Genomic DNA, 288358 nt, shown 5'->3' with positions numbered 1-288358 from the left:
AGTTACCAGTAGTAAATATTGTAAATGACCTTGTTTCGAGTCGAATTTGAATGTCGGGGCTCACTGACACTTGGATGACACCACAGGAGCAGTATGGAGGCATTTTATGTTATTTTACGCTTGAAGAATCAGTCACTAGTTATTTAAACTATATTGGATTTGGCTGCAATGCTGTTTAGCCCTGAAACTCCAGAAGTGTTTTGTGGACTCAAACACTTCACCCACCGCTCCATCGGCACAGTGGTGAGTCGATAATGAGAGAAATTAAATTTTTCAGTGAACTATCCCTTTAATGCTTCAGCTCGAAAAATACCACGACTTGATTTCTTGAAAAAAAATTAATTGACATCTCGTTTGGATGTGAGACTAAGTAGAAAATAAATAATGTGACTGTGAACATGGAAATTCGGCTGGCTCTGTTTGAAGGCAAGTGGTGTCCTGAGGCTTTGGGTCAGCAGTCAATTAAATTATCACACTAAAGTGAAAGACTTTTAAAATCCCCTTACTGAATAATGGTTGTCAGACACTCTGTATCCTCCATGATGTTCTGTAAAAAAGGTTGCAGCAATGGGATTAGGGCTTGATCCTCAGCGACTGCTGTGCCCAGTCGAAAATGACTATCCTCTTATCTCAAGGCAACAGAGCTACATTATGTTACGTACCGACTTCGTCAAGATAGAATGGATGTCACTGAAATTAATTTAATCTTCCTTAAATTAGCTTCCGACTATGATCTCTCCAAGTCGGAATTTATGTCCTCCAGAATTCAATTTCCTCCGCAGTGTGATATGCTTTTATCAGTTGGTAACTATTCGGTGGCCTCCAATAATGAGAGCTGTCACAGAGACCAGAAGCGGATAGTGTTTGATGGCGACCATCTTGTGACCACTGAAAACTGTCACCCACATACAAGGCATTAAAAAAAGGCTTGAGGCTTCTTATACTTTACACAAGGGGGGGGACGTTAATTTATGGAATCACTTTAATCCAATTATTAGTCATTAGCACACAAGTGTGTATCAGTGTTTGATACTCGGGTGCTGAAATGAGAGAAAGGGCATCTGATGTGGGACATGTTGAATGAAGTGCTGGCAGTGAGATAACAGCCTGGAAAGATACCTTCAAACTCATTTCCACACCAGTTACTAATTATACAATAAATCTAGTGGCTGATAAAGCTATAGTGGATGGTAATGGTTAATGTTGAAGCGACTGAGACCATTATAAAAATTTACTTTGACTATATGTGATTACATTCACGTAGAACCGATAACAATCACCAGTTTACAGATGTGCTGTAATGATACAGGCCCAGTGGTGCTTTGAGCTGAATCCTAACGTCAACATACTGATGTTTATAATGTCGACCATTGTCAACATCTTGGTTTAAGTCGCTGACGGTAAAAAAAGATGGACGACATGTCTGCACTTCCTCCGACAATCCGGAAATGAAACCAAAATATCGTACCGACGCCGCCATCTTGCCCATTTAAAGTCTGTGGAGTATATAACATAGAAACATGAACACGTGAAAATACATCAGTGTGACTAGAACTACCAGAAACGACCGAAGCAATTTTTTAAATATTATTTGATGTGTACTTTGACTATTTAGTTTGGTCCACGTCCCAACCATTAACATAGAGGAGGCCGGATCTATTATGTATTTATTATGACCTATACTACAGCCAGCCACCAGATGGTGATCATGACATTTTGGCTTCACTTTTGGGGAGCTGTCTTGTCGTCCATCTTTACATACAGTCAATGGTTTAGGTCGTTAGCATGCTAACATTTGCTAATTAGCACAGCTGAAAGTGAGGCTGACGGAAATCAGCCACGTTTTTGTAGGTTTTACCACAAAGAAAAGTCAATATAAACTGAATATAGCCAACTAAAAACCTACTGCAATAAAAAAAAATACGGGACTAACTTTCTATCTGACAATTTGACAACAGGGGCACTTATCTATTTTGAAGCCATATCAGCTCTGCCATGAGATCCTTTTACCTGAGATGTTAGGTGCCCGCCCGGCTGTCTGGTCCCCATTATTACTTTCATCTTGTCTCGGCTCCTGATGCTTAATAAGCTTGTACTTGAGGGCCCTGCCTCCATCTCTGAACTCTGATTTGATGTGGCAAGGAGACAGAAAACAGGGAAGAAGGGGGACAGAAATAAAAGAACAAGGGATCAAAATAACTGTGCCTGGCTGCCTGAGTGGAGTGGGGCCCATCAACACCAATAAATGTTAGCCGTGGACACGTGTGTCACAGCGAGACAAGTGTCATATCACTCAGCCCAGTGCTTCATTTGACTGGAACACATCAATCACTCAGGGAAATCCGCACAGACGTGTCGAGATAGGCCTCACCTCTGGCTCCCTCATTACGTTGCGTCAGTGTTAGTGAAACCTCGGCCTGTCAGGAATTCACCGGCCCTCTTTCTCTAAAAGAGCCTCTCTTGTCCAGTTGTTTCTATCAACCGCGGCTGGGTCGAGAACGCCAGGGCGAGCTGCGGCAGTGCATTGGGAATCTTACAGCTATTACATATATGTCAATGTGTTTGGTGTTTTTTAACCGACCTCTGCTACTACCCGAAGAGCAACACATCTGCATGGCTGCACACGTCTGTGCCCATGAGCGGCGGCAAATGCTCAGCGCAAATTACTCATGACAAAGACGTGCTCACCAGTATGACATTAAAAACTCTACGCCCGCAACAAATGAGGTGGTGCCATCGCTGATTTCTAGATCATCGAAATTTGGGGATTTTTTGTAAAACTGTGTGAAATGCACCATCCAAGAATTTTCAGTTAGTCAATTGACTGTTTGATTGACTGAAAAAATCACTTTCCTCAATCACACCTGTTTCCTTACACTTAGAAGTATTGCATATTTACCGGTTTAATGCTTGATTTAATGCTATTTTTGAGCAAATTAAGCTAAAACCAAGTCGTCTAAGTCGTCTTTGCTGCTGTAACACGGTGAATTTCCCAATTGTGGGACTAATAAAGGATTATCTTATCTTATCTTATCTTATCTTGTCTTATCTTAGCTCTTAGATGAAAACCTGTGTCTACAGTAGAGTCTTCTGAACTGGGAGTGAATGCCGATTGAATCCATTCTCATTGCAAACAAAAGCCAGATGTTAGAGGGCGCTAGTGGGTTTTTCACGAGGGGAAACACCCTAAGTAATTAATGAGATTAGCATTTTTAATGTCACATCTATGACACTTTAGTTGTTTCTTAATAAAAGACTTAAAAGGTCAAGATTTTCTACGTATCGAGTAAAAATTCTAAATTATCCCCCAGTGCCTTTAATGAAAGTCTTATTAACAAAGGCCTCCCGTGAAAGCCGGGCTCTCTCCCTGGCCGCCGACTCCATGCTGCACCCAGCTGTGTATACAACTCCGACAGGTAGAATAATAACGGTTATACATCACCGCACCTGAGAGCCCAATCATCTAAATCTTCCCCTGCCACTGCCTCCCAGACTCCATTACTTTATTGACACGCAATCTTAAGAAGGAGAGAAATATTGCACATGTAAGGTCACTTGGTTATGAAGACATATTATCATATTATCTGCATGAGGGTTGTAGGGCTCAGGCCTGACAAAGCTAATTATAATTGGACATGATACAGAGCTCAGAGCGTATTACGTGCTTGGCTGCATGACAAAGTCGCAGCTGAGATATGAGGGGGAGAGAGCGAGCGGGAGAACGTGCGCTGAAAGTCGATGTGAAGAGGGTGACGCTGTACAATAACAGCAGTGAGCGCTTTGATGATAATTTATGGATACATCCACTATAAGCATCGGGCCAAACCTGTTCCCATTTGATCACAAGGCGCAGGATGGAAAGAGCCACTTGTTCAAATACAAATTTCTTATGCACCCTGACTCGAAGCAGCTCTAATACCCAAATGTCACATTTTGTTAGCGACAACAGAAGTGGCCCTGTGGCTTCTTATCTCCCCTCCCAAGGTTATTTCAGTATCGCCAGACACAAACAACTGTTTCTCTTCTCCCTCTTAAATGACTAAACCCTCTTTTGCTGCCTCTTATAAAGCGGCCATTTACCTCCAGACAATGATGCCCTATTCTCGCTCAAACTTGAATCAGTCACTGAAAAATCAAATCAGCTTCGCAATAAAACAGGCAAAAAATAACTGAGTCAAGTGATACTGTACATCTGTCCCTTGATATTTGCCGTCCGGCGCGCTTATAATCTCATCACAGGGGTCGTGATCGGTGCCACATCCAGTGGCTGCGATTTGCACGGCAGACCCGTGGGTCAGATGTTAACTTTGCTTTAATAGAGCCGGTCACAAAGATGGTTTTTCCACACTCATTTGTGGTGATTCATCACTTCAGACGTCTATTAATATAATATGCTTTCACTTAATCCCACGAGTATGAGTCTTTTTACAACTGGTCCCCAGTCGATTACTGCACTATTTAACTTCTCAAATAGCCGTCATCTGCACACTAATGTACTGAGATGGAAAAAATTAGCATCATTTCAAAGAGCTGACTCTAAAGATAGAGCTGGGGAAGAAAATAGTTTTTCTTGATAGAGTCTCGCAGTTTCCAGCCATATAGAAATATTTGCTTTCTTCTGCCACTGTAGTGCTGGTGAGGGGGTTTTGATTTTAACTGTGCAAAAGCTTTTAAATCTTTAAAAAAGTTCCACAGTTATTTTGCAGACGTTGATAGAACACGAAAATAATCCCTCATGAGGACGTGACAGGCAGTTTAGTAGATGATCCAAATTAACTGCAACATTATTTATGACCCTGCAAGAAATGACCTTTATGCAAAATTAATTGGCAACAGCGAATGTATTTTGAGGGTAATACAATGCCAACTGGATTAGGTTTTCAATTAATGTAATGAGGCAATGTTGTTAATTAAACCTAAAGTGGGTAATTTCTGTCTCCCCCTTTTGGTAGTGGGAGTAATTGCACACTGTTGAATAAAGATGCCTATTCACTGTTCGTAGACATATAGACTAGTCCAATTATTTTTAAATATCAATCTGTCCAAGAGAAAAAAGGGAAATCACTCTTCTAACCCTAACCCAAACCTGAGCAAATAAAAACGCAGCTCAACAACATGGCTAAATATCCAAATGTATTCACTTTTATAATCTGGGCGAACTGGGTCCCAAAAGAGAAATATTTTCATTTTTGTATTGTTGTAAAAGAAAAGCTCTATTTCCCGTGACAGAAAGCAACAGGGACTGAAAACTCCCATGAGAGCTGGAAACCAGGCAGCTGTGGAAAAAGTCAACACAAGTTTTAGGATTAAGCTTAATTAGCTCATAGTATCTGAATAACACAATGTGTATTCAGGCCTAATCTACTGCATGTGTTTCTCCTTAAAAAACAAAAAACGTCTACAGCGCTGCTGTGGTCTGACTTTTAAAACACGCTCTCTCTTTCTTTTTCTGCAAAAGATACTGAAAACATCTGGAGGGTCCATCTGACAGTAAATCTCCCTGATAAACGACGGTGCTGCAGAAACCCGAGGAAAATAATGAGTGGTGCAACATCTTGGCACAACTAAAAACATACTTGAAACACAAGACTACATCTCAGATGCTCCGCTGCGAGACCGCAAATCACAAAGGCTCGCTGGACGAGGAATCTATTTCAAAGCACATCATGTCACACACACATTTGCGACTGTATATCTTTCCAGATACTGGCGAGTGATGCTTGAAGTCTGGTAATGCTCATAGGTGGACTAGCTTACATTGCAACAGCACATCTTGGATTTGCATGGTTCTCTGCTAAGTTTATTGTTATTAAATGGAGCGTTTTGTTTCTGGGCAAGTTGTTTTCCCCAATGAGTGAAGGAAATTAAGCTGTAGATCATTCTCCTCGCTTGTGATTGGTCGATAGCGTATATTCCCTGAAATGAATCAAGAATCAGGAGGTAATAGCAATCTGCCTTTAAATTACCGAATGCCCAGACCAATGCTATTTGTGCATTGCTGTTTTGCCTTGAACAATTAAATTCAATTAAGAACTATTAAGCCCGGTTGTTTAAGGCCCGTTTGAACCCAGTCCTCCAGCTTTATCATCTGGTTTTAGAAACTCGCTGTGACAGGCCATTTTTCATGATTTCTCTTACACTGGAAAAACACCAGTATTTTAATTAAGAGGCCTAAATGTCCAGATGCTTACCTTTTTTTTTTTCTAAATGATTACTGATGGAGAAAGCCATGAGCTCAGCAGCCAAACATCGACGAAGGCGAGCGGGCTGCAAAGTGAGAATTCTCTCGTGTGTGAGGAAAATTGACGTTTGAGGCTCTTTGAAGCCGAGGAGGCGCGATTTGTTCCATCACGGGACACGGTTATCTTGATGCTGCTGAAATACTTGAGTCCTTTAAAACCTATGACACAAGACGTTCGTTTTAATGTTGAAAAAGTGGAGACTTAGCACTAAACAAGCATGAAAATAAATGTGTTTAATGGAAATAATGTGGTGACGAGTGGGTCAGACGAGGGTCAGGAAGCAGATGAGTGTCTGTCTGAGTTTGTGCTGCTATGTGAGCACACTCCAACAGGTGGCATGAGACTCCTGCCCTGCTCCTGCACTTCCATTCTTCAACAGCAAAGGAGACACAGCTGCAGGGGACTGAATCCTCCTTTGTTGTGTTGCTATTTCTCATAATTGGCTACTAGACAAGAGCTGAGTCTAATATCCGCATTCTGTTGTTGATAACGCGACGAGAGCCACATTACGTTTGCTTATCCAAGATAAAATGTAAAGTGTCCTTAGTTACCGTGTAAGTAAATTTAACAAATATCTTTCTCCCGTCTTCTTTATGCGTCCACATTAGCACAATGAGTGTTAACGATATTGCCCTCTCAAGAATGCAAACAATTTTCTGGCTACTTATTTCAATATCCTCTTTGCGCAGGGGCTTTTCATTTCCTCGGGTTCGCTGTTAAAAGGCAGCTCCAGCCTGCCCTGACTAATTTCCTCTCAGGCTCACAGATCACAGGCCTTTCCCGCCCAGTGCTCCCTTTGCTCCCACAAAGACCCTCGTAATCCTGCTGCTTGTCCACAATTAATCTTCCTGGTTGCCACATTATTAACACAACCACCCATGGGCTGAGGATGCAAATGTAAAGCCGAGAACAGGCCTCTCTGTGTAACTCCCCCCCACCCCCCTAACACACACACACATACTAACACACGGAGCGGTGGCAGAAGTGTTGATCACTCCGGGGAGTTAAAACCGCTGCCCACTGTCAGGATCAAGGGCTGCCCCCCCCCCATGTCTGCTGATCAAACAACATGACACCCCCCACCCCCTATTAACACCACATAGGAGTTTTTATCCTTGATTTTTTTTAATACATGCATCTACCTCTTCCTGTCTGTCCTTCTGTCCTCTCTCTTTGTGATCTCTCCTCAGTTCCTCCTCAGCATGACATCAGTCTGATTAGGAGAAGGTGAAGTGCTGTTGAAGAAAAACTTTCTTACTCACTGAAACATCTTTAGGAATTGAAAACCGATGATCATAAACAAATAGTTTGATAAGTTTGTTGTTTGGGACTTTGTTCAGCATACGAACACACGGGGGCTAAGGTCAAATAAGTTATCATCATTTTATCTTTAGCTGCATTTTTATATTTTTTGTTTCCTACCTTTATTCAAGAGTGCTGTATTTCACTTTGTGAGCAGGACTTATTGATTTCAAGTTTAGATTTTGTAATGCTCTCATTCAAAACCCTGCGCTCGCACTCAAATAGCCCCTGCTTGTGCTTAGATCTGCTCAGCTTGAGCTCAAACTGTGCGCTTGCACTCAGATATGAGTTGTTGCTTGGACAGATTTCCAACGCTCCGGATTCATTCTTCACCCTTAAGCATCTCAAACTGAAAGACCCCGCTCTTGAATAATGATAGGGGGGAAAAAAACTTATATTCTAACATCTGGCCAGGAAGAGCACATGAAAATGAACTAATTTGGCTATAAACAATTTTATTAATTAGCTTATTGATGAATCATTTAAGTCAATCGTACACAAAACTGCCATTCAAACACTGGATCCAGTTTCTCAAATTTGAGTTTGTCCCATTCTATTGTAAATAGAATGAATTCACTTGTAAACTGTCATTTGTGTATGTTTTGCTACAGTTTATTCTGATCCTTTATGTAAATGTATTAATGGATTAACTGAAATAGTGATTAAGAAATGAATGAAAAATAGTCAGCAGCAATTAGCTCCCTGTGTGCGCAGTGAAATGTAATTATACTTTTCTGTATGGAAAAGATAAGAAATCAGAAGAGTTGGGTTATTTTACAGAAGTGATAAGACCAACATGTTTCAGCTGATGTGTCAAAACAAAGTGCTTTTAAGAGGACATGCTGTGATGTCGTAACTGTAGCTTGTGTGTTATAATAAAGTACAAAGCCTTTAGTTCCTTTGGTCCTGGAGCGGTGTCGTGTAATTATTCAGGAGATAAAAGACAAACAATGTCCCACTTTTGTTTGTCGTGCTGCGTTTAAGACATGTGATTACTGCAGTCATCTACCAGGGTGAGCTCTACCAGTCAAGTCTTAGCCGTTAGCATAAACTCCACAAATCATAGTCCTGATCAAAGCCGCTGCTATGAGAAAAGCTTGGCACCACTTTAAAAGAATATGAAATAACGTCCCAATCCAGCAGTTCTCAAAGAGCAGGGGAGAGAAAGGGAGCGAGCGCTGTAAGAGCTGAATGTGTGGAGGCTTTTTTGAGAAGTTGGTCACTCTATTGCCTTCAGTGTCACTTAACATGAAAGTAATGCCACTTCTATGGAGATCCAAGCTGTTCCCCAGTGGGTGAAATGCTATTGTGTGTCAGACAAAGGGTATGGTTTCATAGCACCCCCTTGTTTGCATGCATGACCAGCACTTTCAAATACGGCCTTTAGATCTAAATCTCAGGCTCCACTCAGCACAGAAGGCAGCGGGCAGCTTTGTTAATGGTGAGAAATTACTGGGGATGTCCAAACTCAAAAAACGAGGCGTTCACATCTCCCAACACGAGTTGTGATTATGCTGAGGTCTACAACGAAGCCCCGCTGTGAAGACAGTCCCGCTGAGCTGCGGCGGGTTGTTTACCAAAGCATCGCGCTGAGCGATACAAGGCTGTCTTCTGCTGCTGTCGTGTGTTTGGAGATTAAGCAGCGAATCGTCGATGATTCAAGAGTTAGTTAAACAAACATTTCTCAGAGCCAGAGGTTCACTCCAAGCTCAGTTAAACCTTTTTAGACTGAAGCGACATCAACTGAAAAAAAAAGAACCCTGAACAAATGTCGGTGATAATTTAAACATATCACCAATGTTGAATATGAAATAGTCAATATTTATATCAACAATGGATCACATGGCTTTGTGTAAGTGACACAAGTTGCTCATAGTCGGAATCATCACAGAGTTCCAATTCCTCTCAGCTACATGGCATTTTAGTTCCTTTCTGCTTATTGCTTTGATTTGTTGGCTCATGATTTACTCATTTTGATTCACTCGTATCTCTCTCGTTGCACCATTTTCAATACAAGCAGATTTTGTTTTGCATTTATACACTCTAAAATCCCTCTGGGCACTACCTGCATTAGACTGCAGACATATGTGGAAAGTATGTGGAAGCAACACAGCCAAATGGTTCCAGAGGATGGAGCACAGAAACAGAGCTGAAAGGAAGTGAATATTGGACTTAAGTGGTCAGGATGTTTAAAAATTAGTTTGGTGACAGGTTTGCAATACGGGGGAAAGAGGATATAGTGATCCACCGTTTATATGGATCAAAAAGCTTGGGACAGCTTTCAGTGTTCATTTTGGGTCATTTCATACTTATCTGGACTCTCAATACATAGCCTACATTCAAATTCTGTTGTTACAGAAGCAACAATTTAAGTTCATTTTTAAAAACAGAAATGCATTCAACGTATATTTGTAAGTATGGGGATAAGCACATTTGCTGGAGAATCACTTGATGTAAACATAAGTGTTGTTTGATCCCAAGAACATTCCACATGGTTCCATGAACTAAGACACAATGAACTGTCACACTTCTCTTCAGTCAGAGCGTTTACTTCACTATTACCCCACAGTTTTGCTTTTATTTTGCTTCCTTCACATCGTAATAGAGAGATGTTTTTCTCACATTTCTCATGCATGGACCACATCCTCACATTTCACTGAAATTTTTGGAGACCGGGCTCTACTCGCTGTCAGCAATCAAAGTTATTATCAGAGAGAATGAAGAAACCGTTTTTTCCACAGCAAGCTAAATTCTCACAGCGATATATCAGAGCCTTGGATGTGGAGGAAGATGGTTTGTCAGTGAAATATGTGATGGTATTATAAACCTGAAGGGGCTCCTGGGAGCAGGAGCAGACAATGTGAATGATAAACTGAATCCGATGGCCTGAACCTCAAACTATAATTCGGAGGTAGGAACATTGCAGATGCACACAAAAAACCCCCACATGTTTTCGTGCAGACATGTGAAGGAGTTGTTAACGCTGATTAATAAGCTGGTAACAGGGGCACTGGCTCAATAACTGCTCTGAGTCAACACATATCTGTCTGGCATGTCTCAGGGCTCCTGTCCAGTTGGCCCCTCTGATTCACTCAGGATTTTCCCCCAAACAGTCCAGAGAAACCAAAGCACAGTTCGAACAACACTGGAAAAAACTGCGGGGGGAAAAAATCATGATTGTTGTTCGGGTGACGATGATAAAACCCCAACATGTATCTTTACGTCACTGGATCATTGTGAAGTTTCGACACAGCTCCCGAATCCCAAGTAAGACTATTTTAATTTCTGTTATTTGGAATTTTCAACAAGCTAAACTTGAGACATTTTATGAGGACACTGGTTTGATTCAATCTGCTTCCTCCAGAGGAAACTCCTGGTGCTTTGCTACATTCACACACACCTCTTTCACAGACATGTCGCTGAGGACAGAGTGGGCCGTCAGACAAAAACACAAAGAACAAGCACTTCGGCAGCTGCCCCGATTCCCAAGCGAGAACGCACGGAGGGGTGAGTCAGAGCCCGCTGGAGACGAGCAGCGTGGAGGTGCGCCAAGGAGACGTCGGGCGTTGCTTTACAAAAAGAGTAACATGCAGTGGCAGACCTTAGTAGCATTGTATTATGGTTCCTGTAAATACATATGTCAGCTTGCAGGTAGGTAGTGAGCAATCTGAAAGCCACTGAAAATACAAAAACCGAGGACACCAGTAAACACACGGCTCTGAGGTGTTGAGCACTGCCATTATTTACTTTACAGGACGACTGTGGAGATTTCAATTGTCAGCACAAAACTCTGCACAGTGCTGAACCAGCAGTGAGTGAAAGGGAATCAAATGTTTTATTGTCCCCGGTTGATTTTGCAGATAAAAATAAACATTTCCTGCTGTAACTCTGTTCAGATGACGAGCAGCAGGCATCAAGTGGGTCTTAAAAGAGTCTGACATCAGGTTTCAGCTGGTGGAATCAAATTAAACTGGTTTGTCAGACCTCGCCCTGTGATCCGCCAATACGTATGTCTCACCTCACCTGAAACATCGTGAGCAACACAATTTAATTACGATGGAAAAAAAAGTGTAAACATCTCCCCCTTTCATCCCTTTATGTATGTGGACAAGAAGACAATGTGTTAAGAGGAAATAAATCTGGCCTGACAGCCACATCAAAGGGTGCAGTGAGGGGCTTACTGCTACTTAAGGAACAGGAATGCTGTTGCTAAGCATCAGTCAGAAACCTATCAACCCTTTAAGGACTTTGCTATTTTTTGAGAGGAGGGAGGGTGAGCAGGTTACTAGAGGCCAGAAACTGCACTGTGACATGAGTCTGAGAATTTATAAATCCTTAAATAATACATTTAGATATACATCAGACATCAAATCAATCATTAAGCTGCTTTCAGACATGTACTGGACTGACAACTTTCCAGAAGGGGCTGTATGTAAGGACGCAAATGTCAGAGCTGATTGGTCCAGACACCTTTTTTGACAGTACCTCAGAAAAATGTCTGGGAAGTGTCTGAGTTTCTACCATGTGACAGATGCAAAACAGAAAGAAAAGCTAAGAATACAAATATCTCAGGATGAAAATTAGACCTGATACAGGTAGAAGAAGCTGACGAAGCTTTTGGAGATAAGGATGGACGCCGGACACACCGCCCCTCACCTGAACGTACCGGACCTTTTCTTGTTGTGAACACGTCTGAAATGTAGAACCTCCTGCTGCGTTGTTCATAATTGTGCGGACATTACCTTTCCATTCATGTCTGAAACCGCAGATGAACAATGGTGAAAATCACAAATATCTCAGGATGAAAAAGAGGTGCTGTACACATGGAAGACGCAGTCGAAGATAAAGACAACGAGATTCGAGAGCTTTTGACGTTAAGGGCCAACGCCAAGGGATTTCTGCAGCAGAATTTATACGTCATGTCCTGCGTGCTCCACCCAAACACCACCCCTCACCTGAATGTTCCTAACATCTACCTGTTGGTGTGAAGGCGTCTTACAAGTAAAAACTCCTGCTTAGTTCTTCGTATGCGAAAGGCAAACTCCAGAAAATGTCCAAACCTAATTCTGGACACTTTACAGAGTTCTCGTCAGAAAACGTAAAAATCCCTCAGTCTTTTTTGTTTCCACATCTCTGAATCTAGACTCATGGATAAGTTACTATTTGCTGTCTCTAAACTTCCTCTGCCCTTTTAGAGAGGACACGCCTGTTGATGAATTAGGATATGCTAATCAGCTGCATAAAGGCTATGAGTCAGTGCTGGCCACCTTCCTGTGAATAAATTCTATTCCGTCATCTTGCCCGGGTGAGGTGCTAAATCACCGGCAGTGTTTGGGAGCAGCGGGGTGTCACTGGATGGCTGGCTAGCCAGCGTGTTATAATTCTGTCCATCAACCTAATTCATTATTTCAGCAGCTGCAGATTTCGACTGAATTAGAGAAGGTGACAAGTCTGAGTTCAGTTCAAAGGAGGAAGGTTTTAACTCCGACTCTGGCAAATGATCTGGAGTAGCATGTCACCTACACCCTGTCATTCAGCACTCGGACGTGCAGTAAAGTCAAGGGCGAGGTACTGAAGCACCACGAGTCGGACTTGTAGGAAATAGAAGCGATAGGTGACCTCTCACTAACTTGTAATCCACCGGGTATTAGTCACAACAACAGTGGATAAATCCCTTTGAGAGGGTTGAGCCTTCTAAGCACGGTGTGGGGCTGCCTGACCAGTAAATCTCCTTTTTGTTTTTTCATCTCATAGTGGAGATGAAAAGAAAAACGGTGCTGCAGATTACAGAGAACAATCCTGCATTATTAGTAATAGAAAAAGAAAAACACACAATCAGCTTCGTGAGAGGCCGCTCATTAGCAATTACCCACTATTTCTGACACCCTGACAAAAATTACCCACCATGGCTTCAGACAGACTCCATCAGTGTTCACAAATAGGTACAACAATGTTCCTGCTCTAGTTAGACTCACAGCCTGCTCACAAAATGAAACAAATTAGAGTAATTTGTCTGAATGACTTTGATGCCGTCAACAACATGGAAACATAGATGTTTTTTTTTAGGGTTGTTGTGTTACGTTTGTTCTTATTTCCTACAGTACTCAAAGCTGAAGTGTTTTCCTAAATCTGCCAAGGCCTATCAGTCCCCTTATGAAACAACATTTAATTTCACTAGATCCGGATTTATATTTGGATCTGCACCACATTGTACATAAATATCCGCCCCCTAAACATTTATTTCCCGGATCAATCCCCCGAACTGGATCCCCATTTGAATATGGGTTCTTCCTTGGGTTATGCCCCAACCCTCAAAAAATTACATAGAAATCAGTAGTTGACTAGTTTTTGTATAATCCTGCTAAACAATAATAATAATAATAATAATAATAATAATAATCATTTGTTTTATATCAAGTAAAAATATTCTACATTTAAGACGGTATGGACAACATGACAGCTTCTCAAAAGTGAAGCCAAAACATGTAGATCGCCCCCTGGTGGCTGGCCCCCCTGCTTCCTCCATGTTAGTGGATGGACCAAACTAAAATGGCAAAACACACGTCAAATACATTTTTCGGAAAGATGTCTTTTCGTTCCTATCACACTGATGTATGTTCAAATTTGACATTTTCTGAATAGTGCTTTATTCAGCCTGCTAACATTTTATAGTTAGTACTTAAAAGGCACAGCTGAGGCCAACGAGGATGTAATTAAGAATAAATTAATTAAAATCTATTGCTATATTTGGTCAAAGACTGAAGCATGAGAGAAATAATCAAAATTCACACAAAAGCACATATAAAACATATAAACAAGATTTAAACCAATAAAAATAATTGTTTGCTGAAAACATAGCGTATATTTATTTGAAGGGTTATTGTATATAAACGTTTCACAAACTACTGCACAGAGTTGCTTGTTTAAATCATTTGAGCATAAACGGATAAAAGCATTTCATTTCATTCTTTGCTTATTTACCGACTTGTAGCATCGAGGCATTCAGCGGGTGGAAGCTTCTTCCTTCATTGTAATCAGCTTTTATTCCAACCCTCTTTTGATCCTTTGCTTTCTTTTGTGCGACACACCTCATCACCTTTATTTTCTGCCATAATTGCATGGGAAAGATCTCCCCTTTGATACTGTCTGCATGCCAAATCACTATCGAGGAAAACGTGTGGAAAAGTGCCATGTGCGCTGTCTGCTGGGGGAGAAAAAAAGAGCTCATACACCTGTGGAAGACAAACAAGGTTTTCAGAGATATGACATATCTATCATCCCGGCACAGGATATGAACTGTTCTGTCATCTTAAGGGTGAAGGGGGCTTTGCATAGTGGAACAGTAGGTGCTGAGAGACATGTGTTGCACATGTTGAACTGTCTGGCAGCTGGCATTCCCAGGTCTGCACCCCCACCCCCCCGCCCGCCCCCTCCAGCCCCATCACCTCACCACCTCACCACTCCGCCCTCAACAACCCCTTCCAGGCCCCTGTCTCATCTCCCGGCTCTAATCTGCAGACACAGTCCTCTCCTGCAGGCTCATCACCGGGCTGCTGAGTGGAGCTGAACACGATCCTCTGCTCGCCCCCCCCCAGGCCTCCTCCTTGTCCCCTTTACCACCACTGCAACGTCAACACCCATCCTCCACCCCATCACCAGTGTCAAGTGAGGTTGTCTGCTGTCTCTTGCGAACACAGTAGTCAGCTTCCACAGTAACATACAAATAAAATAACGTCTAAAATAAGGATGAACTTTTCACAGCATCATATGCAAGACAAGGGGAATTGTTCATAGAGGCTTTTACAGGTTTTTGGCTCTGGAACAAAAAACATTGGCCACACTGGATTGTTCTCAATCAGCAGATTAAAATGTAAGTAAATCAGGTTGAAATGGAATTCTTTATAAGTAGCAGCCTGGCTATGGGATGAGTTTTGAAAGTAAATAACTTTTTCACCTGAAAAACTAATTGCAAGTGATTATTATTGGTCAATGACCTGCAGGCTTATCAGAGCAGTTTTGTGTAAATCGGCGATTTTTGTTAAGTCTCAATATACTGTACACGTTAAGACCTAAATACCTCTGACTTGTTGCTTACCAACAAAAAAAAAATCTTTAAACATTTTTTTAAATATACACTGAGCCAAGTCTCAAAAGCCTGGCAAAAAAGATGCCTGCATTGCATCTCCCCACACATAAAGGCAGCGGCAACCTAACAACATAGCGGCGAGATAAGCGGGGTGGATTCTACTGAGAGAATCTGTTATCAGGGATGGTGCTATGCACTGACATTAAGGATAATCATATCTATCAGCGCACTGCCAAACATCCCCAAGTGAGCCTGGCGGAGAACAAAGCCTGCATCGTCTCTCCGAGCTAAGGTTACAGGCGGATGATGATGTACTTGTCACAGGGGTGCAAATGATCCTCTGCCCAGCTCCGGGTGCAACGAACAGAATCCACACAAAGATACGGATATCAGCTTTATAACAGTTTAGTTATCTGCACGTTTCTCTGCTGGATAGTTTCAGCTGCCTTGTTGCAGTTCTCAACCAGGAAAGCATACGGACACTCCCGCAGCACATAATGAGCTGTCTTAGATAAAATGTTGTAACAGTGGAAGCTGGGTAATGTGGTCCTTCATTGCTTTGGCAGACACACCTGTCTGGGAGAGGTCTCCCCAAAGTCGCTGTTTGTCCTGGGTTATCATTCTCTTATTTCACAATTTGAATATTATCTTTCGTGTGCACTCAGAGCGATGTCTTCGTTTTTCGCACTCACCTTAGAATGAGGGAGGACAAAGCATTTTCTTGCAAGTGGAATCAAAGTCTCAAGAGGGAAATAGAAATAAGTGTCTATTGTGAAACGCCACACAATGCTAAGGAATATCTGTTTTTTGGACCCATTATAACAATAAGACCATGGGGCTAGCTATTGTAGTCGCACTCTGAGTATCTCATTACTGACGAGGCACAAAAACCAAAGCAAAACAAAGGCAGGATGAGCAGTGTGTTGTGGCAGCTTTGTCAGCCGCTGCGAGTGAGTGCATATCCCACGTTTTGTTCAAGGCCATGAGAAAACCAAAACAAAAAGAGTTGGCAGGACAATTTGAATCTGACAAAGTAGTTGAGGATGAGTCAGTGAATGAATCACTCTCAATATCACGCACCAAAGCACAGCGTTAGGAAAGAAATCCACCCTTAGCAGGGAAGTGCTCCGCTGGCAGTGATGAATTGCCTTTCTCTGCAGAGTCGTCAACATGGTTCATATCAATATCCTATTCATTATGATGTACAGGCTGCCATCACAGGTATCACTAATGTATATTTTAGAAGAGTTTCAGCTGAATTACGTAGTTTGGAAAAACAAAATCTCCGGAGAAGTTTATTCTGTGCATTCTGCAAACATTCCTCTGTCTTGAAGGTCATTACCGCTGCATTAGTGATTTTTAAACACCACCAGACAGTAAAACAAACCCACACAGAGATGACATTAATTCATGAAGCTGTTTAAATTAACACGTTCGCGAACTATTTTCCACTTACACATTCAGCAGACACAAGAACAACGTTAACATCACACGTAAGAAGTTTTTCTGTCTGATAAAATCCAATATTCACTCTTCTTTTACCCTCGGTCTGGCCTCCACCAACTCCAGCTAGATGATCAACTTTCTTTATCAGTCATGTATGTATGAATGTGTGTATTAAAGTTAAACCTCGGGTCGGTCCAAATCCGAAAGAAAACTAACCGAGCCTGATTACGGAAATGTGCAGCCAACATTATCGCACCTGACCCAAACCCAAATATCATTTAAAAATTTTTGCCCCAACCCCTCCTGCCCAAATACCCATGGATACCCAACCCTACTAGAACCTTCTGTGTTTATTGGTTATGTTTTAGGTGCTTTATCTAGAATTGGCCTGTTACAAGTAGATCATTTTATACCAGTACTGTTTTCGTCTTTTAAAGAGCTGGCCCCTGACTAATGTCCTCTGTTTGTGTGTAAGTGACCAAAATTGTAATCAAAACCTGGGGATAAATTTCAACACTTTGGGTAATCCACTTATTTGCTGTATTTCGGGAATGAGGTGAAAAGATTGAGATGAATGTGCAAAGTACGGAGCTGGATTATGCACCGATCAATTTACAGGTTGAACAAACAAGATAAATAATTCGCAAAAGTCAGCTTTAGAGTTGTTGTTTGTGATAAACCCAGGCTAGCTATTTCCCCCAACCTCCACTCCACTCTACTCTGATGTCTCCCTAACCAATCAGAAACAGTGTAGAGTGGGTCTTCACCCAGTTTGATTCTACTACCTAACTATCTATCATGATGGTCAGTTATGTGTGTTTGTGCCGTCAGAAAACTGAGCTGCACAGTTGTGTGTTGATTCTCACTTGGTTTAATACGATGAGTAATCCGATTACATTCCAAAGTATTGCTCAAATTTGCATTCCCCCGAGGTGCTGATTTAATGTAGAGCTTGAGATTTAATGAATGAAACAGCTGATATGTCTCTGAATAAAAAGGTCATGTGTTATGTCTTTGTCACCTGCAACTATAGAGACAGACACACACACACAACACACAGACACACGCAGAGTCAAGGTGTGGGCAGACAGAAAGGGTGTGGAGAGCTCAGAGCCAGACGAAGCGGCTCGTCTTGCTCGCAGAGAGAAACAACTATCAGTAGGATCACTCCACTTCACTCCACATGCTGGAGTCTAAACAAGTCTCTGTTTTCATTTCCATAAAGCCGCGCTCTGTCTTTTGTTCTGACAGAGATAAGATGTATAAATTATGAGCAGCTGACAAAGTATACTGGGGCGCCTCAGGCAGCTCATCAGTCATGCTCGGCCTGTCAGCAGGTAACTGATGGGGGCCCTACAGGCATAAAGCCCCCTTTTAAGCAAAGGAGGGGGAGGCAGAGGAATTAAAGCTGTTGTTGGAGTCGCGAGCACAACAGCTGACTCATATTTAAAGGAGCGAGGCAGACGCCAAAAGCTTCATGCTTCAAGCTTCAGAGTGTGTTCAGTGGCTCTCTCCTCAGCAGTGTATGTCTTGCTTGCTGTGCTCTGTCGGCATTACACAATGGCCGCGAGGACGGAGGCAGACACACGGAGAAAGTCGTCCTGAGAGGCCACCCAAGAGGAGCTGGAGAGGGGTCTCTGCTCGGGAAACCTGTGTGACAGCGATAATCTTCAGCTTAATCCAAACTACCAAACACCAAACTCCTTGACACTATTCCCCATCTCCATAATGGATCATTGAGTTTCATAGCAGCACTAAAGCACGACCTGTAAAAGAAGAGGATCTGATTTACTGGTGCTTTATGCACTGTGTGTACTGAGAGATAATTGTAATGAGACAGTGTGCTGGGGGAAAGTTGACAGGTAAGAATTGATGTCTTCTCCCGCAGCCATGTGGGTGGGAATGAGTTGGCTTTATTTCAGCCGGCACTGCGGTTTTTATCTCCCGCGGTCACTGTTGCTTTCTGTCTCGCAGACTCTAATCTAACTAGGGTGGATGTGCCGAACACAACGTGAGAGATAAAGTCAACTTTCCGTCCAGCACTGCCCGAAGTAAAACAACTGAAGAGCTGGTTAGTGCTCACTGTGAGGACCGATTAGAGCTGCTCCTGTGCCATTATTTCGATTGGATTACTGTGTGTAGGTAACAAATGCTAAAACACTAAATATTCACAACAGTAAAGTTGCCATGAGATTTTTTATGTAGTTCAAGAAGAGATAATTCTGAGGAACAGCTGCAGGACACAAAGCTCTTTTGTCAGGAAAAGGGCAGCAAGTTGGACTAGTTTACATCCTCTCATCATATTTCTGGAAACCAATCTCCACGGCTGTCTGGTGTCTAGAAGGACATAAAGTATCGCACCTTCATTTGGGTCAGTCAGGTGCTTTACTGTATCAAATGATTGGGAGCATAAAATTCTCTGAATAGAGTCTTGATACCAGAAAAGAAATCACGCCGCTGCTGCTCGGATGTAAAATAATACAGCTTATCTCTGATGCCCAGAAGGAAGAGACATGACCACCGTTGCCAAATAATGGCGTATTTCCATCTGAGTCAACGTGACTGTAGAGGCTTCAAAACATCTTTGAGCTAAAATTAAAACACTTTAATATTTGAGAAGTCCTTTTGGCAAAAGTGCAAATGCAATAACGAAAATGTATGTAAAAAAATCTACCTTATTACCTGTGTGAGATCCAAAACTTCTTTAAAAGCTTCCACAAAACACAATCACAATAGTTCTTTAAATAAAATAACAGATTTCAACACTTTATAGACCCAAAGTCAAATAAAAGTCGAGCTCCACAAAGAAACTTTCTATCATCACAATCTATCGTCACAATCATATTTCACAATATATTTGTATACTTTTGTCAGCCAGTCATCGGCTCAATCAGACATTATACACAAACTTTGAACTAGGCACTATTATGTTCCTTTCAACTGATTCAAACACAAGCGTTTCAAACAAATAGCTCATCTGGATAATTTCCAGAAAGGTTCAGGGTTGCAGTGCAGAGTGCGGATACCCAACCAGACCCAATCCGGGTGGGCTGGGACTAGTTTGGACAAAACCATTTGCTTGCAGGATCGTACTGAACCATGGAAAGCAGCCAAGGTTTGTTCAAAAAGTTGCTAGATTTGTGCCTTTTTGAAGAAAAAAATAATAATAATAATAATAACAAGTTGCTGGAGGGGTCCAGTGACAGAAAATGTTTGAACTACTTCATTTTGAAAGGCCAACAGCTAATGGGGAAACTCCCAAATCTCATGTGGCACTGGAATTTATTAAATATCAAAACTACCAGTATGTTTTTTTTAACAACCGCCTTGAAAATATGACAGTAATTTTCTGTAAAATGAAAATAATTCATCAAGTCATTGCAGATTTGGTCATTTTGGGCCACAATTAATGAAACAACATGAACACCTAAGTGATATCGATGTCAACTACGTGATTTTTAAATTCACAGATCTTGCACTGACCTTCTGTAGAAACTGACACCTGACTTTTCTAATGACCATTAAATGACCCCGCGAGGAGCCCCATCACTTGCATTTGTGGCCTCTGGACGCACACAATGTGACACATCTCTGAACATGTGGTCATCCAGGTAGACAGATGGAAGAAAGCGAGAGAAAGACAGACGGGCGATGGGAAACCTCCAATAACAAAGAGATCCAATACAATCGGTCAATGCATCGGGTCTGAAAGGGCTAATTATAACTCACAGGATGATGTTGATTGATTGCTCCGGAGCACAATTACCAACCTGTCCACATTAAACTGATGTATGAGTGTTTTAGGTACAACTCCTGAAAGTTTAATACATTTCTCATTAGGACGGTGTTGGTACAGTGTAGGTGACATGACAGTGAGGGAGCACAAGGAGAAGGACACACCCACTGCAGCACATGTCCTTGCTTTGAGCGCTGCAGGGGGAAGACTAAAGGTCATTTGTGTCATTTCATCACAAAAGGTGGAAAAACTGTGGATTTGCTGTCTGACAAGTGCAGTAATTTCTTCTAAGGACTCAACAGCATCATTAAAACAACCTTGAAGATGGACGTGTGACCTTCAGCTCTGTGTTATAATGACTTTTATTAAGGACATTTAACTATATTTGTCCTTCATTTCATACCATATAATTGATGATATTTCCTCTTGCACTCGAATCTCCTTGGCTGTATTGTTTTCGTGATTATTAGACGTTCTGTCAGTCGGTCGGTTGGCTAGTCGGTCGGTTTGTATGAGCCAAAAACATCTTTAATTAAATTCAATTAAATTGTATTTGTATATCACCAGATCACAACATATCATAGCCACTTTACATAGTAAGGTTGAGACCCTACAAAAACCCAACTACATCTTTAGCTATCACTGCAGATGATTCTCACCTGTCCGGCACTAAGACACACTAGCATGACGTTATTATTAAGGTGCATAGAGTCTGCGATCACTTAAAATACTTATATGAGTCTTTCTTGAAAGTGACTGCATTCTGTCATGTGGTTTGGAGCCAGTCTTTTAAAACTATTTAATATTTTTTGTGTTGAATTCACTATATCATTGCATATAATCTAATCATATTTGAGACTTAATACACATTGCCCACCCGTAGAGTGCATACATATCTCTGGTCTGTACAGAGAACTAGAGAGGGGCTGCTTTGGAAGCAGAAAGGGAAAGCAGAGTGTGTGCTTGTGTAAGTTGTACCAAAGCACTCACTCTATTCAGATCCAGCCCAAAAGAGTTGTCTCCAAAACAACAATAGCGGGTAACATGATCTTTCATTACACATTGTGTAAACAGTGTAACCTATCAGTGCTGTCAATCAAGATGATTGATTGTGGCCTGTCACAGGGGAAGAGTGACACGTCAGGAAAAAAAAGAGAAAACTTTTTTCCCCCTAACAAAGCGCGGTGCATTCAGGCTGCCACAGAAAGTGGTGATTAATGTGTTCTCACTGGGTAATCCCACACCCCTGGCTAATGAAGGAGGAATCTATCATCTGCACTGCGGTGGCAGATGTCGCGAGGACAGCAATCCTAGTGCCTGGGAACAATTTACTTTCTTTTCTCTAATTGTTCCTGAAAACTGTGACAGGTTTGGAGGGGAAAAAAAACACTTGAGACGACAGCTCCTCTGGGCGAGCACAGCAACCCACGACGACCACTGCTTCAAAACACAAAACAACCTCCTCTCCAATCCAAGAGTCACATTTACCGTGTACTGGGAACAGAAACACAAGAATAACCGTGAGACCATTTTCTATTTATCACCTCCGCCAGGGAAGTTATGTTTTCGTCTGCGTTTGTCTTTCTGTCGGTTAGTTAGCAGGATTACAAAAAAACTACTTGACGAATTACCATGAAACTTGGTGCAAGGATGTAATATAATTTAAGGAAGAACCCATTTAAATTTGGTGTGGATCCAGATAAGGGGGTGGATCCAGGATTTATTTTTCCTTTTCTTTAACATTAGGAGATAAATCATTAATTCATGGAGAATAATTCATGGATCTTGATAAAAAAAATCTGACATTATTAAGGGACTGGTGTGTATGGGTGTGTACCATTTGGTCTGGATCTAAATAAAAATACAGATCTAGTGAATTTCAATGTGGCTTCATAAGGGGCCTGTTGGCTCTCTGAGTGCCTTTCTACTTATTCGTGCTGTATGCTGACTAAAAATGCTGCTACTAAAATAAACAATGTACATTACTCTGTATAAGCTAACATTGTTCTCCTCCACGCTAACAAGAGAAAGTGCACAGGGTTCATAAACAAGTCATCTGTGATTCATTAAGCTGGCTACACCTTATAATCAAAGCAAGAAATTAAACAGCAATTAGAGGAAAGGGGTTGAAGCTGAGGGATTATCATTCACGTCCCTGAAGAATACCACGTCTTACACAAGAGCCAGTGGTGCAACATCCGCCGGAGGAAAAACAGCTCCGGAGTCACTGTTGTCTGTAAAGCAGCTGTTTCCATTGGTTTATTTTACTTCCATGATTCATTTCAGGCAACAGAAAAAGAGCGGACAAACACTTTTCACAGCTTCTCTTGGCGTGTTCGTTTCAGCACGCTGATTAAAAGCAGTGTTAGGTAGACCAGAGCTCCTTTCATGTCGGGGAACATAAGCTGCTATTTGCACAAAAGGGGGGGAAAGAACAGCAAAGTCCAAATGTGTCGCAGCTGTCTGTCCTCACATCATTTAATTTAATCTGGTTTCATGCCTGTTCACATTACAGGCCTGATAAAACAGCAACACTCTCAAACATCTGCTTGCTCGGGGAGCCTGTTGATTATTCATTCAGCTGGAGGTCAGATGGCACTCGGCTCGCACAGCCTCACACCCGAGCTAATAAATCAATTCTTGGAGCAATTATGAGTAATCGAATGAGCTTCAAAGTTTAACAGTCTGCTTTACGAGGTGCGGTTCTCTATGAAGTACGCGAACAAGTTGAGTCATCGTCCTAAATGCCGTGGTTTTTTGTGAATGATGACCTAAGTTTGACCTCCACGCATACAGTACACCCCTCCCTCAGGCACTGTAGGTTAAAACACGCAGGACCCAAGATTACAGGCCCAAACTTTGGGTGGACCCAACCCTTCACACATCTACTAAAGAGGAGACACTTACGCTACAAGCTGACTTTGTAAAAAGAAAAATTAATAAGCGCGGATGTTCTGTTCTGCATGGGTTTGGGGAGTTTCCTTAATAATGAAAACCCGAGATAGCTTCAAGGACTTTTAACATTTAACAACTGATATGTAGTTGTTTTATTATTGGGACATTTTATATAGGTTCAGATTTTTTGAGTCTCCCTTTGAGCAATACTTGCCCAACATGCAAATTAAAAGTGTTCTTGGTCACAAAAAGTTGTTCCTCCATCAAAGATCACTGCACAGTACAACAACTGTTGCATGTTGATAAATACGACCACACAACTCCATTTGAACTTGTGTAAACTGTTATGTGAGGGAAAATTAGTTTGTCAAAATTGTTGATACAGAGGAAAATAACTGTAAGCAGTTTAATTACGGCCACAACAAAGGGAGGAAAATGCTTCAGGGTCTTTGTGGACAGAGATAAATGCAACAGTAAGTGTCAGACACTGTACTCGCTGCTGAAACAGCGAAGACGGCATAAAGATGATGATGCAGTGAGTCTTTGACTGTGAACATGGCTAACACCCAGCTGTTATCAGAACCAAAACAACTGGACACGCATGTCCTGATGATCTCACTGAGGTCCAGTAAAGATAAACACTGGTGTTTAGATTAAGCATCAAAGAGCTGTCACAAAGACTGAGTACCTGGAACTGGGGGCTTGTTGTTTGAACAGAGGGAGCACAGGGAGGTCAATAACTAACTTCAAATAGCTGAGAAATGTGCCCGCAGAGCTGGCAGGTGCTCACAGTGCCTAAGGTTAGATACACAGAGCCTGAAACTCTGCCAATCAAAGACATGTGTTATCATGCAAGTCTTATTTATACGGCCGTCCAATATTTCTTTTGTCATTTTGAAGGTTTTTTATATCGGACTGCGATCTGTTGAGGATCTTTCACTGCAATTTAGCAGGATCTGCGATGGTGTAGCAAAATGACTCTTCAACAGGATTGCTTACTTAACAATAGTTGAAAATCACATACGTCTCTGTGTGTGAATGTATATTTTTCTCATGGTGTTTAGCCTTTTTGTGCAGGGACTTTCCGGGAGCCTAAAGAGTTCACTCATAGTCAGGGATGTATGTTGATGCTAGAAGTTATTTTTAGCTCCACAAGAGGTTTTTCCTGTAGCGTCACTGTGAAGTTCACATTTGTGTTTGTTCTTTAAACAAACATCGAAGCCACCATCAGGCGGATTTCCATAAAATTTGATTCGGATGTTCGTGGTCCCCCGAGGACATCAGTCGTTCAAAACTAATGAGATTTCCATCTGCATCAACTGTATGCTATGTTTAGTAGCATATAGAAGTGCGCTAGGAAAGGGCCAAGGCTAACACCCGATCTTGTGTTGTTGAATGTGATCAAAGAAATTACTGGTTCCCATTCGTGCTCTATAATTTAATGGTTTCTTGAGTGGGTCATGTCTCACCCCTTCACAAAACTTCAGAGAAATCAGTTCTGTTGTTTTTGTTTAATCCCGTGAACAAACAAACGCCTATGAAAACATAATCTCCTTTGTGGAGGTTAACACACAAAACTAAGATTGTGAGCATGGTCAACATTATATCATTTAAGCATTAGCATTTTAGTGTTTAGCTGAAAGGACGTAGCTTCACAGTGTAACTGGCATAAACTTTTAGTTTTGTTAGTTTGGCTAATGCAGCAAAACATAAAGGCCACAAAGATAAAGATTCTTTATATTTTACAGTACAAGTGGTTACATGCTAACACAGAAAATGGCAAAGTAGCTTACATAAACTACTACAAAGTCGTGAGTCAGCATGAAGCTAAGGACAAACATGATACTCTAGAGCCAAAGCAGGAACTTATGCTAAAGCAGAAGTACAATGATTTATTTGAACTTGTATAGCTACTGTAGCAAATAACATTTTATGTCACAGGAGAAGAAATGTAGTCAGGACAAGGTGAAAGAACTGATTGGAAAATTCAGATTTAGGAAGCAGATTTGACCCTTATCCATATTTCAAGAATTGTTATAGTGATAAAAACTGTAATTTCTCAAAACAGTGGAGGTTTTAAAAAATTACTTTGTACAAAGACAATCCCACAAACTAAGACACAGATCTCAGAACCCCTGGAGGTTCCCTTAAGCATCTAATAATGACCGATGAAAAGGCAAATCAATCAAATCCTAAGTTTCTTTGAGCGCTGAAGCAGAGAAGTGGTCCTCCTCATACAAGGTCAACCGAAGGTAAAACTGTAAGACCTGAACCTAATTAAACAATTACAAGCTCCATGTATGTGCTTTGTCGCTGCAATGTGAAAGCCTGTCAAGTGGAAGAACGCTGCGCAGACTGGACGGACGCTGTCTACTTTGATGTAGGCTTATGCATATGAAATGAGGTCAGATCCTGGTCATTAAAAAGAACTCCTTTACTCGGGATATCACGCTACGAGAGGCAATTTCTTCAAAGGGCTTTTACTTTGGAGATTCTTAAGGGATTATGACAGGAAGGCATGTATAAACAAAGCAATGTGAGAAGAAAAGGAAAATGGGTCAGATAATGCCCTCTGTCACAGTTATTACACATCTCAATTACTCAGGCTGAGGAGAACGCTGGAAGTTATAGGGATCATTTGCCCGAGAAGGAACGAAGGACCAGTCCCACAGCTCGTCTGCTCGCATATCATTTCTTTCAGGGATATTTGAACTCAGTTGATATTGTTTAACGTTGCTCTGTTGTCATTAAAGAAGCAGCCTTTAGTCCCTGGGAGGATTGAAACTATGGGGATGTATAGAGTGCATGGGGAATACAATGAGAGAAACGACCTGGGATCAGGCAAGTTGAGTAAATAAGACGATGCAGATGAACGCAGCTTAAAAACAGAACCAAACCAGGAAGATAAACACAGTAATATCCATTGTAATAATGCACTGTTAATACAAGCGCACGTGACTTTATGTTGTCATCTTTAGTTTCTTTCAGACATTGAACATTTTCCTAAAAGGGGCAATCGCACATGACACGATTAGGACTTCTACTGCTGATACTGCCCACATAATTCTGCACTTGTAGCGGCAACAATGATCTTTTTCAATTAATCTTTTTTAAATTTTTTATTATATAGTTAATAAAACTAATAAACTTAACTGATGAAGTAATGCTTGATGTGGTTTTTCTATATTTATTTAAGTTAAGACTGATTATTTATCATCTGCTTTTATATTTTTCATGTGTTCCAAAAATACCTTAATGACTCTGTTTGCATTGTGCAGCGACTATAGGTTTATATTTGCTTTGGCCTAAGTATCCCTGACCTGCCTCTTACCACCCATTGTCAGCCCCCCCACCTCGCATAACACAGAAACAATAGCCCATTCTTGGCCTAATGCGGTTATGTGACATATAATAAATATTGCATCAGAGGCGGCCGCAACACTGTCATTCAGGAGATAATGCCTTTCGTCAGCATCAAACCAACCACAAACGTCTCCAAAGCAAATGATTCCTACAAGATATTCCTGTATGGTAAATGATTCATGGTGCCTGCATTGTTAAAAACAGCACTTAAGAGGGGGGGGTGCTGGTTAAAGTAAATATAAGTCACGGTGAAAATGCTTGTAGCATTATCCAGGGCTGTCTGAAAGCATATTAATGCCCAGGGTTGTTAATGGATACAAAGGGCTCCTGAGTAGTTATGTTTGAATAGATCTGTCCTGGCATCCTCGGTCAATTAACATGATGCAGTAAGTCATTTTTTAAATTATTCCTGGTTATTGCATTGGCTGATTCTGTTTATAAGGAAAAGAAAAATCTCACTGTCAAGTATAAATTAATCTTGGTAGTTGCTTGAAGGGTAACACGTTTAATGTTATTGTTTTAAATACAATCAATGCCTCTGTGCAACCGTTAATTTAACTTTTACATCACTATTTCAGACAGGAAATCAATACCCCTCCCCAAAGAAACAGGAAACACATGTCAGAGGCACAATATGCCTCGACTGCTGATTTCGCACTTTCACGAAGTCACTGGCATCAGCTTTCATTAATGCTGTAAATGCATCAAACTATATGACATGATGTCAATTTAATATACCTGTCAAGTTGCATGGAGTCACTCATTGGAACAAAAGAGGAATGAGCTGACATCTATCAGAGCAGCCTTTGGTGTGGTGTTACCTATTCAACAGTAACTTCAACAGCACCGTGAACTCCAGACACGTATATTGTTGGACCCATAACCCATTTCCCATTTCCTGCCATTCAGGATCCACAAATCCCCTCAAATGGTGGCCATGGACAAAAAGGAGGGAGGGAACGAGATAGGTTGAAAATTTGGCATGTTGTGAAAGCGGCCGACTGCTTTGTCTGCGTTGCTTTCCTCCGTGGGCCGAGGGTGTAAAGGTCTGAAACATTAGGGGTGTTGACAAAATGATGGATGAAGCATGGTAAAGTGGTTTGCGGTTGTAAAGGCTCCGAAAACTTCTTCCAAGGAACAAACAAATGACCGATTCACGTTGAATCCATCACAGATACGTTGTCCTAATTGGAAAATGAGACCCCGGACATCAACGCACAAAAACAACACAGACACAATGTGTTGGAATACAAATTTCCCTTGGCTACATGCACAATTAACCCTTTAGCCAATTGAAAGGAGGTTGGATAGTGTGTTAATTACTTTGGCTTTGTTTAGCTAGCGTTGTTTAGCTAGCATTGTTTAGCCAGCAGGCGATAAGTAAATCTGTTTGTTTATTTATTTGTTTATTTATTTAGTGAAAGAGCACATTAATGAACATTAATATGAAATACCAAATGTAAATACGTAAAAACAGTTTACGTTATTGTCTGCTGGTGAGCTTGCTTGCAGAGAGGAGGGAGACATGATGACAGTGTTATGAAAAGTAACATATTTGAAATTAAAATGTAACGTATCATTGTGAAATATTAAAAGCATTTTTTTTCAAATACGGTGTTAAAAATATATAGTGTTTACAATGAATTATGTGACCTGTAATTAGACCACAATGGAAATGGCTTGAATTGTTTTTAACAAATCAATATTTCTTTGTTTTTCAATTTGATTATTATATCTATTTTACTCAATTATTCATGTGATTATTGACTCTATTGATTGATGTATTTTTTATTCTTATTTATCTATTTTGAGATCCAAAACCAGACTCAAAAGTAGCCTATACCCACAGTGACACTGCAATTAAGTTATAATTAGTCATTTGTAATGTTGAGAGTTCATGAGGTTCCACACAGGAGCTACATGTGTTGTCTCTTACTGAACAATTCATTACAATAAGGAAAAGGTGCTTAAGACACAGAGTCACTATACATGTTGAGTAATATTACAGTAACAGGACTTTTAGAGCAAGCTAAACATATGAACAGATAATATTTATGCATGGCTGTTTTCAGTTCAGTGGCTCTTAATGTTTATTTTAGCTTATTTAAGAAATGGTTGTGAGAAGTGAAGCAACACTTTACAATGTGCAGAAGTACAACAGATCCCTTGTCAACCTTCATCAGGCATCTTCAATCTCCACTAGAGGTCTCTGTGGCTCACCCTCTTCACTCTATGGCATATCCCCATACAGGCCCATGTTAACACACTCCTCTGCCTCAGTAATGTAAACTCTGAGGATGATGCAGGAAAACTGGGATGTAATTAAACAGAGACAATCTACTTTAAAATAAACTAGATGAGAGGCTCAACAGAGAAACTTTGTCATTTGAAAATATTTCTGAACGTCTGTCCAACTTGGAAAAATCAAATTAGCCCGGTGACCCAGAATCATACCCCAAACAAACACAGTTCAAAACGAGTCAAAGATTTAGGCCTGACAGAAGAATGAAGTACAAGCATCAGCAGAGGTAGGCTGCCTGGCATGGTGGGGCATTCTTCACACACTGGCAGCATGAGCGATGTGGGTCACTTAGCGAGTGGCCAGGATTCAAAACAAAGAAAGGGCCCGAGCAATGGGGTCCACTGGATAAATTTGTCAATGTCTTGTGCCTTAAGGCACCCAGCCTCGCCTGACCCCAACCTCCATTCTCAAGATAAATACCTCTGTCACCATTCACCTTCAGTCCCTGGACACAAATTTAACTTGTCATCCATCATCCTTGTGCCGAGGTATAATTTCACCCCTCCCCCTTCCAAGTAATGAGTTGAGGACCTCCGCACAGGCCAGGGATCGGACCCCACCACTGAACATGACAAAGCATTTTGTAACGCAGATTTTTTTGTGGTTATTATTTGTATAAAATGACTTGATCTCACACTCCCCATCGGAGAGCTTGCCAACCGGATAAATGATTGACTGTGACATTCATTGCGACTGTGGGTCCATACAAAGTTCAAGCCGCGGAAGGTGTAAAGCTCCGGGTATTTGTTTCCCTCAAATGGCCACAGCTGACAACCTTGTATGATAATGTGCCCACTGTACATCAACTTAATTGACACTTAAATCTGTCAGTAGCCTTACAAATGCCGACCTTCTTTGGGGAACAAATCCTTTTTAATGTGCATTCTTCGTGAGCGATTGTGTGTGTGCGTGTCTGTGTTGGGGGGAGTGATGGTTTTCAGGGGGGTAGGGGTGGGGGGGTTGGGGTGAGGATACAAATGAGATAAAGACAGAAAGCTGTCAAGATAAAGTGCACAGACACTAAAAACAAGAACTCTTTATCTCTAGTTTAAGCAAAGCCAGTAGCATCTGCAGCACAATATATAATATCAACCAAAATGTGGTGGATTCTGAAATAAAACATTTTGGGCCATGAAGCTCCACACGAAGGGAGAAACTCAAATTGGCTCCGAGTCCCTTTTCACCTGTCTGATTAGGATATTTTTTTGCCTTGTAATGTTATTAGCAGCCTGGTTAAAATGAAGCCGCTGTGCACTGGGGGTTGGCTTATTAATTGTTGTTTTCGTGTCACCACTGCTGTGTGCACCCATTGATTTAATCAGCTAAATTCACTGCCATGGGAGCTGTGGCCCAAGCCCGGTTTAACACTATAGGTGTAATAATAATATATTGGCAGTGAACCTGTCATTACAATTCATTTGTGGCGATGATTTACATATATGTGAGCCGAATAACACTGATTAGCCAAATGGGGATGAAGTTATTATCTCGCGCCGTGGTCGCGTTAATGCCTCGGTTTCATTAATTCAATTTTCACTTGCTCCTCGAAGCAGCTGAATGTCTGCTCATCGTGAAAGATTGCTTTGACTGGCTGACAGTTTAGGGCACAATCGTCACCCTATTATCTCCTGGACATTGATAAGCATTGAGTTGTGTGAGTGTGCGTGTGTGTTTGTGCGTGTGTGTGTGTGTGTGTGTGCCTTCTGCCTCCTGCTCTAAAGGCAATAATGACCTGAGGGCAGCAGCTTCTATCTCCCTCACAGGTACAATCTTGTTTACCTCAATCCCCCGTAGACTTGCACCTTTCTCTCCCCGGAGACCTGATCTGGCTTCTTTATCCTCACCCCAGTCACCTACCTGGTCCCTCTCTCTAATCACAAAGCATCTCGCTGCTCTAAAGCTCCACGTTATCTGGAGGGGCAAGGCCTCTGGTACTCGCCGCAATTAACCTGGGGCCTTGTTACCGAAACACTCAGCACTCTCTGTACAGCGAGTCGGTCTCCAAGGGCAAATAGTGCAAACAAGGCCCGTCTACCTCAAATTAATGATGTTAACAGCGGTGACAAGAGTACAACTCGCAGCATTTACTTGCGTGCTTCCTACGAGGTGCAAACAAGCAGTGAAGCCGACTGAATTACAAAAAGCATAAATCTGAACAGTGAGATTTTTTGACATGTCACAAAATGACGCCGCCATCATCCTAAATCCCTTTCCCAAGGTGCACGGATTGCAAATTTATACTCCTGCAGCCATCTCTCCTCACGGCCGATCCACCGAATGACAACAGACAAGCTACAGTGATGCAGAGACGGACGGACAGAGATGGATGGATCGATAGACGACTGCATATGCAGACGTGTCTATTGATAAACTCCTGCTGACAACAGGCCAACACTTTGGGCTCATTGGTGGAAATGTCAGTCATGCCGACCATTAATTTGCATGCATTTCAGGTCGGATGTCCTCAACCTGTGACCGTGGGGTACTAGGGCCAGCCCACAAGGCCTGTAACATGCCAAAACACTTTTTTATCACTTGTCAGATTGGATTTCACTTGGTGTCTGTCCAGGCTTCTCCACAACTGCATGTGACAAGGAATGAGGGAGTCTTGATATGTGACAGTGATGAACAGATTATGTAGGTGAGCAAGTGAAATGGGTCTGATGTTGCTGCTCCATGAGCTCACTGTTAAATGAATTAAAGCTGCAGCCAATCGCTTCTTTTAGTATCAATTCTTCTACAGGTTTGGTTTACTAATCATGTAGTCGATAAAATAATAAAAGCAATAAATAAAATGTTAAATCCCATCGCAAGTATTCAGAGGTCAAGGGAGCATTTTCAAATGATTGGTTTTGAGTTCAAGAGTTCAAAACCCCCAATATATTTCATTTACAACACCATAAAATGGAGAGAAAAACAGTAAAGCCTCATATTTCAGAGGAAGAAGCTAACAAATATTTGGCATTTTTGCTTCATAAATGGTGTCTATAGTAAATATGCTGCAATAACAATCAATTAAATGTGAAATATGAGTGCGATCGTTCAAACTGATGAAGCCAGAGAATTGCTCAGGCGAGACAGGCGAAAAGCCAGTGAGCCATAGATTACTTTCATGAGTTGGTAGAGACCAAAACCAGAGCTATAAGACGAGAGAATAGACATTCACCAGTAACAGGAAACCAACAGAGCGCGAACACATCCACTGTTTTGACTTGAAAGGTGTGAAAGGTACATTGTGTTTACAGCTAAAACATGTTATTGTGAGCCTAAATTAATAAATATCCCTTGCCCGTGAACAACGGCAGCATATATTTAAGGTTTCATAGTAAATAGTATTTTGGGTTTTTTTTACACGTCAAGTAAGGCAAGATGCATGTCTCCTCGACAATGTGTTGTACATGACAAATCAGTGCAAACTCCGGGCCAAGCTGTAACCGCTGACAGGTAATGTCTCCTCACTGTTAGAGCTCCCAACTATCTGCGGATTGGAGAAGCCATGTTTGTATTCTAACGAGGCCGTTCTGGTTGGGAATAGCAGTCAAATCTAAATTCTGCTCAGGGAGCAGAGAGAAAAATGCCTGATGAATTTGTCAATACTGCAGGAGTGATGGACCTCATATGTGTGTAATGGACTGGAGGCTTCTCAGTACAGATTGCCTGTCGAGACAGGAAACTATAATGAATAGCATGGAGCAGCACGGTCGTAAAAAAGACAAGGATTTTTTTTACCTTCATTTTAAACACATAACATTGTTGATTAAAGTCCAAATTCTTGTTTTTTACCATATAATTTTGATAGCTCACATCTATTACACACATAAATTGAAAGACTGGTGCTCTCATGATGGAACAACTGGACGGACGCTAACCAATCATTAACAACACTATAAAACATCAAAAGGAACATACTTTATGAACGTGTTACATCAAATGTAGATTTAGTAGTTGTATATTTATACAGACCCGTCAACTGAGCAATCTTAGAGCAATAGAGGTTCCATTGTGTAACTAATTAAGGTGTTTGGGAAAACCTTTTGTTTGCATATGGATCACAGCCTGTATCATAGGGCAAGAACATAGCAGGTCAACTGATCATGTTTACCTCAAACAAGGAGGTCACGGTTTGCCCTTCTCTATTTGTTTGTCCGGTGGTTGGCAGCAGGAATACGCAGAAACTGCTAAACGGATTTTAACAAAACTTGCTGGGAGGATGGGGCATTGGCCGAGAAAGAACCAATACAATTTGGGGGTAAATCCAGGTTTTTTTTATGACGAAATAGGGTATTTTTCACTTATTTCTCAGGTAATAATGTATAGATCTTAATGAAAAATTCTGATATATTTAGCTGACTGATATGAATGTGTGAGATGTAATAGAAGAAGTGAAGACTGATGTAAAAAAACTCTCGATTCAGCTCTTGTCTGGCTCAATGGTGTTTTAATTTTTTCATTTGGGATGACCCTTTTGTTCGAATTTGGAATAACACTGTACCTTTAAAGTCACTGTTACATGTATGAAATAGAGGAATAATAAATAATGAATACCAGAACCAAGCACAGGTGCCCCCAACAGTTTTTGCAGGAGGGTTTAACAGAGAGAGACCGGTGTGTGTGAAAAAAAAAAAAGGGTTTGAGTAAAACCTTGGATGAATAATAGACTGCTTCCCAAGCAGCAGCACTCTTGGTGGTAGGAGGTTAATATTCTCACATGTCATTAGGTCTGCTGGCTCGACTGATGGCTCATTGAATCAGGCAGCAAATGATTTCCTCATGCTGCAGAGGACAGAGCACTTCAAAGGGAAGGGGCTGAGGTCAGGACAGCACTCCGCTTTGATTAATGACCGGGGCTCAGCAGAGGTTGCCTGTAGGTAAGAATGTGACGGTGAATTGGATGTGAAGGGGGCCGACTTTTAAGCTAGACCTGACCCACCTCCAGAGAAACTTGCAGGTGCCGTCACACGGGTCGGGTTGATGGGTTGTGACTGAAAAGCTTGCAGACCCTCTGGCTTATACAATCATAAAAATGAAACTTGCCGGCTGACAGGCTTACCTGCCGCTGTAGCGGTATTTAGCCATTTTATTCTCCCATAATGAACACCGAAACAGCGGGAATCCCCTTTCAATGTACATCTTAGTGTGAGTTTTTGGGGTTTGAGAGCCTTTGGTTCATGGTCAAGAGATTTGAATTTTCTTAAGACGTCTGATTTTTAAGTGGATCTAGGCTTGGGTGGGGATTTAACACACCACCACCTGGGTTGTCACTCTCCCGGGCCCCATTATCACCCTCCTTATTAGTTTTTTGACTCAGCAGAACAAAACGTGACTGCCTCAATCTTTGATCTCTCACGCGCTGACACAAATCCTTTCAAGCCTCCCGACGTTCCTTTGCTAAGGTAATTAGCACTAATTAAAAGGTCTCCAGCTGCCTTGTGTGCATTTTTTTTTTGTTCCTCCACAACACATTGTCCTCACAGGTGCATTTCCTATGTTTACTGTGGGCACGTCACTCACATTCCACATCCCGTTTGTTCACGGAGCATGATCAAGGAGATTAGCGCTTTTGTTTGGTGACGGTAAAGGAGAGAAATGGTGAGATTTATAGGAGCTCAACAAGTGGAAAAGACGGGTTATTCAATGACTCAGCCTCAGACTAACGATCAAGCGAGATATAGGAGAATGATTTAGAATTTTAATTTAACATTTATTTACTTTTCCTGCATTATCTTATTTTAAATGATTTAGTATTTTAGTTTCTCCAGAACCAGGACGTGTGAAGGCTAATTTCCTGCCATTTTAATATCTTTCCTCGGAACTATTACAATCTGCGTTATTTACTTTCTTTTATGGATTTGTGGTTTGCTATAAAAAACAATAAACCGTCCTCAGTGACTAAGACATTTCCTGTTGCGTCATTCAAAAAAGAGCCAACCAGCCACACGACGGCCACCCTTGTCAATTCACTGCTAGTCGAGGAGCCCATAAACATCATTAACCATCATTTCCCAGCCCACTTCGGTTACATATGAAGAGTTCTTTATTGTGTAATGAGCCAAGAATCTGAAAAGATTGCCACTTCAAAGCCTCTCCTGAAAGCCGTCGCCCATGCAGCCCGCTGACGTGTCGAGCTGGGATTAAACGTACCCCCATAATCATGGCTTTGTTTTCAAATGCACCCATTGTTTATCCGCACCTTGGGTGACAGCCATCAGGGGAGCATAGTTCTTCGGAGACGCGAGAAGTGTTGAAATAGATACTTCGTGTGCTCGCAGGAGATTCCACCTCAGCTTTTCTTCTTAGGTCTGTAGATGTTCGTAACTCTTGGGAATCCAGGTCCACATTTGTAAGGCCGCCAGGATTTCAGGCCGAGGAAAAGGAAGTTTAGGAGATTTAGTGGAAGGGAATTTTGACACAATTTTAGCGGTAGTAGTGAATTTTAACCGTAGCACTGAAAACATTTGTATTTCTGAATACATCCCCCACTTTATCCCTCTGTTATTCTCTTTTCTTTCTTTTAAAAGCCATTTAGAGCTTGATTTAGAGCCCAGAAGAGTGAGTGGAAGTCTCATTCAAGTCTTGCCTCAATTGTTATGCGGGGAGATGCTCCCTCCATCTTGCGTTAGAAAAACAGGCCTTTGTCCGAGACCAGCGGTGTGTCATCGGCGCTGGGCAGGGACATTGAGCCCGGGCAGCAGGGGGACACTTCCCAGGGCTTTTAAGAACTACAGTAAATCTTCAAACAATTTATACAAACAAAGGCCACTGTGTAAGGAGGGAGAAGAGACACAGGAAACAGATGAATAAGCAACATCAATTACCAGGCCCTGACCTTGAGGGCCCCGGACCAAGGCACACAATTCACACCAAATGACTGCAGATTGGAGCTGACAAGTCTGGAGTGGGGGGTACGCACCATAGCATTTCTTTGGGGGGCCAGGGCAAGTAGGGGAAGAGGATGTAGAGAGAGGTGGACGTTAGAGGTAAAGGGGGCTATGAATAAAAGATCAACGTAATAGGTGTTGGTTTATTTTAAAGGGAGACAAAATTGCTCAATTTTAGCACTTAGCCTGGCGAAATGGTTACGAGTGAGATACAAGAGAAACATGGGAGTGGACAGCTGAATAAGTATCTTGATAAGTGGGAGCCTGTAAAGACAAATGTCCAAAAGGAAAAAATATATATATATACAGGAAAAAAACACAGATTCAATTTGAATGAGCCTTCGTCTTTGGGAACAGTCGCCATTATTGCTTATGTCCAAATCACGTGATATTGTACAAACAGTAAATAACATTTTGAGATAAGCCTCATTTATGGAAACCCCCCTTGTTGCAATTTGAAGAAACAAATAATTCGTCACTATCCAGATCATTTCTGTTCCTCTTTCAGATCCATGTCACAGAAACATCAGACTCTCTGAAATTGGCCATCATTACTTTCAGGGTTGAAACAACAGCTTGACATTGAATCACCCTGAATGGGAAAAGGCAACTTGACCTCATAACGTTCTCTGGGAAAACCGTACTAATTAATTGCCCCATAGCCCCTGAGTGACGAGACACAGTCATCCTGGACAAAACAAAAGATTCAAGCTTTGTGAAAACCAAACACATCACGCAAGATTAATTCAATCCGACTTCAATAAGCCGGTGAACTCGAGGTGAAGAGTCCAGTCTGATCGACACCTACAGTCAAACTAACAGAGAGAAGTGCAGAGAAACAATGTGTCTGGATTGTACATTGAGGTTTTGGAATATTACCATAACCAAACTACTAGCAATGACACAATATGTCACTTTATCAATTTGTCTTATTTATCAAGAAGAAATGCAAGATGTTTGCAGGTTACAGTTTCTCAGAGGTTTCCATATCGTTTTATTTAATTTAACAGCCTTGACAGATATAATATAATTAATAATTCAAGGTTAGAGATTAGAAAAAAATAATGCTTTAAACCATTTCACATTTTAATGGGTTCTTCCTTGGCCCATACCTCACCCATACACCAAATTTCAATAAAATCCGTTCAGTAGATTTTGTGTAATCCTTGTAAATAACAAACAGCAAATAAAAAATGACCTACTTGAACCTAAACACATTAGAGAATGTTTCCCAAGGTCAGTGATCATATGACTTATGTCTTATGATTTAATGTGAGGATTTGCTGATTTTCTATCATTATGAATTGAATATCGTTGGGTTTAGGACTGTGTGTCAAACAAACAATCACATTGAATACCCAGAACATGCGATGGCCATTTTCTAACATTCAATAAACTTAACACCTGATGGATTAATTGAAAATAAATAAGTGGCAGACTAATACAACCCTACTGACCACTTAGCTGCCTCATGAGCATTTTAATTAAATAATAACAAGAATAATCAATAGATGAACTATCTGTCTCGTGGTATGCATAGCTGACTATATTGATTGTTTTTTAAGCATAGTGGTAAGGCTCAATGAACAAGTGAACTGCTAATAAAGTACCCGAGCACTGCAGCTAAGCCATTAACGGGGTCTTTGCTTTCGAGGAGCGTAACTGGAGCCCTGACTAAATTAGTGCAGCCTTTAATTACGAAGCACCTTATATCAGAGCCTCGAATCTCAGGGAACTTTTTATGCGCCGCGTGCCCTCTCTCGACAATTTGTAGTTTAAAACCGAATTAACAACCTGCCTGTTTCGCCATTGATTGTCACAACATTAACATCGTCCCCAGACTTTTCTGCTGCTGGAGGCGACCAAAGTGTAAGGCATTACTCACAATAATGCATATGTTATAATCACAGAGAACTTACTTAAAATTCAATCCACTTTGGCATCATTATCATGTATCAACATAACGAATGACTCCTTCAGAGTATGGTAATTATAATTTGATAAATCATCAGCAGAAAATTAACTAGATGTCAAAACATTCATTGGGAAGGGTGATGAATCGGGGATGATTGTGGTGATGAATTGTGTTAATCTGCGCAGTATGTATCCAGTGAAATGGCTAAACAGCCCAAGATGGATGGGGCACAGAAGCTGCAAGGTCAGACCGCGAAGATGTAGGAAGGGGGGGGGATTAAAAAGAAAAGCTGCGTCCGTGTGCATGTTTTACTTTGGTCATTTCTTTCCCTGTGTTTGCCTCTTACATGCTGATCCACTGGGGGGTTGCACTGAGGCCGTCGATCGATCCATTGGTGGACTGACAGAAAATTGATCAAACACCGACTTTTCATGATACATTTAAATAATTTACTAAGCAAAAATAAACATTTGCAGCAGTTCCAGTTTCTCAAAACATGAGGATTTGTGGCTTTGAATTTAACATGTTTGAATTTTTCCGACTGCTCACAATTTAAAAAGGCCAGTGGACGCCCTTGGAAATTGCAAAGAGGATTTTATAAACTGTATACACTAACTACCTTGTGTACTTGCTCTTGTTGCACTAATACCTCAAGATATTGAAAAAAAAATACTGCCCCTGCAACCCCCCCCCTCCACACACACACACCTATAATCGAGACTCCCTCTTGGATGTTCCCGATGTGAAAGATGTGTCTGCTAAGTGAAGAGGTCAAACATGAGTCCAGATATTTATTACATGTGCAGGAACCAGATGGAGGTAACACATTCATCACAGCACTGTGTCACCGCGGTAACACCCGTTCCCCATAAAAAGCGGGCCCCTCTTCCCAGCAATGGACACCGGCCCGACTAGTGTTTACAGCGACCAACCCCGGGGTTAGTCCGGCAGCCGGTCGCCCTTAATCATCTCCACCTCGCTCCACCTGGCTCTCGCCGACGATGTGGTTATTTTTAAAAACTTTTGCTTTTTATCAATACTTTCTGCTTTGTAGCCGGGGGGGAGATATTAAAGCCGCAGGAGGGCAAAGAAGGGCGTTTCTGACACTTGCTCCCTCATTTATCAGTCCCCTTCATAGGCCCCGTCAGTGACAATGAAAAGATTTCACAATACCGCCAGGCAGAAACTCATTCCACCAGTCATCCATCATGCTCAGCCCAGCGGCCGTTCCAATGACCTAATCGGTAATGCCTGGCTGCATGCTGGAGACGTCTTAAAGCCCCCCCCCCTCCCCCCTTCATTAGTCCTAGTTAGAATGAGGCGAGTCATAGGGCTAAATCATGTTACTGGGTGGGACCTAAATGCCTTGAAAGCTCTTCCAATTTGGGCTAAATCAGATAGATCATTGTTTTAAAAAGCCCGATGTCCGTGGCTCTCAATCCCAGGACAGACTGAGGTATTTCCATCTGCGCATCGAGACGCTCTTGGAAAGGGAATTTCAGATTTCTCATGGTAAAAAGATTTATCCTTCGTGTCCTTGAAAGAAAGGAAAAATTAAAAAAGAGTACAACAAACGGGCGGAAAATACACACCATTAACTATCCAATACACAAGCGGCACATAAAACCACACTGACTGAAACAACAGCAATAAATATTTCACTGTGCTCCCAACAGAGATAATTTGTGTTTCGTTTCAAAGTTGTATATTCGCTGGGAGTCGGGTGAATCTGTCTAAATCGGCCTCTTGCTGGCTCAGAGGACTTCTACAGCGGTTACCACCCCCACTCCCTCCCACTGACGGGTGGTAGGTAGAGGTTCAGCCGGGTCACGGAGCTGCTGAGAATGTGGATCCCACTCTGTGGCTTTGCCAGCCCCGGGTTCAGGCAGCACTCTGGTGAGCGTTAGTTAACACACAGGAGGACAGCAAGGGGGTCCGGGTGTGCTCTCTGACCCAGCACTGGCTATTATAGAGAGATTATTCCCTAACCCCCACAGCTGAGTTTTCTGGCACTTTTCCCTTATCTGCGCCGCTCCTCCTGCTGCTCCATCCATTACGGCTGTCTAATGTGACCCGTCTCTTTTGTAAGTCACTTATTTCGCCAACATTTGGGTCAAATTAAGTCTCGACAAAGATCTTCATTGTTTTGTGTTTGAGGAGAATGTAAAACACACTTGTCCTCTCAATGTGGTGCCAAAACCATTGGAAAGGGAAATCAAGAAGCACTCGGGGCAAAAGTACAACTTCAGATAAACGCTCAACTCTGACTTTTTCATTCCCAGTTAGTGGGCTGCATGGTTTTAAAGATGTCCAAATTAGCCTGGAGACAGAACATTAAGTGACCCCGCGATGAACTCCCAGACCAGCCAAGTCTCCAAAGAGAAATCAGTGTGCATCCTTTTCGCTGACTGCTGCACTTTAGATGTTACCGTTGGCACTAGTCGCGGATCAACTAAGAAATAATGAGAGAAAAATAACCTCTAACCTGAGCCGCAGGCGGGTGGGGACTACAGCTCCTGGTGAGTTTGAGATGATTCTGTAGTCTGATGTGTCTCGCTCTGTTTGTGGTCACAGGCAGAGTTGTTGTTGTTGGTGGTGGTGGTGCTGGAAGCTGCCTGGCAGAGGTGTTGAGGCTGTGTGAGACCTGCTGATGGGTCAGAGGGTTGCTGCCTGACACAGAGGATGACACGAAGGCAGATATGAGAATGCATGGCACTGTCAATGTTTTTATACAAAGTGGGATTTAACTACTGTTTACAGCCAACACTTTGGTTTGGGTTCCTTTTTCTGTATCTATTTATTCATTCATTTATGTAATGAGGTCGTGTAATAAAGTTGTATTCATGTCATGCAGCAATCGACAATGAATATTCTTGATCCATTAAGAGCCAATTCAAACAGTGGAAGGAAAAAAAACGGCTAACTAGCTAGAAGTGTTTTTTTTCCCTTTGTCATACGTTGTTTTCTTCAAAAAAGTAGATATGATGCAATAAAAAAAAATGAAACGTCCTGTTACCTTGAATAAAACTGGGGATTTCTCATTCTGGATGATGTTAGTACACAAGTCAACGAAATATATGATGTAGGTCTGGTCGTTTTTATACATTTTAATGAAGAATTGTTACGTAATATATCTTTAAACCAACCAAATAATGGAAATACATATAATACAACTGCCAACATGATAAGTAATGGTTCAGCAGTGTAATGTGAAAAAATGCCTAGTTAAAGTGTCAGTTGTTTCACACTGATTAGTTTAAATTGTCTCCTTGTAAACACAGTCAATACTGAAACGATGAGGGGAAAATGTGTCCTCGAGTGTGAGCAACAAATATTCCTGAAAACCCTGCGAGGCTGGTAATGCTCATATCCTATTATTCTGCTAACTATCAGCAATTATCTCCCTGTCGAAGCTGCAGGTGACAAATACTCCCCATATCCCGCCTGGCAGTATCATCAACCGGACATGAGCTTCATGTGATGGAAACTAAATCACTGGCTCTGCTCACAGCTCTGACAGACAAATGGGGTGCCTTGGAAAAGCTAGGCCCATCACTCTGGGCCGGGGAAGGAAAAAAAAAAAAAAGTCCTTTCCCTCCCAGCTGACCTTTTTTTTTTTTTATTCGCTGAGAGAGGAGATTAAATACCACAGATTCTGTATGTATGGTCTGTTTCCAAAATATGAGAATTATTAATGGCTTTTGCAGCGGGCCCGTTTAATCTTCTGCCAAGTTGCAGTCATCGTTTTTACCTTGGGCTGGTTTTTTCTTACAGATGGTCCCAGAAAAACAGGAACTGTGCTTTATCCTTACAGCAAAGGCAAAGGAAGTGTGTGGGCAGCGTCTGGGCGGCAATAATATGACAAAATAATCATCCCTCTCGAGGCGACGTATCACATTATGATGCTAACGGTATTTAAAAAATGTACAACTCCGTGTGAATGGATGTGAACATTCTATATAGCTGGCAAGGATGCCAAGCACACTTCAACAAATGAGCTGCTGCGGGCGCTTAATTGTTTCACACCTCCGCAAAGCTTTTCTCTTTGCCACATGATGGTTTTCACCAGGCGAGCATTAATATCTTGTGTTGTTATTAGCGGTGTGCTAGTTTGGACCAAAGATGCGAGAAAGCGCACCTCCCCTGAAGAGTGCATACCTCCAGCCACATGCCACTTTTCACACAGAGGCAACAAATCAGGTCCCGAAGCCAGAATGACGTCTCCGTCACAGGAATATGACAGAACTGGTAAATTATTCTCTTGTCTTTTTGACCTCATGGCCCATTAAACCTTGGCTGAACAGGTGACCTGCAAAAAATTGCATTTGTAGCGGCATGACAGTATTTGCATATCAATAAAACCGACTGTGTTGGTCGTGTCAGCAACTCCTTTCAGGGCTTTACAGTTTAACCTCCTTTCAATCAACTTCAGCAGCAAGAAACTGAGGACACTACTGTTATGCAACTTGCTGAGCCTAAATGAAAAGAAAGAAAAGTCTAATGATTCAACGATCAGTCGCTTCAACCAAACCACGTCACTTACTTTATCACAGTGACTTTACAAGTGTGTCATAAGGGCCACCTTTCGTAGGTAGGAGGATGTGTCATTCATCGAGGCAGTGACTCACCGTATGTACTTAGCTTATCAAACAAATCTTACATTCAAACTGCCATCGGAATGGTTATAGCTACAGTGTTTGATCTTCTACTAGAATCTGATCAAACATTAACGTAACATTTCCTAATAGGTGAGTGTACATTTAGGACAATGGGAGTATTGTGCGATGTTTGAATAGTTAAGTCATAAATATGAGTTAAATGCCTTCTGGGCAGAGACCTTCTCTCTGGCTGAGGTCACTGGGTTGTTTCTTAACTTATCAGTGACCTGTGCAATGTCGGGTCATTTCTTTGCGATATTGTTGCTTGTTCATACAAACGAGTATAGTTGCGAGCTAGTTCAGGCAGCCAACTCGAGCTGCGCTGCTCCAATCATGTGACATACATCATGTGACACACCTCACTCTCCACAACCATCTATAATACACACAGAGAGAAATTTCCCATCATCCCCTTTGCTCGCACTGCTGCTGCAGTATTGCTACCAGTCGCTTCAGCCCCTCTCCACCACCCCAGCATCCACCTGTAGGCTGCGACGCTGGGTTACAAGTATTTGCTCATCACTCCCATCATTCCTGTGTAATCATATGGGGGAGTGATTAAGTTGGAGCCTAGACGCCAAACATTAAACCTGTTCTACTGCTGCAATAAACGTTTGAACGTGAGTTGTCTGACTGAACTTAATAATTGTGCTTCCTTAGGTTCTGTGCAATACATCTGCTTGAGTGGAGCCGGTGGTATAAGTTAGTTATGGCAAACTTAAACCTTCAACGGCAGCATGACGCTGTCCCGGTACGTTATCCGATTATGTTTGTTACTAATCTCAGGTAGAGAAAACATCTCTCCGCAGACTGCCTGTTAGCGCGCTGCCCTTCCCCCAATGCTGTACGCAGAGCAAGGTGCTGTTTCCCTGTTTATTCAAATTTCTATCAACATTGAAAATGTCGCATGACTGAATCACACCAAACTCGACACTGCACTTCCTTTGGCCCTGAACAATACACATGTCAAGTGTGAAGGCAATAGGATGAAAGGTCCTTGGGATATGCGAGCCACATACAGACAGACAGAGATTTTGGGGGAAGTGTTACACAGAGAGACGACAGATGAGGCAGCTGTGGTGGATGAACTTGCAGCCTGACGTTGTGTTGATTGTATTTGGCATAAAGTTAAGAGAGGACTGCAGTAACATTGTCAGAGTCATGATGGACGAAACGGCCCAAACCAGAGCAGAAGACCCAGAGAGAGTGTTTTTTTTTATCCCACTCATTCTTCTTCCTTGTCAAAAGGCCTTGATGAAGTTGCTCCATTGGGTGGCTGGTAGTACTCCTGTTGGCTGGAGACAAATCCCTCCAGGTTGAGCCCACATCAGCCCTGACCTGTCATGAAACTCGATGCTACTAATGCCACAGCCTTCTTCAGGTTTCCTTTGAAAAGGGAATGAGTTATTGATACAGCACATCCATCCAGCGGCTCCCCTGTGAGGGATCAGAGCCACCAGAAACTGCCTGTTACATAATGGTCTCTTTGCCCTTGGCATTCACTGAGCTCTGGCAAAGAATCCATACTGAGGGACATTCATATCCCACTGGGATCCAAAACTTAATTAATAACTTCTACCTCGCTTTAGAGGCTGCTCCTCCTATCTTTACCAATATATCACCTGGCAGCGTCCACACACAAAGAGAACTTCAGTAGCCTTTTCTCTCTGACCTTGGCATTTCTTCTCAGCCGCTGATTATTGATAATTTTGCTGGCTGTGGTGCCTCTCCTCATTTGTCATGATTATTGCTGAATTTTTAAGCTGTCATCCGTGAGCTCGGATCAATAGTTGTCGACTTCCCCTTTGTCATATTGGCAGCGCAAACAGCCCTTCCTCTCTAAATGAGGCATCTCTTGCTTCTCTATCTATTAGCTGTCTGTCTTACTGGGCACTTGATCCTTTGTTAGGTCAGTCTATACATCATTCCCCCAATCAAAGGCTGACACTTTTATATCATGCATGGGCAGGGACAAAGCAGACAAATGAGTGTTGGACTGTTCCTGTATTTTCTAGAGGCTTTTATATGTATATTCACTCACTGTGCATACATTTAAGCATATAGCAGTAGCGCTTGCCTCCCAAGGTCAGCGCAAGACTCCTTAAAGATAACAGGAGAGGCAGAATTCACTTTGAATTGCATTTATAATAGGATGCAGTTGACAATCCAATTGCTCAAGTGTCAAATATTCCATGTAATAAGACCAGATCTGTCAAACTGATTAATGAATTGTCACAGCAAAAGGAACCAGTCGTAACTGGTCGCAGCCACGAGCAGCTGACGATGCATCTCATTCGACTGCGTGATTTGTACCTGTAGTCACCCAGTGGCCCGCCGGCTTCACACAGCTCTACCACGTCTACACCTATTCCACCATATTCCTTCTTCCTCCCTCGACTGGCTGAACAGGTCTGACAGGCGGATTCCTTTTCTTTTCCATGTATTAAAGGCACTTTCCTGCTCTGACAGCATGCTCTGTTCTGCCACCTTCTAGCTGGGGCTTCACACTACTCTGGGCAGCCCCTGCGTCTTGACAGACCACTGTCACTTCCCATCATCCTCCGTGTAGATCCTGCTCTCCCCCCTCTAAGCATGCAGACCCACTTTCCAACCAGCGCAATTATTTTTTTTGACAAGCCATCCATCAGCTTTAACTTTAAAGCACTTTCCACTGATATCCATTGTTACAGTTCTGTGCCTTTTTAGGCAGGCGGCAGGAGCGAATATGATACGAGGCATTCAGACTACCCGACCATGTAAATCTACTTTGTTCTCTTCTTTATTTCCAATTTTCTCTTCCATTTTTGCCGAATTATGCATATTTGTTGTGCATAATATGCCCTTGTCAAATCCAATTAACATGTCCCCGCTTGCACAGTGAGAAAAGGTTATAATTTGGCAGTTGCTTGAGAAGCGGGGGCCAAAGTCAGACTTAAATGAGAAGCTTAACTGTTACCGTGAGTCATGACACAGTACTGTTAGACTGGATTACACTATAGTCTACGAGCGGTGAGATAAAACACATAACAGTTTCTTCAGCCACATCCTTTGGAAGCGTCACCACCTCTATCGTGAGCTTTTTGTTTTTTCGTGGCGTCAGATGGACACAGCAGAGCGCCTTGTGGCTCGGGGCTGAGTCACCATGATTAGCTGACATCAATACTAACACACGGCCAAGCTGATCCATCTTGCCCTGGCCTATATAATTAGAATGACAGCTTAGAAAATTTGGTCTGATGCAGAATCTGTCTTATGCCGCGAGGAGCCCTAATTACTATCTCAGTGTGAGAGTTAATGATGAGAGGTGGGAGCAGCATCTGGGGGACTCGAGGGGACGCTCCCTCCCTCAGCCTGTGACATTTGCTACGTCCTAACAACTGGGCCACCTATGGCCCTCAGTGGTCCGTCCCGCTGACACGCACAGCGAGCGGAGAGACGCTCGTGTTTGGTGCAGAACGTAATCGTCTTCTTTTCTTTTAAGTTATGCCTTCATTCGATGGAGACAGTGAAGTAATTTAAAAACTGGAGGAAAGGCAGACGTTTTTTATTGACATTTAAATTCAAATGTGACATTTAAAATTCAGCTGAAGGGTCCGTCTTTTAAGATCATTTGTGATCCCAAGAGATTTGGTCACAATCCCATATTACAGTGATAGTCAGAGGGTAGCGACTGATGATTAGTTTCAAACAAAGTAGATCAATGATCTTTAATACAAAAAAAGATTGTTCATGCCATATAATATTAGAGATGTGACTGTTTTGTCCAACCAAAGATCCATAACAAAAAGTATCAAATTAGTCTCAAGAAGGGCTGCATCCCTCATCCCCGAGAAATGAAGGCTCCACGTGTCGGATTATTCTTGACAAACCATTTTTCAAGGCTTCAACTCAACCTAAGAGCTAACTGTACACATATTAAAAAACCAAGGGGCATTAAAACTTTCTCGTCGTGTCCAACTGCAGCTCTGTTGCTAGGTGACAGCAGTAAGGATGGGACAAGCTTTCGTTTTGGCCTTGAATTGGGACACGGCTTTTGATTATGAAAAAAAAAAAAAAAGAAACACAACAAGTTCTCACATTTAATTAAACAAATCAATTCATTTATCATCAAAGTTGTTGTTGATTAATTCTCTGCTGAGCAACTTATTAAAAATCCAAGCTCGGTCATACCAGCAGCTACTTGGATCTAAAAAAGCTGCACAATCATCGAGCTTGTAAGCTCCAGCAAACAAACTGGTTTTATGAACCGGTGCAGGAAAAACAAGGCGTGAACATATGGCTCTGAATGACCCAGATGGTCCGATCACTCCTGAAGACCGCAGCCTTATCTCCTCCATCATGACATTTCTGAGATGTTCAGCGATTAAGCAGGTGTTGATAAGATATAACCAGAAAATCCTCATTCAACTCGGAGTCTATGATTTGCTGTTTATTGGCTATTATAACCATTAAGCACTGTGTGTAATCTCGCCCTACAGACGCCCACATTTTAGGTACGCGCGTCTGCATAATCAGCCGGGGAGCTAATAACACGCAGGTTGTCACAGCTGTTAAAAGACAGAGAGACACGCTGCCCTAAGTGACAATATGTCAGTGATTGTCTCGCAGATGAATCCGCGGATATTAATAAATCAAAGTGACCCCTACCTGAAGCCAAACAGATGCAACACCTGGACATGTAAATTCTTGAGTAATGGATGCCATAAATTTAAATCGGAAGGCCTCCGATTTAATAACCATGCAGACAGCTGCAAGTGGGAGCAACCATTTGGTTTAATGTAAAAGACAGTTTTGGAATACCAATATCATCTGCTCCCATCAATCAAATTTAAAGTGTACAGTGCTGGGCAAGCCAGTGAAATCCTGCACCATCATTTCTGCTCTTTGATTATACACAGTATGTAGTATATCAGAGAGGAAGGTGCGGCCTGGTGTAGTTAGGTATGGAAGGTGAGTCCTGTGTGTTTGTCAGTAACAGTAGCCGGCTGGCAGCAGGGGGTTAACCTTGTGGCTGCTGTCAGTGTATTAATCACCACTGATGTGTGTTGTAAAAGGATTGCTGCAGGAAATAAAGACACCATGGTGTCAGCTGCAGTGCCCTGATGTGACTCCATCAGACAAGAGGATGCTTATTGACAGGGTGAGAAGAGGGGACGGACAGAGAGAAAGAGAGAGCGACAGAGGGAGCAATCAGTCCTCGAGTCAGTCACCTTGGCACTGACGCAATGTCATGAAAGTCCAGCCATTATTCCTTCGACCGCACAGGAGCATTATTTAAACTCAAACAACACCACAGGCTGAATGTCAGCTGAAGGGCGCCCGGCCACACATGTGTGTTTATGTACAGACGCGCTCACATGTACACCCACAGAACAGAAAATATATATATTGAAATATTAGGAATCAATTCATCATTTCTCAGTAATCAAGTAAAAATGTCAAACATCCAGTGAATCCATGCAGCTTCTCTGATGTGAACATTTGCAGCTTTACAAAAGAGCTGCAACAGCAATTAGAGCAAGAATTGATTCGATGATCAACGGAAAATAAATTTGCAACAGTTTTAGCGATTGATTCATTGGCAAATAATTAATTAATCTATGATGAAGATAGCTGTCAGTTTTTTGGTAAACATTAAACATTATTTCAAAGTGATTACAGTTTGGATTTGTATTGTTTTTCAGTCCATCTAGATATTCACCAGCTCACAAACACAAGAATGAAAAGTTAAACCAATCTCCTGCCATATTTGCAAAAGCTTAACAAGTTTTTCTACAAATTTCTTGTTTATATGTTTATATTCTTTTTACATTGGACATATTATTTTATATTTCCTTATCATATTTTATCTCATCTTGCTTTACGACCAAATCTAAACTATTCAAATACCTAAGATGAACCATTTGGCTTGTGATGATGTGGACAATGCTATATGAAGTGGAAGAAAACACCAATGTTTCCTCACAGACTTGAGTCAAGGACCAACAGTTCCAGAGGAGTGTTCTACTCTCAAGCTAATTAACTGGCTGTATAGGCTAGTGGCTATGACCAGAAACTCCCACTGACACTAACACTGAGATTCCTCTTGTGAAATTCTCATTGGAAGTTTTGTAAAGTTTCTTTTTTGAATTTTTGTATTCTTGGTTTTTGCATTGACAATAACAAAACCTGTGAGATCCTGGATGTGATAAATCACCTTCATCTTTCGGAGCTCACAAAGAGCATACCTCATTATTTTCTGACATTTTATAGGTTAAATGGTTTGTCAGAAGAAAAAAATCAATATCGACAGCATACACTATATTTGCCCTACAACACACACACAGACACACACACACACACACACACTTCCTCTGCAGAACTGTCAGTAGATCAAAGTACAGAGGCCCTTCATCACATACTGACCCAGGCACAAAGCCACGCTCTGACATTGCATGACCGCTGGCATTTCAGGCAGCACACACAATTTAACTTAACTACAGATTCCTGCTAAATACTCTGGAAGCTCTACATTTCATGCTAGACGATGCCTGTGCTCAACAAATCCAAATTAAGTTCCTGGGCCAAATTCACAGAGTTTTATAGTTGGTTGTAGTTTAATGAGCAAGAGCTCATGACTGCTTCAGTATTCACATTAATTACATGCTCCTCAGAGGTCTGATCGTTATTACATGCCTCAAAAGCTAAAGCAATTTAATTTAATCCATTTGATTTCATTCAGCCGCCAAAAAAAAAAGCAGTTGCAGGGAAATATTACACAAGAGGGATGAAAATAAAAGATTTGATATAAAGCTGTGTTTGTAAAGCCCACAATAATTGACAAGGAAATATATTACCTAAATATATAATATACATTACCTAAGTTAATACACAATTTACAAAATTCAGAACAGTGGCTTCTGTCCACATCTTCCTGTTCTTAATGATTTCAATGAGTTAAACCGAAACATTGGACACAGAATTATGGGCTAATAAAGCAAACAGAGTTTTAAAATTGATTAATGTTTTGGTCCAAGTGAGTCAATGACCATAATGCTGATTAAAAATAGGGGATTTAACAGGAAAAAGATAGACAACTGTGGAATGAGGTAGTTTTTCAACCTTTTTTGAGATTTTCTCAAGAAAATATGCAGAGAAAAAACAAGAATCTGCATATTTAGGGGATCTATGAGTTTGTGCAGTTCGGTGTAGCTTCATTGAATTTAAAGGGACTATTGGGCCTCGTTAGGGTGTATTCATTGTTTTATATTGTGGAGAGATAGAGAGGGTAGAGAGAGCAAGGGATGATTTTCTATAACGTTATCCTGGGAAAGAAGCGGCTCTGACTTCCTTGACCCTTCTTGGTAGACTACCTTTCCAACCTGCCTCAAAAAGGTGGGTTATTTAAGAAACAATTAGGAGCATACACAAAGCAATTTGCAGGCAGTCGAACTCCTCAGGCTCAGCCACTGAAGGGCCTTTCAGCGCTGATTTATCACGCTGTCGCCTTCACAAGGCAACATAATTAATAGGAGCATGGACTTCTAATTCCACCCGCTTCCATGGCCAGTGGATTCCGTTTGATTTATGATGGCCGGGGACTTTGCATTTTATCAGTTCATTCGCTCGTTATTTATGCTGATGACCAATTTCAATGGGTCGCCATCATCTAACTCACTACTAATCAAAGAGAATTAGGGTTCACTGCATTATTTAGGAGCTGCTAATTTATCTTCGGAACAAGGGGAGCAAACGTTGGCACAGAGGTTCAACCTGCAGGAACCGTAGAGCTCTGCTTTGAGCTGCAGCCTCAATGTAAACGTCTTCAGTTTCTCCAGATGATCTTGTTGAAATAACAAAATTATGACCGATATCTCAGTTTATCCCTAACTTAATGGATTGTGGATTGTTTGACTACATACACACACAAGCTGCTGGTAATATGCTGCGATAATGTCTCCCGTGTAAGATCATATAGCACCGATTACTTAGACTTCCTGTGGTGAAACTGAATATTATCAAATGAAAAGCCAAAAAGCCACCAAGCACAAATCACAGAGGGCGATCAAGCCAAGACATTCCCTTTTTCAAGAGGCTGAATCACATGAGCCCATTTGACTCTCCATAACCTACAGTATAATGGTTCATGGATTCCTGTGCAGAAAGCCCACAGATCCCACACAACAGCTGCACGGAGGAGAGCACAACTGGACAAGAAAGATTTTCCTCGGCAGCGAGGCTGAACAATAAGAGTGAATTATTGTGCTGTTGAAATAATGGCTCACGAATGGCCCACAGATTAATACAATGCATTATAAGAAACATAGATGAATAGGGTCACATTGCAGCTCTGTTTGTTAGAAAAATTACACCTGTTCCAAGTGTTATGAACCTGCAAATGCTATTCTGAAGGTTAAATTGTGTATTACTATAAAACAAATTGAGATGGAGAAAACGGTTGGCAGTGGGACATTATTTAACGTCCTTGCAGGCAGCGCTACAAAAGGGTAGGATTAAGATGCAATAAACCTTACAGAGTCAAAGAAAAATAGCCCTTGTAAACACTGCAGTAAAGAAACGAGTTGTTCCGCGGCACATGCAGTAGGTTTAAGACTTTACATAAGTCATTTTAATGCTACGGCAAACTTTCCAGACAGGGATATTAGATTCAAAAACACCGGTAGATTAAGATTTGACCTTCCTACAGTAGCTGCAGCACAGAGCTGAATAACAGCCTCAGTAGTCGCTCTTATTTCTTGGCCCTGCAGCGTGCTCTGCAGTGGGACGTTACCCCCATCAGTCTTATTATGTTTAATTATTCAGCAGCGTGACTGATAAGGTGTTTTCTGACGGAATGAATCACACCGTTCAGCGGTGACACCCACTACTGTAGGAGGCGCTCAGACATTGCCATCGACTGAGCTACATCCTCCATGTTCACAAGGTGTATCATTTATCCAGGGGGGTAATAAGATGCAGAATTTACACAGGTCTGTCAATAGGCATGTCGATAGAAGGACACTTAGCATCTATCATCCCGGAGAATCAATGCCATTTTTCAGCGATGAATCCCAGGAAATGATAGCTTTCAAATAAATGGTGGAAAGAGAAACACGACACTCCTTGGGGAGAGATAGATGCAGAGCAGCTCGATTTCCCTCTCTTCTGGCTCCGCTCGCAGCTCTCTGCCCAGCTATCTAGTTCAATGCAAAAGGTCAGAGGATATTACAGGGAACGATCTTTGGAACAAGACCTAAAGAATCTCTGGAGGATCTGCAGAACAGGACAGACAGGAGAGACTTACAACTCGATCAAAATCTGAGATTAAAAGCAGTAATTTAAAAGTAAGAGTGAGAAAGTGCCCATGAGATTCATAACAAAACTATGGCGACTAAGAATATTGTGGCAAAAACGTTTACAGTCTTTCTCTGATTTCCCCAATTTTGGGATTAAAATTTCAAACATCATTAACTCTGAGGTAAATTTAGGTCTTTCTTAGTTGTGTTATTTCATAATAAAAGAACAAAAGCAGCAGGAGGTGAGATGATGCTAATTTTAGCTATAGCCAAACTAGCTTTGTTTGAAACGTTGCCGATGTTGGTAAAAGTTTCAGAAATTCGAAGATTATTTTCTGACTGTGAGATTGAAGCAACCGAAAATGAATGAATGAATAAATGAGACAAGAATAAAAAGGTGGAACTGGCCAAAGCTGATGGGGACAACCTGGAGCGATTGCAAAAGAAATAGCAAAACAAAACTCTCCAAAAAGCATGCTAAAGCTAATGCTAATGCTAAACTGCTAATCTACAATGATTAAGGTAATGCGTGTACCAACCAAATACTAAACTGTTTGGATTCCAACACAAACGCTCGAGCAAATGTTAATCAATAATTCCAGTATCAAATTTGCCTTGAGGACTTTGCAGAAATGAGGCAACTGAGAGCGTCGCGGTCCCCGGAGGGTGATTGGCAACTTGCTAAATCAACATCAGAAATCCGGGACATTAATGACATGATGACACAACAGATTTTTATCCTTTTGTATCATCAGTGTAGACATGGTTTGAACCCGTGCTCCTCTTAGTGACAGTTGGGAACGCCGTGGCAGCTCATTAATCACCAGGACAGCCTAGAGGAGCTATACTTAATCCCATGATGGTATCCTCACCATCCTCCACCGCCACTGACGCTCGTAAAAGAGAGGGAGAGAGCAAAAAGACAATGATTTATACAAATCAATCATTCCGTGCTAGCACTCGCTGGCTGCAACACTGGCAGCCTGTCTTTACAGCTCCATTTTAAAGGGCGCCTGCCGACAGCCACACTTGATTAAGGGCTGTGGCTCCCTAACCTTTCATGTTAAGAAAGACTGTCACTGACTGACACGTTTTTTTTTCTTCCTTACCAGGTCGGTTCAAGGCGAGGATATTGACATTCAAATTTGTGGCTGCTACTGTGAACAGATGTCACCTCTGGCGAGTAAGGGTAATGGCACCAGCATGCCCACTCTGACTCCTGGGGCTAGACAACATACCACCACAGGGCTTCAGAGGGGGCAGCAGGCAGGAGGGACAGCCGCAACAAGTGAGCGCTTTACGGGGGCCGCCCTCCACACTCCTTTTCCCCTCTCTGCAATTATCATCAAAGAACATCTGTTTGTTGTTCCTCAGGCGCCCTCCCCCCACAAGTGTCCTAGCCTCACCTTGACCCATACTTTCAATTGTAGTGGATGTTATGACTAAAAATAAACAGTGCGAAGGAGTGAGGCTCCCCTTTGTGTGAGCAGGGCGTTCTCCCTCGCCGCTGCAGAGAGAAAGGATATCCCCCGACGAACACCGCCATGTACTCCTTCTCCTCAGTGCTGCTGACAGGTACATGAACGACAAGCAGCGGTGGATCAGATGTGAAGTGGAGTCGCCAGACTCACTTTGTTTCCCGGCTTTTAAGTTGATCCCACTGTCCTTGCAACGGCTGTCACAGTTTGAATGACCTGTCGAAGGAGAGTTCAATAGCTTCTGGCAAGCAACCTGATACACACCAAGGTTGCAGTTTGTCCTGTTTCTGTTCCTCAGCTGCAATCTATATCATGAGGCCGCAGATGTCACTCGAGTGAAGACTGAACATGCAAACTCACAACCGACTCAATGTTTAAATGCAACGTAACGACAACTGTAGAAAACTCATTTCTGAGTTTGTTGATGTTCTTTCACGAGATTCCAACGACTATGTGAAACAAACGAGGACTTGCTGTAGATGTTATAATTCACCCAGTTCTCGTCAGTCACTCAGGTCAATTAGCAGAGTTGTGTGAAAAATGGCACTTCCTTGCTACAGGGAGCATCCAAAGTGCAGTATGATTGACTGAACCTGATGTTCAGTGTGTGCAGCACACACACAGAGACACAAAAAGAGTCCCTTTTTAAATTCTAGCTGATTAAACATTTGGCTGCTTCTTGTATTAAACATAAAAAAAAGCAAACTTACAAGTATAAACTGTGCTGAAGGGCTTGGACCTGCACTGTAATTGTCACCTGAAATTATTGGATACTCTACAGAATGTCTGCAATGGTTTCTTCTTGCTCCCAGAGGATATTTGTGCTGATTTGTGCAGTCTCTCTGCCAAATAGCTCTACCTAGGCAGTGTGCAGCAGTAAGGAAGCAATAAGGACTTGAATTACAGCTCAAAAAACAAAGTTTCATTATTGCAGAATCACCAAGAACAGCACCTCTTAATTTCTGATTTCAAGTTTTAAAGCATTCCAAGATATGTGTACCGTGCAGCTGATACACCCAAAGGGAAATCAAAACTGTAATTTATAAAGACTCTTTGTAATGACTGATGATAACACACGAATGAGTCCCGAGGGAGGGCGCCAGCTGTGATCCTCAGAAATCATCTACGACCTGTGAGGCAGATGTGATGACTTCCCTTCGAGGAAAAGCCGAGAAATCATCTAACGACGAAGTGCACCTTGGTAATTGTGTTTTCTTCACAGTTTTAATCACCGCGGATCGGAATTACATCCCATCAGAGCCCCCCACTTCGCTGATCACACACGATTTACACGTAAACATATAACTGTCCTCGATTTCTGTCACACGGCTTTTCGCACGCAGGACTTTGTTTAGCATTTCAGCGGCGGGCCACGCAACAAAAGGTGGAGTCCGACTGACAGCATTACAGATGACTGTAATTAAAAACGCGTAAGACTATTGTGCTTTGTGGTGCACTTTTGGAAACTGGACGGACTCCAAACCATCTGTGTTTATCGGACGTCAATGGGTTGCTAATGTGTAAAAACAAATACAGATATCCTGAGCATTAGATGTGCTTGTGCTGTAGCTCTTTGTTCAGGAATCCCTGGGGAAATTTGGTGGTTGTTATAAGATTATTTCAAACACACAACGCCTGGCGGATGTGTGCGACGGGCAGACAACACCGAGTTAGTCATGAGGTGTTTGTCAGCTTCAGTCAACGTGGCACCAACTGAGCGCCAATCGATCATCGGTGGGCGGGATCAGCAGCGGTGCAAAGCAATCAAGGGTAATAACTACGGCCAAAACACAGCACAGAAACTAAATCACGGCTTGAAATATCGAATGTATGAATCCAGTGCTTTCTACAGTTTTGCATTAAACATAAACAATATGGAGGAAGGTTTCTGGGAGGAAGAGGTTCATGTGTAAGATGGTCAGCCTGCTATTGTAGGTGGTCCCTGATGATGTCCCATAAATCTTGCTCTATCTTCACTGTGGCGATGGCAGAATAAGGGATGAGTCGCTCCCCACCCACCAACCCACCCCTTCTCCATCTCATTCACATGTCTGTCTGCCTGTTATCCGTGACCTTGAGCAAAGATTACAGATGCCCCTGTCTTTTATGTATCACACATCATGTGCCACAACATTTCATCAAATGAATTAACTCAGAGAAGTAATAATAAAAAAACAAACTCCAGCTGCTGTCAGTTTTTGTGTGTGTTCGTCCTCGGTGATATTGTGGCCATGAGTGTTAAATGCTCGCCTGGTTCACTGGTGAAGTGTTATCTGGCCTCTGCAGGACTCTGCATTGTGTTATCTGGTGTTTGTATTACCTCACATGTCATTGTAGTTGTGAGTTTGACTCCCGGTTGATGGACATAGCAGATATCGATCTCTACTTTGGAATGCATGGCCAAAGTATTAACCTTCATCTCTTGAAAGTGATGTTTTCTTATATTTTCTCTTTAACTAATACTTATATCAAGTTGTTCATTAGTTCAAAAATATTAAATCAACAGTGTAGCTTTGATTGTTGACCTTTTGTTGTATATGTTTGTATATTTTGTGAACAAACATTTGTGATTGTTTGGACAAAAATAAATAAATAAGAAAAATCTAATCGGAAAAAATTTAAAACAACTATCGATTCATACACTGCCCAAATTTGTTTTACTCTAGCTATGATTAGTTAGCAGTCGACTGTTCCTTCATGAATGTAAAACAAAATGAATATTTCCAGGTTTGACAAAGGGAGTTGAGTAAATTCTTCATCTGGCTACAAACAAGAACTAAGTGGCTGCATCTCCCTTCACACATGAGCTCCATTAACAAGAATTGAGAGTGATGAACCAATGAGATGCTGCCGTGCACCTGGTCAACCAGTCACTTATTATGAGCTGATCTATTTGTCGGCAGAGATTTGCCTTTTAAATGTACCTGTCTGCTGTTCATATAACACAAAGAAGAAGAAAAACCTTCTGGAAGTATACAGAGATACATGAAAAGGAATTATGTAAATTTCTTTAGAAATAAATAGATTTAGATTTCATATTATTATGCACAAATTGTCCTCTTATAATACTTCCAAATAGATTGACATATTCAAAGATTCTTGCTCCACACTTTGATTTTTTCATTTCAAGGTAACCTCTAATAAAAGGTTCAGTCACATCATGTCAGCTTTTAGTTTGAGTTTAGCAACAACTTCAAGGCTTTTCCTTTTCTGTTGTTGTTTCAATAGAGAGTCATGTTTTATATCAGTCAGGATTTAGATTGAATCGGGTGCTAATCTTCCTCATGGTCAGCATTTGACTTTTTGCATGTAAACATCTGTCAACCATCTTAGAAGACAAAAAAACAGACATGTAGTTCATTCTCTGGAGAAATTTAACCCCGAAACAATGCATGCTGGGAAGTTTGCCAAGGAGCGAATGGTGATTCATAAACATGATTTAATAGTGTTAGTGCACAGATAGTTCGGATGGATATTGATAATAAACATTAGTCTGACAAATGTATACTTACATCTTTAGGTCAAACTTTAAAGATCCTAAATGCTTATGGGTGTACTTTTTACATTAAGTTCATGTTAGATCAGATTATTCCATTACATTTAATAAGTTATTTTACAATGGAGTTACTTAAAGTTTAACACAAGTTCAGAAACAGTTGTAAACCCGGGTTAACTTTCACTTAAATCATTGTGTCTGACAACAGCTCAGAGAATGGCATGAGCTACAGAAAGCTTAGAGATAAATAGTGACAGAATGCTGTTGGTTGGAAAAAATACGGGGGAACCTACAGGACATGTGGCGCAGCAGTAAATTGCCTCTTCACCACCACAAATCTTCTCGCAGTCTCTGAAAACAGTTTGTATCCCACTGTGTTATTCTTTTTACAGTCCAGTCACCTGCCTGATACCCTTCAGCCATTTCCCCCCAGAAGCTGTCACACACGCCAGCTATAATATATGGCTGCACCAACGAGAACAGCTGTCGCCAATCTCCATCCTCTCTCTTCTGGAGCCTACTGCCTGTCCAGCATAAAATAATACATCAGGATTAATTGATTCCCTGTCAGTCCCGTGGAAAAGAAAATAAATTCTCATGTAGTCTACTTCCTGCAGCATTATAATTTTGAACATGGCAAGTAATTTAAGTTTTTTAATTATGCATGAGAATGAAAAACCGTGACAAAGTGTGCTGTCGCCTGGCCCAAGGCCACAGCTCTGGCCTTTGTATGTGCTGAGGCAACAATAACAGGGACTTAAGCACACATAAATAATATATTTATGTGTTTAGAGGCAACACATCTCCGTCTGCAAAAAGTGGTGCAAGAGTCCAAGTGTCAAGGTCAAGGGCTGGTCATTTGTCTTAAAGTTGAATTGGAGCATGAATCATGAAATACCCACCCTGACGCCAAAAAGTCAAGAGCAGGAAAGTCAGGAACATTATGATTCCCAGCCTGTGATACGAAAAAACAGATCATGTGTGAAACGAAACTCTGAAACACTGGAAACTGTAATCTGTTCCTTCTTCTACTTCTTTGTTCGTTTATTTTGGCGGGTGCCAACGTCAAGGTGCATTACCGCCATCAAAGTATATCAGCTTTTAACAAAAAATCTGTTTATGACAAAAAGCCCCGGCCTCTTAAAACAAAGGACACAAAAGTAAAAGCTCCACATTAAAGATTTATACGCAACAGTGTTTGAGCCCAGCGCTCTTTCATTGTTCACTAGATTAATGAGTGACGGAGAGACTGAGCAAGCGTTTCCCTAAGTCAAGCTAAACTAGAGCAGGAGATAGAGCAGGGGGGGGAGCGGAGAGCAGGGTCATCAGTGGGCCAGGGTCTTAAATCAGACCAAAGGCCGGCCCTGGTGTCAGCTCCGGACCAGAGGGGGAGGATTCTCTCCACAACAATTAGGAGGGGCTGAAGGGAGGTCTGTTTGCTGAGGATTTTTTGGCAATACCCGCTGGGCCTGAAAAAGCAGCTGGACAGAGAGAGTCTACAGTACGAGACACCCGAGCACATGCCTCCGGGTAATCCGGTAATTCCCTAACTCATCCGAATGGCATGACTTTAACGAGGTGACGCGTTGAAAACGATGACAAGTTTTTTTTATTGAAGAAAGCTTGGAAAGCTGCTTGAGTTATTTACTTGAGGGCTGTTGTTTCACCCCCAGCCCCCAAAAAACTGCCTCACATCTGCAAACTGTCTGACTCCGAAACTTTCCTGTGGCTAAAATTACGACGTGATGAATTGCATCATGAAAGATTTAACGGCCCCGACATTAGACAGCATTCCGGGCATAATGCAGTGGTGTTTTACCACAGACAAATACAGAATATCTCCTGCTTTGTGTGACATCTGAAAGCATTTAAGCACCATTTAGGCCTAACTCTCTCCACTCGCTGCTTTTAGACGCATACATCATCTCCTCTCCATCTTTCTCGCTTGGTTTTATCTGTTTGTTCACAACTACAATCTATGCGCAATGAAAAATACACGGCTGCATCAAGGGTGCACTTTCCTGGAGGATCAAAAGGATATGGTTGGACAAACAATGCGATATCCAAGGTTAAGAACACAAAGATAATAAATCGCCTGAATGTCATGTTCAATTTTCAAGATGCCATCACCCGGCATTATCCATAACAGGATTTAAATTGTTATCAGGACACTGAACAATCCACTTTGCGTCCGACGAGCATCCTGCCTCTGGTGATTCATGGAGAGGAAACAACTATCACATTTTCCAGAGTCCCACTGCAGCAGCAGCAGCAGAACACCGGCGCACTTCATGTACTTGGATGACTGGTTGAATAAATTGCTTCCATCCTGGCCGATGTTGACATTCATGTGGACGAGCGCTATCAGTTTTAATTGTCTTTCTTCCCTCGCCTGGCCCGCGCCTGCAACTCCTTCCTGCCTCTCTGGAACACAAGGCCAAAATAAATTAAGTTCAGTCTGAGATTTGGCCAAACACGCTGCACAACATGACTGCGGACAAGAGCCCTAATGTCCCTGATGTAAATTCATGGCCGGGAGTCCATGGGCTCTGCAGACTGTTCGGAAATTATCAAAGGTGAATAGCTTAATTATTCTGTCCAAATAAATGACTCTAATATAGGTATTATAAGTCTTTGCACATGAATCTCTTCTGCAATAAATAACCCTAATTTTCTGTCTGCGCTCTTCTTTAAAAATAATTTTATATACTAGAGATTTAATTTAGATGAGTAGAGAAGTGTTAGATGAGAAAATCAACAGCACTCTGTCTATATAAAAATACAGCCAGCAGCTGGTTGGCTTAGGCTGAGTCTATACTTATATGTTATATGTAAAATGGTGTTTCAAACTAAAATGTTCTCCATCCACATGAGCCTTTTACCTCCATATCGGCAATAATCCCCAACACACCTGAAAACTTCTATCATTTGACCAGTAACATACACTGGGCATGGGCATGCCAGTGTAAACAGGAAGAGGATTGTCTACTCTGCAGTTGGTTGCTTAGTTACAGAAAATACTTCGAACAAGAAACAACAATGGTAAAAACTAAGATGAGGGATTTCTTTACTTGGACCAATGAAAGTGTTTTTACAGTGGTTTGCCTTCACCTCTGGTTGTTGAGTCGTGATGGATAAGAACCAATCAGGAAGCAAATGCAGGTGACCGTCATCAGTTCCAAATATCTCAGTTTTCTTACTACAACACAGCCCCAGAGTTTTTATACTAAAACAGGGACAGCAGTTTCCAAACTTGAGCTGTAAACGTAGCAACAGTTGTGCATTTTAAAACTAAAACATAGTAGAGTGGATGCAGCCTTAGCGTAGCCCAAACACTGGAAAGTAGTGGTTTTGTGTAGGCTTTACAGTGGAAGTATCTTTGGCCTCTACACCCCCCTTAAACCATAATGTGTCATTTTCACACATCAGTTTTTGTACAAATTAAACAAACAAGAAAAAACATGTGCTCCAGATGATTTGATTAAAGCTTTTTGCCTGTTTCCAGTCTTTTTGCTAAGTTTTACTGAGCTTCATATTTACTGTCCTCAGATGAAATCTTCTAATTGGCACAAAAGTGAATAAGTGTATTTCACAAAATGTCAAACTCTGTATAACTTTTACAATCATTATGTTGATGAAAAACAGGATCTAGGCAGCATTATTTTAAAGATAAAGTATTATTTTGAAAAGGTAAATAATGTTTTGTCATGACACTTTGATTTTATCGACATTTACACACTGAATATGACAAATTACTGCTGCAAACAAACCTTTATCAGGAGATGAAAAGCAGTAATAAATTGAATAGGCTACTGCCTGTGTATTGAAAGACCTGTCAGTCATCATGAGAGTGACAGCAGCCTCTCTTTGTTTACTTCGGATTCACGAATTGTTCCTTTAATACCGACAGAATCTGGCACCACTACAGATGAATGCACTATTAACAAAGCATATCAGAAACATTGATTAAGTGAGAGTGATATACCTGCAGCCTACCTTTATGTTAGACGCCCCTTGGTTTATTGATATACAATCCATCCAGCTTTCTCGCAAAATCTGAAAACAATCAGCGTGCGGCGCAGCACAATGCCGAGGCATTAATCACAAGAGGCAGCACTTTATTCCACACAACCACAGGATTGTTGCAACAGCTGCTAAGCATTCTGCTAAAGCAAATGATTTATGGCCGTGTAGCAATAACGATGAGACAGAGAGATTACCATATCGACAGGCTCCCAGATGGATTATCTGCATTGATTACTTCATGGCCTGTTGATAAGTATTTGTTTGAAACGCAAAGGGAGGGGGGGGAGGAATGTGCTCGATGGTGCTGGTGTGCAGCCAGCGTGCAGAAGCCAAACTACCAGAAGTATTTCCAAGCATCTCCGACCTCTTATACCACAAACCAGTATCGTGTTTGAGGTTATTTTCAGCCTTCCATACTCAGTGACGCCTCATCGAACGGGATGGGAGTTAAATTGTCTCGGTGATGAGCAGCACCGAAGAGAGGGTTTGCATGTGTAAGATTTCAAAGCTAATCACAGGCCACTTTGATTCATGGCGCACCTTCCTCCACTTGCCCGTATATCATATGATGCTCCCCCCCCCCCCCCTCTCGCCACCCAGGCTTCCCATCCTGCTACCTCGCCAAGGTCAGCTGAAGGAAATGATACCGCTACGCCGCAAGATTTATGAGAGATTCACTCCCCGTTTACCTCCATGTTTACAGAGTGCATTGACTCCAGCCAAGGAGCCGCATCCGTCCCCCGGTGGTTCACAAAGCAGGAGCTCATCTATTGGGTGTCACAGGGAGCAAGAGCCCAGCAACTTGTCTCCTGTGACAGGTGCTAATTGAGAACCAAACAGCCTGCATCCAGTTTAAACCTCGAAGCTGCAGTTGGCCCTGTTACCACACTGGCCTGGGTATCCTTGGACAATGACACAAAGACACAAACCATAAGAGGATGTGTCACAATACCAACATGTGAAACAGCTGGGGATATTAACGTTATCTAATAAGAAATGTACATTTTTTGGTTTATATGCCAGATGGAGAAAATAAAGGCCAATTCAGATTTTTTTAACTGCTGTTGTCCTGCATCTGAATCTGAATCTGCAGTTCTGTTGTACTTCCAGTTAGAATGGTGGTAATTTCAGGTAGTTTAGCGTCAGCCAGAGCTAAATGTTAGACATTAGCCATATGCAAGACTTCCGTTTCAGCTATTTAAAGTTATTATTTTTCCATTATGACTGTAAATCTATATAATAAAAGTTCTAAAAGCTGTGATTATAACTTTCTACATTAAAGAGCTCCAATTATTGGCATTTTACTAAAAAACACTTTAAAAGTGAGAAAGTTCCAACTTGAAACCCAGTTCTTTGCACATTTTGAGCTCAAAGAGGAATAAATAAGGTATTTTTCACTGTAACAGTTTAAACTTGAGTTGAATGATGAACCATGCTGACTGTAGTATGAAACTCCGGAATCGAGCAGGTACAAAGTAAAAAAAAAAGTTGTACTCACTCCAATCTGATAATCTGTTTGTGAGTGAAAGGGGATCAGTTGTGGTCAGATTAATTGGGAAGTTAGTATTGAGGGGTGACTGGCCTCCTCGTGTCCTTGGCGGGCGTAATGAAGGGATAGTTAATTGGTGCGAGTGCGTCGCCCCTCGTCGGTGACAGGGTGCTGCCCTGCCCCATGCTCGGAGAAGACCGGGGCTTTAAATTGCTTCCATCTCCGAGACTCTGATTAATGAGAATAGTTCTAATCGGAGTTCCTGAGGCCAACAGCATTAGTCTTAATCTTCCAGGCCCCATCCAGCAGCAACACTGACATTTAATGTGGTGCTAGTGCAATAGTAATGAGAATTCATTTCCCAACAAGGGAGCAAACTCCTCTACCCCCCCACCACAAGTCCTGGATTTGGGAAGGTTATTGGCCCTGAATTTCAGGGGTTATTAGTTCTCTCCAGGCCATGAGGTACCTAAAATTTCTGGTGTTTTACAGTCCACTTTGAGGGAGGACAAATTAAACTGAGGTTGAGCACACAGACGATATAAAGCCCCTACACACAGCCTGGATGCAGTTTGTAATAGTACTGAAATGAATGGGGGACTGATGGAGAGCAAATCGAGAACAACAGCAATAATCAATAAATTCTTTAGTGGATTGAAACACAACACATTTGCTGGTCCTGGTTTGGATTTGGTGGTTTGTTGAATAAAACTATTGAACCTGGAACTTGCAATAGCCGCATATCCCAATCTAAAAAAAAAAGAAAGATTATTCAAGTTGCAGTCGTATAGTCTAGATTTGTGTTTACGTCTGTGTGTGTGTGTGTGTGTGTGTGTGTGTGTGTGTGTGTGTGTGTGTGTGTGTGTGTGTGTGTGTGTGTGTGTGTGTACAAGCAGGTTTATGTGAAAGAGTGCCTACGTGCATTTAATATGTATGAATCGGACTCTTCGTGAAACACAGGCAATCATAAAACAATTGTGTAAATCAGGCAACCTCCATCAACTGAATGAAAGCCATTCCCGGTGTCGGCCGCACTTGTACCGATGCAAACAGTCCTCCTGTGCTCAGTTAGCAGTAAGTAAATTGCTCTGGGATTTGTATTGCCGGAATGCTTTAGCAGGTAATTCCTCTCTGTCTTTCATTTTGTTTGTCTGTGTTAAGTTCCCACTCTGGCCCCATCCATTCTCACATCCAGTTCCCGGCTTTGTCCATCCATCAATGGGCGCACTTTGTCAGTGCTGACTTCATCCTGGCGGCTGCAATCACATCCGAGCAGGGCCCGAGCGCCACCGGGGAGCTTTTTCACCTCCCATCTGCATCTCCCCGATCTGCTGACGGGGCCCCTGACGTGCAGTGTTTTCTGTTGCACAGGCAAGCAGAAAAAAACTCTAATGCCGCACCTCATTTCTCCAGACCACTCCTGGCCTCGCATTGGCAAAAAAAGGAGAGACGAGGGGGGGGGAGGAAGAGGGAATGAGGTGAGATTGAGAGAGGCAGCGAGGTAAAGAGGGCAAACGCTTTCGAGAGGGATTGGGTCTCGGGTCAGGCCACAACTCAATTTGCCTTTTCTTCTCAAATACATCAATAGACATCACGGACAGAAAATGTATCACTAATTAGGACTTGATAAGCAGTAAATCAACTGTACTTTGGAGAGAGAGAGAGAGAAAGGAAGAAGGAGTCAGCTGTTCAGGTGGAGGTTACAGTGGTGTTTCTCAAGCCATGTCAAACAGAGGGTTGGGGTTTAATAATATTTCATGAAATCTGGATTTACTACTGAATCATTTAGAATATCTGCATCCTTTATAAACCCGGTGTTTAGTTTTGATCCTTTATTTGATATAGCATCGAGATGGGACAGAAAAAACACAGACACATGCAAACCATGATGGCGACCCCCTGATTGCATTTTTTACAGTGCTTTATATAGCAGTTTTCTAGTCTTAATGGCTACTCAAAGCGATTTACATTACAGCTCACATTCACCCATTCACTCCCATGTCTATCACTCTCACATCCCGTTCACACACTGACAGCGCGGCCATCCGGGTCAGCTTCACTGTCTTGCCCAAGGACATTTCGATATGGGACTCGAACTACTGACCTTTATGGTGAGTCAACGCTCCCTGCTCCACCTGCAGAGCCACAGCTGGTACATAATGCAGAGGAGCTCCATTGTTAGTTGTGTTTGACTGAACATCAACAACTCCAAAAGTGTGTGACTGCATGAAGAAGAATGGGACCAAGCATGTGGAGTACAGTAGATACAAGTGGTGCATGAAACAATTCGCTCATTCGATACAGAAATGGACGGAGCCTTCAGTGCGTACTCTGCGTTAGATTTGTCAGTATTTGAGAAGGTTTTATGAAGTTTATATGGATGAAATAGACAAAATGGAGCAGTACCAACGGAAACCTTGGGGGGGGCAGTGGAACTGATAGTTTAAGCGAGACGACCGTAGGACAAAGAGAAGAAGGTTCAACGATGGCAGGACTTTTTGAAAAGAGACTTTTTGAGTGGGTAAGAAATTACAGGCGTCTATATAGTGACATAAAACTGTGATAAGCCTGCGGCATTACTCAAGAAGCTCGTACCAGTGAGTGACTTAACAAATGACTGAAATGATTAATGAATCATTTTTGGTGAATGTCACTTTCATCTTGCAACTTTAGGCTTTTTACAATTTTAAACAGCAAACAGTTGTTGCTACTTAACAAAATAATTACCTTCACTTGTTGTTTCTTTGTTAATAGAAGAAGAGATAAGATATTTGACTTTCTCAGCTGGGAACTGGATCATAAATGGAAAATGTTAACAGACCAGAACTCTATTGGAAAGGGTTTAAAAATACGATATATCATTTTAGATAATATTCTAAAGGGCATTTTGGCAATTAAAAATTCTAAATGCTATGTAGGAGGAATTCCTAGAGAAACATATTTTATAAAATAATAAAAACAGGGACATTAAACATTCACTAAAACAGAATAAGGTTGATCTAATGTACAACCTGGATTTTTACAGCTCTTCAAAAGAAACATGGATGACATCAACGATGATCTTTATTGGAAAAATTCACACAACTCCATGATTCAGACTGGTTTACATCAGGGAGTGCTAATTAGACTGCGATGGAGGGTTATTAATCGACTGGACTTTCCAGAATGATCTTGTTATAAATGGGCCCTGTCAAGACTTTCCTCAACCTCCAAATGAGTATTCTCACTTCACTGCCCCCCGTTGCAAAGCATCAGCACCAACGCCAAATAACAAATGATTCCTATTAAGTGTATTGTTAGTAATGATGGCCGAGAACAAACAAAAGTCCATAAATAACAATTTGCTAGAGAAAAATGAGCCTCTAAATAAGACGGATACCGAGCTGAGCTGTGGTAAATGACATTTGAGGGCCCGGAGAGAAGAGGGAAGTGGCTGCTGTTTGAGTGGAAGCAAAGAAAAAGAGGAGTGACTGATACAAAGTCTGACACAGGGAATGGAAGTTTGGCTGCTCTGTCATGCTCAGTGCTTCTTATGCAGGGGTGTAATGTTATTTGCAGATTACAGCACACACACACACACACACACACAAAATCCCCCACCAAACACTCAGCTGAGTGGGCTTAAACAACAAAGCAGCTCCTGCTCAAGTCGTTTGCCCGGACACAAAGGCAATTCCTCATATTAATTAAGCGCCGTCACTGACGCGCTCGCTCCCTCTCGCCAAGCACATGTCCGCAGCTCTGATATGTGGGCTAAGTGTTTTCCCCGATGCCTCGCTCTCAGCCTGCTTTTCACACAAAGCCTCTAGTGGGAGCTGCTGTTTACAGAGTCAGTTCCACTTACGCAAATCCCCCCTGCCATGTAAACAATATTCACGGCGACTAAACAGAACCTAGCGCCGCGTGTTTACGCCATGAAAAATGTTTATCCAATTAAGTGACATTTCAATAACATAATCCTAAAACCATGAAGGCTTTTAACAAGATTACATGACCTACCGAGGGGAAGGAGAGTCACTGGTTCTGTGAGACGCGGCTCAATAACATTAAGAGCAGCAGCAAAATACGGGCATAATTGCATGGAGGACAACATTGCCAGTGGCCAGTGCCCAGTTTAGAAGCATGCTGCATGTCTGCAAATATGAAAAGTGATGACGCCCCTGTGTGTGTGTGTGTGTGTGTGTGTGTGTGTGTGTGTGTGTGTGTGTGTGTGTGTGTGTGTGTGTGTGTGTGTGTGTGTGTGTGTGTGTGTGTGTGTGTGTGTGTGTGTGTGTGTGTGTGTGTGAGTGTGTGTGTGTGCGTGTGTGTGTGTGTGTGTGTGTGTGTGTGTGCGTGCCTGAGAAACATTAATTCAATTGCTCCAAATGTTTACATAAGAGTCTGGCAAGCACCGAAACACGATGAGAAACAGGTTTGATTCTCATAATGTTGAAGTTGATGGAAACGTCAAACCTTTTACCAATAACTCCAAGGTGCACAACCCGAGCTTGTGCGTCAAAATAATGGGACACATAAAAACCGAGACCCCGGGTTATGCGTTGCAGAAAACAAATAGAGAAGAAGGCATCAAAATAATGAAAGATTGTTTATGTATTGTGGCATGAAATGGGAGGCAGTGTGAGAGAGGCAGCGGCGGGGAGAGAGGCGATGGTGACGGATGGACAGAACTGACAGTGCGGTATTCATCCTGCACGCTAGAGCGCACGTCCTGCTAGTGGCGGTCGACAGAGCAATAAATCACGGGCCCTCCATCCTGTATCTACAGCTTATTACATCCACCATGACAAATAAATAATAATCCCTGTCAGCACAGCCCTTTGCTCAAGGATTGAGTCTGAAAGCGTTTGCTCATCACTCCTATTCCTGAGTGAAAACACCAGAGCAGGGGAATTGAAAGCCATGGTTTACTGGCCCTCTGAAACTCTCAAAGACACAGTGTAAAAAAATCACACGGCAGCCAGAGATGTGAAAAAATATGAGCGGGTGCGGCGGTGCATGTCGGAAACACAGAATGTTATGCTGTTTGGTGATCACCATGGTAATAAACATTACAATATCATTACATGGATTTACAACGTCTCCATCATGAGGCACCAGCTGAGGAACATGTAAAAATAGGAAGACCACAATGTGCAAATGCTCCATTGCAAGTTCAAGCAAAGACGTATTGTGCAAAATGGCCCTTTTCAGAACTTTATATCATGATTCATTAACATGTAAGCAGCATTGTATCATATTGTTTAAAGTAACAGGACTGCAGTTTACTATCAAGGACAACAACATTAACTTTGTTTACATGAACAACAACATTGCGACTACTGACCTTATTCTCAATAATTGTTAATGTAATTAATTAAACTGTTATATTAACTAGACAGAAGAATAAGGAATCAGTTGTTTGTATGTATAAATACTACGTATGTATAAAATATTAATTATAAAGTAGCATCAAACACATATTCTTACAACCCTAACAGAGTTAAAATACAGAAATATTGGATGGATGGATGAATACTGAAAATACCTCTAGATGAAAATGTAAATGCAGCTAGTTGATACAACCAATATATAAGGATAATGATAAACGACTGTGTCTTATAAACAGCTCTAAGGGCAGATGTGACTGTCAGGTTTAGCAAAATCAAATATAATTTCTATTGGATTGATCCAGCCGTTATGTAATTGTTTAATCGATGGATGTGCAGAGCTACAGCTGCATTGGTTGGATCGATATAAATTGATTTACATGTGTCTGCAGAGAAACACATCCTCCCCGTCGCTTGTCTCCCCCGGCGCCTCCCCTCACATTATTTAGAGGACATGCAAAGATCATTTCAGGCCTATGTCCCCCATGCCCGCGTGTTTCTGTGAATTGTATAAGACCATTTAATCTTCCTTAGATGAGGAAGCATTTACTTTGCACCGTCCTTCAATAAAAATTAAGAGCTCTCATAAAAACAGGAATGGGAGTGGAACGCCCTCGACTAAATCAAAGAGTGTTGTTCTTTCAAAAGCCGAGCGCGGGCACTTCATGGGCCTGTTTTATTATGACATTTGTAGATCTCCTGAAGTGTTAAAAAGGAAATTAAATGCAGATGAGAGGCCGTCGTCACAAAGGTTAGTGAACTGTAAACGGAGCTCTCCATCTTCGTTGATAATAGGTGTAAAAGTGTAAACATGCTGAAGGATGCGAGAGTGTGTCCCGCAGATCCTTTGGGGATTGTATAAACATTAATCATAGAATCACTCGGCCATGATTAATCACGAGTGCTTGATCACACTGATCTGTGAGAGGGAGAATAAGAAGCTCTTCATGTCTCATAGCACACACACACACACACACACACACACACACACACACACTCACACACACCTACACACGCACCTACACACACACCTACACACACACACACACACACACACACACACACACACTCACACACACCTACACACACACACACACACACACACACACACACACACACACACACAAACACATTTTGATTTTAACAAAGTGACTTTACCAGCAGATCATTAAAAGCCTAAATATTCTCCCTACAATACAGGGCATGGTGACGCACATTTAACTCACTGATATCACCATCCCCAGAACCATATATAGCTAAAGACGCTACAAATATTAGCTGTAGCTGTAGCATCTGAGGGCGTTGGCCGCTTTCCCTCTGTACATCCCACCCCCTCCCAATGGCCGTGTCGTAAAAGCTACACTCCCAAAACACATGAACACACACTTCCTGACAACTGCGAAAAGCCGACTTTTACGTGACTTGCTCTTCATTTCATTCAGTCCGTATGAAATGATGGTCATGAATATTATTAACCTGCGAGGGTCACAACAACACAGATAAAAGTCTTTCAGAAACAACCCTACCTTTAGTTAGAGCAAAACAAGCTATTTGAAAACATTGGGAACCTGTGATGGCATTCACTAAAGATTTTCTTACACCAATCTATCCAAACCTTATCTACGCAATAGTGCAGATCTAAGATAACGTGGCGACGAGGTCTGCCGTTTGGGTTTTGTTTACTGTCAAAATAAACCTGAGGCGATCCCACGTTCCAGACCTGACGACCTCTGACTGCCTGAGTTAAAACAGTACATCACCCAGAAGAAGAAAGGAGCCCAATTAACACGTTTTCGGGAAAACAGTAAATCTCTCCTGAGCAAACAGCGTACCTGAACTCACGAGAAAGGCCCAAATTCCACACAGCCAGAGAGCAACTATTTGGCTCAGTAAACCACGTGTCAAGAGCTTGACAGATACAAGTCAGCTGCAGGGTTTCTCTTATAGGGTTTAGACAAGTTATTTGAAATCTCAGGGATTATGATCTCCTGAAACATCTTGTGTTGGGTTTCCTAAAACGACTTCGCCCTAATACAGAGAATACCAATTATTTCCATGTGAGATCTCATGGGATGGACGGAGCAGACAAGCACCTGGGTGGGAGAAGCTTGATAAGAGCTGGTTTTCCACTGCTCGGCCCTGTTACATTAAGGGGGTCGGGAGTTCATGCCCCACTCCTCAACTCTTCAGGCTGGGTTTTGAACTCCTGACCCACAGGGAGGGAGGGCGGGGGGGAAGGTCGTCCATGCACAGTAGCTGCATTTACAAATGCATGCTGAGTTCATGCCAGCAGAGCGGAAGGAGTCTGATAACATCTCGCCTTAGAAGGGGGCTGCTCTGCCAGCCCTTTGTATTTATGGGCAAGCCTCGTGGTTAACCCCCCCCCCCCCCCCCCCCCCCCGCCCCGACCATAAATCATGTTAATTAGTTTACTGATAAACTGTCTGTCAGGCCCCATTCACATAGCGCTGTGGCACCCCCAGTTACAGTTTAATCTTTGTCCTGCAATAGTTCATCTGTTTAACTGACTGGAGGTGAGGAGGGGAGGAAAGGGAGTTCTCTCATATCACAGCGCTGCACAGTGTAATGCAAATTTCTGTTGACATGAATGATGAATGACACAAGTTTCACAGAAAACAGTCGACAACAGAGGGTAAAAAGAATCAGTAAATCTCCTTTCCAGGTCATCAGATGCAATTGTTTCAATTAAAATCTATTTATTGAAACAAAAGCAACCCTCTAATTGCTATTCATCACGCACGTCTCCTCAGTTTACTGAGTGGCTGCTCCATGATGCTTTTAAAGATGGCAATTCATTCTTCAGGCTGGCGGTGACAAATACAAAAAGAAATGGCCTGGGTTAAGACTTCTCAGCAAACTGTATTGACTTTCTGGCAAGGACACTGAAGCCCACAGGACTAAACTGTCCCTCATCAACAGATAAGACCACACACAGACTCTCATTTACCTGTCAGATTAACATTAGGAGCCACTCTGCTCCAGGCCATATGGCAAGAAACCAGAAAATGCTACCTTGCTGGAGAAGGAACTATTTGTAATGTCAACGCTTGTTAGTTTACAAAAATCAAGGCACGTCAGCGAGCAAGGCGCACGAAGACAAGTATGTTTATCTTCCAGAAAGAGAAGACTTTCTTATTGCAGTAGTTTTTTGTTATACTGTGAAACTTAACTTTTTTATATGCAAGTGGAGAAAAGGAAACTAGCTGTGCTGATGGTCCATAGTTGCACATAATTACACATAAGTAACTTTCCAAGTGGACTATGTTCCTCCATACGAAGCTGAGGCAATGCGACGCAATCTACTCTTATTTGGCTGGCGTTGATCTTTGCATGATTAATGGTTTGGAAGGATCCAGCAAAAAGGTCAAATGCGGAGTTGGGGATGGAACAGCTATGCGCGGTAATTAAGACAAACGTGATTAATAACCCCAAGCTGCCACTGTGTTCTGTAAACAAGATGCAGCCAGATGGGATGCATATTTTGAATACTGCACATTAGTTTTGTGGACCATAAGGGCACACAGCCATTCAGAGCCTTTTTAAATAAGCCTAATATTGATGTTGTTAAAACAGTGTAATAGCTTGTGATGTATGATGAGTGCATTACCGTAACAAACTTTATACCTCATTGACGGTGCACAATCCATCTACATATCTACATCTGCTATCTACAAATAGCACAACATCAATTACTACAGTAATGAAATGGAAAAGTCATTGGACTTAATTGCCCCGCAGCTTTATTGTCTCCAGAATATGAGCCGTAGAAAACACGTGTACACTGTATTAGCTCCATCGCGGGAAACTTTCAAGACAAGCAGTGATTAGCGTCCTGAGTGAAAGGGGGGGAGAAGTCTCCCACTCTTATTCAGTCCATTATCTCACCTCCTCTCGTCTCCCTCTGCCCACCAGTGTGACTGACGGTATAGAGGGATCAGGCCCAGCTTCCAGAGAAAGCGGGGAGACAGGTGTCAAAATGGTCCAGCAAGCAAATCTAACCCTCGCTAATCAGTCCTGTTGTATCTCTACAATCCACGTCTAGTCTGTGGCTCTCATTCCGTATGAAAAACAATTACGCCAGTTTGAAGTTGAGCGCGCACTAACTCACCTGTCTCTTCTGATAAGCGTGAAGATTGAGCAGAGGGAAGGGGGAGGAGGGATGGCGAGGGGAGGCGGCGAGAAAGAAGGGAAGGGATGCTTAGTGCAGAGTGTACACAACTCGGGCGTCCCGCGACAGCAGGGCGGCTTGTGTCAGTAACTGGAAGACACAACTGGACAAAATACTAAACCACGAGGAATTTGGTATTTTGATGAAAGTCTTGGCTTCATCAGGGAGGTTGTGTTTTCAGCGCTTTGTATTTGACTCTTTTAAACACTTAAGATATTGGAGTGAAATGAGGTGCAACGTTGTATCAAGGGCCAAGAATTAAGTAATTTGTTTTTGGTTGCATATCAGGGAAGGATTCATTGCAAGGTCGGGAAATTTGAATGTCAATGCTCATTGAATTGAGACTGTATCACAATGTGTACTTTGATGAATGTACAGATCAAAATGCTGATTAACCTCCTCTATTATCTGACTTTTATAAGAGTGTAGCCTTGAGAGACAAAACGCTCCCGAGAAGACACAAAGAAAAACCTTCATGAACAACAAAAAATTAGGTTACTTAACTAGATATTTATCAACAAAAGCTTCTTCCTCGATTTCAAAGCAGAATCGTTCCAAGTGGGAGCAGGAGGATGCTTGAGCTTCAAAGAAACCGCGATGGACAAGGCACCACACACCCGTGTATTGAAATAATAGCTGACAAAGATCCTCAGCATTTGCGTCAGTGTAATGCTCAGTGGCACCAAAAGCATCACCATTACCGGAGCCTCTGCTTTAATTCGTGGTGATGGGCCTGGGACTCTCTGCGGGCCGAGGAGGCCCACTGATGCGGTCGGCAGTCGGCCCTAATGCACCGGCTTGATGGGAGATGAGCGAGGGGGAGCGATCGCAGCCAATGGGCACTTGCTGAAGTAAGACCACAGTGACAGTCAGCAGCTGTGAGAACTTTCATTCTCGCTCGGTGGGAGTCGATGCCAAGTAAGAATGTTTGAGAGCTTTGACAGAGGGGTGTCGCAGCACCGTGATTAAATGACAAGTATGTGCAGACCTCTGCAAGTGGCTGCGGGTGAACGATGGAGGTCAGGAGAAGGGTGATGTCATTTGGGGGACTCTTTGATCGCCTACTCGTAAGTTTGGTTTGTGTCCAGCAAAGGCCAATACTGCTATTGAACTTTTTGACTGTTGTGTGGCATTAAAACCTCGAAAATCTCACATACTGCTTAAATGTTCCGATAAAGACAGGTTTTCTATATTTTTTTCCTCTTTATTTTGCCTTAATTGAAAAATATTTTCATAATAGAAAAATCAATTATTGGCTTGATTGAACTACAAGAAAACCATTAAACCCATCAAAGAGTCTGAGGTAATGCCTTTGAATTGCTTGTTTTGGATGACAAATTCAAAATGATATAAAACAACTGGAACTAGAAAAACAGGCCTGTATATGATGAAATGGAAAATAGCAAGTTACACATGAAACTTGTACTCACTTTACAACATGTTGGTCGTCATCAGATCATCTGATGGTCAGAATATATCTTGAACAAATTGAACCCATTGAAGGTCTGAGGAGCAACCTGTAAATAAAGTGAGTACAAGTGATCGAATGTGTTATTTTTCCTTTTTTTTTCAGGTGTACAAGAACTTTGTTGCCTTTACTTGCTGGAAAATCACATTCCATTATTAATCTGGTGTTCAAAGCAATGAGCTGTCCTGCAGAATTACATGATGCAAACATGTTCATAAACTGAAAGATTCCTCTGAATCATTCAGTTCTACAACAGAAAACTGTTTAATAACACAATATGATCATACCGTCGCAATGTAATTCCACTACCTACAGGACACCATTATAAAATTGGAACAAATTGCAGTTGACTACACTTCAGTGTGTGGAATCCAACCTCCCAGGGAAAAAAAAGAGCAATAAAAAAGCCACAACTCCCTGCGTGGGACGGCTTCACTTTCAGGGTCAGTAGACTTTCCAAAGTAACAAGCCGAGCATATGCCGCAGAGGTTCCCCTTATGTCCCAAGAAAGACTCCATTAATTCATCAATCTGTACACCTCTGTCACTGCCTAGTGCATTTTAGCCCCTTGCCAGCAGAGCCCTATCCATTACCGGCCAGGTTGTTCTGCTCTCCCTTCGGCAGCCTGCTTGCCAAACAGCCAGCCAGGGTGGCTGTTGGGTAATTACACATTGCCGTGACAACGCACATGATTGTTTTCCTAGCAGTATATTACTTCATTAGTACTTCCCAATATGCCATATTTTTTAAATGTCACTTTCCCCCCCCCCCCTCCCCACTCAGTCCAATCTCGACTCGTCTGTGTATCATAACAATCATTAATAACTGTCAGTCGGCAGCATCAGTTCAGCACTCGGGCCGCCTCATTAGCATGGCCCAGCATTTGTTCTGCAGAGAGGCTGATTATTTTCTACAACAGGCCAGGCCAATTACTTTAGTGAAATGGTATCACATAAATCAAAACTTAACAAGGTGGCAAATTTGAAGTTATCAGATTCCAAGAGACACCGTAACTAATATGTCACTGTCACAGGCGCTCTCTGCAGGTATGCCGGCGCCATGCCGAATATTTCATCCCGCAGGAGGCTCTTTTCGAGGAAATTAGCATATTCACAAAAAGTGAGAGCACAAGCGGTGTGAAAATGTAAAAGGCGGAGTTCAAGCAGGCTGGATTTTTTTTTGGGGCCGAGGAGAGGGTGAAGTGGATAGAAAGAGACTGATCCCGCTGTAATATCTTTTCAGGCCATCCTGGGAAATATAACATGTCGGCTTTCTCTTGCCGCTCAGGCCTCTCCTTTTACTCTTTACATGATGATGTTCATCCATCACATCGTGACAGCTACATCAGACCAACAACAAACATGCAAACCCAGCAATCTAAAATGTGCTGATGCCACACGCAGACACATAAATACAGACCACTTTAGCTCGGCTCTGAGTGGCTTTTTTTCCCCCTCTCTCTGTTTAAACGTGATTTTCCATCTACTGGAAATTCCCACAACCCGGAATGTGTGATAAAGTACACCTCTGTCCGTTAGCCACTGACACAAGAGCGATTGCAGAAGCCGTGTAAATGGGTTTCTGTTTGTTTGCCCTTGTTGCTTTTCCCTCCTCTCACAGAAGCCACAGTGTGTGCCGCACAATGACGGGCTTCTCCTCGCCGTTAGTTAGAGAGGGATTACCTCTCACTAAAACATTCACCTCATCTTGATGTTATTTGCTCCATTTGTTTTCCACTGTCTGCAGCACTGCCTCCGCTCATTCCTCATTTTTAAGTGAGGATTGAGGACAGATGGATGCGAACTCAAAGTTTCTGATCTTTAGCAGAAGTTATGGAGGGTTATCTTTGGCTGTATATCTCTGCTCTGGCAGAGCTCCCCTGGCGATGAAGGATTAACCACCGCAGCTGTCTCTTCCCCAGGATGATGCAGTGCACTGCTCCCCGACACGACAGCATCACTTAATCTTAATGTCCGCTTCTCCAGAGCGGCCGCACAGGACAAAGCCAATCAGCATCACATGCCATGGGGATGGACCTACAGCTTGGCCCTGGAGTTTCTCACCCTCGCAAGCCTATTCATCAACTTCAGCCACACCAATCCCAGAGTTCTCCTCTCGCAAACCACAGCTGAGCTGGCCAGTGATGTATAGGACGATGAAGGAGGTGGTGGGGGTGGCGGTGCACGCAAGAGAACACTTATCAGATTGCACATTATGCACTGCTTTGTGTTCCTGAGGAGAAAAAAAAAAGAGGGACGAGAAGTAATGAATGCACTCGGCCTTCCTTCAGCCCGGACCACCTATTTGCTGTGTTTAAAGAGATATCTGCTCAATAGTGCTCCAGCATTAAGGATGGGGTAGATCTACAATAATGATCACTGTTCATTTAGATAAATTGCACTCAGGGAATCCATTTGTAAAGATCTGAATTCAGCTAGAAGCAAAGGAGGGGATACTTCATTTGTTCAGCTTCCTCCCTGTAACCATGGGTGTACAGGATGTGCATGCATAGCTATAGCTATACAGGGAGGCCATCCCATAATCCCATACAGATTGCAGTATTTATGATATGAAAACACACACAAAGGCCATATGCAACACACATGTTACTCATCGACTTGAAAGCAAGAACGTGCTCCTTTTCTGGTCATATAATGTTAGACGTGTAATGCTGTTAAGAAAGGAATATAAATCAAGACACCGGCGCACAGGGGGGTGCAGGCGAGCGAGCAGATGTAAAACATTGAGAACAGATCTCTCGGCAGACACGTTCATCCAATATCAAAGGGCAGAGAAGTGATACAGCTAATCCTTTAAAGAGAAAAAGTTTGATCGAGAGATAATAATTTCAAAAAAGCCAAATCCGCCGTGACCCGGCCTCATAATGTAGAATTATGCTAAACAATATCACGATGATGGCCTTCCCGTAGAAATGCGAGTACGTCGCCAACACCAGCTATCAACCCCTGTTCTGAACCCGATAATAAAGAGATGACACTTTTATGATACCATAATTAACAGCGCTCTAGGATGAAATTAAATCAATATGCCCATCTAATATCATTTTCTCTAGTTATGCAAATCAAAAATTCAAAGCCCTTGGAAAGTGATATGAATTGCTTTCACATTTCAGTTCACACATATTATCATATCAGACCTCTTGGGTTTGATGACACAAAGGATGGAGGGGGGGTGGGGGGGGGGGGGGTACTTAACGACGTGGAGACTGCGCCGAGGAGAAGAGAGCGACTCTGACTGCTGATTAGCTCCAGCGGAGACAACAGGAAGATAATGTGAGTGCTCGGATTAAAACAATTCGACTTATTTCAAAGATAAAATTGTGAATCGCGTCGGATTGGCGTGGAAGAAAAAAAAAAGAGAAATCTGCAGGATGATAAACCTCTGAATTAAACTCCTCGGCTTTTGAGTAACGAGACGTCTTCTTATGTCGTGATGATAAATTATAACTTTTAGCCCCCCCGGAACACATGCTAGCACCCTTTTTAGCATCCCCGTATCTCTGCAGTGGGAGGCGAGGTGAAAGTATACGGCCTTTCCCTTTATGGATATGAGACAAAAGGGAGGGCTGTGATGGCTGGGCGCAGACAAGGCGAGCAGCGGTGGAGGGCGAGCCTAATGGCCGTGATTAATGACAATGGGCCAGAGGAGAGCTGGGACACCGGCGCTACATATATCATCCCTTCTCATCAGTCTATGCACCTCTGTGGCCTCTTCTCTGCAAACCAGCACACTACAGTAAAAAAAAAAAAAAAACACACACAGCTCATCTGCTCTCAGTCAGCATACCGCCGAGAAGCTTCTCATCTGATTCTTCATGGGCCTCGTGGATGGTAGCTGAGCAGGGAAATGACATGTAGACTAAGATATAATGACTAAAGGGGAGATGAGTGTGTGTGTGTGTGTGTGGGTGGGTGTGGGTGTGTGTGTGTGTGTGTGTGTGTGTGTGTGTGTGTGTGTGTGTGTGTGTGTGTGTGTGTGTGTGTGTGTGTGTGCGATCACTCATGTTTTTCATGAACTGAACACTTCCTGTGCTTAAGTCACATTTCCAAGGTCTAATCTTCCATATGGAGAGAGATGAGTTATTGGCTATTTATGAATAGAAGTGATGATGAATGGTGCTGCATTTATCTGCATAAGTTCTTCCAAGGGCTGGCGCGTGAGGGTGGAGGGGGGCTATAATAAACAGAGTTTGCACTCAGGGGCAGCTCTTTATTTATGAGACTCGGTGTGTAGACATTATGTGGCCATCATCAGCTCCTCTCATTCCCTTGAGGAGAGGACAGGAAATAGCTCCAACGCATGCGGTACTTTTAGAGTTTAAACTACTATAACCAGGCTCACCACCATCACTGTAATCAACTCTGCGCAGGGTTTAGTTATGACCAATTAATGGACCACATTCTTATGGGAATTATAACACTCTCAGGGACTTGCAGTTTTAATTAGGAGACACCTTGTTGGGTCCTTGTTAATGCCTTCAACCCATTGAAAACATGGCGAATTAATCCCCAATTAACACCACGGGCAGATTTAGTCATTATGAAACGGCTTTATGCATAAAAAGGGATGAAAATATCCCATACATAAAAAGTTTAATCTTTGTTCTGTAATAGGAGCGGCCATGTCCCGTGTCACCCCCTCCTCCCTGCAGGGCCAAAACAAGTTCAGCTTCCTCTTGACCTCCTCTGCTCGCACTATATGGCATCGCAAAGCATCTTTATGAGGCGGATTTATGACAACATGACTCATCTTTTACCCAAAAACCTGTATGTCGGCTTTACAACCGGCACACCTGAGCAGTTCTCGTATTAGTTTCACCTGACAAACACGTCGTGTTTCTTTCTTGCATGCAGGAGCGTTTCTAAGGGGGCCTTTAAGGGCCACCATTCAATATTGACTAAAAGCATCACCTGCATCCAGACACTTCAACCTTTTCACATACTATTACAAGGTTATTGGGTAGTGATGTAGGGATTTTCTTATGGATGGGTGTTTATAATTTTATTTGAACAAAATCAACCCTTTTTAATTGATCCGCTGCAGATTTAAACCCAAACTAAAGTCTGCATCTTTGCAGACAAACTAAAGTCTGCATCTTTGCAGACTTTAGTTTTAGTTTTGCAGACAAGCTATTTCCTTACATCCAGCACCAACTGTTCTCTGGGACAGAGCATTGTCTAAGATTACTTACAAAAACATTACAGTGAGTCTCTGCACTGACACACTCACAGGACAAATGAATTATGCATTTATTTATCTACCTTTATTTTTCCTGAGGGCCGATTGTTTAGGAAAAGGCTGCTTTAAAAACTGCTCTCCTCTGGAATCGTTCCTAATTCTGCTATAGAATTCTTGTTTAATTCTGGAAAATGAGCCGACAGGTAATTAGTCATTGCTCCAGCCATCCGTGCTCCAAACGCTTTTGCTACTGGCAATAGTTAAAATTTAGCATTTTCTCCCTCTTTCCTTTCTCTGCTTATTGCTCATTAAATGCTTGATGCACAAACATGGCATCTTGTGAGAGCACAGGGCGTCTTTTGTCTCACCAACTGTTTTCGCTTATTTTCCATGGGTGCTGCGTATAATTAATATCTCAGCAGGGCCGGGGGTTGTCATTTTTCAAATGGTTTCCCTGGAAATGTTCTACACCTCTTAATGGCCCTGCTAATGCTGTAGCTGTCATGTCTTGGACAGCTGCACTTTTACAAGACAAACTCAGCTGTGCCACGGGCCCCTCTGTGGACTTACTCACTCAAAAGCTTAGAGGCTGGTGCTGCCAGCTGGTGATAGTTCACATAACATCTGATTAATCTTTACCTTGTGCCCACGACTCGCGAGTCACCTTCCAGTAGTGTCCCCGGCGTGCCGAATATTTTTACTGTTTTCTGATGGATGACAGATCGGCCAAATGGCCCCAAATACAAATGAAAGCAGATGACCACTTACAGGAAACCTCCTGTGTGTCAAAGCTCCACGTTGAGAAGATTTGAGGGAGGCAGTTAACACATTAAACATAATAGATTGAATGAATTTTGCGGGTTTCACAACCATATGGATTCTAAGTAAATCTAAAGCAGTGGTTCAGGACCCCCCCAGGGATCCCGAAATCAATCTGAGATGGTCACAAGAGCATTTCACACAATTCTGTCTATTTATGTCAGTTTTACCTCTTCGGCCGACAAAAACTGTTCAAATGAAACACTCTTTGGTTGAACTGCTCATAAAAACCATCGACAAATGTAAACTGTTCAATTTTTAGAAAAATTAATTCATATCCTGTGGCTATCTGGAACTTAGAGCATGTACAAATTCAAAGGAGGTGTTTTCAAAAAAACACACATTTGACTCAGCTCAAGGCCTTGAATCCAAATTCAGCCTTTGCTCACTTCACTGAAGGTCCAACTGAACTTACAGGCAGTAGAAGTGGAATTTTTCTTTTTATTCAACATTGATTTATGAGCATAATAATCTTTTTGAACCCATGTGATTTCTAACTGTCTTCTTTGAGTTAGTGTTATGGTATATATTTGGCCTTTTCAAGCACAACCCCGCGAGCTCTGCTAACATTCCTCCACTGAAGCACAGAGAAACAAAAGATCCACTGAAGACAAGATATGCCAGTCGTGATAAGTAAATCATCATGATGTCTGATATAATCACTCGGTGAGCACAAGTGCTGATATTTTCTACATTTCAAACACTATCTCTCTATTCCTTCGCTGAAAGCAGATATTGTTGACTGCGTGATGGTTATCATAATTCATGAGGGTTCAGCGCGAGTTCAGGACAAACACTTCATACGCTTGTTACCTCCTAATAAGATGACACAGCACAGACAAAGCCCCTGTTTGGACATGTGGATCATGCATGCAGTGTGTGTATGAACAGTGGTGGGCTGATGGAAATACTGGATTCACTGTGACGCCCGGGACTCGCTCGAGGTTAGAAAACCACGTCATGGTGTTTATCATAAAGCCAAAAGTGTGGGGTCACAGGACACAAGACGCCGAAACACAAGTTAGCGCAAAGGGCACGAACTGTGAAAAGCCTTGAAAATGTCCCTTTAACTATGAGTTACACGCTGCAAGCCAGAGTCGGTTTACGTCTCTATCTTTGTTTGAAGCACAGCGTGATGGTGGCCCTTCAACCCCCATTTTCCAGAAGCTTAGACCTGGTTGTTTGATGAGGGCTTATCCCTCAGCTGACATATTATCGTTGGACAGGCCTCTGGCTGCGCCAAAAGAACAAGCTACGCAAAGGATTAGCCTGCACACTCGTGCTAATGCAGTCAAACTGTCAGAGAGATCAAAGCTGCTCACTCCAGATTAAGACCAATTAAAGTAGGTGGCCCAACACAAATTAATAGCTGGAGCGCTCACCTGTTAAAAGCAGGAACAACAGTGAGCGGCTTTGTTCTCGCGGCTGAAGTGAGAAAATGTCGAGCTGTCAGCAAACAAAATCGTTTGTTTCGTGAGGTTGTGTAAGGCTGGATGTGTTAATTACGCCGCGGCTACACCCACATGAACTCCAACCGCCAGAAGTGAGCTGTTGTGTCCAAATGCAAACATGACACTTGTGGTTGCTGCCTGTTTTAATGGAGCAATTTGAAATAATTGGCACTTTGCTTTTAAAGGCCACCTTCCCATTATCAGGCGTTGATTTGGCTTTTATAGGACTGCACATTCTGTTATGTACTAGCCCGTAGAGTTTAGAGTGGCTGCCAAGTCCATTTATAATCTAGGTTACAGCGAGGACATCCTTTCTCCTCTTTTAAAGGGTTGGTTCATGAAAGTCACAGGATCATAGCGGATAGCTTTGTTTTATGTGCCAATGCTTTGAGATATCAGCCTCTGAGACTCCTGCCACCACACTTACACAAGAGAAGTGAATGAAAATTTTGTAAAAAAGAAAAATAGTTCAAGATATAATATGGAACAAATGTCTAAAAATGACTAGACCTATATATTTTGTTGACTTGTGTATAACGTTGAAACCCAGAGAGATCCTGAATCATATTCAAGGTGACAGGATGTTTCATTCTGATTGCATCATGTCCACTTTTCGTGTGGCTTTGCATGTCTCTGCTAAACCTTCAGGGGCAAACGACATATGACGAAGGAAAATACCCTGTTAGCCAGTTAGCTGTTTTTGCCTTCCACTATTTGTATTGTTCACTCGTTATGGCTCAGAATCATTAATTACCGTAACATTAATACAACTTTAATGCATTGACTCATCAGTCATGTCAGGGAGATTTCCATCGGCAATGATAGTGAGGACAGCAACTCCCATGATCCCACGCTGTGTCACGACGTCTTCAAACTTGATTGAGAGACCTCTAGCGGTCGAAGTAACACATTGTACATTAATTCTGTTAATGCCCACACACCACATTAAAATGATAAAAAAAAAATTGGGATGACTTTAGAGACACAATGTAGAGACACAATGTTCAAATACTCAACACCTGAAACCAATTGGGTTGATGAATGGCTAAAGAAGAAACTATACTTTGAGTGTGTGTGTGTGTGTGTGTGTGTGTGTGTGTGTGTGTGTGTGTGTGTGTGTGTGTGTGTGTGTGTGTGTGTGTGTGTGATTGTGTGTGTGTGGGTGTGACTTGAGTAAACCGACCCTTTAGGTCATATTTTTAAGACCCAAATAATCACCCATAACAGCATTTCCTGTCGAAACAGGAGTAAAACAGACATGATTTGGTGTTGCGGCTGCTGCAGTGCAGGAGGGGTTAACGGGCTCGGTTATTACTGTAATCCGAACATCTCAGACTGAGGCATCTGAACCACAGCTGGTCAGATACCCAGCGGGGTCATCTGAGGGCCAACGGAGGCTCTGCTGATCAAGGCCTCCGCTCTCGACAGGGGGATGAATGATGACTGCAGTGTAAATGCCAAAACTATAAATTTCATCCCACGCTGACCCAAAGCTCCTCTAAAGTTTATTTACATTTTCACATAGCATCTACCCTCGAACGTCAATGTCAAAGGATCACAAGGCAGGATGAATTAGTGATTGCAGTGCATGCGCTCTAAAACACACATTGCCGGGAAAGTTCATTTCACCCCGACATGTCCGTCGCGAGTGGCGCTGAGAGGCAGACTGAAAGGATCTTTCATTAACTTGTCTTTTCTTGTTACTCGCTCTGAACCTTGGTTTTTAAGCTTGATCCAGAAGAGTAGAACCGGGTGCCGCGTCCAAACCACTATTCAAAACCAGCATTGTCCTGTCAATTATAAACACTAACAAGTAAAAGAAGGGAAGAAATTTGAAGCCAGACACATTTTTATATGGGGAAAATAAATAAATAAGCTCAGCACCCCATGGTTAACTTTCCAATGGGCTTCGCAGAGAGCCCTGTTTGATGTGGATGCCTAGAGTCAACTGTGTTTGGACAGTCATGGGGTGGAGCTGCCAGGCTTTTAGCTGCTCCAGAGAACACAACCCACCACAGAGCACCACATAGGAGTCCCTCTGTCCCGAGGCTGGACAGAATCAACTGAGAGAATGAGAGAGGGAGCCGCACAGTGGGATTTATTCCTGCACAGGCCTGGAGGCTAACGTAGCACAGAGGCTAAAACAGTAAAAGTGCCCCGAAGATGTTTGTGGCGTGACTCTCAAAAAGCATTTCATTAGGTCGGCTCCGTGAGGCTGCGAGAGATGAATATTACATCTTTTATTCAAAAAATGTAATCCCAACACTTGTCAATGGCTGGTGAAGTAATGCGGCCAACAAAAGCAGGCTAGAAAGTGATTTTAACTCTGATCTGTCAAAGCAGGGAAATATATACTAAGATGTATATCCAGAGGAGGTGGAAAGAAGTCATTGCTCCTGTTTTGTGGCGTGGGAGGCACGCAATGCCTAATTTGAGAGAACGAAACAGGCTTAAGTTATTACTGCAGGAAGGCAATCTGTCAAAGGGAGGCTGTTTTGGCATGTTGCATACTGCTGCTGAGATCATAGAGTCAGATTCTGCTTGCAATTACTGCCGAAGGACCTTGGATGCAGGCAGGCGGCCATTAATCCTGCTTCTGGCCCTGGACACTTTGACATGTCAAAATTCCCACTGTCCTCTGTGCCACAGCTCGGAGAAAAAATGCACCACAATGGCCAAACCACACCAGTGGAGTAATTGATGCCATCATTAATGTAATTAGGTTCACGCAAGTCAGCAGTATATTATGGCTTACTTTGTACCGTAATGTATGGGAATATACTGGAGAGAGCAGACCACTGAAATGCACTATTAACAGTTAGTAAGTTACTGGAGCTGAGGATGAAAAATGAGTCGTGACATTAAACAGCAGACCAGCGGTTTATTAGGTATTCAAAGCATTTCCTTAAGTAAAAGTAGCAGGACGACAATGAATAAATGCCCCATTACATGGAACCTACATGTAAGTGTCCGGCATTCAGAACTTTCCTTGAAGCGAATCTATGGAACCTTTGAAAGACGAAATAACACGATCTTCCATTAAGCAGCGAAAGTCACTTTTCCTACACTCATTACTCGGTGGTTTTGCAGCTACAGCCTCACTTTGTCTAGTATGTGGCTAATGGAAGTAGTTCTAATAAACTGACATATGTAAAGTAAGACTTGACTTTGAATCTACCAAATAAATGTCACATTTTAAAGTATAATACAATATTATACAACAAAAAGCTAATTCACCCAGGTGTTTTTCTATCAGTGCCGATCGGAGCTGATATAAACCAGTGCAGAGGCATTTGAATGAATGAATGCCGTTTGTATCCATTCCCAATGCAGAGAAAAGCCAGATGTTAGTGGGTGTTATTCAAGTAAAAGCAGCAGAAGGTCTCCTTATGCAGAATGGCCTACAGGTCAGACTAATGTAATACAATTATTAATTCATTAATATCTTGATCCCTTAAGCATTGCAGGCTTATTTGATCTATTTTCACTTCTAGACATGCACATGCATTTATTACTTTTATTTCTTAATAATAATAATCTGAAAAGTAACGAAAGCTTTAAAATAACTGCATCGGAGTCACGTACAGAACTGTACCTAAGAACAACCTCTTCCGGAGACTAAATAACCCAATATGTAAGTGAATAGGACTGCTCAGTGTCCCTCAGGTTGACATCCCTATGTAGTAACAATAGACTCTCTTAACTACATCTATTCATGCTTTGTTCGCATCACAAAGGCTCTTTGTTTACAATACAGAGAGTGTGGTTTCATCTGAGTGAAAGCAACACCGACACGATGAAAAGAAAAGGGGCTTCAAAGGAAGAGATTCATCATCGTGTGTCGCCCCTCCCACCACCCGTCACACTACACCTACACGCCGCAGTGATCAGGTCATTTAGCTGTTTAATGTGCTATGACAATTTATCCCCACCTTAAGCGTCCTACAGCAGTGTGTTAGACACAGAGTCATTTCACTGTCAGCAAACGCCTTAGAGTTTCTTTAACTCTCCGACAGGTTTAGTCGAGAAACAAAAAAAAGGAAATTGACGCGAAATTGACGATGTTGCCACAACCTACAGGTACAGACGGCTTAAAATTAGAAGCTCTAAAGACGATGAAGTTCATTTCGCAAAAACAGAAGGAGTGTGAGTTCACGTCGACAAATCGGAAGTTAATTTCATGAAAATACAAACAGTGGAAGTCCAGATTTAAAGAAGAAGGCAGCTTTTCCGTGATAAACACAAATCAACGCTGGAATGTGAGAGCCTAGATGACATCCCATGAACTGTGGCACTAAACATTTTGTCACGCATCCAGTTATCTGCATAGAGGCTCATGTTATACCAGAGCATCTGTGTCCGATGTGAATAACTAGCATGACTCCCCGTGCAGATGGTCACAGGATGTGACCACCTCGTATCGCCTGTTCCCATCCATCTACCAGTAAATAGCTCCTTTGACACCCTGTGCCCGCTTTTTTGTCCGAGGCGCCTCACATGATAGCCGCCATTTTGGAAACAACACAAGGAAAAAGAGATGAGCAGAAAAACTTTTTCTTCCCCCGAAACTGCAAAAACATCACACCACATGCACGCAGCATCTCACAGGAACTTTTGACCCGTTTGTGGCAGGCCGTGAGTCACGAGTTCGTCCTCTTGATATCACTCCTTTGAAATCTTAATGTCCGACTGCCCTTCTTCGTGGCCCCTGCTCAACAGCTAAATCAGATTTATAACTACTGTCAAAGGCAGGGATGACAGATGAATTAATCTTCTCTTCACAAGTTTACATCTTGGGCATCTGGACTGCTGATCTTGCCCTAACAAGCACAGAGGTCTCGGCGAGCTGTCTGTAAAAGTTGATGTGTTCATGGCTGGAGATGAATGGCTCTGTCGCAGGAATCTATTTATACAGCAGTTATATGGCAGTGCCACCAGATCCAGGACACTGCACTTCCATGAGACGAGCACCAGCATCTGTTGGAGGGAGTCAGAAAATGACACATCTTTGGATTTGGTGCACTAGGATACATAGCAACAGTGAAGCCTTTTAAAAATTAAGACATAGTATGTAGCTTTAAATATATGTGTGATTATACACTGCAGGAACTTGTAACACTACAGGTCACATCTACAATATATTTGCAGCCAATTAAGATGAATATAAATAAAGGGTTTATATGTGGCCAATCGCTTTTTTTAACGTTTATTGCCAGATTGTGAAAAATCTCAGATTTTTAAAGTCAAATATTCAAAGGGTGATAAATTTAGGGTAACAAAATTACTTATTTTTACACAGAGAATCTCTCTGACTCAGATCTAAACTGATATTGTTTTGTGACATATCGTTGTAAACAAACAGATGAAAGTGTTTCCTCCTTAACAAAGATCATTTTCCAAAACTACATCTAAGAGGTGGTGACATCTATCGAGACGTGTTCCACTGAGATATACATCAGAGAAATGAGCACAGTGTAACGGCTGAACATTTCATTAGGAAGTGGAGTAGAGTTATTAGGAAGTCAACTGAGAGACAGGACCACCAGGACTGCAGAAGTCAAGCTTGTCATTGTCGGGCCCACCCTCCTCAATACCTACCACACCTCCTCACCCCATCACATGAATCACGGCCATCACCCTCCACTGCCTCCGCAACAAAAGATGCTTTGAGGTCATGCTCCTCTTCTTTGTGCCCACCACAGAGCATGAACAGAGAAAGAACAGGAACCACTCGAGACAAGGACGACTTAAGAGGAGCAGATGATGAAAGCGCGTCCATCATAAAAAGAAACCCACTTGGCAACATCGAAGACACATTCCGATTGATTTGTACTGGTGCGGTGTTCTTAAGTTATCTTCCCAGGTCCTTAAAATGAAATGTGATGGTAAATAAAAATCTAATCATTTGACTTTCCTTACAGACTTCATTGATGATAATATGCCTTAGCTTTAAGCTGCGCCCCCTTTTATATTCATCGCCCCGAGAATCCTCCGTGGGGGCTTAAAACTTCAAACAGCACCTCATGAAAAAGTCAGGAGGTGTCAGAAATGTGTTCCCCCTCCTTGCCCCCAACCCCGCTGGCTTGCCAACACCAAAGGCCAGAATTGATTTTGTGTGAAGAAAGACCGGCTCCATCCCCGTCAGGGATCACCTGCCTAACCCCCAGCCTGTGGCTCTGGTACCGTACCGACAATTAGCGAAAGGCGGCGAACTATTGACGAGGTATCTGCGGTTTTCAGAGCAAGTTTCTCTAATTGTGTATCACATGCAATCGTGTACAACAACAGCACACAGCGTTTTGTGCAATGTGATTTCCTGTCAGAACATCTGAGGGAAGTTAAATTGTCACGGTTAAGTTTTTTCCTCTCGCCCTAATTCCACATGGATGAGCCTTGTGTATGAGCTAATAAAATGAGGTTTATGGAAGATTCAGGACAGATTATCTGAGGTAAGAGCGCTGTCCTGCGACGCAGCAGGCTTTAAAGTTAGTCCTGCTGTACATAAAAAAGAGGCAGTACTGAAAGGTCATACAAGAGCCAACGGAGATAAAAGTCTGAGGTGGCTTTCTTGTATAGTGATCCATTTACGATCCCCTTTAAATTAAACATTCCTTCCTGTTTGTCTGCATGTGTTCACTCTGGCAGACGACCGTTAGAAGCGTTTCCGTTTTATTTTGTGCTATTTTGTTTTAAAAACCCTGGGAACTGGAATGGAAATGATTTTTCTGAATTTACAATCATCCAAGTCTTGTCTGGTAATAATTTAAACATAGATCTGATTAGGCCGAATCAATTCAAACATGAAATATCATAACGTTTTGACAAGTTACAGCATTAAAGGCACAGGTGAAACTAATAACAGTGTGTAATTGATAATATTATTAATGGCTCCGTTCCTTTAAGAGTCCCAATACGCCATGTCAGGGGGCCAGCGTGTGTAATAGGCCGGACCCTCTACCCTTCAGGACACCTGAATGGAGCAGAGCCATCATTAATGTAATGGCTTACAACTGTGCTTTTCCAGGCCAGCTATGACATGTCAAAATGTTGGCTGTGGAAAAGACGAATTCTCTACCCCCTTGCAAAATAATATTTTCTTAGAGATAGAACCTGCAAAAGTCAGTTACATGGATAATTTGGTTTATTATGACAGTGGTCTCTTTAAACTGTCATTTTCATCAGGCTGTGAGAACTAATGTAAGTAATGGACAGGATTTGGGGTAAAACGGTCAAAGAGTAAATTATCAAAACTGCTCTGTACAGAGGAAAAGGCAAACGTCAGCCAGCACACACAAGATACTGGTACTAATCCCTCATTTTGGAGCAGAACTGTGCACAAACAGCAACAGAAAGTATCCTAGGTCACATTTAAACAACAAAGTTGGTCTGTGACTGTATGAGATGTTTACAACAGTGGTTTTAGGTCACAATTCACTGTTCACCTTTGTTTTCTCTTTCAAATTAAGTTTGGCTAACCAGGGGGTTTTGTTCAAAATCAGATCATGGGTCATCCCGGGGGATTTGGGGGGTTTAAGACACTCCAATCCTAGCATATACACAGTCCACTGTCTAATAATCCCCACAAAACATATTTCTAAAATGAAATAGGATCTGTGAGATTGTCTGGCTGCTCATGTTTTGCCTTCTTTTTATCCGTGTCCCCATGTTTCAAGAAAACTACAAAACAAAAACTAAAAACAGTAGAATTAACCTTTATAGTAAAAGAAAAACAATGGTGTTTGCCAGATAAACTGATGTCAGCACCAGTAAACCTCATCTACTGTATGTGTGAATGACTCATGTTGCTAAAACACCTATTCCATTAACACCTTACAAAAAAAATCAAGGCTTAAAATAAAAACCTTAATGACAAACTAATATTTAATGATGTGTTTAAGTGCTGGGGCCACAGTTTATGCACCATAATAAAGCACCCATTAAAAAAACACAGTTTCATGCAGCTGATTTCTTACATTAGTGTTAATGGGTTTGACAGACTTATATTTTTTCCGACTACATTCTGTAGACATGTGTCATTTATGTGTCACTCAGCAACACTGTAGTGTTTGTCAAGAGTCAATTGCTTAATAACAAAACTTGTGAAATAGAAGGGGAACATATGAAGGGACAAAAACAGGCTGGAAAACAAGCAGCCGTCACTATGTTTTGGAACAGAGGTTTTAGGGGCCTGGCGTCTCTGTGTAAGACGTGACTTCCTCATTTTTAACAGTGGGCACTTCAGCCACTGGCTTGATGTCAACCTCCCGTTCTAATGGACAGCCACAAAGCCGACAGGCCGTAAATCAGGGCAACTATAGAAAGCCATTAGTCCAGGGATACACAATAAAAAGCGGTAATGGTCTCATAAAGCCTGCAACACCGCAGCAGACATTCTGATTCTGCCTATTAAGGGGCTGCACGGAGCCTCGGATGAGTGAAAGTCGGGAAGCCATTTTTCTTTTGTGCATTGTTGCCTGGGGTCTCGTGGTCGTGATCAATGTGCAGAAAGATGCACTACGCCGAGAGCTATTTATTTACACTGTACTCCAGCTGAGTGAATATTAGAGGAGAACATTGTGATTATGAAGTGTTTCTATTGAGCTCCGTGTTACAGACGCCTCATTGATTTGCTTTGAGCTGGTTATAAATGCCTGATGTGCTCAGAGTGTTGGTAATAGTATCAACAGTTTACATTGGTTACTATAGTGGAGTGCAGTCTGGTCCTCAAATCATGTTTAAATGACAATTGGCCTCATTTACACAAATAGATTTTCTCACACGCTCACAGCTCTGGTGGGATCTAGCCATGCAGTGTATTTGTTCATGTTTTAAGACATCCATGTCCACCCCAGCACAAAGGAGGGGAATTCAACGTGCTACCATGCTCACAACAACAACACCAAGGCTAAGCAGGTTTCATTGCATGCGGTCAAAGCTATCAAGCTAGGTATGTAGGTGGCTGAGCTGCAGTAAGGGCAGGATATGCTGGTGAAGCAAACAGGAAACCCTCCATTAAAGAGATTGTCCCATTTCGACTCAACCTTTGCGAACTATGACTAAACCGATTCCTCCGAAGGATGTGACCCCCTGAAATGGGACACAGGTCATGTTACACCAGCAGTTTAGGGAAATTAGCATGCTAGCATTAGCTTATAGCACTAAACATACAGTATGGCTGAGGATGATTGGAACCACAAATCTGGACCTCATGGTAGTGCAAGAGGAAACATCAGTGGGATTCGTTGTTGAGATATTTCTATCTGGGCCAAAATCATCCACCAACAGACAAATCAATATCAACATCCCTAGAGCCATGTTTCATGTATGAATATAAAATACATCTCTTTCTAGAAACAATGTCATAGTTACCCAGAAAAAATCCACAGGCCCGATTGTGACTACAGTAGTTTTTTCACTTTCTACTGACTGATCGTTAAAACCTTAACATATAGAGTTCATATACAAACTATGTGCATGGCTTTATACCTGATAAAGGTAAATAGCAAATATGAAGTTCTTTGACGTGCCTTTAATTTTGTCCCCTTAACCAAATGCTATGATAGAGAATAAGTCTTCCAGTGTTGAGAAACACTGTCGCAAATTTGGGTTACAGACCTCAAATGTACAGCATGTGAAGACCGGAGGCTCTTGATAGCTTTCTATGCTCCACATAATAAGTCTGATTTAGCCGAAATGATCTCCTTAGAACCACGCCAACCTGTTTTAGCTATTCAAAAAAGAAATGGATACCAACCGTCTAAATAATTTCAGATAAAATTTCACCAAATCAACCCAAACGTCTCCTCTCAAAAGATAAGAAAGTCTTTTGAGTGACGTTTCAACAGGCTGTTCCGAACTTACAGCGAGATTGAACTTGCCTGAAGACAATGACAAGCTCCTCTCTGTCTGATGTCACTTCCCATTTCCAGGCCGACTGCTATCTGCTACTGGCTTCTGCCAATAATAGCTCATCAAAACAACACAACCCTTCTTGGCACCAAAATAAAGGCAGCGGTCCACGTCCGTGCCACTCACATGTCAATTAAGACTCCTCTTCACACTGACACTTGTGACTTAAAAGAAACAGTCGAGAATGTGATGAATGTGAGCCGACAGATGAGAAGGCAGTATGCTGCGTTGCAGTGCCATAATGCACTTGAGATATGGATAACAACTGACACCACTGGCAGGTCTTATGAAGTTTGATTTCATTTGTCAGGCCTCTTCTACTTTGTCTTTTAGCTCACTTGTTCCCTCACTCTTCAATCATCACGGTAATAGCTCGTTCTGATGGCCTGAAGACACCCGTCCATTTAAAATGCAAAGCCACAAATATAGCAGGTGCTGCTATGGGCTACACATCATGTGTCACGTGTTGTAGCTGATTGTACATTTATTTGTATGATGGCATGTAATATATGGGTAGAAACAGATGAACCTGGTTCTGGATGTCCACAGGGTGTTCTGATCTCTGAAATACACACAATTTCACAACTTGGAGATGAATGCATATCACATAAACCACAAACGACAGCGAAATAACCATCAGCCGCCGCATTTGATCACTAAGTAGACAAATGGAGCAGTAAGTGTCCAAGCCTGTCTCGCCGAATACCTTGCATGCTTGTCTCCAGCCGACCACATGACGCTAATTCCTGACTGAAGCGCTCCTCCTGCGTAGCCCTAATCCTGCCTGTGAAATGTGACAAGATCATTCTTTAGGCCTACTTTAGTCTGAATAATCTGCCCATCACAGACATTCATCCCGACCTGCACAGTGCCTCCAGTGTCATAACACGCTACCTGTACATTTTCACCCCGGCTTAGGCTCCATAAATTAAATCTAGATGAGTAAATGTGAGGGCTCAGCATCCGGGGCTGCATGTGTACAGATGTGGAGGATGTTGCATCTACACTGACAAACAAATGCAGAAAACAAGCAAGTGAGAGGGTTAAAATTATTATTTGATCAATCGCTTAGTGGAAGTTAATCAACAGCGACTTTGATAATGGAGAATTTATCAATCAGAAAAATGCACAACTGCATCTGTCAGCTTCTCCAATAAGACGATTTGCTGTTTCATATCATCGTAAAGTAAATATTGTTAAGTTTGAAACAAGAGCCTAAACAACTATTCAATTAATAAACGTAATGATTAACAGATTTATCAATAATGTACATTTTCACGAAATGGAAAAGACTCGAGTCACGTGCGAGATGTCATGATGTTCACACTCGTTACAGCACCGTGGGTCTTACAGGAGCTTCTTGAAGTTTCCACAAAGTTCTCACCCCGTAATATGGCAGCTGTCAGGATGAATTGAGCCACCGGTTCCAACGCGATCCACGAGTGTAGGTGAAGTTAACTCCTCTCTACAGCATGACTACAGCCCCGCCAGGATCCTCACTTACCTGATGGCAAGTGGACGACAGCATATAATCTCCATAGGCTTTGCTTCCTACTCCTGACCAGCTTTAAGTAATTGAGGAGACACAGTGAAAAAGACCCTTCACCGCTGTGATCTTGGCTGCACCTCAACTCTTCTAACTCCCTCTGTCATGCTGCGCTCCTGTCGTCTGACTTCCGGCGAGATAGTGTAAGTTCATGGTGTCAGCTCCGAGTTGAGCTCTTGCAAATGAAGTCAACGCTACAGTATTTGACACAGATGGCGGCTGGGGTGGGGGCGGGGGGTAAAATATCATGGGTGTAGTCGAGAGGAATGGGTATGACTTCTAAGTATCTGAAATGTCCTGTCTTAAACACACAATATCCGTAATACTTCCTGACACGTTCTCCTATAACCTCTTATTCTATGCCAGCTGCTGTGGGGCCTTTTTTCCTTCTCCGGGCGCAGAAGAAAAGCAGTCTATTTTCTTGTCATATTTGCTTGAAAGGCGACTCTCAACTTGGAGTCTAATTTCCTGCACTTTAAAGACAGTCCACATGCGAGGTGCATTACCATGCTATCAAGGTGATGGGAGCAATTTCAAACTGTCAGTCAGTCATGGAAATATCAGAGCGACTTAATGTCTATTGCAGCCTGTCAAAGGCTCCTGTGAAGTGGTGGAGAGCGTAATCTGAGTCTTATTCACTCAACGCCATTTACTTGTCAGTGTAGCTCTGTTTTACTCTGGATGGTAGTTCGTAATGAGAAGGAGATACACTTCAGCCATATAGAGCCATTTAAATGAAGAGGTGAATCTGTGACAGGCTTTTAAAATACACAGCGTGGTCCGAAAAGTCTGAGGCCGTGAAAGGGGAAGTGGTCGGAACCCTCCTATATATAGAGGGAACAAAGAAGAAAATGTACAGCTGCTGTACTTCAACGGAGAGCAGTTATATTCTAAATATCATAGTTTCAGCCTGAGAATGAAACTGCTGTTCTGGCTTCACACACAGCAGTTAGTTAAGGCTGTTCATTTCCCGATAGACGCACCACTCTGTGTGACACACTGGGACTGTGCTTAACCATTATTAATGTGACAGGCCGCAGTGCAAAGCAAATCAATTAAACAGGAGCAATCACCATAGTCTGGATAACGGCCTTTTAAGACTGTTTTCATGTGTCAAGGAGGTCCTCGATCCAGGCCTCTGTGCCCAGACCTGACAGGTCAAGAAAGAGGCATGAAACAATAGCACCTTCCAACCATCATCTCCCCTTTTTACCTGTCAGCTCCAGTCGGCCTGTCTGGCTGCTGACGTGGCGCGCCCCGCGCCGGCTGCCACAAGCTGAATTTTCATGTCATGTCTAGGGAATTTCTTATTCCATTTGCTCGACATTATAATGTCGCATTTATCGACCATATCCTTTCTGAAAGCTATATGTCAAGGGCTCCTGCACCTGAGTTTTTTTTGGGGCTTGTTTTTCAAATGGTTTCAGTTACAGGTTCTTTGTGGTGTTTTTAAATGTACACGTGTGAGTCTAAAGAGAGCAGAAGGATAAGAAGACTTACCCTCATGCTGCTTGGATAAGTCTTCCTGCAACGACCAACGTGCCTGGTGAAGAAAAGCAGATTTCACAATAATATCACTTTTACACTCTCTTATGAGGTCAGGTCAAAGTGTCAAAGATGAAGGGAGCATAAACTATTAAATACAATCATGCTACAATTATACATTATACAATACGCAACATACATGTATGCAGTACAGTTATAAAAGCAGCTGCTGTGACCTTGATTGCCATTGTTTTCAATTTTTAATCAACTCCAAGGATAAACAGTGAAGTTAGCTTATGAGTTGTTTCTGGACAGTGGAGCACCACAGTATAAAAAAGGCACAAGACTCCAAGTTAAACTAAAAACCTGCTGGAGGGAGATAGTCTCACTTGGCTCATTTAGATTTTATATGACCCTGAAAATATTCAGAGAAAAAAAACTTTTAGAAACAAAAATATGGCTTTATAGCTTCAGCTGACCTGTAGGTTTTGTTTATCATTCTGTATTTTCTTTGTCCAAGGACAAGGGGAGAGATAAGGACACTCAGCAGCGAGCTGTACAACTCTGTATAAATAAAATAAAATAAAATACAGTTTTTTAAAGGTCAGTAATAAAAGAGTGTCTAATGAACACATATTTGACGTTTTTATGTATAGAAAATACAATTTCTATAATTTGTATGGGATGAAAAGGTTACGAAAGATTTTGCTTAATTAAAGAAAGAATATATTGTGCAAGAATTTTTCAGTGAACCTTAACTGTGATTATCCTCATTTGTTATTTGCAAAAGTTTGAGTTATGTACCAGCTGAGTGAATGAGCTCTAAGGGACTTTTAAAAGAAAAGAAAAGAAAACATAATTCAAAGCTTTTATGGAAACCATCTTTCTCATCTTTAAATAAAATGCCCACACATGTGCGTGTTTTCTTTATAATCACATATAAAGACCTTGTGCTACCCCTGCCCCTGCTTGTAAATGCTTGTATTCGCAGAAGAGTCCAGGCGATTCATATTACTTGCGGGAAATTTCCAGCTTTCTGTTTAAAAGTAATGAATTACGGCGACGAGAGGGGTTGGGGGAAAAAAATGAAAAAAAGAAATGTGCAGCCATTTAAGGATGAAGCCGAGAATTTGGTGTCTGCCGCGGCGAGCCATCCATCACGTCCACAATAAAGGAGTTTTTGCCTGACGGTCGAAATTTATGGTCGCCCTTCTCTGCCCTAATAACTCAGAGCGCTGTGTCAGAGCCTGACAGCCTTTGCCGAAAACAGCACCTCTGTTATCAATCAAAAAACACTTGCATATGTTTAACTTTCGCCTGATCAGCAAGACATTTATAGGCTATTGAGTAATAAGATAAGTGGGTCTATTTCGATGGGAAGAAACGGGGAAGCTTTAATGATTAATGGCAGCCACAAGAGGGGCTTTAAGCGCACTTGGAATAAAAAATAACTTTTTTTTTTTCTTTGCTTGGATGTGGAGGAAACGTGGAGGAATGTTTTTAATCTGCAAAACAAAACAAGAAAAAGACCCTCGGAGAGGACTTTGAATAGCAGGAGAAAGCCTCTGCTAAACTACTCCTGCTTATTCCCAATTAAAAACAAGTTGCGTGTGTTGAGTTCCACCAGAGCAGGCAGACTATGAAATGGCCTAAATGATGATGGAGTGAGGGGGAGAGACACATCACTTCTTCCCTCCACTTCTCGTTGGATTCACTTTGCAGTGCTTGACCTGAATCTGACTGAGAGAAGGGGGGAAGAATGTGGAGACAGCTGACAGATCAGGACAGGGAACTGACAGATGACAGGGCTGCGTGATTGAGAGGAGGGAGTTGCAGCAAATGGGAAACAAGGCGATGGGTATCGGTGGATGTGTGACCAGAGGATCCCTCAGATGGTTGTTTTTGAGTCGAAATGTATTCACTTGTACGGCGCTATGGCACATTCATCCCAAGGCCGCTGTGGTTTCCATGATTGCAGTCCATTTCACTAAATGAAAATTAGCTCAGAGTCACTTGCTCCAAGTTGGAGCGAGATGCGTAAAATGCTGCAGGGGTGTCAATTTGCAGAATATCTTAAATTAATTTTTTGGAAAGAATTTGTCCTTAATTAAAAATGTATCTGCTGCTCACTTGACATAATGACGTTCTGGTCATCTTCATCCCGTCCCACCTACCTACAAAACCACACAGGACGCACAGGGCGGGCGCATGCGTCACAGTGCCAATTACGCAAGGACGCAGATAAAAAAAAAAAAAAAAAAAATCTAAATTAAAAGCGCTCGGAGCGGGTGAGATCTGAAATAGACACCCGTGTGAGGAGGAAACGTCACATTCCTTCCAAGCATCACCTCGGGATCTGTGTTTTTGATTGGGAGGAGGCAAAAAGGCTGTCATCCGCGGACTGATTCAGACGCTGCTGGCGAGGAGGCGGAGTGATCCCTCCTGTCCACGACCCACGTAAACCGAGTGCGCTCTCGGACCCGCAGCCACACACTGTCAGAGCGACGCCAGGGAAGAAGCACTGCGGCTGCGATACGCACGGATTCTGCTCTCACTCGCTCTTCGTCTTCTTCTTCTTCTTCTTCTGCTTCTGGAGGATTTTAACGTTGGTTCTTTTATTCTCCGGGGAAGTCTTTTTTTTAACCGCGTTGGCTTCTTTTACCCTACACATGCATCTCTCAGCCATTTCCACGAGAATTGGGTCATGATCACATCGCCCACGGTCTCTTTCTTGAGAAATAGCACCAATCCAGCCTGGCACAGCGGCTCCTCGGGGGAGAGGGGCGCAGTGAATATCAGCCGGCCGTTCGTCCACAACTCTGTCTCTCCCGCACACCCTTCTCGCCAAGCCAGTCGTCTTCCCATCAAGGTTTTGAAAATGCTCACGGCTCGGTCAGGACACATTTTACACCCGGAATACCTCCAGCCTTTACCCTCCACCCCGGTCAGTCCCATCGAGGTAAGAACCGCGGTGAAAAGGTTTTGCACACACGGGCATCTGTTCGCTGCGTTTCGCGGCTGGACACCGGATCTGTCGCTGGATGAATTTTATGGATAAATTGTGCTCAGATTATATTCAGATCACGCGATGAATCACTCGATATGGAAAAGAATAACCTGAAATCTCTCTTAATGTAATTTCAGAACAGATTTCGAGTTGGTCTTCTCCAATTGCTGCTGTTTTTATTTTCTCAGCCTCAGAATAATGAGCTGAAATTGGATTCACTTTAAATATCAATAACATCTTTGTGGCAAACGGATGTCCGTGTTTGTTATTTTGTACTTGTGGCCGTTATAATCTTATCTTGTATGCGTGTAAATAAATGCGCTGTGTGTGCACGCTGTTTCCTTTCGTGCCTATTGGGCTGAGTTTTGAGTTTCATGCCGTGATAAGTTCATGCGTAAAAGCGGAACGGCCATGTGTGCGTTTGTACCACAAAACATTATTTCTTAAAGTGTTTTAGGATTTTTATTAAGTGTATTTTTTTCTTATTTCACAGCTGGATGCCAAGAAAAGTCCACTGGCTCTGTTGGCCCAGACGTGCTCTCAGATCGGCAAACCGGACCCGCCGTCCTCCTCCAAACTGTCGAACTCCAATGGATCTAGTGACAAGGAGACCAAATCCGGGCCGCTGAAAATGAGCGACATCGGAGCTGACGACAAATCCAGCTTCAAACCTTACTCCAAATCCTCAGAGAAGAAGGACTCGAGCAGCAGCCACAGTGGAGATAAAAACGGTTTCCGAGTACCTAGCGCCACCTGCCAGCCGTTCACCCCCAGGACAGGCAGCCCCAGCTCCTGCACATCAGTCTCTCCACGGCCGCTCGACGGCAAGGCGGGGGACAAGGAGGAGAAGAAGGAGTCTGATAGCAATAAAAGCAGCACGACTGAGAGTAATGGTAGCCATAGGATAAGTGGAATTACTTCTGATGGCAGCCAACACCAGGAGAGCACATCTGGATCCAAGACTGTTACATCAGACTCACCATCTGTAACCTCATCGTCATCCTCCGTCCTCGGCTCCGGACTGGTGGCCCCTGTTTCCCCCTATAAGCCCGGCCATACAGTTTTCCCCATGCCACCTGCTGGTATTTCTTACCCTGGAAGTTTAGCGGGTGCGTATGCGGGTTACGCGCAGCCGTTCCTCCCTCATGGAATGACCCTTGACCCCACCAAATCCAGCAGCCAGCTGTTGAGCGCACAGTTCGCTGCAGCCTGCAGTAAAGCAGGTTCGAGCCCCTTAGCTGGAGCCTCCCCGCCGTCCCTCATGTCTGCAAGTCTGTGTAGAGACCCCTACTGCCTGAGCTACCACTGCTCAAGCCATTTGTCCAGTGCGGCCAGCGCAAACTGCGCACATGACTCTGCGGCCGCTGCTGCCGCTGCCAACGCGCTCAAGTCCGGATACCAGATCATGTACCCGACGCACCCGTTACACAGCGTGCACGCCTCGGCCCCATCCTTCAACGGACATCCCTTGTATCCTTACGGGTTCATGCTGCCCAATGACCCCCTCCCGCACGTGTGTAACTGGGTGTCTGCTAACGGACCTTGCGACAAGCGCTTCTCCTCCTCCGAGGAGCTGCTCAGCCACTTGCGGACTCACACGGCCTTTGCCGGCACGGAGAAGTTGATATCTGGGTACCCGGGCTCGTCTTCTCTCGCCAACGCCGCGGCCGCCGCTGCCATGGCCGGTCACATGCACATGCATGGCGGCCCGGGCAGCCCCGGCACGCTGGCCCTCAGGGGCCCCCATCACCCCCTCGGACTGACCAGCCGCTATCACCCTTATTCAAAGAGCCCCCTGCCTCCCGGTGCTCCGGTGCCGGTGCCTGCAGCCAACGGGGCGTATTACTCCCCCTACGCCTTGTATGGACAGAGACTGACAACAGCGTCGGCCTTAGGATACCAGTAGAACCACAGAGTTATAGCCTACATTTATAAAGGAGATTTAGGCCCAATGAGTTTTATATTGTACTTCATGCAGGGACTGGATCCATATGGGGATCACTGTATTTATTTGCGATAGCTTCAAGCGTGACTAAAATAAAAAAGTACTATAATTTAACTTTGAAAAGCCTCAATGTGCATTATTTTACACAGGAGAGAATATTTCTGTTTCTGCTGTGCCTCTAAAAGCTCTTTGTCTGCACTACTTTCTTCTTTAAAGCCATTAAGCAATAATGTGGATTTTAATCTCAATACTCGAGCGACTTTGTAAAAAGGTTATTTTAATTCTGCTTGTGGAGGACATGCTGGTGCTGAGTGATTTGACAGAATGATGGATGTGGAAAATCAATCAGAGCAGCTTCTTCAGAGCTGCTCTGATTGATTTATTTCGTGGGGGAGTCAGACGTTACACAAAGTTTCAGACAGTTCGGTGTTTATGTCTCATTTTGTATTTTAGAGAGGAGGGTGTTTTTCTTTTTCAAATCCACATTAGCTTTTTTCATCAGTCAAGAGGAATTTATAACAATTTTTTAAATTAAGGTTTGTTCTTGTTTATTTTGAATAAGGATTTGGGGCAGAGTTTGCAAAGAGAATGAAGGCTTTGAAAGTTTTTTAATAGGCCAAATATATATTATTCATTTAATTTTACTAATCCACATTTTGTTTTGGAGGTGGTGGAAAATCAAAACACAAAAAGTACATATATTCAGCTTTATTTTGGACACACATGGCAAAATTGAACTAACTTCCTTTTATTTCTTAGGCTCAATTGGGTCGTGTTCTATCTTGGTCATGTGTCTGACACTGAGTTTTTACAAAGGGCCTTTAAACTTTTCATGCTTTTAGATTTCTGTAAGCGTGTATATTTCTGTTTTACTTTAACTTTTGCTGACAAGAAACTGACACCATTTACAAGAGTTGGTGCTGTAGCTACAGTATGTTCGGTGTGTGTGTGTGTGTGTGTGTGTGTGTGTGTGTGTGTGTGTGTGTGTGTGTTTGTAATTTCACATGTCCTCAACAAAACACGGTGAATCTTGTCAACCACGAGGTCATGGGTTATTGTTTCATTAACGAAGACAAACGAGCCACTGATATCAGTGTGGGGGGGGGGGGGGGGGGGGGGTCGGGTCGGGCTAAACAAAGATTTACGGTGACACCAGATGTGGGACGTTTCCACTGCTTCTGTAATCGCTGTGATGAAGCCATGAGGCAGGCAGCATGAAATAAAGCCAGGGCCTCTAACTGTTTAATCAGCACTTTAAAACAAATCAGCTAAATCAAGCCAACAGTGTCGTTATCCACGTCTGTAAATCAGGCTGTTCTCCGGCAATAAAATCACCATCATTAACGGTCACATGTCATATTCTTCAAATCCACCCATCCGTCATGTAGATGAGTCCTAAACATAGCTCGGTGAGAGATGGTAATGAAGCCCCTAACCCACTATTCAGCCACACAAGCAGTCAGCCATGAAGCCGGCGTGGATCAGATGTGATGCATCTTTTCTTCTATTTTCAAACAGCTTAACAACGTGATGTGAACAAACTGGATTAAGATCCGTGACCATTATTTCTGATGAGATACATGAGATACCACAGAATAAAACTCACACATCCTCTCGTGTACAAACAGATAAACCAGTCAATAAATTATCGCATTTAACTTAATGGTATCATCACATGATGGATGGATGTGAAATCTGTGCACTACAGCGTCTGGGCTTGTTACATGTGGACTAAACTGCTTGAAAATATATATTTAAATAGCAACTGTCATATTATTGTGTTAAATTGTTTCTTGTGTGGAATCTGAATAATCAGCTTTTATGAATCAAAACAAAGGAAGTGTCGTTAAAATCAAAGGGACACATATAAAAAATATAAATTATTGCACAAATCAAGATCCCAAATGACACTAATCAGCCATTAATAACACAAACAGCAATAAAAAACTGCCATGATTTATTAGAAATATCAATAAGTGTCACTTTAACACTTTAATTTAACCCCATCTATTATTTATAAGAAGTATAAAATCATTTTTACTTGTTTTAAGCAGATATATATTTTTTATTTTATTTTGTATTCATAGTCTGAGTAAGCATATGAACCAAATCTGAATTTTTAGTTTATTTGGAATAATTGATGAATACTGTAAATACATAAAAAATGTATCCTGATATCTGCACATTAGTTGTATTAAAGTAAAGTAAACTGTGTTGCTATTATTCCAGAAGCAAAGTGAATATTAGTAGAAACCAGTTCAGTTTTATAAAAGCCTATGTTGTAATATTTCGTCATTAGCTTTAATTCAACTTAAAGATACAAAAACATTCGTACATATCCTGTAAAATGTATAAAAAATAAAGAGTATGTGACTATGTATGCTGCTATGGTAAACGGTATGCTAATGCTAATCCACCAAACAGTAAATGACACTGTTCACTGCATAAAAACAGAATTTTTACCTTTTCGGTTGCTTGAGGTGAGTTTCGTTGGGCGACCAGTATTTATAATCCTGTACTGGATCAATTACATTAAAATTTGGCAGTGGCTAAGTGTGGGAGCATTAACAGTTTCAAGTCTTTTCACCATATATTTTATCTCTGGAGTTAGTCATCAGGGTCAGACGCTGCATCATGTGGGTAATTGCTCTCTGTTTATTACATTAACTGGCTCAGTGGGCTTCACATGCATCAATCCCAGCGAGCTCAAGTCCATCAATCTCTCTTCCCCGTGACAAGAGGATCTCTTTTCCACATGTCTGAATGTCGAACGCTGTCAGGAGATGAGACGCTGGACGGCTCTGTGACTCCATGTTGAATCACCGGGAACGGCCCCACCTGTTCTGCTTTGAACTGCGGCATGAGTAAGACTCCCGGCCTTTCACCTGAGGGGGGGGGGGGGCTGTAGATCGGCACGTTGATATTAAAAATGGCCACTTTCGAGCAGCTGGACCCCATGTGTTACTCTGTATGTTATGGTTGAAGGATGCTCGCCGCTTCGCCGAGCTGATGATCCGGACTTTTCACAAACAAGTTAATGCATCAAACGCATACATCAACCGGCTTTCAAACACTTGTTACACATGTTGCAGTCGTCTAATGAATTTAACACCCTTTTGTCAGCCGTATTAATGACCCAATCACGGAATTTCCCCCTTCTTACATAAACCTCCGCTGCTTTGAATAAACCCTCCTCAGTGCTTATGTTCTCTGGAAAAGCAGGCAGATCTGTGTTTACAGACGCGGAGGGGGGAAACCGATGACCTTTTGCATGTTCAATCAGCTGAGAAGTGTGTCTTCCATCATGCCGAGAAACGCGGCGGTTTATTTTTGCAGGAGAAAGGCTTTTGCCTCTCCAAACAAGCGGCGTATTTATCATCACTCCATCATTTCCTCCCTTTGACAAGCAAAGTAAACGGCAGGAATACAGAGTTAAAGCTGGGTTCTCCTGCAGCCGCTGACCTTTGGAGCTTGTCTTCTTCTATTAACTCCAGTGAGGCATCATAAAATGAGGGAAATGAACTTAGTACACTGAGATTATCTAAATGTGTGCGTGAGTGTGTGTGCGTGTGCGTGTGTGTGGATGCTGTATACTCACAATAAAAGTCTTTTTGAGTCATAAGGCGGCCAATGGGAGGAAAGGGGAATTTTCCCTGGTAGAGAATCTGTCAACACACAAAGCAAAAGGAAAGAGCAACAGTGAGCTAAACAGTGGGCCCTTGTCTTTCAGCACTCAACATGCCCTATAATTTACACACCACTGACAAGGGCCATTCTGAGGTCTGTCATAGCCGGCAAACTTTTTAGTCTCCAAACGTCTTGCTCACAGCGAGTCGACTTCGGCTCTGGTCCGGGTGATTAATGACTTATGGTCCTATTGTGTGGAGGTGGCTAATTAACTACAGGCCGACTGAAGAGACACGCTATGAAAACCCTCCTCTGATAACCCCAACGTTACCCCCCCCCCCCTCTCCCAGTCCTGGCATGTGGAAGCTCTTACTGACAAATTTGCAAGGAGCGGACGCGCGTTGAGTAAGATGAATGGCCTCTGCGAACAGTAAACAGCCTTTAATTTAACAGTGTTTAAATGTATGACACACTGCCATTGTGCTTCCTCGCCGTTCGTGCTTTCTGGTTAGGGAAACGAGGCCAAAGTTTCCCCCCGCTGTTGGTTTAAAATTAGGCCTGGCATATTCATGGCCGGAGTGTCTAGGGGCTCCGGCTGGCAAACATGTGTTCTTTGCCGCGTTAAGTTTTTTGCTGTGACTCCACACTGACATTCTGAGACAAAGACAATCAGTTTCTTTAGCAAACTGGTCTTAAACCACACTGAGCTGAAGAGCCATGTGAGAGCTGATTACCAAACCTCTGTACGCCAGCATAGGATTCATTCTCAAGAAGCCACTGATATACCATGGGTGAGGTCTTTTCAAAATAAAAAACACAACCTAGTCCAATAAATAAAACACAAAATTAAAGATAATATCCTTCTTGTACAGTGTGTCATTTACGCAAAAAAGTGATTGCATTTTCATTTCAGTGGATCGTTGATTGCATTTTAGATTGTTTTTAAATCACAAACATCTTTCCTATAACAAAATGCATATTGTTCATAAAGTCGTAGTCTTTCATCTTAAAAACAAACAAACACGTCTTACGATACATTCTTCATCCTCATGTTCATGTAAATAGCTCTGTATTCTTTCAATAAAGTTTCATTCTCCCAAGATGCATCACAAAGAAGAGAAGCTACATGACGGTTACCAGATAAGCTTACTCTCCACTGTTTTTCACACTTTAAAAAGAAATAGACAAAGAAAACATTAACACTGACTAACAATGGACCAAAGCCGCCATGGTCTTTAAGGTCAGCGGCTCATGGCTCCACTACTGGCCAGAGAATCGTGCACCATTCCCCTCCACTTTATCTCCCCTTTCCCATTATTAGGTTTGTTAACACACTGTATTGCCGTGTTTGCAGTCATGTCGACAGGCGAACTTAATCAAGTTACTATCGAACTTGTGCGCCTCGCCCGACGCGACAGCTTTACTGCCAGAATTATTGCCTTGACCTATGAGAGGATATTAGCTGAGGATACAACTTGGAGACTTCCTGGTGAAAAAAAAATATATATATATATATATATTTACCAGAACAGTGACAATGACAGAGAATAGCAGGTCATGGAAATATTCCTTCAAGATCGTTGCAAATGAAAAATGCCACATAGACCCACAGTGGTGCAAAATGTATAATGCCAGCTGGCAGACCATTACAGGTGATGGACATTTCACTTACCTAAGTCAAATATAACAGACTGCTGTTCATTAATATACAGGAGGGCCCGCAGAATCGAGCCTGCCATCTGGTTAAATCGGCAGAGTAATCTACAGCTCGTGATTAGGGCTGAAGAGCAGAGTTTCTCTTTAATCTTTTTCGGCTTTTGAAAAAAAAAATTCCATCTGCACCATGTGGCACATCATTTTTCTTTGAGACAAATGGACTGTTTTCCTACGTTCCAAAATTAGATCAGCAGAAAACAATCAATCTTGTAAAGGGCCTGGGAAAAGAATCGAGATTTGGACTCTGTTTTCTTCCCCATCTCTTGTCTTTAGCATCTCACCTCTCACTTCTCTTTGCCGCCATCGGCATTCTTCCCATGATGCTCTCTGCTCAGTGCCACCACACGCCATGCACCAAGCCCCTGGACTAATGATGAATATGAAAATGTGTCTTAATATAGTGATCCCTTTTTGACTTTGTTCCCTGTGGCGCTTCATAACAGATGGTGACCTGTGAGAGTCTGTGACACCAGAACCAAAATCCACATTGAGGCAAAAAAAAAAAGATAGAGAAGACAAAATACTTCGAGCCATCCTGTCTGCAAATTAGTGAGATGACACAACTGTCAGGTGCCAGCCTGCTGTGACAGTTGTGTCGCCCCCCCACCCCCCAAACTGCCCCAGCACATTACAGGAGCAGCGATGCTTTCACTGCACGACAAAAGGGAAATGGGTGCATGTTTTTTTATAAGAGACCTGTCTGTCAGCTGGCTCTCAAGTCATAACAAATCACCAGCACTCAGCTGAGGCTGAACATTCAGGGCGTCAGGGGGAAGACGGATGACCTGCAGGCCTTTGAAGTGCTCTGGCAGTTCAGATGGCTCAGCGGTGCTGACAGAGAAATATACACAACAGAGCAACCAATAATGAGAACATTAAACATTCCAGCCACCTGACAGGCTGACAAAAACAGCCCGGCCTCACATCAATCATCCGCTGAGACATAACCTTGACAATTAGTCCCCTCTCATACTCCCCGTAACCCCTGGGCCTGCACTGCAGCGTGAAGGAGGAGAAAACCAAAGGGCCTAATCCAATTCCTTAATTCTGATTGATAAAGACGTATTGGCGACAGAGACCGCAATATATCGGTTCAACAAATGATGGATTCGGAATCAGTCGGCAGACTCTTTGTACAGTAATGACTCTCCGAGGATGGATGGGGAAAATAGAAAAATGCACATACTGTAGTTCAATTATTTTCCTGGCTGCATCTATGGATGTTTCAGCAAAGACCGCAAAAATGCACCCCGCATATGTTTACGACTCTGTCTGCTCAAATATGTGTTTTAATGACGCCCCGCAGACATTTGGAAGCTATAGAAATACTTGTAGCAGAGCCAACACTTAGGTTTCAATATAACTCAACGTATAGATCGGCATAAAACGTGAATAGTTCTTTAATCTGTGCCTAACAAGGCTATATATCTTACAACTATGCATGTAAACAAACTCTAAATGTCAAAGGTGCTATTAAAAAGCTCTACGAATTGCAGTAAAATGCATAATATCAATAAAGTTCTAAAATAACAACCCCAGTCCTCTTACTCCTCATTAGCCATGTTCAGAATAGTCTTTAATCTTGTCCGCACTCTACATGTCAAATCCAAAGCAGTTGACCCTCCGAAAAAAGCAAGGGGCCATGTTGTCATCACACTATTCACTCTAACTATGTAGTTACCATATGACAAATGAGCCGTGTGAAATGACATTTCCCTTTGCCTTCACACCTGTAGGGAAAAAAGCAAAGCCTCCGACAGATGGATGGATGGCAGAACCTCAAAACTACTGAATCTCCTTTTCATTGGGTGGAAACGGAAAGAGCCAGGCCGATGACTGTTTACAGAAACTACCTGAGACGGAGCTGCGGAGCTCCAAGCCCCGAGGATGATAAATGACTTCGCTAACCCTCCGAGACTGCAGACCCAAATGAGGACGGAGCTAATTGCCGTGCGAAATACTTTGGCATGAATGGAAAGAAAATGCAGGCGAGCCGCGGCCAAAAAAAGGGCCCAGTTGCTGCTCTGAACTCCGCGCTGGCTTTTGCTTACAAGAGTTCACTCAGTGTCCATAAATCATGGACTGCTTACAGCTGAAACTGCCCTTAGTCATCAACATGCAATAGACTGAGTGACAGATTCCATCCTGACTACATTAGCCCCCGGTTCAAACGAGGCTCCTTTTTTTAAAACTCTCCTAGCATCTTGAACCTCACAGGAAATGAAAACCAGACGGCTGAAGATTGCTGTGTACGACATAAAGCTCAGCTTGTATGAGAGAAAAAAGATACAAGAGTCCAAAGAAGAAAGAGAAAGCAGCACATACATTATTGAAGGAAATGAATGACAGTGGTCAACTTGACGTATCCTGGGGTTTTTTAGATATCTGCTTCAGATATGGCTCTATCCCGGGGTTATGAACTGCAGAATTCATTTTCAAGAGAGACAGGAGAGCTGACATGTGGTTTCAGTCTGTGGTGCACCCACACAGGTGGGAACAAGAGGAAAATACACATCATACATCATAAATACACGTCATTCGCAGCCATATTCAGGATTTTCATTTTTTGTAGTGAGAAAGAAAATTGCATTAGGATCCAGATCTGCATAAACTAGAAGGGTTCTGGGAGAGTTTACCTCCACCAAGGCTGTTTGGCCACTTTTTCCATAATTTTCAATATCTTACATGACACATATACCACATACAGAACCAAACTGTGTATATTTGTGCTATTATCCTCAAATCACATAAAGAGACTAAAACAAACACATTTTCAGTCGGTTTCTCAGACTCAGGTTTTCGCCCCAGGTCCCTCGGTGCCTAATGAAGACATAAACCTTTGAAAATTGGCCAAGAACATAGACTTTCATTTTCAAAAGGGCTAATTTATTTCTTAAAAGAGCAGAAGTAGTGGTGTTGTTTTTACCCATGCTACTCAATGGAGAGTTGGGGACTGTTTTTAGCTGAGGATTTAGTGCACGAGTGAGTATTTACAGCAGCAGGATCAGTCAAAGCCTATGAAAACTGTACTCTAAATAAAAGGACAATGCAATGTATGCAATGCATGATAATGAGGGGATAAATCATCAAAACTTTGACATGTTCTAAATCACAAACACATTTTATCACTATTTTAGGGTCGGTTGATACATATAAACCATTTAATCCTCCTCCACTGAAACCCGGTTTCTGTGGGACAAACCAAACCAGCAACGTGGCTCTGAAACATCCCTTGAAAAAACAATGATGCAATGTGACCAGTGTTGCACAAACGTTTTACTGTATAATAAAACTTTTATACTGACTCTATAAAGATCACAGGCAAAAATCCTCAGGGGACAAAACTAAGCACCAGTTAAGTATAAGGTAATCAGCTTATCACACATAACAGCACATGCTGTATTTATCACATGTTGTGTAATCGATGTGCTCAGCGTCTCCCATGGCCTCCTGGGAGATTCTCCCAGTGACCTAACTCCCAAATATATTTAATTCCTTTAACTCCTAATGGTTAAAGCTTGCAGCTGGTAAATGTTTTGCATGTGCGTTAAGTACGGTGACCTTTAAAGTGTTCCTGTTGCAATCTACAAAGTAAAAGGACGTGAAGCATTCAGCTGTTAGCATAGAAGTAAAAGTCTCACGTGGACACGCAGAGCCGCACCGTGGCTGCAATATGTTGTAAAGCTATTTATGTTGCAGAGTAAGCCTTTGCTTTTAATAAGGGTGATGTATATATATCCATATTAGTCTTTATCTCATTATAGATCCCTCATGCAAGCTGTGGCCATTTATATTTTTAGTTTTTTAGACCGATAAACAATTCCCACCTGCTGTTCACGGTGAAACAATATTTGTGTTTTCACTTTATGAGAAAAGCTGAGGGGAGACGGGCTCATTTTGATTCAACTGCACGGACCAGAGGCGCAATCTGTTTTTCATGTTCTCTGGCTCCAGCTGAAAACACCTGCCCTGTTCTCACAGCTAATACATTAAGCAGTTAAGTGCCCGAGCAGATGTTGTAGGGTCAGCAGGAAGTCCAGGGCCTACGGAGCGCTCAGTATTTATTTGACCGGATCAGGAGTTCAATGACACGAGCCGTCTTCTCCCCTGATGGATCACGTTTTACATCAGGTAGAAGTCACAGCGTGCGTCCTCTTCCTGGGAACACCTCTTTCTAATTTGTCAAGTTTGTCTAAACCTTCTGCAGAGTCCAGATCAGCAGGTCTTTATTGGAAATTCTCATGGAAAAAACACTCCCAAAACAATTCAACTTTCACCCTGGCAACTGTAACACACTGGAATCTTTTATTTGTGTTTGCTTCGGAATAATTCCCGCAGATCAAAGCTCGCGCTGAGGGCCCTCGGTGTCAGCGCGAGACGTCGATGACATGTCCCATTCACACCGCGTCTTCTCCTCACATCTCACACGCACTCAGTCGTCACATCCCACAACAAAGAGAGACGCCCCGAGTTATCATCCATCAAACGGGGCCTTTTATGGCCCAGCAAAAGACAATGAGCTGCCAGAGAGAGAGGAGTGTTCGCAACATGAAGTGACAGCGAATACTCCAGACACAGATTAAACAGTGTTGGAAATGAGAGAGCTACATAATGTTTGGGTAATTTGTGAGAATTAGATGATCATGATTCATCTTTATGGAGGGAAAGGAGCTCTGATATAAGCGCAGCGTGATTCCCTGCTCTGATAGCTCCGACATCTCAGTTTACTTTGGTCTTGAAGTATAGGATTCTTACGGTTACAGAGCGGAGCACTTTGTTTTCAAACATCGTCGAGGATCTTTAACGCCTCAGTTCTGAGGTACGAGCTACATGTTGGGATATAAAACAGACCTTCCAGGCTTATTTGCCTCAGAGGCACTTTATTCCATCTGCTATCAAAGTGAGGGGTGTTGAAGAACACAGTACATCATTGTGTACAGCAGACGCGCAACATAAACCATCAGCAGTTTATCTCCCATGGATTATTCCTCTCAAGTCAACCATCAAGCACTGCGGGTAGGGCAACATGTGCAGTTGTGCCGGTGTGTGCCACAATGTGCAGCTCCGAGTTGGCTGAAGTATTTGACAGGGGCTGAGTGAAACGGGACACCGGCGTGATTACACTGTATCCTGTCGGCTGCTGATTTATTGTGACAGCAGAAACTCCCTGCAGAACCATGTCGTCAGGTGCTGGGACTTGTGCTGTGTGGGATACTTGATAGGCTTCAGGCTTTGAGTCAAGAGAGTCTCCAGAGACGCTGCTGAGAACGCTCAAAATCCTCATTACGGTATACACTCTCTCACACACAAGCAAATATCTGCTAATGTTCAACGGAAATGGACCACTCACGACTGGCTTGAAAAGTAGCAGCTGTGATTTTGTCTTTTTTTTAAAATCTAGAAATGCTTCAAGGGATAATCCTCGTGATTCTCCTTCTTGACCCCTGCTGCAGGATTTTGATTTTACGGCCTTGTTTTCAGTTTCTTTCACGGGATATCTCAAAAAGTAGGGAAGAGGAAGTCTGACGAATGTTGGAACAAGTGATTAGTTGTCAGTGCTGACCCAGAGTTTTATTTTAAGGATTCAAAATTGTGAGATTGTACAGGTCTTTTGCCATTTCCTCATGAACCACCTCATTTTCAAGTTAGGCTATCTGCCATGTACCTCATAATTCTGTATGTGTACATCTGTGTACTAATAAATAGATTAAAAAACTTTACTTTGATTATTCCCAGCAAACATCTACCAACATAACCATCATATTTAAATAAATAAATATGAAACCAACTAAATGCTGAGTTGTATCGGCAGCACACAAAAAACCCGACACAAATCTGTGTTCAAACTAGAAAACACACAGCATGCAGACTAGATATGGTCGATTTTCGAGAGTGCTAATGATTGACTCTCTTCTCCTACTATGCAATGTACAGAGGAAATTGAGGGAAGAATCAAAGCTAAAACAAATTAGATAAATTGTGGGTGGTGGTGAAACTGCTCCATAAAAATCTTAGAAAACAAATAATAAATCTTAGCAAAGCCATTTTGATGTTGGTTGGCAGAGTTTGATAGATGCCACACATAATTTGTATAATTTCCTGTTACTATAAAAAAGTATGAATATGTTTTTGTACACTAACTGCATACTACTGCATCTGTGATATTGAGCAATAGGAAATACTGTAGCATGGTTTGAGGCACATCTACATAACTTTTACATGTGCTGTCCATGTAAACAACTTTTTTGAGTGTAGTCATTTTTCCAGTTTGAAAGAATAACATACTGAAAACCAGTTTAAAGTTGGTGCGTAATGGTAACTCAAGGTAATTCAACAGTTTATCCTCGATGAGAAAATGTAAAGAGAAGAAACACGGTGCGAGTATTGACCGTCGCTCTTCAGTCAGGTGTGATGACGCTGGTGACAGAGGGGGGCCTCTTAAATCCGCCTAAACTACTTCCCACACATCTGGACGACGAAGAGGAGCCACTGACTGCAGATTATGACGGCGGTGCAAGGTCGGATGGGGTCACGGTGACTCTGGACTGTGGCGTCCCAGTTTGTGTCTCACGAATCACGTCAGCTGCCGGTGGTGCACAGCTGTCTGAGCTGCTTAAAGGGTCTGGACAGAGGAATTACTCTCTCCAGCCGCTGTGTGTGCGTGATCCTCCCTTATGTTATTCACAGGAACATCTTCATCATTGCTTATCGCTCCACTGTCTCACATCCCATGATGCTATGCACGGCCTTCTGTGCTACTTCAGGGACACTGGTCAACCTTTGTGCATATGTTGTTGCTCTTGTTTAGTAATTCTCTGCTGCAAAAGATGACATTAAAATAGTTCTACTTAGATCCTCTGCAGTAAATTATTCATGATAATATCTCAGTTTGTGATGCCCTTAAGGAACAACTGAAAATATACTTAATTAACACTTTCATTAAAAGCTTCCTTGAATAATGTGCAATTGTGGCCTTTTCTTCTGTCGGCCATTACACGTAATCGTTGTGATATACGTTTGTCAAGGGGGAAGGGACAAAAAAAAAATAGAGTTTATAGTGGTATCACCTGAACACAGCACTTTGAGCATGAAGGGAGGCATTATTCAGAATAAATGGATTATCAGGGAAACCAGCATAAATGAGTCAATAAAACTGTTAAGCAGCCAGCCAGCCAGCGGTGGCCAACATGATTAATCACAGGCATTCCAAGATTGGATTTATTTTGTCTTTTATTTCTCCTTTAATGACTAGCCGCGAACACCACTCTTAATATATCGCCCATGTTTCTAGATTACCGGTGACTAATGAGGATTCAAAATGGCCGTTATCTACATTAATGTCTTTTTATTTGAAAAGTCAATACTGGCTGCGAGTGCGTGTGTGTGTGTTTGTGTGTGTGTGTGAGGAATATTCTAGCGGGAGCGACTTGCAGTGATCCGTCTGAAGCCTCCCAATTAAAAAGGTTTTGGAAAGCATTAAGGTAAGCTGACACGTATAGGAGCACACTGGCGCAATCGTTATATTTATAATTTTCTACCACTCGTCACATTGCTCATTCAAATAACTACTAAGAATTTTCCTGCTTCTCTATTTATCAACCTGATCCACTTCTCAGTGTATTTACAATCCCTCCACATACATCTGAATTATTAAAAGGCTCCAGTAGAGCATTGTTACCCACTGTCTCTTCAGAGGGTCAACGTTCGGCGTCAGCCAATGGGTGTACAGTGTGTTCCTGGTGCTGAGCCCTCTGAAGCCCTTGTGTGGAACCAGGAGATATAGCTCAATTTAATGAAAGAGTCTGGCTCAGTAATGACCCCGGTGATTCATATATTTGTAAAGGAAATCAATCCCACATCAGCTAAGTGCAGAAACAGGATCCTCCGCAGCCTTAAATCTTGGCATTGGGTAATATACACTATAAATGTAGTTTACATGAAACTGTGCCGAAGAAGACATATGAAGTTCATTACGGCGCTGAAAACAGGTATGAGGACGAAACATTGACTCCAATAATGGGCTTTGGAGAGGATGTAAAACACAGGCCCAAGGCAGTGCTTTGTCAGACCGGACTGTTGTCCCACCAGACTGTTGTTCTTTCCATCTATGATTTAACGCAGCCCGGCGCGGCTCGATCGCACCCGGGAGACGACTTTATTTTCATGTTTGCCAATCTTCCTTTACACCTGCCTGTGGCGGCCGTAAATATATTTTTATGCCTCCCGGAGAAATGCTTAAAGAAGCAGTTTGTCCGAGTCCTGCATGAGCTCGCGTGGCAATATTCTTGATTGATGAGCGCAGCAAAGTTTAGAAGACGCCCCCGAGAGTTTTCCAATTCCGTTTATTTGGGAGCTTTACATTTGAGCATAATTCCCACTCAGCTGTATTTATGTGGGTTTAGGACTCCTGTGCTCTGTTTCTATTGTTCCCACAGTTTACTAATGAGGTAGAGCACAAAAGGAGGACCCCCCCCCATCGATCATCATAGCTTAAACTTAAGGGCTGTAACTGATTTATCTTTTTATGTATGTTGAAGTAATTTATTTTTTGTATAGCATTTTTGTCTTGACATTGTCCAAGCAGTACAGCGATTTGCAGCATCATGATAAGAATTGATGAAAAGCATTAGAAAATCTATGGGAAATGCTTGGTTTGTTTACATGGAAATAACGTAAACTGTCAGTGACACTGTCAGTGCACCAGCTTCTATACAAAGGCTCATTTCAGCACTGATGAAAACATGTGTTTATGTCTTCAGATCCGCTGAAAGACTCCAGCTCCTGTACCCTGCACAACTCGGGCTCACAAAACTCTTTAGTCAATTTAACTATACAAAATTTGAAAATAGCAAATGAGGCAGGAGTCCAATTTCCCCAGCTGAAAATCAGAGAATGTATATTGGATGTATAATTGGATGGATAACTGAAATCTCATAATTTTCTACATGCCATTGTTCTGTTTTATAATGTTAACAGTCTTTTCTTGTTATTTATTACTCAAAGTATACATAGCCACTATTGTTTTTTGTATGTTCAATTACTTTTAATAATGGAGTCTGTGTTGAAGTAAATGGGATTTATTGTTTTTCATGGTATCGGTATCGAGTACTAACACTAACTACTGACACCCCTACCTGCTTGTAGCCATGATGAAAACAAAACAGGGACCTTGTACGTTGCTTCAGTGCTTTTACTGGTCAGAACTTCCACAGGGTGCATTAAGGATTAGCACAATATGTTCTTACATGAATCTAAATTAATCTTACTATAGTTTGAGTTTTTTCCAATTTGTTTTTCTATGTAGACACAGTTTAAAAGACGCATATTTCAGTGACAGAGCATATATTACTGTCCGTGTTGTTGCCTTCTTACCACCTGCTAAACGCCTCTTCAGTAGATATTATACTAAGACTGACCAACTGGGAGGTCTGTGTGCAAAATGGAATGACCCCCTGCCAAAATAAAACCCAGCTGGGCTATACATAGAGGCGCAGCCCTGCAGCCCTCTCTGGGATTGATATATGGTAGCAGCATGACAGAGGGAAGCCGTCCCACCCGGCAGCTTCAAACCATCATAAATACCTCCCACACTGGAGCTGGGTGGGTCAGTCCTGATCCCTGGTTTCACAGGAAGTACACCCCCCTCATTTATCAAGCTTTACACTACGTTATTATTGAGGACTTCACCAACAACTAAGGCCTTGATGTCACCACTTTATTCTTGTGTGAAAAGTATGTTGATTAGGCACTGACACGCACGGGGCTATTTTAAAACGTCATTAATTGCTGTCATCACATCAATCCAAGGCCGAGCTGAAGGAGATGACGCCCGGGCCAAATTAAAACACCTTCAACAAATATTGTATAACAATATCATTTCTAAAATAAGTTCACAGCTGTTGGACGGTGAGATCTTAGGGAGAAGAATATATATTGTGGGTTAATGACAGATGGAACAAACAGAGACACACGTGGCGGCGCCTGAATGAAGATGTTGGTGTAACTCAGTCTTCTTCCTGTATGCTGTTCCCATAATTAACATAATTAGCTGTCTGAACCGAGAACACATTGAGGTCATAATAAAGGAGGGGACGGTGGTGACGCAAGTACATTCGCATGATTCATATTTCCAAAAACGCTGGGAATAAATAACTTTAAGAATAAATATATCTAACTTTAAATATGATAGAAATCTAAATGTGACTGGGAATTTTCAACTTACTATAACTTAATAATTAAAAATAGAATTATACCATGATGAGTGGTGTCAAAGGCGTAAGTATTTAAACTCATGCAGGTTAGTAGGAACCACTGAACCTCTGAACACATTAGCTTATTTTCAGACATGCACTGATTATCCAGAGGGGCTGTACTTGAGTGCGCTAATGTCCGAGTGAGAGTTTTTCCTGACAGGCCCCCTAGTAAAACCTCTGGAGAATGTCTGAGTGAGAGAATACAGAAGGATCATGTCCACAGAATTCATCACAGGCGAGTGTGCGCGTTGATAAAGTTTGTAACATGCGATAGACGCAAAACTGAAATCCTCCCAGGATGATAAACAGGAAACATACACGTAGAAGATGCAGCCTAAGATGTCAACTCTGAAGAATAACGAGATTAGAGAGCTTTTGGCGATAAGGAGCGACGCCTGTGTCGATGTAATTTTTAAAAAAACAACAAGTGATTTCCTCAGCAGAATTTGTCCGTCATTTCCTGCCTCCTACAACTCAGGCGCCACCACTCACCCTAAAGCTCCGGTGATTTTCCTGTTGTTGAGAACACGTTTGACGCGAACAATCTCCTGCTGCGATGAAACTGAAATCATTTTCTCAAGTTCACGTCTGAAACCGTCTTTAAAGATATTTTTTTCAACCACTTGCGATCAGAAAACTGCAGCTTATTTCCACATGAATACCTGTTCTTATAAAATAACCCTGATATTTCCATGATTAATGAATCTGCTCCGACCACCTGGTGTGGGATCAGGAGTGGAAGCTGACAGTCTGCAGACCCAGACTGAATCCGTGGCCCACATGCTTTCACAGATACTGTAACGCAGCATGTAGAGTCACATTACCGCGCCTTATGCTTTCCCAGTCAATAGCAAGATGATTGGTTGGCGGTGAAGTGTCTAGTTAGCGGGATATTGTTGCGCTTGACATTTATCATAGCTCCGGGGTCGTGAACTTGGAGCTAAACAGCAACTGAATCATTAAATGTGAACGGCTGCAGCTTTAACGACTCCGAGGCACTGACATAAGTGTTTTCATGCTGAAACAAGTGACTAACTTCCACTAAGCTTAACACGTCTTTGTTCTAACTGGGACAGTCTGCGCTAAGAGGGACATATACTCCGGGGGTTGGTGAGACAATGGCCGCTTTAACAAGCAGAGTATTCGCTGCTTTTGAAATTAATATCAATTACTATTATGGAGGAATGTCTTTCTGAAAACCAAGTCATGTGTTTTGTCTAGAGAGGCCAAAAAGGAACAATCCTTCCTATTTAGAGTGGTTAATTTCAGCACTCAGTCCTTGTGCCGCAGGGGTATAATTGCGCCATACCAAAAAACAATTGGTATAAAGACCGACTTGTCTTTAACTATAAACATAACTTAAATATACTGGTCTTCAAGGAGGCAGTTTATTTCTGCTCGGAGAAGAATTCCGACTCCAACACTGAAGCTTTCTATTAGCAACGTCTCGGCCATGTTTTCTGACACTACGTTCCTTTCCATGGTGAATGGAAATTAAACATAAAGAAGGTTCAGTATCAGATACATTAATTCACAGTGCAGATTCTGGAGTTCAATAAAAACAATCCAAATAGCTCCATTTTCCCTGCTAAGCTTCAAGCAAATAGGATGCTCAATAAAAACATTGCACTGGCCCCTCGCTGTTAAAAAAAAATCAATAGCTAGAGGACAAAGAACCTATAGCCATCACTTAATTCTCTTATCAGTGTGATTTAAGGGACACGGATGATGTTAAATAACTGTAAATCCTTATCTTTGACTTTGTGGGTGGTTTATGGTAGTTTCAACAGCAGTTCAGAGACAGAACGGCCATACCTTCTGCTGCATACACAATTTATAGCTTTATTACTCTTTGTCTAAAAGAGCAGGGAAACATATAATTGAAAGGAAGAGATAGCAGCTTGCAGGCGGAAGCGGAGCCGGAGAGGGGGCATGCAGAAACTGAGAATCATCATTGCCGGAGACATATCATGGCGACAGTTTTATGGCTGCGGAGCCAGCCCTCTTGTTTTTCCAGGGCTCGTTTTTATGAAACGAGCGAGATCCAATTTTCTGATTCATCTGCAAACGGTCCGGTCTAAGTTTAGTATTCGCGACGCCGGGCTTGGAGCAGGCCCACATGAGCGTGGAGGTCACCGAGAGGGCTCCAGGAGCTGAAGTCATGGGTTTGCGCTCACACTGTCACAGGTCCGCTCATATTTTTGCCCTCAGTGACAACAAGCCTATTGTTCCCCCTGATAAGGCCTCAGTGTGCACAGTAATAGGAATTAAGCAGGGCATAAGTCACGGAGAAATTGGGTGACAGCAGATCAATAGATAGTGGTGAAGCCTCGGGGACCATTAGTGAAGAGGACCCCTTTGTTTGTCCACTGGTGGTGGTGGGGGGGGGGGGAGTTAGTGGATGTTCACTTCTGAATTAACTGTTGAAACTGAGAGCACATTGAGCTCATAAGAGGAGGGGAAAGGTGCCCGGTGACACGTGGTTCATTAGCCTGACACGTGTGTTTTTGAAAGCAGTGCGATATCATTATGAGGTCATATTAACCTTTTAAATAATTTCCACCGAACACAAGCCATCTATTGTTTTTACAGGCTCCAATGCAGTTAACATGAGCTGCTTATTTCCTTTATCTATTAAGCTGTCAGCTCTATTTTCAAAACATGTAGCCGTGCAGATGGCTGTGGTTTTATTTGCCTCAAGTTTGGAGTTGTTTGTCTCTTAAATTTTTCCGCTGCCACTCGAAAACATTGAAAGTGTTCAGTTAAAAATAGTTTCCTGGGGAATATTTCCTCCTCCTCACATGGTTCATATCAGGATCTGCATCATCCCGGATCTGCTCAATGTGCTAGAAAATGAGTTGTTGTTTTCTACTGTTCCTTTTATTGTGTGCTGCATAATGTCAACTGTAATACAAAAAATATATTGATTTTGTGAATAAGGATGATGTGCAAAGATTTTGTTGGCTGTGTGCGTATGAAATTACAAATTAGCCTTGGAGGAAAGCAAAAAGAAAAGGTCTTTATATCGTCAATTTGTAGATATGTAATAGCTCTGTAAGCGTAAGTTCATGTGAAATGTCTTTGTGTGTATTTGTGCTTTTCTTTTCTTTTTTCCCCCACATGTTTTGTAAATCTAAAAACCCAAAGATAAAGTTACCTTTCAATGATGGGAGCCATAAACAAAATTCCATTCAAATGTCAAAACCTATTGACTCATATATAACCCTTTGATTTAACCTTATTTCTTTTCCATAATTATTACTTATTATGATATTGTTACCTCCTGTCTTATTGTAAATTGTCTTTTTAGCTCATCTTCTGTATTTAATCAAGTCTATTTTCTGCATTCTAATTAGCTGTAGGCTGTGTTCACTGTCGTCCTGTCTGTCCTGCTACGCTATGAACACATCTGCACAAACAAGCGTGCGTGATATCATTTATGCTAATGACATGTTATTGTTATTGTGCTAATGACATGTCATGTTACCTCACATCACCCTTGACAAATAAAACCACATCTATCTGCAGGGCTACATACAATTAGAGGTGAGTGAGAAAAGCTCAATTTAAAAATTGTGTGAACCAACTTTATAATGGACTTAATTTTTCTATAAAAGTCTATGCCACATCTGATCATAACAAATGATACTTATTATAAAATATACTATTTACAATTTTGTAAAATTGAGTAACACATTCTTTCAAAGATTTTGGAAAAATAATCGATACTCAAAATCGTTGCACAAAAACTACTAAAGTGATAAATGAAGAAAATGTATTTATGATTCAGCAGCAATGTTGTTTTCACTTGACTTTCCTTTGTCTGCTGATAAGTCGTGTCACAGGGAGCGTGTGGCATATGTATATGTTTTGGTGGACTGTGAGAAAAGTGCAGGGCGCGATTAGAGTCGCCCTGCAGCCGTACGCCGGAGCTCGAGGAGGGAAACGCATTAGCCCTTATCTTTACAGTGTTCACAATGATTAGCCAGGATATGTGACATCTCTGATAAAACAGATTCCTCCGTTAAGTTCTTAAGGCAAATGCATATTGTGGCCATCACTCCGAGACATTCCCACTTAAATGCACCGATAATTTGTTGTTGCATTGCATTATTCCTGCCCCATAACCAGACCCCAGCCCAGTGAGCAATGTGCCAATGATAACTAAAGATATTAATTAGTATATCGCGATGGCAGCACATGCGTTTTCACTATTAATAAATTCCAAGCCATCGGGTTATGATTTAATTATGAATTATGTAAATGGTTGCCATGAATCATTTAGGTCTATGCATTTTATTAGCTAAATGGGGGTGCAGAATGTGGGCATATCACAATGATGTAGATCTACGCACTCGAGTGAGGACAGCGCAAGTACAAGAATATTTAGTGACTTTTTTCACAACTCCATGTAGGTTCTCTGCTAATGGCAGAAAACATTTCACATTAGTGAATTATTGATGAAAGACGCGGTTTAATGGCAATTGAAGGGTCATGTTTACCCAAAGGCTTCAGGTTTTAAAAGTTCCTTTGTGTGTACATTAAGTACCACGCGTCACTAAAAAAAATCCTTCACCTCATATATTCTAGACATTGAAGTATAATTCAGTGCGATAAAACACATTTACAACAGCAGAGAGGAATTGTTTTGAAGCTTTATCTATTTTATCTATTGCTGTTATTTATTGATGTAATTTTGAGGATCAATAAACCATAAAGTCATTATTTATCGATGTCACCTATGGTACAAGCCTGATTCCAAACCTAAAAACTAGAGGTGCAAAAACGATTTCTTAAATTGTCAAGTAAACAAGCTCCTTCAGTCCATAATGATGTTATACTATACAATGTCTTCTTTTGTCTGAGCAAAAGTACGCAGCCCAAAACATTCCGTTTACATAGACGCCACAAATGCATGAAGCTTTACACGTTGACCTAAAATAACAAATCTCAAATGTATTTTTTCACCTTGAAAGAGGAGAAGTTCACTGCTCCAAGAAAGGGCTACCACAAGTAGAGTTTTACTGAGACACGGACATATGTGACACAAAACAGGACAAAATGGCCTCCCGTCCCTGAAATCGGCTAATGCGAGCATACTGTCAGGCAAATATTTAGCAATTTTTGTAAATGTTATACTTGTATAGTTACTTATTTTTGTGTCATAAAAGGATACAAAACTAATGAGGACATTTTTTTCTATTATTTTGTGCAAATATCTACATCTCCTCTCTTTTTTTTACCCCTTTTCTTCTTGTCAAGATGATGTAGTACCAGGAACAAGGAGTATATTCGGTTTGAAAAGGGTTGTCAAATCAAACTGTCAGGCTGCACTTTTTGATGGAGTCGTATCGCTCGCTCATCTGTCAGTCGGAGAGAGAGACTGATGCCAAAGTCAAATTCAAGAGTTGAGAGGAGCAGACTCACATGACATGTCATCGTCGACAAGAGCAGTGACGTCTGACACGCGGCGCTTTAAAATTCGCAGGGCGCGTTTGATAAGTAATAAAGTGACTGATACAGTGGGTCACTTGAATATTAACACGCTCATAAAGCTCCCTGTAATCTGCGATAAAAACAGAATATTGCCTCATCGCACATACAAAGAAGGGCCTACACATTTCAGAGGGCATTAATCATCTCAGCATGGGACGTCATAAAACACTCACAGACAGTAGGCTCGAGTCAGGCCGCCCTATAAAACTCAATCATCACAACAGTGTCAGACATTGTTCTGGCATACCAGAAAATTCCCCGACCCGGGGAGCGTGTCTCTCTGCTGGATTGTTATAGTGTTTACTCACACAAGAGGCTTACCCCCAAGGCAAGCCCCACACCTCAGCAGACCAGCTGGAAGTGTCCCGGCCCTCTTGAAGGAATACTCTACCCTCCCCTGCTGTCTGGACTCTGTCAGTAACCAGCAGCAGCAGGGAAGCAGACAGGGAACCTTGAGATCAGTGAGCAGAGAGAGAGAAAGAGAGAGATAGTGTCAGAGAGCAAGTTATTCATCAGGTAGAACAGGTAAAGAGAGAGGAGGTGCGATTCAGAAATAATTTGTTCTGTGTGAGAATAAGCACCAATTTATCATCAAACAGCAACTGCTGACCTCTGCATGCACTGGAGTTTTTCTCATTGTTTATATTCAATACAGTTTGTTATTGTTCAGTAGTATGTGTATATAATCCTGTTATCAGGGAACGAACGCTAAACTACACAAGTGTGTGGCCTTTAGCCCCCTCTAGTGGAGACATTTCTATCTGTATGCCCTTGTTCATTTGATTGAATGTGAGAAAATAAAGGGAAATACAAATAAAGAGAGTAAACTACATTAACCATCTGAGGTTTATTTTTGAAAGCTGTACACATTTAAAGTGAAACATGCACTTCATCTTGGTACTTTTAATTTAAGAGAGAAGATACGAAAAAGGGATCGGTGCCTGGTTTAAATCACAAGAAGATGGGAAAAGTTGGACCCTGCAAGCCAAGAAAAGAAATTCACTGTATGGAAAATCTGACACATCACCCAAGACTACGAGAAACAGAGCCGGGAGAAAAAGACGTTATTCAGAACCAAACATATATATATGTAGTAATAAACAATAATTTAAAATCTTCAACTGCAATAGTGTTTCCCTACTTACTTATACAAGGAATAAGTGGTGTGTGATAGCAACTAAGACAATAATGAAAAATGCAACATGAAGTTTAGGTGCACTCTGCCCTCCTATGTTGAGTGAAGGATTCTTTTAATGAGTCAATTATCCTGAGCACTTATCCCTGCACTGTAGTTAATAATGTGATGTGTCTCTGAGCCCCTGCTCGTGTGTCACACAGAGACGTCACCAGGCGACAGCCCTCCTCACAGCGTCAGTCTCAGATACAGAGTGTGACAGAGGAGGTGGCACGATAGTGTTTCCACAAAGTGCATTTGTCTGGAGACCTGACTCGCTTTGGGAAGTCCTGAATGCACCATGAAAAAACACATGCACACACATGGACAATCCAACAGCCTTGGGTGTGAAGGTGATGTGGTCATGTCAGAAACAGAAAAACAGAGTCACATGGTGTCAAATTCAAACAAAGCTTGGTCCCTTTCCTCTCTTTCACACTGATAATGGGGTCAAACCATACATCAAACCAAAGATAAATGCCACACCTTTGATCAGCAGGTTGTAAAAAAAATATCAAAGAAGTATTATTACTACAACTAATTATAGTATCAGTATTATTATTAATGTTACTATTATTACTCAAGACAAAACTAAAATATGTAACATCAGTATGTCTGAGTTTCATTGCTATGACAACACTGCCCCTCTCTGTATGAACACATATATTACACGTCTTCATCTCCAAGTTTGTTATTAGGGCCCGAGCACCGACAGTGCGAAGGCCCTATTGCTTTTCGTTTGATTATTCAGGATAATAAATCACATTTTTGCGATTATTACTTAAAAGAATGAAATGATAAAATACTTTTATTTCAAGCATATGGCAAAGAAACGCTCATGCATGAAATAACAGGAAATGAATAGGGGTCATTTTTGACCCATGTTGTGCATTAAAAGTGATACAAAAATGTTTTTTATTCAATAAGTAACAAAGGAAAATGATTTGTGATGATCAACACCAACTTAATTGGGGAATACCTGAAAAACTGAATGATGAAGTTCATTCACTGTGACTTTAATGTCACAGTGTCAGTGGTCATAGATTCCTTTGATGTCTTTGACTGTTGCAAGGGTGCAAGATTTATACCATCTGAAGAGAAACAAGAGAGCGTTTTTGACCTGAACAGATCTATTAGTCTGTATCTAGTGATAGTGATAGCATCACCTACTGCCAAAAGGAGGTAAGCCTCGTTTTACAACTTTAATTTGATTTACATAAAGTTTTCACCGTGTGGTCTACACTTGATGGCGTGATTAGTGGGCCTTTCCAGTTAGTATTTTCTTAGCAGATTAAGACTGACGAGAAACATTTACACGTTAATGCATTAATCCTTTGGTCTATAAAATATCAGAAAGACAGTAAAAGGCCCATCATCCTAAAGCAGGAGAGGTCAAGAGCAATAACCCAGAAACCAAACCCCTTAGATTTAAGAATTAAATCACATAATTCTCATATTTGAGAAACTGGATCAACTAAAATTTGCGTATAATATTTTTGCTCATTTTTTAAAATACAGGTATTTAAACTTGCAGCATAATAAATTCACAGTGTTTTTTGTTTCATAACTCTTTCACAGCTAAAAGGACACTACACCAACTTCTGTTTAGTTTCCCTTTGACACAGATGATGTTACATTTATAAGGCTTTAAAAACATGCCCCCTGCATGTTTTTAAAGCCTTATAAATGGAGCTGCAGCAGGTCATATGACTGTATACATGACACTAACATTTAATAGTTCATTAGAGTATAATAATAGTTCACATGATGCTTATATTGCCTTTGATCTAGCAGAGCTTTACAGTTCAATCCTCAGGGAGTTTCCTCCCACTTGGACTGGCACCAGAGAGTAAAGCAGGGTGTGGCATCTTTCTTAAAGAACGATGGTTCATTTAACATGATGTCTTTCCCAGATGTTTCCAAAGAGGCACTGGTGCGATCCATCATACTGGGAGTTGTTTTTGTCGCCTGTTATTTCCTGGGTAAGATCAAGGGCGTTTAAGCTTGAATCCGAGGCAGCTCCACCGAGGCAATCTGAAAAATGCCTCGGTGGAGGTAAGATCCACAGGGCAGGTTATGGACTTGATAAACATATTGCACTGTTTTTGTGTGGATCTTACTGGTTTCCCACAGGCTGAATCAAAGAACTGCATTATTATCTGTTGCTGTTTAATTCTATGTTGGCAGGTTTTAAAAAATTCTATTGTTTTCACATCTCTTACCGTCTTAAGTTCTGTGTTGAAGCTCATGTGGTTCTGTGTTATGTAACACACTTTAAGCTGCATTTTATGCTATGAAAAGTGTTACATGCTTCAAAAGTTAATGTTTTTATCTTTTGGCACATACCAAGTTGTAAAAGTTTAATAGTTTTTGCGAAATCCTGGTAACAGACAAACAATGAAAACATAACCTCTTTGGCAAAGGTTAATCGTCCAGACAGTTCCTGAAGTGACAAGTGTGCAACTACCAGGTGCACATGCAAAGCACTAAAGTAGCACCACATGCATCCTGTGGATGTGTCAGTCAAGACTAAATCATTGTATTACCCTAAAGAAGTCAGGCATTATTGCCAAAACTTTCCAGTTTTCTTTTCTTTATCTGTATCCGTGCTGATAGTTAAATAATTGCATTTCCTCATCGGGATCATAAAGTTTGATCTACTGTAAATAGAAAAACAACATTCTCTCGACCAGACGTCTGTTCTTCGTAGTTGTTTAAGTTGGAAGGTATCATGACATCAGTGGGCTCTTAAGATCCTTATAATTGTTTCATTGCACATAGTTGTCCGCAGGAAAAAGGAGATACTCCAGAATGAGCTTCTCCATTAAAAACCGTGGGGGAAAGGACAACCCACTGCTGCAGTATGTCCTCGATCACTCCATGAGGGAGCATCCAGTGCTGAAAAACCTCAGGCTGGTAAGGATGTCACAGTATCTGGAGTAATGCTGGGGACTGGCACAATTGAGCACTTGATGTCACAGGATGTAATCAAGTTTCACCGTGTAATTTTTACGACTGTAATTTTATAACTGGTTTCCACTCGTTGCTTTCAGAGGACAATGGAGGACCCCGACAACGCCATGATGGTCGCCTGTGAGCAGTCACAGTTTATGGCCAATCTGGCAAAACTGATAAAAGCCAAGAAGGCAATAGAGATCGGTAAGTTGTGTTAGGATTTCACGTCCCATCTAGTCTCTGAAGTGGGTCTTCCTTGAGATCCCACAATCCTCTACAAGTTTCCATGTTTCTCCTTTCATCCATGGTGTGGGTTTTAATGCCTTGTTGTATTCACAGGAGTATACACAGGTTACAACACACTCAGCATAGCACTGGCTTTGCCTGACGATGGAGTTATGGTGGCGTGTGACATCAGTGAAGATTACACCAACATTGGAAAAACCTTCTGGAAAGAGGTACAATTCCCTTTCATAAAGTACATAGCTTTACTATGTGGGTCAATATATGTGTCACACGGCTGTATTGTCCCATATTACAACATTCTGATTGGTGCCGAGGATTTTCACACAGCACAAGCAATAGACGCAGTGTTGTTGTGTTTAACACAAGTTTGTTTAATCTGCATGTCTCTTAGACAGTGTCTCTTAGACTTTTGTGGGATAAGAGACAATGTCTGTATCAGTCTGCCAAAGGCTGTGGCAAACCACTAAACAATTACAAACTCAAATTAATCAACATCACCAATTTTGTAAGTCATATATGAAATATTTGCTGGTTCCAACTTCTCAAATGTGAAGATCTGCTTGTTTTCTCAGTTTTATATCATTGTTACTGAATTATTACTTTATGCTCTAGACTGTTGCTTGGAAAAAGAAAAGCAAAAGCATTTATTGGCCTCTCAGATTGGCTCCTATTCAAATGTCTAATTAAAATTCATCACTATACAGAAACGGTTATGTTTGGGCAACCAGTTTAAAAAAAGAAAAAATATTATCACACATTCAAAAACACTCATGAGAGGAATCCTGATATTGATCATGTCCCATCTGTTATCAAACAAATGATCTTACTTCTAAAATGTTTGTTTTTCTTTTTGTTTACAGGCTGAAGTGGAGCAAAAGATTGATCTGCGTATACAGCCAGCAGTGGCAACTCTAGGTACAGAAACACATCGCTTTATAAATCTCAGGAATATGACTTAGTTTTCCTGAAATAATATAAGTTCATAAAAGAAGTGAGAAGTTATTTCACATCCACAACTTCTATATTATTGTCTCTCTCTGCCCTCTGGTTTCTATCAGATGAACTCCTCGACGCTGGACAGGCTGAAACATTTGACTTTGTCTTCATCGATGCCGACAAAGTTAGCTATGACGCCTACTATGAAAAGTCCCTGCAGCTGTTGAGGAAAGGAGGCATCATCGCCATCGATAATGTAAACAAACAACAAATATCTTAATTTCAGCTGCAGCAGGAGGAAAATTTAAACAGTTAATCTCAAACATTTTTTTTCCCATGCAGGTGCTTTGGGGCGGGAAGGTCCTGAGTCCGTCTCCTGATGACGCAGAGACTGTGGCCATCGACAAGCTGAACAAGAAGTTGAACAGAGATATTCGCATCATCCTCAGTATGCTCACAGTGGCAGACGGGCTCACACTAGCCATCAAACTGTAGGATAGTTCTCTGATATGTTCAGTGATTTATAGGCTTTAGGAAGTAGGAGACACAACGAGACTGTCATCTTAAAGTTGGGTGAATTATTATCTGGGGAATGTGATGGTTCCTGAATCATACTCATATAAGTCTAGGCTTGTTCTACTAGAAATTGATTTGGAGATTACTAAACACTGTCTTGATATGAACTCACACAACTAAGAAATACAATGTTCAGCGGACGTGGATGAATTTGATTAAAAAAATTATAAATCCCATTTATTTTTGAGTGCATCATTATTTAACCAAATGGATTTCATTCCATTCTCAACAACACCAGGAGAGGTTAAAGGTGGATTTCAGGTCTTTATTGCAAAGGTAGATACACCAACACACAAACTGTTTCCTGGTCAAGTGTCACAGTCCTCAAAGATTAGAAGAAAGACGGATGATACACTCGGATATTCTTTCACTCACATCACACAGGGAGAAAAAAAATCTGTTGTACAGTAGAGTGCCACTTAAAAGCAGCTATTTAAGGTCTATCACACAGCATGATTAACCTATATAAGTTATCTCAAAATCATACTATCAGTATTAATGATCATAATAATAATGCTCAAGACAAAACCAAAATATGTAACATCAGTACATGTGAGCTTCATTGCCATGACAACACTGCCCCTCTGTACAAATACACATATTACATCTTGTTTTTTTATGTGAATGTAATATGTTTTTAATCACATGAGGAACAATCCAATATATTACTTGCATGTGTTTATATATTTATCACATTGAGTTCCACATGATAAAATTTGGAGATATTAGACTCTGAGTATTTCCAGTTAGTATTTTCTTAGCAGATTAAGACTGATGTCACACAGTGTCTTGTTTTGTTCAAGCAAGTCCACCCACACACTTTTAATTTACTTTTAAGAAAGTAAAATATGAATTATCAAAGTCATTTCTCATATTGATAAAACTTGATGATGAAGGATTACAGAAAATATTTCTGCTCTTTGATCAAATACAGGCCTTTAAACTTGCAGCGGAATGAATCCACACAGTGTTTTTGTTATTGTCACTCATACTCAGCACAAAGGACGTTACAACTACACCCAGTTTCACTGACACACATTTTTAACATCACGAGACATGCTGCGCTGACGAAAGGGAAGGGGGCTGAGGGCGTGTGTTAATACAGCCCTATCATATGAGCTGCTGCAGGTCATATGACTGTATACATGACTGGCTTAAATTGAATAGTTCGTAAGAGCAGGGATCACACAAAGGCTTCCTCTGCTACTTTAGTGGTGAGTGGTTTTATGTCGTGGTGTGAGTCTCTCTTCAGCTGCAGCCACACGATGCATTTGGAGGAATCTGCACATGTGGATGTCCAAAGTGTTTTCAGTCGCATCTTCCGATCACAGCGATCCTTGCTGGGGTGGAGCTGCGCTGCATGTGTTTGCGTCTGTACTCGAACCTGCGTTGGCAGGAGTCTTATCGTGATGCTCGTATCGCCTTTAATCCCGCGGAGTTTCGCGTCTACTCGCCTTATTACGGTTAAGCCCTGAGGGAGGGCGCGCTCGGCTCGGCTCCAGTGCGTAAAGCGGCGTGTGGCACCTTTGTTATAGCTCATTCAACGTGATGTCTTTCCGCGCTGTTTCCAAAGAGGCACTGGTGGGATCCATCACACTGGGAGTTGTGTTTGCTGCCGGTTACTTCCTGGGTAAGATCGAGGGGCCGTCTGAGCCTTGAAACTGAAACCGAGGCTGCTCCACCGAGGCGATGTCAGCTGTGGTGAAGTGTGTGTGTGTACAGGGCAGGTTGTGGACTCTATTAAACACATTGCACTGGGGGTTTTCCTGTGTGGATCTTACTGGTTTCCCCACAGGCTGAATCAAAGTTTCACAGAGGACATGCAGGGTTTAAAAATGGCCTATAATCTGTGAGTGGAAATCCAGGCCGTGTGCGTATAGAGCAGCTTTCAGAGGAGGTCAGTGCTCATGTGATCTGCACCACGAGGAAACAAGTGAATTCCTTTCACAGTGTGGTTTGAGATCCCGCATGTGATAATCAGGCAATAATTACTCCATCGTTCACTATGTGATGTAATAATACAGGCTACTACCCTTATTGTAGCTGTGATACTGTGATATTTTCAGTTTAATCTGAATAAAGGACAAGAACAAGTGATGCATTAAAGATTTCTGAATTAATTTCAGAGGTTTATGGAGACAAAGTAACGCTGCTGAGTGGAAAGTAAATAAAGAACCATTTATCAGCTCAGATTATGTAACACACCAGTGAGTTCAAAGTTAAACGTTATAGATTATTAACAGAAAATTATATTTGTATGCATTAACATGAATGAAAGTTGAACTATAAAAATATGCACGATCACTTCAGTATAATTCCTTTTCTACGTACAGTCAATGAGTTGCATAATTTGACAACCTGTACAGAGGCACCCGGTACAAAGTCCTCGTCCACTTATTCAACCATTCCTTTACGGAATGTATTGATTGTCATAATGGTTATTCAAATAAACTAGGAGCCTTTCAAAGAAACCATATTGCATTTACATGTATTGAGATCAGACGCATCTGGATCTAAATTGCCCCGGTTCATATATTAGCAATCTACACATGCCAATTTTTTTTTCCATAAAGAACTTAGTACAAACACAAGTGCAACAACCACCAGCACATGCAAACCACAAATTTATTTATCTGTTTCCGTGCTGATAGTGAAATAATTGCATTTCCTCATCGGGATCATAAAGTTTGATTTAATCTAAATCAGAGAAACAACATGCTCTCGACCAGACGTCTGTTTCTTGATAGATGTTTAAGTTGGAAGGTCTCATGACATCAGTGGGCTCTTAAGATCCTTATAATTGTTTCCTTGCACATATTTGTCCGCAGGGAAAAGGAGACCTTTCAGAATGAGCATCTCCAAAAGTCACAGCGGGGGAAAGGACAACCCACTGCTGCAGTATGTCCTCAATCACTCCATGAGGGAGCATCCAGCCCTAAAAAACCTCCGGCTGGTAAGGATGTCACAGTATCTGGAGTAATGCTGTGGACTGGAACAATTAAGCACGTAATCAAGTTTTACCATGTAATTTTTACCACTGTAATTTGAAAACTGGTTTCCACTCGTTGCTTTCAGAGGACAATGGAGGACTCTGGGAACATCATGATGGTCGCCTGTGAGCAGTCACAGTTTATGGCCAATATGGCAAAACTAATAAAGACCAAGAAGGCATTAGAGATCGGTAAGTTGTGTTAAGATTTCACGTCCCATCTAGTCTCTGAAGTGGGTCTTCCTTGAGATCCCACAATCCTCTACAAGTTTCCATGTTTCTCCTTTCATCCATGGTGTGGATTTTAATGCCTTGTTGTATTCACAGGAGTATACACAGGTTACAACACACTCAGCATAGCACTGACTCTGCCTGATGATGGAGTTATGGTGGCGTGTGACATCAGTGAAGATTACACCAACATTGGAAAAAAATTCTGGAAAGAGGTACAACTCGTAAAATACATTGCTTTACTATGTGGGTCAATATATGATGTGTTATTCTGCTGATTCTGATTGGTGCAGAGGATTTTCACGCAGCGCAAGCAATAGACGCAGTGTTGTTGTGTTTAAATGTTCTCGCTTTTATGAATATTTGTTTCTTTTAATTTACAGGCTGGAGTCGAGAAGAAGATTGATCTGCGTATACAGCCGGCCGTGAAAACTCTAGGTACAGAAACACATCGCTCTTCCTAACTCACTTTTCTTAGTGTAAGATTGCAAAGGTGAAAGGCTCGGGAATATGACTTATTTTTCCTGAAATAATAGGAAAAATAATAATAATAATAATTTTCAGATGCGTAAATTAGAGAAGAAGCGAAGAGGTCAATATATAATATATAGTGTGTGCATGTTGAAATGTTGTGGAGTGGCAGCAGTGAAAAAAAGAGACATACATCTTTTCTTTGATTATGGGTTAAAACTATGGATAATTTAAACTAAATATATTTTTGCTGTATTAGCTGTTGAGAATCTGCAAGGATCCGTCTCATTGTCTCATACTACTGTACATCCGTCATGGTGTCCCTCCAGATGTGTATCTTATCTTCCCAGTGGTCATTCATTGGAGCAGCATGAGACGGATGTTTGGTAACAAGTCTGCTTTGTCTCCCTCTGCCCTCTGGTTTCTATCAGATGAACTCCTTGACGCTGGACAGGCTGAGACATTTGACTTTGTCTTCATCGATGCCGACAAAGTTAGCTATGACACCTACTATGAGAAGTCCCTGCAGCTGTTGAGGAAAGGAGGCATCATCGCCATCGACAATGTAAACAAACAACAAATATCTTAATTTGAGCTCCAGCAGGAAGGAAACTTGAATTAACAGTTGTTTTCTCCATGCAGGTGCTTTGGGGCGGGAAGGTCGTGAATCCGTCTCCTGATGACGCAGACACTGTGGCCATCGACAAGCTGAACAAGAAGTTGCACAGAGATACTCGCGTCAGCCTCAGTATGCTCACAGTGGGAGACGGCCTCACACTAGCCATCAAACTATAGGATAGTTCTCTGATATGCTCAGTGATTTATAGGCTTTAGGAAGTAGGAGACACGAGACAGAATGAGATGTCTGCTGAATCACACTCATGTGTTGTCTGGGCTCGTGCTACTCGAAGTTGATCACTAAACCCTGTATTTTTTATTTCAATCAGTATTATTGCAAGACCATGTTCAGCGGACATGGATGAATTTGATTAAAAAAATAATAAACCCCATTTCTTTTTGAGTGCATCATTATTTAAGCAAATAGATTTCATTCCATTCTCAACAACACCAGGAGAGGTTAAAGGCTGATTTCAGGACTTTATTGCAAAGGTAGATACACCAACACACAAACAGTTTCCTGATCAAGTGTCACAGTCCTCAAAGATGAGAAGAGGGATGGATAACACACTTGGATATTCTTTCACTCACATCACACAGGAAAATAAAAATCTGTTTTACAATTTTGTGCAACTTAAAAGCAGCTATTTAAGGTAGTGGAGGTTCTAAAACTCATCACACAGCACGATAAAGCTTCTCTGGGTAGATACGTGAAGACGAGCCAATCCGGATGGTTGGAGTTCTTCTTCCAACAGGCGGAACGTTGCTACCAAAAAAATTAAAGAAATGTGCAAATAACACAAAAGGAGAAGGAGCTTAAATTAAGGTTAAGTGTTCTATTGTGCAAAATAACAGCTCTGATTTACATTCTACGCTATCACACTTCAGCAAAATAACAAGGTGGTTGTTTTTTTAACCGTTTCTGTATTGTCAAAGTCAAGAAACCACAATCCAACACCCAGAGGAGGCTTTTCTTCATTAGGTAAAATAAACCGATTCATTCATCTGACTGAAACATGACTATATAGTGGAAACACAATGAAAGGAGGCTACTGGAAGGCTTTCCATCTGAACAGTGCATGAGAGCTCGGCTTGTGTTTTTGTTTTGGCTTCATTTCATAAGAATATCTGTTGCTGACCAGACATTAACACCCAGGGACTGAATCAGCTGATATTCTTCTCCTCATGAAACAGCAGAGCAGATCCTTATGCCTCCAGCTCCAGGCCCAGACCTAGTTTGTGACCACCAGCATTGATATTCTTCCCATCCACCTGTGCTGAGAGGATGAGTTTTATACCTGAAAAAAAAAAAATCATATAGATTCAAGTAAACTCAAGAACAGATTATGTTTAACCGTGTTTTCAACCCTCAAAGATTTTTCTTACCAGGCCGCAGAGTCTGGGTGTATCCAACTCCTACCATGCTGGCATTATTCACCTTAGCCTGTAGAAAAAGCATTTTATTATGTTAGAAGAAAGCACATCTGAATCCAGACGTACATTAACACACAAGCAATAATCATGGAATAAATGCACCAGATTATTTGAAGTAACCCACAGCTGATGTGAAAGTCATAGAAATGTGACTTCTTATAGCATGAAGAAATGTGATTTTAAATTCATGGATCAGCTGCTAAGAACAATCATTTGTTCCTCATCCCAGGACCTGACGTACAACCTAACTTGAGATATGTTAACGGCAACAGAAAGATAAACATAACCGCCTTTGCAGTGGTTCAAAAAAAGGGCACTCACTGATATGGCAGCACTGGAGTCTAACTGGTATTTGGCAGCAATTCCAAAGCGGGTGCCGTTGCTGCCCGCTGTCCAGGCAAGATTCACAGCCGTCTCCAGATTGTCGTTCACCTTCTGGTAAATGGATCCGCCAAACTCTGAACCATCATTTCTGAAAACAACAAAACATGTGCAACATCACTTGCATGTCACCATTCTTCAAGTGGTTTTAACTGACACGAGATAAACAGATAAGCAAGTTATTTTTTTAAGTTATTTGAAGTTAAGGTACACATCTTGCTTAGTGTTTGATTCTTGATGTTCGAGCTTACATATTGGTGTGGAGCTGGAAGTCCCCAGTCTTGTAGCCGACAGAGAAGTTGCTCTGGGTAATCTTGGATTTGGCTGAGTCAAAGGTCATCTGGTAGCCAGCCAGCCAGCCCTCATAGCCGGCCACTGCTGCTCCGTGAATGGTAGGACCAGCAAAATCCAAGTCTGCATCAACACCGACATTAATGTATTCCCTTTTATAAGCTGTCTTGACCTTGCCGCTCTTCTTGCTGTGAAACAGAAAAAACAGAAACATGAAGAGGCGAGACGTTGGAAGGGTTTGTACGTTTGTACAAAACAATGAACTGTAGCTCACCCAGTATTTGGTGAAAACGTAGTGTCAAAAGTGAGTTTCAGGCCTTTAGTGATCTAAAGAAGAAGATGCTTCCGTCAGTCACACTGGTTTAGAGTAGTGCGTCATTAGTGGGATGATTGACGACATCATAAAGGTTCCACTTTACCTGATCCTCAACACAAATCTCTGTTCCAAGTGTGTTTTCCGTTGTCCACTTCTCTGTGAACATCAGCCCATATTCAGCCCACTTGTACTTGGTTTCCAGGGCTCCAGTGACCTTGCTGGTGTCTATGTTGGACAGCCCAGACGTTTTAAATTCCTAAGGTGTAGAGGGGTTGAAAGAGTTAATCATTGATCACTTACAACTTATATAAGTTTTCAAAGCACCAATGACTTATCAACATATATGCTGATAACATAATATCTATGATTACCTAGAAGGAGCAGATAATGCCTACACTGCACTGCACTGCTGTATATGTGTAGTAACAGTTAAACTCACCACTCCACTTGGAGACTTTGTCTTCACATCAAGCTTCACCAGTCCAAAACCTACAAGGTCAAAGACAGAGAGGAACTATTGTTTGGGCAGTAGTACATTTCAAAACAGCCCCCCCAGTCCTCCGGAGGTCAATAAATGAATACACCCATGTAAAATTATAAAAAAATATATATAATCTTTTGCTTCGATTTACCATATCCCTTGTTGAAGATGTCCTTTGCTGATTTGCCGAGGTCTGCGTACACTGGAGGAACTGCCATTGTGCCTGTCACAAAATAACAGAGACAGTAAATGTGACGGAACATTTTTATTGGGAGACAAATGCATACCAAACCAATCAGTAATAGAAAATACAACAATCAAAGAAAATTTAAGGTAATTAAAGACAAACAAAACAAGAAAATGAAACATGAAACAAGATGTATTAGACCTGGCAACAAAAAACAGTGAATATACTGGATTAGGAGAATAAATAACAATCTGTCAATTGGGGGGATATTAACAGAATTGATTAACTGGTAGTTTACTGATACTAAGTCGTCTTCAAACTCAACCATCATTCTATTAAGTAGTTATAAAGTAGTTGACCTTCAAATTTAACATTCATCATTAAATCCATATTTTGTGGAGTGAAATATATGATTATTAATATAAAACAATGCTAGAATTCAGCCCCATAGCTCAATTGTCATGTTCTGTGAATCAGACACATACGTGAATCAGAGGATGACTTCTTTGTGTTTTTAGTATTCAAATAAAAATGTACCTTTGCCAATAATAATAATAACAATTAGTATTTTCACACACATTTGTTGCAGGGGGCGTTTTCTAGCTAGCTAATGGGCGGTGTTAGCTTCATGTACACAGTGTTAGCCATCTTTCCGACATTCACACGCAGAACAACACGAACAAACCTGAGCAGTTGTGGGGTTTATTACTTACTAGTGTTACTGTCGCTGCTGGTTGTGTTGCAGTGAACTTGTGAGGTGAATACAAGCGGCGGAATGGAGGCGGAGACACGTGTAGGACGAAGTGAAGGAGTCACCGCAACAAACACTTCTCTCCTCCTGACCTCGGCGCCGGAAGGACCCGGAATTATAGCTGCTCGCTGCGTGCCTGTGTGAAAAGTCGGAGCGACGTTATTTTAGTGACTGTGGGACCAGTCCGGGTTATTCTTCTATGATTCTACAGGAGTGAACATTGCTATTTTTATTTGTTAAAGTTTTTAATGCCATGTTTGTGCTGCCAGTGAACACCGGCAAGTGGAAGCCCGCTGAATCACCATGGCAACCACTAAGCTAATGTAAGGCCCCGATCTCACTTTTAATTTGGGAAATGAAAATAAAGAGAAATGTGGAAATCATTTACCAACAATTAGTAGTTGAAAATTCATCTATTATACATTATTAAATTATTTGTTATATTTTATTGTTATACACACACACAGTCACATTTCATTGATTTACATTGATCTCCTGCAAACTTCTCCTAGCCTCCTAATCCTGACTCTTATCCTAACCCAGTATTAACCTGAACCTTAACCTTGACATTAACTTTTTACTTAGAAGAGGCCTTCATCTTAAAATGTAAGGATTTATGGGGTCTCACTTTTTGTCCCCATAAGGAAGACAAGTCCCCACAATGTGACCATATTTAGGAACTGTTGGGTTTCTCTATAAATTGCAAGGCCTTGGATTTTGTGAAGCACTTTGTAACCTTGTTTGGATAAGTGCAATACAAATAAAGTTATTATATATTTAGGTCCCCACAGCATCAGTAATACCTGGACCAAACAAATAAACACAAATACACAGGTTTGCACAGCTATCTTTATCAGTACATTAAATAAATAATGTGCAAACCAAAACTTTATCACTAACCTCAACCATGACCCATTCATACCAAACTCTACTGACCTTAATCAGGACCTCAGAAATAAAGTTTTGCCTTATAAGGACTGGGCTTTGGTCCCCATGAGGTGGACTGGTCCTGACAAGGTCAATGTTTATGCTGGAAAAGGTCCTAAACATATTATGTATATATGTCTACTCACCTTTACAGGCTTGTAATTGGTTGATATGCACAGCAAACAATAGTAACTCTCAGACTTCACAGTAAATGATTTGGCAATAAATGGGGAAAAAAAAATCAGAAACCAGTCTGTGAATACAGCACTTTAATGATGGAAATGACCAAGCGAGACATCAAACAACTCAAGTGGCTTCGCATATGAACATAAGAGCATCATCATTCCTCAATGAAAAGTCACCTTTATTCAGATTCTCATGTACCTAACGTGCTGCAATGACCAAAGCAACAACATGTTTTACTGCAGCGGCAAGTATCACTCGATGAAATGCAGAGGCCCGTCTGAAAACTACATTACACTTAAATAGCACATTGTGTTTCAAACAAAAGTTACAAGCAACTGTAAACATTTCTCTATGTGCATGTTGCTGCAACTGTACATGAAATATAAAAATACCTATCAACATTTACAAAAATGAAATAAATTAATAGCAACAAATACCTACAAATGAAAGGGTTCCTATTTAAAGAACCGTTACTACAGATTTAATGTCAAGGGGGTCCTATCTGGGTGAGCTCAAATGGTATACGGGTCATTTACACTGTATGGTGATTTAAAAAAGCACTATCCAACTACCCAACTGTAAACATAGTAAGATTTGGAATATTTCTACACAGCAAGAGAACTATCGTATACTCAAGGTAATTGGCAAATGGAATAATACTTAAGACAGCTGGAAATACAATTAATTCCACGCATTTGGCTGATAGACATCTTTAAATGTATCTCTTCTAGGTCTGTTAAGAGAAATTAGGCTACGTGAACAATAAAAACAAATAAGTCAATGCATGTTAATCTAAGCTGTGGATTTTCTCTTTTAGTATTTAGCAACACTGTCCAAATGTAAGCGTAATCTCAAGGAATGCAGGAGACTTTCAAAACATCTGCTTCTCACCGTGATGGAAAGAAACTGCTATACAGGAAAAGAGCATTAACTTCAGGTAGCTCTTTACATATTGCTTCAACAGTGGTCCACAGAGTTATGTTCTGATAAATTACAAAGTGAGAAGACAAAACCTTCAGTCAGGAATCAAGATCCAAACCTTGAAATGATTTTTTAAATTGCACTAGGAATGGTTAACACCCGTGGGCCACACTGGATGCATGAGTGGCGCGAGTGCATTGTGGAAACGCCTTGTTATAAGGTTAGAGCAGCCACACTGCTCTTCGGGGCCTCGCCTATTTTCTTAACACGCGTGGTTCACAACAAAATAGACAGTGAAAATCTTCTTTCACCACAGTTTCAGTGTCTATCAGTCGAATATGTCACAAATGTAAAAACTTCCTGTACCTGTTTCAAAGTAAAATCACTCTCGCGTTTCTGTTGAGTGAATCCATTAATTTGTTTAAACGTGGTTTGTATTGTTATTGCACGACCAGAAAATACACAGCTTCATAAGATACAGTCTTGACATTTAGTTGAGTACATAGGCTGGTTTTCCTTCCTGGACCCGAAACCTCACATAGCGGTTCAACAACAAACTCGCAAGAGACGCAGCATATCAGCGACGCAGCTGTCACACGCACCCGGTGTGGCCCGGGCGTAACTGCTGGGAAGGATTAGCTACACTGCTGCCTGAGAATTTTCAGACGTGTCTTCCTACTTTCACATACTATCTAAACACTAAGTCATTAACCTGGGAGTGACCAGAAAAAAATGTTGTTCGCTCCTTCAGTTTTCAAGTCAGGCAGAAAGTGTTTTTGCTTTTAATGTCGGCAGGGTTTTATAGATTTAGTTTACTCCTCCTAAAAATGGGGATAGGGGTAGCAGGTTAGTAGCTAAGTCCCAGAATATGAGAGGGTATGGCTAAGTGTATCCCATCATGCCTCCGTGCTGACGGGGGTGACATCAGTTGTCTTTCCTGGTGAAGACATCACACACCGCCTCAGTTGGCAACTTCACAAAGCAGACAAAACAGCACAGGTTAAGTAGTTTCTGACTGTACCGATGTTGCTCTTGTTTTTTTTTTTTTCTTCTATCCTATCAGCCTCCTTATCACAGCAGGTCTGGAGAAGGGCCAGCAGTACTCGTTGGGGACGGGTCCGTTGACATTGCACTCGAAGAAGGAGAACATGGGGAACCAGATGCGAGCTCGTCGGCTCTGCTGGTAGGCCCGGGTGTTGGCTAGAGTGTGGTAGTACAGGAAGAGTCTGGTAGTGATGTAGAAGGCGATGAACACGTCGATGGAGTAGTGTTCATGTGCGGCCAGGATGAAGAAGATGCCGAAAAGATTGAGGACCCAGGACAACGTGTGAATGAAGTTCCAGCTTCGTGGGGTGTCTGTATCAAAGAGACAGAAAGCAGTTTTATATATTATTTTTAATACACCAACCAGAAATGTAGTATATTCGTGTGTGCAGGGCTTCTGCCAGTTTCAACAAAATTAAAATCACTATAATTGAAGATAGGGTTGAGTAGTCTTGTAGAGAATAACCCTTCATGAGACATATTTATGAGTTTTTAAGGCCAAACTTCAGATTAGACTGGGGCCATCTACTTTTTAAAATTTCCAGTTGTAGTACCAAAGAAAAACACCAAGTGGCAACAAAAGCACAATATTTATCAAATATGGTCGATTCCTCATGATTGAGTATTTCAACTCTCTGTTTTCACAGCTTTTAGTGACACATCATTTCACATAATTTACATGAATGAATATGGACTAAATCTGGAAACGTTATTTTATTTTAAGTCAACCAAATAAAAACAGAGATTATTCTGTATCAAATATTTGGATTAATACTTCAAATGTTCATTCATTTGTAACATAGCTCTTTAGGGGCTTTAGAGACCCTTAATGGAAGAATCAAATTCAGTTATCATTCATTATTATCATTTATTCAAATTAAATTATCCAAGGGACTCTTTTCAGTGTAAAACCAAATTGAGGGGTTCACAGCTAGAAGCTACTCACACTCTGTGACGAAGAAGTTGAGCATGGTGAGGACCACAGTGTGACCACTGAACATGTAGTCACCACAAGTATGCACTCCGGTCAGGCTCATCCCAAAGCCGCTCCAGATGGCAACAGCTCGCTGCAGTTTGGCCCACATGTCACCGTATATCTGGAGGGAGGGAACAAGAGGAACTGTGAATGCTGCGGTCTTGATGCAGGAATGTGGTGTTTGAGATATGACAAACACAATCTTGGTTAGTGTGTTACCTTTCCCGAGCACTGCAGGTGCTGTCCTGGCACTGACAGGGAAGTGACAAACATGGTGATGCAGCGCAGCATGAACACCGTCCCCATGAGGCTGCACAAACGCCGCAACAGGATGGATCTACAAGTAGCGAGATATAATTATCCTGAGTCTTCCATGTCATTGATTAATGGGAAACACTGTAGGTGACCCACAGAACAATCCCCGCAGAGACAACATTGTGCTGATGGCAAGGACTGTTAGAAGTGTACCTGTGTTTATGCAGCAGCAGAACGAGCAGCCAGATGTTGCAGAGGATCACGCCACACGCCTCTGCCATGGCAAAGGCCCACGGTATTCTAGGCACACTGTTGAGAAGGATAAAAAGAGTTCAGTGCTTAAAATAATAGATGAATGTTTGACAAGAATGTTATTTATTAACCCAAAATCCAAACATTCTGATTCTATGTGAAGATTTGCTGCTTTTCTCCCGTTCATATTTTTTGTTAATTATATATTCTTGCAAAGGCAATTTCAATATGGCACCACATGCATACACACAAAATTCCCCAAAGACTATCTTCAAAGTTTCAACGTCCATGACTGATTTTAAAAGCAAATATATACTTAAGCTACTGACAATATCACTAGATTGAGGCAAAATCTTAAAAGGTTTGTAACTAGCCTGAGTAGATGAACTAAACAATGGCGTTTCCCTGAAATCAGCTGTCCCAATCAGAAATTCCATGAAAATCTCAAAGCTGGTCATAAACAATGGTTCACACTACAAAGTAGGTCACTTTAAAAAAACTTTCAAAAAGATCTCTTTGAACCAAAGCAAGCCCACCAGGAATATGGAAGGATAATAATAGAACCATGTTCAAGGAAGTAGGTCAGTTATAATGTCCACCATCTGGTGTGATATCTTGACAGGTCATAAGAATATAGATTTCTGTTTCATTCTGTCTTTGTCATTTCACTGCTGACTAATGTCTTTTTTTGTTAATGGCATGGATAGTGAAAAAATGCTTAAGAAGAATCTAAAAAATAAATCACTCACCTGTCTAGGAAGATATCTGGCAGTGGAGGGTATGTGCGCATGTCAGGGACCCTCTCATGCACTATGACCATGACAAAGGATGTGAACCCAAACACAAACACCACGTAGATGGAGCTGAGCACTGTCTTCCAGTACTCTGGATCCAGACGCCTGGTCTGCTGCTTGTACTTTCCATTGGTGTACTGGTGATACTCCTCTCCCACCGGTGCTGTGTCAGTGCTGTCACAGTCTCTGCCCGAGTCTCCGTTACACATCCAGTCCAAACTTCCCCCAGAGGTTGTAGGAGAGTGGCCGTCAAAGGGAAGACCGAGCTCCTCCAGCACGTCCATGTTCTGTTTCTGAAGTTTGCGGATCGCCACCATTAGCCGCTTGATGTCCCCCAGCACCTTGAGCTCCAGAGGCTGCGCGCGGAGGTCGTACTCGCTGAGGGCGAGCAGACTGGTGCCGTCCAGTCGGTGTTTGTTGCACAGCAGGTCCACATAGTCACAGAAGCCCTCTTCCTTCAGCCACTTGGCGACGTGTTTGGGCGTCCAGCGACGGACACTCAGTTGGGTCATTTCCTCCTCGTCCGAGGGCTGGAGGGAAAGAACGTCAAAGCTCTCCTTTACTGTCAATATCAGCTCGTTATTGACTTCCTCTCACACTAACAAAAGGGATCTTAAGGAGAAGTAGACACTGTAAGCACCACCTTATTTCCACTGAATCAGCAACATGAATTCAAAACAAACCCTGCAGGACTGCAACACAGGTAGAAAACAACAGTTATGAGAATAGCTGAACCTCACACCCTGAGCAAATACAAAGAGGCAACCAGTGTTAAGAACTGTAAGATCACACACCCTCAAAATGTAGGTGAAAGGGCAGAAACACTCCCAAGGGCAAACAGTGACTTCTGTTACAGATCATGACTTTTCAAATATGATCCCAACCCTGTTATTTGGCTGATTGGTCCTCCACACTGAGCAGAACAGTCCCTGTTAACTTAACTTAACCCAGGTCTCTAAAGTCTGTCCCCACGATTTACCAACACATTCCCACAGTGTCAGCATGTCCGCATGACGAGCAGTTACATGATGTCATGACACCCTGGTATTTGTGGTTTGCACAAACAGCTGTCTTCCTGCAGTCAACCACATTATTGTCTCAACACTATAATTGGGGCCCTGGAGCTAATCTATTGCTAACGTGCTTCGGTATCTTGTAATAAGTACCACCCCCCCCACCTGACAGGTTAGCATTACATGTGTAACCACGTTCGTTCCTGCGGTGAACAAGCACACGAGAGCATCCTCCAGCCGCTGGATCAGAACAACACACAACCCCGCGGGGCTAATTCCGGCTAACTAGCTAACTAGCATGCCCGCTTGTTAGCATGATGGCTGCGCCGCGCCTGACGCTCACTCACCCGGACAGAGACACGGACAGTGGAGGACACGGGGAGCGTCTCTTCTTCAGCTAGCTAGCTGAACGGCATCTCAATGGAGCCCGGAGACGCGTTGGCCTTTGCTGCGACGGCTCGTTGGGGCTCATGACGCCCCGGCTCCGCGCTGGTTAGCATGTTCACAACAAGAACATGCGGTAATGTTTAGCATAGCTGCGCACGTAGAATTAGCCGCAGGGAGGTTAGCGCGATGGGGGCTACCTGACCGACACTGACCCCAACTGGTGGTCACGCAGAACTGCAGCGTCCTTTTACATGTTTTATTTTTTTGATGAAATGCTGTTGATTCTTTGTGCACTTAAAGGGATAGTTCACCCAAAAAATGAAAATTCACTCATTATCTACTCACCACTGTGCCGGTGGACGGGTGGGTGAAGTGTGTGAGTCCACAAAACACTTCTGGAGTTTCAGGGGTAAACAGCGTTGCAGCCAAATCCAATACAATTGAAGTAAATGGTGACCACTTCTTCAAACAGTAAAAAAACAACAGAAAAAAACATAACATGCCTCCATGCTGCTCTTGTGGTGTCACCCAAGTGTCCGTATCCCAGACGTTCAAATTCGACTCGAAACGGCATCATTAACACCAAGTTTGTAGCCTAAATGTCCGTTGTGTAAATTACCTCGTCTCGAGTTGAATTTGAATCTTTCAGTGAACTCTCCCTTTGAAGGCCACAACAATGACAAATAGCAGTGACACATAAAATGTACTTAATAAAGATTGAAATGTGCCAGGTTGATTAACATTCAGAATATAGGTCACTGTTTTAATTTTAGACCAGCAGCACCTGTGCGTGTCAGTACCAGCGTGGTCGTAGTAAAGCCTCAACAGAGTTTGCAAATACATCTTGGGAGAAGACATTTTTAAATGAAGAGTTCCAGATAAGCAGTTTATTATAGATATATAATATATTCTTAACAGAGAGTAGATGGAGTCAATAATGAATAACCCTCAGGATGATATCCAAGTTTTCCCTTGTGTGAAAGATTTAGTGAAGGTTTTGTACGGAGGAGAAAGGTTTGGCAATCGTGTGGATGAAGTTTGGCCAAATTTGTTCATTGGCGACATGTAAGTCCAGCAAACCACTGTGCTCCTTCACAGCTCAATGAGTAATGATTTTGTTCATATAAACCCTGTTTCCTTTTTGCGCAGGTCAGTGGCCAACGATCGCTACAGTCTGTGGAAGCTGGGAATCACTCATGTTGTGAACGCAGCTCACGGGAGGATGTACTGTCAGGGGAGCCACGACTTCTATGGATCCTCTGTGGATTATTACGGAGTGCCTGCAGATGACTCACCGTCCTTTGACCTCTCTCGCTATTTCTTTCCCTCTGCTGATTATATTCAGGATGCGCTCAACACGACTGGCGGTAATGACCCCATCATGTTTGTAATGTTCCTTTCTGAAAGTCCATCTCTCGCCATGTGTATGACGCATCGTTCATGTCACACGGCTCGTTCTGATCTCATTCTCCTCATCCAGCTCGGGTTTTTATCCACTGCGCAGTTGGAGTCAGCAGGTCTGCCTCCCTGGTCCTGGCCTACCTAATGATCTACCAGCGTTACACCCTGCTAGAGGCCATCAATAAGGTCAAAGAGCGCAGGTGGATTTTCCCCAACACAGGATTCCTCAAACAGCTCCGTGCTTTGGATGTAGAACTACGCAACACATGAGGGAGTGAAATATCAAAACGAATCATTATTCTAACCTACAGAGTTGCCTCAGATGTCTGTTTTGCTGCAAGTGAAGGATTCAGTATCTGCCAGTGGAGGGAGATACTGTACTTAAAATACTGAATGGTATGGAATCAGATGTACCCTTATATTAATAGATCAATGTAATCAACCTTAGGCAGAATCAATTTTAAGGCTGATTATGAGTCAGGATGACCTTTGTATCATGTCGAGGAAAAATTACATCCGATACGTCGTGGGTCAATAACAACCCAGGAGGTGTATGAATTTTAAAACAGTGTGTCTATGTGTGTGTGTGTATTCGTGCACATGTGCGTAACCTTTCATTTAAAATGTCCCTGTACATTTAATATAAAACACCTTGATTCCCCTGAAGTTCTATATATTAAACATTATAATAAATATAACTTCATTTCTTCATTATATTTTCTAGGACATCTGAGGCTCGGAGAGTAGTTCTTGTATTCAGCCTTCATCAACATCATAATCAGATGTGCAGAAGATATTTCTTCATCTGTGTCTATCACACTTCAATTTAGATTAGATAGATCAGTATATGGTTTATTACACTTTATTTCTAGGAAGAGTCAAGGAAAATTAAAAGTGAATATAAATGTAATTTTCAACAGCTACAACTCTTTCTCCTTTAACCATGAACAACGTGAATGATTTGCACGGTGCTCATGTGTTCATGACCTGGTTATGAATGATTCATGGGAGAGGTTGGAAATTCAGTAGGCAAGTTGTAGGTGGATGATGGGCGATACCGAAATGACCAGAAACGCATCCCCCTTAATAATCTGTCATCGTCTCTTCTTACCAACGAGTCTCATGGTTCCAGCAGCAGATTCTGATTTGACTCATCTCTGGGCATATAGAAAGAAGAGTAGCTTCCACCCACACCGGTTGTGTTCAGTGTCATTTTCTAAAGGCTCAAATGTCAGGTTTGTGTCACTTTGAACAACCTTGCAGGCCCTGGATCTTTTCTTAATACATTTATTTAAAAATTCTCAGTCTGTATTGGCTTTGCTGCAGAAAAGCTGCGGTGACACACAACATAACTATCTTTAGATTTCCATGGTCTTTTAAAGCTTGTGGTTTAAATCTTGGATTACCAACAGCTCAGAAACATCTTCCTCTTTTCAATAACGTGTTTCAGAAATAATATAATTCTTATTGCCTGATTAATTTTGTCGAGTCCATTGTTATGTGTATCTTTTGGATGAATTATGTGTTTAAATTCTTTGGGAACAGCCTCTGAAATGTAACATAAAGACACAGAAAAGCTTCCGCAGCATCAAGCCTCTTCACAATCACAGAATCCGACACTCAGCAGCAGGTTTGAATCATATTCATCCAGTTAATATAAACATACCCAAGTGAGTTTTGTTCTCCACGCACACTCTGCTGCGATCAATAAGCAGAAGCAACACTTCAGATAATCAATCAATAACTGTCTCCGGGTCAAAACTACCCAGAGACCTTTATTGACTGATTTTGTACACAACAGTGCTGACATTTTACAATACATTATTACACCCACATTTTTACATACACATCCGTGACCCTGAATGAAGAAAACTCATTACATTTCATGGCTTGACAGAGAGGTTAATTATGTTTTTCTTCCGTTTAAAAGCTGAAATGGGTGAAATTGACCTGCAACATAATGGGAGGGTTAAAGGAGACATTTGCAGCAGTGTGAGTGCTGTTTCATGTCGTGTGCAGCCGACGGCAAAGCTTAATTTTTCTCTCCCTTTTTCATTCAATTTGCTTTCACAAGATATTAATGTCAGAGCAGTAAAGTAGTTGCATGGGGCTGTTGGAGTATTCCTCCTTCCATAAATACTGCATGCGGTGCACTCACAGTACAATCCAGTGTAAGCAATGCACTTGAACATTCTGTCCACAATTACATCCAATTATCACTGCTTTATGGAATGATTCATCTCTGTTTGAGGCTTATTAAATTATAGTCCCACAGCGGTGTGAAGAGCAGAGTCCGGGCTGCACTGCGTGTGTTGTTCTGCCCTCCGCACGTAAAACACTACACGCTAGGTTAAGCACTAAATTAGGTAACCGTCCAGTGACAGCAGATAAACACCTGCTCGTACACATCATCCTGAGCCGGAGTAGACGGGGGGGGGGGGGGGGGGGGGGGGGACGGCTTCAATACAACCAACATTTGGACCAGGATTCCATCCAACGGGGGGGATTTGGACTGAAAATGTCAGCAGAGAAAGTCAAGAGAACGGAATATCTATCTGTGAAGGATTTGCAGAAGCTGCTTGACTCATGCAAACTACATCTCGGTCAAATCGACGAGGTCTGGCCGAACATTTACATAGGCAATGTGTAAGTATGCGTTTTCTTTTTAAATTTGAATCAAACATTATTAACTTTACAAATGTTAAATAGTTTCCCCAAGGTCATTACCCTTGACATGCAGTATAGTAGCAGCCAGATATTCTCTCGCTGTGACATTAAATCGTTGTGCTGTGATGCCTGGCCTTCACACAAGTCTTGAACCTCTTTCTGTCTCTTTGTCTTGCTAGGGCAGTAGCCCAAAACAAGACTGCCTTGCTGAAGTTAGGTATAACTCATGTATTAAACGCTGCTCACTCCAAGCGAGGCAGCATAGGGAACCACAGCTTTTATGGCAACGACTTTGTGTATTGTGGCATTCCAGCAGATGACTCGACACACTTCGATCTGGATGTTTACTTCCAGCCGGCAGCCGATTTCATTCAAAAGGCTCTGAAGTCACCTGATGGTAAGACTCGATTTCTAAACATATTTCTGCACAGTGGGTTTTGATTGTTGAACTAAGTGTCTGTAAAGATTTGGTCATTCACTGCAAAAATGTTTTTTAAAATTCCTGCACACCACCATCTTTTATTGCACCCCATAAAGCCATCCACTCAAATTTCAATGTCACCTGTCACCACCGTATCGCAGCTTGTAATGGTGTGTAAGTGTATTTTCAGCCGGCAGTGATAATAAGGGTGTTACCTTGAAGAATTTGAGTTTATAATGCGACCGTGGCACCTTTCAGAGAACCTATCAAGCAGGGGACGAGTTGGGATTAAAGAGACAGTCGGGCCGCTTCTGCGAAGGAACCTTAAATGAACAAAGGCGACGAATTGTTGGCACTATTTTCAGCTCGTGGTGGGAGAAAAGAAAGGCCTCAGTGTGAGATGGGCAGCCATGTATGATATTAGTAAGACTTCTCGCTAATCCTTCCTTTTACATGCCCCTCACCCTTCATCTTGTCTTGTTACGCAGGGAAAGTTCTGGTGCACTGCATCATGGGAATGAGCCGCTCCTCGACGCTGGTGTTGGCGTACCTCATGATCCACCGCCAACTCCCGCTCAAACGGGCTTTGCAGAAATTGATCCAGAAGAGAGCCATCTACCCCAACAGGAACTTCCTGGCTCTGCTGTTGGATCTGGATCTTCAGCTGACGAGAAAAGAGAAATCGTGTCAGATCCTGTGATCGGGAGGAGACGTTTACACGAATCGGCCACACGGCGGCGTGGTTTCTGCAGCGATTCAACAGTCAAGACTGAAATTATTTCAACAGCCAATTGACTGTTGTAAAATTAGATTCAACAAATAAGTGAATTTCTCTCAGACTCAGCTGTGCCTTGAGATTAACTTAACACGTTATGATGCTATGACGTTAGCATGTTAGCCTGTTAAACATAATGGGGCAGAATGGGAATGCTGATTACATTAACTCCATAACATTTCATCTACTCATCGCTCAGTTTTTTTTAATTAGCATGTTAAATGTTCACATGTTAACTCATTAAAGTGTTAAATGTTCAGGACACAATGTTTGCACGTGTCGCTGCTTCAACATGCTAGTTGGCACATTAACATGCTAACATTCTGAGCAAGGCTTGCTAACATTCACAGATGCTAGCAGTATTTAAAACAGTAGGCTGATTGCTGACATGTGTGGAAGCGTGACACTAATACGTGTTAACAAAGAAGTTGCACCAAATCTGACGACCATAGACGGTTTATAAAGATGGACGACATGACAGCTCTCCAAAATTGAAGCCAATAGTTCTTGATCGCCCCCCAGGTGGCTGTCTGCAGTATAGGTTAGAAACCCCGCCTCCTCCGTGTAGGTGGACGGGACAGGGGCCAGACTAAAAATTCAAAGTACATGTCAAATTATATTTGGCTCTAGATTTCGTCAAAAGCACAAGATGCTGGCACCTGTTTCCTGAATATTTAGGCTTCATTTTTGAACAGTGGGAGGAAGTGAATCGTCATTTAAAGTCTGAGGTAACAACAGTATCAACGTGGCCTTTGTTGGGCGCCGCCACCCTCAGGGTTGTCTCTCCATTAAATATCAATTCTCATGTCAAGTTTGTCATGACCTGCCTTACCTCCTCATGGACACGCTAACGTGGCTATAAACCTTTTCTTTCTTTCTTTTTTATAGTGATTATTAGAGGCAGTAAAGTTGAAAACAACAACGTCTTAACAAAAGACAGTGAAAACAGAGAAAGGAGTTCGAAAGATATTGAGATTTTATGTCTTGAATTATGTGTCATGCTTGTAAGATGCTTTTTCTTCAGCACCTCAGTTTGTATCACAACAGAATGGACCAAATGTCTCACGGAAAATGTTCTACAAAGGATCACATTTTAGTAAACTCTGTCGATGACTCAGACAAGATTCGTAAGACCAACCCATCGGTGTTCACAGTATGAAAACGCTTCTGTGTGTTCGTCAAGCGAGTCGAGCCGATCGCTGCTGTTCATCGAAGAGAGTTCAGGTTTTCAATAGTTTAGGAAATGATGTGTTGAAACATGAGGAATGTCGGACACACAAACGTACATTTATGCATCTACTGTATATGATTTCCTCTCAACCTCACAATAGCCAACACAAGGTATCACACACACACACACACACGCACACGTTGGTATTTTAATTGTTCACCAGCTTTTACACGACCAGCTCTTTGAAAATAACTCTCTGAAAAAACTGAATGACATGAATCATTTGTATTGTCCTGTGTCGTGGTTTTAATATGTGGGTTTATTCTGTGGATATTTTATTGGGATACAAGAAATGAATTCATGAAGTTTATGTGATAAAAAGAAATGTTTCTACACTTGCGTAATTCTTTTTGATATACAATGTGTATGGTGTCGTGTTTGCACTCAATTCATGAAATGCTCCACAGATAAAGTAAAGAATCATAAACAAAGCGTACAGGTGTTGATTTGAACATGTTTCAATGTGGAGCACAACAGCACTCATGTTATATTCTCTTGCAGTTTAAAAAAAGCGCTGTCCTCTCCTCCCTCCTGTGCTGGCAGCTCGGGTAACCTTTAAGGAATGCAGAAGATGATGCCAGAATTATTTTGGGCTGAGATTCAGATGTTAAAATAGCAAAAAAGGTTGCAGGGTAGATTACCGAGTCGAACGCAGACAGTTGTGTTCGACCTACATGTAGCACTACAGAGAGAGCATGAAAAAGCAACGTTTCCAGCCAAGGCAAGTGTCTACTAACAAAGTGATCTTATCCCAATTTGTTGAAGATAGACATCCATGTTGGAAAATATTTATTACAGTACACAAACTCTACATAGTATGGATTCATTGTACCTTTGTTTGCAGGGTAAAGATGTTTCTTAAGCACATTTACAAATGAGTATGTTCTGTGATGACGCTCCATGGCCCGATGGAAATACACTTTCTTCTTTTATTAATTAGCTCACAAATCCAGACGAACTGCATCCAAAAGGCTAAACAGGGAAGTGTAATTCATAAAACAACCAAGAAGAGGCCTCGAGGAGGTAAAAAGCCATTTTATTTGCCCTCCACGTTAACCGTGGGCACTTTCCCATACATAGCATCTTTAATTACACAGAAGTAGAGCAGGAAGCACAGGTTAGCCTGAGGGGGGGAGGCTATGAAAGCAGCGCTGCACTTAAACATGTGCACCAGGGAAATCAGTTCTCTGCCCTGACTGTGGGAGGGAGGGAAGGGTTATACTTATAGATCAATGAGGAGGAAGAAGCGCCTCCAGGTTCTCCGGGCACATGTTGTACTTGTGCAAAGACACACTGTGCTCTGCCTTGGAGACTCACACACTCATATGCGCCGAGCATACGCTGGATCAGACGCGGCTTTTCTTGCACATGCTCTGAGTGACACACACGTGCACACGCAGATATGGGTAAAGCCGCCATGATGTTTGAGTGCACCTCCATATGCCACCACAGCTCAACAAAAGGTCACTGAAACAGATTTGGTCTCAATGACTCGTCCCTGTGGACACAACAATAAGTTGCCAAACCCTGAGTGCCACGCTACGTCTCCGCACACCAGCAGCATGCAAATAAGAAGATGAACTGCCATCGGTGTCTTTACTTTAACAATGCGCGCACAACACTTGTACGTGCGCGGCCTGGAGCAGAATCACACAGCTGCCTAAATGGATGCTAATGTATACAGTATGCATAGAATAAATCTCTCCAAAGCCCAGTGTGTAAATTGTAAATGCACAGGTTAAACTTGCCTGCAGGAAATGAAAATCTTATGTTTATAAGCCTTGAATGCCAATTTCATGAATCTGTGGAGATAAATAAATCTACCAAGTGCTACTGAAGAGGAGATAAAATAATGAGTGTCATCCCACTATAATGTGTTCCTATGGCCCCTCACTGCTGCGGAGCACAGTTATTAGCATGAATATATATTCTATATTCAATGGTCGTTCACCTTTAGATCCCGTGGTCTATTTGTCAATCCTCACTATAGTCCCACATTGTATTCATTGTATTGATTACTATATGATGATGTGCTCACTTCAATAAACCCCATTAGAAGTCAGCAGTTGGCTGTCTTCAACAATAAACCAGCAAAGTAAAGATAACCCCAACCGTTCTGAACCTTTTGATGACCTCTAGCACTCGGCGTGGTCTAAATTTAATAAGTCAAATTTAGTTGTGTGAGAATATAGACGTGTGGTACTTCTGTGTGACAGGTTGTAAAAGAGGAAGTGGAGTATCCAGACATGCCCAGAGGCCTCGGCTGCCCAGTGAGCCCTGAGGGGGCGGGAGGCAGATATGAGACCCCCCCGGCTTCAGAGCTCCAGAGGCTGATGTGGACAAAGAAAGGGAGCTGCAACCATCTGGATGAGGTTCAGCCCAGGATCTATATCGGAGACATGTGAGTCAGAATGGAAACAGGAACAGTGACATTTAACAATAAGTCTAAAATAGATGTTTTCACCTCATCAGACCAAGATTAATCATTGGTAAACTCATAAATCTCAACACAATGAATATATGTGTTAATATTTTTACATCAACTAACCAATTAACTAACACAGGTAAAAACACAACCTTGGCAGAAGACATTTAGAAAGCAACTCCTTTTACGTTAGTGCCGTTTTTTATACAAATGTACTATTTTTGTGAGTGAAATTGGTCCAATTAATGAATTATTCCTTTTTAATTGTTGTTCTTAGTTGTTATTTGGGTGAACTGAGCCTTTAAAAATATACTTTAAAAGACAATACCAATGACGTTCTGTTGCACAAACCAAAAGGTTTTGAATGTGAATCCCATTGTTCTAATTTATGCTTGGATGGCTTATTAATTATTAATAAACTATCAGTAACTGTATAGTCAATCAGAATCACAATGGTCCCGTATATGTTGTTTAACATGAACTGTGTTCGTAGAGATAACTAACTCACTGCACTGACAGATAATATTTCTGTGTAGGTACGCAGCCAAAGACAAGAGGACACTCCAAGCTCACCACATCACCCACGTGCTCAATGCTGCCGACGGGAAGTTCAACGTGAACACGGGGCCGAGCTTCTACAGACACACCAGCATCACTTATCATGGAGTGGAAGCTTTTGACATGGCGTCCTTTAACCTGAGCCCCTTCTTTTACTCAGCCGCCAATTTCATCAAGAACGCTCTGAGCTCGCCCACAGGTGAGGAGCTCTCACTGCGCTCAAGGTGTTTCTCATCATTTTCACACATTAACTCGAGGGAGACATTTTTTCGAGGCACAGAAACATTTGTCAGTCAATTCCCATTACAGCAGCCCCCAGTTGTATTAGTCATTAAAATGCAAATCAAACACTAAACATAATATCAAGCTAATATCTTCCCCCCACGGTAATCTTCTCATAAGCTCAGACCTTGGCCAGGAAAATTGGTTTTAAATGGATTGCCCTGGTAATTTGTAAGCAACACTTTTATTGGACATGGAAATTACACAATTATGTTTGTGGCCTGTGTCTGCCCGGCCTGTTATGCAAAGTGAAGTCGGTATCTGACATGACAGTAATAAGATGTGGCCTCCTCCTTCACATGCTGGCTGATCGAGGGCTCCAGTGTGTGGCGGGGCCTACAGTAATCCCCGGAAGAAATACACAGACGCCGAGACAGTTCAATTACGCGCTCCTCTGCGCCCTAATCCTCTGGCCCGATAAGGAACCAGGGATTACCGTGTGTAGAAACATTGGTTGCAACATTGTTGAAAAACTTTTAGTCGGGAGTTAGAAGTACTGCTCTCTGCGATGTGCACGTTTTTATTAATCCACGGAGGGGTGACAAATTAGACTGTTAGAATAAAGTACACCACAATAATCCAGTCGTTGCGTGATTATACACACAGGGTGGAGGGGAGGGGAAGGCATCTGCAGGAAGTGACGTCAGGTTTTTTCCGTTTCCTCTGATTTGTAGGTAAAGTGTTTGTCCACTGCGCGATGGGCCTCAGCCGCTCGTCCACCTTGGTCCTGGCGTATCTGGTGATCCACGAGAACATGACGCTGGTGGACGCGATCAAAGCCGTCAGCGCCAACAGAAACATCTCGCCCAACGCCGGCTTCCTGGAGCAGCTGAGAGAGCTGGACAAACAACTGCACTACCAAGGATCCTCGAGGAGCGGGAACGGAAACAGGCGAACTTGAGATCAAATCAGACCTTGACAGTGGATCACCATGTTGCCTCCTGTCAGTTTGAAGTTTTTAAATACCCTATACATCAAGATAAGCCTCTGACTTCATCTTTTTAGTGTCACAAAGACATTTGTGATGTCATTTGGAACCAAGTCTGCAATTGTGGAGCGAAGTCGATCCCGTCCATACACATGTTCAGCCAATTACAAGTCAGTCTCATGATGTTAAATAAATAAATAAAACAAACCAGAAGAATTAACACTTGAACATACATCAGTGTGATAAGATGGACCTGAAATGACCGAAAGCATCTCTGAGAGAAAATGTATTTAATGTGTACTTTAACTTCTTAATTTGTCCCATGTCCCATCCACTCACATGGAGGAGGTGGGGCTTATCACCTATACTGCAGCCAGCCACCAGGGGGGATCAAAATGTTTTGGCTTCACTTCTGGGAAGCTGTCATCCGTCTTTATAACAGTCTATGTGTTGAATCACATTGCATTAAATCGCACTGCATCGTGATAGCTGTGAATCATAACGCATTAGCAGCTGCTGCGTACGTGTCTTCAATGCATTGGATCGTTGACAGTGATGGAGATCCCCGCGTTGGCACTGTGCATGTGCACGAGGACGCACAGGCTGGTGCAAGCACATGGGACCCACTGGTTTCACACCACCTCCGCCGACACTGTTGGTGGCAGCGAGGAGCAAAGAGGTGTTGTAATACGCCAACAAGGAAGGAAGCAGACTGCAGGAGTACATTAACACATTTGTGAATTATACACAGAAATACTGAATGTAAATGTTTGTGGATTTATGAGAAAACTCTACAGGGGACTGGTAAACTACACAGAAATAAAAAGAAATCATTAGTGTCTATAATTCCAAACAATGGACCTTGAGTTGAATTAGTTTAATAGTTTAAATAGATTAAACAACCTCCCCCAGTTTAGTCCAGTGTAAATGAACTCTCTCCTCACTGGTCACACTACACTGAGTGTGTTTCTTAATTGTAGGTTCAGTTTCTTCAGATGTTTGAACTGAACAGATAGAATAACTTTTAAATTCCCTGTGCTAAGTAGAAGTGGATGTGGTCTGAACTGACTCAGTGTGGAGGCCTGACACAAACTGTCCCCCCATGTTTTTGAACCACTCGCGCTGCTACAACTGTGCGCACGGCTGTGGTTCCACAGTTAAAGTTGTCACAACACAAGCTGCCTGGCTTCTGTCACAGTCATCTGAGGAATAAATAGTCCACATTGCTGCGGCCCAGACTCTGGCATCGTCAGCTGTCTCATTCCAGTGGGGCTCAGCCACCAAGCAACACTGATATCCAGTTCACATGGAAAACAGGGCGAGCTGCGGCGGCGGGGGGGGCCTCGTGTTTACTCGCGGATTCCTTTCCAAATGCCAAACGGGAAGGAACAGCAGCAGGAGCAGGACGGCCGCGACAACTTCTCCCAATGTTTCCGTCCAAGAACATTGAGTATTTGGGGAAAAGTTACAGAATGTGTTGAGATGAAATGTGGAGCTGAGGGTAATTTGCGATGATTATGTTATGACGCACCCAGAGTGAAGGCCATGAGCGCAGAGGAGGAGCCCGAGTATCAGACACCACCCACCTGCGATCTGCTCGAGCTTCTGCTGACGAACAGACGCCCCACTGGAGCTGTCAACGAGGTTTGGCCCAACCTCTACATCGGAGACGCGTGAGTGACATTCTCACTTCAGGGGCCCCTGCTTGCAATATGGTGATCCGATTGTGAAAGTGTCGCTGCTAACAGGGCCTCTACTTGGCCAAACTTGCATGAGACAAATATAAAACCTGTACATTTGAGTCACGGGTGATGCATTTGCAGGCATATGCTCACAGAGCTGCTCTCAGGCAAGAAAATCCCTGTTTCCTGTATCTGCTTTGTGTTGTTTCACAGGGCTACGGCTCAGGATAAGAGCCTGTTAGCGGATGTGGGAATAACACACGTAGTGAACGCTGCAGACGGCCCCCAGCACATTGACACGGGGCCATGTTTCTACAAAGGCACCGGCATACTGTATCATGGAGTAGAAGCAGCAGACTGTAAAGATTTCGACTTGTACCCATTCTTCACGGAGGCGTCTGATTTCATTCACGGCGCTCTGAGGCAGGGAGGTAGGAGCCATGGAGAGCAATGGAAACACTAGCACAAAGGAGAGAGCATCAAACAGTCCCTTAAATTCAACCAGGCTGCACCAAATTTCACACACTCCTACATATCAGTTTCCTTAATGTGCCTGATCTTTTTCATCAAGATCCGTAAATGATTTCCTGGGAGAATGATGAAAACGTCCCCAATAAAATCCACCCTAGAAAAATCCTGGATTTGCCCTCTGATCCGGATCAGCTGCAAAATGTAATGGGATTTCCCCTGACCCACATCCTTCCAGCAAGTTTTGTAGTAATCCGTTAATTTGTTTATTTGTGTAATCTTTGCTTTCAAACAAACGAATAAACCAACAAACAAACGGACGGGGGGGTGAAATCCTCCTTGGCAGAGGTAACAACATTCTGTAATATGACCGAACAACATCCATCATCAAGCCACAAAATCTGATTGTAATCTTAAATAAATCTGAGAAATGATGGCTCAAAATATCCATCAATACTCGACACTCACAGGTCAAGTAGCAGCTCAGACCTTGTTAAAAACAAAAAAGGTTAAAGACAGTAAAAAAACATCTTTTCAATAGGTTTGGTGGAAATCGATTTAAGTCATATCACAGTTCAGCTACATGAGATACTGATACAGAAACTATAGATATTATAAGATAAGATATATATGTGACAATGAAATATTTGCTATTGATATTTGATACGATATTTGACGTGTCTCTTGTCTGTGCAGGTAAGGTGCTCGTCCACTGTGCTCGAGGAATCAGCCGCTCTGCCACTCTTACGTTGGCCTTCCTCATGATCAGAGAGAGACTCACCCTGGTTGAGGCCGTGAAGGTTGTTCGCAGGCACAGAAACATTCTTCCCAACCTTGGGTTTCTGAACCAGCTCCGTCGCCTGGACTCATCCTTGGCTCTGCAGAGGAGAACAACATGATGCTGAGGATAAGAGTCATGGGAGAGAGACTTTCCTCTAATGTGGATGTTTTGAATGTTAAAGGATCAGACCAGATTTGGATGTTTCCATTTATTTCTGCATATATTTAAAGTCAGTTGCAAACTCATGAAACTTGCTCAAGTTGTGTAATTGATTATATCACAAATTTACATTATGTGAACGTGTTTTCAGGCATTTGGATCCCAGTTTAACTTTTACTCTCAGAAAAATGAAACTTTATATTATCCATGGATTATAAAACTCAAGGAAATAGATTTGTAGACTTAAAACTTGGACTCGATTCAGACTCACACAAAGAGAGGACTTGACTCCCTCAGGCGTTTCTGCTAGTTTCTTTTTTTAAATCCTGAAACAGTAAAAACAGAAACTTTCACATAGCTGCAATACTTTCTCATAAAATTATCGTCCTTGAAAGGAATTCATGTTAGATACGTTTAAATATATGTTCACCAGTGCCGACAGTGTGCGGACGATGGGTTAGAAAAAGCGCTGCGATTAGAAACGCTGTCTTATATTTAAACTTGAAAAGCTCCATATAAAAACAGACCATTTACCATTTGGAACTCGATTCTGACCCCAAATGTCGTGAGACCTGACTTGAGACTTGATACGATGGAATTATCTAAGACTTCACTTTGACTTGAATTGAAGAACTTGCCTGGAATGACTTTTATCTTGACTCAGACGAGTATGAAATGATTTGAGACTTAAAAAGAGTCTTGAACTAGCGTTGCACTTGTTTTTAATGACTCATGTCTCGTCTTGGATTTGTCTCCAATGACAGAAATAGCATAAAGAGAAGTCTGCTTCAAATTCATTTTCTATGGGACTCGTTTAAAATCTCAGTCCGTGTGTAGTTAAGGAGCGGAGAACATGCACAAACTGTGGAATGGTCCTTTAAGCTTCTGTCTAACAAGCAGCACAATCAATATTACAGAAACCATTAAAACAAATGTAGCACAACTGCCAAACCCCCCCCCCCCCCGCTGCACTTCAACAACACATAGACTGTTTGCCTATAAATAAACAATGCTCCACTTATTTATTCACATTTCTCAAAATACTGTGTCTTAACCGCCGCAATCCAGCGTCGTACAGTTAAAACTGTGATGTCTAAAGAGGCTTGATACAAGACGACAAAAATGTGCCGGCATGGTTCTGAGCGTGTATACAGATTCAGGTCAGACTTTGAAACGAGATGAAACGCTGAAGCCATCTTAATAAGAGATGCTCTCCAGAGCACAGTGGGAGACAGAGAGTGAGAGAGATGCTGTCAAAATAAAAGGAATTGGATATCACAGGTTTAATGATTTCACTGTCAGAATGAATGATGGCGGAGTATGAAGATATGAGGGAAAAATAAAGGAGGCTGATGGTGTGAAAACTCTGTCTGACATGTTAGCAGCTTCATCCAGCCATTCTGCAATACAGCCATCATCACACTCTCACTTTGGGAGCTTGCATTTAGATCACTGAATGGACCGTGCATATCATATAACCGGGAATCAAAGACGTTTGCCATCCTGTGAAAAACCTCATCTGTCTAACAGTCTGACACATTTCACTTCTCTTTTGGCCCCGAGAGGCTCCAGGAGATGCAGAACATCCTTAACGGGTGTTGCGAGGCAGCGCTTACACGCTCTCTCCCTGTGTCTGCAGATATGCAGAAAGGCTAAGAGAGGCTGACACAATTTCCGGGAGTTGCTCATACGGCTGAGCAAAAGCTCCGAGTGCCCTGTTCACTCCAGTGAATATGGGTATCCTTTGGCAAATGCAAAGTTTGGATAAGCACAGCTCCCTGCCAGCAGCGGAGATTAAAGTTGTGTGTTTAGAAGTGGATGGCAGGGACTGGCTGGGGTGGAAGTTTTCCCCACAGGCAGGGAACGTGGCAGCTAAGGTCAGGGGCCTGCCACATCACAGCCCTAAAAATATCCTCCGCATTTGATGCCCGTCACAGAGCGGTTATACAATCGCTGCCCTGACTTGAGCCTGCCAGAATTAAACCGTACCATGTTCTGCCTTTAAGGACTGCTTCACAACAAGCTGCCAGGATGATGAAAACAAAATTCTCAAGAAGGAAAACAGACTTCAATCTCTTGGTGAGTGGTGCTGAATATGTATGTGGAAAAAAGCAATAACCCAAAAGTGTTTTTTTCTTTGGTCATGATTGCAGAGGTAGAGAGAAGTGGAGGGGGATGAAAAAGCAAGTGTTGTGTTTCTTTTTCCCCCTTAAGCTAATAAATCGTGTGTGAAAAGCAGCCGCGGTGAAGAAATGGCTTCTCACAAGTCAAAGACTGGCACCAAGAGAAATGTAACAAAGGCGGAATCCAGTGCAGTGGATGTGTATGTCACACCTGGGGGCTATGAGCTGGAGAAAATCCTCAACCGTGGGAGTGTGGCTTACACCCATGTCAACGAGGTCTGGCCTAACGTGTACATCGGAGACGAGTGAGTAAAAAGCTGTGAAATTACTGAAGTGAATAAAACAATAGAGGATTAAAATAATGTTCACGCCGGCTTCTCGCAGGCAGACGGCAAAGGACAAGTCCAATCTGAGAGGGTTGGGGATCACGCACGTGTTGAACGCAGCGGAGGGGACGTGGAACAGCGTGGACACCGGCGCTGGTTACTACAGCGACATGGACGTCGTCTACTATGGCGTGGTCGCAGAGGACGTCCAAACCTTCGACCTCAGCCAGTATTTCTTCTCTGCGGCTCGGTTCATAGAAGAAACGCTGAAGAATCCTCAGAGTAAGACGACGGGGAGTTGCCCAAGACAATCATACTTGAACTTCCTGCATGGCTAGATGCTACTAGCAAGAATGTGAACAAAATTATCTTTGTAATTTGACTGACGTGACCTTTAAAGTTAAAGACCGCATGTGGCAGCTCCCTGATCGTGTGACTTGTCCGCAGATAAACTGCTGGTGCACTGCGTGATGGGAAGGAGTCGGTCCGCCACCCTCTTCCTGGCGTACCTCATGATCTGCGAGGGCATGACGGTGGTCGACGCCGTCGAGCACGTGAAGAGACGCAGGCGGATCATCCCCAACTGGGGCTTCCTGAAGCAGCTGAGGGAGCTGGACACGCACCTCCTGGAGCAAAGAGACTCCCTGGAGCAGAGATGATTTTAAAACTTGGGTCAAAAGTAAATCAAGAGAAGTTCAAGTTACATCTTAAATTATTCAGGACAAGTACAAGTTAGGTGATAGATTATTTGACACAAGTCAGTGCTCAAGACTTTTAAGACGAGCTCTATACTCAAGTCTTAAGTAGTTAGACAAATGTAAATCACTTAACAAGCACTGAAAGACGAGCTCTAGTCCAGTCTCGAGTTTATACGTTAAAAAAGATTTAAGTCCTTCCAGAGATTAAGTTCAAGTCGTGTCAAGTAAATATCAGCAGACGTCAAATCAGACAAATCAACGACTCAGCAGCATATGAACATTTTCTCTTTAAGTGTGTTTTTTTTTTCATATTAACTGTCAACTGTTGCCGTCACATTTATTTTCTTTTGTATTGTTTTCACTTCACTGGGACTTTAACAAAACTACATGAATGTTTTTGCTTTGACTTTTCATGTCAAGTTTTCAGAGGGTGAAATTTAAAAAGTTAATCAGCTCTGAGAGCAGCTAAGTCAAGTTTCCTTGTTTTGCCTGTAGTCGTCTATCTCAAATTACTTTTTTCGTAATTACGTTAATTACCCACAAATTCAACATTTAGCACTGCGTTCTCGTTGGCTGCTTCAAATTAAAAGGAGAACAATCAGGTACATGGTCAATCATAATTTATTCTTATGCTAAAATGTACAGCATTTGAAGTGACTGACAAAAGGAGAAAAGTCATAAATACAAGAATGTCATTCTGTCCCATTTTTGTGCACATAGCCAGGTATTTTCCCCCCCCGTTTCTTACCAGCAACTCTGTACAGGTACAAAGTCTACAAAAGAGCAATATAAACAAAAACACAAGTACAAGTTGCGTTTTACATGCAATCCATTAGCTTAGTTTGGTCTATTCACAGGCGCTATTTCTTCTACACTTCGGTAAAATATAAATCCAACATTTTATAAAGATAGAAAACAAATCTACAGATGGAATGAAAACGTAGCTTTTAAAGGCATTATGTAAAATATCGACTTTGGACTAAATTTATATTTTCTTTCTCGTTATTTGTCGTTATAATCATTTAGTTCTTTTTAAATTCTGCCACACTTCTGGACATTTTGAAATGTTTTAGAATCTTTCTGGGTACAAACACTGAGATATGCTTTGTTATTTTTGACAGAAATCAGTCTGCTTTATAAACAGAAAAGCTGCCTCAAGGAGATCTGTTACAAAAAGACTTCAGAATTATACATACATAGCAATAAAACCTCTCAAACCAGAACAGAAAACAGGACTAAGTTTACATTTCTTTACATTATTAGAATTAACAAAATATAGTTTCATCTTTCTCCCCGTGGAGGGAAACCTAATAAAGGCCAGATATCTTTAAAATGGCTTGCTATTAAGCACAACACTTGTACAGTACTACTCAATGCACTGTCACTAACAGAGACTGAAGCATGCTAGTTGTCACTTTACAAAATAAGTACAATAATTTAAATATACAAAGGCATGAGTATAGTACAAACTAATTGCCAGCACTGTTAGACAGGTACACTGAACAGGTTCAAACAGCCACTAACTCCACTTGTAGCAGGCACATTAAATGGCTTCATTTGAGGCTGCTACACGACTGCAAGAGCACTGATGAAATCTCTACGTCTGAGATCCGAACCCGCCCAACTCTAAAAGACACATCAGAGACACTAACACTAATTAAATAGATTTTCATCGTAATGATGTAAGGCTTCCCATCTGGAGGAACAAAAATACTTTTTAAACATTAGCTTCAAAGTTGACTCATCGATGAAAAAATTTTGCATTCTTTCCAAGTGCTGCTGCTGGTTTTTTAAGTAATAAAACAAAAAATTAAAAATCAAAATAAAACAAGGCCAAATCAGTGCATCTTTAAACAGCAAAATGGCACGTGAGAGGAACCAGCTTGGTCCTGCGGAGAGTTACCGCCTGATGAACGGCACCTTTCAGGGTCTGCTTGGACATGCCTGTGTTCATGTAACCATGGTGACCAGCTGGAGTGTACACCATGTTGCCATGTGGTGGAGCCTGCATGGGCTGCTGGGGGTATGGCTGTGTTCCCATCATGCCCATCTGCATAGAGTACTGGGGTGACTGGTTCATATAGGCATGGTTGCCATGGTAGCCACTGTTCATCATGGGCTGGCTCATGCTGTAGCCATTCATGGCGTTGAGGGAGGACATGTTCATGGAGTTGACATTGTAGGCGGGCGCTGGCATGATGTTCATGCTCATGTTCATGCGCGGCATGGCGGCCAGCGTCCTTGATGGCGCCTGCATGGCCACAGTCTGTGGCGGTCTGGCGTACATCTGCTGCTGGTGGTGCGACAGTGGGGCCGACTTGGAGCGTGCAGAGATGTGACTCTTGGAGGCCATTTGGGGCTGGATCCGCTGCGAGGGCGAGATGCCCATGTTGCGCTGCAGCATCATGGGCGGCGGGGAGCTGAGGTTTGGGGGAGGGGTCATGGTGGCCTGCACCTGTGGGTTGGGGACTCGATGGGGGGTCTGGGACAAGGAGACCAGGCTGGAGTGCTGCGCTGAGAGCGAGGGCGTGTTTGCATAAGATGTTATGGGGTGTGAGGCCGAGTGGTTGAAAGGCAGCGAGTGAGGGTGGTCGATGAACGTGTTGGTGAACTGCTGCAGTTTGGCCAGACTCAGTCCAGACGACTGAGTGTAGTGCCCGCTGCCGTACTCCCCCTGGTGGTTGATCCTCTCGTAGAGGGCGAAGTTGGGGTTACCAGATTCAGGGATGTCTGCCAGCTGCATGGTGGTGGTGAAGTTGGTGGGGATGGCGCACTGTGCCATGGGCTGCTGCTGGCTGTGCTGACTGTGTTGATTGTGAAGACTATGCTGAGGGTGCTGATTGTGCTGGCTGAGCTGATTGTGCTGCAGGTGGTGATTGTGGTGGTGACTATGCTGGTTGTGGGGATTGTGTTGACTGTGCTGGCTGAGCTGATTGTGTGGACCATGCTGATTGTGTTGGCTGTGCTGATTGTGTGGGCCGTGCCTGCTGTGGGAGTTGTGTTGACTGTGCTGGCTGCGCTGGCTGTGTTGACTGTGCTGGCTGTTGCTGGGAGGCCGCTCCACCACCACGCAGCCCTGTGGCGACTTCACGTTGCAGTGGGGCGGCGAGCTGAGGCTGTTCTGCTGAATCATGCCGCAGCTGCCGGGGTTGACTGCAGCCATTTGCTGGCTCACGGCACAGCTGCTCTGGGCCAGGCCACTGGGGGGGATGCTGCCATAGGAGCAGCTGTTCTGGGAGGGGCCTGCCCCACAGATGCTGCCCCCCATGGTTGAGTCGTAGCTACTGGGGTTCTCGTAGTTCTCCGTGGTGCTCTCGATGCTGCCCAGATCACTGAAGCCACTGTCCACGACCTGCTGCGAGTGATCTGAGACGGACGGCACATCCATCATGGGGCTCGTCTCCATGTTGTGGAGCGAGGGCACTGAGATGGCACTATGGTCGGGGCTGATCTGAGTGTAGCCGCTCTCCAGGATGGAGACAGCCGGGCTGTTAACGGAGCGCACTGACTGACTCGGATGGGACTGCGCGGAGGAAAGGGGGCTGCTGTGGTCTGACTGAGGGCAGTCATCCAGCGAGGTGAGCTGGGGGCTCTGGGCCACGTGGGTGTAGGTCTGCAGGCTCCTGCAGGGCTCCTGGCTCTCCACGCACTCTTGGAACACAGTCTCTCGTTCGGTCTCCTGCGTCAGGGACTGAACAGCTTGGGCCGTCTCTGAGTCAATCTCAGCGCAGATTGGGGGATCCTCCCTCAGCACGGGGCTGAGTGTCTGCCTCTCTGCGCTCTGAGAAGGCGGTTGATCCGGACAAGGGCTCGGCGTGCTCTCTTCCTCTGACTCAGAGTCCACAGGGTTATCAGAGTCTACGGCTGCTACTGGAGCAACTGCTACAGCTTCAGATGGTGGTGATGCTACTGTTGTGTCAGTCGCTGTCTCCTGGATGCTTTCTGCAGCGGTAGCTTGTTCCTCATCACTACATTTTACTGTAGAAACCTGCTGACTCAGCTCAGAGTCATTGTCTTCTTTTGGATCTAAAAAAGGTGGGGGGCATTCAGGTATCTCTTTCCAACACTGTTCCAACTCTGCTTTGCTGCTCTCAGGTGCTTCCGTCTTAGTGTGACTGTCCTCTTCGTCATCCGCATCCTGATCCTCCATTAGAGTTCTCTGCTCGTCCTCCTCCTCATCCTCCTCGTTCTCATTCTCCAGTGATACAGCTCCCTGTGTGCTGTGTTCCGCATCTTTGGCTGGGAACTCCTGCTCGTGTTCACTCTCCTGCTGCTCGTCTTCAGGTGGTTCGGGGGAATCCCCTCTGTCGTCAGGCCGGGGGGAGAAGGGGCCAGGCGAAGCGGCAGGTGAGCAGACCTGCGAAGCGACGGGTGATCCCTCAGGGGAGCTTGACTTCTGTGAGGCATGGTCAGCGGGACTCGAGGGCTCAGAGGGGAGCCTCTCTGACATGATGTCTGGACTGGCCACGCCTCTGCCAGCTTTGCTGCCCTTGTCTGTGCCGGCAACATCCTGGTCTGGTTCATCTTTTGCTTCTTCAGTCTGAATGTGGTGCTGCTCCGCTTCCATTGGGGTTTCAGGGGGCGTGTAAAGGTTGAGCTTAAAGCCCATCTTTCGTTCATTCTTTAGTCTCCATTTGGGAGGGCCACGTTTCACTCCTTTGGGCCAGCCTTTCTTCCGTTTCACTGGACGGGGTCTGCCGGGTCTCTTAGAGAGGACGTCAGCTCCTGTAGAACAAAAATAACAATTAAAAAACCACATTGTTTTTGTTTTGTCAGAGAGAGAGAACATTCTGCTATAAAATAATTCTACGAGAAATAAAACACTTCAATAATAATGGTTTCAATGTAGAATAATAATGGGTATTTTTATGACACTCAAGATGCAAATACCTTCATTCCAGTGTTCAAGATTGTCTTTCCGTGCATTTTTCTCCAGCCTCGGGCGACCTCGCCGCCTTTTCATTGGCATTATCGGCGGCTTGTCTTTCCGTTCCTCCTCCTCCTCCTCTTCCTCTTCCTCCCTCTCGCCCACTCTGCAGGTCCGCTCCAGCAGGGGCATAGGGCGCTCATCCTCGGAGTTGTCGAAGGGCTCGTTCAGCACCTCAGTCGTCTCAGAGATGGTTTCTGTTGTTACGCTGCTGTTTATTCTCTTTCTCTTACGCCCTCTCTTCTTAAGGACAATGGTTCTCTGAAACACAAACACAAGAACAGCCAGTGAAAACACAGTAAAACCTCGTGAAATTCGCTTTGCAGACTGAAAAACTAGGGCACTAGGTGGATGACCTCCATGAGGATAGAGCAGAAATTCATTCAGGCTTTTGTGCTGAATGTAAAACGTTTAAACCGCACTGTTAGACTAAACGTTTGAGCGATGCAGACTAGTGTGGAAAACCACAAATGAGACAGGCAAAGAAAGCAGAAACCACAGTCTATATTTTACATTCTCCAGTTGTTTCCCACCGGCTCACTATGACTCAACCGCTCTTCCTCCGAAATCCTCCACAAGAAGAATGCGAAATCAATACTGTAACTAATGCACTGAAATAAACCCCAACAGCCACTGTCATTCTCCTCTGGTTTCCATACAGTTTCTGCTGATAAGGTCTCCCTGACACCACGCAGCTGGCTGTAATATTATCTCCAGCACAAGGGGGCAGTGCCATATAAACAGAACAGATGTGAAAAGCATAGAGGAGGGCAGTAAATTAACCATGACCACTGACAATAGTACAAGGTTTATCCTGCACAGTCTCGACACTAGCAGTGAAAACACAATCTATTATCTACAGCTGCAGGCACGCGGGGAGGCTGCAGATGACAAGAAGAAGCCACTGAACCCTCCAGTGAATTCATGAATATTTATCAAACCTTTCCATCTCACTAGAGTACACAACATGGTCCCTAATGAAGGAAAAAATCTTGTGATATACATTCAATTCCACATTGTGATGGAATAAAATCCCAGATAACCACAGAGGAAATACCACAGAGGGGAAAAAAGGGCAACTTCCTCTGGTGCTAAAAATGAATCACGTCAACAAACAATAAAAGTCACCTTTCTCTTGGCTGCGAGCATCGCATGGGCTTTTGTCAGGATGGGTGGTGAACCATCAGAGACGTCGGAGTCATCCTCGTCTTCGTCATCATCCGCTTCATCATCGCTGACTTCCTGCAACTGCTGGATGCGCCTGTTCCAGGGAGGCGCGGGGCGGCGTTCATACGTCCTGTAGGGGACCTTGCAGTGGACCTTTGTGAGAGGTTGTCTGCTACCGTGAGTCATCATGTAGCCCTCTCTCTCCTCCTTCTCCCAGCAACTGGCCTGCTCCTTCAGCCGCTCAGCCTGGTAATTAAACAGACAAGAAGCATTATCTCTGGGAAAGGCGCACGCACGGCTCCAACATCTGAGCAATGAGGCTAATGGGAAAACAAGAGATTGGAATTAACATCATGACAAATGAATCACTGTAGGTTTCTCCTGGTAATAAAAGCAGCGTGCCGATTGGATGTCGGCCCGTCATGGAGGAAACATTTCCATTAAGCAACCGTGGAAAGATTGAATTTCATGGAATATTCAGCACTATTAATTATGTAGGTAACTGATTTAGGGCAATTTTGCACAACATTAGATGCCTGCTGACAGTGAGAATGCTTTTCCCATTAATGCCCTATATTTGAACTCCTTAGCTCATCAAACAAACATTCAGTCACAGCATTGCAGGCATGTGTAACCAAATAACTGGCGCCTGATAATTGAACGAGGTAACATACATCCATTTCTGCCTCCCTCTCCTCCTCGGACAGGACAGCGTTGATACTCGTTGAGGGCGTCCAGCGTAGGGCATCGGGGTCCACGTCGGTCTGACGTGGGTTCGCCCTCTGCGTCTCCTTGTGCCTCTGGATCAGCCGCTCTCTTCTGATCAACACAATCCTGCATCACAGTGAGAAAAGCCCGTGAGTTTGTGTCCGCAGAAGAACGAGCCAGAGTAGAAATAACTCAGACAGGAGGTGATATGTGGTTAAATATGAGTACAAAGACGAACTCTTTGGGACACCAGGTGCTCCGTGTCCTTGGGGGTGCTTAACCTGACTTACTTCTGTCAATATTCAGCGGCATTAATGGATACGCTGTTAAAAATACCCGATGGCCTGGATAAGTCAGACAGCGTACAGAAATGGCAGCGACGGCTGAAGGAGACTGCGGATCGGAAACTGACCTGCCATCCTGTCTGTCAATCATGCCGAGCTGCTGGAGAGTAGCGGCGATGTCGTGCGGACACATCCCAGTGGCCCTGCTTATTCCTTTAACACTGATGTGTTTATCTGGGTGCTTATAAAGGTACTCCAGTATGACACTTTTCCAATATGCCAGGTAAGATAAGCGACCCAGATCTGACAGGGGCTTCTCCGGGGAGCCGGCTTGTCCTTCTTGCCTGGTGAGAAGGTAACCTAAAAAGACACAATTCAAACAAAAACAAAATGCTTTAGTCAAGCTAGAGGCCGCCGCTGCTGCCGGGTTATTTCAAACTGCAATTCGATATACACCCCCCCCCCCCCCCCCCCCCCACCATTATGGATTGCATATTCATGTAGGGATGTGACACTGAACCCTGCTTAGGATTTCACCTTCAAATAGTATAAAGGGAGATGAGGCAATCACTTTTTCTCCCCTTCAACCTCTGTCAGATGCTGTGATACACGCTGTCAAGGGCAACAGAGCAGGTTGAACGAGGCGAGTTCAGAGGAAGCAAAGCGACAGAGAAGCAGCTGGATATCATTGCTCACAAGAGACTGCACTTAGGAGAGATAACGTACAAGGAAAAAAAAACCTAATACTAATGTGTATCTGTGTTTAATTAGTTTTATAGCAGCCCTGTCAAGGGTCATCCATTATGAGCGGGCAATAAATTAATTAATGCCTTTTAATGTGCACCCACTACCGAGAACCAAACAAGCAAATCTAATCACCAAACAGTGAACACATAATATTCCAGTAATCATCACAATATTCATTACTACAGCTAAGAAGAGGAGCCTGTGATAACAAACACTTAGGGATGAATATTCAAATAAATTAATTGAAAACAGTAATGTTTCATTCTGTGTGATTTCACAAGTATATTATCATTAATAACACTAAAGAGCTGCTTTAAGGGTGAGTTATTATTTGAAAGAAGCCATTTTTTTTTTTTTTTTTTACACGAGCGCCCACTAAGTCTGTGCTCTCACAGCTACCTGAGACAAAGTGTTCCTCTAATACAGTCCAATATAACAGAGAAGCTTAATCTAAACAACTTCCAGCTCCAAAGCTACATTTTCCAATAAAGCCTTCAAAGAGCTCAGAACTCAGCTGTGCTCAGTCTCCCTTAATCCCTGTCTTTGTTATCAGCACACTCTCAATATCACAGATCCTCTCGCATCTCTGTGTCTCAATGGCTCCCAAAGTGAACAGGAAATCAAATGCTCCATTACCGCCCTGCCTCCCTCTCCGCACTCGCTCCCTTTTCCACTTCTCCTCATCACACAAACTCAGCAAAGAGACAACTCTTGGAAATAATAAAACGCCTATAATGACAAAAAAAAAGAAGGAAAAACACTGAACACAGAAATCCACTCAAGGCAGCGACTGTTTTCATAAGTGGACTGCGAGGCTTTAAATATTGTATGTGTTGCATTTACTGGACTAAAAAAGAAAAAGGAGCATCTACACCTCATCACATCTGAGGCAGAGAGAAAGAGAATTGGGAGCATTTTCTGTGAAAACGTTCTTCAGGCGATGCTGAAATGCTATTGGCCATCAAATAATGTATGCAGCCATAATGTAATGTTTATCAGGGCTAATCTGCTGTGATTGCCTGAGCACTGAACTCGAATACTCTTGATTAGGTCACTTCAAAGCCTTAACCAAATAACAGCACCTTGCCACAAGCAACAAATTCACCCCTTAATCTGGAATTGTTTGTCAAGACCAACGAGAGAGAGAGAGAGAGAGAGAGAGAGAAAGAGAGAGAGGAAAAAAAGAAAAGTCAGTCCAGCGGTCTAAGAAAGCATTAAGGAACTTACTGAAATCAATAAGGAACCTTCCAAATCCTTGCCTTTGGTACTGAGGCATGATCATTATGCAGGAGACATTGTACTTCTGCTGGCAAAGCTTTTCCTGAGGGAAGGAGAAACAGATCAAGTATGTCAGAGCTCTGCTGAAGCTGGCAATTTACTGCACCTGCCATTGTCCTTGTCTAAAGCGGTGCACATGCACGTGCACACCACACACACACACTGTGATGAGCTCACACTAAGAGGTTTACTCGGTTCTGAATTATGGACACAATATGACTATCTTTTTTTTAAAAGTTAATCTGGAAGTTATTTCCTGATTATCTAACAGTTATATTTTTTAAATATAACATAAAATTGAAAATATACATCGCAACACAAAAACTCTTCTTTAAAATTGTTTTACTTTGTCTAACTAAAGCTGTTTTTAGACAGTAACACTGCAAAATGATTGGACAATCAAGTGCGGACTTTCTCCCGACTCTTTATGTCACATATGACGAGCGCCGCAGGAGATTGTCCAGGTCAGACGCGTTCACAACAACAGTGTTCTCACATACAGCCCCATGTCTGAAAGCAGTATCACAGTTCAAAACCTAGCAATATCCAATTTAAAGTTCTGTAATATAGATTAAGTAGCAAATCCACACAGTTGAGAGGCTGGAGGACGTGAATAGTTGGTGTTTCTGTTATGACTCATTAACTGACTCAGCACTTAAGCACTACTGTGGGAATAAAGCTAAATACAACAATGGACAGGTCAGTCTGTGTCGCCATTCAAAAATGATGTGTGGTATTCCTTCATTTCCCATATAATCACTCTGTAACTCTTACCTTGGAGAAATAGCCCACAAGATGACAGCCTTTCTCATCATTCTTTGTAAGTATGTAGAAGAGGAACGGCTCCACATCATAATACAAGGTCTTGTGATCCAGGAAAAGCTTGGCTAACAGGCAGAGGTTTTGGCAGAATAGTTTGCTGACATTTCCATCAACCTAAGCACGGAATAAAAAAAGAGCAAGAGGACACTGTTCAAACCGTTCCCATTTTTCCCTCCTCCTCCTCCTCCTCCCTCCCAGAGCCCATTCAGTGGAATCTCATGCAGCATACAGTTATTGCTTTATTGCTGTGAAGGGAAGCTGACCTCAAATACAGAGAGGTTGTCCTTTCTGTAGATTTCATTGGCTGGCGGGTGGAACCAGCCACACTTCTTTGTGTGCCTCTGGAGAATGTTTTTGCTTCTCATGTACTTCAGACAGAACTCGCACAGATAAAGCTTTTGTAATCTGGTGGAGACAAAAGGGAGAGCTGCAGTTTGTACTTCAGCATGAATAGATATTTTATTTCAAAAAGGATGTTGGAAAGAAACTGGCATTAAAATTGTTGTGCAAGAATCAACATTACCTTGAATATTCAGGCGGGTAAGGCGACGAATACCAGGTTTGAATCTCATACTTCCCAAATTCAATAACGGCAGGGCAACGCAAGGAGTCTGTGTTCACCAGAGATCCAGTTCTCTGCGAAAAGATGGAACAAAAACATAAATATAGTGACCCACATAATTCAATGATAGTGTCTCTATTCACCAGCTTCTATTATTGTTATATAAACTGTCAAATCAACTATAGTTCACAGATCTCATGTGAAAATGAAACTAAATGTAACCAAAATGTGTCACTAGTGTATATTAAATCTTTGATTAATATAGAATTTTGAAATATTATGTTTTTCTTGAGGCTACTGAAATGAGGAACAGTTTGAGGAGAAATTTCCTTTTTAGGAAAACATTTAAAAAGATTATTTATTGGTAATCATGGCATGAATCCTCAAAGTACATCAAGAACTTACTAACCCCCCCCCCCCCCCCCCCCGTGTGTCTGGGCTCTGCTGGCTCTGACTCGTGAATAAGGCCTTAGTATCTTCTTTACTGTCCTTTAAATATCTTCTTACTTTTTTGTTTTTAAATCCCAAAGCTTTTAGAAGGTTTGGGACAAGTTGTGTTTTGTTTTTGTGTGTAACTTACTTTTGTCCCCCACCTTTTTCTTAACTCAATAGTTAAAAGTGCTATATAAATAAAGTTTATTATCATACATAACATAATAATGTCACCCGTCTCACCCACCAGCATCCTTAACTTTTCAAACTGCTCAGTTACTAAAAACAACTCAGCTGTTAATGCTGACCTGACAGAATTAGACGTGGATATAACTGAGGATGAATGAGATTATTATTAAATATAAATATTGCATTTCCCATGTCAACTGACTGTAGCTCAAAAAATTCAAAAAATAAACAAAACTGCAAACTGCTTGGTTAAGCCTAAAACGGCAGTTGATGTTGAGGAAGGTCAGCCTTGTTTGTTCACCTGTGCGGCGAGTTCCTGGACACACTTGAACGTCTCAATGTCCTCCTCTCTGACGTGGTCTCTGGACATGGCCGCAAAGTCCGTCTGGGCCTCCTGCTTCACGTGCACGTCCCCGTTGTGGCCTGTTACAAGCACAATAACACAACATCAACCCATCAGATAGCAGATCAGCAGCGGCCTGTTTGAAGCAGCCGTGGCTGAATAATCTCATAAATGCATTTTATGCAAATGTGCTTATACTGTGAGTGCTGCTGCTGAGCCTGTTTGAGGCCATGTCTCTGAGGAATTTCATAATGTATCATCTTTGCATGTTTATATGAAAATCCCTAATGTAATGAAGTGAAACTAAATCACTCTAATTGCGTAACCGCTTTCATGTGCTTAGTCATCCACCAAGACAGTTTCCCATGAATTAAGAAGCAGATGCAGTGAAGAGAGCAAGTGTCGACATGAAAAGCAACTGATGTTGGAAAGCAGGCAGTAATTTTATGAAAGACATCAACACCATGACTTAACCACCAAAACAAAAACCCATTACTTGTGGAAGTGATCTGTCATTAACATATTTATGGAAATGTACTGCTGCAGTAAGTATGTTTGTGCCGTATATTGTTTAGAAGTGCTTGAAACATATAGCCGTTTGTTTTTCCTACGTGTGATTTCTTAAACTGTGACTTCACTCCTGAAGACGATGAAATGTAAGGGTTGCTGCACCTCCGGCTATAATCATCATGTCAACTTGGGTGGGTGAATCACTGGGTTGTATGTGTGTAATGACCACTGGAAGTGAGGTTGAGTGGAGACAGTGATTTCGAGAGTGAGGGTGGGATGAGGAGGAGCACTGATGTGACTACAGCCTCTACTATGTAGTGATCACAATGTGGGCACTACAGCAGAGGGTCAAGAGCAGAGCAAGGAGCATGAGGGGGTTAGTGGGCCATGCACTATGACAAAAAGCCAACGGGCGAGAGGATGGAAGCCACGTAAACTCCGCAGCCAAGTCAAAACGCAACGAAACTGGGTTAGGAAACTAAAAGAATTCAAATTAAGCAGAAGATTAGTAGTCTGTTAGAGTGTTGAGGGTGTCCTCTCAAAGAAAAGATTAGCTCTAGTCTGGAAAAAAAAATAATAACTGCGAGTGTTAAGCTTTAAAAACAAAACAAAGAAGAAACTTAAAGGTGAGGAGACGCAGGTCTTGGCTGGAGTTTCGAGCCTTGCTTACCATGATTATTCTCAGGCTTAATTCTTCCGTCTGTCAAGTCTCCCTTTCCTGGCGAGGGGGGTCCCTTCTGAGGGCTCACTTTATACCTCAGCCTGCCTAGTGTCCTGTGCTTTTTAAGGAAGGGGTTACGTTTGAAACGACTGACCATCTTAAATGGGTGTCCTCTGGGTCGGCCCGGCCCCGCAGATGTGGAGTGTAACCTATTTTTAGTAAACTCGTTCTTTCCAAGAGGCTGGGGCCCTGTTTTGGATGCGTGAGGTGAATCCTGCTTATGATGCATGCGCTTAGGCGGCGCATAGCAAGGTAGTCTCTTTTTCCGCGACTGTCCCTGAGTAGTATAAATGTGAGAAAGTCCGTCAAATAGTCCCTTCAGTTGGCTGCTATTACAGAGACTACTCAGGGAAGGAACACTAGACTGGCTGGAAGAGCTCTGGGGCGAGTTAGCAGAGGTGGAGCTGCTGGACACCTGCGAGGGGGGGCTAAATCCCGGCAGCGTAGGTGCCGGAGGAAGTGCAGAGGACAAGAGGGTTATCATTTGCGTGGCGTCAGCAGCGAAGGTAAACAGCTCTGGGGGCTTGGACAGTTTGGGCGCACCCTTGTCTCGAGAGCTTAACTGTTTGGCGGGGGACTCGACGGTTACAGCTCGCGAGCGACGGCCCACCGGAGAAGGGGTAAAGAATTTGGAAAGCCCATCGATAAGCCCTTTGGTTTTCTTGTTAACGGTGAGTGTAGCTGGGGTGGAGGTGGGCGTGAGGGGTAGAGTGGTGGTGGTGGGGGTGGAAGTGGTGAATTGGGTGGCGTTGACCGCACAACAGGGGTCTGCAACAGCCAATCTGTCTCTGGCGTCCTTCACAGATGCAGCATGACCAGATGAAGGTGTGGAACAGACGGTAATCTTTTGACCCCTACCAGGTGACCCCCTTCCTCCAAGTGCTACCATGCAGCCGTCACCACGGGTTAGAGAGCTGCAAAGACAAGAACAACAACAGACAGTGTGTTTTAAAAGGTCAAATCTCACTTGCATAAGCACATTGGAGCCGTTTTCAGACATGACCTGCGGGTAAAATCCGAAGAATTGGCTACGGAAATTATCCGCAGTTTGCCTTTCACACATGCATAACACAGGGGGAGGTTCTCTGCACACAGACGTTTGTAACAGTATCGAATTCTACGCGTTATTCGGGCGAGAGGTGGAGCAGAGGCAGGAAGTGACGCATTACCTCTGCTGCAGAGATCACGTGATTTTCTTGACAACACAGACACCGGCTCTTATCACCACAAACTCTCTAGAGACATTCGTTGGTGTCTTCTACATGTACGACTACGCTTTTTCACCCGGAGATATTAGTTTTCTTTTGTTTATTTGCGCCTGTCGCGCTGAGAATTCTCCTGGATTTCTACGGACATTATACTATCAGGCCAGGCGGAGAAAGTCCGCAGAAACTGTGGAGCGTCTCACTCGGATATTTGCGTTCACACATGCACCAGCTCCGGAGAAAATGTGGAGGAGCTGTGGAGTTCAGTGCATGTCTGAAAGCAGCTCGAGTCAACAGCAATTCTGGGGTATGTGCGCTTTAATCAAGTATTTTCATATCACGCTCCTTTATGAACTCCCATGCATTCATCTGACATGTACAGTTACTAGTTAGTTACTAGTTACTTTGCAGATTAAGACTTTAAAAAATAAAACATTTGATAAACATCTGAAATATGGTGCAATATGATTAATAAACCTTCCTAACACTATATAAAGATGTTCACCTTTACCGGCTGCAACATTGAAAAGCTGCCACAACATTGCACTTGCACAATTATATTAATCTAACACTGTAATGTATCACAGCATATTGTTAAAAAGGGACCACGCTGAATAAGGGGTATGAATAATGGCTTCAATGCAGATTGCTTACAATACTTATATGGGTTTATGTAGTAAAATTGCACATAATGGACTTTTAAAATAATGCAATACTTTAACATTGTGGTATTGCTTTACTTAAATAAAGTATCTGAGTTGAACTTCGATCTCTGAGCTTTTTCTTTATTTCTATAAGAGAAAGGTTTTGGAGATTTTGGGGGCACTGTCATCCAAAACAACTCCGTGAAGTGTCAGGAGTCAGTAACTAATTATGATTAGAATTTCCCTGTTTCTTGATTTCTTCACAGCTTGGTGAGTTCGCTACAGTCAGGGTCTTATTTTTGGGAGTTTTGACCATCATTTTCTATCAGCTATCTGTGACTGTGCTCACCAAAGTAATTGCTCAGATTAGGAAACTCACAACACAGCACACGACAGCATCAGGTCCAAGCTGAACCCCGGAGCCAGCCTGTAAGCTGCGCTGGATGTTTACAATGGTACAATGGGGTAATCATCTTACTGTCAGGCTAACCTGGGGGTTGTTTTGAAAACTGTATTTGTGACCCCGTGGAACTTCTTTTTAGAATGTTGCTGTGTTCCCGGTTATTAGCAAAGAAGTCAGACAGAGTGCCATCTCATTATTTTCAACAGGAGCGCCTGTTCTTACAGATTTCTGCACACTTACATTCTTTGTTTGAGCTTATTTCTGGGCCTTCCGATTGGCTTTGCATATCGACGTTTGATCTGTTCGGCTTTCTGGTGCAGCAGTTTTCTCCCGTTCTCCTTTGGCCTGCATACTTGGCAGATCCAGGTTCCTGGAGGGTGTCCAAACACAGAGAGTATCGTTTGGGTTAGTTTCATCAATTCGGAGGACATACAGTATATTCATTTGAAACATCTCCTTTAATACCGCGAACTGGCGAGAATCCCACCAGCTCACAATGACAATCAATTACTCAGCACAAAGCGAAAATCCATAAGAAAAACATTGGGTCAATTCTCTGTCCAGAGGAATAGACTTCGTGTCAGACTGTTGAGCAAAGCTATGTGACTTGTATGAATTGCCTGCCAAATGTCCTACTACAGTACATGCACCATCATTACAAGCCGCGCTGTGGGGTCAGTCCTGTAATCCAGAGATAGCAAATCTCCCCGGGGATGCTGGAATAATTTGATATGCATGCAAAGCTCCTAATAAGCCACTGCAGCCTCACAGTGTGCTGAGTGACAGCCCCAAACGGCCGTCTGTGAAGAAAAGGCTTTGATTTGACAGCGGAGGAGGAAACAGAGAAGCCAGACAGTGTAAACACCTCACCTTTTGGCATTCTTGAAAGCGGTGGGTCGCAGCATTCCATGTGAAAGCCCCGATCACATGAATCGCAGAACAGCATCTCGTCCTGAAAGGGAACAGCAGGCATGTGTGAGGGATGTCCCTGTTGCATACATGTAACACCCCTTCCGTCATTTAAAGTCTTTTGGAAAAATAAGCCCAATTGTGCACAAGAGAGGCTTTAAAAATCTGAGGGAAAACCAGAAAATCCTCAGGGAGGCACAAAATGAGATCTACCTCCGAGCCAACAACACAAAAAAGGGTGTGAGTAAAGATGTATGCAACGTTATACTTACAGCATTTTTCCCCTGTATTCGACAGGAACTGCAGGTTTTGCATTCGATACACTGCCACCGTAATCTCTTCACATTTGAGGTTAATTCGGGGGAAAACTTCAGACATGATGGATGCCCTTCAGATGCAATCAGAAATGCATTTTAGCTTGACACACTTTCACCGACACTGAGTCACAGACTAAGACTTTCCATTTATTCACACAGGCAGGTTAAATATTAACATATTACAACACCGAAAACAATGGTGGGCCTTCATGTCCGCAACACACTTTTGCCCCCGCCACAAGTTGTGCCTAAAAACAGTATGATCAAACATCTGAGCCGCTAATTACAGATAATTTGATCCTAACGAGGCAGAAACAGTAGCAGCACTCATTCTAATGGAAGCCGATCCATGAAAGTCATGTAAACGCTCGCCTTCCCCCTCACCCTGCTCCCTCTCATGGTTGTAAAACAGCTGTTTTACAGTCAGAGAACAATTTGTGTACACTAGGAGCGGTTAATGAAAACCACCTCGACACTACTTAGTCAAATTTGAGCTATAAAAATGTCACCAGGAGAACAATTCCTTACGGCATTTAAAATAATTGTTCAAACATAAATGACTCCTTGGCAGAGGTAATTTTATGGGGGGTTAGCCGCTTTTTGTGGGGAACTAAAGAACTGTAAAGGAAATGCCACCAATCTGTGCAGGGAAAAGGGTTGATCTTTTGATCCAGTGCGCCTGGTGCACGCTATAAGAAGAATCTGAATTGAGCGAAAATGATTTCAGATTCTATAATGGCCACTTACGGAGCATCTGCCCTTCTTGAGCCCACTGAGGGTTGCAAGCAATTTACATCCCTTCAAACACTCAATCTGAACACTGTTCTCCCAATAAATCCCTTAAAGGGAAGTGAAAAATGTGGAGTAAGAATGTAACATCTGCTTGACTGATGCAGACAACTGATGCTGCCGGGGTTCGGTTATATGACGATAATAACTCAATATCGTCACAAGACAGAAATGTGTCCATAATCACTGATTTGTCTCTAGACTTACTGCTAAGGATGCTTTAATATCACTTAAAATTAATGGTTACGTCACCTTAATATAATGAATTTGTAGGGCTTCAATAAGTTAAAGTGCTTTGATTTTTGAGAGGCTTCAGACATTTTAAACAAATTGGTTAAATATTTAGCCAAGTGAATTTCCTGAAAAGTCACCATTTAATATTACCACATAAAAGCAATAAAATGGTTGATATGAAACTGCTGCTATAGATATTTTGACATTCTATTTTTATTTACCCTTCTTGCTACTATTCTAAAATTAAGATTTATCATTCGGCCTGGGTGATAATTCCATATTATTCTCTTCATTCATAGGATTACAACGATATAATATTTTACTAAATATAAGAATCTGGTCGACAGTGTAAAGGATTCCAAGCAAACAGAAGCTAAAAACCGGCAACATTTGGCTCCACGTTTGAATAATATGCTTTGCTGGTGAGTGAGTGACTGCGGGGCGACTTACCACTGCTCCCACAGTCTGCACAGGACAGCAGCTCTTCTGGCCGCTTGTCCCGATTTGACTCTTTCGTTCCAAGACAGAAACTGCATATTGGGATAGGGTCGACCCGGAGCTGGGTGGGAACACAAACAGAGACAAACTGTTTAAAAAACAGAAACGGGCACGGGCTCTGTTTGTTTTTCTGACATTTTATCTCGTCAGGATTTTTTGAGCTCACTGTAGACATACTGCCGGTTATGGAGAGGAGATAAAAACCAGTGTGTGGATTTAATGAAACAGCTTCAAACATATGAACTAGAAGCATAAGCTCAGAGAATGAAGGGGAAAAAAAAGAGAAGGAGTTGAGTTCTCACAGACTGAAATGAATAATAAATGAATCTCATCCTCAGAGATCTGCTGCGTTTTAGATCCACGTCCTTTATCCATTACATCTGAATGGGTAAGTGATCTTAGTAATCATAGTTTAAGGGCTTAATCCAATTCTTAAAGCTCGCACTCCAGTCTGAAAGGATTAACCAGCATGTAATCAAATTACCTCAATAATAAAACGTGCCTCTCATTGTTGCTGCCATGATCCACTGTAAATGTTGCAAGTCTCAGAACAAACACTCATTTAAGGGCTTACGGAAAAGTTCAGAAGTAAAATATGAGCTCGCCGCTTAAGAGGATTTTCTCATTGATTACTCAAAACGAAGAAAGGCTGACTTCGCAGGAAAAAAAAACTTTGTGTCATCCCTCATTCAGTTGCCAGTCAGAACCTGTGAGACACTTGTCAGACTGATGCATTATGGGATTCACAGGGTGTCCCTTTAAATATTAGATCATATACCCAAGCCTCTAGAGGAGCATCAAACAAGCGGCTGCCTCCTTTCCTGAATTTAACGGTAAACAACGCTCACAGGGTGTGACCGTAAATAACCAACCTCATCATCAGTTTACACACTAAGGCCTCGACAATTGAGTGCAGCTTTGAAGGGCACTCTGGGGATGCCCATAATTAGTTCCCGGTTTTCTATGACGCAGATCATCACCACAGTCCTCCACCAAATCTGTGACCTCTAAATCCACATTGATTCTGACCTCTTCCAGACCAACAGTTTAATTAAGGGAGATCTTTGTTTTCGACAGGAGCGCCTTTTACAACCTGTCACACCATCCAAATGAACCCCGGGGGGAGAGACGCAGCAGGGATTCGCTGTGAATTTGGTCATTGTTCCTTGCTGTTGTATCAATTAGTTGTTGCAGTGAAGGGGAAGCAGTTCACCGCCACATCAATGATTACTCTATTTTCCAACCTGCCAGGTCAATATCTGAAAGCGGCACTAGCACTGGGAGTTGACTGCTGCTTGCAGGGATGTGATTACGGGCACGAAAACACCAAAAATGCTGCTGTGATGAGGCACCACCTCTCGGTTATAACACAGCTGAGCCACAGCTCAGACAATGAGTCATCAGTGATTTTCATTCTGTCTCACATCACGGGAGAAATATTAAATACATAGCCTGCAACTGCAAACTTGTAGAGCAGTCGTGGTCTTGAGTATCATTCATATCCCACAAGAGCTGAAAGAATTGGATGTTTGGCAAAAAGTAAACAACTGTGAGAATCAACAGAGAATTTAAGTCATTTATCAAGTTGCAATCTCTGGTTTCAGCCCTTTGAATGTGTTCATTTCTCTCTCTCTGAGCTATTAAGTCACCATCTTTAGATTTTGGACTGTTTTAGTCTGACAAAACAAGCCAAGATGACATCATTGGTTCGTAGAGCTCGTAAAATGTGCTTTTCATTACTTTAGGACATTTTATGGACTAATGAAAAACATTAATCAATAGTGAAAATAATTACTAGCTGCAGCCCAACTCATAACCCTGACGTTTTGTTAACTTGACTACACAAGGTCTGTCAATTAAAAGGCTTATGAAAGTTCAAACTACATTCACTTGTGGCAGCCACAAAGAAATATTAGTATTTGTCCTTGATCACAAGTCATTGTACTTCATCACTGAGAAAAAAAAAATACAGCCAAAGGCATGTGAATACAAGGCCTCAGGGTTGTGATTACTACTTGTTATGTACAGAAACTACATGTCATTTTTACTATGTAGCCTGGAGGCAAACGGAAATCAGTGAGTCTTAAAACTCAGATTTTGTGTTTAACGCACGTCATAAATATGATTTGTACAAGAGAATTATAGATACAAGTGAGAAAAACTTGTGTAAAGAGCTCGGAATGAATAAGACATCAGTGCTAATGTGCAGCCTGTGCATTCTGCTGATGAAACGCTCAGGGGCTGATAGGCAAGTGAAAGCCTTCACTTCATAACACTGTCTCCAATGACTGCGCCATGACGTCTAATCCAGGAACCGGAGAATTAATTTCAATCAGGAAATATTCTTAGGTCTGGTGATTAGAACCAATAGCAATTTGCGATCTGCACGACATGAAAATGTGCAAATAGAGAAATAAACACAGCTGAGGAGACGCTGATGATTTACTTGGGGATTCTAAATTAAGTACATTACAGGAAATTACGCTGCTTCAAAAGAGCAGGCTGTCCTGAGTGAGGGGGTGGGGTCCTATTAGAACACTGCCGGTGGAGGGAGAGAGAGAGAGAGAGAGAGAGAGAGAGAGAGAGAGAGAGAGAGAGAGAGAGAGAGAGAAAAACAGAGAGAGAGAGAGAGAGAGAGAGAGAGAGCTCAAGTGGTTGCATAACACAGCAGGAAAAAAAAAAAAAAAAACTCTCATTCCTTCCCTTTGTTCCTGCCAGAGTCTCTTCAGAATCTAATAAACTCTAAACCAAGACTGCTCTTTTTACCTCAAACTATCTCTTATTCTCAACACACGTTGGGCTTCAGCAGCCGAACAGCCAGCGACGTCTCATCCTTTTGAAGTGAATGGTAAACCTGCGCCGGGCCAGGTGATGTCATCAGCCCCAGAGCAATAGATTGAAATGTTCCAAATGGAAAACAGCAGGCCCTTTCCTCTGCTATGAGAACCGGCGCAGGACACCGTGTCTCTAAACACATCTCGGTTTCACTTTTGGCCTGACCACAGACACTGTCACAGTTGTGGCTGCAGAATCAAGGTGTCACTTCCTGATTATTCGCTGCGAAACTGGTGGGAACAGGCCGACAGTGCTGCGAGCAACTTTCGGCTGCATAAGTTGTGCATAAGCTACTAGACTGCACTTCACCTTCATCAGTCTCAACACACGAGCTGCCAAAAAAAGACTTCACAACAAACTACCGAGATGACTGTGCACCACACTTAAAGGGCCGCACAAAACAAAACAATTTTCCATGACACATTCTCCTGCGAACCAAGTGCGAACTATAATAGAAACACAATCTCTGTAAACTATAAACCAACCCCGAGGTGCCAAAGCAGCGGAAGCAATGCAACCTGGAAGTTTGTTTATATGGTTTTATTTCCTCTCTGGGGCATCTCAGTTAGCACAAAGGTCATAACAGCTGCATGAAGCCTGAGAAGAAAAAAAATCTGTCCTGCCACACATACTCCAGCTCCCATTCCTCGGCCCTGTTCGTCAGGACTAGTTTACGCTTGTTTGTGTCCGCGCAAACTACCAATAAAATATCCCAATTCTGTTCACTAACGCTTTGCAACTCACAAGACAGCCAGCCACATCCCTTAAGGTCATTAGGCTAGAGTTACATAACCTCTGGGAAGCCTACAGCAGACTGCCTACCACACACTGTCAGCATGACTTTCTGATTATCCAAGCTCTCTTATTATAGAGGCCGAGAGAAACGCAGCCCCAAAGGGACACACACTCTAGATGGCGTTGCTTCTGATCCACCGAGCTAGAGACCAGAAGATTAAGAGCGCAGTTGTCCTTTCAATAACATTCCTCCTAGTGGTGGATTTAACTTCCGCCCTGCCTCCTCGGTGGTGCTACCATAGAAAAACCACTGGTAAAAGTTCCAGAAAAGTTCTCGCTACACAAAAGGATGTGTTGGATGAGAAGATTGAGATCAATAACACAGTAATAAGCAGTGTATTAACTGCTGTGGTCACTGGGGTGTCTCCCTGACAGCAACAGAAGACATAGGGTGACATGGGAAGGACCATGCAGAGGCCAAGGTGTGTGTACCTGGTCTCGTTCATGGGGGAGGAGTGTCACTGACGTCAGGACCAAGGGGGACGTAGTTAGACACCTGGAGCCCCTTGGATCGACACCGCCGTGGCTGAGCTTGTACCGGGGTCCATTTTTTGACAACCTGCCGTTGTTAACCGACCGCTTGGCCGCCAGCCGTAACCTCTGCCGGAAAGCAGGGTTATCCACAATGTTCGAGAGGTCGTCCTGGTTCCTCAGATACCTCTCAATGTTTTTCAGCGAGGAGCCGTGGTTATCATCCAGGCCCTCAATGGCCCTGTTAAGTATTTTATTCCAATCGATATGGCGCAGATCGCTTGAATTCCATATAGGTTCCTTTGATGGCACAGACACATTTGCGGGCGGGATTGATCCAACTCTTCCGGGATTTCCCGGGTCCTTGTAGGAGGTGCTCCCTTTATTTGTAACCTTGAGAATAGAGCCATCGTGAACACTTAATCCCAACTGCTCAAGGACGGTCTTCTTGTCCAGTCCGTGCGACGTAGCCACCGCATGGCAAATTCTCTCCTCCGACGGCCTCTGCTTTTGCCGTTTGATTTTCTGTATTGCTTCCAGAATCCACTCCGTGTACAGAGGGTTTGCAAGTTTTACCATGGTTGAACAATTAGACGCACAAAAATGTGATCCATACAGGTTCCCCCTTTCTGCTGCTGAACACTGGGTACATCCACATCCTTGGTGAAAAGGTCAAAAAGTTATGTTCCACGCCAGCATCCACGCATGTCCTCTCAATCCTGGGTGTCTGGCGGTGATCTCGAGGAAAAGTTGGCACTAGGTAATTCCCCGAAAGGTGGTTAGCAGCTGAAGTGCAGCTATATTGAATCAATCCAACATCAAACCTGAAAAAAAAGAGAGAAAGAACAAACAGGTCATGTGCATTTTTTTCAAAACAGCGACCTCTCATGTAAATGATCTCATTATTCACATTCTCTAAAGTGGGTATAAAAGCTAAGCTGGAGGAATGCGGGACTTTTAAGATGTGCTACAACACGAGAAACAGATGGATAAGAAACAGATGCAGGAGCTGTCATGGCTGCTGAAGAAATTAGACTTAATCCATTGCCTGACAGTAATAATCCACACAGCAAAAAAGCAGATGTCGGTTCCTAAACAGACTCGGTTCGGTTCAAAAAGCAGCAAACAACACGGTGGCAGCAGAAACTTGTGGCAGAAGTTCCGGGTGGAAAAAGTAGAAACCGTCTCCTGAGCAGGTCAGATATTTTTTAACATGTCCCCCCCCCGCACACACACACACAAAGTTAACACTTACACTCGCAGCACGTTATTTCCACCGCGACGTTTCTCAATCTGCGACACGAGGGAGCGAACGCGAAAAATCAAAAAAAGGGCGCAGAATCTACGTAAAGTTTAACCGTTACTCGTCCACACGCGACTTTTTCTTTTTTTTTTTTTTTTTTTTTTTTTTTGACAGCTCGACGTCCGCTACGAAGGAACCGAGCAGCGAGCGCGAGGAGCCTCCCGGTGACAGCTGCCGTTACCAACCGATCACAGCCGCGTAACGAGCCGACGATTCCCGGTGGCGACCGCTGCGACGAAGAGCCGAGTCCAAGCTGCGCCGAGTCCTAGCCGACAGATGACAAGCGCCGCCGAGCGTTACCGATTGTCACCTAAACAGTCGCCATTTTGTTACAATGTTGTAGTTTACATGAATCCGACATGACGCTGATTACAATCCAATGGAGTCTCATTAAACCCGTACCTACCGCTAATGGGCCCGCCCCCCTGCGACTTCAATATTGGCTGCGAGGGCGAGATCCGACTTCTGGTTTGATGGAGCACATGTCAATCTTTATGTATGAGCGCAGTGCACGCGGCGCGCCACTGGCTGCGCGATCTGTCACTTCACCCCCTCGACCCGCCTCTTAAGGTGCCTCCGGTGATCGAGCGAGATCACTCGCGCACGTTACGCGAACTTTACCGCCCCCGCAAACCACAACTTGTTTTTATTTACCCATCAACGTTCAAATGGGACGTAACGAGCGTTAAAGTGCCGGTCTCTGATTGACTCAGATGAGTATTTAACCTCATGTGGAAGTGGCGTAACACCGGGGCCACCTTTACTCGGATTCCTCCTTGAAACACTTGGTTACACTTGAAAGTGATTTAGATCGTTTTGGACTTTAATTGGCTGTTTGTTAAATCTATCATGTGTTTGCATTAGAGAAATAAAACGCGCTTTAAAGTGAAAACATTCCGAAAACCGGAATCACACGTTCCCAGCAGCAGATTCAAGAGTGTATCACTATCGCCTTTTTTATTTTTTTTTTTTTTTTCTCCTCCTCGTCTTTATCTTCCTCCACCTTTTTCCCCTCCACACACAAGAAGAGATGTTAATTCTCTGTAAACATTAAACATGGGATGAATAAAGGGAATAAAAGTAGCGGGAGGGGAATTAACGCGCTGTGTTGGCATGACCTCTTTATCATTAACCACCTCCCGATGAGGGGGAACACTGAGCCCCGGAGGAAGGTGTTCAGGAGGGAATACAAGTTAACACGACTGCCGGGGGAGAGAGTGTCTCCCTCCATCACCGATCCTCAATCATGTGTTTCTCTCGTTTCCCCCCATCGTGCACCCAGGAGGACATGACACACATGATCCGCCGAGGAGACACAACACATCACGGCTCAAGTTCCACGCGGGGGATAGAACAAGTATGGAAGAAGAAACGAGGAAGCTTACCGTCGATTATTTCCCTCTCTTCAAGTTTCCCCCCCTGCTTCTTCCTCTCCCGGATACTCCTCTTCATTAATCGGGGGAATGTGCGGAGACGCATCCCAGCGACGTCCCGGAGAAAATCACAGAATAAAAACAACAACACCACCTCGGAGGAGGAAAGGCTCCGGCGACATGGAGCAGGGAGCTGATAAGAACTAATTGAAAGGTTAATCTACACAGCAGCCTGTGACAAAGTGGTACCCTCCCCCTTCTTCTTCTTCTTCTTCTTCTCCCACTGTAGACATCCCCACTTCACTGGAGTGGAGCGGACCGTCGCCCCTTTAGTCCGCATGCTACCATCATATTGTCAGTTTCACTCCTCCACCACCTCCACTCACTCTCCCTCCATCAACATGTCCACCGATCAGGATCATTTTATCTTTGCACTCCATGTTTCTCTCCCCCCCAGGCTGCTTAACGTCTTTATTTTTTAATGTCATAACACATGAAGTCCCCATGGGGCGTTTGTGGATTCCACTGATCATGTGGGATTGGATCTGACATAAACACACAAATCCTGACTTTTATAGTTTTTTAACAAAATCAGATGGTTCTTGCTCTCACTGACCAATTCCACCCAGGGGCATTGTGGGATATCATACCCTAACATACTTATCTGTTAATTAACTTCACACCCAAGGAAGAGATTTGTAGATGTTAGCAATATAATTTTTGATTATTACATTTTTCAGTCTTTCACATTGTAACTCAGATTATGAACTGAACTATAGATAAAGCTTTAGGAAAGATCTGGCATGTAAACATTTAGCTCCTTAAAAATATATGTTTTCCCCTGAGTAAAAAGAGAAGTTAGCAAGTGTAATATAAGTTTCTATCGGTGTTTAAACTCCTGATCCGGACTTTTATATTCTGTAACAAAATTAGCTGGTTCTTGCTCCCACTGACAAATATCACCAGGGGCATTGTGGGATATCATACACTGACACACTAATCTGTTAATTGACTTGTTCATACCCAAGGAAGATTTGCAGATGTTAGCAATATAATGTAGATCATTACATTTTTACTACATATTTTAGGAAAGATATCACATGAAAACGTTTATCTCCTTTACAAATACATGTTTTCCCCTGAGTAAAAAGACAAATTAGCTATTTATTTATTTATGATTAGGAACCTATTGAGTACAAGTGTAACAGAAGTTTCTATTGGTGTTTAAACTCCGACTCCAAATATTTTTTTCAATATTAATTAACTTCTCCACACCCGAGGACGTGGAGCTGCAGTTGTTAGCAATGTAATGTAGATCATTACATTTCCCAGTCTTTACATTTGCTCATTCACCAACTCTTTAACATTGAAACCTCACACACTGTACTGCACAGACAACTTTAAGAAAGATCTTAAACATTTAGCTCCTTTAAAATACATTTTTAAAGTACAAAGAATAATCAATAATGTATTGTTGAAGCTCTAATTATCAGGAACATATTGAGTTTAGGCGTTTGAGAAGTTTCTAAGGGTGTTTAATGATTTTAACTCCTAATCCAGACTTTTATTTTAATTTAAAAAAAATGAGCTGGGCTGGTTCTCGCTCGCACTGGCCAATTTCACCCAGGGCATTGTGGGATATCATACACTAACACCCTAATCTGTTAATTAACTTCGCTATACCCGAGGACGTGGAGCTGTAGTTGTTAGCAATGTAATGTAGATCATTAAATTTCCCAGTCTTTAGATTTGGGCTCCCCCTCGCTCTTTAACAGCATTAGAAATGGCAGAAAGCTCATTTTTCATGCAGTAATACAGATGTAATTAGAGAGATAATTGTAACTTCCCACCAGATTATGAACACACACTGTACTGCACAGGCAGCTATAAGAAAGATCTCACAGGAAAACATTCCGCTCCTTTAAAACTACATTTTTCCACGTGTAATTTGGTACAAATTGATTTAATTCACATTTAATAGTCTTTTTAGTTGTTTTATAATTATGCTACATATTCATCAGGCGCGCTTTTTATTACCTTAATGACACTTTTAATGTTTTCAATTTACCCATTTACCCCGTTTCAGTACATTCAGAATCTTCTTGCCTGTCAGTCCTTGATATTTACTTCAATCTACAATTTGAGGTAAATACGCGCAGATTAAACGTTATTTCGTTGAGGTGGTGCTGTTACAGCAGGTGAAATGTGAATGAGGAGGCTTCAGATTTCATACACGGGGATCTGGTGTCAGAGATGGAGGCTCTGACCAAACCTGCCTGTGTATCTGGGTATAATGAACGCCACCCTGGGCCCCAGCAGGTCCTCCACTGCTGCATGGGTCCAGGGATAATTTGAATTGGGGCATGTGCCATTGCAATCTGCCCATCCCCCTTCTCAATCCCTGCCAACTGCCACACTGGTGTTCACAAACACTGCTGCCCATCTGCGGGGCAAAACACTGGCCAGGGCCCCACTTATTCTACTTCCCCTTGCATTCAGAAAAAAAACAACATTGTGGTCATGAACTCACTTTTGTAGGTAAATATCACAAAGTCAGGTTTTTACTCTCCCGCTACTTTAAAGTGTGTTTTACAGCGTATTTAATGCGAAACGGCAAATGAAAAGAGATTTTGTAGATCGCTGCTCCACAATAAAAGCGGCGTTAAACACTCTCAAAATGCCTACGGCTCATTAGCAAAAGAAACAGATAACATATTGTGAAATGTAAATTAAAAATGAAGCGTTTTTATGTCTGGTTTTTTTCTCCGCACCTTGCACTCGTTGAACAAAGTAAAAGTTGAGCAGGAAAAGTGAGGAAAAGTAGTTTCCTTATTGTGGCAGGCGTTCTCATTACTTAATCATGGCTCCCTCTTTTTGTGTTTGTGTTTTGCCATCTGTCATCTTGAGAAGCAAATGAACCAGCTGCCATGGAGTGTGATCTTGCCCAATCAGAAATGTGGTCCTTTTCAAAGCGCATCTGTGTGAAACCTTAAAAAATGCTGATGAAAAAAAAAGTGTCTCAAAGTTGTTAATAACATTTTGGCTCGAGAATGTTTTCACCTAGATGCCCCCAATTAGCATAAATGCATAAACTATGCCTCATTACAGACAAATGAGCTCTTGTGCGGGGAGAATGAAAAATGGATTCATGCTCTGGGGAAGAATAAAAGATAATATGATGCAACAGGTTGTTCTAGTGGATCAAAAAATACTGTTCTCCGTCTCACTTCTTTGTAGAGGAGGCGAGTGTTGATTTGTTTCCCGCATAACACTTAGGACACTGCCCGACACTTCTGCTGGCCCACAGTCAGTGGGGAGGGAGGAGGGGTGGTGGTGGTTGGGAGGGTAAGGGGCCTCCCTCGGATACACGTCTCCAACCCCCAGCGACAGCACAGCTGGGTATGAAGGATCAGCCTAATTTTCAGGTCCCTCTAATGATCGCCACGAAGAGCGACCGCTAATCCCTAAACTGAGAGAAATGATCTCCTGTAGCCCCGTCGTGCAGCTCCAGACCCTGAGAGTCCAGTTAGGACCCAACGAGTGAGAGTGTGTGTGTGTGTGTGTGTGTTTGTTGAGGGGGGGGGGACTGAGCAGAGCCAACACACCAGGCTGGTCCTGCTCCCGATGCCCGCCCACCCCCCCACCTCCAACCCTCCTTCCTCCCCCCGTGATCTCCATAATGGGGGTGTGGAGCTGTCCAATAGTGATTAGCATGAGGGAGCCTCTGGCTGATTAGATAATGGGAGGGACATACACCAACTTGTGTTTTGAATTCGGTCATTTTGGGAGAATTAACAGAAATTTGAACTGCTGGTCAAACAAAGTATTAAACATGAAACCCAACTTTCTTTTGGAAAAGGCGTTTCTTGGGAGGATGAGTTTGATATTATTTTATTTATGTAATAACAAAGAAAATCCAATTCTGTCCAGTTTTGTCCTCTTACAAATGGATATTGTGGATATTACTTGTGGATATTGGAAAGCATGAGGTTCATGATTTCTGCAGCATTACCACTGAATATCAAAGGAAAATGTACCATTAAGTATGCCACAAGTATTTAGTACCACAACATGCGCCCCCTGCAGGCTTGAAAATGGCTCTTAGCAGTTTGCAGCTTGCTGAAAAATGAAGAATGGCACTTATAGTTTACAATACTTAATAAACTATTTCCACCTCATAGCACAGAGGCTTAAAAAATAATTTGAAATGTATCGGTGAAGCTTTAATAATTAGGGAACATATTGAGTGTAAGCGTGGGCAAGTTTCAATGGGTGTTTAATGATTGTAACTCCTACACGAAGGAGCAGGAAACCGACTTTTCAGAGCCACACATCCGTGGAAACTTTTTTAACCTCCGATGCTGAATAATGTACTTCTCCACCACTGATCAAATCTTCAGTATTATCCAAACTGTCGCTGCTTTGCAAATAATGTTAATACACTACGCCCAGCAAGGCTTCAGCTTCAATGAGGAAGTGATACTGGGGCGTATTTCGCTCGGCTGTGTAGAAACTATGAGTTTCGAACATAGAAAATATATGGATCAATGGTGGAGAAGTTGATTATGCTGCAGGAGTAAAGTTTCCACCTTTTCAGGCCAACAGGCATTGAGATTTTAATACTTTCAGTGGAATGCTCCTTTAAATATGACAATATTATCCCAACATTTGATATTAACACAGTGTCTGACTTAGAACATGTGAGCTGCTTATTCGAGCTTGACAAAATAACCAACCTGAGGCACATAGTCCCATGCAGTCAGTAAATAGAATACTCCACATGAAGCAAACATATCCGGATATCTTATGGAAACGACAAATGAGCAGAGCACGGCTGCATCAGTGAAAGCCGGGCTTCTCTGGGAAAGTGCACCCGACCCGCCTGATGATGACGTTGGCGGCGTAGTGTCCGGCCCGGATGCACTCCTCCAACGCGTGCTCCTGGACCAACGCCGAGAGGAATCCTGGGTAGACAGAAGAGCAGAGGCCAACATGTAAGCGTCCATCACTTCTGAAATAGTTTGGGAAGCAGCGAGTAGTAATAAGAGCCAGGGTCTAATGGATTCAGGAACAAGGGAACGACGCCGTTTCATCCTCAACAGGATGCGAATGATGACTGTTTTATGTGCTGCTATGATCGGCTCGTACAGAGTGAAAACAGCAGGCTGAATGTCACACTCATATAATCTGGACACATTACTACATTACAGAGTTGGCCTGTATCAAAGGTTAATTGGGAATGTACATAGGATCCAAGCTGTGTGGAGAATCATTATCAAAGCCATACCTCCCACGAAGGCGTCTCCTGCACCGTTAGTGTCCACAATATCGTTCTGGTCGATGTCCAAAACGGGGAACATGGTCACCTTCTCACCTGTGGTCAGGACATAGGGAGGCTGTTAGTTTCAACACTACTTTCTAATTAATTATTTTACCCCCCCAAGTTTGACTAATTACTAATTTGAGTTTGACTTGATTTTATACATCAAGGCTTTGTAATAATCACAGACATTTTGTCACTTTATTCCAGCACTTCAGCAAACAATAGTTCTTTTGGCTAATTAATGTGTTAAATGGAAGATTATGACTCACACAACAAGGGTAAAATATGGAGGTGGTGTTGAGTAAGAGTTCAGGAGCTCATCAAGGAAAATAAATATAAATTACAGTCAACAAAGCTAAATATTTGCTGGGAACGTGACTATGGATCGCAATACATTTTGGTACAAATTGTCCCCTTCACAATAATAAATGTAATAACTGCTATTTAGCAAATGTTATCATGTAGCAACTCCTACATGAACAAGAGGCTAAGCTAAGATAACCAATAGCAAGCGTGTACCTTCATTACATGTGGTTAGCATGCTGGAGTTAACATTAAGCTAAAAAATGCTGCATATTATATATCCACACAGACTAGCTAGCATAGCATCGATGCAAAAGCTTGTAGTTTTATGGTTATTATTTAATAAATTGGGAATCAAGCAGATCAGAGGTTATCTGAGCTCAAAGTGACGTCTTTGAATTGTTTAATTAGTTGGACTTGTGGTATATTTCATTTTCAAACAGGAATACGTCAAATTTAAGCATTTGAGAAGCTACAATCCATGAATGTTTGGCTTGTGTTTGACTGGAAATTAAAATTATTTCTGATGGACAAATGAATTGTTCAAGTATTGTTTCGGCACAAATGACTGCATGTAAATCAGACTTAAAACCCTTATGGGGCATAAATAAACCAATGCAACATGCTGTAGCTGCTTTGAACAAATGTGCCACAAGTAACAGATGATCAAACAATAATCATCAACATCTCGAAAGCTTTTAGGTGAGCACTCTGAAAAATTAAAAACAATGCAAGAGCAGTTACTGTGAATCATTCCAGTTCAAAACGGAATCCATCAAATGAGGGTTTCTTATTATCTCCAGTGGATTATACTGCTTCAATTATCAGTAGCATATGCACTTCAAAGAGATTTCCAGTTGTAAGGAGGGGGGGGGGGAGAAACAGAAAATCTACCAGATGACAAAGTCTAGAGGTGTAGAGTGACATTAAATCAGCAACTTATGTCAGAACAATCTAAACCACACACGCGAGCTTCAAACAATCCCAGGCTCTGGTGCCGACGTGAACCTTCAAAAAGGTGCAGGAGACAAAAGACTGACATGTGGATAAAAGGAACACAGGGAGGCTGACAGAGCTCTTAATGGTGAAAAAGGTTGGGAGTTTAAGGGGAACATGAGGCGGGGGGGGGGGGGAGAGAGACGCAAAAAAGTTGTCTAATGAGGCTCCCCGCTAATCTAACAATGGCTCACAGAATATCTGAGCTGCAGACACCTTATCAATTTTTGAATACATTTCTGTCCTTGGCTCACAGGGCAAAAGATACACAACCTGCAGCCGAGCATGTGGTCGACACCTGATGTCAAGGAAATTACCGCAACACGCCGACTGTGAGACAAACCACATCCACTTGTGTTAAATGACATCACACAGAGTCAAATGGGAATTTATTACAGGTCAGGTACCGGAGATGCACAGGATAACGAGGTGGATTGTGTTTTCATAAAGACACATTTTCTCTTTATAAGGAAAGCAGCTGACTGTCACTTTGATAATAAATTACAATAAGACAAGAATCCTTTTAGGATCAGCTAATTAGTAGCATAACGACTTTGCTTAATTAATGCCACAGATGAAGCTTGAGAATCCTCCTCCCTCTTGAAATGATTAACCGCACATGAGCAATGTGCTAATAATAAATTCCGTTTTGTCAGTTGTTCCGTAGTTAAGAAACGCGAGTCATTAGATGTGGTTGCACTTTGCGGCTGTAAAACCGGATGATTTAAATGACCGAAGCTGCTGCACTTGTTCAGCACAGATTCAAATAAATTCAGCAAATAAATCAAACTGAACTAATCAGTAAATGTGTAAATATGTTTAAAAGTAGTGAAAACAAATTCCAGCGAGGGGCCCGTCAGGTCTTATTAGTAAGATAGTTTGCAACCTCGTCAACTGTATTGTATGTCCACCCCCTTGTTTGTTTTTACAGACGTGCATGGTTTCCAGAGGATGTATCATCTAGCATCATCATAAGGTTAAAAAAAACAGAAAAACATTCTAATTAGCTAACTGGCTAATTTCCACTACTGTGCTAATATGCTAAACTTTGATGATGGACATATTTAATAATAAACCTGAACATCAACATGCTAGCATTGCCATGGTTAGCATGTTAGCGTGCTGACATTAGCATTTAGCAAAAATGAATGCTAACTTCTAAAACTCAAAGGCTGATTTTATTCAATTTTATGTAGCACAAAAAAATTCTGCAAAAACTGTTACACACATCTTACACCCCCGATTACGGTCACAGTTTTAATTCATATAAAGCTGTTGTGTTCATTTTGGCTCAAATCACAAAAAGCTCTTTTATCCATGTCGGCTCGCAGCTTGATATGTTGGTGTTTCATGAATATGAGAGCAGAGATGTTTTTAAAAATCCTTTGCGTTGTTTGTAAAACACGTAGATGTGAACATATTGTTTGCATTTGAACTTTACATTCCTGACGGATCACTTCACTGTGGGCTCCATGACGCTGGTTATGGCACACACAGTTTCTCTTGTTTCTAGAAACATGGCACAATAGACAACCCACATCCCTCTTGCTTCTATTATCGCATTTAAAGTTTGTTCTCCGCTGCTGGGGAAAAGTTCTCATAGCCTCGGTGATGCAAATTATTAAATTTGACTGACATGTTAACTCAAGTTACAGCCCAACTGTTCTCCAGCCATCTGTAACAAAGATCTCATTGGTGAAAATCCGCCATGGAAAATGGCAAAAAAGGAAGAAAAAAAAACAACCTCCTGCCAAAAACACTGACTGTTGTTACTGGCTTGTGGAACGTCTGAAAACATCACTTTGCTGAACTTGTCTCACATTTCATTCTAATGAGATTATTTTCAATCAATAAAACATGGGTTGCTTGAATTTGGTGAAATAAGTGATGCGGTGGTGAATATGTGGGATGTGTGTGTGTGTGTGGCTGGGCTTTGACAGGTAACCTGCAACAAAAGGAGAAATAACACTGAAAATAGTTCCTTGTAGTAAAAGCTATAATTGTGTGCTTTTGTTAATTCACTCCTCATAATTCCCTCATTAAAACTCTTGAACTGTGGTGATTAAACTTACAGAATTCTTTCAACAGGCATCTCTTTGAAATGAGTATCAATTAAGTGCTTTATTATTGACTTCTCTTTTTAACAATGCCAATTCACAGCCCAGCGCTGACTGAGAAAAATGCTCTTTTTTTACTAAAAGCAAGTGTACATGCAGATAAGATGACCTCGGCTCCACTGGAGAACGAGCATGGGGAGCGTTGTTTTGAGTCTTAAATTATTAGAAGCTTTGCTTGGAGGTTTTCCAGCGTGCGATATTGTTGCCTTGACAGAAAACAGGTGGATCAAATAGTTGGCAGGTCATAAAAATTAACTTTGATCTTGTCTCACTTTATCATCTACACACATGTGAAACAATTAAATACGTCGTTTCAAATCCAGAGTTGCCAAGTGGCTCTAATACAAGAGACATGTTTTCTGCTGAAAGGCACGAGTTGAAGAACTCAACAGAGTTTAAGTTGAAAGTCTTTTTGTGAGAAACTTGCCTGAGAGTACTTCTTCTGCTGGAACTCTTCCTTTTGCGCTTCAGCCAAACTCTGAGCCTCGGAGAGGAAAACGTTACCGCTGTCTTGGCATACGCAACAGGTTAGGAGCGAGTTGACATTCAATCTGTTTCCCTATCATAACCAGCAATCTTTGTTCACGATCGAGTTAGAGAAAAAAAATTACATATGCCTGTAATTACTGTAACCACAGGCAAAAGATCATCGCCAACCAACATCCTCGCAGAGACATGAAAGAAAACACTTCAGCGTGAGTTGCCAAGAAAAAAAAAAAAAAAAGTCTTTCTCATAGCACGGGCTGTTAATTGACTTTGTCTATTACGAGGTGCAGAACATAAACATCCTGCTTTTTAAAGACACTATTAAATATTCTTCAAGTAGAGTTTAAAATAATTCCGCAACGTCTAATCTAACTTTGGCGGGAATGACAAATGACCCACCTTATAGAAAGTAAAAGCCATTTTGTCTTGTAGGCAGTATTCACTACTTCATTTTATTAACACGTATAGATCAGGGCCGTTTTTTCCACAGTTGAAATCTGCCTGCCTCGTCCCTTTGAGAGCCCTAAAACTCGCCGAGAAGCCGAGTCAGGCTTTATCAAGTCCTTATCAGCGATTAGAGCGGTAACCCCCGCTGAATGATCGTTCATTAGATTCCCTCACCGTTAAGGTTCAGGGCACAATGATCTTAATTACTGCTTTAATGGGTGTATAAGCAAAAGCCCGGCGTAGTTCAGCAGTGTCAGTGGCAGCTAAATAAAGGGCCATTTCCCCCCTGCTCCCAGCTCTTAAAAAGGCCCATTTGAAGCAGTGCTGCGATGAAAGCTTTCAAACGAAGGGCAGCAGGATAAAAAAGAAGAACAATAACAAATTGACATCTCTTTTTGGAGAATTATACCACAGGGGAAGGCGTCCTCCCCTCCTTAATCACTATAAAATGGTTTAACATGACATGCAGAGGCTGGCAAATGATCAAATCCTGACAGGAGGACAAATTGCAAACAAAATGAGAGATCAAGTTTATTAGAGCGCCGCCTCTGGGAAATGAAAATCTTTAATTCTCTTTTTACATTGACATTTATTTGGCTGGCATGAACGCCGACGTTCGCACACATACACGCACACACGGATTCCGCCACACCTACTACTGTAACTGCTCCACTGTAATGATAGCTCAGTCAATGACATTTATCATGTTTGCCTTTGTAGATGACATCTGAAACACATTGTCTTTCATCCCACCTGCATTCATCATGCATTTTATATAAAGTTCAGCGCGGCACACGGCTCAGTCTTCATGCAGGAGCAATGAGAGCAGCAGGCGAGAATTATCCATCACCTCTGGCACGATGGATGGATTCCTGTTCGGTTTTAACTGTAAAGATTTCTTTTCAAAGTCCTATGAAGGGAGATTTACTTCCACTTTCATAATGAAACTTCAAATGAGCATGTCCGATTAAAACAAATGCTACATACATCATTTAACGACTTTCACATGGATCTCACGTGACGGTATTATCACATCAAACTGCAATTCCACATAATGCTGTTGTTTGATTGAGTGGTTCTGAGAAAGTCAGCCTTAGTTTGACAAGCTTGAAGAGTTTTGTTTGATGTTGTGCATAAAGAGCTGCACACACACGCAGCATATGATGTGCATTAGAACAACTAAACTTATTCTTGTCTATTGGAAGCCAACGCACAGACATTCATTACGCTCGTGATGAGTGTTGCTGCATAAAGATAAAGAAGAAATGAAGTTAATATTTTTTTTTCTTCCAGAAATCCAGTATATCATGACTACTTGTGTAAGTACAGTGTGTCCACTGAGTGCTGTGTGCAGCGGTGCGATGCTACACGAGACGGCCGGTGTGTGTTGCTCTTAAAAGTGGAACACAGCCGCCTCAATTGAACATTGCTTAGATTTTCTAATAAGTAATTCTGTCGTTGATCTGGACTTTAAAGAGTGAAAAAGTTTCAACCAATTAAACCGAGCTCTTTCTCAGCTGAATTCTGCAGAGTCGTGTAATAACTCAGGTCATCATTACAAGTATCCCCATCACGCCATGTTATTTTATCCACTGTTAATACTGAATACTCCCAAAAAGTGGGAGTATTCATTCACATCACTCCCACTTTATCCTTCATTACACCGAGCTCTTCTCTTCAGAGTCCCGGCCAAAACGGCAGCACAGCTTACAGATGATAAAATAATCACAATAGAGAATACAGAAATGACACAATTACTAATTGACTGTTGTACAGTGTCATCACTGACACACTGCACACAGCTTGAGCTCATAAATACAGCCGCCAGCAGGATGAAACTGAAGCCACTGGACACACGTGAGGACCTGCGCCCTGCAGTGCCGACAGCCCTGCTGTAGCTGTGCCTCTGCAGTTCCCAGCGATGACTGATATGTTGGAGTCTTTACCTGAGGCCATCTCTCCCCGCGCACAACTAGTCTGAACTGCAAGGGCAACGAGGAGAGACACCCTGTGGCTCCAAACAAAGGCAAACGCTCCCATCACAAACCATCATCTCTGCCCACAAGGCTCAAAACTGCAACATCCGCTCGGTTTCGATGACACTCGGCCCTTTAATGTCCCACCAACAAATCTGCCTGGTATCAGAGGAAATTGGGCTGATTTGAAGAGGGATGTTGTCACCCCTCCCCAAGGTCACTGTGCCAGCATTTTGCAGAAAGAAAAAGGGGCAGGATGTAAGAGCTGAAGCATTAAAAATTGCTGAGGACTGGCCTGGAGTCTGTCCAAGACAAAGTTAGAAGTACTTCACAAATCAATGCCTGCTCTCTGCATCCCCCACACTTCTTTTATGTTCTGAAATGACAGAATGTACTGCAAGCATTCTTTTTTTTTTTTTTTTAACATCTGGTGTCAATATTGGAGGTTAACTTCAAAGAAATTACTGATAGCGTTCGGCTCTCTTCAGTCAGCGATCGGGCATCTATTTAAAGCTGCGTTCTGCAGTATGGAGATACAAGAGCTTTAACTGAAGGGCGTCCAGAAGGGGGACATATTTGGGATGGCTTCAAGTCGTACTTAAGTGAAAATATATTTAGATAAATCAACAAACGCAGGAAACAAAAATTGGCCTACCAACAGTCGCGACAGTGTCGTCCTTGCCCTGAGTGAAGACCACCACTCGCTGCCTCTTCCCATTGGCCTTGGGGAGGTTTTGGGTCTTCTTGGCGATCTCTGCAATGTCATCTGTCTGCAAAAAAACAGGGTGAGTATGTGAAGTCGGACGAATGCATCATGTCTGAGGAGTTTAATGAAAGATCACAAGTGTGGCCGAGAGGGGTCAGATTTTTCCAATCCCGGCAGACGGATCAAGCGATAATGAAACCAGATGTGTTATGAAACCGTTTTTGAGGAGAGATCAATAGAAGCGCTCGATGATGCTTCCACGCAGTAACAGGCGGACTGCGAAAAATATTTGAATGTCATATTGCCTAAGTGAGATGAAAACAAGCGTGCGGAGATGGGCTGTTGTCAGATAAACCTACTTCGGCGAGCTGGGGGGATATGTGGTGCGTGTACTGTATCATTCTCTTCCTGAAACAGGCCATTTCTCCTCAGCATCTGCACAGAGTGGATATTCTCGCCTGGAGACGACAGAACTCTCCGGAGTGCTTCCCTTTGATCATGAGAGGGATAAAAAAACCCACACCTGTCAGGGCTACTTTATTATTAACTCATCATGATGTACTATGAGCAGGTGGAATGTCTTTATCGCCATCTCGCAGTGGGGTGGACTCTGCCTTTCTGTACTACAGCACACTGAGGAGCTAGCATTAAGGGGTCGAGCATCTGTATCAAAGCTAACGCTCAAGCGCCTTCAGGGTGAGCAAATACTGTGGCTATGGGAGTAATCAGAGAGATATGCACCGGGCCCGCACCACCAGCCACACTGGCTCACTCAAACCAATGAGCTTTTACACCTCTAAATGCTTCCCAAACGTCCTTTAATCAGCCCTGAGAGGTCCGGGGAGACCCTGGGCCAAGGAAAAATGGGTGTAACACTCTAAGTAAGTGCTAATGGTGAGGTTAATACAGAGGCTGTTAGCAAGCGACAGCGAAAGAAAAAAATAAAAAGGCAATTTGTCACTGTGACTGGATGTAACCACAAGCACTCCTCCAGACACTGAGTACAAAACCACACAAGGCTTCGGCACATTGTCACCCTTTGGTTTTATGTTCGCTGACATAAAAAAAGCCGCTCGGCGAAGGTTTAGGAGCTAAAAGGTTCTGAGGGCCAGAGGTGGTGGTGGCTTTTGAGCAGCTACACACACAATCACACACAGGCAAACCCCTTCCCTTCTTCTTTCCAGGCAGAAATAACTACCTGACGACCTCCTATTAGGCAAAACAAAGCCGAAAAAATTACGTACAGTGCGAGTGCAAAACAAATGAATTGACAAATGATATGGTCAATTCGGTTTACTGCTGACAAATGGCAATATTTATGATTGCGAGGCGACTGATCAGACATAAATCAACAAACCGTGAAATGTGAAAGCTTTACAAGGGTGTTAAATTGTGTTTCTGTGTTGAAGCCGGTGAGAAACTGATTGTCTCCACTGCAGGCTGCTTGAGAAAACAGTGCCTGGGAGAGATTCAATTAGAGCTGCGACGCAGATAGTTTCTTTGAGCATTTAAAGGAAACAGATCACAATCAGCCGAGTGTGTTCAGATCTGCTGATTGCTGTTTTGGAGGGGACGAGCTTTTCATCTCACGTTTACACTGAAGTCGTGCTCCTGTCATTTTTGTTGGTCATCCATAATGTGATGATAACAGTGTTTAGAATACGTTCAAAGTGCATCATGCAGTGTTTCTGCGGTTGGATATTGACAAGCGGCGCGCGACTATATCAATATCCAATCATAATACCCCTCCAAGGGGCCACACTGACCAATTAACAGGACTGTTACTGAATTTAAATGATACTCACTGGTATTGAAAGAGTCAAACTGCACCAGGCTACAGAGACACTTAGGTTTCTGACTGCAAATGTAATAAAATCTAAATATACCCTTTCTGCACGAAAACTAGATGCATTTTTGTTTATTGACTTGTAATAAAATCACATTATTGATGATAAGATTAAACCGTGTCATCAAGTTACAAAATTATACGTAAAAAAAGAGTCATTCTCTATTGTACAAATGTGGACTTGTGTGTTTAATGTAAGGTAAAGAAAAGGAATATGATCGAGCAAAATATGCCTGTACTGTAAATTTTCAGGAGCCTTCAGCCATGTCTCGCATGCCATTTGCTCAGTTGTCATGGAGATGGACATAATTCTATTCACGTGATAGCAGGTTGTTGGATGTGTCGAATGTCACAAGATCATCCTTTAACACTCTCTGTGACAACGGAGCAAGTTTCCTCTGCTGATGAAAGCCATGGGAAACACTGAGAGCTCCAGAAATTTAATGAAGCTGATGACGAGCTGATGATCTTTGATGCTATGTGGTGAATATCTGGTTTGGAAAAATAATCCTTATTTCACTCACATCCTCCAGAACTATTCTATATGCATATTACAAATTTCCTCTCACAACGTTTCTGTCATTTGCTGTTTCAGACTAGAGGGTCCTGCATAGTGCATACATGGTGATATTTTCCAATCCTTGTCGGTGTACAAGTGAAATATGTGGGTCAGCTCGTAGGATGCAAGCGAAATCAGAAAGTGAGAAGACGAAACAAAAAAAAAGACGAAAAAAAACACCAGAGACGACTGTGAAGAAAACCTCTTTGAACTGCAGCCGTCTAGAAATGCAGAAAGTACAGTGCAGCACACTGATGTTATCTGAGAAATCACATTCATCCGATGCAATTTTACAGAGTGTTCTGGCAAATCAGGTTGACATGGAAAATGTCAAAGAATTGTAAGTAGTAGGAGAGTGTCTACACTGGCCTTTGTGTATTTCTTTTTTCTCCATGTGAGCCCCCCCCTTCTCACTGCCCCCCCCCCCCCCCCCCCCCCCCCACCCCCCCCCCCCCACCCCACCCCCCCACACCCCTCATCCTGCCCTCATCCCTTCTCCGCTCTTAAACCTGTCACTGCCGTCGAGATCGCATTTTCATTCCAGTCACGTTGATCACACCGTTAGTGATTCTGGATGACAATTATTCACACGGAGCAGAGCCACATTCAAGGCGAGCTCTACCTTTGAAAGAGAGGAGGCACTTAAAATACCTGAGCCCGTTTCGAAAAACCAACACACACACGCACACACACACACCGGCTATTTGTGTTTTTGATTTCACATTCAAATAGCAGTGAGAGGAATATGCAAAACACACGCAAAAAATAGACTAAAAGGGAACATTCATTTTACACTTAAGAGGCAGCGCCACGTTAAAACACATAGTGTACATTCTGTGGGGTAACAAGCACTGTAATTTTCATTTCCACAATTTAAAAACCACAGGTGGCTGTAGTTGGGTTATTAAAAGACGACGGCGTGGTTCAGTGTGGTGTAACGCTACGGCAGTGAAGGGAGGACATACAGTATCATCCCTGAGTGAAATGAAGATAATGAGGAGGCTTTTTAACCAGGCAACCTGATGAGCCCCGAGCCTGCAGAGAGAAAGGCTTGAAACCATGCCCAACTTCTCAGCTTCCCAAGAGGCTTTTCAAAATTCAATAAATAACATCTGTAGGCGATGTTGGGTGCAGACCTAGCAGAGTGCGTCATAACAGAGAGCTGGCTGAACAAAGAAACCATGACGACTGCCAGGTTTCCATAGCAACTGCTGCAAGGCCTGGAGAGTATAATAGCACATCAATCACTGTCCAAAAAGAACTTCATTATCAGCAAAAATAAACCTTTAGGATCTGTTTAGTGTGCAATTGCTGGTCAACTCACCTCAAAGCCCAGCTCTTTGGCAAACGTGGCCGCCTCCTAGAAAAGATAAAAAAACACACACACACACAAATGAGCAGTTAATTACAGAGTCACAAACGGAGCAGAATGTCACACTCCAGACGTGAAGGTAGAGCCATCTCTCCTCACATGTGTCACTTGACAATAAGAAACCCGAGTTACTGTTGCGCCGCCAACTCTTGATTTAATAGGCAGGCAGCCCACCCATTTAATCTACTGCCCCACTTCATCTCGTTTTACCACCGCAGCATTAGATAACACCGCGTCAGCCTCCGGCCACGAAACCACCATTGAAACCGTGAACATGTGCAGGAATGTGGGAATCCCCATCACTGCCGGCATTTAGCACCTACTCTATGATGCTTTAGTCTCTCAACAGGTGTAAAGTTTTTCCTTCTTTACTACAAATAATGAACCATGACATTTTTTGCTGCACAGGCTGGAGATTTGAATTTTCTCAAGCATTTCAGGCAGCCACTGGTTTACATGTATCGCCTTGTATGTATGGCAAACTACTGAACGTGAACTGGAGTTGACCAATCCAAATTCATGTTGTATAGTTTGGGGAGTTTTTCGCCATTGACTCTTTAAACTAGGTGCAAGCTGCTGCACTTGGTTATCAGTCATCACAGGGTCAGGACCCCCCCCAGGAAGTCACAGATAGATCTGTGGGGTCACCACATAATTAACGGGACGAGAAACACTTTTCAAATCCATCTACATTTCCATGCATCAATAATTGAACAAAACATCATGCAGACTTGACAAGAGTCAACTGTAATGACAGAAATGGAAACCAATGGGTGCCTGGTAGAAAAACTATAGAGAATGCATTTGTAAATTTGAATCTATCCATATCCCAGCTGACAATGGGCGAGAGGCGGTCACTGGACAGGTGAGGTGCCTCATCTAGTTCGGAAATCAATAAAAAAAAAACATTGATTGACTTGAAAAACATAAAAAAATTATATTGCATACATTTAAATCTACTTGAGAATGTTTAGCATGTTTCAACTGATTTTTATCTCATGCAGAAATGAATAAAAATAACACTGACTAAAGAGTTATTGTCTGCGATGTTATGCTCGCCAGCATAGCTTGAAATGTGGTCAGCTGTGATGTCCAAGTATCTGATTTACTGTAAAGAGTCCAAAACACACACAGCCACTGGTGTGATCCTTTACCCGATGACAGAAGCTGTTGCTTGTCAGCTCAGAATGATGCCACATATCACAACAGACAACCTCCTGCACTAAATTCACTTTTGACCCCAGACGGGGCAATGAGTTGATGCTATGATTCTAAATAATCCAATTATCTGCAGAGGGGGGCCCGGTGTTTGCGTGACCTTGGGGAGAGGTTGACAACCTGGTCCTCAAACAGAAGGGGAGGAGATGACATGGAACAATAAGGTTACTGGTCCCTGGAGGGAAGCCTCACCGCTCTCTGGCTTGGATCAACATCACAGCGCCAGCAATATGTCAATTCATCACCCCCCCCCCCCTATCTCTCTCCTTCAACACAGGCAGGGTCTGAGAGGCTAGTCAATTAGCCTCTGTAGTCAAGAAGCAGTTGTATAATGAGTAAAGGTGAGTCGCCTCTTCAATCTATCGAGGGCTGAGGTCTCCCATTTGTTTTCATTTATTTACAACCACTTATTGACTTTTCTCCCCAGGAACGTTCCGTCACAGAGCGAGCACGAGGCATCTCGCAGGGGGGGGGGGACACGAGCAGCTCGGAGAACGTCTTGTCAAAACAATGATATTTCATCTCAAAACATTTAAAAAGAGACACGTGAATGAAAGCTGGAATAACCACGGCGCTGTCGAGTGTCTCTCTCTCTAGTTAGCGGCTATAATATTTGTGAGAAAAGCTTTTCAAGAGAGAGTGGGTGTTAGAAGAAAAGATAATTGAAGCGGAGTCTATGAGCCACATGTGTACAGTGTAATCCCTTTTGGGAAATTATTAATTTCTATGAGCTGTTACGAATGCCAACATCAAAAATATTTGGTAGCATAAACTCAGCTAAAACTAATGTATTGGTGTGATAAATGCTGCATGGCTGTAAATATGCAATTACTGGGGCTACACAAGCGGGCCAATAAAAGTGGAATGAATGGCAATAAACGTCACTATTCCTTAAGGGGCTTACGGCATTAATATTCAAATATCTTATGTTTCCGGCTGTGTATGTTCCACATTTTGACGCGTGCCGGTTTGGTATGTTGTGGTGTGACGGTTTTCAAATGATGGCCCATGTGCTCCTACAGCTGTCGCAACAATGACGAGTGCTTCGAGTGACATCTGGGCAAAATCCTCTCGTGCTAAAAAAAAAAAAAAAAAACGCTTCTCGTTTGTTCCGAGATCGCAGTGATTGCACGCTCGACTCTGATGAGCCACTCGGAGTGCGATTCTCAAAAGGAGTGAGAGGACTGTTGCAGATTTCGGGGGCCAGTAAGTTCTCCACCTCCTCCTCCTTTTCCTCCTCCTCCTCCTCCTCGGGCAAACAAGGTAAAAGATAACAAGGTGGGCTGAGTGCATGAGCCCTCTGCAGCCATAGTTAGTATAAAGCTATCAGAATGTGTGAGATGTTACTGCTGTCAGAGGCTTAAACAGTCAAAGGGATATTTTTAGAGAGCTTAAGCTAATAATCCAGAGCCCAGTCGGGAGGAGGAGGGGGTGGTGAGTCTACAAATTTTTTTTTTGCCAAGCAAAATGAAAGCGGAAATACACACTTCATGCAAAGGGCAGTTTTCAAAGCTTCACACTCTGTTTTTCCTCGACGCTGTAAGTGACAGGAGACGAGCAGGCCTGGTTTACAGACACTCTGCCACAGTGTGAGGTTACTCTGTGTGAACTTATTCATGCTGGATGGACTCTGATGGACTAATACCTTCTCATATACAGAGGAGCAAAGTATTCAGGGTTGTGGAGGAAAAGGCCCCTACCCACATTTTCTCATGAATTATGTAAGGTGACTTGTGGTTGGGGCACTTCTGAGGCTTGGGTAGAAACAAAACGGATCCAGTTAAATCTTCAGTACAGACTATTACCTCTTTTACACCAACAGTTTGTTTTTCCATTACCACGAGGAGGTTCGTCTTTTCTGTTATTTTTTCCTGGCTGAGTCATGTTTGACGTCACAGACACGCTGGAAACTGAGAAGCTCTCTCACCTCACTGTCTTGCATTAAAGGTTCGCACAAAAAAATAAACTGCCCTTTCACGTTGTTCCCAAGATGATAAAAAACAATAATTACACAAACGCTCGACGTGTGTCATGACGCTGCGCTGAAATAAGTGCAGCATCAGAGGTTTGCGGGGTGTCATGTTTCCATTACTGCCAATCACTCCTGAGTCAAATTCCCTGATTGTACCCAGACAAAAGACAGATGTTGGTGGGTGCTAGTGGTTTATAACCAGTGGAAATGAGGCTCATGAGAAACTGTGTTGAAGTGAAATGATAACAAGCCAAAATGCACAAGATTAGGAAGGAATGAACTCAACCACAACTCTGAAAAAGCCTAAAATCAGGTGGATGGTTGTGCTAATGGCAGCAGAAGATATAAATTAAACTAACTACACAAAACCCGACACTTTGACTCACTTCCCTTTCAGATAATGGGTCAATTTTTATGATTCTACGATTCTGATTGGCCACTTGGGAGCCCAGTGAACAGGCTAATGAGCTAATTATCAAAAGAAATTCATATGGTGCACTTTTTTTTTAGCAATGAGCACAAGTTAGACTCAAGTTTCTACACACAAAATGCAAGTCCAATGTTCAAGGGATAGTTCACCCGAAAATAAAAATTCCCTGCTAAGAGGATATCAGAGGACATTTAGACTAAAAACATTGAATAAATGATGCCGTTTCAAGTTGAATTTGAATGTTGGGGCTTATGGACACTTGGATGACACCACAGGAAAAGAATGGGGGAGATTTTTTTATGTTTGAAGAAGTGTTCACAAGTTACTTCAATTGTACTTGATTTGGCTGCAACGCTGTTTACCCCTGAAACCCCCAAAGTGTTTTGTGGATTCGAACCCTTGACCCACGCCTCCATCGCCATGAAAATTCACTCATCTACTCGCCACTATGCATAGTGGCGAGTAGATGAGTGAATTTTCATTTTTGGGTGAACTATCCCTTTAACTCTCTTTTAGCTCTGTTTTTGGTCTCTACCATCTCCTGAGAAAATACGGTACCTGGCTTACAAGCCGTTCAAATATGCAACTTCCAGACTCAATGGGTCCGTCCACTTTGCTACCACATCTCATAAGAGGCATTATTGAGAGAAGTTATCGGCTCTGAAGATTAAATATTACCTGTAACAAACCGAAGGAGAAGAAGAATTTACTTTTTTTTCTCTTCTTCTCTGTGTAAGAAGTTGTTGAGCATATGTCAGGAGTGAGTTGAAGAAGAAAAAAAAAATCCAATTTCAGTGTTTCCCAAAGAATCTAAATCAAAGAGCAAACCTCAGTGCTAAGGTTAATAAAAGTTGATAAGCTGAAAAGCGTAACTCCCCCAGGCCATTCAGAAAATGGGCATTTGCTTGACCGTGTTAGCCGAAGCTGATGCCGAGGCAGAAATTGAATTGTATTGTAAGGTACATTGTGTGAGTGTGTGTCTTGGGGAGGGGGTGATAGGACAGTATATCCCTGATAAGTTATTTACAACACTATCCCGGTTTCTCTTCCTCCTTTCAGAGTATTTTAATAAGAGCTCATTTCAAAGACATCTGCGTTTTCAGCCTAGAATAGTTTTAGAGGAGGACCGACTTCCGCTGTCGGACAAAATATGTCTTTAGTCATTGAACTGTGCAAACCAGGGGAGAACAAATTATTAGATGTGGACGGATCAGTTGGAAATGACAAATCACTTACTGTAGGAACCTTTTAAACTAAATGGAGCGGAGAACTGGCTCGTGACATCTCAAGCAATTCAGCCAATTATCACTACTTATGGACATATAGAACAACGGCATATGACATCCTCACTGTTCCCTGCACGTGTGCGTATGACATCACTGAGGCGAGTCAGACAGCTTTTCATAAATGCCCAGTAAAAACAACATCTGGCATTCAACTCAAGCGTTTCCAGCCAGATTACAACGGCGCACATTACACAGAGGTGGGTGGGTGGGAGGGATGGAGAATGAATATCTAATGGAGGCGATGGCGTCAGTGGGGATTTGTCAGTGCCCTTGACTTGGCCTCGGGGGTCACACACACGCGACTCTTCCTGGATGTCCCGACATCGGCCCCCACCACGAGTCCAGGCCCTACAGAACGGGAAGCTGCCACCGCGACGATATGAGGGCCGATAGCTACCGCGGGTGATTATCAATACGATGGTGATGGTGATAGCGCCGCGCTCATGCTGGGTGAAGGGAAGGCAGCCGCCTGCTACAGTGCAGGACAGATTAGGGGGGAATAAATCACCTGTACCGAGCCCTCCTAAAGCTCCCGGGAGAGTGTAGCAATCCTGCTCAAGCATGACATGCCACAAACATGAGGGTAAACACACACACGCAGGAATAACACACTCCAGAGAGGCAGCAGTCGCTTATATTGCCTCTGGGAATTTACTCAACAACAACTGATGGCATTTCACTTCGGTTTTTACCGAGCCATTAAGTGCCATGTTTCATGTCTACCCAGTTATTTTTCTTACATTAGGGCTTGATCGCACAGTTTTAATGTGCACGTACGTTTTTTATTTTGCACTTTTGTGTTCCTGACAGATTTACATCAGCCACGCACAGACAGTGAGGCTGGATTCCTCGCTAGTGCTTCCTCCAACTCCCAAATACATTTCCTCAAAATTTGTTGTCCTATCAACGTTCCTCTAATGTCTTGAAGCTGAGTTGTAAACAAAACACTTATAAAAAAACACCTGCTAGCAATTGTGTGTGTGCTCGTTTTAAATTACTCCATTATTTCCACCTCTCCTCTACACAACTCTGTCCACTGTCTGCCAGATGGTGCATTGTTCCGAGATGGAGTTTTAGTATTAATTTTAAACTTCTGTCACATCTCTACTCGCCTCAGGCTATGTTCATTATATAATGCATCGCTGTAAAACTGCACATCTGTCACATCTGCTTAGAGAGAGGGAAGTGACTGATGACTTTACTACAGAGTATCTGCCGACTGCTGTTTAATTAAATTACTTGTTGTCAATTGTTTCGTTTACACTACATTAAATATATTAGCGGAATGGATCTGCATTAAGAAAACACAGTCTGAATGTGTTCTTATAATATTGAGTTTTGAGCGTTATTGTGTTTTGTGTCGCAGTGGATTCTGCAGGGAGGGTTGTGCCACAGCCTCTCTTCATCTTCAGCATAAACAAAAAATATTTCAGTTCATTTGTAGTTTTTTTCGACTGACAGCGACACTTTGGAGATTTGGGCTCACCTGCAAAACGCCACTGAAGTAGATGGAAAATGATGCTGTCACTGCTTTAGTTAAAACTGCTGCCTGCTGTTCATTTGGTATTCTGCTGTTAAGTTGTTCTGAGCGCTGCAGCTGTTGTGCTTTAAGGGACACGGCGATGGAGCACATGAAAAGCTGGAGTTTGGAACAGATTGGAAATCAGGCTCGGCACAGTCTGAATCGTCCTTGATTCAGATTCTGTCAATCAATTCTGGACAGAGATCGTGAATTAGTGGCATTAAGTTGAACGACTGATTACTTTTAGGTCTTATCTAATTGCTATTATACAGCAATACAGGTTGTGCAAACTCCTCTGCGTTAGTGGTGTTAAATTATGCCATTTCATCGCTGTAGATACCTGCAAAACAAAAAATGGCTTCTGAATAAGTGCAACAAAAAAAACAAACCGAAGGAAGGGAAAATAAATATTTTGGTTTGACGTTTCCCTTTAAATCCATTTTGATGAGATTCGTCCAAACTTGAAAGCAAGTGCAGGGTTGACCTGAGCTTTCATGTCGCCAATTTCAGCAGTGCCCTTTCCTGCCAATCCATTACACACCTCCAGCAACAGCCTCTGCTCTCATCTAACTCCGTCTGCCAACAAGGGCAGGAGAGAGGGCTCTGTGCAAGCCCACGGGGACGGCAGCAGCACCTACAGCACGGGTCCAAAGGTTAAACAATCGGAAACATGTGCAGTACATAAATATCTGGGCTGATAGCAATCTCAGCGAGGCAACGCGGGGTTTGCATAAAAGGGCTTAGAACACAGGATGTAACCTCAGATAGAGCAGGAGGGAGCAGGCAGGCGTTCAGCCGCTCTGGTGGGGCTAATAGAAGCCGGAGCAGCGGCAGTAGCAGCTTTGTACTGGGGGGGGGGGGGGGGGGGGGGGGGGGAGTCGGTTATCAGACTGATGGCCTTATCAGCACTAAGAGCCTCTATCACACATCTCTCACCTCTGGGCTCTAACAAGGGGTCAGCGAGCAGCGTCAGACAACCAGAGACTGGAAATCTCTCAAGGAACCACACTGGATGAAAGAAACTCGGTGGATTAAGCAACTTTTAACTTGTAACTCATAACTCTCATTCCACTCAGCTTAACGGATTTTAGAAATTCAAGATTGATTTGTGTCATAAAATGGTTTATTTCCATCTTATATCACAATGATTTGCTCTAGACAGATTTAACATACAATCACAACAATAACAAAAGACCTAGTTTGTTGACGTCGTGAAGCAGCGTGGAATCATGGGAGTTGTCGTCTTCAACACCAGTGCAGATGAAAAGATTTACCCGACGTGACTCAGGCGCGAATCGTGTTATAATATGTTAAGTCGATTTTAGACATTTTAATCATGAATCGTTACATATTATATCTTTAACCTCTCTAGGATAGTTTGCCATATTCGGGACTGTGAAAACTTACCTGAATAATTGACTTGAGGAAATATGACCTGCTAACACAACTGAGTCACATTGTTCTCAAGTGAAGTTTTACTTTTGCTTCAGTAAGTTTTACTTGATTGTCTGGGTTGTCTTGTTTGGTCAAAGTACTTCCACAGTTAGAAGATGTTTCTCTTTGTCATGCATATGAAAGCAGCTGAACTGAAATCTTGATTCCAGCTCTCTGGGGAACATTGTCAGGGTCAATAAATTAAAGTATTTTAAATTTGAAGTGACAGAAATAATGTGTTTGATTTAACCAGTAGATTAGGGTGCTGTTGAGTTTCAGTTGTCCAAACGCCCTCAAGTCAAGTCTGCTGCCGACGGCCTTGAAAAGATATTCTCTTTAAGACGTTATTTTCTGCTAAATTTATAACAATACCAATTCTTTCACACGAGTCTTCCAGTATGTTTTTATTGAGGATGTGTTTGTATTTTGCATGTGCTCTTCTCTCTGGTTTTAAGTGGGAAGAAAGAGGTGATGTCGGGTTATTTTCCACACATGCAAGAAATGGAACAAAACAAAAAAATCCAACAACAAACTGAGCTCTTTGATTGTTGCAAATGAATCAAATCTGATCAACACACGCCCACACAGACTCAGATATCTTTTGAGTTCTAACTGTTCATTTGTAGCGAACGGATTCTGTTCTAACTTTAAGTTTGATTGTTAATTTACTCACAAATATTTAAAGGAGACAAATGGTTCTTTTTCAGATTTTCTTTCCTCTAGTGTTGTATATTGTTTTTTTTTGTGAATGTGAAAGTTCTGCAAAGTTAAAAAGCCACAAGTAAAAAAAACAAAACAAGGAGCTTTGTCACTTTGTTGGGAGGAGGTCCGTAAAGTGACAGGAGCTAAAATCAAATGTTGACTGAAAAGAGGAGCTACAGCAAATGAGGAAAGGCAAAATTGTATAACCCATATTAAGATTATTAAGATCAATACATCTCCTTTAACATAATAGAGAAAATACAGTATGTGAAGCACAGCCGTCGGTTGTTGATAATGGCTTTTACTATTCTGCAGTGTTGCTGTTACGTTTGTTTAATCAAATATGGCTTTTCTCTTTCTGTTTTGAATGAATACATGCATGCATAATTCAAAGTATGCAGCCGTTTTTATTCTGTGTGCTTTGCTTCAAAACATATGACCCCGTGAATAGTGATGATGATTGTGATCCTTCATTTACATTTCACTCTGGATTTGTCGAAGAGTCGGGCTGTTAAAAAGTTTTGGCAAAGGGTTGAACCCACCTTCCTCGCAGCTCGTTGCAGCTTAATTTCCAGTAAATTCAACAGGCATTCGGTTGCAAACAAAGGTCAAGAACGCAAACCAGCTTCCCCCCCCCCCCCCCCCCTCCCCTCCCTGCTCCGAGCTGCTGAGAACAGTGACCATGCCCTCCTGTGTATAATAACCATATGAGCATTTGGCCCGCTCTATTTACCTCCTAATGAGAAACAAAGATCTGCTCTGGAGGGACTCGCATGCTTCAGACAATGAAAAAAAAAGCCAGGGAAGAAGAAAAAAAAAAAAAGCTCTCGGAATAATTCAAACCATTTGTGTCCACAGGGGACATGAGAGCTTTGTCTGAATAAATTGTGCATACAAAAATTGAGATGATGTCCAACGTGTTATCTGTTGATGTGGCATGAGATGGCCATTTAGCAGATGAAAAGCAGCACGGAAGGCAGCAGGCCCTTCAACGAGGAGACTAAATGCAGACAGCTAATGTAATGGATGTCGCTGGGAGGGTAAAATAACCACATGGCACCTCTGGAAGGAAGCGCCCGGCGTGATGCGATTACAAAAAAGAAACTTACAGTAAATTAGAAGAATAAATATTGCATTCAGTTCAAGTGGGAGCAACAGGCAGATAACCAGCATTTCTAAAATAAGGCCATACGTCAATATCAATATATCAATGGAATGAGGGAAATTAATTTGGTATTACATGAGGGTATATTAAGTTTATTGATTGTGTCTTTTTAATTTCTTCTCCAGATTTTTTTTACCGTGAGGAGAATGAGGGGATCCTCCAACTGATACTGGAAAACATGACCGTATAGTCTGGATGGGGGGAATACAATCACAAGTAGACAAAGGCCAGTCCTCCCGCCAACTGTGTGTGGATAAGAGGATTGGAAATGTGTGTGTGTGTGTGTGTGTGTGTGTGTGTGTGTGTGTGTAGAGGGGGCAACCGGCCAAACTCCAGGCAGCAGTGATTTGGGGGGAAGGACAGGCATGAGGGTTGTAAGGGTATCTGTGAAGCCCGCTGGTTCAAACTTCTCCGAGTCCCTCCAGCAACTAGCTGATATCCTGCGCTCTCTCTCCTGCCGTGACAGATATACACTGGCCTCAGCGCCAGCGGAACGTGGCCACTATTGATCTACTCCAAGTGCAATATCTCCTCTTACATCCATAATTATTCTCCTTCAGAGGACTCCACCGTGTGCCCTCGCTGCCCGACTGGCTGGCTGGCTCTCTATCCGCCGCCTTGTTAAAGATGCTCTATGGTCTCGCATTTCATGTTGCACTGCCAACGACCCCCCCCCCTCCCCTCTCTCTCTCTTAACCCCGGCATTTTCGAATATTTCATGGTTCAGTCCCAGGGTTGGGGAAGGCGGCTTGGGCACGGCACAATTACAGTGGTTAGTCGGACTCCTCTGGTGGAGCCATGCTGGCTCCCAAAGTACCATGACTCGCAAACAGACAGGCCAGGAAAAACAGAGGAATGTTGGAGAGATCGTTTCTCTTCTGGGCTCGATCCGAACTCTGCCTGTACACCGACAGGAAAAAGGCTGTTGCAGTGTCTTGCACAGACACTTTATGTGATGGAGGGCTGGTTGCCAGCCTTTTTGCTTGTCGTCCTTTGAATTGAGACTGTGTAAATAGATGAAATAACACAGTCGTCCTCTCACAAATGAAAAAATTCAATTTAAAAGAAACAGAACACACCCTAATGCTGGCTAATGCCTTAGGAAACTTGAGGAGGACATTTATATTCGTGAGTCAGTTCACTGACTTAGACGTTTTACTACTTGTGTTCCTGCTCAGCTACATTTTAACATGTCAAACATTTCAATTGTTTTATCACTGACATAAATCAGGGAGTAAACACCTCATCAGGAGGCTTGTTAGCAGTTTCCTGCTGGTGCCATGGATGACTGGATATTGTGTTCAAAGGTAGCGACCTGTTCACTCCAATGAAAGCTGCTCACTGGGCACATTAGTCAGATGCAGGCACATGAGGTTCAGGCTTCCTCTGATGCACGAGCACTAGACTTGTTCTCTGGCTCAACCACCAGACTTCCTGGTGTCTCCTGCACAAAAGTAAATTTGTAGTTATATGCTGAAGTTGCAGCTCAGCCGTGTAATGTTCTCATCCCGCGGCTTGATGATGATATCACTTAGTGGTTCCCAACAGGTGGGTTGTGGTGGGGCATGGGTTCTAAGTAGGTCATGATCATGTGGGTCAAAGCAGCTGCTGTATTTACCAGTTGTTTTCATCGGGCCTGTTCACATGTGATGCGGTGAATAATCTTTAAACTGCCATTGTATTATTTCTGATATATCTTAAAAGCTGATTTTCAGCAAAATTGCCTTTCTTGCTGCTACCCTTCTTATTTCGAGTTCTAAGAGCCTTTTTGCGTTTCATATTATTTTCGTTGCAGTAGCCTTGTTGTTTATAATTTTTGAATTAAAATTAAAGGGCAATACAAGGACTTATGTTTAAAGTCTGTCTAAACTGTTTTGTAAGAAATGCTTGTGCGAACTTAGAAAATCCAAAGTTTATGGACCTGATCTGAATGGCCGCACTGACACGGAGTGAAGATTCGCTCATTAAAAGAGGGATGATATGATGAAATTAGAATACGGGGTTAAGAGCATTGGAAATAAGTTCAATCCCTGACTTCTTCCAGAGGTGTCGACCATCACTCCCATGTTTTGGGAAAATCTGTTCCCTGAGGGAACACTAGTTGGGAACTGCTGTTGTGGTTTAGGTGACACAAGCCAATTTAAATACAACACTGGAATTTACATTGCCTCACTTTAAAGCAATGCAATGTTTACATGCGACCCCTGGGTGCATATGTCCCACAACTCAAGAGCGATTAGAGAAATTAAAGAAATGTTCTTGATGATTTTTTCAATCATGTTCCACCTGAGGGTCCTGATCTCAGGGTCTTCAACCACCGACCTAGTATCCACCCAGGAGTAAGAACAAATAGAAGCAATAAGAATAAATCAAGGCAGTTTTTGCATTCGGCAAATGATCACAGCTCATGTGCATCATGACTCATCATACAACTCACTGACTGTACGTCACACTGAAGGTCGACGTACTCCGGTGCCGAACGGAAGGCATGTGACTCATCACAGAAATAGCACATTCAATTAAAATTCAGTTGTGAAAGACACAAAAGGAGAGCAGCAGCTAATACTTCATGTCTTTTCTCCCAATGACACATTGTGATTGTTCCGCTTCGCCGGCTTTAGAGATGGTTCTGTGTTCATCCTCCCAGTTGGCCTGTGGGGCCTTGTGAATAAACACATGGAGGTTAATGTCTCATGTTTTCTCCCCCCTCCGTCCTCTGCAGACAGCTCTGACAGGAGGAGAGAGACAGAGAGAGAGAGAGGAGCCTAAAAGGAAAGCTGTTTCAGTAATACGCTAATCTAACCCTCACATCTCTTTGTTTTAGGCAGTGAGACGGGATATTTTCCCCGAGCTACAGTTGAGAAGCACATCTCGAGTCCGCTGTGGGTGAGCTGTCAAGGGGAAATTCTTTCTCCTATCCCTTCTTCTTCTTTTTTTTTTTTGCAAGAACACCCCTCATACCCTAAGGGGTCTTCAGTGAACTTGCCGTCACCCACACATACTGGCAGCAGAGAGCACGCACTTCCACAGTCCCGCACACGTCACAGAGGCGATAAACAGCTAGGGGCCTTACCACGGAGATAAGGCTTCCAAGCAGTCTATCAAACAAACAAAGCCAAATGACGAATCTGGAGAGATGTTAAGAAATGACGCCATATTGGCCATGTATCTCCTCCGCCTGCCTGTTTTTCCATCCACATAAACACACACACATATATATATACACTCTTGTACACCCACTTCACCCTGTCCTGGAAAAATCATTAGAGCCCCTGCCGCCCCACAGACACACACACACACACACTCACGCACACACACTGCATGCAGATGTAGAAAAACAGGGCTGAAAGCCAAAATGCCTGAGGGGCTTTTCATGACAATAACCTTCTGCAGAGCTGCTTGTATCCCTCCACCTAGATCACGGCGAGGTGCTGAGGGGAGGATGGGAAAATAGGTGAGATAACCACACAAAATATTAGGCAAGGAACATTGACACAAAGTACAGAGGAGGAAGAAACCCGTGTCATTTTGCTCTCATGGCCTGGAGAGATGGCAGGCTAAATGCTCTTATAAAACAGCTTGAGCATTGAAATGATGATGGCTCCTTTTACCTCAGCAAAGCACATTAATACATAGCCGAATGCTATTTCCACTTTTGTTAAATGGCTCACCTATTGAGTATTCAATTACAATGGCTGTCTCTCATTTTGGAAGATGAGGCTGGGACCCATATAAATAAGCTCCCTCTGAGTGTCGAGCTGCAGAACACATTGGGCAGCGGTGGAAGGCATGTGGCGCTCCTGTATGGGGGTGGTATGTAATGTTAATGGCAGAGGAGCGATGAGGTTGTTGGGTATTGGCTGTGGGGCAAAAAAATATATAATAAAACTAAGCTCCTCATCTGTGGTACCATTTTATTAAGGAATCACATTTTTAAACCATTTTTAACAAAAGAGCCCGAGCGCATGAAATGATCTAAACTGAGACAGCCATGAATCCTGGCTTTAAAAAAAAAAAAAACATCAGTCAGGGTGATTAATTCAGTCTTGATTAATTGTTCCGTTTGTCTATGATATGTCTAAAATTCCACAATACAAATCCTCCAGTAATGGTTCAATCCCCCCCCATTGTGTGGTTTATCTCTTATGTTCAAATAGCAAAAGCAAATTGTGGCTAATTTTATCGGCGAATCCACTGGCATGTGTTTTTTTCCAGCAGTAATGATTCCCTCATTCAGGCCTAATTAACTGCAGCCATTAAATGGAGGGAAATGTAATGCCCTGGGTTCCATGTCAGGTAGTCAAAGGAGGACAGCACAGGAGGACTCAATTAGGCCTGCGCTGTTCCCAGGTTATCACACGACATGTTTGCCAATTAAGTGGAGTAGCGTCTGATGTCAATGCGGCTCTGTCGGCTCCATCTCAGAGGCCCTGGCAACGCAGGAACAACGCTGTAGCCTCCCCACCCACCCCCCACCCCCCAAGACAGACACTTCACTATTCCCCAAAAAGGCAGTAATTACAGGATGGATGGAAGACTGTTATATAAGTGCATAAGCTGCTGATAGGCCAGGCAGGGCTTTGCTGATGCCAGGTTTCAAACAAGTACCAGCAGGATCGAGTTGCAGCAGAATTACCCGGGGTAGACTCGGTCAGACACACAGACACATTTCAAAAGCAGGAGCGGGCCAAAACAAGAGGAGAAACAGAGGCTACTGGCATCTTCTGGAGTCTGTGGTGTTGCTGTTATGGAATTTCAAACAATCGAAAAGGGGAAACTGTGATGCGACTGAGCTAAGGTCCCAGTCATGACAAATAACACACTGCTGGATTCTAAAAAACTTCCATCTTGCCCAAAATTATTACAAGTCACTTTGAGGAGATGAGATCGTACAGCTGCTTTAAACATATTTTCCCCGAGTGTGTGCAGCTCAGTATCGTGACTCAGTGAGTGTGGGAGAGGGAGGCAGAGACAGGCAGACACATTAGCCTTCCCTTATGGCACATTCTGCAGGGCTATAGGAGTCAGTCTGCATGATCCTGACTGTCACTGACTTGTTATGAAAGCATCACGGGCTGAGGCTGATCCATCACTTTGGGGGGGAGGTGGAAGTTGGGGCGAGAGGAGGGCCACGGTGGGGGGGGGGGGGGGGTGAGCGTGGGCGAGGCAGCACTGTTGCCTGTCACTCACCATGCACCACTGCATGACCGCCAACCTTGTCTGGCTCGTGCACAATGGGGGGTCTGGGGCTTGACTGTATGAGCAGTCACAGGCCAAAAGGATTCAAAACACTTCAGACAGACGTTAGACCTAGACAGACCCCGGAAGACCTCACTGCTTGAGGCGACCGAGCGCTGAATATCTGCTCTGTTTCCCGCTGAAGCTCTTATTTTGGCCCGACTTAGCCAGGTTCAATTGCGGAGAGCAAGCTCCGACAGAGTCTCCAGAAGATAATCTCCCTCGACAAACATACATTGCAATTATCCGGAGTCATTAAAGTGTAATGACTGGAGGTGTGAGCAAACAGTTACAGAACCACCCACTCGAAAATACATAACGCTTGCAAAATGTACGCCGTGGTTTAGGAGACAGAATCGTTCCTCACAGCAATTAGGGAGCGGGAGAGGGAGAGAGAGGTGCATATGTAAAAGGGAGGTCTTATACTGGGAGAGGAAAGAAAAGGGGAAAAAAGCTGAAGTCAGCAACAGCAATAAATCCTCGAATGCTGAGCAGTTTATTCCAGTTCTGTCCTGGTCTGCGGACCCCATCTCTACCCAAAGACAGGCCTCTGTTTAGTAGCTTTAGCAGCGGGGAGGCGAATCCAGTCCAGCGATCCTACACTCCCCTTCCCCTCCCCGAAGGCGCAGTTTGTCCAGGCGCTGCCTCGGAGTCAAGCTCAGCTGGCCTGTTAGACGATACTTCCCAGCAGCGCCGTGGTCTGTGACCACAGCTTGACCTCCAACCAGCTACTCGCTTTCACAGAGCCGCGAGAGAAATCGATAGATTAACCGGCATGAAATGGTGACACGATTGAGATGAATGATTACGGGGCTAATTCTTATTCATCTCTTTATGTCGCTGTGATAAGTGAGGAGTTAAATTGATACAGAGGAGAAACAAGAGCAATGAGTGGAATGAGAGAGTGGACCTGGCATTTTAATTTTGCTTTAAACGAGGTGAAAGGATATATTGTTAAACTGCAATAGAGAACATTATTTTGCTAGGATCGCACTATACTTTTGAATTTAGTGCGTTAATAAAATTAATATTTAGAAGTATTTAGTGTGGGTTTTTGATGGCAGCCTTGATTTTTATCTTGTAAAGAATATCTTAGACAGAACATATGGACTTTTACAAGGATTAATTGTTATTAACTTGTTATTAACACTTGTTATGTCCACTGAGTTGAAGCCATTTGTTAGTAGAGTAGTTGTTCAAAATTAGCACAGAAAACTAAATGTTGGTGTTGACAAATAAAAAGGTGAAGTTAGCAGGTTGCTGAAATGCTTCTATAGTTCACTACACTTTCATCACAACAACACACACCAGTTAAATTGACTGACTATGTGTCACCGTTCTCCAACGCTATGACTCAACACCAGTGTGAGTAACATCATCCCTGGGTTTAATTTTGTAATGTTAGAATTCCTTGGACATGTCCTATTCTGACATATTTGAACTTTGGCTCTGACAGATCTGCGGATTCTGAGTGAGGAAAGTCCACTCCACTGGTTGCAAAAAAAGTCAGTTTCTATAGAAATGAATAAAAAATGAACCTCCTCTCACTTGATTTATTACGTCAGTAAACATTTTCATTCAGAGTTTATCGTCTCAATCTCTGGTTTCAAGTCTTCTTCGATACATCATGATGTTCATTTTGTAAGTTATGGCCCCATTTAGAGTAAAATAGATGATAAAGCATGGTATGCATTTACCTGGATACCAAAGCTAGTACTTTTCATTGGGTGTAGGTCACAGGTGTAGGTGTAGTCAGGCTCCACCCCCCGCCCTTCCAAATATGGACAAATTGCTGTGATGTCATGGTGACAAGCCACTTGATCCCCCCCCCCAAAAAAACACTTTAATCAGGTCAGCAAATGACTTGTGTCGCTTACCGTCTCGTTGCCAAACAGGATGTCGACGTAAGGCATGATCATCATCAACGGCTCTTTGAAGAACTGGCTGATGAAAGGTGCAGAGAGATTCACGCTGAAGATTTTGTTGTTTTCTGAAGCATGCTTCGCCACTTTGAGGATCGACTCCGGGGACACAGTCAGGAAAAATCCCTGAAAAAAAAAGAAGAGAGAAGTGTTTACTTACATCATGTTTTCAGAAGTTTTACTGACGTCAACTGTGTCAGACAAATGGATCTGTACAGTACCACTGTACAGGCTGCATTATCTGTAGAGTGATGCCGGCCCCTATGGACTGAAACACTTTAAACTGCTAATTTGTGGGCTCTGGATTCTGACAGGGAAATTTTAGGATGACAAGACTTGGTATTACTGAAATAACACAGGAGTCAAAAGGGGGGGGGGAAACTGCGGCGGGGCTCAAACATTTATCTGAAATGTTTTCTTAGAACATACACAGAGCAACAAAGAAGAGGAAAGAGGGCAGGAAAAAAATCATCCAGGACAAAGCCCGTGGCTGGGCTCCAAGGCTCGTACTGGAGGAAGCGGCGTGCACGTATCCGATGATAGGGCGAACAAAAGTCTCGTCTGGACTCTCCTTACTTGGAAACAAGAGAGGCAGGTTATGTGAATGAATACAAATCAGGTAAGAAAACACCTTTGTGTTTCAGGTGGAAACCTGACGCGAGACTCTCCTGCGAGCCGCACAAAAACACTCCTCCTTTGATACTGATCTCCTTAACCTTGTTTTTCAGCAACAAGCTGCTCTGTAAAACCACTGTGTCACAATAGGGGCAAAGTGGGGAGGGGGGAGGGGGGGGGGTTCAGGCACAGTGATACATTTAATCTGGCTGAAAAGCTTCCATTGTGGGCAATGGTGCAGTTCTCATTAAAGCGCTATGACATTTGCAGCGACGGAGGGCCGACCTCCACGAAGAAAGAAAAGGGTATAATACCGATGAAGGTGACTATGTCGTCAGTCAAATGTACGAGTCATTACAATACAGCCATGCTAAGCAGCTAAATTCCTAATTATACCATACATCCTTGATGCTATTCACTCTGTTGTTCCTCTGCAGTACTGTGTTACCTGTGGGTTTTTTTTTTTGGGGGGGGGGGGGGGGTGTCTTTAAGTGGAGGCCCAGGTCAGCGCCTGTGGTCGGTGCACCATCTGTTGAAGGCTAAAAAGGTGTTTCAGTGGGTCTGGGAGCACAGAAGGAACTCACTGTGGGCTAATGGCCCATCACTGACACTGACATTTTTCTTTTGCGGCGTGCCAACACGTCAGGGGTAAGGGGAGATTGTTTTCTGACACAAATGGTCTTTTTTTCGGGGTGGGTGGGGGGTAGTTGAAAATAAACTGTCATGGTTACCGTAATGTTAACGCTGATCAAAGGCCGGCGGCTCGATCAAATATCCTGAGGGGTTTTGAACTTTAAAAGCTGAGCCACAGCTTCTCTAATCACACACTGGCTCTGTGTAATTTACTTCTAACCTCAGTACCACTGCCAGTGCCATCACAAATTGCCCAGAAATCAGTACTGAAATACATTAACTAATTTCTGAATGAATTATATCCATGTCGTGCTAAAATACGCTCATCCTGTCGTACTTAATTGATATTTGAGCACTCAGGTCCCTTTGATTCGATGTGATTATTTACGGATGTCACAACCAGCAACCACAAGGCAAGGACTCAAAACACAAAACAGAGCAGGTCCAAAAAAACGTTCAAGGTCTTTACTGAGCAAAGGTAAACAAATCCAGAGGGTGAGGCAAACTTGAGGTCAAGGAACTACCGAGTCAAAGACACTTGAAGACTAACACGAAGAAATGATGGCAGGCTTTCCACCAGGATGAAATGCCAAAATAAAACAGGAAGTGAAAACGAAATTACAGAAAACACGAGAATGTATCAAGTAAAAATACTGCAGTCAAAACAGACAAAATTCTTTAAAACTAAACACCAGTAGAAACCCGCATTTTGACATTTAGTGATTCTTACACCTTAAAGTCATCTTCTACCTGGGCTGCATCTTCCTGTAATTGGTTTGTAGATGGGTGTGTTAGCAATTCGGCGATTGCATTTCCGTAAAGTAAGCGCAAAGAAAATGTTGTCTGGCACTGGAATGTGTATGTATATATATTTTGGAAAATTTTGCATTTCAAATTTAAACCTTTAATGAGCCTCTCACAAAAATCATAAAGACCATTTTTCCCACCAGGCTCAAAATGTTGTTGTGACTCCATTGTGACTCGAGGGGGGGAAAAAGTCTCAGTTTGAGCTTTGTGAAATTCCACTTCCCATCGGTAGTCTCTGTCACTACGCAACAGGAGAAGTTAAGTCTTTAGTGCTGCGGTGCAGATCATGTATCAAGAATACCAGATCCAGTTTCCCAGGTGTCAGGGAGCCTTGTGAAGTGGGGTGACTATCACATTTCCAGGTCAAGATTATCAAAGCCACGGGTACACTTCGCACAACTTCCACCCAGCCAAAACATTCAATGAAAGAATTCAGAAAAGCATTTTCCTGGCAGACAAAGATGTGGAGCAATGTTTGGCCATGTCAAGTGGTAATTTGAGGGAAGAGTTGGAAAGGCAGGGCATCCATTTTCAATGTTTACCCTAAAGAGAGGAATGACTTCCACTTTACTCACACAAAGAAAACGTCTAAATGCTACTCTGAGGTGAAATTAGTGGTAATCTAACCATAAAGATCCTAACTACCCAGCAGCAGCAGCAGCAGCACGCTATCACACTTTCCCTGCATTGTATCTGTGTTTCTCCCGGGGCTGCTCACATCTGAAAAGCTGGGTGTGATGGATGGCGAGGTGTCACTGGGCTTAAAATAAAAGTGGACATCTGAAGGGTAAAAATGATCTATTTTGGGAAGGGCATTTTCATTTGCACCAGAAGCAGCAGAGGTGGTCATGGAAAAATACTTTTTTCTTTCTTCCAGGTCTATTTTAATTCTGCAGGGAGAAGGGGGAGTGTTCAAAGTACTGTGTCATGAAGATTTAGTTTGACACTTCCTATTACCAGGGAATGATGGAGGGGATTTAAACCGACACCTCCTCAGTGAAAAGACTAATAATGGACACTGCAATCACACTTAATTCCATCAAGTTTCCAGATCTGAGTCAAGTTTATTAGAAAAGCAACAATCCACCTGCCCAGCACCAAATGGCAAAGAGACAATGGTGACTACCTGGCAAATATTGTGGTGGAGACCAAAAACAGAGCTAAAAGAGTGCAAATACTGGGCCTAGGTTCATGACTCTGAACAAATGAGTACTGATGTTGCTCAGTGTCAGTCTGAAAATAAGTTCATCATATCTTCTTTATGAGGTAAGAATATGTCTTTACAACATTTGACTTTATGATTGTTGAGACCATAGACTGTAAATAAAGATGGACAACGCTTCTCCACTTCCTGCCACTATCCAGAAATTAAGCCCAAATATCCCGGACACAAACGCTGCCTTCCTGCACATTTGGAGCCAGAGTCTGCGCGGTAGCAATCAATGCTTTGGCTCCACTTTAGAGTCGTCCATCTTTACAGTATAAACAGTCTATGGTCAAAACAGAGGACACAGTAATTGTCATGTGTTATGTTTTGTCTTCAGTGGAAGGATTGTTCCTGGTTTGTGTCTCATCTTCTCACCACCACCAGTAGCAGCACCAACGTTTCTGTGATTAAGTGCTATCATCAGTCTGAAAACTGCCAAAACCAAGTGCGACTCACAAATTCAAGAAACCACGAGTTCTGTGCAATGTCACACGACCGACTAGAAACCACATAATTGCTCTGATACAAGAAAAGAACATTGCATCTTTTTCTGGGTTACAAATTACTTGCTATTTTGTGCTATTTATTTGTGTCACCGTTGATGTGCAAAGCCTTGTGTGTGGGGAAATTTGATTGGGTGAAAGACAAATGTGACTTAAATGTTAAGGGACCCTTTTTAGGAATTAATTGGAGAAACCCAGTAGAGACAATCTAGCAATAGGTACCTGTAGAGAGAAGAAACAGAAATAAAGAAGCCGAAACAGCCAGAAATGACAACTTCTACAAAGTAATATAAAGACTTCACGTATTCACCAAACAGTAGCTTTTATATCATTTTCAAAGCGACTTTCATTTCAAGTATAGAGGCGTTTGTTCCAGTTATAAATTCCTCGCTGTCAGGAGAGCCCTGAGAGCTAACCGGCAGTGTTTCAAAGCTTTACAGAAGCCGCCCAGGCCATGCTATCCCTGTCATTACCATAGACAGCCCCCCATCATGCTCTCTGGTGCACAGGGTTCATTACACAGAATTAGATGTCACACAGATCAGAGCGCGTGTGATGCCACACACTGCTCTCCTCGTCAGTTATCTCTGTAAAGCACCGTTGCGAGGTGGATCGATAGCTGAGGTTTGGAGCTTCATTAGCTCAGTATGACTCCATCTCCATCAAGACACCTCTGGTACGCCACGCTAGAGCCGCGAGATATATTTTACTCTGCGAATCCTGAAGGTCCCGCTGTTTTACACACAAGCACGCGGGGACAAACAAGACCTTCGCACATGATGGCGGGGGGTTGGGGGAGAATCTGTGTCAGTCTCCGGCTCGATAAACCAGCAGAGAGAAAGAGGACAAACAAACAGAGGTAAGTGATTAATGGTGTCACAAAAAGCATTGAGAGGAGGAAAAAGAAAAATCACAAGGATGAAAGGACCGCATTTAAGGTTTTTTCGCTTCAAATGAAAACGAGTGGGGGGGGGGGGGGGGAGGAGCTACAAAGCCAACTGGGATTTTCTCGATGCTAATGATGTTTTGTTTGCATCAAAAAACGGCCAGTTGGTTTCATTTAGAATTAAACCTACAGAGGAGATAAATGTGTAACAACCCTCGCGACATGATTCAGCATTCCCCGCACTTTTAGGATGTTTGATCTGACTTGCGAGGCGATTCAGCTGCGCCGATAGCATCTGCCTCCTCGTCTCCTTCTCTCTTCCATTAAGAATGATGTTCTGGTGGGGCTTATCAGATATCTAGGAATTCATCCACTTCTTCTGGAGGCAGCTGGAGGGAAGCCAACTGTACTGGAAACAGAAGGGGAGGGCCGCGCGTTTTAAAGGCCACTTGGAGACCGGGAGAAAGGGGGCTATCGTGTCAGCCGGGATCTCCAGGGCAACATAAATGTGCCACGAACGCTGGATTTAACAAGTGGGCAGAGACATCACTTACCGACTGCTGCAGTATTTATTTATATATCATTTACTCTGGTTTAAATATTACCCGATTCTCAAGTTAGCAGATATTTCCTCCCCCCCCCCCCCAAGTCAGGAAGGTCTCTCGTGCTGGATTTGAAATATAGTGGAGCATGCCCGAAGGTCGCTGCTATAACCAAACATACCTGGCCAAGGTCGCTTTAATGAGCGCGGATAAAACAAGACATTAGAGCCAACCACAGAACACTTAAGGGGAGTGTGTGTCACAGTACCTGCCTGCAATTTGTACAACCATCAGAGACCGTAATTACATTAACCTCAGACGCCTCCACTCCTGTGAAGTAACAGATGAAACTACCCTTAGAAAAATAAAAAAAGGTGACGCTAACTCCAGCTTTGCAGTTGAGGTTTTTTTCGCTGGCATCACAACATTGGGAGAATTAGTTTGATTTGAGTGTTATCTCACTAAAACTAATTTGAGATCAGCTCCGGGGTCTTTTCAGATGGCTGCTGTTTTGCTCTCCTGTTAAGCTCCACAGTTTCCCCAAAAAAATGTGTTGGCCAGGGGAAGAGGCCAGCCCGAGCGCGGAGAGAGAGGGATGCCAAGGAATGTACTTAAGATCTAAAACAGACAAGATTTAAAGCCAAGAGCATTTAAATGCCAATACTAATCCACAAAATAATTCACCGCAGAGTACAAACTGACTCTCCCTTACAGATACCATATGTTACCTCTGTGAAGAGATGAAACGTGAAAAGCGATGCCAGAAGAGGTGCTTTCTTCTCCTAAAACTGTGTTATGTCGGTTTTTCGACTCTCTCTGGTTTCTACTGTAGTGCTTGCCTCCATCTTTGGGAGATTAGCCCAGAACAAACTATTTGGTTTGCAGGGAGTTAAAATTTGCTAATGCACACACTCTCAAGTGTCCTTGTCTGCCACACTGCACTTAATTAGCATTTTAGTGCGAGCAGTTCTCTCTCCTTCAGTACCTCTGAAGGGGAAACATCACTCCGACTCACACAAATACACACACACATACACTTCTGGAGTCAAGTTGGGCTCCTGTAGTTTCTTACACGGTTTGAGAACAGGATGGGGAATGGAAAGGGGCGTTTGTGGGGGTCGATGGAAAAACGGGATAAAAGCCCGCGATGTGAAAACAGATGTCGGGGCCTCAGAGTTGTCTCTTCTCAACCGGCTTGAAAGGACGTATTAATATATGGGTCAGATGTATAAAGCAGAGGTTCAGTGTCGGAGTGTCGACACTGCAGAAGGGGTTTCCAGTTTCAGCGACTCGAAGGTTGCTCACAGACAGAAACCAAACCTCCGCAGACATTCCTGCTGCTGGGAAGTGAATATTTCCAAATGTGCCACTCCGTAGATGTAAATGAATTAGTGCGCTTAACTCCAACGCTAAAACGAGGAGCCAAGGAGACAATCTCTCACTGTTCGCAAGTCGCTCCGGTGAAAGCCAGCGCACTAGGTTGGAAAATTACAGGTAATTGCCGAAGCCATTGAATCCAGTTTGGTTTTGGTTGAAAGACTAAAATAACAAAGCTCTGATTGCTGAAAAGACAAGGGCAGGGAGCTGGGAGGCCCTGTTGCTAAGAGTTAATTTGATACATATTTCTCCCCCTTGAAATGTCTGAGGTACTGGCAAGAGACGGTGAAAGAAAAAAAAGAGAGTGCGAGGGGAGGGTGAGACCCCCGCTCTGTCTGCAAATACTATCCATCTGCCATATTACATTTAACCAGCATGAGAAGCTAAGGGAGCGCCCTTGCACAATATTGTGTGAAGGCTGTCAAACTCAATGCAGGAGCTCGGTGCCCACTGCTCAGAGCGGAGGACATGGGGCCGCTTAAATTTAGTCTAATAATAACTTCAGACTGTGTGTGTGTGCGCTCGGCAGCGGCAAAGGGGAACATGTGGCAAAAAATAACTCTGTAATCATTTACGCCAGTTGAAATAAAATTCATCTAATTCAAACTGTAATGTGGTGACCCCCCCCCCACCCTCCCGCAGCAAGAAAACACCAACAGCGATCAACAGCTTCTTGCTCAATCACCAAATTACAAATGGAAATAGAGAATTAAAAAGTTGCGGGAGATTGAAAATATGATTTTGAAAGTGTTGTTTATCTGGTGCCATCATTTTGTAGCATTGTTGTTTAAAAATTTAAATTTTTAGATATACTGTAGTTGATTGTGTTTACATATTATACCAAATTTATAAATCTACATTTATGCATTAAAAAGACATTTAAGACGTTTACACCCTCTAATCGAAGGTGGGCGACACCAGCATCCACTTGTGAGCTTAGCTTATTTTCAAATCTTCTGAAACTAAACCCCTAGACCACCACATGGTGATACCATTCAGAGACATCCCCAATCCTCTCCTGCCCTCTCCATGTCCACAGACATGGCTGCTTTAGTCCCGGTTGTCTCACACACACACCTTTGCAACTGAAATATCCAGTGAAGCAGTGGGCTAGTGGGCTTCTTGCTTCCAGAGTTTCACGGCAGCCAAGACCACGGCCACCGATAAGCCAGCAGTTCAAACAGCTCGGGACAACTGAGGTCTCGGGCCTTCAGGAAACTCTGGAGGCGAGAAGCCGTCTACTTCATGGGACATTTCTGTCTGTGTGTACTGCCACTGGAGTCATAGCCAAAACTTAGGGGTGAAGTTACCCCGTAAAAGAGGTTCTCCAGCACTTCCATAAACCTGGTGGAACCACAACTGGCAAGAGTTTAAAAAGAACAGACAGAGGTGAAGCGGGAAAAGCTGATATCCTTGTTGCGAGGTTCACACTCACGATATCCTGGATGCTACAGTTTCCATAATCCAACATGACAATGTCTTTTCATCAAACCCTGGCAGCCTGGTTAATGCCAATGACTTTGAAACTCCCAAGCCCCCAGTCTGTAACACATGCAGGCTCGCAGTTCATTTGTAGTCATAGACAAAGCCAAGGCTCTTTGAAAAGCTGCTCCAGAGTGTCAGTAGATGTTTTCATCCTGCTCCTCACCTCTCATTGCCTCTCACAGTCGATCTTATCTTGTTGAATATTTGGCATTAAATAATTCACTTTATTGAGAAGATCACTGAGAAATATGTTTTAATCTATAGGCTCCATTTCCTGAATATATAATGAATGAGACAACATGTCTGTTACACACTTTATCAAACTGGATAAAATAAAAGGCTCAAAATATATTTAAATCTGAATATTCAGTAAAGTTACACTAAACAACTAAGAGCATAAAAACAACTATATTCAAATACCAATTCAAAAAGAAAGTTTTTAAAGCACAGTTGTTTTTATTCAAATGGTCAATAGACACATTTTCTACCAAAATCATAAATAACTTGAAAGTTCTGGATGACAAATTTTCAACTAAACCTTTGTACCTGCTGACTTTAAAAAGATAAAATCTCAGACAGCTGACCCTGAGGTTTCTGTGTCTCGGAACCTCAGTGACACAACACGGCGCTAACACTCACTACTCCGAGAAAAAAAAAAATCAATTGCCTGGAGTCAAGAAGTGTGAACTTTCATACCCTAAGCCCAATTTCCCTGAAAGTGGAGGTCCTAAATCAAATCAAGCCGAGCCAATGCACCGTGGAATTATGCAAAAAAAAAAAAAAAAAAAACGACACCGCCATATAAAATGACAACTGGTAAGAAATACTGTCAAGGCTTGGAAACTTCAGAGCCTGTTTATCCACTCCGTGTTTTTATCTTCCTGGCGCTATGATGATGCTTCAAGTCGACTCTTGCTTGTCTTTGTTTATAGTCGAGCCAAGAGGGTGAAATATGGAGTGCGCTCAGGTGACGTAAACATACAAAGAGGAAGAGCAGAAACTGTGCACGTTAACCGAAGCGTTTACTGGTCTTATCAGTGCGAGATTAAATAAAGCGGCTTTTGTTACCATAGTGTTTTGATTGTTAATAGAAAAAAGGGTCAGTTTCTGCTTAAATGTACACACACACACACACACACACACACACACACACACACACACACACACACACACACACACACACACACACACACACACACACACACACACACACACACACACACACACAAGACTGAAAGACACTGAGGGAGCTTTCAAGTTTTGAAAATGAATGCATGATAATACCATTAAAAGTTGGCCACCGCTCCTGCGCTTAAATTTCTGTCCGTGAGTTATTGTGAAAGTTATCGCTCTCCACTGGGCTAAACAGATATTTTCCTCCCTCGAAGCACTCAAATATTATTAGTGTAGTGTGCTAAGAGCCTCTCTCACATGGGAATAGCATCTCAGGCTGAGATGGATATAATCACAGCGAGAAATAAAAAACAAGTCTTTCTTGAGCATCAAACAAAACCCCCCCCCAAAAAAGGAAAAATCATAAAATTCAGATGCTGCTGGTGGTGGTGGAGGAGGTGGGCGTCAGGGTTGTCTGCCAAAGACACAAGTAACAGGGTGAAGGAAAGTGTTAGATGTTAAATTAAAATCGTTCCGAGGCATTAGCATTCTTAATTCTGACTTATTAGTGCTCTATATTATTGCTCTCAGAGGGACACATGACTGACAACCACCAGGGACCTGCCTCATTCAGGGTTAAGAGACTGCTCTGACACGGAAGCGGCTAATTTAAGTCTAAAAATGCAGCCGCCCTTCCCCCAGCCTGACTCGGAGGAAAGAGAAATGTTTCCATGGTAATACCCAGTAACACTTGTTGACCAGTGACACTAAGGAAAAGGAGGATAACATGGCTCATAATGTGTTTGACAACCAGTAAGGCTGTTATCTTCCATCTTTGTCGCTCCTTTTTTCCTCCCTACATTTGTTTTTGTATCATATTTTTTGGGGCAATGTTTCCTCATCAGTGTCGACTTTTATAGTTTCTTTTCTCCAGAATGTCTCGAGTCAAATTTAGCCAAAGAAAATCTGAATAAATGTGTGTTTATCTGTGTGTTTACTGTTATAAGACATGTCTGCAATAGAAGTTGGGTGCATTGAGATACACAGTTGGTGGCAGGAATGTTTTCAGCTGCCATGGCACAATGAGATGATGTAATTATAGGAGAACGTGACAAACTTCCAACGAATGACAACATGGTGGAAAACGTGATAGAGAAATGAGGCTTTTATGTTTGTATCATGTCTTACTAATGAGCTGCAGGCTCACTTACCAGTAATGTATGGAAACATGCATGAATTCAAATTTCCCTTTGATTTTCTGTGAAATCTTGTGCGACATTTTTCAGGGAAACTTCCCTACAGATGTGATGTGTTTATGTGCAGCTGTGTTTATGAGATTCAGTTGAAGTTTAACTCAAAATTAAAAAGGTTAACATCACTAAAAACTTCAAACAAACCCTGTACATTTCCAAGACGATTTATAAACTTCCTGCAGGAGTGAAAGCAAATGAAACCTTTAAAGTTCATACAAACAACTCATACAGGTGCGACAACCTGTTGGTGAGTTGGTAAGTCTGTCTGTACAAAGGCAGCGTTGGAACAAACTGTTCCTTCTACTCCACCCTCTGATGCATCACCAGGACAATGCCGAGCTGCAGGGAGTCATTCTGTACGTTGTTATCAGAATGGTGAGAGAAATGCAATTAGAAAAAAAAAAAAAAAAAAAGGTCACAGAGTTGGTGTGACATAACGAACCAAACCACACCTACACAGACAAGAACAAGACAATCAGCTTCTGCAACAGTGTTTTCTTAACAGCTATATAACTATGTTTGTTTATCTTGGAATGGGATGTAAAACGTTTAACGAGTAGTATTAGTCTCAATTTACCCAGAGGTGTTCTACCTACAATAGTGAGCAACTAAAGGCTTTGTGTAACTGCTGAAACTGAGATAGATCTCATAATCTCTCCACATCAACATTTACTTCATTTCACAGGTGCAGGTATTGGCCACTAAACCGAGAGATTAAACTGTTCACAACTCTGTTTGTAATCACGATATTAACGATAAATCAAGACCGTCTCTTCTCTGTGTGGATTTTAAACCTCTTTAGCGGAGACCTCAGAAAAGACCAGTCGCCCTCCTGCCTAATTTACTCTGACGAGAGCCTCTCAGACGGTCGGGAAAGTAATCCTCAGCTTCAACACCCACATTCATTTTCCTAAAATTTCAAAGTGCTTGAGATTTCTAAGTGCAGCGGCCTAAATGAAATACACAGGGTGTGGAGTGCTACATAGCAAATGTGTGAATCATCTTTCCATAATTTTACTGATAGTGCAGCACAATGTGTGCCAGTGTTTGGTGACTGGAGGATTGGCCTCTTCAAAGACAAAGAAACAAGAAGAATTTTGGTATCCAACGTGTCAGTCTGGTTACTTAATATACACCCACATTTCCTCCAGCTCAGCCGCAACATGAAAAATTACCACTTAAGGGAAAAATAAACGTATAAAGCTGGTCTAAGGAGCAGGAGGTGGAAGGTTGGCTTCTAATTGCTGGAGGGGAAAGAAACCATGTTAGAGTAAACAAAGTCTGATCGATGGTGGGGATTATATCAGAAAGAGCCTTTGGCCTTTGGCCAAGATGAGCAAACACGCCGGTCTCTGTCTCTGCTGCAGATGGGAAAAGAATTGCCAAAGCAAAGAGCTGTTGAGTTAAAAGCATTATATTTCACAGAGGGGGGAGCAGATAGAGCGTAGTACAATGCCAAATATGACATGTAGCCAACTATATCACGTCTTGGCTATTTGTATCAGACAGAAACGCCAGTAGATAAGAGAGCAGTGTTGTGAGTTTGATGGAAGGCTGTTCCGGCTGGGGGCTTAGCTTTAGGTCAGGCTATACTCCCATGGCGCAGCAGTGCTGTGAGTGAAACCTCTCCATCACCACACGCACAAGTTCAATGCGCTGTTAGCTGGTCACGGCCGGGAAGAAATGTATTCTGTGTACTGCCGGCTTCAATGTGGCGATTGCAATTCACATAAGCCACTTAAGGAAATCTGCAGAGGGAGAGAAAAAGGTATAAAACTGACAGGGGCTTACGAGTTATTGGAGCCTTTTAAACACGGAGGCTCCTCATCAGACAGGGTCTTGGGGTTTTTTTCCTCCACCAAGTCTTGTAAATGAGTTCACTCCGTTGCCTTTAAAACCCCGGTAAAGGTATTAAATCTGAAAATAACATAATTCATTACCTCTGTCTGAAGCATGTTTAACTTGAAGATGTAATACGAGCAAAAGTGCTTTGGTCTTGGTTGCAAGGATTTAAAAGTGCAAAATGTAAGCTATTCTGTCTGGGATGTCATTCAGCACAAAAGGAATACTAATGACTTCTGAATCCATTTAGTGACTCACTTCAATTTGTGATTTATATTAATGGGCCATGTATTGCTCTCTGCACATCCAACGGGGCTGTGTTCTGCTAAATTTCACCGTAATATTCATGTCGATAAGCAGGTGACGACTTGGAGAAAGGGCTGATTATATTTGCTAATCCCCAAAGAAATTAGGCGAGATTGATGAAAGCGTGCATATACTCCACACAAAGCCTTGGGAGTCTCTGGAAGCTGTTACCATGGTGGTATCCCATTAGAATAACAAACATTTCCCCTGGATGTTTAACATCGCTTCCCAGTGAGCACAGCCCTCCCTAAACCTCCTCTCCCTCTCCCTCAAACACCTGCCTTCACATTTTCCACTTCTGAAATTCCACCAGCCACTTGTAAAAAAAAAAAGAAAAAAAAAGGGTGAAATATGAAATGCAGTTACGAGAAAACTTGAGTGCCAAAAAAAGGACTTTTCTTCAAAACCCGTAATAACTTTCCATGGGAATAGGGAGAAACTTAAAAAGAATAACACTTCCCCTTGATTTTCTACTCCTACCACTTTTTTAAGCAGGCAGTGAATTTCCTGGAGTGATAAGGGCTTAGCCAATGTAATCCTCAGAGGACCCTTCTCTGGTATGCCAGGAATCAAGAAACCTTTCCCTCTCGGAAAATAAAAAAAAGAAGAAGAAGAAGAAGACAGAGAGAGGGAGGCAACAGTAGGTTTAGGAAGGAGGAGGAGAGGCAGCCAGCATGCCATCTACCACACATGCTGTCGAATGCAAACTAGCAAATGTGTGGAAAGAGCAGCCGGACTCGCCTCAGCTGGAGATCAACAGAGGAATATTGATATGACAATGGAAGGGGCTTCCCTGACTCAGACAGCAGGGGCCACCAAGGATGCTCTAATTGGCCTCACGGAAGGAAGGCGGCCGGGGCAGGGGTGGGTTGGGGGCACCCCATAAATGTTTCACGCAGATTGATTCATTATCAGTTTGCTCGACAGGCTGGGTGGGCCTCGTAAAAGTGTACCATCTTGAACTGGTAGCATGTAAGTCACTGTCACCGCGGCAGGACAGAATATATCATCCTGACCTTTCACTTCAGATATTGAAATGAGAGCCAGAAACATGACTTGCCACGCTGCAGGACTACTACTCTTGCATTTCAAAACGCGGGGAGTGGAGGGATAGCGCAATGATAGGCGACAGTGCAAGGGAAAACATTAATAATTTACGAATGTCTCCTCTGTCAGGATATGCCAAGCTATGATGTGCTGTCTTTTTTTTCTTTTTTTCTTACACCAGATGTCAAAGCTGGCTGGCAAGCTCAAGGTATAAATATTCTCCCGAGTAAGGAGCGACGGCGTGTACAACATGAAAGGTGTTTTATCTGTAGCGTCACGCAAAAATAGATCTGAAAAGTTAAACTAATAAATCCATTTACTGACTCGTGTAGCTCCTGGTTTACATTACCGACCAATTAATGTCTTCTGGATCATTATAAAAGCCCCACATACTATCCACCGTAACAGTTTGCTACATGAGAGATCATAAAATTTTACAGCCAAACTCTCCTACGTCTCCTAATGTGGTTGAACTGACATTTTTTCAAAGTGATAAATGTGCACAAATTATTCAATATCCCACAAAAACTAATCCGTCCGCTGAAAAAAAAAAAAGAAAGAAAGAACTGCAGGCTTCACAGACACGCAGAGCCGCTGAAGATCACTGGCAGCCATTTAAGAGCCGTGAGAAAGGCAGTTGAGCATCTCGGCTTCTCGCTGGGTGGTTGGATACATGTGGTTGACACATTTGCATCTTCAAAGATGCACACAGACAAACTCAATATGTGTGAGAATGTCTGGGCGGCATGTGGAAAACCCCAGTCCTTCCTCTGAAGAGGTTTCCTCCCCCCCCCCCCAGCTCAAAGACTACGCGACGCTCTCAGTCCTTCAACTGTCAAGCCGTCGCTTCAACACCGAGTTGTAAACAAGTTGCTCGGAATGGATGCACGGAAAACAGTTGCCGTGCACCGTGCAGCACTGTCGGCTCTGCACCAAACCAGAGAGGCGCTGCAGGAAACTACAAATCAGGAGCCATTACACAGCAACAAATATGACAGGAACCTTGCTGCACATTATTTGAGCTCCAAGACTCATTCACTCACTGTCTCTTCCAATGAGTGTGAACAATGCAAGCAGAGTGTGCATTGTGCTGCAGAGCAGGAGACAGTTCCCCCTGAATTGGGGGTAAATTACAAAAGAGGCCTGTGCAAATTAGACGTGATGGCTTCATAATGCATCTGAAGTGTCAGCTTCTCCAGAAATCTATCCCCAGGCTACACTCCACGGATTGATGCTTTGAACTTACAATTATTCCTGCCAAAACGCTGCAATCACCATGCTGTAAAACAATCATTCAAGCATTACAAAACACACAAGATCAATGGTGACTCAGTTGTTGGCAGCGACGCAGTTAGCAACATAAAGTACGAAGTTAATCTACATCTGCAAAAGAACACATAACAAGTGTGTGAGTCGTTTATTTTTTATTCCTCCCTTTTAAATGCAACTTTTGAATGAGGTCCTGGAAAGAAGATTAATATCTGTGAAGTGTTTGTAGTGGTTTTAATCCTCAGAGACCATTTGTTACAGAAGGAGGCAGAGGACCGGAGGGAAACAGCTGTATTTCAAGAGGAACCATCCAGAGCTGTGTTGCCTCCTGATATTCATTTGCTGGGGGAATGTAAGTGCACAGTTCCATACGATTACAGCACTGAGAGGACTCATAAACAGCAGCACAAGTCCCGGAACAGGATCCGGCGTCTGTGCAAATGCTGAGCAATTTCATATTACAATATGACCTCTTACTCATGCATTATTCTGCTTGCGGAGAAATAAATTACCTTTGTAATTTGGGACACCTCCAACGGCGCTACCGGGTGCCGTTTGTTGCCAATATGTCGAGCGATCGCGAAGCTCGGCAGACTAAAAGAGAGACTAAGCCCAGGAGGGATGACTGGGTCGAACACCTCAGTTGAACCGGAAAAAGTGACCACAATGGTTGAGTAGAGTGAGACTCTGAGAGTAAAATGGAGCCTGAGGGAGAAGCAGAGAGAGAGAGAGAGAAAAAAATGCTTCCTGTAAACACAGACTCAGAATTATTTACTCACAAGGCTAAATATTAAAGTATCGTCTCATCCTTAATTAAGTCGTGTTTATATTTCCCAGTGACGGGTCAGTGGTATACATAGGACGTCTAGTTGAGATGCATCAGTGCCGTCTCCTCAACAGCGCCTGCTACATAATTAATACACACACTGACATGACATGGATATGATATGACAAGAGTATCAGAGTCGAAGAGTTAGAAGAAGAGCTGAGCGGATGCATTTTTCATGAACTGCAGAGCTCCCCAGCCAAAGTTCTAGACATGATGTTTCAGTTTCACAGACGAAAAAAGGAGCACAGAGGGCAGGGGAAGCAAATATGTGGCTGTATGAAGACAAACCTGGGAATTCACATGCAATCGCACCCACACTGATAATTCACATCTCAGATCACACAGCCAGTGATGCTGAGGACTTTGATCGCCCTCGCGTCTCCCTCCCGGCTATCGGCTCGGGGTCTTGTTCGAAAAACTGCAAATGCGATCCAACATCCTCTTCATCTTTTTTGCCTTCCACTGACGCCTCAACATCTGATGGGTTGTGGCGTTACTGCATCTGCTGATACTTAATAAAAGTGAAGGCTGGATTTCTTTAAGGGCAACATTTTCCATTTCTTTCACCATTTCTCCTCAGATTGGTGAAGATATAAATAGCCTCGATTTCTCATCCTGTGGCAGACAAAAAAAAAAATATAGAAAAGCTCCACACAGGTGTGGAGAAGAATTCATTTTGCTGTGTATTTGGACAGGGCTGCTCTGCCTTGCCGCCGGGATGGGGGCCTTACAGGGGCCATTCCTCCTTATTCGGAGCCATTACCACCCCACTGTCACTGTCAGTCTGTCCCCTCACCCATCACAGAGCGCAGAGCAGCCCCACAGCCCGTCTCAAACTCACAACTAAATCACATTCTACGCACAAACGGCCGGAGCCGTGCAGCATCTACTGTATAATCTAATCTGTCCATCTCCTGTGTCCCTGCACACACACACACACACGGATGGCAGGCCTGCATCTCAGCACCTCAATCATGTACATTTCCGCTGTGTGTGGTGAAACAAGAGACGGTAATGCAAATCAGAAATCAGGATTTGCCTCGGTAATTGGGGCTTTATCAGCTCATTAAGAAACAGGGAGGCATCGCTGAAATGAGCATACAATATTCCCATTAAAACTGCCAAAGGAGAGAGCACTTAGAACATATCAGCACAAGTCCTTGGGAGCGAGAGGGAAGCAGCTGTGATTGATAAGGTTACTATCTTGTCAGTTAAAAAAAAGAAAAAAGAAAACACCTTGGGGAAGCAGCAATTTAGCAGAAAGAACGGAGCAAATGTTCTCAGGTGGCCCTGACGGCCACTTGTCTGCCCCTCACTGTTCTAATGCCCGATACAAAATGGCACATCTTATTAAAACTTTGACAGATTTATTATTACAGTTGTTTAACCTCTTCATAATCAAATCATGTTAGGGGTTCAAGGGTACAAGGAGACTCTCTCCCACTGAATTACAATCACTTTGATTTAAATCTGGTTACCCCATGCAGGCACATTTCCTGCTTACACCGAGAATGTTTTAAGAGTCAAGTGCATACATCTAAAAAAATTATAGGAAATAAGGCCACTTTTTGCACTTATGAAGCGCTCTGTAAAGAAATAACAGTATGCATTATGATGTGTGAAATAGCAGGGTGCAAAGTTGCTATTCCAGCCTGCTCCGGCCCTTTGTGGGACAAACTGTGCCGCTAACACTCAAAGATCTAACTGGCAGAATTCAGATTTATCACAATTACAGTGAGTGGCCACATTAATCCCACAGTCTCCGCATGACAGACAGCGTAGTGACGTGCAGCCATATTGAATTTCATGTACAGTAATTGCTGCGGCTCAAAGTGCTCGGAGGTGAACTCGTTGCATACAGTATGACGAGGAACAGAGCGCTGTCATTGGGCCTGCAGAGAGAGAGAGAGAGAGAGAGAGAGAGAGAGAGAGAGAGAGAGAGAGAGAGAGAGAGCTCTGTCATTAGCTAAAGGACGGTGATGATTGAGTAACACTTTCTTACTGCTGCAGAGGAAAAACAACCGAACGCCTTCAGCAAAATCAATACGGTTTGAGCCGTCGGAATGCAAATAGCGACTATACTGGCGGCATGACACGAGATGATGCACCATTACTTATTCTGGCTCCATTCAATGTCATCATTAGCCTTTAGAGTGTCAAATCCGCTCAATAAAGGACATTATTCCCAAAAGGATAAGCGCTGCATTAATCCTTTTATGCAGCTTTCAGCAGGATGGAGTCTCCAATAGCTAATATTAATGTGCAAGGTGTCAAGAGTGAGATGGCTAATCCCGATAACTCAGGATGTACAGTCAACTTTGCAGATGGCTATCTGCCCTGGACTCGCACTCATAATAGGCGCAGGAACAGGATGTGCTTTTGAAGCCGCACTTCCCGCACGTCGTCTTCAAAGAAAACGATAATTTTCAACGGGGCTTTCTGAAGTGGGAAGATAAGCTAGAGAACGGGGGAGGACAAAATAAAAATGATGCTCGCCTCAGAGAGGAAAAATAGCTTCCTGATATAGTCCTAGCTCCCTCTTTAAAGCTGACACCTAGAACATACAGTTTATCAATTATACATGAAGCCAGAATCCATCTTCTGTTGGCAGCTTGTTTGGATCCGGCCCGAGCCCTCTCAGTGGTGAAATGTGTCTGGGAGCCCCCATCCCTCCTGTCGCCTTTTTCCACTCACAGCCTGTCCTTAAATCAATCCCTTTTCAGGCCTGAATTTATTTTTCCTGTAACAAATCTGTCTTGGCAAATGATGTCACATAAGCGGAGAGAATGACAGCCTGATGTCTATGCAGGGAACATCAACCTTGCTCCAGCAGCCTCCTCCCAAGGTGAGTAATCATGCTGAGGAGCGGTGCAGTGTGTGGATGCCAGCCAGAGTCCAAACAAACCCGGAGTCTGTTGCTCAAGATAAACAAACCAATTAGGTGGAAGGCATGTTATTCCTCAGTTGGTGGGATATTTGCTAGATGGAAAATAATCAATGCATTCTTATTTCCACCGGGTGAAGCCGAAAAGTCCTGAGCAGAATAAAATCTAGGCAGAGAGGAAGAGTGAAATTATTCATTAGGAAAAAAAAAAAAATAATGGGACTAAACTAGCTACTAGTCATGTAATTAATCCATGCAGGCTCAGTGGAGAGAGGAGAGCACAGAGGGGAAGATTCATCATAGCTTTTCGCCTCTCGCTCCCAGGGATACATGCCCTTCTTGTGTGGATGAGTCAGCTTACATCTTCTGACAATTGAGAGCCAAGGGCTTTGTCAAAAGGAACCACAGTTATTGTTTTGATTGGTCCCCCCTCGTTATGTTGGGAGCGCAAAATGCTTTCAAATGTGATTGCGCCACAGCATGTGAAAATAAGGCACGCACATATAGAACATCAAAAAGGCAAGACGTCTGCTTTTTATTTACCGAGGACAATCACTTGGCACTTTGGCGCTTTCTCCCTGGCCTCTCCTCCGCACTGGAACAAGCAGCCATATCAGTAATTGCAGGGAGCAGCGCCGTTGGCCAGCCGGAGCATTAGACGACTGGACTCGCGGTGCATGACATTCAAGCTGGCCAATAACGACGGACATGCTAATCAAAGTGGCTCTGGCCTCGCCATCACAGTGTGACTGGAGGACTTTGCTCGGTCGGGGAGGATGTGCAGCTGCTCTGGCTGCATTTCCACTCTGCCCCTCCAGGGCCTGGGCACCAGGCTCACCACTGGCACAAGAGTTTGCATGCCGAGGAAAACCAAAAAAAAAGGAAAAAAAGAAAATGGCGACGGCAAACAACACCACACATGAAAAATAAATCACAGCCAGCTTGTTAGCATGTCGGGGAGGAGAGGGGAAGAGGAGGAGAGAGACCGAGAGAGGAAGGGGAGAAGTGGGTTAAGAGATTTAACTGAAAATCTAACACTTGCCACAGGTCCAAATGTTCCACCAGAGCAGCGGCAGCCCTGTTGGCTAAGTCTCCATAAAGCCTCTAAAGCTGCTTACAATATACACTTGAGGAACAATAGATAAGGTCAGAGTAGTAGCCTATGTCTGAGTGCATGGGGCCATGTATGAAAAAGAGTTTTTCCCCCAGACTGAGTAACTGAAACCTGGGCAGAAAATATCATGTTCACACAACTAAATAAAATGAAAATCAAATCTTATTGAGTGAAATGAGTTATTAAAGGATTGGTTTCTCTTCTTGTTGTTAACATGAATAGTTTGGAGGTTGGACTGGTCAGGTCAAAGTCATTTTATGTAGCTGTGGGCTCTGGGAAATGAGTGATCGCCATTTTTTCCCTATAGAATAGAATTTGAGATTCTGCTGTTCCTTGTCCTCATACAGAGATATTCAATAGAGATATTGATTGATAATGAAAATAATAATCAGTAGTTTGTCATTTTTAGAGACGCACATGTTCCTGAAGAGAAGATTGATGCCACTCTCATGTCTGTCCACTGAATATAAAGCAGTGGGCTGGAGATGGTTAGCTTATCTTAGCATAAAGACTTGGAACAGGTGGAAAGCGCGAGCCTGGCTCCGTCTAAAGAAAGGAGGAAGAAATTAAGATGCTCTGGAAAAAGCTTTTAAGTGTAGCTGGAGTTTCATTTTTTTTACTTAAATTTTGCCAAATTTGCAAATACTAGTTAACAGAGCAGTAATTAAAGAATACAAACAAACTGATACTGATAAATGCCGCCATAAATAGTATAAAAGTTGACGTACGACATAAAGAAAATCTTGACTTGAATTATCAAATCGTTACAAAATATTATTATGCTCAGTTGTCATTAGTCTCCTTTGAACAGGGAGTGTAAAATAAATTACTGGCAGTTTACAATGGATCTGGGCCAAACTGGCAGAAGGAAGATATGCACGAGGCTTATTACAAACCATAAACAAATTACACCAACATAAAAGAGAAAAATGAAACCACGCAGAAGGAAACAATTTCTCAAAGAACAGTGTCCAGAGACGCACATCTGTGGCGATTTCTTTGTAGAAGCCCGTCGTCGCGCTGACCCGGATGGTTCGCGGCGAGGAGAATATTCCGGCGATATTTATTCAATCAAGGCTCCGGCATGACAATATAACAGCATCTGACACTTAACTCTACTTACTATCTTTGCCCAGGAGAGACACTATCCTAAAGCGTCTGCGGTTCCGTCATGTGAATCTTAATCAGATACTTAGCCAGTAGAGCAGGTTTTTACTCTCCCTGGTGAGAGTATCAACACATGGCCATCAGGCACAATTCACGGCCGCAAAGTGGCTATTTATTTTCTGCTCAGCATTACTTGACAAATAATTACTCAGTATATTCAATTAAGCCGTGGAACTCAAACAAATGGCCGCAACGTCCCAGTGTAGAGCGGAAACACTGTTCCACGTTTTACAACTTGGTCTCATGAATAAAAAAGGCACTAACACACACACACGCACACACTGGGTGTCTTGATGCAGAGGCAGTGAGGGGACAAGGTGAAGGAAAGTAGAAATATCTCTGAGTCTGAACTATTTCATCCCCTGTACAGAGAGGCGGAGGAAAAGCAGACTTGTTGCCGGTGGAGCAGATGCACACAGTAATCCGGGGTGAAAGGACACGGTGTTTTCCCTGCTGAAGAAGAAAAACTGTTTTTACAAGATAACGTGGGTGTACAAGGAGAGAGTCGCTGCGTGCTGCTGGTGGAGTAATATGGACTCCAGCCTGGAAGCCTGCCAGAGTCCAAAAAAAATGTGCCCCTCCTCCGCCAACCCAGGAGGCAATTACTCAAGATACAGTGGATTAAAGCATTTTTTCCCCCCCACCACCACGTTACTGTTCGAATTAGGATGCTGGAAATAAAACGTCCCAAAATAAAAACCAGCGCAGCCCTGCCAACTTTTAAATATTTCCACACACACACACGTTTGAAAACAACAGAAATTAAATAAAAGTTAATCGCACGAATCTAAACAAAAAAGTTTGATGCATCTGGATGTGATGAGAACTTCTCAGTCAGGATAACAAAACAAGGTGAACTCAGACATCCTGTGACTTTCTACAGAACAATTTGTTTTTCTAAAGCTACTGCTAAAGCTAATCAAACAAATAAAAGGAGCAACAGTGGGGAAAGTACATTCATCCAAATATTTTACTGTACTTTTGTCATTGTAATTAGGTTTGTTTCAAAGGGAACTATTGTACTTTTTCCTCCTTTTTTACAGTGTATTTATATTTTAGATTAAAGTAATATACTGACAGTTTATAATAGTAGTTGAAGTTCAACTCCATCCTGAAGTAGAGGAGCACAAACCTCAGCCAAGGCCCAACAGTCCCCTTAAATTCAATCAAGCTGCATCAAAGTTCACACACTAGACAATAGATCCGTTCACTAAAGGTTAAAGAAAGTGAAAAAAAATCTGATCTTCAAAACAACAAACAGACAGGAGTGAAAACATAACCACCTTGGCAGAGGTAATAATACTTTTATAACAACACATATATCAGATTTTGCTTTATTCATAAACATTGTTAAACAAAACATGAACACTTTAAGGAAAAAGTAAATTACACTTATTTTAGTTAAGCAAAACCTCTGAAGTCTTCCTCTGCCTCTGACAGGGAGTAGTCAAACCAAATCAGCAGTAAAAATAATCGTAAACAACCTAAATAAATCTCACAGCCAGCGTCACTTGGCCTCTCCACCCTCGTTCGCCACGCTCCGCCCCCTCAGGCCCGCGGCGCTGGCGGATCCTCCAGAAGTGCCGGGCCAGCCCATACGTCCCACTGGCTCGGGACGCCCCGCAGAGAGCCAATCACCAAGCGCGCGCTCCTGACAGCTCATTACCACTCAATTAGGCAGGTGCACCTCCACGCACAGCTTTGTGACAAATGCAGCCCTCCCAGATGGATGTTTAACATTCGAGAGAATTATATAGTGACAGCAAACACTAAACGCCTCACCCTTATCACTTGATTGCCTCAAGATTGAAATCCTATAATTGGCCCAGGCCAGCGGGAGAAAGAAAAAAAAAAAAAAAAAAGCCAATAAATATGATGCAGTCAGCTTGTAATTGAACAATTATGAATTCATATTCATAAGACGCTCGCTGGCAATTACAAAATGCCATCTGATTAGGTGCAATTTGAAATGACATTGTTTCGTGCTAAATACACTGTGGTGTCAGACTAATAAAGAGAAGACACATCATAGCGGTGGTTCGCCCACTGACATGACCTCCAGAGCTGGGAGACGTGCTGACACAGTGGCTGGGCCGGTGACACGCGGGTCTTGGCACCAGCCGCTCTTTGTCCCCTAAACCTAAACTGCTCACACTCACTCAGACAGGAAAAACGTCGCCATCCACGCCCACGCCCCCTCCCAAAGGTTGACTTTCAAATTTGAGCACCAGTGGGCACAGACTGTGCACATAACAAAACACAAGCATGGCAAAAAAAAAAAAAATGTTGATCCCTAGAGAATAGATTCTAATCAAGATGAAATGATTTACAAATCTATTTAATAAGGCTTGCCAGAAGTCAAACTTGGCATGTAAATGCGGTGGGGATTAAATTTCATCGGCAACCAAGACTGTAACTGATCGCCTGCAGACAAAAGGGGGAGCCTGCCAGTTTCCCCCCCCCCTTCTCTTCCCTCCCTTTCTCTTACTCTCCACTGCCTGCATTTTGCCTCGTGATCCCTCCCTGGCTATGTGGAAGGACAGGGGCAGTGCAGAGTGGTGCAGTACAGAGTGGAGAGGAAAGAGAGAAAAAGACAGAGAAGGAGAGGGAGGGGGGCGGAGAAGGAGAGGGAGGGAGGGAGGGAGGGACGAGATGGAGACAGAGGAAGGGAGGAATATTGGATATGAAGAGCGTTGGTGAGAGGGAGAGTGGAGGATAGAGGGGAAGGATAGAGGAGGAGAGGAAGCTCAAGGTCAGTGTGAGGACAGCGTGGTCCTCGGAGTTGGACAGAGAGACAGCCGCAGTCACCTCTGTGCTAATCAGCCCTTCGGCTGAGGCTGATGAGGTGTCAGTTAGTTGTGTGTGTGTTAAACCTCTCCCTTTGCCTTTTTGGCTGCAAATTGCAGGGGCTGGTGGGGCGGAGTAACAATGTGTGTGTGTGTACACGTGTGTGTATTTGTGCCACTCTGGGGTGTAAGCAGGCTGACGTGCTGCTTGTGGTGCCAGTATTGCGCTTTTTTTTCTTCCTGCTTTTGCCCTCCCCTTCGCCTCCTTTTTTTTTCTTGCATATTATGCTACAGTGACTGAAGCTGAACTCAGCTTTCCCCTGCAGCGAGGGCAAGAACACAACTGCCAATTAATGCTATATGCAGTGTGCCAGTGTTAACAATGTGAGGCACTTCAACTCGCTGTTTGACAAAAAAAAAAGAAAAAAGAAAAGAGGCGGGCTAGCTGTTTTCCTCAGGCGTGGCTGACCTCTCGCTGGCTAACGGGGGATTGTGCCGTTAGCTCAGGGCATAAACCAACAGTGTCCACAGCTGTGATCAGGTTTGTGACCTAACAGCACTGCAGCTTGTGTCTCATTGGGTGAGTTTTTTCGTATCATGCCAGTTGGCATAGGCGAGCGTCTCCTCCGTCTATCCTTGGGTTGTTTCTGACCATCTGTGCCGAGTCATTAACAGGCCTTTTCACAGTCAATTGTCCTGTTCGTCTCCCTTCGTCTTTAATTCAGTTATTTGCTCCACGCATGATAAGGATATTGGAACGAGCGCTTCTGTTTTTTTCCCCCCCTGAATGTAAATGGCACAAGTTAGGATGGGCCATTTTATTAGCTGGGACTAAAGAGAGCTGCAGAGCCATAGGTTAATTCATAGTGGCATCATGGAGGATGCATCAAGCGGTGGAGATCAAATTACAGGGCAAAGCGCTCAGTGTTAAGAAAAACAAGCCAGTGGTATGCTGCAGAATGTGTGCGTGCACGCTGTGTGTGTTTAGCAGCAAGTGTATGTGTGTGTGTGTGTATCAGAGGCTGGAGGAAGAGAGAGGGGGAGGCAAGGGAGACAGAAAAAGAGGAGAGGAGAAAGAGGAGGGAGGGAGGTGTCCATAAAGGGCCAAGGGGGGGATGGGGATGGAAGGAAAGTGGGAGCGAGAGGAAGGAGGGAGAAGGGGCTAACTGGGCCAGCACGCACACATCACCCCCACCAATTAGAGTCACTCATCTCCCCTTCACACAATACATCACCCTCCATTTCTGATGTTTACAATCCTTGGGGAAAGAAGTAACTGTAAACATCACTGCAGCAGCGACAGCAGTCAACAGGAAAAAAAAGAAGATATCGCCTGCCTGAAATGCGTTTAGCCATTCCTTCTTCCCCCTCACGCCTTTGTTATTGGTCTTTGTGCAATGATTTGCCTAAGGACCCAGATTTCCTAGCAACAGCCTGCCACCAAACATTTGGCAGGAGTTCAACATTCTCTCTCCCTCTCTCTCTTTGTGAGAAATGGCAGTGCTGCCTCCCTGCTCTGCGTCTGCCACCGGCCCTGCTGCTGCTGCTGGATGAGCCAGACTGGCTGCAAGAGCCCTCTAATAATTCTGTTTTCATCCAATCACACCACATAGTAGCAGGCACCTTGAGAGGCTCTGCCAGGAATCATCAATCACCTCTTTAACACACATGCTCCGACAAACACAGACGCACGTGTGAGCAAATAACATACTAACGTACACAAGTTTGGGCTTTTTTGTAATTAAATTTACAGATTAGCGTGTTCGAGCCCACGCAGCAGTGATTTAATGAAAATCAACAAAGCACATTAATACACAGCAGTGGTTGGTACAGTGAGCGAGAGAGAGAGAGAGGGAGAGCGAGAGAGGGAGAAAATGTACAATTTGGCTGTAAATTGGGTAAATACATCTGAGTGCTCTCGACAAGGTTAATGGAGAGAGGAGGCCTTGGTGAACACCGGTCTAGACACGCCACACAGTATTAAGTGGGAATAGCTGTGGCAGTGTATCTGGCTAAGTACTTTAGAAGTGCGAATGGGACTCTAATAAAGCGAATGATCCCCCTGTTTTGACAAAGAGGCCCAGGAGGGACGCGGAACACCATGTTTGAGATTCCAAGCACTGACAAACACCCATTTGTGGCCCTTCTATCCCTCCTCAAATCCCACGGAAGCTTTTCCCTGTGCACAAGACTGTCGGATGTGGGCAAAGCCCAACTGCCAATTTGCAGAGGATGTGCAGTGTTTGTTAATGTGAAGCAGAGTCTAAAAATGAGACCACACAAACTGTGGAGGATGGACAGACTGATCTGCTTTCTAGCACAAGCACTGACAGCTTTTTTTTTTGAGCGTGTGTGTGTGTGTGTGTTTGTTTCTGCGACTGGGCAGCTAATTACGAAGCCTCTATCATTATTGCACTACAGTACACTTTGGAGGGATTGTGGGCAACAGGGGGACCATTGTGAAATTCACTTGGGACAATATGTCAAGGAGTATGCTGAGGGTTGGACCGCGAGGCTGATTTATGTCGATAATGACCTGCTTAAAGATGTGGAATGCAAGCGCAATTTCAGGGCTATCACTTTGACTTGAGATCAGAGAAAATGTTGATCTGCCGGAATTAAACTTAATCCCAAACAGTGAAACATGAGCATGGCAGGCCATCCTACTCCAGAAGCTGTAAGTGAAGACATTACCTCAGTGGGGCAGCTTGAATGTGTGTGTGTGTACGTCTAAGCGCACATCTGTCCTCCTCAATCTGTGTGTGTGTGTGTGTTTTGTCTGTAAGGGGGTAGACTGTGTAGGAGGGGGTAAAGCCAAATGAACTTGCATAATCAATTTTCACACTTTCTCAGCACCTGTTGGCTTGTCTCCACATTAAAAGAAACGAATGAATGCATTACATGTAGAACAATTTCACACTGTGTTGCAGTTTCGTGCACAAAGACGAAGGGGGACAAGGGGAGAATGGAGCTGCATTGTCTCAATAGGTAACATAGCTCATTTCACCCGACAAAGGATGAATGGATATATTGACAATGCAGAAGGCGCGCTGAGGCATTTCCTGAATAAAGCCTCTTAACATTTCGTCCTCTTCTGGCAATGGAGTTGGGGAACAATCATTCTGAATGTAGAGGGTCTCACTTACCGCAATATAATAGACCTTGGCTTTCTTCACCAGCTCCCAGTTGCCGTCCAAGTCCAGGTGTTTTTCCTTTTTGTAGCAGTTTGCCGCTGCCAGGTTAGCAACAAGGGACCTGCCGAGACAGACCCCATAAATCTTGTGCCTCGCTTATCATCCATCTTAATTTTGTCTCAAACACACACAAAAAAAACCACATCCCTAAAAAACACTGGGGCCCCAGACTTTCCTTTGTTCTTTCACGATGTAAAAGGATGATAATGGTTTCTCAGAACGTCTGAACCAAGGTGAACTAAAGTCATCTGGATGTCTTTATTATTCATTCCCTTTAACCACCAGTTATCTCAAACAAAGAAAGGGACAGATTAAAATAAAAAAGGATGTTCAAGGCCAACAATGAACCAGCTCCACGTTATTTGTTATATTACATCACCTGGAGAAAAGGGTCCTCAGTCAACTCAAGTGGAAAAACATCAGAAAACGCGTCACTAAATGAACACTTGAGTCGAGTAGTGAATGGCAGGAGCTGGAACATGAAGCAGGTGGCATTATCTGAACACAGCTCATTAGCCAGTCCTCGTGTGCTGCCTCTTTATGAACGGCCATCAAAATGAGTGCAGCCATCATCGCTGCTTAGGGGCGGCCATATGACGGGAGGCTGCAGGAAGAGATCCGTTCTCACACGGTGAGAGGGCTGCTCAGCATGGTTAGCATCACAGAGGAGTGTGCTAAGTTGATCATACTGTGAGGACAACAGCTACGATATGACAGCACTGTTGGGACTCCCCTTGACGTGAGCTGCAGTAATGGACTCAAAGGTTAGAGCGAGCATGACAGACAAAGTGTGTATCATTATTGAGTAAGTCCAGGCGACATGACAAAAGCTCGGCGCTCTCCGGTAACGTCTCAATCGACTGATATAATACATTTAAGATGTTTGCTCCACAGTTTTCTTCCAAAGCAAAACATTCAGCAGTTCCTCCAGGAATTTTGCAGTTTCGCTACGTCTGCAATTATTGCAAAATTTAGCATTTTTGTTCTCTGAAAAAATAGTTGGACAATCCCTGTAGTTTTCTACAAAATATAATGTGACCCAGAACCATTTTAAACAGTCAAAGACAAAGAAAAACTAAACTTGCTGAAACTATTGTGAATGGGACTTTGTTTTCCTACATCTTGTCTTACATCTTATGTTAACAAAACTGGACTGTTTCTAACTAACTGTATAAAACTTGGTTGCAGCTTGTTGGCAGTGCTAAATACTACAGTAAGTGTGAGACTAAGGTTACTGTATAGACCTAACAGGGGAAATCCAGTGACAGAGCTTCAACTAATTTACACATGGGGAACTCAGCATGTAACTGTGGCTGCTTGGGGTCTCTCAATCAGAACAATAACAAAAGGTTTAGTTTGATGACCTTATGAAGCAGCGTTTTATTAACGTTACGCAGCAAACGCTAATGATCCATTACGATTGACCAATACAAATAGTGGAAAATACAGCCCACTAGCTAACTGGCTAGCAGCAGGTTTTTCCATCATCATACATCATTTGCCCCAGAAATCATAGCAGAGATGGTCAAAGCCACGTGTAAAGTGGTTATGATTTAATAAATAGTTGACCAAAATGAAACATCCCATTACTTTGGATAAAATTGGGGATATTGTCCATTGTTGGAAACATTTTGGATAATGTAAGCACACAAGTCGAAATATATAACATAGTTCTAGTTGTTTTTAGACATTTTAATGAAGAATTGTAAAATATTATGTCTTTAATTAAGTAGGAGAGTTGTTTTTGTTCTTTAAAGACTTGCACTAATCAAAGCCCGGGGGCTGTGACATACTGTCTCCCAATCCTTCAAAGCCATCACCCTTCCAATCTGGCCCTGCCGACGACCTTTCCACCGGCCTCCTGAGCTGTCTGTTAAACACCTGTAAGAAATATTACAGAGCTCGTCTCCCTGAGCACGGCGCCTGACCTTTTCAGGTGTCAGAGCCCATATCAAACAAGCCCACTAAGACCATTCAGCAGGGCCGGGCTCCCGGGGCGGTCAGGGTCCAGTCGTTGACTGACTGACAACTCGAGGAGCAGCGGATGAAGGGCTGCAGAGGAGGGGAGTGTTTAGAGAAGGAGGATATTGATCCACACCTGGTCTATCATGAACTGGAGCCCTTACTGCTAGTGATATTTGTGTGTGTGTGTAGGCTTTGACCTCTGCTGTCTGTCGGCTGACGTACTGATGATGATGCTAGCGTGAGAGTCGTCAGAGACGCTAAAGCCCCTTTTACAGTCGGGAAGGCTGACAGGTGAGAGCTGGGATAGCCCAGCCATCTCTAACACATTGCTACTGTCAGCCTATAGATGGATGACAACCCACTGGGGCGGCAGAGACCGAGTGGGGGCCTGGAAAAACACACTCAAGCTGTGCTTTTTCCTTTTGATGTGTGAGCGGAGCTATGATTCCCTGTTATGACTTCCAGCCCCCAGGAGTCAACTGCCTGCCGGCGGATGTACAAATGAACCAAAATGACTCCTTCAAAATCCGAGCTCGGGGGTCATTTCTTGGTCAGGGGTGACGAAAAGGTGGCTAACCTGTTGTCCCCGGTGATGCAGGCTGCACAAGTACCGGTCGGCTCCTCGTTTTGCTCGTAGTAATGGGCGTCGACGTGGGCTTCTTCGGCCTTCTTCTTCAGGATCTCCCCGAAGTGGTCGGTGCCGATGCAGCCGAAGAAGGTGGCCACCTTGTGGGGTTTCTGGATCATCCACTGAGAAAGAGAAAAAAATACAAAAACAGCAGTTACAGTGAGCTCAGTTTACAAATTATAAGTCTGTTTGTCGGGTCAAGTTCAGCCAAGGCAGATGGCACACAAACTGTAGCTTCACAGCAAACATACTGCTTGTGATATACGAGGGCTGCGAGCTGTCGTAAACAACCCAAGACCAATTCCGCTCCACACAGAGCGCACTATTTTCATCCACGCACTCCTTCCTCCCTGTGTGCTAAAAACAGTCTCATCGCCTTATTTACACAAACCCAATAATTCAAGGCTCCATCCTACTTATGCAAACACAGACTCTCTCTGTGTGTGTGTGAGAGAGCGTGTACCTGCTACCACAGGACTGAACTGCTCGACGGCCATTTTTTGGATCTCGACAGTCCTGATGTACTCAGTGACTTTTACCTGATGAGAGAGGCAAGGGGGGTGGGGGGTGGGGGTTGGTGGGCTGCTCAAATTCTACAGTGCTCATGTTTAACCTCCAAAGATTTATTGACGCTCAGTACGTGCTGCTGTTTGCTCATTTTATTGCAGCCTCCTGTTTTGTTGCTGACGGGGGCCTCTTGTGAATGAGATGTTGCTGCTTTCGGGGATGACCTGTATATGTGTGAAATTAATCATTTCACACGACCAAATAGCATCTCAGTAGGGGAAGAAAAATGCATTTTCATCACCCGTCCTGAGATGCTCTCCCGTTATATTTTGCACTCGCCAATCCCCCCCTCTGGTCTCCAGGTAACTAGTTTCGACACAGAAAAAGAAATAAATAATCAAACAGAAAAATAAAATTACCCGGGCACAGATTCATTACTTCACACGAGGCTCTGGTGAATTTTCAGTCCAAGGCTGCCAATTTACAAACACAGTGGATCTGGAAGGGTTTTATGGCTTTTACCTGGTTTAAAAAAAATCAGGCTTCTATTTTCAATATCAGTGTTTTCTATGATTTTTAATGAAAAAGTCTCATCAAATTTTCCACAGCCCAAGGTGATATTTTCAAAGTGTGTTTTGTATGACCAATAGTCCAAAATGTTGGGAGGGAAGAAAGGCAAACCTCACATTTCAAAATGTTTGTCAAGTGTCTTGATAACTAAGCAATCAGAGGATTTTTTTTGTCAATATAATCAATTAATCGACAAATCTTTTTTTAGCAATAGTGACCGCAAAATAAACAGTAATAATGCCACATATGCCCGTTGTGTTTAGGTCCGTGAGCAGGCCGACCACGTGCCATCTTGAGTCATGGCTCAGTCATCCAGCCGTGCTCCCCCCCCACTCCTCACTCCCCACCTGGCTGAAACACACAAACAAGTACACACAACACGAGCAAATCCACAGCGAGAGCTGACAGAAGCGAGCTCTTCTTCCCTAACCTCTTGCTGCAGGCACCTCACACTTATCAAGGTCACTGGCTCGGGTACACGTCAAGTCCAATCTGATTTTCCCTTCGCAGTGATGAGCTCCGAATCCAAGGTTAGGTGCTGCAGGCTGTAAATAATGACAGCACGGCCCCTCCATTTGCAGGCCTCTCAGGTGGGAATAGAGAGGGCCACTCAGGGGCCCCTGTCCCCATGATGACAGCGTGGTGAATCACAGTGCAACAACTGACCGCCGCCCCCCCCAAAGACACACACAGACACACACCATCACCACGATCTGAATTCTCCTGCTTCCTCCCCCTCTCTCTCTGACCGTCGGCTGTACTCTCACTGCCAGCTCAGCTTGTCATTTTACAGGGTCATTAACAGACACATACACACCAACATGTACATGAGTACACAGTGCACCCACACAAGGCTGACAAACACACACACACACACACACACACACACACAAAGAAAAATATTCTCTAGTGCCACAGCAACCTCCCTCCCTTCCTGAAAAAAAAAATTCCCCCTGCTTTTGCCAGAAGCTGCTCTCCTCCTCCAATAAACACAAAGCGGCAAAAGATAAGAAGAAAATGTCTTCATTATGAGCATGTAAAAAACGTGTCTTGCAGTTTTTCCCCCCCCTCCTCCTCTGTGGCGCACAGGAGAGAGGAGTTATATCAATTCATTTCCATCCCTGGCACCCTGCAGACAATCCCTCTCCATTCCCAGATTATGTGAGATAATACCTCCATTATGACAAAAGCGCTATTCGTGGGGTCGCCGAGAGGTCAACCAACCCTGCGCTGGGTATTCATGCTTAGTCACATCCCAATTATACCGCAGTGGCAGAGGCAGAAATTGGCAAATGTACATCAAGGCGCTTCATTACTGAGGGCCGCTCCAGTGAAATTAAGCAGCAGATGAGACGGAGTGAGATTTGCCCCCAGGTGGCATGTTAGAGAGAGAAGAGAGAGAGAAGAGAGAGAAGAGAGAGAGAGAGAGAGAGAGAGAGAGAGAGAGAGAGAGAGAGAGAGGAGGCTGGGAAGAAAGAGGGAAGCTGAAGAAACATTTTTCTGAAGGTGCTGGGAGCTTGTATCTCGCACAGCAGCTCATGTATATTGACTTAACTAGGGAGAACGCCGGTCCCCACAGATTAATAAGTTCCCATGATACACAACAGCTACATATCTCTAGGTGCATTAGATACGGAGGGAAAACCTAATACAAACAAGAGAGAAAAATATCCCTGAAAAGCAGCGGGTGAGATGCTGCACAGGCGTGCTCGCTGAAGGCAAAGCGATGGTAAAGTATACGTTATGTTAAGTGCAGAATACGTCTGGCGTCTCCTTCTGTTTGGCTTCCATTCACCAAAAGAACCCCCCCCACCACCAAAACGCTGGCCCCCAGATAGCTAATAATTATGACATCTCATGGTTGCAAGGGAACCCGCTTGGAGAGGTGACCCAGGCCTGGTCCTCAACATCCAGCAGCTGCCACTCTTCACTACGGAGGCAGCCGCTTCGCGTGGCAGCTTCCGGGGGGGGGGGGGGCAATTACACAGCCCAGATGAGATGAGGCGGCTGAATGTTTGGGACTTGAGCGCTCACACTGCCATTAGCACTATAAGCTAATACATTCCCCCTGTTACTTTTTTTTTTTGCTACCCTCCTTTCTGTCTCCTCACTCACTCGCTGCTGTATATTGATGAAGTGGTAATGGGAGCTCTAGTTAAATATTCCCCACTGTAAAAACATTGTCTTGTTTCTAGTCTCCCTCAGGGGTCAATGTATTCTCCTGGAGTTGCTGGGAATCATTTCTGCTCTATTAATGATGCAATTCCAATGCAATTCAGATCTACTGAAGACGCTACACAGTGGGCTTTGGCGGGGAGTTGACAGATGACGCCAGTCGACAACAAAGCTGCGTCTTCGGCACATCACTGGGACGCTGGCTGGTCGTTATCCGCCTCTCACGCTGCTCAGTCCATCTTCAAAACAAGGACAGAGGAGAAGTCTCCACTCTCCTCTCCCCGCTTCACCTCACCAGCACGGTCCTCTTGAGAAGAACATGTCCGTGCCTAATGATGGTCACATTAATTACAGGCTTATCAACCCCGGCAAAAATTCAATAAGGCTATTTATAGAGTCCTAAAATAGCAGAGGGCGAGGGCGCTGCACGCCGGGGTGGCCTCCTCTCGCTCTGCAGCCTTTTAGAGCCAGAGGTGAAGGCTGATACCCGTGTTTCTTTTTACTGTGCAGTTAAAACAACTAGCAAACATCTGTCCATCAGGACCTGTCATGGCGAGTGCTTTTATATAAAGCACGGCAGAGCGGAGGGCCCTCACCACAAGCACTGACATTGATGAGGTCTGGCAGCTTCCATTAAATCACTCTTTCCTGTAAAGTGCCAGGCATCAAAGCAACCGGCCGCAGATTTTTCACTCAATCAGGTAACACACAGCCCCCGCCTCCCGGACCCGACCCACCCTCCTCCATGTCCTCTCAGGGGCTGGAGCCTTCTGGTCAATAACTCCAATCAGTTCAATTTCATGCACAGTTAGCCATGTTGGGGTGCGAGGGCACTGCCCCACGTCAGGGTTGCATATGCTGTTGTCGCTGTTGTTGTTTTTCTTTAATTTTTTCTCTTCCCTGGGAAGGTTGATAAGTGGGGTGGGGACCTGCACTGTGTAAAAGTGGAGACTAGCCAGGGCTAGCATGGCTGTTTTAACTCTGCCTCACCACAGCGGGCTCCCTGCCAAGCCATTAAAAGTCTCTGTGCTCTGCTTCAGTGACACAGCTGAAAGAATAGAGAGGAGGCGAGAGGGAGAGCTGTAAATGATCAACACGATAATGAGCTGATTATCAGTCAAAGGCATGGATAAGCTCTCTCTCCAGTAATTTCCTTTCAGATCAGTCAACCACATTCTCCTCTCTGCAATCAACACTCAAAGGGGAGGCATGCATGTAGCCCGATGGGAATCTGGCCCAATATCAGCTTCAAATATCCACATCCTCGTTGTCTTCTGATCAGTGCCTGGCGCGTCCCTCGCTGACACACCAGCGTGGTGGGGAGACATGTGTTTTACTACTTTCGTAATGGTTGTTTCACAGTTGTCATGTAGTTTAGGGTTCTGGCTGTAGGGCAGTACTGTGCAGTACTTTGCAGTCTGTAAGTATTTAGTCAGTGTCTCATTTCCTTTCGCCTCGGCACCACTACAGCATTAGATTTGGAGTTAGACAACAATTGAGGTCAGCGTGCTGTGGCTCTGTTTTAAAGATCTCAATAAAATTGTTTCCTTCCAGAAATCAGTGTGCATCTTCACTGGAGGCCATGTGGTGCATTATTACAGTGAATTAAGCCATCACACATTTTTTGAATAATGTCACCTTTCTGCTGATCCTATTAATCAAGCTGATTGTGATATCTCATCAGTCTACACTTTGATCATTGATGTAAAGTTCACACGCAGGCACAATTTACTTTGAATCAAATGAAAAAACAATTAAAAGCATCAGAGGGGCGATGCATTCACTGCACAGTATATACCCCAATCAGGCTATGCTAATTTCTTTAGAGTGTAATTGCCTGTGGCAGCCTGCCATCGTCTAATTTATCCTACCACAGCTTCACAATGATACGGGATTTTTCTGCACAAAATAACAGGTCTAACTTAATGTTGTTGCTTCACTGTAAGGCTGAGGGCAGAGCTATTTGCTCCACTGCCGCACTCTGTCTCTCTCACACACATATACACACAAACATATTGACCGTCTGTTCCACGCAGACTGGCCATTGGCAGCACTGGGAGATAACCCACCCATGTCCATGGTACGTTAAAACATGCATACACATTTTTTTTACTATCCTGTGCAGGCAGGCAGGATTCAGCACAAACTCGGTGGCTCTCCGCTCTGCCCCTCCAAGATCGTTCAGCTCCAAAAGTTCATCATCTGGAGATACTCTCCCAAACAATATTCCAACCAATTTTGGAGAAAAATCATTGATGCACTGTGGAGTTATTTTGTACACACAAACACACAAACAGAGGTGAAGACAACACACTGCTCCCCACTAGGCTGGCACACAGGCTACAGATCTGTTTATCACGTTTACCTTTCTTTTACTTCAGGCAAGTGTAAAAACCTTTTTGATATTTCAGCTCTTGCTGGAGATAAAAACTAATATACACAGGAAATGTGTCATTGTCCAAATACTTATGGACTGTACCTGGTACCAACCACATGAAATCTGATAAACAAACAATAAAAAAACTGAAGAGTGGATGCTTCAAGTGAAGGGGAAATAAACAGTCTGTCTACACTAGACACTAGTACACCACCCCAGGGGAGTGATGTTAGACAACACAAAACAAAGGAAGGCAGCCCGCGTGTCCACGTACACATGTGTGTGTCACGGACGGGGCGGGGGGTGGAAGGCTGGGAGGTGACAGCTCCCCGGGACAGCCCCCGATGATAAGCATCAAACTTGATGAAGCGCTGACACACTCCATAGGTTCTGATGTTAAACACGACAAGAATGTCCCCGACAGTATCTCTGCACCCTCTTCAGAGAGCTATCAAAGGGCAAGTTCAGTGAGCACACAAAATAAACAGATCTCCACATCCCCCCCCCCCACAACCAAACACAACTCCTAACACATCTCACTGCAGCATCTTCGCGCTGCATAGGAATCAGGGATGTGTCGCTGTCTCCGGGCGCCAAGTTTATCTAAAGAGGAAACACCTGATTCTATATTTTGGGGGGGGAGGGGATCTTCTTCATTCCTCGCATCCCTTGTTAAACACACAACCTTGATTTCGATTCTGTTGCCTAGGAGGGGTGAATTATTTACAGGATAAACAAGGTGATGTTGTTTCAGTCAGTCGGAGCCAAACTCCCCTATCGCGGCAGCAAAGAGGGCTGACGGGTTTACCTGGCAGGCATGAGGGGCTGAACTCGGATACAGAAGCCGTGGGGCGGCTTCACAATGGCGGGCTGTGCAATGATACCTATCTGGGGGGGGGGGGGGGGGTTGGCGGCGACTGAGGCTGAGGAGAGAAAATGCCTCCACACCAGATTCATGGGCTGGGAGTCCCAGACTGCTGAGCTGTCCTATTTATCCGCAGAGACAATGGTGGCTATAAAAGCACACGAGCTGATATACTGAGTGAGCGTGTGCATGGACTGAGGGTGGGTGTGTTATTAAGTGATCATAAAGTGGCATTTGTGTTTGCGGGGGTTGTTGCCATACAAGGTTCAGGCAGAGAGATGATGAGGGACCTTTGCAGCTAAAGCCTCTAATCCTATCTGTGGTCTGTGGACTCCAGCTGGTGGGAGTGCAGCTGTGCGAGGCCCCTGCACAGGTGAACCAGTCCTGACCCCAGCGCCGCCCGCCTCTCCCACAACTCTCCTGTACACAGTATGGTGGATTTCCACGGTGCTTTGATCTCTCGCATGTGGCAGCGCCCCCTCCCTCGTCCTCCCAGATGCGGTGACAACACGGGTGATCCGTGTTACCGAAGAGATTTTTCTTTTTTTCCTTCTACATATGCCAAATGACAGCCCCGGTTGTGGGTTTAGCACAGGTCAGGCCCGACTAAATTCAATGTGGCAGGGCGGAAAATTCATTTCAAAACATTAGCTGCTGGGAGGAAGTGGGTTCTGATGAGTTTCTTGACTGTGTTTAGTGACATAATTTACCAACAATGAAATGACGATCAGGATCATTCAACAAAAACCAACCATCCATCCCAGACATTATTAATCCTAATCTCCCGTATCCATCGTCGGATCACTGACACATTTCTATATTGTCTAACAGTAATTTGGACATGTACAAAGTAGGTCCCTGAATATAAGCAGCTTAAAAATACGACTGCCACAAATTCAGTCATGCTGCATTATCGCAGCCAAATGCTTATGTTTTTCGTGAAAAGTGGGCTAGCAACAGCAGGCGCCTCACGTTCATCAGGAACCAGCAGACGAACCAGCTGTGCTCCCAGCTTGACCTCTGACCCTGTCTGCACGTTGGCTGCAAACTGGTCCACATGTTACACACTGCTTTTACTTTGACAGGGACACAATGGGAGGATATGATTCGACCCCTGGGCGCAGATCGAAAAAAACAACATTCCTAATGTCTTTACACACGGTTGCGAGATCCTGCTTATCATATTACTCATGCCTTTGTGTCCTTTTCTGCAGGCAAAGCTCTTATTGTTACCAGCTGGAAATATCGGTGATGAGCGCCCCCGCTTACTAAGCTCGCTGTTGTAAAGGCAGTTTGTGTGCTGATTCTGTGGCCGGCCGGCTGCACAGGTAAGCAGAAAATAGCTCTTAGCTCCGGCCTGACCTTGAGGAGGATGCCATTCAATCAGCCAGCTTGCCGCAGTAAAGGCCCTATCATTGCACTAATAGACTGAATCTTCCTCTCTTGCCCGGATCATGGACAATGCATGGATGGCTTCCTCCTGCTCGGCGAGTTAAAAGGGCCAATTTATTCAATAAATTAAACAGAGAAAATAAGCCATGATGAAAGAAAATACTGCTGCTGCTCTTGGGCGGATATAGATTTAACCTGTGTAACCGTCTGCACACCTAATTTAATTTCCAGTTTATAGACATAACAGAATTGGATGACGGCAATTGACAAAACAGTTAAAATGCAAGAGTGAACACACTGTGCTCGTGTTCTCATTGCCAGGAACGAGCCTCGGAGGTGGAGCGAGCGTGCGGCGCGCTCCTTATCCGCGCCCCATCATCCAGCTGGAAGCAGACAGAGTCGACGTAATAAGGAGAAGATTTAAGAACAGTTGCCCGCTTTGAACTTTGGAGGTTGTGCGATCAAATTCCACCTTATCAACTGGCAGCTTAAACAAGTCGTGTTATTTTTCAGGCGGCTTACGGAGTGAGGGAGAGGAGGAGAACAAGCTGGAACCGTCATAACGGCTGGCTGCTGCAGTGCATCGTGACAAACAACGGCGAGAAAAAAAACTTGGGATTTATTGCTCTGATAACCTTCCAGATTTCTTGGGCTGGTGCTGTATGCCAGGCAACTCTGACAGAGTTATGCATCATTAATCCCCATGAACACTGCCAGTGATAAATAATGCTCTACATCCCTATGAAAAATAAGGCGGTTATTACCAAACCATAAAGAATGGTATTCGTATCATCACTTGGAGCAGATAAAAATGTGCAGATACGATGTTTCAAGGTTTCAGCAGCACACTCACGGTGACAGCGAGCAGTATATTTCTGCTCTCGTCAATGTGCTGTTGGAGAAAGAAATCCCAATAAATAACAGCACTTGAGCCGAGCAAATCAAAGCTCTTTATATCCGCGCCATACTGCTGCAATGCTGAGCGAACACTTAAGTTATCAAATACCATTAAGCGCATAATAAACCAGGCTAAATAATAACTTAGCTTCCTAATTGCGATCATGAGCAGCATAAACGCGAATGGAGGCTATCAGGTAAAGCAAGACAAAACTAAAGTGCGTCTCGTAACCTGTTGCTCGACGCGTTCCCACAAAGAGCAGCTTATTTGGCTCATCTGATCATTTCTCAAGGCTCAGACTTGAACGCGGTCCAATAAACAGAGTAATACTATATCCCCTACAGGTGTAAATTCTTGGTGGTTAAGCAGCGCAAAGAGAAACTCGAAGGAACTCCTTCTGATGCAGAGATGTTTCCAGCGCCAGATGCTGTGGGGCCCTCTCTTGTGAGAAAACCGGGCGAAGATCACTTACTTTCCTATTGAGAGTTGGAACATAAATCCAAACCCCGCAATAAATCAAATACAAATTTTCAGCTCCCCTCACTTTCTCGGGGAACGGCTGCAATAACAATGTCATTCGACTCTGCCTGGTTACCATTAATGCTCTGGATTTCATCCATGTTAATGATTTGGTCCTGTATCCTGTGCGTTTTACAAACCCATGCAGAAAAGAGATGGGAAATATTACTGACCTATTTAACGCTTTGCAGATTAAGAGAAGAAACTGAGGTCTGTGTCAGATGCTCTTTACATACACAGTATTTCCAAATTCTTTTAAAATGGATTCTCCTTGCCAGATATAACACCCCGCGTGCCAATAATGTTAATATAGTGAAACACTGTGGCTGCGACTTTCACATTTCTAGACAGTAAAGTTTCTGAGCCAGAGAGGAGGACAATGCACTCCAGTTAAATCTAACTCGAGTGAAAAATGTGATTTCTATTTAGATATAGTTTTGTGTGCCAACAGGCTTTTCCTTCTGCCAAAAAACTGAATTCGATCTCTTTCGGTCTATTTTCTCCTTGAAATCACAGTCTCATAATAATCTTTAAAAACTGAGCGTGTGCCAAAAAACTGATTCACCTAACTCCCAGCCCACACTGCATTTTTACTGGAACGGCCACATATCACTGTCTGAGCAGTTTTCATAACCCAAATAGCATGAGAATCAAATTCATATATTTATTTCACACAGTGTAAACACGCTTTGATTCCAGTGAAACCATAAACCCAAAGCAGGGCACAGGGAGCTGAGTCTGGTTACAGAGGCTGTTTGGAGAGAGCCAGTCTGTGTGAAGCACACTTTACCTTTTTAAGCAAAAAGCAAACCAATTTCAGTGCAGCACCTGCACCTCGTGCCCTGTTGGCTTTGGCAGAGCAGATTCAATGAGTTCTCAACACTACAGGGCAGTGTGCCTGTAAGAATTTGCACTGACAGACGGCTTTTAGAGAAGAACCAAGGTCACCGCTGCAGAAACGCAGCGCAGAGGATCCGCTCAGAGCCAGGGGGAAGTGTGTGTGTGTCTCGCTCACACCCTTGAAATGAAAACAATGAGTGCAGACGGATACCAAGTTCAATAAACTTATCTTCACTTTGTAACCTCTGCAGAAACACGATATACGCAGGAGGCTAACAAGCTGCTAACAGGCTGGGCTGTTCTTATGGCACTTCAGCATAAACCAACTGTTTATATAAACTTCCACCGAAGCTAAACAATCCTCCACACGTCTGTCAAGTTCTTATAATAGAAAAATACAAGGAAACAGTCTGATAATCTGCACCAAATTACACAAACTCATAAATGTCAACACCATGAATATGTCTTTTTTACATCAAGATACAGACATTTTTGTGATGAAAAAGAAATTCCTGGAACAGTCTATGGATTCTTCCTCCACCAAGTTTGTTGCAAACTAGTTTAGGGGCTTTCTGCATCAGCTTACTGACAAAGAAACAAACAGTCACAGGTGAAAAAACAATCACACTCAGTAGAGCGTATACTTCTGCCAAGGCCCTAGAGTCCCATTAAATTCAATCAAGCCAAGTTGCACACTTAAATTATTTTTCATCAAGATCCAGGCGTTATTCACTGGGAAATTGGGGAAAAACTCGCCCTATCTCACGATGTTGAGAAATCTGTTCTTTCTTGGCCCATGTCCCATCATTCCGAAAAGTTCTGTGGAAATCCATTGGGTAGTTCTTGCTGAAGATCGAACAAACCAACCAACAATCAAACACTTTGATCGTAGGGGGTAGTTAGAGTAATGGCTGACAATCTAAGTAACATTAATATTGTATTAGGCCACATTCACACTGGCTTTATCACTGCATGAAAGAATTTAGCCATTCTCATTCCTTTGAAGATGGGAAGCGAGCTGATGAAAAAGTTTAATCGGGGTCTGTATCATCTGGCAAGGCGCTGGCCAATCACATGCATGACTTTGTAACACGAATGTTTTTCTGCTGTTTACCGTGCGATTGTCCAGATGAAATATAAAACTGTTGCTGCCAACGATGACCTCCCACACTTTTAAAACCACTCTGCTGCGTCCTGGCCTTGGAAACACATAACTGCGTTCCTCCAACTGGACTTCCCGGATCAGATTTTTATTGCCTCACTGGTATATGAAACAACACACCCCCCTTGTGCTGTTTAAAAACCAGGGCTTTTTCCCCCGGTATGAGCGCTGCCTCAGTGCTATAATGTCACAGGGCGATGCCAGACGTGCTAGCCTGTTTCAAGGGGAAATGCAACACAGCTGCCTTCAGAGAGACAGAACGCACATCTGACAAAAACTTCTCTACTTGATAACCAGGAAACCTGAAACCAATGAATCCAATACAGCAGAAAAATAAAACACAACAAGTCAAATATTGAATAAATACACATGCAAACCTTTTGTCAAACTTCTCTTGGTGCAGTTTGTTGTTCTATCTCTGTGCAAGTTAGCAGGATATCAGAAAAATCTTGTTGGGGATTACAAAGACATTTGGTGAAAAGTTGGGCGATGAGCCAGGGAACAAGTAATCAGTGTCTGGTGCACATCCAGCGACGTATTAATGGACTTCTTAAGGGATGAGTCTATGTTTTTCATACTGTCATCACAGCCCAGTCCCATTGGTCCCTAATGAAGATATACAGTCTTATAAATGAGGAGATAGTTTTAGACCATATTACTTTAAGCAGCAAATCAATGCACGCTGGGTGTTTTTACAGTGACTATTTACTGCAGCAAGTGAATGTGAAAATTAACCACAGTCCCCGTGTTCAAGGTAAATCTATTTGTAAAGAGCTTTTCTAGTCTATCGACCACTCAGAGCTCTTTACAATGTATGTGTCATCCACCCATTCACACACACACACACACACACACACACACACTCATTCATGCACTGATTATGTAGCGTCAGGAGCAGGCAGGGGTTCAGTGCCTTGCTCAAGGACACTTTGACATGCTGTGTTTTGTATAATGGAGTTCTGTGGCAGGGAGGAAAAAGTCAGGTCAGTCAGATAATTGTGAGAAAGATGATTTTTGTATAGTTTTCATATTTTCAGTGAACATATCTTTTATAAGAGACATTATTGCTATTTTCTCAAGATCTATACACAGATAAAAGTGTATATTATTATAAAAAACGTATTATTAATATTGTATTCAATAATAGCAACACTTCAGGAAACAGACGAATATGCAGCCATGGCAAAGAAAGAGTTTTCTCATTGTTGATTTATTTATTATTAACACCATTTCAGAGAGGTGTTAGTTCAATTAAATGATGTGTTTTTATAGGCAGTGTTACCTTATACTTATATACTTTGAGTATTTCTCACATTCTGTCAGCCTCATTTAAAAATACACAGTGTTCAACATTATAAATAAATCCACAAAGCACCCTTTTGTTATCACTATGTACACGGGTTTTCTCGACGTGTGCACGCGAGGAGAATATTTTTCCTAATTGTTAATGATGGGAAAGCCCCAGCAGGCTACTTTAAGAAAAAGGTTGTCAGAGAAATCGCTAACAGCTGCCAGCCACAGGAATTCAGAAATGCCAAACCAGCACTTTGTGATTGGCATAAGGAAGTTACACCCACTTTGTAATAATACGTTTCGCTTTTGGTGAGGTGCCAAATGGGTCGCCGCCAGTGCAGACATGACAGCCTGATCAGATGATTCTGTGCAAAAACATCAGGACAGGGAAAACTATAATTATTTGTCTGAGGTCGGCTTCAGGTTGCTGTACGGCTCATAAATACAAATGAGATGTAACTTATAGAACAAATCTAATAATAGTGGCTCCACTCAGAAAGTCGTTTTGAGGAACAAGCCTTAATTATAGCTTCACATACTTCTACACACTTCTCTCTACCCATGTGGCCCTTCTGACAAGGTAATAATGGCACACACTCACTAATGGAACCAATATTTAATGTTAATTCTTAATAGGAGTAATTTCATGTCATTGTAAATGTCTAATAACTGATTTCAGTACAGTGAAGCAGCATGATACTGTTGTTGCTCCAGCGATCGCAGTGTTTTAAAGTCAAGCAAAGGAAAGGAGCTATAACCTTTCAGAGTAACTTGGCTCAATCGTACATCTTCCCTGATGCCACCACACCTGCTCAGGTCTGTCTGCTCTGCAGGTGCACTCTGGGTATTTACTCCAGACCCATTTACCACAAATACATGCTACCGTCTGTTACGTTCCTAAAACCTCTCGATTTCTTCTTCCTCCATCTCTGTTGACCCACTCCCTCTTCCTGCCCCGGTCCTGTGGCCTTGATGATACATTTACTTTCCATGAATCAATTTCTGAAACTCAGCAATTCCCCCGCGCCACGGGGAGTCAGAGGAAATCTATGAGTCAGAGGTGCCCGAAGATGCTCAATAGTCAGCCCTGTCACTTCCTGTCTGCCTGCGTCAAAACCCAGTGATGGGCCGCCCTGATAAAGATAACACAGGTCAATAACAAGCAGCTGACACAGGAGACAAGTGCAAAAGAGGAGCTACAGTAGGTGGGGACAATAAAATGAAGGAAAGGGAGAATCCAAGGGAAAGGTAAGTCAAAAAAAAAAAAAAAAAGATTATTATACATGTGGTTTTTGATGGCATCTTTGAGAATTAAAAACTATATTCGATTCCAAGATTTGAGGCATTAAAAACACACTTTTCCCCCTAAATCCTGCTGCCATCTGCGCCACATGTTCTGTCCCACTTTCAAAGTACATTTGGCACAGTACAATAGACTTTCATTGTTCCTGCTGTGAGTAGATAAGAAATCAATATACTCTTCTGCTTTGTTCCAACAGGATACAATACAACAAACTGCTAATCTATAACAGCACAGCCGATTAAACTTTACAAAACAACGGCTCTTCACAAAATAGTTTTTCCAAATATTATATACTTAATAAATATTTCATTCTTATATATATATTTCATACTCATTCCACCACCAATGCCCTATTGCGCAATGTTAAAGATACATCAGCTCCAAAAATGAATGGGTTCTTCCCGGGCTCATAACCCACAAGTCCACCAAGTTTCAAGAAAGTCGGTTATGTGGTTCTTGCGTAATCCTGCTAACATACAAACGAACAGTGAAAACATAACCGCCTTGGTGGAGGGAACAACCCAAATAAAACTAAGTACAATACTGTACATTTAAAACCTGCTTAGATGAAGTATGTGGAATTGGAGCCCAGAGATTCTTCAGTGTTGTTTTAATTCTAGTTGTGTCCAGATAGAGGATTGTTTAATGGCCCTTTAACAACTTTTTGATGGAGAAAGTAATGCTTCCAAAAGGCCAGGAATATTTTATTGTGACAAGTGCAGCTGAAGTACCCGAAAGACCCTCGAGACAAAAACTGTGAAATTGCGATATTCTCCCGTTTGTCCCACCGCTACTTTAACAGCGGCTTTCAAGTGGGGAGATTTAATTTCCCTACATGTTTACCTTTGCATCATCCCTGCCGCCTCCTCCTCTCCTGTAACATTTCTCTCCTCTCTTCCTTCCCAGGAGACAAAGCAGGCAGACGGCTCTAATAAACAGCGGCATGAAGCCTCACAGTGACGGCGTATGCCGAGGCAACCGATGTGATCAATTATCGAGTGGCCGATTCTCTTTAATTAGAGGGTTTAAGTATTGAGTTTGCCTGGGTGGGAAGCTGAGAAGCAGCATGTAAACCAACCTCATTACACTGCAGTGATTCACCTCCAAGGAGCTGTGATCCACGCAGTGTTTACACCATACATTTGTTTCTGTGGTAACATATCGAGTGGAGGAATGGCTCAGTGACAGACCCAGTTTCCCCCCCCCCTCCTCTCCTCTCTCTCCATTTTTTTTTTCCTTTCACTCTCCCTCCCACTCACTGCTGAAGAGGCTGTCACACTGGTTTGCCTTTTGTTGTGGAGAGTCTAGAGAGGTAGCACAATGTGTCCTAGTTAAAGCAGTGCCCCATCTGCCCGGCATAATTAGACAATTATGCTGGAAGGATCCGTCATTAATTCCTTTGTGGTGGCCAATTTCGCACCACAAAGAGGTCTCAGGTTTAGTTTTTCTTTGCACATCTCTGCTCATTTACCACGGCCCCTGTTATCGTCCTCAAGTATTGATACTATGGCAACTTGGGGTGGGAAAATATACTCCTGCCAATATTGACTGGTTTGTATTACTGTAGTGAAAAGGCCAAGGGGAATATTGGCTGCTGTCTTGTGCTGAATAAAAACCAGCAGCTAGAAAACAGCGTTGTGAAAACAGAGGGAGATGCACAACAAACAGCCGCAGTTAATGTATTGAGTTTTGAAGTAGGTGCCCTGATGAAATATGCATTATGTGGAATGATCGTTGTGTTGCATTGTGGGGTGTATAGATTCATCTGAGCAAGAAAAATCGTTATCATTTCTCAAAAGCCACACTGACTGACTAATACACCACTAATTAAATGTGAAATCTAAACTTTTTCAATTAATACACCTTCATTACGTCCATGTGGGATTTGTGAAATGCAAGATTTTTCAGAAATGTAGATCTGTTTTTGGGATCACATCAGTTGCCGTCTAACTTTGGGCGCTTCAACACCTCGTTTGGTCTTGATCTTTGGACTTTTCAGTTTAGTCCAAAATAACTGGAATGAAAAGGTGCATCGGATCACAATTCGGGCAAATGGACCAAAAGTTTGTCTGACCAAAAGAGGTGTTCTTGCTCTGGATCAAACTGGACCATGGTTCTATTTATTTGCATTGTGAAAACATTTTTTGGACAGTTCTGACTTTTGGTACAGTTGCAGGAAGTTGGTACAATAGAACAAAAAAAAAAGGCTGAAGTGGCTCGCAGGAGTATTTTGCCTCCAATAATATCACCTCCTACGATATTACAACAAGGATGAATTTGTACTTGATAAACACAAATACAATGTCGGTTATATCACAAGCATATTCAGCATTAGATGATAGCACATTAACATGCACATTTTAGCACATCAGCATGTTATGTCATATTCTAAATTCAATGCTAGCTTAAGATTGTAAAAGTAGCATTTCATTAGAACTGACGGTAAGTGTCAGTCCCTTTGGACAAGTGTAAATGTGATCTATTGTGATGCTAGGTGAGAACGAGATGTCTACGCTTCACAATCCTTTATCATTACATTTAATACTTGTCAAGATATTTCAGAGCGGCCAACTGGCTATCAATAAATCTACAGCACTACTACTGATGGTGTAGACTTATAAGGTCAATTTATCAACTTTTAGCAGCTGTGACCACAACTATTTTGAAAGTTTGACTGTGAAACTTGTGCAAGATAAAGGCTGGTGCACTAGAATGGAATAAAAAATGTCAGTATTTACTACTTTTGGCCATAACTAGATGTGTTGTGACACAACATCTGGCAATAAAGTTCAGAATTTCCTGTTTTTACAAAAAAAAAAGTAAATGAGTAAAGGAGGGACAGCACCAGACACACATTCAGTTAACCAGACACAACCTCGAAGATTTACTCTGAAATAAATGTCTGATAAATAACTGTCACCAAATGAGGTAATGAGGTATTAATGACTGAACCACAGGGACTGATGAAAGTTTTGTAATATTTACATATTTGCAGTTTTGACTTTTATAATGAATGTGACAGGAAGTGCAGGAAATGTCAGCGAGCTTAGCAGTTAGCGCCACTTTTAATCAAAAGTGTTTATAAAACAAGGCAACAGTGATTCTCTGCATTCTTTAACCGTGGATCAGTGTGAGATATTGCAGGGAGTAATGAAACAAGACGGAGCAGCCGCAGAGAGCTGTCAGGTGCCACCAGTAACTACAGGTGTCGCCAAATCAACCAGGACGGGAATCTTGCAGATTGCCATTTTAATTACAAGGTCCACCTTGGTTTTTCATCTGCTGCGATAGAGGAACCTGCTGCTTGTCTAAGTACAATTTAGAAACTCCTTATCAAACATTGGCGTCTCCACATTAACTGTTTCACAGTAACACTGAGTAACTCAGCTTGAGCGAGACATGTGGGAAGATGTCTTACAATGTAGCTCAAATCTGATTAGAGCAGTGATCTAATCAGCCATGAATTCATCTGTGAAGACAAGCAGGCAAAGAGAAAATCACCGCAGAGAATTCTGTGTAATTATCAAAAATCTCACAGCGGTACATTAAAATTCTAATTACGACATATTATCTTAATTGCTAAGGAGATGCAAATCAAAACAAGGTTAACGCCGCTCCCTTAACATGCAGGAGAACATGCGGTGGGAACCTCGTCTATATTCACTGAATCAGCTTGACTTGTTCGACACGAGAGGCTGTCATTTTGTAATGCTTCCCCCCTCTCTTAAGGGCGATAATCCTCGCTGAGAGCACAAGCAGCAGCTCAATCGTGCAACAATAACACGAACAAACAGCTAATTGCTGCGCATTCATTTCCTCATTTTATCAAGCAGAGCTGGTGACAGCTTATCTTAAGAACTAACTTCCTCTAAAGCCATGTACCTCCAAAACTGAGGAAAACAGCCTTGTCCTCAGCTCAGAGACAATGCACTTTTCAGACAATCTAAAACCCCAAAAGGGGGCTTGTAATCCTTCAACTCATCTGGGCACAAAACAAATCACAGGAGCCGGAGATAGTCGATTCTCACACTTGGAAAGAAATGGTCCAAGAGACACGTGTGCAACAAATACAGAAAAACAGAGAAAAAAGGTTCTCAAGAAACTGAAAGTCCCATGGTACACAACAAATTGCTTTCCATAAATTGTACCTGACAGGTGCACACTGTAACTCTGCAGACATAAGACAGCTGGATGACAGCAGGCACAAGGGGTAATGGTGACAGGAGAAGAACATGCCATTGAACATGGATTTATGAGCGGGTCCAGGCTGAGGCGATCCATCAGTGAAGTCACGTAGCGTCAAATCTGGTCATGTTTAGGACACGTTTAGGTGCCGACGCACAAAAGACATGTTGGACGTGTGCGGAAATGAGCAATTTGCTGCTTTTTTAGCCGAGGGGGAATCTATTCCCACCCACAAAGTCGATTTTCAGTCTCTTAATTGGAGTAGTTATGCTTTGATAGAGAGCTCCCTTTTCTCCGGAGGTTCTCGCAGTAGGCTAATTACAGTACGTGGTAGCGTTAAACTAACTGCAGTCATTTCTGAAACATCAGATTCCTGACAGAAAATAATAAACTGGAGGGGCCGATGTTTTCACTTAGAGATGTTGGAGTTTCTGTACCGTTTGGCTTTGGGGACGTGGTTACCCACATACTGTAAATTGAGTTTCTCCTTTTCACTTTCACACACAAACATACAGTGCAAACACTTTCTCGCACGGTCCTTCCCCTGCTGGACAGAAATAAATGGAGACCCCAGGAGTTCCCTTTGGCCCCGGCCCTCGCAGTCTATAACAGAGCCGACAGCTCCGATAGCTCCTGAGAAAGCAAAAGCTGCTCGGGGATCGCTTTACAATTCTCAGGGGCTCGAATAACCTGATCTTGAACTGATCCCGTGCACTGATCCTTTGGTATTGGGTTAGGAACGTGTGAAGGGGCCTGTTGAATGAGCTCGCTGGATATCAACATCCTCGCTCCGTGTTGCTCCAGCCCGGCAGATTGTTTGACTTGATTAGTCTCTGCCCGAGTGTTAGACTACCCAACGCCGAGCCCTCCAGACACCGGTATCAATGTGTCAGAGGGAAAAGTGCTCTCCCAAGGCTCAAGGTGGAGCCCATTACCCTGAGTGAGAGCACTGTAAGTTAATAGGATTTGCTCCCGATCAAGAGACTGAACTATTTCCTGAGGCTGTTACAGGCCGAAGCACAAAAATAAATGTTCTTTTATTCAAGTCTATTAAAGCATCCCCTCCCTCCAAAAAACTACCACCACCAGCACCCAAACCACTCCGACCCCAACCCTCCTTTCTCTCCTTGTTGGGATATCTGTTATTACTGCAGGAGGTGGTGCTCTCCGTCTCCTGTTCTCCTGTGTGTGTGTTTTTCACTCTCTCAAGCAGCCAGTAAAAGTAAAAGGTTGGCACTTTTTGTCTAAAGGAGTCATTTGTTCAGGTGAAAATTAAACTTGCATGGTAAGCAGAGCCAGGCCTGCGGTTGGACAGGGGCAGAGGGGATTCCAGATTAATCATATGGACTATACACCGTGAGGATATTCATTGAGGAGTAATTGCCAGGGGGGCTTTATGTAATGTATTCTCCCCATGAGGTAAAACCTTGTAGTAGTGAGAAAGGATAATAGAGTAAGAGGATCATATAAAATGTTTGCTGCTCCAACCTTTAACTCAGAGCTTAACCCTGACCTCCAGCAGTAATTACAGCGTTAATTGCCAACTGATCTGAGGAGGAGGTTCCATCCAGCTCTGCTGCAGATGTCAACAGGGCTTAGGAACCGTCATCAGAGGTGCAGCGGATCAGGCGTCGTCGCCGAGGTGCACCTCTGGATGATAAGCAACACAGAGAGGAAGTGTTTGGTGATTACGTTTACTGTAAAGAGCCTGATGTGAATTAATAACATCTTCCTGGAATTTTTAGGACTGAAAGACAATGTTTACTATCAATCAATTTGTTGACTTTTAATGTGATTATTATATTAAGTTATTCTGTTGATTTAGCCTATTATTAATTTTCTTATCAGATATTCATTTTACAATCAATATATCCAATAATTCATGGTAGCTGTCTGTATGTGGTTCACATATTTCGAGAATCGTTCATCTAATCAGCTTCAAACTTGGCACGAGTGTTGTTTATGTCCCAAGGAAGTGCCGTGTCGAATTTGGTGCGATTTGGACCCGTGATCCCTTCAATATTAATACATTTAGAATAAACAGACGAGCAGCGCTCTGCAGCACCTGCTGCTGGGACTCATCAACGAAAGTGACGTTGTCATTGACGAAAACAGCGTAAACAATATCATCACTGAATAATACCTTGATATTGTTTTACATAATACGTTTACCTGGTCAATTCACAAAAAATATAAAAATATAATGAAATAACAAAATTAGTTTCTAACAAAAAAAGTTTCTGTTTGTTCAATTTGATTTTATGTGATATGTGTAATAAAAGTCAGTAAAATATTTGTATGTTGGTTGCTTGTCAACATTTTTGTATTTTACTGTGTTAATATAAGCCTGACTGAACACTAATTTGATTATGATTTTGCATACAACTGATATATTATGATTATATATTTAAAAAGTAGAAAAATATCATTACTATTACTGTGAAATAGATTTCAGCCATGTTCTTCAGCACTTATTTCTTGCCATACATTTGACTTTAGCATTCATGACAACACACAACTTCAGTTTTGACAAGTCAAGACAGGCGATAAAGAGCATTAGACTAAATAATAAGCCTGTCAGTGTGAAAAACAGACATATTTCCTCTGGATTTGTTTAAAACCATGGAGTCGGTGCATTTCACCACAGATCTAAGCACGGCATCACGCAGGAAACCTGAATGTCTTCAGTGAGTCAAATAGTTAAGTTGAGCCAGTGCTGCCATAAACCCTGTGGGAGAGCTTGGAATAATCTAGGCGATGTTAATGATGCAATTTATATGTGAGGGGACCGGTGTTTGGCAGGCTCTTTCCGTCTGAGCGGGCTGCACATCCCAGCGAGCTCCCAGCACCCCCTGCTAGATGGAGGGGGTGGAGTAGGAGGAGGATGTCAGAGCCCATGTGAAAAGAGGGAGCGAGCGAAGCACTGATAAGAGCCATTACTATTAGTGTCTGTCTGTCACCTGCTGTGCGTCATCCAGCCTTCTCTCTCTCCACATGCGCCCCCATCCCCGTCGCTCCATCCCCATCCGTTTTCCTGAGGCACATCACTTCAAATTTGCACTCACCTACACATTTTCCATCCTGTCACAGGTATAGTCAGTTGACTTTAAAACCGAGCCAAGCTGCACTCTGAAAAACTACTGTGAGCTTTGTTTCAAAACAGTTGTGAATTAGTGGAGGTGCAGACAGCTGCCAGCATTTATTCAGTAAACAAAATAGCTATAGATGAATAACTGAATTGGCAGAAGGGGATGCAATATTCTACACACACACCGTTCCCAAGCAAACACAAAGCCTAATTTGGTATTTCATTTATTACTTGGCACAAATTCTGCAGCTCCTTAAACTTATGAACTCGGGAGAAATGAACAGTAATTGCAGTCTGTTCTTTATTTTCTTAAAACCTTTTTAACCAAATATTTAAAGCTGTTTTTCTCAGTTGCTATGCAACACTTCAACCACAAGAGTGGGAGCATGCTGAGAATGTGCCAAATAAATACTACTGCCACCGACATTCTGCGGGGAAATATGAGAGAAGGGCATCGTTCAATAATCATATGAAAATGTAGAACAGTTGTGTAAAATGCACAATCATCCTTGCATTCATCACTTACTTGACCTGTGTCAAAGCATGATTCCAAGCAATAGTTAATTTAATGAACCATTGTTTACAGTCTGAAAGGCATCACACAGCCATGTGAGCACTTTTTTGTTCATTGCATGCGAATACAAGTGCAAGGATTTAACCACAGAATCCAGCAACGTGTCAGGCGTACAGAGTGTCCTGTGCAGAATATCATTCTGTAATTTGATGTGCGAAAGCTGCCAGGTATATAGACAACTGCCTGTTTCACAGGTCCTTTCAGATTTCACTCCGAGCTCGCCTGGAGCTCGGGCATCTGTACAACAGCCAAGCAAAAAGCAAGCAAGCCAATGGTGCAGCCTTTCTTCCTGAGCCGGGAATCAAGGACTTAAAGCAAGGACACGTTATGCAAGATATCACGTTCAATTCCACCGCCAGCCTCTGAGGCCAGATGATACACATTGAGTGAGTCGGTCTCTCTCGAGCCCTCAATGTTAATCAACACTCTTTCCAATGCATACTTATGAGTTACAATCTACTCCCCATGTCTTCCCTTTGGCAGTTTAAATTAAGTCGCAAATGTGACGGCAAATTAACTTCAACGGGGACGGTAATGTGTCACCTATACAGAAATCTGTGCCATTTCTCACCAGGGTAACTCAAATCATGCCTATCTGAGAGGAAAATTAAATCAAACAAATTATTTTCAAATGAAAATCTAATTCGAGGAAACAGAGGGAAAGACGGCGTTCTGCGGCGGGGGCCATCAGCTGTTAACAAATCCTGATGTTGACAAAGCCATGCATAATTGCCCAGTCAACCTTTATCATTGTGATCACAGAGCTAGAGATTTAATGCACACTAGTATTAGCTGTGACACACAGTCACAATAGAGTTGAGGTGGGAGGAACACGTGCTCAGACAGTGTGCGCTCGTACACGTGTGTGTAAACGGGAGGTGGATGTGGAACCAACAGAGATCTCCCCACTTCATCATTGAGTAAATGGCACCACAAACGTGAGCTGCGACTTCACAGCTGCCTCATGGCGGGTGACATTGAAGCCCACGCATGAACACATCACTCATCAAAGCGAATGAGCCGTTCTTCGCTTCCGCTGCTCGTGGCGAGCAAAAGACAATGGCAGCCCCCCCCCAAGAGCACACTTGCACACCTGGAAGGACGAGAATGAGTGGAGATGGGAAGGAGGAAGGAGAGAGAAAGAAAAAAAAATCCATTTGGTTCCATGCATCTCTCACAAGAGGCTTAACAGACTGTGACCTTCCGTTGCTTCATAATGGGGGAAGGAAACGCCAAGACCCTGGTGCCATAAAACGGCTCAGAGCGGGTGCTAACAGTGGTTCTGCAATTAACCTGTCTTAAAACAAACAAGAGGCTTTTGCTTTAACAACAGGCGCATACTTGAGAGGCTTGATTTCTGCGGCGAGGAACTCAAAGGCCCACCAGGGTTCAGGTTTTAATCGGTCATTAGCATGCTCATTCCAGCACAGCTGCGCCGAGATCTATGCGGCTACAAGCTCGCTCAGTGTGATCAAAAACCAAAACAAAAAGGTCTCACGCAGATCCCCGACACGCCAAAGAAAGGTCGGCCATCAAACGTGTCAACAGCCCTTCAAGTCTCTTTACAGACAAAGGATATTTGCCTTGACACTATATCATAAAAGGTTTGAGAAGAATGCAAGAGAGAAAACAGAACGCGAGAGGGAAATAGTGAATGCCCTCTTTTAGCGTATAAGCACATCCTCCAGAAAGTTCAGGCACATAGTTTGAACACAAAGAGCTCCACTCTTTCTCCTTAACTGTCCTCTTTTCCCTAAGTGGTACCAGACGTAGGTATTTCTTCATTTAGCTCATTCGAATGGAGGCGAGCTGCTGTTCTTTATTTATTTAACAAAACGAGCTGCAAAAGCCAAACATTAGGTCATGGAATATTTTCACCCAAAGAAATAAGTCAATGCCTTCAATGAGACATCAAACCCAGTTTAAGTATTCCCCTACAAAATATGAGCTGGTGAGGACCTCTCTCTAAGTCAAGTAGTGCTGAGGGGAATTTTTTTTTCCTGCTTCTCTAAATACAACTTTTGAACAGCGCGGTGCACATGCGTTTTCAATTAAGAGCTCAGAGCCAACATCCAAGCCTGGGCCCCATTCACCCCTTTTCCACGATTGACCAAGTCTGAGGAAATGTTGAACAGGCATCATAACCATAACAGAGACGGCAGATTTTTCAAAAGCTCTAAACAATAATTAAGACATCACAGTGAATTGATGAGGCAGCGTTCAAGTGCCACACAAAATCTAAATAAAGAGGAGGGAACATACTTAATCATAACTTTTTGTGACACATTCACGACCGGAGCACTTACACAAGGCAATTTGTCCCTTTGGTGAACGGCTACAAAGACTGCTTACAGTGCAAAGAAGTAAAATATGTCAATGGTGTTGATTTGTGGGGATCATAATGAGAATGCACGGTTTACACGAGGCACTTGGAGTAGGATCTACTTCCCTGGCAGAGGCAATAACTCCCTATGAGCCTGTCTCTGCTCAGACTTCAATCTCTGGGCCCCAAGGAGCTGTTGGAGGACTTTGATGTTCTGTCTAAATGAATTGACTGTGCTTCTTGATACAGCCCTCCAGTCAACTGAGTCCCCCCCCCACGGATTCTGTCACCTGTGATAAACACAGTGCGTGCTCAGCGGTACCAAATTCTGGATCACATGCCCACAAAGCCCATAGTTGTTTCACTCTTCCCCTTTAACTTTGTAAATGACTGAAATAAATATGATTGTGGTTTCCTGCTGAACTCAATCTGAGGAGAGAGCCCTTTGAAGTGTGGGGCTGTATGTGAGCAAACAACGCTGGGCTGGTTTCTGTTACCTTACAGCTCCACAACATCCACGAGGTGAGCCTTTATGTCGGATGCCCCTTCAGGGCATGGTGTTTGGTTGAGCCTGGGCAAAGACAACAACCTCCAGCACACTTCTATCATTGCATCCCCCCCCCCCCCCCTTTAGAATCAGAGCCAGGAAGCTCTGAATACAAGCCCGCTACTTCACTGACGAGATCTAAACAAGATCTAAAGCTTATTGAGAAGTGCAAAGCTAAAGAAGAAGTACAAGTGTGTTGATGCATCTACCTTGGATCTACTAGTTTGTCTGCTTTGAATACGGATAAGTTGTGACAGGAGCCGTAACCCATGAAAGATGAAAACAAAAAAAAGCAATGTCCCAGCACTAAAGATAGCACCGAGCCCAACCAATCGACGACTAGCAAACACTGCTATGGATGATTTGAATCAAAGAGCAGGGCAGAGACAGCGGTTAGAGGAAAACAATACTTATCCATCTAAGCTTCAGCTTGGTCAATTCTCATTTGACTAAATCCAATTACCATTGATTCTGTATCTTCCTAAAGCCAAGGTTTAGGTTTTCCTTGATAGTGCAGAAATCTTAACTGGGATGAAGCGGTAGTATTTAACCTATTACAGCCTCCGATGAAGCGGCCGGATTGTGGAGGAGTACGAGTTCTACTGACGGAGGCATTGATCTTCCCACACCCTGGGTTTTCCCAGCGTGTGCAGCGATTCCAGTGGAAATCCTCTGAACACCTCTCTCTCCTCCAGCGGCGATGGCGCTCCCGAGCAAACCTGCCCTGGATCGAGCATCTCATTTAGTCACCGGGCCCTTTGATGTGGATTCAGTGCTGCAGTGCATATCATTCGTGTTTGAAGGTTCAGCTTCCACAATACAGCAGGGTTTGAAGTTTCGCATACTGCAGGTGCTACAATGTGATAATCTGGGAGCCGGTTATGCATTATACATTTTTCATAAAAGAACACCATCAAGTGAAAGTGAAATGTGGAAAAGTCAGCGCTTCAAGGTATATATTGACAGAAACTGTTTGTGAGACTTCTGGGTGTGGGACGAAAACACTCTAGTTATCTTGAGCATTTCAGAATCAGATCTACATCTCCCCTCTGAAGGGGGTAAATATCCAAATAAACAGAGTAGAATAACATTTGACTGGAGTCTACCGTGCCATTATAAGAGCAATTTAGTTGACTGAATGCTTCTCTCATGGCGCAGAGGCCATGACGGCTCTTTTTCCAGAAAACGCCCGGACTAAGAATCTCCTTCTCCATCTGATTTCCCCGAGGAGTGGCTACGCACCTTGCGGCAGTTTCTTCAATGTCTTCTTAAATAAAACATGACAAATCCTTGTCAAGGTCTATGTCTTAACTGAGGCAGACCCACTAAACCCATGGCTTTAGCTGGTGTAATGACAAGACAGAGAAATAATCCATTTAAAAATCTGAGATTACAGTTTTCAAGGTTGGTGTAATTGACTCAATTGGAAAAGTCGTTTTTTTTTTTTTTTTATCCAACTGCAACAAGTACAAAAGATAAAAAAAAAAAAAAGAAGGGGAAGTTGTTGCCGAAAGAATAAAATCAAATTGGCAGTTACTGTCTGTGAGTGAGTGAAGTTTATGCAAACGCTTCTGATCTTGATAATTAAAGAGTGTTTGTATGGAGGTGCAGAGCGCCGCGTCTCCTTTTAAAGGATGTTTACTGTCTCCAAAGCATGGAGATGGTGGCAGCCTGAGGGGGGCTGCCTGCCTGCTTTCCTTCTCCCTCCCTCTGTATCCATCTTGTGCTAAATACACACAGAGACACACATATATATACGCGTGCATACACAAGCGCATGTGTACAAATCCGAACTCTACACACTGTACTGGCATGTACAAACAAAAAAACCCACACGGATGAGAGAGAGAGAGCGAGAGAGAGCGAGAGAGAGCGAGCGAGAGAGAGCGAGAGAGAGCGAGAGCACGCTTTCACAAACATCAGCCTCTCAATTAGCTTCTGCTCTCATTTCTTCCTTGGTAGAGTCATTTTTCAGCTGGATGCTTTTCCTTTGTTTATCGTGAGCAGACCAAAGCCTTATCAGCAGCTAATCACTGCATGTCAAATTCACAGACTTGCTGCAGTCACTTAAAAAACACACACAAAATAAAACAAAAGCGGATCTGAGTGAATAATCGTCTCAAGTTCAGATTGCCATTTTAGATTTGGACAATCACCCATTTCTTTTAGATGCTGAAATCTGTCTCCGAGCCAGGGAGTCGATCAGCGTTTGTTTGATATAATTTGTTGTGACATGTTAATTGCATCTACTTGTAATTCTCTCTAATTGATGTTTGATATGTCTCAGGAAATTAGGCCAACTAGATAACACTGCAAATATTATGAATCCCTCCTGCCTTTCTCTTTCCACGGCAGGTCTGATGAATTCACAACACCTAAAACTGTAATGTGTCAACTTGCTGTGCAGCTATGCTCTGTATTCCCAGGGCTGCCAGGCTGACAAATCTAAGGTTACAAGCACACCACTGTGTATTCAAAACACATTCAGGCGCACTGCAGAGGGCCAGAGGAGACTAACCTGAGCAATTTTCACTGAGTTCTGGGTTGAGCCACCAGCGTGATATTCAACTTTGTTCCTCTTGACAATTTCTTCAAACCTGGAATAAAGACAAGGACAGGTGTTGTTAGAAGAGACATTAACGTTGGAGATAGAACAGTGGATTTCAGGTGGAGGGTGAGGGAGCAGCTGTGACCTAGAGGGTGTGAAAAGAGTGAAATATCTCAAAAACAATGTCATATCAATTTAGAGAATAGATCCTTATGACCTTTGTGATTCCTTAACCAGTTGTAATCATAATATGAATCTGATTAACATGTAATACTACTTATATTAATGCTTATGCTAATAATACTACAAATAATAATACTCAAAATGATGCCAATAAGAATTAGAATGTAATATTAACCAGACTAACATATCATACTAATAACAATAATAATTATTATGCTAATAAGAATTCCACTAATAATAATGCTATTAAGAATACACATTTTTATTAGTCTAGCACCAGTTTAACATACAAACAGGGATACGATAGAATGCTAAAATATGTTAACATCACAACCTGTTAACATGCAAAACACATCTGTATTTTCACATGACATTGTATCTTGTGTAGTTAGCATGCTAAAATAAGCATACATGACCTAGCATGCTAACATTATGTTAACATAATGAATTTAACACGCAAACAGAGTCTTTGCATGTTAACATATTTTTGGTGGCTCAAAGCTGCAAACTGTCACCAGGCTCAACAAAGGCTCTTACAGCTCATTGTTTGTATGTCAGGACCATTAATCTACTGTTTTAAGTTCAGTCTCATCAATCTTGTTTCCAGCTGCTGGGGCTGAACACGTGTTTCGAGGGGGGGGGACAACTGAGAACAACTGTTTTCAATGAACAGAAAAGTTAGCAACCTGTTCGCTTGTGAGCACAGAGCAGCTGAAGAAGCTCATTGACAATAGAACAGTAGAGGCTTTAAGAAGGGCTGATAGCACTTGGCTTATTTACCAATGTAAAGACAAAAATATCAAAATAACTTTTTCTTTTCTTCAAGAACATTTTGCTCTAAATATACAAATTCCTGAGTCTGGTTCTGTTCGAAGTTTCTTCCAGTTAATACTTTTTTGTGTGGGAACTGTTGGGTTTCTGTATAATTTTGTGTCAAGTGCCTTGAGATAATGTTTGTTGGGATTTGGCGCTTAGAATAATATTGAATTGAAATTCAAGCACTTTCAAGAACTCATCTATTTCCAAACATTTTGCAAGATTTGATTTTTTTCTCATTTTTCAAACTCTCTCAGGAGCTGGTGAAGATCAAAAATCGAGCTGAAAGGAGTGTAAATATTGGACGTATTCATCAGATAGAGAAATGAAGACAAAATGGCTTCACTGCACTATAATTCATATATATATGAAGTTAAGCTTAACCTGGAGAATCGCTGTCTAGGAATCTTGACGTTGAGTCAAAATAGTTTAGTTTTTACTTACTCTGCAATATAATAAACTTGAAAGTGACATACATACATACCTTTTGACATATAAGGTCAAAGATGTTTAAATAAACTTTTTAGGAAAGACAACAGGAAGAGGAAATGAAGTGAGCAATGCTGAGTTTTGTTTGTTGGGATACTTCAACACAAATGTTGCAGGAGTTGAAAAGAGGCAGTTTGGTAGTTTTGTCTGTACAGTAGTTGTAGCTGCCTAAATAATATTAAAGCAGAAAATCATTTCTGGGCAACCGGAAGAAGAGAAATCTAAATAACTAATAATAGAATATATTCATTCATTTCGTTCATCATCATTTTGTTTTTCAGGGAATTAGAAATGTGTGAAAAAAACCATCTCATAGTTAAATAACTGTGTTTAGGGAGCGAGCACATCTGATTAAATGTTTGATGTCTGAACCATGCAGCGAAGTTTAGACACAATGAGTCAAGACAACAGAAATGACATTGGGGAATGGGAAGTAAACAATTGCAGAGTTTTTCCAAACACAAACCAAAGGAGCACTCTCGAGTCTGATTCTATCTTTTTTTTGTATTTTCCCCATCATGCTGCCATTTCAAGCATCAATAGCTCCCATGCTTGTGCGTAACGTGATGCAAAGCCGGGCTATGCAGCGAGATAGAGTCTTTATCTGGGGAGCCGCGAACATGAATAATGTGCATTCTCCACGTCGCTCACACAAACAGCCTCCCAGGGGGCAGGCTGTATAAACACGTCCACTTTGCTCAGGAAATTGACCCAACTGCAGTCAAGATGATCCGACACATTAGGAGGTCCTTGACTCCCTTTTTTACCTCAACTGTAAATTGAAGACTGTCCATTTGTAAGTGTATTTACATCAGTGGGGGGGGGGCGAATCCAATGAGATGGTAAATAGTTCAAGGTGCACCATAGCATTCCCACTGGCGCGACGTGCAATTCCACCCTTAAATTAACTGAGTGAGAGGGGTTGTTGAGAAAATGCTTGTGAGTTATCCCAGGGGGGTGGTGGTTATGTAAAGGCTCTGCAGCACAGTGCCAATACTTTTCCCTTTTTAGGATTACAAAAACATTTTCAAGGGAGGTCAAAGGTTGCACTTTTTTTCGAGGGGGGGGGGGCTTGCTTAAAACTTGAATATGTTGTGTCTGTTGCATATACTCGCCGCAGAGTACAGCAATCTGTATGCAAAGTGCACCGTGGCTTACCAACACATGTCAGCCAGAGGTGTACAACCTGGTTTAACTAGGCATGGCCGAATTTTGAGCAAGTGTGAAAGTAACCTTTACTGCTTCAAAGAAAGTCTGCATATCATGTCTCAAGGCGAGGGGTCTACCCAGGGCAGAATGTTTCCAATAAAGAAAAAAAAAAACTTTCCATGCAAGTGGAAAATATGCTAACCGGGAAAAGCAAAAAAAAAAAAATCCTTCCTGAGACACCTGTTATGACTTCTTGACAAAGGAAGAATTTGAGCACTGTGGGTGTTTATAACATGAAGGCAGCCGAGGGACTCCAGAACCCATTTCAAATAGACACACAGCTACTGAGGATATTTTTTTTTTCTCTCCCTAGAAGTATTTGCTCCACCTTTCAGTGCAGACAGCATGGGGCCCTGCTCCTGGACGCCTCGAAAATCCCATCCGAAAAGGAGCAGCTGCCTCGAGACCTTTACACCCTCAAACATCATGTGATCCCATAGTAGTGACACCGTAAAAGGCCCCCTTGGCCATTTAGGGAGAGAAAATCCCTTTCCATCTACTGCAGCCTGAGCTCACTCGCTGACGGGAGGGAGCGGAGAAAAAGAAATTGTTTTGAACAAAATGTCCTCAGCCGGTAACCTCCGCTTTTCAAAACCCAGCAGTGTCGTTCAGAGCAATTCCAACTATGCCATCCATACTGCTAATGCATGGACGGCCCGTGTTATGCAACATGTGCCCCTGACACACTGGTTAAATACCACTCTCGACTAAAGGCTCTGTGCTATTTTTCAATTTCATACCTTCCAATTTGAGACTAATAGAAGCACTTATTTATTCGGCCTAAATCAAATCATATTGAAATCAACGAATTAGGCTCCTGAATGCAACATTTGTATTCAGAGGACATGAGCGTTCTCCTCAAAAACTAATACCGTTACATCTCCCCCCAGCTTAGCACATCCAAACTGTTGGGGCCGATCTCACAAGTCAGGAACATTGTGTTGTTTACATTCCTGGAGCTGGAGCCCCCACCGCTGATTCCCATCAAGGGAAATATGAGAGCTTTGAAAGTACGATGAGTGTTCTCTGCCCCGAGTGACTCATGAGTTCCTCTCTCACCCCCCAAAAAAAGCAGAGGCAAGTAGATTATTTACATGAGGCAATAATTCAAGATTTGCTCGTCTAAGTCTCTTACATGGAGGGCAAGGCGAGCCCCATTTACCCAATCCCTCTTCATTCCCCTTTGATGTTAGCCTATCTCGATAAGACCGGATGAGTGCCCTAAAATCCCCGTCGAGTGATTTCACAGGAAGAACAAGTCTCTGTTAATCAATGGCTAGATTGGATCTGGATCCTCGGGAGTGGTCGGCCTGAAAGTCCTCCCAAGTGTTTGAGTGCACACCAGGGTAATTCATCGCTAATGATCACCGCGGCACCCACTCTCCTACGCGCCGTTCGTCCGTATTTAATTGCCTCATTCACGTTTAAACAGCTTACAAATCACAAGGACAGGCAGGGAAACATGATCAAACGGCCCCTATCGCTAATCAGGGGAGGGCAAGGGAAGAAGTGAGAGGACTTTGCGGCTCTCCTTGGGGATTAGGAAGGAGGAGGGCTGCACAAGAACAGTAAATTGTCTCTGCTCCAGCTCCAGCAGGCAGGTACATTTAAACAGGCAGATCCATCTTTCTCTCTCTGACAGAGGCAGAGCGAGGGGGCAACACAGCTAAAAGGCTCCAGTAATCCCAGTTTCAACACAAGCATCTGGTGTGGAAACAGGTTCCGCCATTGATTAGACCCCCCCCCCCCCCCCCCCCTCCCCAATCAGCGTGTGCATCCTACACCAAAACCTTCCTTGGTAGTCTGGAGGCAGTACAAGGCCTGATGCACAGTAATTGTTTCAATAGGTCAGGCGCAGGAAAAACAGCTCGGGGAAGTGATGAAAGGGAGATGGAAAGGGTGAGGAATATTGTTGTTTTTCCCCCCCAATTAAATTGTTTGTCAAACCCTTCACAAAGGGTTACGCAGTTTATCTGTTTAAAATCAATACGCTCGTCTCACTGTGAAAGCTTGTCCCGACACAAGACAGGCCCATTAATTATTCTGTTCTGCGCGCTATCGCTGTGCTGCTCAAGGTTGAGCCTTATCTTTTCTTATTTCAAATCAATAATTATCTTCTACCGTGCTCGCGCTCCCCCCTCAGAAATAGATGTGCTTTTCATTCAATGCCTGTAGAGTCTCTCTCTCTCTCGCACTCTGTCTCTCTTTATAGCAGCCGGTGAGGAACGCAGAATGAATAGGACATTCTTATCAGTGGCACATTAGAGCAGGATGGGAATAGATGGCGAAGAATGAGGCGCATAAAAGTACCGAACACAAATGAGTCATGATTCAAACAGCGAGCGAGGCCTTGTTCCCATCCTCTGACATCTTCTAATAGACTGCAGTAACGGATGAATGTTGATTTTCACAAAAGCATTACGATATCGCCATCGTTCAGGTATCTCTATCCATTTGGGTAAATCCCCATTCAGCTGAGAAAACCTGCCTCGAGTCCCTGTGTGCGAGAAAAACCCCAACTACAAGTCTTTACATGAGCCTTTATGCATTATAGACTGGATGCACAATTAATGACGGCACAATTACATGGTCGTGATGGGTGAGTAATTGCATTAGGATGCAGAAACAACAAATGTGCATCCCTTTAATAAATCGGCCGATCCAGCAGCAGCAGCAGCTCATTTGTTGGCATTAACCGAGGACCGCTGTTTGTACTTAATTAGGCTGCACTCAAGGATTAGGCGAGGTGGGGTGGGGGCGCAAAATCTGGTCATGGCGGATGAGTTCATATTATTTCGTCTAAAATGTCACAGGTTTTTGGCTTCGCGCTGCAGAGGGTGGCGTTGTTTGTCACACTGCGCTGTGTGGATGTGGGAGAGGGAGTGCGAGAGTGAGTGTGTTTGTGCGAGGACATGAAAGAGCGACAGAGGGAAAGAGGGACACGTTGAGGGAGAGAGTGGGAAGAGCAAGTGTGTAAGCAAGGATGAGGCTTCTGGTGTTCTCTTGAGGACTGAGATTTGAAGCCCGAGCACAAAGCCTTTGAGACGTTCCCCTTATCTCGGAGGTTGATACCGGGATCTTGGTGATTCAGAGCGCTCCGTGTGAATAATTCCACCAACACCCCCTACTGCGGGGACCATATGGCCCAGTGTGAACTTTAAATACACGGGGAGTGTTGCCGCTCACCAGCGAGGCCTCCCATCTCTACCCCCGCACAGGCTTGCTGTAGAGAAATGATCAGCACAGACAGCACACTAACTAGCCTACATGTATAAGGTGCTGATACCATCACTGGCTTTTCCTGTGTGGCTGCCGGGGAACAAGGACGACTAAAAATAGCCCTGAGGATGCTTTTCTGAACTGAACATGCTGTATGTACTGGCTGAGACACCCACATTTTAATTATAAAAGGCTCTTTAAAAGGGGGAGTTGTAGGGAGAGGAGGGGAGGAGAGGGGACGCCCACATGCACAGAGATGTGGATTATGTTTTCTCCAACCCCCTTTGACTTGTGATGTTTCCTTCTGGCACCACCTGCTGGCTGCCACCTTCAACCAGAGGGAGACATTTGTAGCTCCAGCAAGGACGAGCCTTAATTATGATTGCATCAGCCGTCTCTCATAATGCAGCATGTGTGGCTCTAACTGCGGAGCGATGCACCCTTCATCTACAGGAACACAGCACAGCAAGACGGGGGAGGGTGTGCTTTTTCCTCCTCTCTTTCAATTATTTGAAAGGTTTTCTCGTTTTATAATTCAAAAGGTCTAGATCCACATTCCTTACAGTTGAGTACAGCTCTGGTGAGCATGTCACATTTATGCAAGCGTCCCCAAATGGTTGAATTCATGCGTATCAATAAAACATAAACAGCAGCGCGGTTGGCAGCGGAACATGTTTCTGATGTCTCAATTACCAGTTGAGTGCCATTAATCTCTGCGCCCCCTCTATGGCTCGGAGGTCGGCTGATGGATGCAGGCCCGTGACCTTTGCCCTCAGCGGCAGAGGGAGCCCGCCGTTCCCTCCCAGTGGGCCGGCGGAGGTGAGTTTAAGTACTGTAGTACACCGCTCAGCCTCAGCAACAGACGAGGCGAATGGGAAGTTTAAAAAAAAAAAAAAAAAGGGGGGGGAGGTGTAGTAATGTGTCTACACACTCAGTCAAGCATGAGTGCATCCAGTGAAGTGGCACCATGGCAAGCACATGCAGCTTCTGCACGCATGCTTGCATGTGAGCACACAAACACACACACACACACACACACACACACACACACACACAGACAGACACACAGCAGAGTGTTTCTCCCCCTCACACACCAGGGTAGCTCAGCCGGGGGTTTCTAGCACTCACGGTTCGCTTCGTTATATATTGAAAACATAAAACTATAAAAAACAAAAAAAGAGGGGTAGAGTCAAGTGTGTTTACAGAGCAGAATCTATCACACGCACACCCAGGAGTCAGAGTGTTTAGCATGTACTCAGTGAGAGGGGCCTTTGTTGTTTTCCTCCCAGTAAGCAGATTGAGCTTCACGGCAGCAGCAGCAGCAGGGGTGTGCGAGATGTACACAGACAGCGGGGTGTGCGAGTGGAGAGGCACCTCCACTGATCTCCTGTGTCGTGTGATGATGTGTGTGTGATGTGTGTCTCAATCCAGCGCTGATCCCCCTGAGTCAGCCCTGTCAGTGATATGAGCCTCCCACCCTCTCTCTCTCTCTCCCTCTCCCCGTCGCCATCGGGAATGCTAATAACAAGCCAGCCACTAACACTGCAGCCCTGAATTATTCATGCAGCAGAGGGTCACACGGCATAATGAGGAGTTTACTCTCATTCTGGATGCGATTGTGACGCTGCTAATCTGCATTTAGCACACAGAAAGAGAGAAAAGGAGGGAGGGAGCGAGGGGTAGAGAGCGGGAGAGAGAGGGAGGAGGAGGAGGAGGATGAGTGCTGATGAACTTAATTGCTGTGAGCAAACAACCTCTGAAAAGAGTCACGCCATCATCCAGAGATGAGAAAGTAAACAATTAATTATCATCGGACAGAGGGAGCCATAAAACAAATGTTTGAACGAGAGTAATATTCACGAGCCAGCTGATCTTTACCACCCCCCCTCAGAGGTGACAATACACTTTCAATAACGATGACTCACTCATTTGACACTAATAATCATTAGCTCTAATATGATGTGGTTAGCGAGCCCAGGAGGGATTGGGTGGCTGGTGTATTATGAAATACTGCGTGCACTAAAAACACCCGTAATGCCTAGTTATCCTGAAATAAAACGTCTATTTGCCCACATTATAATCTCCTGCAGAAAGAGGCGTGTTTTCATTAGGTTGACATGTTGTTTCCTTTGGAGGCTCCTGGAGGTAGAAAACAGCAGGCGACTGTTGCCTCCTGCTGGCCACCAGAGGTACATACCCCGTTTACTGCAATTCAGAAAGTGAGAAGCAGAGAAATTCAACACTGTTGTGGCATCCATCCATAGCGCTTATGGTTTAAGGGTTACAGGGGGGCTGCAACCAAATCCTGCCATTGGGCGAGAGGTGGAGTTACACCCTGGACAGGTCACCAGTGTATCCCAGAGGCGACATACTGAGACAAACCATTAACCCTCACGTGGTCGTTTCTAACCAACCTAACCCCAACCTGCATGTGTCTGGACACTTTCACTAACATCACTATCGGTTTATGAAAAACTTGTTTACATTTCAAATACAAACATTTATTTTCTTACTTCAAGTTTGATATATTTGGTTGTATTTGTGTTTTCTTTTTAGTTATAGTTATTTATACTTTTTTTAAAAAATGTATAATGTAGTATTCATGAGTAACAGGACAGATGTTAATATAGCCACGTCACAATGATTCAACCCTTACATAATATTGCTGATTTTAAAACCTTCTTCTAGTTTTATGGCCTAAAGTTGAGTTAAAACATAACTACGCATTGGGGAAATCTATAACTATGCTTAATTTGCTTTTAATTTATCATATCAGTCTACACAAATCCATATTGGTCGGGCTCTAATCATGCGAGATAAATACAATATGAACTCCATGAATCCTTGCAAGTTATAAAACACCATTATAAACCCACTAACCCTGCGGGAGTCAGGCTTGCGTTTCAAGCCACATGATGGCAGCAGTGGCTATAAAGAGTGAGAAACATCCTACAGCGTTACATGACAACACCACATGTGTACGCGGTGCAGAAAGGAAGTCATGGACAGTGCGTTGGTTGACTGGTTTCCTCTCGTACCCTCATTTCAAAACCCTGGAGACCTCAACTCAAAATCCAACATCTTCTCGAAACAACCTTTTCAACTGCCGCTCACTAACCACCGGGGAAATATCATCTGAATAAGATACGCAACAACACCTGGATGTTCAATGCAACATGACTCACCAACCACTAATATACAGAGCACTGACAAGCAGCAGCTGCCTCACACGGACGATTCTCTCTGAGATTATACTGTGATTTATGAACTGAGTTTGGTTTGTTTCAAAGATTTGTTTGTCTGCTTATTAGATACTAGATACGCACATGGGGTGTGAGTACAGTACATGGTATGAAATGTAACAACAGTCTGGGGCCGGAAGCGACATTGCGGTTACATGGTATGAGTCTTAACTACTAAGCAACAAGGACACTCAGGAAGTCAGTGTTTTTGCAGCAGAGCAGATCCTGTGTCCGTTTTCATGGAAAGGAAAACGCTGGTGTCTTTCTTTGCCATAAAAACAAGACCAGCTGGGGTTAATCTTTAAAAAAAATAAAAAATAAAAAAAAGGTCACAAACATACAGTATAGTTTCACAGTTTAAAAAGGTTCAGGAGTGTCCCTGAACAGCTGGGCACTGTACTTTCCAGCTGATTTATTTCAAACACGTTTTTTAAAAGGGATTAGCTGTGGATCAATACAAAGCTGGGGAGCCTACGAGTATTTACAGCAGCAGGATGTGTACGTGGGATTGATTCAAAATAAAACTATACAGTGCCCATTGTTATTGTCACACAGTGCAAACAAGTGGTTCAGTCTTGCGTTTTTAATACTTATATCTAGTGTTGATATTTAAGCTGCAACTAATTACTATTTAAATTTTTTAAAATGTATTGTCTTGATTAGTCAATTCCCTAATTAATAATGTATGCATGTGTGGATGCATTATTCTGATGTTTATTTAATGAATAAGAAATGTAAGAAAATGCAGAAAAACAATCATATTCGTGTCAACGCAAAGATTTTGTCGATCTATTAAACGAGTAAATATTCATGTATAAGTCATAAACAGTGACATTTTTGGGCATTTAAAAAAACCAACCGATTATCAAAAACTTTTCGATGACCTACTTACGGCATCATATTTAAATTCATAATGATGTGAGACGATAAGAAAATCCTCCGATTTGAGAAGCTGTAACCAGTGAACGTTTGGAATATTCGCCTGATAAACGTCAAATGCTTTAATCGATCATTTAAACAACTTTCTTTTGTTTGTGGATTTAGCCGAGACCTACTCAGGAAACAACACACATATCGAGTCCCCAGCCAGTACTAACAGGGACGCTGATGGTTTCTACTGTACAGCAGGCAATTTCTCAGCCACAACAGGATTATATGGGCTCTGCTGTGACTAGATAATTGAATTAAGGCATGGCCACAGCGCACTGCATCCAATGATCTCTCCCCCACCAGGGTGATAGGGGAAAGAAATGAATCATGTTACACTGTGTAGATTCATAAGCACAACAATAGTGTTAGCCGCCTCGGCTTGTAAGTCTATTGTGGCCTTTTCCAGTAACGATGTTATTTGTCACAACTCTTCGGCCCAGTTCTTCCTCACCCGCAGATCAATGACCTTGTGTTTGACCTCTTTGCACTCTGAAGTGTTTTCACTGACCACACAGAGGCACCAGGAAGGCTCGTATCTCAGCATCTACAGCCACAGCTCTTCATAATCCATACTGTATTAAGTTAAAAAATCCCACATGTACATTCAGATACAAACTGACAGGCGTGATGGCGATGAGTGCTGCTCTGTGTGTGTGCGGTATTGTATGCATTGAAATGCATTGTGCTGTGGAATTAAGCACCATGTTAATCCTGCCCTGACCTTGTGTAGAATGTGGAGGGAACGGTGTCTGTTGGGCTAAAGATAACACCGCTGCCTTTGTGCTGGAGGAGAACAACACTGCTGATGATGCTGCTGCTTTGTGCCGCCGCCGCTGCCGCCGCCGCCCGAGGTCGCATGTGTCCCTTTGTCAAGTAACAAGACCTGACAAGGTAGCCTGTTGTAAGGTGCAGACCATCTGACGGGCTGATTTGTCTTTAGAGAGTTTATACGCTGCACCTGCTGTTTTAATTTTACAGTTATTTCCTCTGAACTTATGCATTTATAAGATACTAAGGCAGAATTTATTAAATCATTAAAAGCACAAACCGTCTCTGTCTGTGTTCAACAACAGAAAATGATTCATCTGGATCCACATCTGCATCAAACTACAGACAGATAGTAAATAACTGTCAATGTCATTTAAAAAACTGACATGTTCTGCTAATAAGCATAAAAACAAATGTCATGTTAATGAATTTAACAGCTATAATACATTTTATTTCACAGCTGAATCAATAATATTAGTAACAACTATGAAGAACATGAGTCTTTATACACATTTTTCAATGTACTCCAAATAATAATAATAATATTGTTTTACTGCTGTTGAAGACTTGTTTTCATATAATACAAATAATGCTGGTGTTATATCACAGTAAATGTCAGCTAATGCAATTACCAGGGACGCACAACGTGACCAGAAGGTCATTGTCTCTATCTGCAGACTGATAAATGTGTGTCCAGGGAAATGAAACGGCAGCAGTTGCTCCTCCCTTAACACCAGTGCAGAGGTGCCCCCAGTGGATAGCAATGTGGTTATCTTACATTCACCAGATAAGACGTGTTGGGCTGGGCAGTGGATGTGTGACTGTGGAGCAAGAGAGTTGTTCGTCCTCGAGCATTTGGCGACAGAAATAAAAAGTTCTGGGGGGGGAAGCACTTAACTGCCTGATTGATCCACCAAGGCTTTGCTTTCTGTCCTGTTACTCAGCAGGATCCTGTCAAATGTTATTTATACCTGATGTAAAGTTAAGGCCTCAGACCAATAAACGATTGATTTCTGGTGCAAAGCTGAATCCTGGATTTTCACCTCCACCAAAGGGGTTAACGTTTTTATTACGGTTTGTTTGTCAGCAGAATTACTCAAAAGCTACACAACCGATTTTATTGAAACTTGAAACTTTGATACATGGGCCAAGAAAGAACCCAGTGACTGTTGGTGCACATCTGGATCAGGGGGCGGATCTAGGATTTTCTTTTCAGGCATATTTAGGGAACTGATATCTTTGAGTGTGTTGCTGTGTAAGTGTGAAACTAAAAACGTTGACAGTTTTAAGCCTCAGAAAGTTGTGTTTTACCACTTATGTAATTATTAAAGTTAATTCAATCATAATTTTCAAACAATTCAAAAATGTTCAATTTAAAATCATGTACAGTATATATGGAATATGCAATTTGCTTATTAATGTGTCGTTTTTGACCCCACTCCCACTCATCATCCTTTCAGATGGTTAACTTTTTTTATGTGTGTACTAAAAACAGACAAATTCCCAGAAGAGACACCATGTGGACTCAATCACATAAAAAGAAACAGGATGTCATACGGCTGGTGAGCGATCAGGGCTCCATCCTGTGTTAATGCGAGTTGGTCTTTTTGCCGTTTACAAGCCAAGTTTACATCCCGCTGCGTTTCAAAAGAGCATATGAGCCAAACGCACTAGCGTGTTTTCGAGGAAGGTTATCGTGTTACTGTTTGGCATGTGCTTGCAGTGTGAATGAGGGAGGGTCTGCAAAGGGAATGTGCATGCTTAGCAAAAACTCAGAATAAATTCCCTGGTGTCAGTGTCATAGCATGTAGATGAAATATATCCATTTACTAGTTAGCTTAAAAGCAGGAGGAAATCTTGGTGTAGCTTAGCTTGAAAAAAATGTTGGCGTGTCGAGTTCCGAGGCTCCTGGTTACAGAGGTCTAATTTATGACTTGGCTATTTTAAGCACAGCATGCAGGGTTAAAATGGAAGTAGTGGGTATAAATGACCGGTGTAGCCCTTTTTTGGTGCCACATCACGTTACACTAGTGAAGCATGTGGTGGTGTCCCAGTGAAGCTCTGACTCACAAGGCTTTGTGCTGGTCTTCAGCGAGGATCTGGTCGTTGGGCTTCAGTCCAAACCTTTTAGGAAAACGTAAAAATTAAATTCAAAGTGAGAGTGGTTCGGTAACGTGAGAGAGAAATGTGAAGATGCAGTGGAAACAATCAGTCGTCCCCCGCTTACTTGTCAAGGAAATCTTTGTCCACAACAGCTGAAATGTCCAGCAAGGGGTTTCCCATCCCAAAAAGCGTGTTTTCACTGCGAGGAGACAGAAACACATTGTATTAGGCGAACTCCCACACATCAGTCGAAACAAACGTCCTGCTGTGACACGGACGATCATCTGCTCCCGATTTGCTGAATTTAAACCAACTTGAAACTCTGATGAGAGACGACCCCCCCCCCCCCGCATGTTTCACAGATGGACTGAACTTCTTTCTATGGTCAATACGTGCAAAAAACACACAAGACAGTAAAGTGACCCAAACATTTGAAAACACACACAAGCCTAAAACAGACTCATGAATGGATTTGTTTTATAACTTTGGCAGAGATGGCTCCTTCGCTCCCACTGAGAAATGTACAACTGTGAAGGATTGAGTTACTTCCTGCCCCTTTTAGATGGAGACCAAAAGCACAGCAGGCACTTCTCCGGTCATTCAAACTCTTGATGATGTGTCAAAGACGGAACCAGTATAAATTAAGAATTTCCCCCCAATTGACCATATAATGTAGAGACAGACAACAGTCCTTAAAAACCATGTTACCCAACTTTCATAAAACACAGGAGACACATGTGACGCTTGAGAAATAACCGTAAAAGAGTTTTACATCACATGCAAAAGGAGGAGATGTCAAAGAGTCACTGAGGCATCACACTCAAACTCAAGGTGTGACTCCACCAGTCATTTCAATGAACCCACTCAAACACATCATGATAAAACATTGGGATTTCCCCTCAGGTGGCTTTTCTCGTTCTTACCCTGCAGTTGGCATGACGTCAGAAAACTCAGCAGCTCGACCTGATGATGAAATGAACTGAACTCTTCCACTTCTCTGTCAGAGCAACGTGCTTTTTTCACTACAGGAACTCAAGCTGCACTAAGGGACAACGCTGATTGGTCGGCTGAGCGAGCAGGCGGGCCTAAGTAGCTCCAAGGCACGTGATTGGCTACACATGTCAAAATATTGTAAGGTATTCCATGCCGCGTTTGAGGCCAATGGGAGAGAAAGTGAACACCAATAATAATCTAAATCTAAAAGGACGGATCTTTAACCCTATATATGTTTATTTGCATTTAATTCAAACACTTATATATATGCAAAATTCTTCATTTCGCAACTGATCATAATAGAAAATATTTGCAATATACAAACTGAACAAACAGCATCAGATCGTGTGTTTAACTTGGTTTTGCAGCTGTTATATATGTAAAATCTGTGATAAGTACACATTTATATACATTATATAACATTTGAGTAGTTCCAATACATTAATATACAAAATAATTAAATATAAATAGCACTTGTTTTGTGTTTATTTCTGTATTTAAAAGAGCTTTATATGATTTTATGTAAATGCAGCATATAAAGATATTTTTTTACCATTGCATGGCACCTTGCTATTTCCTGTATTGAAATTCTACCTGCCTTCATGAAGCATATTTTCCTCATTAACCCACATTTGATCCTATTTCTATCATGTTAGCCAGATATTAGTTTATTCTATTTATAACAATATTAAACATGTACATTTATCAATGTACACGTTTATTTATCAAAGTGTAGGTTCAGTGCCGTTAGATATAGATGCTGTCATGCTTGAAAATGTGCTATGTCCTACAAAGGGGGTTTCAAGTTTTCCGATTTTAATTTCTGTTTTCTTTTGTTGTTTTGATAACCTTTGGTCCAGGTGTTACACAATATCTTTGTATATGTTTTAGAATAAGAAGCCAACAGGAAACATTTTATGGTATGCAGAGCATTATGGGATGGCTTTAATGCAAAGAAAAAGAAAAAGTTGCAAAGTAAAATGTGCAGGTGAAGTCAAGTGAGCTCCATGTGCTCATGTTTATTGAAACTCGCCAATAATCTGTCAAAAATAAAAAGGGACTTTTCCTGAAGTCAGTGAACGCCGCAGTGTTCACTTGACACCATGCATAAAGAAGCAGCTGTTTCCAGCTGTGCTGTGAAAGTGACACTCATTATAATAATAAAATTAATATTATTAACACCATTGTTTCTTTACCAGAAAACACGTCTGCGTGTTCACATTTTAAACCCTTTTAAATGAGCTACACGCTTCATTTGACTCGGGTGTTTCACAGCCTCTAACGCTGATGTGCCTGTTTTAACGTCCTGTTTCTGTCAAATCTGATCATTTTCACCTTTAAAAACAAAACCCTCCATTTTAACACGACTCAAACACACACGCTGTTATTTGTCTCATTTAAAGAAGAACCCCTGTCTCCTGTCAGGTGATAAACAAACACACCCTCTCCTCTCCGCGGCTAACTGTTGTTAGCATCGTTAGCAACACACTTAGCGGTCTGTAGCCTTCATGCTAACGTTAGCTTCACTTCGTGTCACGTTCAAATGTTCCGGTGGTCCAGCGCCTCATCGCGCTGCGCCTCCTCCCGCAGACACCTCACCTCAGCCCCGCAGACCTTCACGGGAATCACCGGGTTAGCCACATTAGCTAACGGCACACAGCCGCTCCAGCACACGGCGCTAACAGCGGAGGCTGAATTACCTTAACAATGATTTCCTCCTTGTCGACATGTTTGGTTCTTCCTCCGACATTTTTAAAAACAGGAGGCTGTCGAGGAGGAGGAAGAGGAGGAAGAAGAGGAGGCTGCTGCTGCTGCTTCTCTCCACACACACACAGAGGAGGAAGAGGAAGAGGATGGTGGTGGTGGAGAAACTGGTCCAGAGAGAACATGAATGATTGATTCCAGGGAGGCAGCAGAGTTAACTGGTTAAACTCCTCCAGGCTGAGGCCATGTGCTTTTAACACAGAGGAGACAGAGACACTGTTGTTATAAAAAACCTTTAACAAGAGAAACAACATGGTCCTGTTTACCTGCAGAGCTCATTCATATGCAACCAGTGTTTATAGAATTATGTATAATGTTTTATATATAAGTGTATTTAATTCATCGACCAAACAAAACAATTTAAATGTAAACACAAAATCTCACATGTGAAATGAAAAGGAGCAGAAAGAAGAATAATCGTGTCTGCCCCTCAAATCATAATAACAACAATAATAACAATAATAATAAAAACAACAGACAAAGAAATTTCATTCATAAAACACCTTTCATACACAGATACAAGATGCTGTACAGGGACATTAAAGCACAGTTTACGATACAATACAACTTCATTGTAAGTTTACACTGAAATTCATTCAACATACAATTACATGACAATGTTTCAATCGTATTGTATCCACTGGGTTCAGATTTAAGTAAGAGGGACACTTTTCATTCATTCATTCATTCATTTGTATTTATTTATTTACAACATGTAAATAAAATAAAAAAGGAAATTATACGTGGCCAGGCCAAGA

At 42.8% G+C, this 288358-nt stretch overlaps 12 protein-coding genes across 22 annotated transcripts; 8 read left to right on the top strand and 4 right to left on the bottom strand.

Moving 5' to 3' along the window:
* Positions 1–96456: 96456 nt before the first annotated feature.
* On the top strand, positions 96457–99085 carry LOC117753164 (zinc finger protein 503-like). The gene is made up of 2 exons (XM_034571074.1): positions 96457–96978; positions 97520–99085. The coding sequence occupies exons 1-2, from the start codon at positions 96724–96726 to the stop codon at positions 98930–98932; spliced, it is 1668 nt and encodes a 555-aa protein (XP_034426965.1). The 5' UTR covers positions 96457–96723; the 3' UTR covers positions 98933–99085.
* A 24052-nt stretch (positions 99086–123137) lies between these two features.
* Positions 123138–125983, top strand: LOC117753361 (catechol O-methyltransferase domain-containing protein 1-like). The gene is made up of 7 exons (XM_034571429.1): positions 123138–123219; positions 124029–124153; positions 124291–124396; positions 124532–124650; positions 125299–125353; positions 125497–125630; positions 125717–125983. Exons 1-7 carry the CDS (start codon positions 123138–123140, stop codon positions 125867–125869), a joined length of 774 nt encoding a protein of 257 aa, XP_034427320.1. The 3' UTR covers positions 125870–125983.
* Positions 125984–127037: 1054 nt separating this feature from the next.
* Positions 127038–130649, top strand: LOC117753360 (catechol O-methyltransferase domain-containing protein 1-like). Of its 2 annotated transcripts, none has more exons than XM_034571428.1 (7): positions 127038–127164; positions 128779–128903; positions 129026–129131; positions 129267–129385; positions 129554–129608; positions 130073–130206; positions 130284–130458. In XM_034571428.1, the coding sequence occupies exons 2-7, from the start codon at positions 128799–128801 to the stop codon at positions 130434–130436; spliced, it is 672 nt and encodes a 223-aa protein (XP_034427319.1). In that variant the 5' UTR covers positions 127038–127164; positions 128779–128798; the 3' UTR covers positions 130437–130458. The 2 variants fall into 2 exon arrangements, with proteins under 2 accessions (XP_034427319.1, XP_034427318.1); XM_034571427.1 differs by lacking the exon at positions 127038–127164 and adding an exon at positions 127274–127580 and having other exon boundaries at positions 130284–130649.
* Positions 130650–130727: 78 nt separating this feature from the next.
* On the bottom strand, positions 130728–134255 carry LOC117753359 (voltage-dependent anion-selective channel protein 2-like). Its single transcript, XM_034571426.1, has 9 exons — positions 134063–134255; positions 133314–133385; positions 133121–133170; positions 132785–132937; positions 132640–132692; positions 132326–132553; positions 132015–132165; positions 131646–131703; positions 130728–131557 (listed from the first exon to the last, which is right to left on the bottom strand). The coding sequence occupies exons 2-9, from the start codon at positions 133378–133380 to the stop codon at positions 131466–131468; spliced, it is 852 nt and encodes a 283-aa protein (XP_034427317.1). The 5' UTR covers positions 133381–133385; positions 134063–134255; the 3' UTR covers positions 130728–131465.
* On the top strand, positions 131713–143791 carry LOC117753367 (dual specificity protein phosphatase 13-like). The gene is made up of 5 exons (XM_034571441.1): positions 131713–131726; positions 135054–135060; positions 141778–141920; positions 142005–142222; positions 142336–143791. Exons 3-5 carry the CDS (start codon positions 141781–141783, stop codon positions 142524–142526), a joined length of 549 nt encoding a protein of 182 aa, XP_034427332.1. The 5' UTR covers positions 131713–131726; positions 135054–135060; positions 141778–141780; the 3' UTR covers positions 142527–143791.
* Positions 136534–141075, bottom strand: LOC117753358 (sphingomyelin synthase-related protein 1-like). 2 transcript variants are annotated; one of them, XM_034571425.1, is made up of 6 exons: positions 140816–141075; positions 139411–139985; positions 138623–138718; positions 138374–138491; positions 138125–138275; positions 136534–137490 (listed from the first exon to the last, which is right to left on the bottom strand). In XM_034571425.1, the coding sequence occupies exons 2-6, from the start codon at positions 139965–139967 to the stop codon at positions 137186–137188; spliced, it is 1227 nt and encodes a 408-aa protein (XP_034427316.1). In that variant the 5' UTR covers positions 139968–139985; positions 140816–141075; the 3' UTR covers positions 136534–137185. The 2 variants fall into 2 exon arrangements, with proteins under 2 accessions (XP_034427316.1, XP_034427314.1); XM_034571423.1 differs by lacking the exon at positions 140816–141075 and adding an exon at positions 140397–140614.
* Positions 143792–144647: 856 nt separating the features above from the next.
* On the top strand, positions 144648–146406 carry LOC117753366 (dual specificity protein phosphatase 13-like). 3 transcript variants are annotated; one of them, XM_034571440.1, is made up of 4 exons: positions 144648–144902; positions 145103–145140; positions 145240–145320; positions 145833–146406. In XM_034571440.1, the coding sequence occupies exons 1-4, from the start codon at positions 144775–144777 to the stop codon at positions 146042–146044; spliced, it is 459 nt and encodes a 152-aa protein (XP_034427331.1). In that variant the 5' UTR covers positions 144648–144774; the 3' UTR covers positions 146045–146406. The 3 variants fall into 3 exon arrangements, with proteins under 3 accessions (XP_034427331.1, XP_034427330.1, XP_034427328.1); XM_034571439.1 differs by having other exon boundaries at positions 145237–145320; XM_034571437.1 differs by having other exon boundaries at positions 145103–145320.
* A 1560-nt stretch (positions 146407–147966) lies between these two features.
* On the top strand, positions 147967–151750 carry LOC117753365 (dual specificity phosphatase DUPD1-like). The gene is made up of 4 exons (XM_034571436.1): positions 147967–148071; positions 149567–149751; positions 150312–150532; positions 151290–151750. The coding sequence occupies exons 2-4, from the start codon at positions 149597–149599 to the stop codon at positions 151514–151516; spliced, it is 603 nt and encodes a 200-aa protein (XP_034427327.1). The 5' UTR covers positions 147967–148071; positions 149567–149596; the 3' UTR covers positions 151517–151750.
* Positions 151751–151849: 99 nt separating this feature from the next.
* On the top strand, positions 151850–154679 carry LOC117753362 (dual specificity phosphatase DUPD1-like). 2 transcript variants are annotated; one of them, XM_034571430.1, is made up of 4 exons: positions 151850–152967; positions 153072–153216; positions 153439–153656; positions 154390–154679. In XM_034571430.1, the coding sequence occupies exons 1-4, from the start codon at positions 152850–152852 to the stop codon at positions 154590–154592; spliced, it is 684 nt and encodes a 227-aa protein (XP_034427321.1). In that variant the 5' UTR covers positions 151850–152849; the 3' UTR covers positions 154593–154679. The 2 variants fall into 2 exon arrangements, with proteins under 2 accessions (XP_034427321.1, XP_034427322.1); XM_034571431.1 differs by having other exon boundaries at positions 152943–152993; positions 153079–153216.
* Positions 154680–156560: 1881 nt separating this feature from the next.
* On the top strand, positions 156561–158584 carry LOC117753363 (dual specificity phosphatase DUPD1-like). 3 transcript variants are annotated; one of them, XM_034571434.1, is made up of 4 exons: positions 156561–156712; positions 156873–157061; positions 157141–157364; positions 157530–158584. In XM_034571434.1, exons 2-4 carry the CDS (start codon positions 156886–156888, stop codon positions 157739–157741), a joined length of 612 nt encoding a protein of 203 aa, XP_034427325.1. In that variant the 5' UTR covers positions 156561–156712; positions 156873–156885; the 3' UTR covers positions 157742–158584. The 3 variants fall into 3 exon arrangements, with proteins under 3 accessions (XP_034427325.1, XP_034427323.1, XP_034427326.1); XM_034571432.1 differs by having other exon boundaries at positions 156568–156712; positions 156848–157061; XM_034571435.1 differs by lacking the exon at positions 156561–156712 and having other exon boundaries at positions 156732–157061.
* On the bottom strand, positions 158386–182621 carry kat6b (K(lysine) acetyltransferase 6B). 3 transcript variants are annotated; one of them, XM_034571421.1, is made up of 17 exons: positions 182259–182621; positions 179532–180394; positions 175422–175530; positions 173904–174019; positions 173593–173674; positions 172963–173092; positions 170420–171384; positions 169198–169319; positions 168237–168349; positions 167977–168118; positions 167666–167827; positions 166841–166934; positions 164995–165226; positions 164549–164708; positions 163836–164120; positions 162671–162968; positions 158386–162505 (listed from the first exon to the last, which is right to left on the bottom strand). In XM_034571421.1, the coding sequence occupies exons 2-17, from the start codon at positions 180147–180149 to the stop codon at positions 159630–159632; spliced, it is 6504 nt and encodes a 2167-aa protein (XP_034427312.1). In that variant the 5' UTR covers positions 180150–180394; positions 182259–182621; the 3' UTR covers positions 158386–159629. The 3 variants fall into 3 exon arrangements, with proteins under 3 accessions (XP_034427312.1, XP_034427311.1, XP_034427313.1); XM_034571420.1 differs by lacking the exon at positions 182259–182621 and adding an exon at positions 180826–181274; XM_034571422.1 differs by lacking the exon at positions 182259–182621 and adding an exon at positions 180826–181271 and having other exon boundaries at positions 171329–171384.
* A 4215-nt stretch (positions 182622–186836) lies between these two features.
* On the bottom strand, positions 186837–287720 carry adkb (adenosine kinase b). 2 transcript variants are annotated; one of them, XM_034570276.1, is made up of 11 exons: positions 287537–287720; positions 284968–285042; positions 284811–284864; positions 271855–271933; positions 244668–244840; positions 242078–242186; positions 215222–215392; positions 198330–198365; positions 194550–194664; positions 187534–187620; positions 186837–187210 (listed from the first exon to the last, which is right to left on the bottom strand). In XM_034570276.1, the coding sequence occupies exons 1-11, from the start codon at positions 287584–287586 to the stop codon at positions 187086–187088; spliced, it is 1074 nt and encodes a 357-aa protein (XP_034426167.1). In that variant the 5' UTR covers positions 287587–287720; the 3' UTR covers positions 186837–187085. The 2 variants fall into 2 exon arrangements, with proteins under 2 accessions (XP_034426167.1, XP_034426166.1); XM_034570275.1 differs by lacking the exon at positions 287537–287720 and adding an exon at positions 285767–285899 and having other exon boundaries at positions 187086–187210.
* Positions 287721–288358: the final 638 nt, after the last annotated feature.

The sequence above is a fragment of the Hippoglossus hippoglossus genome, chromosome 19 (genome assembly GCF_009819705.1).
Source record: "Hippoglossus hippoglossus isolate fHipHip1 chromosome 19, fHipHip1.pri, whole genome shotgun sequence".
Taxonomy (NCBI): Eukaryota; Metazoa; Chordata; class Actinopteri; order Pleuronectiformes; family Pleuronectidae; genus Hippoglossus; species Hippoglossus hippoglossus.
The sequence above is the reverse complement of the archived record's forward strand: the minus strand, read 5'-3'. Positions and strand labels throughout refer to the sequence as shown.

What these genes read in the sequence shown, in the direction of transcription:
- LOC117753164 (XM_034571074.1), top strand. Translation starts at nt 96,724, where the DNA reads ATGATCACATCGCCCACGGTCTCTTTCTTGAGAAATAGCACCAATCCA. An exon ending in CCCCGGTCAGTCCCATCGAG is followed by an intron (nt 96,979 to 97,519) that starts GTAAGAACCGCG and finishes CTTATTTCACAG; the next exon opens with CTGGATGCCAAGAAAAGTCC.
- LOC117753361 (XM_034571429.1), top strand. Translation starts at nt 123,138, where the DNA reads ATGTCTTTCCCAGATGTTTCCAAAGAGGCACTGGTGCGATCCATCATA. An exon ending in TGTCGCCTGTTATTTCCTGG is followed by an intron (nt 123,220 to 124,028) that starts GTAAGATCAAGG and finishes AGTTGTCCGCAG; the next exon opens with GAAAAAGGAGATACTCCAGA. An exon ending in TGCTGAAAAACCTCAGGCTG is followed by an intron (nt 124,154 to 124,290) that starts GTAAGGATGTCA and finishes CGTTGCTTTCAG; the next exon opens with AGGACAATGGAGGACCCCGA.
- LOC117753360 (XM_034571427.1), top strand. Translation starts at nt 127,499, where the DNA reads ATGTCTTTCCGCGCTGTTTCCAAAGAGGCACTGGTGGGATCCATCACA. An exon ending in CAAGAAGGCATTAGAGATCG is followed by an intron (nt 129,132 to 129,266) that starts GTAAGTTGTGTT and finishes TTGTATTCACAG; the next exon opens with GAGTATACACAGGTTACAAC. An exon ending in GCATCATCGCCATCGACAAT is followed by an intron (nt 130,207 to 130,283) that starts GTAAACAAACAA and finishes TTCTCCATGCAG; the next exon opens with GTGCTTTGGGGCGGGAAGGT.
- LOC117753359 (XM_034571426.1), bottom strand. Translation starts at nt 133,380, where the DNA reads ATGGCAGTTCCTCCAGTGTACGCAGACCTCGGCAAATCAGCAAAGGAC. An exon ending in AGATTTGTGTTGAGGATCAG is followed by an intron (nt 132,693 to 132,784) that starts GTAAAGTGGAAC and finishes CTTCTTCTTTAG; the next exon opens with ATCACTAAAGGCCTGAAACT. An exon ending in ACGTTTTCACCAAATACTGG is followed by an intron (nt 132,554 to 132,639) that starts GTGAGCTACAGT and finishes TCTGTTTCACAG; the next exon opens with CAAGAAGAGCGGCAAGGTCA.
- LOC117753358 (XM_034571423.1), bottom strand. Translation starts at nt 140,459, where the DNA reads ATGCTGACACTGTGGGAATGTGTTGGTAAATCGTGGGGACAGACTTTA. An exon ending in CTTTAGAGACCTGGGTTAAG is followed by an intron (nt 139,986 to 140,396) that starts TTAAGTTAACAG and finishes CTTTCCCTCCAG; the next exon opens with CCCTCGGACGAGGAGGAAAT. An exon ending in CTGCTGCTGCATAAACACAG is followed by an intron (nt 138,492 to 138,622) that starts GTACACTTCTAA and finishes CGCTACTTGTAG; the next exon opens with ATCCATCCTGTTGCGGCGTT.
- LOC117753367 (XM_034571441.1), top strand. Translation starts at nt 141,781, where the DNA reads ATGGAGTCAATAATGAATAACCCTCAGGATGATATCCAAGTTTTCCCT. An exon ending in AATTTGTTCATTGGCGACAT is followed by an intron (nt 141,921 to 142,004) that starts GTAAGTCCAGCA and finishes CTTTTTGCGCAG; the next exon opens with GTCAGTGGCCAACGATCGCT. An exon ending in TGCGCTCAACACGACTGGCG is followed by an intron (nt 142,223 to 142,335) that starts GTAATGACCCCA and finishes CTCCTCATCCAG; the next exon opens with CTCGGGTTTTTATCCACTGC.
- LOC117753366 (XM_034571437.1), top strand. Translation starts at nt 144,775, where the DNA reads ATGTCAGCAGAGAAAGTCAAGAGAACGGAATATCTATCTGTGAAGGAT. An exon ending in AACATTTACATAGGCAATGT is followed by an intron (nt 144,903 to 145,102) that starts GTAAGTATGCGT and finishes TTGTCTTGCTAG; the next exon opens with GGCAGTAGCCCAAAACAAGA. An exon ending in GGCTCTGAAGTCACCTGATG is followed by an intron (nt 145,321 to 145,832) that starts GTAAGACTCGAT and finishes CTTGTTACGCAG; the next exon opens with GGAAAGTTCTGGTGCACTGC.
- LOC117753365 (XM_034571436.1), top strand. Translation starts at nt 149,597, where the DNA reads ATGCCCAGAGGCCTCGGCTGCCCAGTGAGCCCTGAGGGGGCGGGAGGC. An exon ending in AGGATCTATATCGGAGACAT is followed by an intron (nt 149,752 to 150,311) that starts GTGAGTCAGAAT and finishes ATTTCTGTGTAG; the next exon opens with GTACGCAGCCAAAGACAAGA. An exon ending in CGCTCTGAGCTCGCCCACAG is followed by an intron (nt 150,533 to 151,289) that starts GTGAGGAGCTCT and finishes TCTGATTTGTAG; the next exon opens with GTAAAGTGTTTGTCCACTGC.
- LOC117753362 (XM_034571430.1), top strand. Translation starts at nt 152,850, where the DNA reads ATGGAAAACAGGGCGAGCTGCGGCGGCGGGGGGGGCCTCGTGTTTACT. An exon ending in GACGGCCGCGACAACTTCTC is followed by an intron (nt 152,968 to 153,071) that starts CCAATGTTTCCG and finishes TATGTTATGACG; the next exon opens with CACCCAGAGTGAAGGCCATG. An exon ending in CGGCGCTCTGAGGCAGGGAG is followed by an intron (nt 153,657 to 154,389) that starts GTAGGAGCCATG and finishes TTGTCTGTGCAG; the next exon opens with GTAAGGTGCTCGTCCACTGT.
- LOC117753363 (XM_034571434.1), top strand. Translation starts at nt 156,886, where the DNA reads ATGGCTTCTCACAAGTCAAAGACTGGCACCAAGAGAAATGTAACAAAG. An exon ending in AACGTGTACATCGGAGACGA is followed by an intron (nt 157,062 to 157,140) that starts GTGAGTAAAAAG and finishes GGCTTCTCGCAG; the next exon opens with GCAGACGGCAAAGGACAAGT. An exon ending in AACGCTGAAGAATCCTCAGA is followed by an intron (nt 157,365 to 157,529) that starts GTAAGACGACGG and finishes ACTTGTCCGCAG; the next exon opens with ATAAACTGCTGGTGCACTGC.
- kat6b (XM_034571421.1), bottom strand. Translation starts at nt 180,149, where the DNA reads ATGGTAAAACTTGCAAACCCTCTGTACACGGAGTGGATTCTGGAAGCA. An exon ending in GAATACAGGGGAAAAATGCT is followed by an intron (nt 173,675 to 173,903) that starts GTAAGTATAACG and finishes GTTCCCTTTCAG; the next exon opens with GACGAGATGCTGTTCTGCGA. An exon ending in TCCAGGAACTCGCCGCACAG is followed by an intron (nt 168,350 to 169,197) that starts GTGAACAAACAA and finishes ATCTTTTCGCAG; the next exon opens with AGAACTGGATCTCTGGTGAA.
- adkb (XM_034570276.1), bottom strand. Translation starts at nt 287,586, where the DNA reads ATGTCGGAGGAAGAACCAAACATGTCGACAAGGAGGAAATCATTGTTA. An exon ending in GAAGACCAGCACAAAGCCTT is followed by an intron (nt 271,934 to 284,810) that starts GTGAGTCAGAGC and finishes TCTTTATTCCAG; the next exon opens with GTTTGAAGAAATTGTCAAGA. An exon ending in TCCTGTTTGGCAACGAGACG is followed by an intron (nt 198,366 to 215,221) that starts GTAAGCGACACA and finishes TATCTTTTCTAG; the next exon opens with GAGGCGGCCACGTTTGCCAA.